The following is a 211,554-nucleotide window of genomic DNA, read 5'->3' on the forward strand; positions in this document are numbered from 1 at the left end:
AAAAGGAGGCTTTACTTATTTCTTCATTCAGAAAATAGTAATCTGCCAGGCACTGCACTAGGCACTGAGGGAAAAGATTGGGTTGAACCACATGAAACTGCTGATATTAAGCATTTTCTTATCCATAACAGTGGCAATTTCATGTGGTTCAACCTAAGAAAGTTATAGAAATTCTTCAAAGAGGGGAAAAAAATAAGAGAGTTGAAAATCATGAGAAAAACACAATTTTCCAAAGTAACAACTTAGAAGAAATATGAGAGAATGGCAGGAAAAAGATATTATTGGGGAATGGGAAAAGGGAACACAGAAACAAAATAGAAGAGAATGGTAAAAATGTACGACCAAAAAAAGAATTCCTTTTTAATTTTTTATCTAGGTATAATTTATATACAACATTATATTTGTTTCAGATATACAACATAATGATTCAGTATTTGTATACATTGCAAAATAACCACCACAATAAGTCTAATTAACATCCATCATGACACGTAGCTACAAAAAGTTCTTTTTCTTCTGATGAGGACTTCTAAGACCTACTCTCTTAACCACTGTCAAATATGCAGTACAGTATTAACTATAGTCACTGGGCTGTACAGTACATCTCCATGATGTAATGATGATGCCTGTACCTTTTGACCACCTTTACTCATTTCACCCACCCCTCACTCTATGCCTCTGGCAACCACCAATCTGTTCTCTTTATCTACAAGCTTGGGTGGAGGGATTGTTTGTTTGAAAAATGAATACATTCTTAATAATTAATTTAATTCATTCAGTATGTATTTATTGAGTGTCCAACACAATAGATAATTTCATGAAAGGCACAATATGTGCCTCAAAAGGAAAATTTGGTTGTCCTTAAAGAGGAAAGATAGACCAAAGTGCCCCATGTTTATAAATTCTAAATTCTGAGGGGAAAAAAATGGAAAAAAAAATATTGAGGCAGTAGGGGAGCTATAACAGAGGAAACCATAGTAGAAATATAAAAAATATATATAAATTCAATACAAATCTGAGAAAAAGAAAGTAAAGTTGGAAAAAAATAAGAGTCCTGATAATAGAAAAAAGATTCAGCAGCAATGTTACCTGATAACACAAAACTGAAAAGTATAAATCAAGTTATCAAAGCAAGAGAAGCTAATAAAAGTAAAATCTAAAAATATTTTAGTATCCCTTTTGCCACATAGAAAATTATATTAATTTCCCATTTTATATAATTATAAGTGAACAAAGGATAAATTGTGTAATTTGTGTATACAGCCAATTTTAAAATTTATAGTTTCATATGATTACTGTCCTTTTAAGTCCTATAAATTATATAAAAGCAAGTAATCCAACACTACCTAGAACAGGAAAGAATAATTAGAAAGTCACTTAAATATAACCTTCTTTACCCTTCTATTATCAAAGGTGTTCAAAGAACCATAGAATTTTAGCATAGGAAGAAATCTTAGAGTTCATTTAGGCCAAATCCTCAATGTCTCAGAAGAGGCAGAGAGAGTTCAGAGAAGTAATTTGTTCAAAGTGATCTAGTGAGAAAGAAGCAATTTTATTCATTCTTTCATTCACTGAGCAGTTAGGAAAGCCTGCTATGTGTTAGGTGAGGTACAGAGATTATTGAATTTTGTTCCTTGCTCTCAAGGACTGTCAGAGTGGCAGTGTTCAGAGTAGACAAGGGAGAGCCAAAAGTTTTGCTAATGCCATTACTGTACATCAGTAAAAGAAATACTACTTTAAAAGCCACATTTTATATGTCAAAACTCAGTTATTGAGAACTGCCATTTGAAAGCTTCAAGCCAGGGTGGTACAGAAAATAAAAAAGGAGAGTCCTTTACCAAAGAGGGATAAACAGGATCCTGGGTTTTAGATTTCCTAAGAGTTCCTCTGTATAACGTGTCTCTAATCAGTCCCAGTAACATCAATACAGAGTTAGTCATCGTTCTTTGAGGCAGAATAAATGAAAGACACTTAAACGTTGTCAATTGTATGACTAAAAATGCATGATTTGTTTGAACTCCCTTTTCACACATGTGCATGGAAAGCATGGTTTTGCAATCGATGTCACATGACCTTGTATATGAAACAATCTGTTTTTACTTAGAACATCATGATTATATGAACATGGGTTTACAAAAAAAGAAGCAGAAAAAAATTGTGTCAATCAGAAAGTAAGATTATGATGATAAACTAAGTCTGAAAGAATTATAATTGTAAAAATGCTGAAGTTTGAACAAAGAGTGAGAGTTTTGTGATCAACTGTGACATAAGTCCCTGTCACAGGCCCCTGAGGGTAGTTTGGAAGCATGTTGATTCAAGTTCCTATGTGCCTGTAAGGTCTATAAGGATTACCTTTTTTTTTTTTTTTTTTTTTTTTTTTTTTACAGCATGGCATATAGCTCTTAGTACTACTCACAGCATGACACAGAACCTGATGACCATGAAATCGGATTACCTTTCACACTGTTCTTGATTTTATTTAATTTTGTTATTAATCATTGTTCTTGAATGATAGAATTAAAAATGAGTTGTAGTCAAAAGTTCCTTTAGAGGGCTTCACATAAATGTTTAAAATTAAATCTTTAGTCCCTTTGCCTATTTGCTGAATTTGAACATACCTGCACTCGAATATATAACCAACCTTGAACAGTAGGAGTCTTTCATTTTCCACCTACTGATTTTACTGGGATAAATTAAAACAGCAAACAATTGCTGTTGAAATGTCAAGGCTAAAATGTCACAGAAACATAAGTTCAGTAAAGTTGTATCTCCTGTTCTGAATAGGATAATGACACAGTCATCAGTGTGTCTATAAGAACGTGGATGTGACCTTACATTGCAAAGCTTCGTGGCCACAACCTTAACATTTCCTGTCACAGTCCCTGAGTCAATCCTCATGCCCACACAGTAAAATGAGTTTTCATTTCATTCTTGAGTTCACACAGGTAAATGGGTGGGTATACGCTTAAACTCAGAGATGCATTATCACATTAATCCAAGTCCATTCATCTCATTGCTCTGACTTTTTTCTTATTTCTTTTGAAATCAAGTAACACTTTACCTACTGCCCTCCATTGCTTCTTAATAACTCAGAAAAGCACAGGGAAGGGGCACCTGGGTGGCTCAATTGGTTGAGCATCTAACTCTTGATTTCGACTCAGGTTGCAATCTCACAGTTCGTGGGTTCCAGCTCCAATCAGGCTCTGCTTGGGATTCTCTCTCTCCCTCTCTCTCAAGAATAAATGAATAAACTTTAAAAACAACAACACCACTGGGAAGAATCAAGAGCCAGGCTACTACTTGGCCAATGACTATTCAAGACCCTTTACTTCTTCGTGCTTCATGCTTCAGTATCTCTCTTATAATATCTGACCCGATTCCACAGTTGGCCAGAATAAAGCACTTAAAATTCCTTGGAAGAAAAGCATAGGAATATTGTGACTTTAAAAAGCAAATGCCACAAAGAAGAAAATGAGCACAGCAAGTAAATAACAGAAGAAATTGGCAGTGTGGACAATTGGCAGTTGTTACTGGTTATTCTCTTTTTTTCTTTGTTATCTAATCCCAAAATATCTTGTAATTCTATAGCGGTTGAAGTTTGTGTGCATACTGCCAAATGCTATAAAATTCCTTAGGATCCAATATTACAGGGAAACATGCAGGGATGTAATTCACCACTGAGAAACACTTTCATTTCTGTATCTGACTCCCCTCTCAGACTATAAACTTTGATATTTGATGAGAGCACAAAGCCTCATTTGTTTTGGTCCAAATATCCAGATATGTGAGTGGATGCATTCTACCAAGGAATGTCACCAAAGTTCACATCTGCTTATTCCACAGCATGAGGCATTGACCATTTGCCTCTCCCCATATAGTGTGAAGCAGTTTTCCTACATGAAAATAAATTGCTTCCGTCCAAAAAAATAATGAATTGAGCATGAACAACATAAAAGGTGCTCTGCTGGGTACCATGGAGGATGTAAAGATAAATAAATCAGTTCCTGCCCTTATGAGAACTTTACAGGCTCACATTCTTGTTTCCTGTTCTAAGATGTCAAACACAAGAAATCATTTCTAGTCTCTTCTTTGTCTGATCTCAGTTGCTTAAAAACGATAAAAGGATTGAAGGAGAGAAGAAGGATCTATCCTAGAAACAAGTTAGAGAACAAGGTGGACAAATGGAAACTGAGGAGGAAAAAATATGGAAAAGGGGAAAGAAAGAGCACTATCCTGAAGGAATCAATGAAGACAACATTTCTGCAGAAAATTTAGGAAGAATTCAGTTAATTCTAAGTAATTAGAATACAGTAGGCAATAGCCTTTGTGAGCAGAAAAAAATAATTGGGTGGATACTGAATTAATAAAAAACTAGAAAGGGGGAAAAAATGTCTCCTCTGATTTCCAGCAAGTGCCAAGCCACTTTGGTCAAAGCACAGAATCTTTTTTTTTGGTTTTTTTTTTTTTTAATGTTTATTTTTGAGAGAGAGAGAGTGCAAGCGGGGAAGGAACAGAGAGAGACACAGAATCGGAAGCAGGCTCTGGCTCTGAGCTGTCAGCACTAAGACCAATGTGGGTAGAGCTGGAAGTCAGGAACTGTGAGATCATGACCTGAGCCAAAGTTGGAGGCTTAACCGACTGAGCCACCCAGGGACCCCTCAGAATCTTAAGTAATGTTTCAAAGAATTGTGAAGCATGTTATTTGGACAATGAAGGGTGTGAATGTTACCTGAATAGGTCCTCTTACAGCCTGCTGCCTTCATTACTTGAGGCACCAATTCTCAAACGATTGGGTCTCTGGACGCTTTACACTCTATCAAGGGCCCTATAGAGCCTTTACTTATGTGAATTATATCTGATTATATCATATTACATAGTAAAACTGAGATATTTTCAAAATATTATTCCAAACCAAGACAACAAAGTGTACTTTTTTGTTGTTTCCTCGTAAACTCAAAGAAAAGTTCAAGATTTCAAGATGTTTTTGCTTTTGTTTTTTTTTAAATAATGAGGTTACAGTTATCCTGGCAGGTACGATCAAAGACAGCTAAATTACAGTACTGAGAACAAATTAACTTTATTAATCTCTATAGAAACGTACATGTAGATACTGAAACCTACTACCATAGAAAACACAATAATATCCATACAGGCATTCTATTAGAGTGATGACACCATTCACGTCAAATGGCCTCTGGAAATTTCCGTTGTACAGTCGTGAGACAACGGAAGTGAAAAAGGCAAATCATGTCTTTTTACCCTAATGGAAATAGTTTTGACCTAGGAGACCCCTTGAAAGGATCTTAGAAACATCCCAAGACCTGGCGGACCACGATTTGAAAACCAATGCAATCGATTAGTTTTAAAGTCACTTCCCATTTCCTATTACTAGTGAAGTGTATTTTCTCTGGTGAATATTTTGTTTTCGTTCCCGGACCACCCTCTGAGAACCGCTGACCTAAAGTAACCACAAGACAGACCTCTAGCCCAGGAAAATCCAAAGCGACAAGCCCGCGGGATGCGCCGGGGGGCGCTCTGCTTACCACCGAGCACTTTTGAAAATGCCCCCTGAACTCGCAAGCAACGCCGGGTCTAGAAACCAGTCCAAAACCTGCCACCCGCGCGCCAAGGCGGGGCCAGAACTGGCTGCAGGCGGCCGGGCTCGCCCGAGGCTCCCGGCTGAAGCTGCGGCGGCTCGGGAAGCACCCGCGGATCGCCCGCCCGCCGCAGGTAGGCCGGCCCCCGGGGAGGAGGAGCGCGGCGGGTGCTCCCCAGGTATCCGCCTCCGCCCTCCCTCTCCCACTGCTCTGCTCCGCGGCCTCTCGGGATCAAGGCAGAAACTTAACGCCGCGCGTCCCCGGGCGCCCCTCCGCAGACCCCAGGCGCTTCCACGGCCCGAACGCGGAGGCCACTCCGGCCTTGAGGAGAGAGAGGCCGGGATTGTCGCCGAGATTTGGGGGTCGGGGACGCCGGGACGGAGGGTCTGGCGGCCTCAGGGACCACCCGCCGACGGGGCTTCGGCCCGGGAACTGCAGGAACATGCGCCCAGAGCCTCAGGTGCGGGGCCCGACGGCTTGGCTAGGGCCGGGAATGGGTTTCTCAGAGCGGGGCCCCCTCGGCGGACCGGGTCCGATTGGAACTGAAGGTAGAGGGCTGCCCGCGGCGACAGGTGCCCGCTCGGCAGTCGGCAGAGCCCCGGGGGCGCAGCATTTGTCACTAGGCGCTCTCGGAGCCGCTTTCCGGGCGCTGGTCGGGCCCGGGTGACCGAAACCCGAGAGCGGGGCGCAGTCGGGCGGTTGCTGGGAGCGCAGCAGGTGGGTGACTCAGTTCCCACGAAAACTCAAAGCGCTGAGCCAGGGGCTTTTTTGACTTTTTGCTGTTGTTATTTTGTTTCAGTTTGTTTGGCAGTTACCAGACTATGTTTACACTTCTGGTTTTTCTCAGCCAACTGCGCGTAGTTACCTTCGCGTTTCCTCATTGCACAAGAAGTCCAAAGGAGTCTGGGCATGCTGGAGAAGAAGGTAAGCATGGCCTCCGTTCCGAGGAACCCCCCCGCCCCCCAGAAACCCGAGCCACGTATTACAGATCTCCAGCGAGAAAGTGTAGTCTTTGAAATTACATGCCCCCATCAATCATAAAAAGCACCAAAATATCCCTTAGTTTAATTTGTGGTTTATTTGGCAATGTTGTGGTTATGTTGGGTACAATTTATACAAATTTATTTCTGTAGGTTACTTTTGATAAATATATATTTAAGACCTTGTTTGTGGTTCACTGAATGGAAAGCCTGTTTCACCTTCTGAAAATCAGTGAGTGCCGTTTTTCTAGATGAGGCTATGTGGTAATTATAATGAGCATAATTACTTGTTCTTCCTGGAAAGATGGACAGGGAGTCCAGGATCTAGTCTGGACTTGTGATGAGACCCTGGGCAAGTTACTTAACCCTTCTCCACTTGAATTTCTTCCTCTGTAAAATGATGGGAGTGGGGAGTAGAATGATCCCTGAGGTGCTTTTTGACATCATATTGTCTGATTATCTGGATGAAGTCAGATGGTTGTGGGAAGATTAGGCTTGGGGCTTGCTAACCTAGAATTTCATACCTTGCGGGTTCCAGGTCATAAACAGACTAGTTCCTGATCACATTTTAAAAGTCTATCTTAGAAAAAGCAGACAAGAGGGGTGCCTGGGTGGCTCAGTTGGTTAAGCCTTGGACTCTTGGTTTCCGCTCTCTTGGTTTAGGTGAGTCCAAGCCCCACACTGGACTCTGTGCAACAGGGAGGAGCCTACTTGGGATTCTCTCTCTCTCCCTCTCTTTCTGCCCCACCGCCACTTGCACTGTCTCTGTCTCTCTCAAAATAAATAAACTTTAAAAAAAGAAAAGAAAAGCCAGAAAAGAAAAAAAAATTGGCTTCGGTTTCAGCATCCTTCTCTCTGCCTAGCCATTATGCTTCCCTACCCAGTGCCAATATTTTGGATCTACTTCTTTCTCTACACATTCCTGTCCCTTGTTCCTTCTCATCAGATCTAGTCTCAGCTCATTTTCATTTGGGAAGGATCTGTTACACTAATACTCCTGGATAACTTATTAATGATTAATAAAGCTGAGTGTATTAAACCTTCCAGGAGGGTGTGTGTGTGTGTGTGTGTGTGTGTGTGCATGTGTGTGTGTGTGTGTATTTTAAGATAGGACATCTTAACCCAAAAGGATAGGTATCTTAACCCAAAGGAGTCAAACCCTAATAGCAGAATTCTAGGCAATGGATAAGCTAGCTAGTGAGTATAGGGACAGATTTTAGAAGGAGATCCTTCTCAGTGCCTCCCAAGTTACACCACATATGTAAGATTGAAGGTCTACACTCAGTGGGACCAGGCGCTGATCCCCAGTATGCTTATGAGTATATTCATTCATTCACATAATACAGACATAAAAGACATTCTCAAGGACATCACAGACTATGGAAGGAATTTAGAGATCATACTCGAGTGCAGAAGACTGGAAATATCTGTGGGAAATGTAAACAAGGAATCCTGTATTTCTTAAGTTTATTTATTTATTTATTTATTTATTTATTTAGAGAGAGCATGTGGGGGAAGGGCAGAAAGAGAGGGAGAGAGAGAATCCCAAGCAGGCTCGGAGGTGTCAGTGTGGAGTGTGGAGCCCATTGTGGGGCTCAATCCCGTAAACCTCAAGAACCACACCTGAGCTGAAATCAAGAGTCAGATGCTTAACCGATTGAGCCACCCAGGTGCCCCAAGGAATCTTATATATTTAAAGAGCTAATTTGTTCAGTTAGTAATCACTTTATTATCACATACTATGTGCCAGGCCCAATGCTAGGTGCTGGAGATACAGCAGTGAAAGACTAGTCCCTGCCCTGGAAGACCTCTTCATCTGGCAAAGGGGGTAGGATGTAAAGAGATAATCTCCATAAGCTCTGTGACAGAGGTAGGGACAGAGAGCTCCAGAGAGAGGAAAGAGTAGCAGTAACTCTGTCTCTGGAGAGTTGTATGGCACAGAAGCCAGTAATAAGTGGTGATATGAAAAGTAAACAGGAAAATAAAGGACCTTCAGCTAAACTCTGATAAAGCCCAAGGGTGGAGTTGAAATGACTTAAAAGGAGTTTATTTAGAAAACATGGCATGAGAGAGGGAGAAGGAGAGAGGGAGCAAATAAAATCCCTGGGTTGGTGGGTTTGAAACATCGGAAAGCAGAGACAGCCTCTTAGGACAGCCTTAACTGGGAGAAATAAACATGGGAAGAGAACCTGAGGAGGCAAATACAAAAGTACTAAGGACCGCATATCCTCCAGCAGTGGGCGGAGGGAAAATAGGAACTCTCACAGGAAGTCCCGAATGCCCCAGGACCAGGAGGTTTGCTTCTTTGGATAACAAACAAATTCACAGTTACATAGGACCCAAACAACAAAGGACAGTATTTCTCCTAAGATCAAAAGGGTGGCAGGAACAAGTTTAATGAAGCACTGAAAGTCTGAGGTCAACCACTGATGGAATCAGAACTTTCACACTCAGGGAAGTGGCAAACAGCAGCCCCTGGAGGCCATGTTTAATTTGGGGGTGAAGATTTTACTGGCATAAGTATCATCCCAAGAACAATAAAAATGTTTATGATTCTCTCTTTCTTACTTTCCTTTCAAGTTGAAAGTAGTTCTATTGAATCCCATCTGGAGGGCACAGAGTATTTTTTAAAAAAATTTTTAATGTTATTTTATATTTGGGGGGGGGTGCAAAGAGAGCCAGAGACGGAATTTGAAGGAGGCTCCAGGCTCCAAGCTGTCAGCACAGAACCAGATGTGGGGCTCAAACCCACAAGCCATGGAATCATGACCTGAGCCAGAGTCAGACACTCAACCAACTGAGCCACCCAGTCGCCCATGGAGAGCAGAATATTTTTATAATTCAAATAACCTGCTTGAAGGAAAGACCAACAGTGAGAAATTTGTGTTGCTTTCTTAGCCAATAAAATGTAAAGATCTAGCCACATCTGAGAAATAGCAATACAAAAGCAGATTTCTAATTCTCCATTCTAAAATTAGATTTTATGTAGTAAGTATAGCTAAGTTAGGCAGGCCATGAGTTACTTCATCACTGGTTTAGTATTTTAAACCTACAATAAACTGAGTAATACCAGATTATACTTATGAATTGTTTTAACTAGTAGAATTTAGGTCCAAGAGTTTCTTCCCAATATAGAAAAGTTGAGTTCATTCATTCATTTAGTAAAGTTTTTTGAGTGCCTTGTCTGTGTCAGGAACTGCATGCCTACTTGAATGAAATTTTTTCTTCTAGTGAGGGAAACAGTGGTAACAAGTAAGTGGGTAACACATATAAAACACCTGATGGTGATAAGTGCTATGGAGAAAAACAAAGTATAGTAAGGGACAGGGGAGTGCCAGAGGTGGGTGGGTGGGGATGGGAGTTAAGCTAACATTGAACAAAATCCTGAAGGAGATGGAAGAACAAACTGAAAGAAGAAAGTTCTGTTCAGGAGAAATAGCAAGTACAAAGGTGCATGGAAGCCAGTGAGGCTACAACTCAATGTTAAAAACAGACTGTAGGGAAGCAAGGCAACCCCTTCGAGGGCCAATGTAAGAATCCCAATGAGAGATGATGGTCACTTGGAAATTTTTTCATTTCGTCTCTGTTTGGTAGTAGCATAGAATCTATAAGAAGACAAAGGAGAATAAAGAATAGAAAGATTTCATCATACTGGTTGCCTTTTAGAATATTTTTTTCTTTTCTTTTCCTTTTAGAGAGAGAACACGAGCAGGGGAGAGGGGCAGAGGGAGAGAAAATCCCAAGCAGGTTCCACACTCAGCACAGAGCCCAACTTGGGGCTCAATCCCATGACCCTGGGACCAGGATCTTAGCCAAAATCAAGAGTCCAACACTCATCTAGGGGCGCCTGAGTGGCTCAGTCGGTTGAGCGTCCAACTTTGGCTCAGGTCAGGATCTTGCAGTTTGTGAGTTTGAGCCCTGCATTGGGCTCTGTGCTGACATCTCAGAGCCTGGATCCTATTTCAGATTCTGTGTCTCCCTCTCTGTGGCCCCTTCCCTGCTCATGCTCTGTCTCTCTCTGTCTCTCAAAAATGAATAAACATTAAAAAATTTTTTAAAAAAAGGGAGTCCAACACTCATCTGACTGAGCCACCCATGCGTCCCTAGAATATTTCTGAAAACAGTTATCAACAGTGATTCCATTCTAGCTCCCCCACCACCCCAGTCCAAATAGCCCATACATGTTATTTATAACATAGATATGTATATGCTGGAATAGTGCAGGCAAATAGAAACATAATGTAAACCACATAAATAATTTAAAATTTTCTTTTTTTCTCTTCTTTTTTTTAATGTTTTTTCATTTTTGAGAGAGAGACAGAGCATAAGGCAAGAAGTGGCAGAGAGAGACACACACAAAGACTCTGAAGCAGGCTCCAGGCTCTGAGCTATCAGCAAATAGCCTGATGCAGGGGGCTGCAAGATCATGACCTGAGCCAAAGTCGGGACACTTAACCTACTGAGCCACCCAGGTGCCCCCCAAATTTAAAATTTTCTAATAACCATATTAAAAATGTAAAAATAATTGATAAAATTATATGTTTTTCATATATTTAATTTAAGCCATTATATCCTAAATGTCATTTCCAAATATAAGCAATATAAGACATTGATATATTTCACTTTTTTAATTAAGTCTTTCGAATCCAGTGTATATTTTACATTTATAGCACATCTCAATTCAAATTGGCCATAGTTCAGTTCTCAATAGCCATATGTGTGCCTAATGGCTATTGTATTGAACAAAATAGCTCTATAATATTCAGACCTATTTGGAAAGGTGATTGATTAGTGGAAAAAAAATATCTTGGACAAGGTGTGCCTGTTCTCAAGGGGCTAAGAATAAATGGCTAACCTGAGATCATTCACAAATCAATATTAATCTTTCAAGCCATGCTCTCTCATTAGTACTCAGTATTTCAGTTGCCCACTTTAATATATTCTTCCTTTATAGTAATGGTTAGCAGTGAGAAATACCAAATTCTTTTAAGCATTTGTTGTAGTTTTCAGTTTCTGAATTCCAGTCTTGGTAATGTGACCTGGAACAAGATTTCTTTTTTTTTTTTTTTTTAATGTTTATTATTTATAGTATGCATGAACACAGAAGGGAAGGGGCAGAGTCCCAAATAGGCTCCTCACTGTCAGTGCAGAGCCCCATGTGGACTTGATCTCAGGAATCGTGAGATCATGGCCTGAGTGGAAATCAAGAGTCAGTCGCTTAACCGACTGAGCCACCCAGGTGCCCCAGGAGCAAGATTTTTTAATCATTCTTTGTGTGATACCAGAATGAGTTTAAAGTTTGTGGGTTTTTAAAATACTGCCATGGTGGGACATTTTGGTTTTGTGTCAACCTATGCTAAACTCTATCGTGTTTACCATTTACCTTCCCAGAAAAGATAGAGGGAGTCTTATAAAGTATTGGAGACACATATTTGGAGGGTAGGTAGAAGGAACTAATTCTTTAGGAGGGGCTGAATGTCTTTTTTTTTTTTAACGTTTATTTATTTTTAAGAGAGAAACAGAGAGAGACAGAGCACAAGTGAGGGAGGGGCAGAGAGAGGAGAGAGAGGGAGACGCAGAACCCAAAGCAGTCTCCAGGCTTGAGCTGACAGCAGCCAGCCCAACATGAGGCTTGAACTCACAAACCGTGAGATCATAACCTGAGCCACCCAGGCGTCCTGGGGCTGAATGTCTTTTAATTAATCTTATAATTAACCTATAATTTTATTAACTTAGAAGTTTAAAATTTTATAAGTTTTTAGTATAAACTTGCTCTAAAATTTTTAATATATTGGGATGCCTGGATAGCTCAGTTGGTTGGGCATCCGACTTTGGCTCAAGTCATGATCTCACACTTTGTGAGTTTGAGTCCTGCGTTGGGCTCTGTGCTGACAGCTCAGAGCCTGAAGCTTGCTTCAGATTCTGTGTCTCCCTCTCTCTCTCTTCCCCTCCCCTGCTCGTGCTCCATCTCTCTCAAAAGTAAATAAACATAAAATTTTTTTTTTTTAATTAGGGGCGCCTGGGCGGCTCAATCACTTGAACATCCAACTTTGGCTCAGATTATAATCTCACAGTTCATGGGTTTAAACCCCAAATCAGGCTCTGTGCCAACAGCTCAGAGCCTGGAGCCTGCTTTGGACTCTGTGTCTCCCTCTCTGTCTCTTCCCCTTCCCTGCTCACACACACACACTCTCTCTCTCTCTCTCTCTCTCTCTCTCAAAAATAAATAAACATTTTAAAAAATTTTAATTAAAAAATTAATATAAATGTATGAATTTATAATTTTAAAACATAAAAAGATCTTAGTAATAATTTAGTTCATTTTCCAATTTTACAAATGAAGAAATAGCAAACCAGAGATGTAAGTGACTATCCCAGGATACACAGCCAATAGCTAAGCCAAATCAAAACCGAGAATCTCTGTCTTCTCTTAGTCCAATACTCTGTCCATGACACCAAACTAATTTTTCTCAGTCAAGATAATAGAGAGCCAACCCTTTAGAAGTAGAATAGTCTGACCTGTCATTTCTTGGAAATGTTATTATCTGGAGGGAAAAGTGATATTTAAATAATTTTCATTTATGCTAATAATTTGGGCATAAATCAAAATTATACTTATGCTAGTATATGTATTTCATATTTAACAGAAATTATTTTTACTGATGAGATTTCTTTTTGTCAGGACTTAAAACCATACAAGAAAATTTGGTATAATCTTACATCAAGAGAATTATTCACTTTTCCACAGTTAAAACAGAAATCTTCTGCCCTATTTTTATCAACCTTTGAAATCTTTCTATTTCTTTATTAGTCTTCACATCAAAAGAAGAAGCAAACCTTTTCATACATAGACACCTCCTATACAATAGATTTGATTTGGAGCTCTTCACGCCCGGTGACCTAGAAAGAGAGTGCATAGAAGAACTTTGTAATTATGAGGAAGCCAGAGAAATTTTTGTGGATGAAGACAAAACGGTAATTTGGTTGATAATGTTAATTGACTGGAAATTATTATTATTAAATGATACTTAAAGTGTCACTCTCAGTCATCAGAGATTTTATGGTTAAAATAAAATCAAGATTGTATACCTGTTATCCCTCTTTACTTCTTTAAAATGATAATTAAGCTATTTAAACTTGGTTTTTATATTTGATTAAATGGGCTAGTAGTAATTAGCAAGTTGTCAATTATGCTGTGATTTTGTGTGTTTAATGTTTATTATATTCAAAAACAATTATAAGGCAGAGTGAATTAAATTTTAAGATATTATTTGAGTTAGTTCTCGGACTCTTAGTTAGCTTCAATCATTCTAGACTCAGAAATTTTCCTATCAGTGACCTTATCTTTTCTGATTACTGTTATGTATTAACAATCTATTATGTCAACTGCTCTGCCAAAGACTGAAGATACAAAATATATAGTCTCTGCATTCAGGAGTTTATTGTTTGGTATATCTGTGTAATTCAAGGGAAAAAACTTTCAGAAGTTCTCCCTTTTTAAAATTTATTTTGAAGGGGGTGGGGAGGGACAAAGAGGGAGAATCCCAAGCAGGCTCTACACTGTCATTGCAGATCCCGACTCAGGGTTCGATCTCATAAACCGTGAGATCATGAACTGAGCCAAAATCAAGAGTCAGACACTCAACTGACTGAGCCACCCACATGCCCCCTAGACGTTCTCCTTTAAAATAGAATTAAATCCTATCTATTAATCTTGGAACAGTACAAAAAAAAATGGACAGCACTATCCCTGTATAACCTGGCACATTCTTAAAGAATGTTAAGTGATCCAAATTCTTTACTTTTGTAAATTAAATAACAGCTCCTTTTTCCCTTCCTCAAGAGTCCTGTTTTACTCTTTGGTCAATAAGAGCTCCAGGTATCCTTCAAATGCAGGTATTAATGGAACTTAGTTCCTTTTTCTTCTAAAATTGCTCCCAGCCTCTCATTCCCCACTGATATCTGCCACATCTTTTGGAGAAGGAAAACAAAGTCTGTACTTTGTAGTTGTGCCTGTTGAAATTTTATTCTGTTTGTCACAAACCCATTGAATGATTTTATCATGGTTCCTTAAAATCTGCTTCATTCTCTCAGGAAACACTGAACTTACAGAATCTCAAGGATGTCTTTCTCAATCAATACCTTTCAATAAAATCTAGCAAACTTAGGGCCCACCTAGCACAGAAAAGTTCAGACTCCTTTTCAAACTTGGTAATGGGTCCACGGTTTCAGCTCCCACCTTTGGTGCTGTCACCGACTCACTGATAGTTTCACCTGATGCCTGAGTGGGGACTGAGCAGGTGAAGGGAGAACGGCAGGGTACAGCAGTGGGGAGCTGGCACGGCCAGTAATCCCCTGACCAATTTCAAAGTTGGGAGAAACAGTGGTGGGTGGTAGTGCTTTAGTTAGAATGAGTCACACCCTCTAGCTTGAATAAACTGGTATCTTACCTGTGGCACATGCCAAGAATTTACCACCCCTGTGTGGGTCATTGGGACCAAATGAAATGATAATAAAACAATGAAATAAACTTGGCATGTTTGCTTTTCTCTTAGGTGGCATTTTGGCAAGAATATTCCATCAAAGGACCAACCACAAAATCAAGTAAGGCAAGAATTGACCAAATTTAATGTTTTTCCCACCTTCTCTCTATTATAATACATTTTAGTTTCATTGTTTGAGTTTGGTTGTTGCTCAACATACATACCTTGTAAACCCAGGGAAGATTTCTCAATTATACACTGGGCTATCTAAGACAGAGGAAGCCATGTTCATCTTTACACACTGAAAATCAAGTTTGGTGAGATACTAGGGAAATGAGATAATAGGCTTAAAGGTGTTTTAAACAACTCAGCTAAGTCGAGACTTGCACAGAATAAAAGTAGGACTCCATTAGTTCCAAGTAGTAAGCTATTTTAATGGTTTTTTCTCTTTTACCATTGCAAGTGAGTGGAATACTTCTGCTACTAGGTGAATTAAGAGTGTTAGAATTCAGTAACTTCTACAGAGGGGAGATCCTTTATTTTATCTATATTTATCATTTGTAGCTGCTTTTTAGTCAAGTCTTCTTTGCCAACTCTTTCATTCCCCTCAGGTAGAGCCCCAGCTCTGAGGAGACTTTATTACATTGCTATGCTAGTGTTTCTTAGTACATTTATCTGTGTATTTAATACTGAAATGTGCCTAGTTAGACAAAGAATGTTTTGTTTTGTATTTTTTTAAGTTTATTTACTTATTTAGTAATCTCTACACGCAACATGGGGCTTGAACTCATGACCCTGAGATCAGGAGCCACCTGTTCTTCCAACTTGGCCAGCCAGGCACCCTAGAATATGTTTAGTCTTAAATACTATTCATTTAATATGATCTATTTAAAGTAAATGAGGGGCACCTGGGTGGCTCAGTTGGTTGAGCATCCAACTCTTGATTTCGGCTCAGGTTGTGATCCTAGGGTCAAGGGATTGAGCCCCATGTTGGGCTCCACGCTGAGTGTGGAGCCTGCTTGGGATTCTCTCTCTGTCTCTGGAAATAAAGAAATAAACTTAAAAAAAAATTAAATAAAATAAATGAAACTATAACTAGGACTTTTAGGAAGTGCCATTTACAAATTTTTCATGTCATGTCGCTAACACAAAGACTTTTTAGAAAAATCAATATTATTAGATGCTTAATAGAATGTTTAGATCCAGGGGCGCCTGGGTGGCGCAGTCGGTTAAGCGACCGACTTCAGCTCAGGTCACGATCTCGCGGTCCGTGAGTTCGAGCCCCGCGTCGGGCTCTGGGCTGATGGCTCAGAGCCTGGAGCCTGCTTCCGATTCTGTGTCTCCCTCTCTCTCTGCCCCTGCCCCGTTCATGCTCTGTCTCTCTCTGTCTCAAAAATAAATAAACGTTGAAAAAAAAAATTAAAAAAAAAAAAAAAAAAAAAAAAAAAGAATGTTTAGATCCAGTGTTAAATTTATTGAAATCATAGGTAGTGCTTTCCAGTTAGTATATATTTTTAATGATTTTAAAATATTAAATAAATATTAACTAAATGACTTCTCTTAAGATGGCAACAGAGAAAAAATTGATGTCATGGGCCTTCTGACTGGATTAATTGCTGCTGGAGTATTTTTGGTTATTTTTGGATTACTTGGTTACTATCTTTGTATCACCAAGTGTAACAGGCAACAATATCCAGGGTAAGTACCATGTAAAAATATTTAATTCACTATTATACATTCTATATTGTTATTTTATTAAAAACATTTTTGTAATGTTTATTTATTTTGAGAAAGAGAGAGTGTAAGCATGGGAGGGACCGAGAAAGGCGGGGAGAGAGAATCCCAAGCAGACTCTGCACTGCCAGAGCAAAGCCCGATGCAGGGCTTGATCCCACGAACCACAAGATCATGACCTGAGCTGAAACCAAGAATCAGATGCTTAACCAAGTGAGCCACCCAGGCACTCCTCTATGTCGTTATTTTTAAATGGATAAAAGTGGCTGCCTGTTTTTTTTAAGTAAATTTTTTATTTTGGAATAACTTTAGATATACAAGAAAGTTGCCAAGATAATGCAGAGTTTTCCCATCCTTCATCCAGTTTCTCTCATTGTTAACATCTCACATCTCACACTCCCAGAGAACATTTGTAAAACAAACAAACCAACACCGGTATGTTACTGTTAACTAAACTTTAGACCTTATTCAGATTTCACCAATTTTGCCATTCATGTCCTCTTTCTGCTCTAGGACACAGTCAAGATACCACACTGCATTTAGTTGACATGTCCCTCTGGTCTCCTCTAGTCTGTGACAGTGGTTTGGTTGCCTAATTTAACACTTACATAAACAATCTATTGATGCTATTTCCAAGGTCCTTCAAAAGAATATAAGAGAATTCACAAGTGTCAACTTGAGTGTTTAATATTTCCTTCTCAAGCAGGAGGCAGATACCAGTGTCCTCACATTGTTTCCAGAAGCAAGAAGTCCCATCATTTACTCCGAGTCCCAGTATGAGCAGATCTAGCCATGTGGCTACCCAATGAAATCAGTGTAACTAGTTTTAAATTCAAACATTTTATTGATATTTTAAATACAAATGAATGAAATAAAATGGTTACCACTTGAAGATAATAGCACATTAATAAAGCTTCATAAGGCTTCATAAAAGCCATAATTGTCTAGATAATAGAATCTCAGCATCCTCATAAAAATGAAAAGTTATTCTCCTCTATATTATCTCTGTTACCTTCTCAGTAAGTGTAGATGAGTAAGTGTAACAATAACCTCATTTAAAAAAAAAAGTACTAAGTGCTAAACAGGCTATTTGAAATTGATGCTTACATATCCCTATTCACACTTTCAAAATCTATGAAAAGCTCATGACCATGACCAGGTGATGAAAGAGTTATGCAAATGGTGGTGATAGTTGAATAACATTGTGAATATAATTAATGCCACTAAGTTGCAACACTTAAAAATGGTTAAAAATGGCAAATTTTATGTTATATATATTTTGTCACAATAAAAATTTTTTCTTCATTGTAAGTTAAGAGTTTAGGACAACAAATGTGGAATTAGGATTTATCTACTGGAGAATAAAAACTAAAGCCATGGGGTGCCTGGCTGACTCAGGTTGGTAAAGCATGTGACTGTTGATCTCAGGATCATGACTTTGAGCCCCACGTTGGACATAAATATTACTTAAAAAAAAACTAAAGCCACGAGAGTAGGCAAATATTCTAAGTGTGATGAAAAGACAGATGGAGAAGGACAGAGCCTTCAAGGATGCCCACAACAAAGGTGCAGAAAGAGGGTGGAGGACAGGGGCAACATATATTGTAATTCCATCCCCAAGCTGGAATTCCTGAACAGCTCCCTGAGGCATTAACATGACCTGTGTGCATGGACAAAGGAGTTTGTCAGAGAGCTCTGTAAATCCTGGAAAATTTTGAGAAACGAGAGAAAGTAAGGAAGAACTTACTTAATTCTTCTTAAGCTACTATCTTTTAAGCTGAGAGACTTTTATTAATTTACCTTATTTAATATAGAAAATGAGCAAGGTCTTTCCATTTTCTAGGACTTTTGACTAATATTTTATTCAGGGTGGCTTTCTCCACAAGTAGGGGAGGGAGTCCTGTAAACTCACAGGCTAATGAAGATACAGGCAAAATTGACTATGGAGACTCTTCTTGCCTTTTATCTTTCTTTTCCACCCCATTCATAATGTCTTTCCCAAAAAGTTCGTGTATACCCTCACGTTTAATAATTGCACTCAAAGTCTGTGATAGCCTAGCCATTATTCAGTGTCCTCATGCATGGCGTTTTCTTCTCTTTTGTTTTTCTTCATCTTTCTACTTTCTGCACCACTACATCTTCTTTCTTACCTTATGCTTTTTTTTTTTCCTCTGAAATCTTGTAGCTTCTTCCCTGCTTTAGGTTAGAAGCAGAATACAAAGGTAGCAAAGTAGTGCCATTATTATGTATGTTTTCTGTGTATGTTGTTGTAAAATTTAAAAACCCTGAATATCTCTTATTTTATTTTTTGAAGTTTATTTATTTATTGAGGTGATCTCTATACCCACCATGGGGGCTTGAACTCTTGACTTTGAGATCAAGAGGTCCTATGCTCTACCGACTGAGCCCGCCAGGCACCTGTAATATCTCTTTATTTTGTATTTTTGAATGTTTATCCATTTTTGAGAGAGAGAAAAAGAGCACAAGGGGGCAGGGGGAGGCAGAGAGGGAGACAGAGGCTCTGAAGTGGGTTCCATGCTGACAGCACAGAGCCCGACACAGGGCTCAAACTCAAGAATTGCAAGATCAAGACAAATAAAGTTGCTTCCTGGAAAGAAAAAAAAAAACAAACTGCAAGATCATGACCTGAGCCAAAGTCCGATGCTCAGCCGAGTCACCCAGGTACCCATCTCGTATTTTGAAAGCAATATTAGTGAGGTGCCTGGCTAGCTCAGTCCATAGAGTGTGTGGGGTCTTGATCTTGGGGTTGTGAGTTCAAGCTCCACGTTGGGTATAGAGATTACTAAGAATAAGTAAATAAACTTTAAAAAAAAATCATAAAAAAATAAAAGTAGGATTAGTTATTAATGTTAGTGTAGTATAATGCTATACAGTTCACACATCAGTTTTACATCTGTTTTCTCACTTTGATCCCCAGAACAACCTTTTGAATTTTAGGGGACATTAAAAACTAGGTTTATGAGATATTCTCTTATTTGGGGATTAACTTTTAAACACTTACTAAAGTACTTTTCATCTATTATCCCAAGAAATTCTTCTAGCAGAGTTATTTGTTCTCTTTCTGTATTTCACAAGTCTAGAAGTGGGGGAAGGGTGAGGAAATATTTGAGAAAGAAAAAAGTAAAAAATAAGATTATTGTCAGAAAAGTTGTCTCATTCCTCTGTCCAAACATGCCAAGAAATGGGAAATAAGATCTTTTCATTTCTTAGTTCCTGTATTTTATGGAGAAAAATGGGCATAAGATGATGTCAGTTTATTTGAAATGTTATTGGTGCATACTTTCTGATATGAATCATTTAAGATGTATATAAGAAATCACTGTGTAGATTATTTAATAATTTTTATATTGTCTCTTATATCTTTAAAGTTTGTTTGTTTTGTGAGAAAGAGAGAGAGAGGGCATGAGCGCGTACACTCATGCACAAGCAGGAGTGGGGCAGAGACAGAGGGAAAGAGAGAATCCCAAGCAGGCTCCATGCTGTCGTCTCAGAGCCCAATGTAGGGCTCAAACCCATGAACTGTGAGATTATGACCTGAGTCGAAATCAAGAGCCTTACATGTAACCAACTGAGCCACCCATGTGCCTCTGTCTCTATATCTTAAAATTTGAAAGTAGACATGGAAAATTTTATTTGTTCAAATAAAACACTTGTCTCTCCTATTCTCTGTCAGCAAACAAATAGAACTTTTGGTCATAAGCTAATGAAGGTGGCAAGTGACTAGCCTACCATGACTATGTTCCAGATTTCTGGCAGAGGAGGAATTGTGTGGAGCCCTCTAAGTAAGCTTGTGATGGATGCTCTCAGTCACGCCCAGCTAACTGAAAGGCTAGTCATCCTGTCTCCTTCCCTCTAGTTTCATATCTCATTATTACCTCCAAGGAAAAGGTGTTCCAAGGTGCAAATTGACTGCCTTGGTTTGGAAAAGTTTCCAGTATTTTGCATCTGCTTAACTCTTGTTAGGAAGAATATTGTAAATACTGTCTAGAAGTTGGGGATTAACCTATGAATTCTAACTATCTTATCAGCCATAGCTCTATGAACTTGATTTACACATTAAGTGCTTCATGTACAGCCCACTTCACAGTCTAAACCAATAAATTTACTAATGTTTAAATTATAATTGGTAATTCAATAATGAGAAGGGAAAACAAAGGTTCATAACACCAGACCTGTGTTGCATATTAATTTTCATTGGCTGGTGTAGCTGACAAAGTTTTGTGAAAATGGTGGGGCTTGAACTAGGCCATATTTTTTAAAATTGTTGGTCTTAGGTCAATGGAGTGCGGAAAAGACAATAATCTGAGAAAGCAAACAATGCCAGTGAAAGCACAGAGGCAGGACAGAGAATTCATTGCACATAGTACTTTCGCAAGAGCAAAAAGCTGTAAAAAATAAGGTGAGGCCAGGATAAGGGAGGCTCTAAAAAGGAGGCATGGAGTTGAACTTGACTCAGTGGAAAGTAGGCTTCAGGTTACACTTTTGCAGGGAAGAGGAACATGACAGAAGTGCTGTTTAGGAGGAATGGACCAGGCAGCAGGACTGCAGGGGCAATAGGAGAGAGACAGGCATCACCTGTTGTGATTATCTCTGTGACATCACTTCCCTTGGCTTGGAGTAATGCTGCCTTTCAACAAGAAAGGATTTGGTTTCACAACATATTTTGAGAAAGTTCTCTGTCAGGAGTGGGAGAAAAAGGGAATTAGTATGTTTTGAGCCCTTATTATAGTGTTCCAGACACTGCTTAGATACTTTAAATATGACATCTTTCTGAATCCACACAATACAACTCTGTTGAGGTAGCTATTATTATCCACATTTTATTGAGGGGGAAACTGAGTTAGATTACTTGCCTTTGGTCACGTAGCTATGAAATGATAGGATCCATTTTCATACCTGTGTCTGACTCCAAAACGCTTGCTCTTTCATCAGAGTTTATGTGTAAAATAAAACTGTTGTTATAGTAATAACAACAACTTTTATGAAAAGTTCAACTTTTGATAAGCTTTTGATCAACTTTTATCAACATAGTCAGTTGGGTTTTATAATATTGCCATTTTAACCTAAAATGCTGCCTTTCTAGATCTAACCGCAGTCTCTCCGTTTAGTTCTTCAGCCACCTATGTAAGAAGGGGCCGGCACACTCCCTCCATCATTTTCAGAAGACCTGAGGAGGCTGCCTTGACTCCATCACCACCTTCCGTAGAGGACACAGGATTACCTTCTTATGAACAGGCAGTGGCACTGACCAGAAAACACAATGTTTCCCCACCGCCACCATACCCCGGGCCAGCAAAAGGGTTTCGAGTATTTAAAAAGTCTATGTCGCTCCCATCTCACTAAGCCCATCATGGTGGAAAAGGAGATTCCTGTTATTTGAATGCTTTGTTTTCCCTGAACCAAAGAGACATGTCATATCAGCCCTTTATGACAAACTCTAAGGAGCAAAGAAAGAATAAGCATGTGTACCACACCACAGAAGTTCTGTTGGCATCTTGGACCTGAACTTGATCATTATCAGCTTGATAAGAAACTTTGATTCCATGTCTTTGCAGTAAAGAAGAGAGCACTTTTTTGTTTATTTTAATGGTTCAAAAACTCTGTTATGGATGCCATAGCTAGAACTAGTAAATATCCTTTGTACAGATAAAGGTTATAGATTTCTTGCATTGAATATTAAAAAAATGATTTCTGATCAGTAGATTACCAAAGTCAGCATATTGGACTCACCCTTTATTAGGATTTCTTTTTGGTTGGAAATACTTTACAAAATTTGATACTTCAGTATAAATTGGTGGCCTTAATCACTGGGTTTTACATTTTAAATAATTGCATAGTATTGAACCATAATTTGTAGGTTTTAGTTGTTAACAATTGCTGTCAGTCATGTTTTGCTATAGGGAGTAGGGAGTAATTTAAAGAAAAATCAGTTGCTAGAGAATTAGTTCTTCAGAGGGTATAGGGTTGCAATGGCAAGGATTTGCAAGGGCTGTAATACTGTCAAATAAATACATAGGCTTCAAATCTAGGAGTGACTAGAACTTGATAAAGTTGCCCATTCTACTGACATATCCATTTTCATTGCTAAATTATCTATGTATCACTATATATAATTATTTATCTTGAAAATGTGTTGAAGTTTATAAATAATAGTTTGAGAACCTAGAAAATTTAATTTACTTTTCTGCTATTAAAATAATGCTGACTAAGGGGCACCTGGGTGGCTCAGTTGTTTGAGTGTCTGACTTCGGCTCAGGTCATGATCTCACAGTTCGTGGGTTTGAGATCCACATCGAGCTCACTGCTATCAGCATGGAGCCTGCTTTGGATCCTCTGTCTCCCTCTCTCTCTGCCCCTCCCCTGCTTTGCTCTCTCTCAAAAATAAACATTTAAAAAAATAAAATAACCTTTTAAAAAATAATAATAATACCAACTAAAGTTATCAACAACCCCTTGTACCTCTTAATGTCTAGACCCAAAACACCATAAGTAATTGTTTTAACCTATACTTTTTGTCTCTTCTTCTAATTGTAGATATGACTAGTCTTCCTTAAGAATGCAGTAGAATATAAGCTATAAACCTCTGGAGTGAGTGTGTTTGCACACATTTATGTAAGTGGGTGTGGATGTAAATGTGAATTTGTTTTCTCTTTGCAGGAACTTAAGAAATAACATACTCCTGACAAATAAAATAGAAAATTCTGTTCTTTTTGTTTTGCTAGGCATTGCATTTTCCAATTATTTAAGACCATGTGTAAAATTGTATTTTGTTTTATAATTTTTACAGAAGTGAAACTAAAACCCACATGTATTTGGTAATTCCTTCCAATTAAATGTTTACAAAGTATAAATTATCATTACAATATGTGTGTGTGAGTGTATATGTCTCTCTTTTAAGACAACATGATCTTAAGGCGGATATAAGCAAGACCTTAATCATTTCAGACTGCAACCACTTTATCCTTCTAGATTATGGGGTCTCTTTAGTTGCTTGGCACAAAGAAATCATCTAGCAAAATTTAGGTATAATTTTAAAAAGTAATCTTTTTACTTTTTTTTAATTTTTTTAATATGAAATTTATTGTCAATTGGTTTCCATACAACACCCAGTGTTCATCCCAACAGGTGCCCTTCTCAGTGCCCATCACCCACCCTCCCTCCCTCCCACTCCCCATCAGCCCTCAGTTTATTCTCAATTTTTAAGAGTATTTTTATTTTTTTAAAGATTTTATTTTTAAGTAATCTCTACACCCACTGTGGGGTTCAAACTCACAGTCCCAAGATCAAGAGTTGTATGCTCCACAAACTGAGCCAGTCAGGCACCCCAGGAAAAGAAGTCTTAAAAAATTTTTTTAATCTTTATTTTACGTAGGTTCCATGCCCAACGTGAGGCTTGAACTCACAACCTTGAGATCAAGAGTCACGTGCTCCACTGACTGAGCCAGCCAGGTACCCCAAAAGTAGTCTCTTTAGAGCGTCCTACATTACCTATAAAAGTTTTACCATTATGGGGCACCTGGCTGGCTTAGTCAGTAGAACATGGCAAGTCTTGATCTGGAGGTCATGAGTTTGAGCCCCACATTTGGTGTAGAGATTATTAAAAAAAAAAAGAAAATTACTATTAATCATACCTTGACTTTCCATAGGTACTTTTCTGATGTAACTTTGCACTTTGCCCTTATTTTAATTTTCTTTAAAATGTCAGAGGCAGGGGCACCTGGGTGGCTCAGTCAGTTAAGTATCCAAATTCAGCTCAGGTCATGATCTCATGGTTTGTGAGTTCGAGCCCCACATCGGGCTCTGTGCTGACAGCTTAGAGCCTGGAGCCTGTTTAGGATTTTGTGTCTCCCTCTCTCTCTGCCCCTCCTCCACTCACACTCTGTCTCTGTCTCAAAAATAAACATAAATAAATAAATAAGAACTTTAAAAAAAATAAAATAAAATGTCAGAGGCAAATTCTACTTTGCTCATTTTGTAGCAGTCACACTGAGGTGTAGAAGGATAACTTGCCCTAAATCTAACATGTTGGTGAGAGCTAGGTTTAGAAAGGGCAAGCATACTTTTCCAGGCCCATCTCATACCTATAGAATTATGCTGTCTCAAATTACAAAGAACAGGGACCTTATTACTTAATTCTAGTTCTGTATGAAAAATTGATGACCATTTGTCATATATACATAAGTGTATATAGGTATATGTATATGTATGTGTCTAGAATTGCATTGTCTCAAATTATGAAAAACAAGGATCTTATTACTTAATACTAAGTCTGTATGAGAAATTTATGAGCATTTGTCATATATGTCATACATGTCATACATAAACATATATAAGTACATATATTACACATATGTGTACATATTCTCACACACATGTATTTCTTAGGATGAATAGAAATATAAGACAGGCACCTGGCCGGCTCAGTCAGAGGAGCATGCCTCTCTTAATCTCAGGGTCATAAATTCAAGCCCCACAGTGGGTATACAGATTATTTAAATAAACTTTTAAAAGAAAAGAAAAATATAAGATGTATCTCTTATTGAATCATAATTTGAAATATTCCTTGAACTTGTTTACTACCACTGACACACAAGAGTCTAATTGCAAAGCTAACTTCAGAAAACTATGACAACCCCTCTCTCCCAGCAGTAGCCTAGATTTGTTATATGCCATCATTTAGGGTAAAACTGTTGCTCTAACTTGAATTAATCTAGAATTCGTCACTAAGGTTGTGAAATCCCTGGTATTTGTAAAACATCCAATGTTGAGCTCATAATGCTTTATACAAAGGAAAATGTGGTATGAGACTACACCAAAATAAAATGCTAAAAAGACAACCCACTGAATGGGAGATATTTGCAAATGATACATCCAACAAGGAATTAATATCCAAAATATATAAAGAGCTTATACAACTCAACACTGAACAAACAATCCAATTTAAAAGTGGGAAGAAGAACTGAACAGACATTTTTCCAGTGAAGACATACAGATGGAAAACAGACACATGAAAAGATGCTCAAAATCTCTAGCCACCAGGGAAATGCAAATCAAAACCACAATGAGATATCACCTTATACTTGTCAGAATGGCTAGTATCAAAAAAGACAAGAAATAAGTGTTGGCAAGGATGTGGAAAAAAAGGAACCTCATGGACTTTTCGTGGGGAATGTAAATTAGTACAGACACTGTAGAAAAGAGTACAGAGGTTCCTCGAAAAAGTAAAGATAAAAAACCTTATGATCCAGTAATTCTACTACTGTGTATTTACCCAAAGGAAATGAAAACACTAATTCAGAAAGATAACCCTATGTTTTATTGCAGAATTGTTTACAATCGCCAAGACATGGAAGCAACACAAGTGTCCATCAACAGATGGATAAAGAAGATGTGGCATACATATAATGGAGTATCACTCAGCCATAAAAAAAAGAATGAGATCTTGCTACTTAAGACAACATGGATGGACCTAGAGGGTATTCTGCTAAATAAGTCACACAGAGAAAGACAAATACCAGATGATTTCACATATAGGTAGAATCTAAGAAACAAACAAACAAAATGAACAAACAAACAGACCCTTAAATGCAGAGAACAGATTGATGGCTGCCAAAGGGAAGGTGGGTGGGGAGATGGGATGAAATAGATAAAAGGGATTAAAAGGTATAAACTTCTGGTTATAAAATAAATAAGTCACAGGGATGAAAAGTACAGCACAGGAAATATAGTCAATAATATTTTAAACATTGGTGACAGATGGGGACTACCTTTATCATGGTTAGCACTGAATAATGTATAGAATTGTTGAACATATGTTGTACCTGACACTAATATAACATTGTACATTAATTCCATAACTGGTAACTGCTTATAATAGAAAGAAAAATATCTTAATATAAAATTATTGGCATATATTTCTCTCATTCAGCAGTCTGAATTCTTGTAGTACTTTGGGTAGTGGATTTTTTTTGTTTGATCTGTTTTATTTGTGCTTCTTCCCCAAGAAACTTATTAGTGTTAACCATTAAATCTATTTTGAAATAAGGTTTGTATTTAGGGGCGCCTGGCTGACTCAGGTGGAAGAGCATGGGACTCTTGATCTTGGGGTAGTGAGTTCAAGCCCCATGTGGGGTGCAGAGATTACTTAAATAAATTTTTAAAAAAACAACACTTTGAAATACAGTTTGTTTTTAACTAGATCATTACAACTCCTCCATTACAATCAGGAAATGATGGAATATGGGTATAAAAAGGGAACTGGACAAGAAAAAAGACAAATAGGCATTAAAAGGTTATACCTTCAATAGGATATTTAATTCTACACAGAATATTGTTTTTTCAAAATGAAAAAAATCAAAGAGCACAAATTGTGTCAAAGTTTTTCATTTAATAATGTACCCTCTGATGGGGCATGTGGGTGGCATCCAACTCTTGATTTCAGCTCAGACTGTGGTCTCATGGTCATGGGATCAAGCCCTGCAATGGGCTCTGTGTTGATCATGGAGCCTGCTTGGGATTCTCTCTCTCCCTCTCTCTATACCCCTCCCCTGCTTGTGCAGATGTGCACACAGACGTCTCCCTCTCTCTCTCTCTCTCTCTCTCTGTCTCTCTCTCACTTTCTCTCGAAATATATAAATAAACGTTAAAAATAATAATAGGAGCACCTGGGTGGCCTAGTCAATTAAGTGTCTGACTCTTGATTTCAGCTCAGGTCATGATTCAGCTCGGTTTGTGGGACTGAGCCCAGCATCAGGCTCTGCGCTAACCCTGTGGAGTGTGCTTGGGATTCTCTCTCTCTGTCTCCCTCTGCTCCTCCCATACTTGTTCTCTCTCTCTCTCTCTCTCTCTCTCTCTCTCTCCCTCAGAATAAATAAATAAACTTTGAAAAACAATATTGTACCCTCTGAATGAATACAGAGTGGGGTAAAAACTCTTGAAACTATAAAAACTAGAACAACAGTGTCTTCTGTATCTTTGGTTTCCCATTGGCCTGTAAAATTCAAATCAATTTTTCTACCTCTCAGATAATTTATGTGTGTGTGTGCTTTTCCTATATAGGTACAAGAGAATTTTTTGATAAGAAAAGGTTTGTAGTGCTGCTCAAAAGCTTAATTTTTTGTTCTAGAACTGTTTTTGTTCTAATTTAATGTGAATTCTATTTTTATCAGTTATTATTTTGCTTTGAAATATTGTGTATAGCATTTATACTATTAGAGGAGTGTCTATAATGTCTGTAATTTTTAAAAACTAGAGTCTTTTCCTCTCTGACCTCAGCCTCAGCAATTTCTTACTTGACACATCCCCTAAAGGCAAGGGAATTAAAAGCAAAAATGAATTACTGGGACCTTATGAAGACAAAAAGCTTCTGCACAGCAAAGGAAACAACCAACAAAACTAAAATGGACCCAACGGAATGGGAAAAGACATTTGCAGATGACATATCGGACAAAGGGCTAGTATCCAAAATCTATAAAGAGCTCACCAAACTCCACACCCGAAAAACAAATAACCCAGTGAAGAAATGGGCAGAAAACATGAATAGACACTTCTCTAAAGAAGACATCGAGATGGCCAACAGGCACATGAAAAGATGCTCAACGTCACTCATCAGGGAAATACAAATCAAAACCACACTCAGATATCACCTCACGCCAGAGTGGCCAAAATGAACAAATCAGGAGACTATAGATGCTGGAGAGGATGTGGAGAAACGGGAACCCTCTTGCACTGTTGGTGGGAATGCAAATTGGTGCAGCTACTCTGGAAAACAGTGTGGAGGTTCCTCAAAAAATTAAAAATAGACCTACCCTATGAGCCAGCAATAGCACTGCTAGGAATTTACCCAAGGGATACAGGAGTACTGATGCATAGGGGCACTTGTACCCCAATGTTTATAGCAGCACTTTCAACAATAGCCAAATTATGGAAAGAGCCTAAATGTCCATCAACTGATGAATGGATAAAGAAATTATGGTTTATATACACAATGGAGTACTACGTGGCAATGAGAAAGAATGAAATATGGCCTTTTGTAGCAACGTGGATGGAACTGGAGAGTGTGATGCTAAGTGAAATAAGCCATACAGAGAAAGACAGATACCGTATGTTTTCACTCTTATGTGGATCCTGAGAAACTTAACAGAAACCCATGGGGGAGGGGAAGGAAAAAAAAAAAAAAAGAGGTTAGAGTGGGAGAGAGCCAAAGCATAAGAGACTCTTAAAAACTGAGAAAAATTGAGGGTTGATGGGGGATGGGAGGGAGGGGAGGGTGGTTGATGGGTATTGAGGAGGGCACATTTGGGATGAGCACTGGGTGTTGTATGGAAACCAGTTTGACAATAAATTTCATATATTGAAAAAAAATAAAATTAAGATATTCAATAAAAAAAACAAAACTAGAGTCTTGTAGATCCTATCTACGTGACATTTAGGAACATATATGACATATACTGATACATTCCACTTTCAACCATTGTTTTGAATGCACATTTTTCTTACAGCCTTAATTATATTTTTGTTTTAATGGATTTCCCTAAATCCAGACACTTTTATACATGTAAATAAACTTTATACTAAATAACTATCTGTTGCTTGTTTCAATTAAACATTCTTCTTATGTAATGTGAAAAATATTGTGAATTTAATGTGAACAGCGCATTTCAAAACAGTGTTTACAAAATGGTGTTGCTGTGAATATCTTCTATTTAAGTGGGGTTAGCCTTCTATTTAAACAATTTTGTTACACTTGTGAAAGTGCTATTTTGCTTTTTATTTTTTAAGTTTATTTATTTTGAGAGAGAAGACAGGGACAGTACAAGTGAGGGAGGGGCAGAGAGAGAGGGAGAGAGAGAGAATCCCAAGCTGGCTTTGTACCACCAGCCCAGAGCCCAATATGGGGCTCAAACCCACAAAGCCATGAGATCATGACCCCAGCCAAAACCAAGGGTTGGACACTTAACCGACTGAGCCACCCAGGTGCCCTGAACGTGCTATTTTCTTTGATGCAGTTGTTTTTAAAAATTTTTTTTAGCGTTTTAATTTATTTTTGAGAGACAGAACAGTAGCAGGGGAGGGGCAGAGAGAGAGGGAGACACAGAATCTGAAGCAGGCTCCAGGCTCTGAGCTGTCAGCACAGAGCCCAACGTGGGGCTTGAACTCACCGTGAGGTCATGACCAGAGCTGAAGTCAGTCTCTCAACCGACTGAGCCACCCAGGTGCCCCTTAACACAGTTTTAGCATTTAATATGTTGTTTGAGGCAAATATATTACTCCTTAAAACTGAATTTATTTCTGTGGCCTATATCTATACATAATCTAAAAATGATAAGAAAATGTAGTAATGTTATATTAAATTATGGGAATAACATTACTTCCAGCTTAAGAGAAACATATTAAGTAATACTGAGTATCCAGGCACCTGGCTGGCTCAGCAGAGTATCTGACTCTTGACCTCAGGGTCGTGAGGGCAAGCCTCATGGGGGTGTAGAGATTATTTAAAAATAAAGATTTTTAAAAAGTAATACTAAGCATCATACCCATAAATAAACACTGGTTATTATTAAACATTACTTCATGCTGAACATTTAGACTACCTCAAAATTTTTTTGGATCCAATTGAGTTATACACAAATGTTAATACTTATACTCCTTAAAATTATAATTTTTTAAATTTTCTTATTGTTTATTTAAAAAAGTTTTTTGTTTAATGTTTATTTTTGAGAGACAGAGCTCGAGTGGGGGAGGGGCAGAAAGAGAAGGAGACACAGAATCTGAAGCAGGCTCCAGGCTCTGAGCTGGCAGCACAGAGCCAGATGTGGGACTTGAACTCACGAACCGCGAGATCATGACCTGACCTGAAGTCAGAAGCTTAACTGACTGAACTACCCAGGCGCCCCTCCTTAAAATTACTTTAATCAAGGGAACAAGAAGAGAAGCTAGTTACGGGGAGAAAATATTTGCAAAATACTCATCTGATAAAGGACTGTTGTCCAAATTATACAAAGAACTCTTAGAAATCAACAATAAGAAAACTAACAACTCTGATTTTTAAAATGGACAAAAGAACTGAACAGCCACCTCACCAAAGAAAATGTGTGGATGGCAAGTAAGGATGTCAGCATTGTATGTCATTAGAGAATTGCAAATAAAAGCAACTAAGAGTTACCACTACACGCCTATTTAAAATGACCAAAATCTATAACACAAACACTAAGTGTTGGTGACAATGTAGAGCAACAAGAACTCTCATTTATTGCTGGTTGAAGTAAAAAATGGTACAGTCACTTTCGAGGACAGTTTGGCAGCTTCTTACATAACTAATTATGCTTACCGTTTGATCCAGCAATCATGCTCCTTGTTATTTACCCAAATGAGTTGAAAATGTACATCCACACAAAAACCCTCACATCAGTGTTTATAACAGTTTTAATTACAATTGCCAAAACTTGGAAGCAACCAAGATGCCCTTCAGTAGGCAAATAAACCATGCTACTTTAAGGTAATGGAATGGGGGGGGGTGGTGAGCCTGAGTGGCTCAGTTGATTAAGGCTCCCACTTCGGCTCAGGTCATGATCTCACGGTTTATGGGGTCTTTGTAATTCCTTTATCAGATGAATGTTTTGCAATTATTTTCTCCTAGTAACTAGCTTTTCTTCTCATTCCCTTGATTGTGGGGTTGGGCTCTGTGCTGACAGCTTGGAGCCTGGAGCCTGCTTTGGATTCTGTGTCTCCCTCTCTTTCTGCCCTTCCCCCACTCACCCTCTGTCTGTCGGTCTCTCTCTCTCTTTCTCAAAAAATAAACAAACATTAAAAGATAATGGAATAGAGGCATCTGGGGGGCTCAGTTGGTTAAGCATCCAACTTTGGTTCAGGTCATGATCTCACGGTCATGAGTTCGAGCCCCACATCAGGCTTTGTGCTGACAGCTCAGAGCCTGGATCCTGCTTCAGATTCTATGTCTCCCTCTCTCTCTGTCCCTCCCCTGCTCATTATCTCTCTCTCTCTCTATCAAAAGTATACACTAAAAAAATGTTTTTTGAGATAATGGAATATTATTCAATGCTAAAAAGAAATTAGCTATCAAGCCATGAAAACACATGATGGAAATGTAAATGCATGTTACTAAGTGAAAAAAGCCAATCTGAAAAGTCTATATCCTGTATGATTCCAACATGTAAATGCATGTTACTAAGTGAAAAAAGCCAATCTGAAAAGTCTATATCCTGTATGATTCCAATTTCGCCTGGAAAGGTGAAACTATGGGAATAGTAGAAAGACCAGTGGTTATAAGGGATTAGGGGTGATAGGTGGAGCAGAGAGGATTTTTAAGGCAGTGAAACTACTCTGTATGATATTTTAATGGTAAATACATGTCATTACATGTTTGTCCAAATCCACAAATTGCACAACAGCAAGAGTGAACTGCAATGTAAACTATGGACTTTGGGTGATAATGATGTGTCAACATAAGTTCATTGATTAAAACAAATGTACCACTGTGGTGTGGGATGTTGATAGTGGGGGATGTTGTTTGTGGGAGGAGGACAGAGGGTATTGGGAATTCTCTGTACTTTCCAATCAATTTTGCTTTGACCCTAAACCTGCTCTAAAAAGTAAAGTTTATTAATAAAAAAAAATTTTTAAAACAAAGTTTTCCTAGGGCCAATTGAAAGGTTTTTTTTTTAAATACTTCTTTATATGCTATTAAAGATTAGGGGGGAAATGAATTGGCTTAGTAATTATTTTTGTGTATATTTAACTAGACAAAGCCTATAAGTGAAATTTCAAGGGAGTCAAAAATATATCCTAGATTTTGATTACTGTGATGAGATTGTGAAAGAAACACAGATACAAATTTTTAAAAACTACATGGCATAGCCACATCATCTAAGGAGGAACCTGTCCTAACAGTTTAGTGAATATGCTTCCAACAGAAACACTAATTTACAGGGCACCTATATGGCTCCACTCATGCTCTAGCACCCTCTCTCAAGAATAAACATTAAAAAAATAAAAGAAACACTAATATGGAGAAGAAGAACTTTGGGGATTACAACCATAAAGATTTAGGAGGTGGGGTTGATTAGAGATACCCTTACAAAGTTAATGCAATATTGTCTAGAATCCATTGCTGATTCTAAGCACATTTTTCCTCACTCAAAGATTGGAAGAAATGATGCAGTCACTTGTAAATTGGTTAGGAGACAGGTCTAAAAGATAGAAGTCAGAACTCCAGTTGAAAGTCACAAAAGCTTGGGCCACCTGGCTGGCTTAGTCAGAAGAACATAGGACTCTTGATCTCAGGGTCGTGAGTTCCAACCCCACGTTGAGCATGGAGTCTACTTAAAATAATAATAATTTTTTTAAATAAAAAAAGATTCTAAAAAAGGAAAAACACCAAGATTCTAATTGGCCAGGCATGGGTCATATTTGCGAGCAGGCCTGGTTCATGTACCTATCTTGTATCCAGAGTGCAGCATATTTTGATTGGAAGTTGGGGAGAGACAGTTCCCTGAAAGAAGTGGATGCTATTACTAAATCAGGGGCAAAAGGATGTTGAGCAGAAAAACCAGAAGCTCTCATCAGATCAAAAACCATCCTTGGGGAGCTTGGCTAGTTCAACTGGTAGAGCACAGTAGAGCATGCAACTCTTGATCTCAGGGTTGTGAGTTTGATTTCCACGTTGGCTATAGAAATGACTTAAAAATAAAGTCTTAAAAAAAAAATCATTCTAAGACAGGTGGCGAGACCAGTTAGGATCTCTTGTACCAAACCAGATGAGGTGGGGCAGGGACTAAACAGTCCAGAAACAACAGGACAGTCAGAAAGAAGGCTATTAGGGGTACCTGGGTGGCTCAATCGAGTAAGTGTCCAACTTCAACTCAGGTCATGAACTCATGATTTGTGAGTTTGAGCCCCGCATCAGGCTCTGTACTGTCTGTCAAGCTCTGTGCTAACAGCTCAGAGCCTGGAGCCTGCGTTGGATTCTGTGTGTCCCTCTCTCTCTGCCCCTCCCCTGCTCATGCTCTGTCTCTCTCTCTCTCTCTCAAAAATAAGTAAACATTTAAAAAATTCTTTAAAAAAAAGAAAAAGGCTATTAGACAGTAGCCCTAACCTCATTTGCATTTCAAACCAATTACATTTGTTGAGGACTGTAGTCGTTTTCTTTTGCTGTATAACAAATTTAATGCCTTCAAACAATACACATTTATTATCCCACAGTTCCTGAGTCAAGAGTCCAGGCGCAGCTTACAAGGTCCTCTCCTCCGTGTCTAACAAGGCTGCAATCCAGGTGCTGGCCAAGCTGTGTTCTCATCTGCAGGCCTCAATGTGGAAGAACCCACTTTCGTGCTCACTCAGTTTGATGGCAGAATTCAATTCCTTGATCTGTAGGACTGAAAGCCCTTATAGGCTGGAAGCTAAAGGCCGACCTCAGCTGCAGAGGTTACTTGCATTTTCTAGAAGCTGTTTGCAGTTCCCTCCACATAGGATTTATCAACATGGGCACTTTATCAACCCAGCTGAGAGATCTTTGGAGTGTGTCTGCTAGAAAAGGAAGCCTTATGTCATGTAACATAATCCCAGCAGTGATATCCCATTACCTTTGCTACTTTCTATTGGTTAGAACAAAGTCACAAGTTCTAACCTGCACTTGAGGAGAGGAGAGTTACAAAGGTATGAATACAGACCTGAGGAATCATTGGGGATCACCTTACGGTCTATATACCATAAGCATCTATCATGTGCCAGTTTCTAGGCCAAATAGTTTCTCTATTATCTCTCAGTTCGTATGAGTATGTTAAAAAGTCTTTCAGTTATAAAGTGTTATAGAAATGTGAGTAAACACCTAATACTAATATTATTATTGTTTCTTGAAGACTTTGTAATGTCTCAGTATTTACCATTTTCATTCATCTTGTTCATTTTCCTACAATTGTTAGCATTAAACAGTCTTGAGTAGGTTAAAGTGTTTATATAAAAGACAATATTTTTTAAAGTTTTTTTAATGTTTATTTTTGATAGAGAGACACACAGAGCACAAGCGAGGGAGAGGCAGAGAGAGAGGGAGGAACAGAATCCAAAGCAGGCTCTAGGCTCTGAGCTGTCAGCACAGCTTGAATTCAGGAGAGCCGTGAAATCATGACCTGAGCCAAAGTCAGATGCTTAACCAACTGAGCCACCAGGCACCCCTAAAAGACAATAATATTGAGAACAATTTGGGGAAATTGGTCCTATTCCTCAGTTAGCCAAGGCACACCCAAAGGAAAAGGAACTAAAAAAGAGTGGGTCAGACCCTAATCCTTGAATGACTCTGAATGTCTTCTTTACTCTCACATTTTTTTTTAAACATTTATTTATTTTTGAGAGAGAGAGAGAGCATGAACAGGGGAGGGTCAGAGAAAGAGGGAGACACAGAATCTGAAACAGACTCCAGGCTCCGAGCTGTCAGCACAGAGCCGGATGCGGGGCTCGAACCCACAGACCGTGAGATCATGACCTGAGCCGAAGTCAGATGCTTAACCAACTGAGCCACCCAGGCACCCCATTTACTCTCACATTTGATTTACAATTTGTTGTGTGTAATGTTCTAGGTTAAAAATCATTCTCCTTGGCATGTTGTAGATATTGCTCTAATATCTTTTTTTTTTTTATGTTTTTATTTATTTTTGAAGGAGAGAGAGAGAGAGCATGAGCAGGGGAGGAGCAGAGAGAGAGGGAGACACAGAATCTGAAATGGGCTCCAGGCTCTAAACTGCCAGCACAAAGCTTGATGCAGGGCTTGAACTCACGAACTGTGAGATCATGACCTGAGCCAAAGTCAGACGCTTAACTAACTGAGCCACCCAGGCACCCCTGCTCTAATATCTTTTACCATCTAATTGCCATTAAGAATTCTAATAGCATTTCTTGGGGTACGTGGCTGACTTAGAGGAGCATGTGGCTCTTGATCTTGGGGTTGTGAGTTTGAGCCCCACACTGGGTATAGAGATTACTTAAAAATAAAATCTAAAAATTTCTAATAGCATTCTCATTCAATTCCTTTACATATGACCTTTTATTTCCAATAGAACCTTTTTTTCCCCTTAAACCATGAAAATTTATTTTCTTACAATTCTGAAGGCTAGAAGTCTTGAGATCAACATCAGCAAAGCTGATTTCTTTGGAGGCCTCTGTACTTGGTTTGTAGATAGCCATCCTCTCTCCATGTTCTAGATGGCCTTCCCTTGATATATGTCTCAGTCCTGATCTCTTCTTAGAAGGACACCCATCAGGAGTGCCTGGGTGGCTCAGTCAGTTGAGCATCTGACTGTTGATTTCGGATCAGGTCATGATCTCTTGGTTGGTGGGTTTGAGCCCCATGTCAGACTCTGCACTTACAGTGCAGAGCCTACTTGGGATTCTTTCTCTCCATTTCTCTCTACCCCCCGCCCTTCTCTCTTTCTCTCTCAGAATAAATCAATAAACTTAAAAAAAAAGAAAAGAAGAAGGACATCAGCCATACTGGATTAGGGCCTACCCTAAAGCCATCATGTTTACTTAACCAACCCTTTAAATATCCTATTGTCAAATCTAATCATATTCTTTTTTTTTTTTTAATGTTTATTTATTTTTGAGAGAGACAGAGACAGAGCCTGAGCCTGGCAGGGGTGGGGAGTGGGGGCCTGGTTCAGAGAGAGAGGGAGGCACAGAATCCGAAGCAGGCTCTAGGCTCTAAGCTGTCAACACAGGGGGCTCAAACTCACGGACTGTGAGATCATGACCTGAACTGAAGTCGGATGCCTATCCGACTGAGCCACCCAGGTGCCCCAACTCTAGTCATATTCTTAGATACTGAAGGTTAAGGCTTCAACTTCAGTTCATCCCATAACACTGGTCTCCTGTTTTTGTTCTTGTCTCCTAAAGTCCAGTTTCCATCCTCTGGAACCTTTTCAAATCTTTTTATCCCTGGTGATCTCCAATTCATTATTCTGAGTCTTGGTATAGGTTTTCATTTATTGTTCATGGTATCTAATATCTCCTTTCAATATAGAGATCTGTGTCCCACCTCCACACCCCCAAATCTAGGAAATTTTCATCTATAATTTTTGGCTTCATGTATAATTTTTTCTTCTCCTTTGTTTCTTCCACTTTTTGTGTGATTCCTAATGGTTGAATATTGGACTTCCTGAATTGATCTACTATTTTCCATTTCTTTCTCCATTTATCCTACTTTCTGCATAAGTTCTTATACTTTAACTTCCAACTCTATCAAATTTTAACTTTTTTAAGATTTTATTTTTCTATATAACCTCTACCCCCAATGTGGGGCTTGAACTCACAACCATGAGATCAAGAGTTGCAAGCTCTACCAACTGAGCCAGCCAGGCACCCCGAATTTTAACTTTTTGAGATCGTCATGTCTTCAATTTCCAAAAGCATTGTTTGTATTCTATGAATTGTTTCTGACGTTTATAACAACTTTACTTGTGTATAATTTACATGCTATAAAATGAAGCCATCTTCAGTGAGCAGTTCCATGAATTTTAACAAAAATAGACACCAATGTAATAATCATCCCAAGTGCAGAAAGTTCCCATTTGTCCCTTTCCTGAGTCTCTAGCCTCAGGCTACCACTGATCTACTTTATAGCATTATAGATTAGTTTGCCTATGTTAGAATTTTACATAAATCGAATCACATGACATGTATTCTTCAGTGTCTGGTTTCTTTCATTCAGCAGAATATTGTTGAACATATTTGTAGTTTATTTCTATTTATTGGTGAATAGATTTTCATTGTATTGATATTTATCCATTCATCTGCTGATAAGCACTTATGAATAAAGCTACTATGAACATTCATTTATGAGTCTTTGTGTAGATACATGCTTTCAGTTCTTTCGGGTAAATACATAGGAGTAGAACAGCTAGTAATAGGTGAGTGTATGCTTAACTTTATAAGAAACTACCAAGTTGTTTCTCAAAGTGGTAGAACTATTTTACACTCCCAAAAGGAATGTAGAACTATTTTACACTCCCAATGGCTCCATATCCTTACCAAGTCTTGCTGTTATCAGTCTTAATTTTACGCACTCTGGTGGGTATGTAGTGGTATCTCATTGTAGTTTTAATTTGCATTTTCCTGATGAGTGATGATAGAATATACCTTTTTATATGCTTGTTAACCATTCATATAACTTCTTTTATCAAGTGTTTATTAAAATCTGTGAACTTGATTTATTTATTTATTTATTTATTTATTTGGGTGCGGGGAGCAGGCAAGCATGGGGAGAGGGCCAGAGGGGGAGGGAGAGAGAGAGAATCTTAAGCAGGCTCCATGCTCACAGCAGAGCCCAACACAGGGTTTCATCCCATGACCCTGGGATCATGACCTGAGCAGAAATCAGAAGTTGGATGCTCAACCAACTGTGCCACCCAGGCGCCCCTCTGTGGCCATTTTTTAAATTGCCTTGTTTATCTTCTTAACTTTTGAGTTTTAAAGAGTTCTGTATATGTTCTGGAGATAAGTCTCTTGTCATGTATGTGTTTGGCAGATATTTTCTCCTAGGTCGTGGCTTGCCTTTTCATCTTCTTAACAGTGTCTTTCAAAGAGCAGAAGAGTCCAATTTATCAGCTTTTCTTGTAATGTTCATTGTCTTTTTGTGTGTCCTGCCAAGAAATTATTGTCTGCCCCATAGTTGTGAAGATTTCCTTATGTTTTCTCCTGGACATTGTGTAGTTTCAGCTTTTACATGGAAGTCTAATTTTTATGTGTATATGGAGTTAGGGTCAAGGTTCATTCCCCATCCCCCCCTCGAACTATGTAGTTGTGTTAGCAGGATGTATTTACAAGGCTATCTTTTCCCCACCAAATTATCTAAATTATCTTGGAGCCTTTGTCAGAAATCAATTGAAGATACATTTGGGGTTCTCTGTTCCATTGGTCCCTATCCTTATGCCAATATCATACTGTTTTGCTCACTGCAGCTTTGTAGTTGAATCTTGAAAATAAATAGCATAAGTCTTCCAACTTTATTCTTTTCCCGAATTACTTTGGCTATTGAAAGTATTCTGCATTTCCATATATATTTTAGAATCAGCTTGTCAACTTCTAAACCAAAATACTTTGGAGAATTTTACTAAGATTGAGTTTAATTTATAGAAAAATTTAAGGAGGGGGTGCCTGGGTGGTTCAGTCGGTTAAACGTCCAATTTCAGCTTAGCTCATGACCTCAAAATTCTGTGAATTTAAGCCCCACCTCGGGCTCTCTGCTGTCATTGCAGAGCCTGCTTCAGATCCTCTGTCCTCCTCTCTCTCTGCCCCTGCTCCACTCATTCTCTCTCTCTCTCTCTCTCTCTCAAAAATAAACATTTAAAAAAAAAGAAAACTTTGGGGTGCCTGGGTGGCTCAGTCGGTTAAGCGTCTGACTTCAGCTCAGGTCATGATCTCGCAGTTTGTGTGTTCAAGCTCCACATTGGGCTCCATGCTGACAGTGTGGAGCCTACTTAGGATTCTCTCTCTCCCTCTCTCTGCCCCTCCCACAATTGCCCTTTCTCTCTCTCTCAAAATAAATAAATAAACTTAAAAAAAAAAAGAAAAATTTAAGGAGAATCAACCTCTTTTTTAAGAGCTGATAGCTCAGAGCCCCGATGCGGGGCTTGAACTCACGAACCATAAGACCATGACCTGAGCCGAAATAAAGAGTCAAATGCCCGACTGACTGAGCCACCTAGGCGCCCCACTCTCTCTGTTTTTTTAAGAAGAATCAACTTCTTAACAATTGAGTCCTCCATTCCATAATACATTTTTCAAGATATTGAGGCCTTTTAAATTTCTTTCATCAATGTTCATAGGTTTCAGTGTAGAAGTGTTGCATATATTTTGTTAAGTTCATCTTTAAGTAGTTCATGTATTTTTACACTATTTCAAGTGGTATTTTAAAAATTTGATTTCTAACTCCTAGGTGTATACCCAAGAGTATTAAAAACATGCATTCACACAAAAATTTGTGTACAAATAGTCATAGCAGCATTAATCATAATGACCAAAATGTGGAAATACTCAAATGTCCACCAACCTATGAATGAATACACAAATGTGGCATATCCATTCAATGGAATATTATTCAGTGGTAAAAAGGAATGAAGTGCTGATATATGCTGCAACATGATGAACCTTGAAAACATTATGCTAAGTGAAAGAAGTCAGACACAAAAAGGCCATTCAAAGCATATCATTCCATTTACGTGAAATGTCCAGATTAGGCAAATCCACCGAGATAGAAGGTAGATTAGCGGTTATCAGAGGTTAGAAGAAAGAGGGGATAGGGAATGTCTGATGATGGCTATGAGGGAATTTGGGGTGGTGGTGGTGGTGATGTAAATGTTCTAGAATAAGATAGTGGTGATGGCTGCATAATCTTATGAATATACTCAAATCCACTGAATTGTACACTCTAAAATGGTGAATTTTATGTTTTGTGAATTATGTCTCAATCTTTAAAAATCTCATTCTCCAATTGTTTATTGCTACTATATACAAATATGATGTTTTTTATTTATTGACTTTGTATCCTGTGATCTTGTGAAATTCAATTATCAGTTCTACTTCTTTCAGTAAATTCCTTAGGATTTTCAATGGCATAATCATGACATTCACAAAGAGAGTTTTACTTTTTTATTTATATTTCCTCTAATTGCACTGACTAACCCTACAAAATGGTGTATGAAAGAAGGAGATATTGGAAGAAAATGTGGCAAATGTTAACATTTATGAAATGTTAATGAATGATTTAAAGGTATTTTTTGTACTATTCTTTAACTTTCTTTATGTCAAATAAAAAGTTTAAAATCAAAAACCAAAACCTATGTGTGTGCCAAGCACAGTTCTTTTTTTTTTTTTAATTTTTAAAAAATGTTTATTTATTTTTGAGAGAGACAGAGACAGAGCGTGAGCAGGGGAGGGGCGTGAGTAAGGGAGTGGGGGAGAGAGAGAGGGAGACACAGAATTTGACTCAGTCTCCAGGCTCTGACTGTCAGCACAGAGCCTGACGCGGGATGAACTCACAAACCAACCTGAGCCAAAGTCGGACGCCCAACCGACTGAGCCACCCAAGTGTCCCTGTGCCAAGCACAGTTCTAAGTGTATATGAAATTATTTAATTCTCTCAACACTTTGGTGAAGCTGTGGAAACGGAGACCCAGAAAGGTTGAGTAGCTTACCCAAGGTCACACAGTAAGCAGCAGAAGCAGTATTTGAATCAAAGCAGCCTGGTTCCAGAGTCTATGCTCTTTAACCATTGTGCTATTCTGTCTCTCCAAAGAGTGCATCTTTAGTTTGTATTTTATTCACAAGGACATTCATAGTAAGTCAGCCCCTCTAATTTATTTAGTTTCCATTAGGTTATGTTTCTCAACTGGAATTCCTCTTAATCTCAGGTTTTTGTTTTGTTTATTATTAATTGTGGCAGCTGGAGAAGAACCACTGAACTTTATTGACGTTAGTAGATAAGTGTCTGAAAAAAAGTGGTAGAGAGTTGTCACTCAAATCAAGATGGCACAGAAGGTGAGGATGCTCAGGTCACAAGGATACCTTGTATAGTGCTTGGGGCAGAGGGACTTATGTCTGAAACTAACTGTAAAGAGAAAAGGGACCAGTTGTGATTCTAAGCTCATCAGTACTATAAAGCTAGCACAAGTGTGGCTGCTGTGACCTTAATTTCAACAAGGTAAGTCTAAATGGATCCATGCATTCATGCTGACATGATACACTCAACATAGTGCTCTCATGGACTGTCAGTGGAAGAGAAATTGATACACTCTTTCTGGAAAATAATTTGACGATATGGATCAAGGACATGAAGGAGCAGTCATTAAGGAGCATTGAGGAGCATTTGTGCTCCAAGACAAAGAAAGTCCACTTCTAGGAATATAGCTTAAAGAATCAAAGGATTACATATTTTCAGAAAGTTGCTCATTGCAGTGTATAAAGTAAAAAATTAGAAATGAGGGGAGCCTGGGTGGCTCAGTCAGTTGAGCATTTGGCTCTTGGTTTCAGCTCAGGTCATGATCTCACAGTTCGTGAGTTTGAGCCCCACATCGGGCTCTTTGCTGACAGCGTGGAGCCTGCTTTGGATTCTCTCTCTGCCTCCCTGCTCATGCCCTCCCTCCTTCTCTTGAAATAAATAAAACTTAAAAAAAAATTAGAAATGAATGTCCAACAACAGTTGAAAAGTTAGTTGAATTATGTCACTATAGTAGGACTATGATGTAGCTATCAGCATTTTAACAAAATAAAACTATTATAGATAAAATTTTAGCACTAAGAATTAACCAGCCACCGTTCCATTTCCTGAATACCAGCAGCTCTTATTTTGGGACCCTGTTTTTGCTTTCTGCCTGAGCTCTAGCTACTTTTCTAGCCCTGTACTTTTAAAACCAACTTCATAGAGGCCTCAGAGTTTTATAAGGTGTGTTGGTAATTGCGTGTGGGGAGCAAAGGAGAGGGCCAGCAAGACTCAGGATTCCACTTTTAGTGTGTTTTAAAAAAAGACCCAAGCTCACTTGTTTCACACTTTATATGGATAACATCTTTGGGATTGTCTGCCCCAGTTCTAACCTCTTGAACATGCCTTTAGAATGTAGCTTTTAGCACTTTTTTTTTTAAATTTTTTTTAACGTTTATTTATTTTTGAGACAGAGAGAGACAGAGCATGAACGGGGGAGGGGCAGAGAGAGAGGGAGACACAGAATCTGAAACAGGCTCCAGGCTCTGAGCCATCAGCCCAGAGCCCGACGCGGGGCTCGAACTCACGGACCGCGAGATCGTGACCTGAGCTGAAGTCGGACGCTTAACCGACTGAGCCACCCAGGCGCCCCAAGAATGTAGCTTTTAGCACTTTTAACAATACTCCTTTACTCTACCTTGTTCCCTATGTCAGTCCACACCTGAAAAGGGAAGATTCAATAACAACGTTGCCTTGGGAACAGCCACTTATAAAAACATACATAAAAATTTAAAGTGCTAAAATTAAGTAGTTATATCAAATAATAGTATAAGACATGTTTCCCCGAAAGCAGAACCCGAAACAATGATTTGAATGCAGGTAGTTAATTGGGAGGCGGCAAGAATGACTGAGCAGGGAGTGGAACTGGGCAAGAGGACAAACTAAAGGGTATATTATCAAAGTTGTTGCTGTTAGCAACAATGGCTCCCTTCCACTAGGACCACTGAGAAGGGTGCAAAATGCCTCCCATAGCAACCCATCTGGAACCCGGGAGGCTGACTTATTCACTGACTTCTGTTCTCTATGATGGGAGAGATGCAAACTCCTCTACACTCCAGCAAGCTCCAGTGGTGTCACAAAAAGTGGAATACAGAAAGACACATGCAGTGTCTTGGGATAGAATGCTGTGAGCATGAGGTAAGTCAGAACTGTCTCAGAGGTGAGCCAGGGGATGTGATGTGGGCACCAGAGGGGCCTGCTATAACATGTCATGAGCAATGCTTCCTCTGAGTTTTTAAACTTGTGAGAAAGCAGTCACATTACATGAGCAGCATAAAAATGAGCACATACACATAAATATAATAAAATTGGTATAATGAATAGTCCAGCGCTTACCTTGCTACTTTCGTAAATGTTCTCCATGAGTGGATTTGTGTGTGTGCATGCACACGTGCATAACTATGAAGAGACTGAGTTTCATTTTCACCTTGAACAGAGCCATCACTCCATAGAAGCAGAAAAAACTTGAAGATACATTGAGCAAGAGGGTATAAGTTTCCCCAGAATTTGCAGGTATTTGGGAGAAGTTTTGGACTTCCACAAGGTATGTGAGCCTACCATATCTAATCTTAAGTAACTGAGAAATTCCATATGACAAAATTGAATCTGTTACCAAGTAATGAGATGCTAGTAGTTAGTAACTATATACTAACATTAACATGCATGAAAGGGGTGCTGGGTGGCTCAGTTGGTTGTGTCCGACTTCGGCTCAGGTCATGATCTCACAGTTCGTGAGTTCGAGCCCCCACATTGGGCTCTGGGCTGATGGCTCAGAGCCTGGAGCTTGCTTTGGATTCTGTGTCTCCCTCTCTCTCTGCCCTTCCCTTGCTCATGCTCTGGTTCTCTCTCACTCAAAAATAAAATAAACATTGAAAAAAAATCGTGCATGATAATTAGGTGAAGTGTAGACCACTCGGAACTAGCTTCCTTTCCCACTACCATATCTAGGGCTTTGGGACAAAGGGAACAGAGAAGTAACAAGGGAGAGGATATAAACCAGCATTGCAGGGGGCTTTCTGTTCAGGCAGAGCATGCTTTAGGGTCTTAAACTTAGGCTGTAGCTGAAGAATCTAGAGACTTGAGAACACATGCTCTACCATCCCTGGTTGAAGTTCAGTCCCTCAGCAGCAAAACCCCTGGAAAGTATTTGCCTCACGTTGTATTTATAAACAAGTAGGACAACAGGAAAATAGTGGGACTGTCTTAAGTAGTGAAATGTTTTTTCTTTTCTTGTTGTTGTTGTTGATGGTGGTGGTGTGTATGTATGTGTGTAAATCTATGAAGGGCCTGTGCTTCTCATGTTGGTACACCGATGTTCCATCTAGCCTGAAGATATAAACTACAGTGGGACATTAGGAAGGGCAAGGGAGTGTTTTCCATGGTTTTGATCATGTTATTCCATGCTTAAAATGTTCTCATGGCTCCTTAATGTGAGGAAATTTACTAAAGTAATTGTTTTGGTATTGGGCCAAATATGTGATTTGAACATAAAAATAAATAAATATGGCAATGGATTATAATCCTGTGTTCAAGGACCCCCCCAAGACCACCTTCACATTAAAAATCAATAAGTATGGTAACAGATTATGACCCACCCCCGCCAAGAACACCCTCATGTTCAATAATTTATTATAGGAATTCAAAAGTCAGAGAAGTTGTTATACTGATGGTTATAGTTTATTACAGTGAAAGGTACAGATTAAAATTGGCAAGGGAAAATGGCACATAGTGCAGAGGGTAAGGGAGACCAGGTGCAGCTTGCAGTGTTCTGCCCAGTAGAGTCCTGTGGGCATTAATCAGTGAAGTACTGCCAACCAGAGAAGCTCACCTGAGCCTTGGTGTCCAGGGTTTTTACTGGGAGTGGGTCACATAGACATGACTGACTGCTCTGGTGGCTGACCTTAATTCTCCAGCCCCTCCAGAGGTCAAGCTGATACTGTGTGGTCCAAAGACCCCCACCATAAACCACATCATTAGCATATCTGGTATGAACCAAGGCCTCAGGTAAACAAAGATACTCTTAATGGGCAGGGTATTCCAAGTGCTTAGAAGTTATTGCCCTGGAACCTGGCAAGGGCCAAATCTTTCTTTACAATGTACAGGATTTGGACAAACTGGACCTGCTTAGTTAATCCTTTACTACACAAGTCCATCGAATAAGAATCCATGAGTCTGTACTGAAATAGATAAGGAAAATTCCTTCCTGTGGAAGAATGATCACCTATTATAGAACAAATGATGGAGTTAGAAAAATTACTGTTTGGTAAACATAATAATAGTTTCTTTAAGAGAGAATCACTAGTGGGTGTAGCACTGAGTTGATTGGTGACCCCCTAAAAGATGTGTCCATGTCCCAATCCTCAGAACATGTGAATGTGACCTTATTTGATAGAAGGGTCTTTGCAGATGTAATTAAATTAAGATCTCATCTTGAGATGAGATCATCCTGGATTACCCAAGTGGGCCCTAAATCCAATGACAAGTGCTCTTATAAAAGACATAAGAGAAGGGGTACCTGGATGGCTTAGTCAGAAGAGTGACTCTTGAGAAAAAAAGAAAAAGAAGAGCAAATCTTGATCTCCAGGTCATGAGTTCAAGCCCCATGTTTTAGTAGAGATTACTAAAAATTAATTAATTAATTAAAACAAAACCCCCAAAATGTAAGAAAAGACAGATATACAGAGGAAAAGGCCTTGTAAAGACTGAGACAGAGATTAGAGTGCCATGGCCACAACCCAAGGAATGCCACCAGAAGCGGGAAGAGGAAGAGATGAATTCTTCCCTAGAGCCTTCAGACGGTGCACACAGCCCTGCAGACATCGTCATTTCAGACTTCAGAATTGTGAGACAGTAAATTTCTGTTGTTTTAAGCCAGTTAGTTTGTGATAATTTGTTGAAGCAGCCACAGAAACTAATAAGGAAGCTAAAACCAGTGGTAAAAGAAGAATGCCTCAGGAATTCATGTAGTCTTAAAGTGCCCACAAGATATGTATTAATTATAAATTTTTTGTTTATTTTTTGAGAGAGAGACAGTGTAAGTGAGGGAGAGGCAGAGAGAGAGGGAGACACAGAATCTGAAGCAGGCTCCAGGCTCTGAGCTGTCAGCACAGAGCCCCACATGGGGCTTGAACTCACAAACCATGAGATCATGACCTGAGCCGAAGTCAGATGCTTAACCAACTGAGCCACCCAGGTGCTCTGATACATATTAATTATAAAGGAAAATATGGTAACTCTTCAGTGGAGAAACCTGGCAGGACCAAGCTTATGGAGTTTTGGAGTCAAACAAACATAGGTGGCCTGAAGCTTCATCATCAATTTGTAACTTAACTTCATTAGCCCTCAATTTCCTGTAAAATGGAGGTGATAAAAACCAATACCCACATCTTAAGGATATTTTGAGGATTAAGTATAATAATCTATGTAAAGCCCATAGCACAGGACCTAGCACATACATATTCAATATTTACTGGTTTTTCTTTTTTTTAAAGATTTTAGTTGTAAGTACTCTACACGCAACATGGGGCTTGAATTCACAACCCCAAGATCAAGGGTGGTACAGTCCAACAACTGGGTAAGCCAGGTGCCCCTATTTATTGTTTATTTTGATGAGAATAGCTATCATTTACAGAATGAGGTTAAAATTTCCTGTAATCTATTCAAAGAGATAAGAGATACACTCAGTGAAAGACTTCATGATCAGGCCATACCTGTATCTTTCCAGGTCATACTTAAATTGTTCTTCATCCCCAGACCTCCTGGTCTTCTACCATTCAACCTTCCTTTTTCTAGACTCCTGATCAGCTAAGCCATTCATCAGAGCCTGAGTCCATCCACATCCATAGCTCAGACCATTTCTTTATACATACAAAATTGCTGATAAAGTATGCTTCTTGAAGTTCTGCTCACTGAGAGGAATGTGCCTTATCACTGTCTTTCAGTGACACCTCTGAGTGAGGCTGTGGCTTCCAAAGAAGCAGGCTCTTCTGACTCCATTGCTAGCTCCCCAATGGATACGACAGGCAATGGAGAGCAGTCGAAGATGACTGATAGGGTTAAGCCTCATAGAGAAAGTAATAGTGGGACTTACTGTATTTCTGATATTTTAATTTCTGATGCTGACCTAAGGGACTAGAATTAGGGTTGTCCTGGCAAAGATGGGGCTTATGCCAGAAAAGAAAGGAAAAATGAATAAGTAAGCCCCCTCCATCATCAATCCATTTCCCACTCCCGATATACTTGGTAAAACCACAAACTTGACCTCCTTGGATCTTTCCAGTTAACAGCTGGTCTGTTTGTAACATTAAAATATATAAACTCATTGACTGCATTTCCAGTTAGGCAAGCCCAAATTCTGCTTTTCCCAACAAACTAATAAACAAGGCTGCCTCAGTGGAGATGGAGTTCCACTGTTCTCTCCTCCATCTGATTGCCTCCATTACCTTAAAGCAAGTGGCTGAACGCTGGGCCTCTGTTTCCTCAACAACAAAATAAGGGTGATGAACTACCCGGTCTAACTCCAATCTCCCTACAAGTTGAAATACTTTGTGATTTTTCTTTTTTTTTTTTTTTTTTTTTATAATTTTTTTTTTCAACGTATATTTTTGGGACAGAGAGAGACAGAGCATGAACGGGGGAGGGACAGAGAGAGAGGGAGACACAGAATCGGAAACAGGCTCCAGGCTCTGAGCCATCAGCCCAGAGCCTGACGCGGGGCTCAAACTCACGGACCGCGAGATCGTGACTTGGCTGAAGTCGGACGCCCAACCCACTGCGCCACCCAGGCGCCCCTACTTTGTGATTTTTCTAATGGGAGGGAGGAAAGCTGGAAATGTGAGGACACCGTTCATGATATATTCTGAGGCATTAATAACTCCTAGACAATAAACTCAGAAGGAAGTGAAGATGGAGGTGAGGAAGAGGAAAGACTCCTTCTGAAGTGTAAGATTTCAATTCCTCTTGCCACCAAACTGTCTTTGATTGCATTGATTTTCAAAACTTGCCCCCAATTTTAGAATTGCGATAGAAATAGCGGGCAAAGGAACATCATATATGATGACAGAGGAATATTATTTTTAAAATATTCACCAAAAAGTTCCCTTAATTTCTTTTCTGATTTATATGACATAAATAAACTACATAAAGGTGTGAGGGACTATAAAGGTTTTATTACCACTTGTTTGGTATTGCCTGCATATCTGAGTACCAGTTGTGGGTATCTCAAACTAAGTGCCATAAAACATTTACAGCATGCCACCCCACTTCCTACACTTTCGGTGAAGACAAAACTTGAGTGCTCACAAAAATACTTATAAATGTAATAGTTAGTAGTGAGAACTTTCTTCTTTTATTTAGATTACAGATCTTCAGTCTGTAGCAAGAAAAATAAATGTTGTAAGGAAGATTTATGTTACTTCTCGGCAGGATCTCAGATTATCTGGCAAATTCCTTCCCCAAGGAAAACTACTTTTCAAAGAAACCCTCAGTAAATGCATACTGAAATTAACATAAAATTGGCAAGATCACTTGTGTCTAGGCGTTGGAATTCATTTGTAAATAACGACTGCTCACTTCCTTGCTTCCCCACCCGGGGACCAGACTCCCAAGCATTACAGGTGCCGAAAGACTTAGAAAAAGGAAGGAATAGGAACAAAAGGATGTTGGCGCCAGGAGGAAAACAGAATCTCCCAGAACAAAAATAATCTCAGAAGGAATAGCAGAGTCAGTATCAGGTATTACCGAAATTTAAACTGGCTCTTAAAATGGTGAACAGTTTTATTAACTAGGTCTTCTATTATGCCCGTCTGTTTAAACTTTTAAGCTTATCTTGAGGGGCAGATTTCGGTGCTAAGCACGTAATAGTTATTAAACTAATATTGACTTTTTTAAGGGTGATGGTCAATAAATATAAACTTTACTGTTTAACTTTTACTTTATGCCTTAAGGACCAAACGATGATTTCTATGATCCCTAAAGTTCACTACTCGTGAGTTATAGAAGAAACACAGCTCTGATATAAACACAGAAGATCTTCAAATAATAATTAAATTAACCCCTGCCAAACAGCGTGGTCAGATAGGAAATGTTTGGGTAGAGTCTTGCTGAAGTCCCAAGACTCAAACAAAAAACTCCAACACAAAGTGTGAACAGTGAGTTTAAATATATTGTAATTAAAGTCATCCAGATGGTAGTTGGATTAATCAATGAAGAGGCAGTATTTACCTTGGGATAGAAGATTCTGAAATCCAGAATGAGAAAATCCCTAAGGTGGGGGTGGGGACAGTTAATAGGAGCCCCTGGGAAAGGTCTTTTCAACGAGGATTGGAAAATAATACGTTTGAATTTGAATCTCTTTGAATATAAATCTCCCCTAACAGCAGGAAAAGGGTCCTCTGGCCCAGCAAGCTTTGTGCAGGAAGGGAGTAAACGGAACTGTAAAACAGCCCGCTCAGCTGTTTCTGGTTTGGGACTGGGAGCAGAGAAAGAAATCGCGATGTGGGAACTGAGTATTTGAGACACTCAAAATAACTCGAAGGGTCAAATAACGAACTCCAGGCAAAGCGTTGACAAGCCTCCCCCTTTGTAGCACCTACGCTGGGTTTCCGCTCAATTTCCCCTCCCTCGCGCTAGGACAACTGCAGGCGCGGCCCCTTCCCACGCGGGACGCGGCGAGCGTGGACAGCTCCCCTTGGAGCAGCCGAGGGCGGGAAGTCCGCGGCCCGTTGGCTACGGCTGGCGGGCAGCCCTCCGGGTCCCCGAAGCCGGCTGGGCCGGCAGGCCTCGAGCCTTCTCCGCCCCGGCTGGCCTGAGACAGGCGGCCGGTGGCGGCAGAGGCCTCGCGGGCCGCCCGTCTGGCCCGCGAGCGGCGAGCGCGGGGCGCCGAGGGGAGGCGGGGCGAGGCCGTGGGGCGGAGGGGGGCGGGAGGTGCATCCTGGGAAATCCACCAACATGGGGCGAAGCGGCCACCGCCGCCGCCGTGAGTCCCGGCCGCGGATGCCGCTGCTTCCCTGACGCCCAGCTGGGGCCTCGCGGCGCGCCGCGGCCTGGGTTCCCCCGGCAGAGACCGGCCAGCGCGCCCTCCGCCCGTCCTCCCGCCGGGGCCATGTGAGGGGGCAGCTCCCTCCGCCGCCGCCTCCTCCTCCTCTTCCTCCCCCCGCCCCCTCCCTCCCCTCCCGCCCCCCTCACACTGGGCCCTAGAGGAGCCCCCACTGCTGCCCGCCCTCCCTACGCAACCCCCACGATGGACAGGAACTACGCGACCTCCGGCTTCGCGGACCCGCCGCCGCCGCCCGCGCCCCCCGCCGCCCCCGCCACCGCCAGCGCCGCCGCACCACCCCCCGCCCCCGCCTGGGCCTACGAACCCCGAGCCGCGGCGGCCGCCGCCGCCAGCAGCAGCTGCAGCAGCGGCAGCAGCCCCAGCCTCAAGGCCAGGTAGGGAGGGTGGGCGGCGGGGTCGTCGTGGGCCAGGAAAGGCCGGGGATGCGTTTGGGGCCTTCGCTCCTGTGCAGCGCCGCCCAGGGGTCCGGGCCGGGCGGAGAGCCTTCCACTCTTCTCCTAGCCCATGCCCGCGTCGGGAGAGGCTGCTGATGACTCCTATGAGGTGGTCTTGGGGTGGGTGGGGGCGCCCAGTGCAGGATTCGCGCCCGGGGCTGCTCGGGGACTAGGAGTAAAAGGGAGGGCTGGGCGGGAGTCGTGGGTCTCCGTCACCTCGCGGGTCTTGGGCTCTCTCACATGGTGAAGTTTAGGTTCGTGCCTGAACTCGGCGATCAGGGAGACCCGGGACTGGCTCCGGGGGGCCGAGGGGGGCTCTGAGGAGTTCCGGGCAGTGACATTCCATTGTATTGGAATGGACAATGTGGTTGGGGACCCCGGCAATGTGAGGGTGGGGGAGGCGCGAGAGGAAGAGGCGTCGAGCTGTGTCTCTGACATTGGGAGACCCGGGAGGGCTGGATTGCGGGAGAACCCCTGGGGCGTGGGGGCCCGGGAGAGGGCCTGGAGGGGCGCGAAAGCTGCGAAGGGGCTGGGTGACATATGTTTGCGGTGGTGGCCAAGACTAAGCTATTTCTCTTCCACGCGTTCAAAGTTACTGTTGGGTTTCCTCCCCTTTTAACAACAGCAGGAAGTAAGGGAGCTTTTTTGCCTTCTGTATCTTGGGGAGACTAGGAGTTGGGAAGAAATTGGAGCGGGGGGTCAGCGAAGGCCATAAAGGTTGAAGAACAGAAGCATGCTTCTCCATCTCGGCTTCTGAAACCCCGGTTCATTATGTAGAGCGGGGTTCGGTTCGAGAGTTCATCTTTGCTCCATCATGACCAAGAGAATCTAAAATGTTGACTCTTACTAGATATTTAAGCTCGCGGGAAATGTGTAGTAGTGCCACACTTTGAAATGGTCCATTTGAATGATAACTGGAAGGCGTGGTCTGCTTTGGACGATTCGGGAGCGGGGTGTTTTAAAGCCACCTCTGCCGAACAATGCAGAATCTGGTAGGTGCAGCTTCTGATTACAAGGACCAGGGAATCCTGGGTTGCTAATGACTTCATCCTCAGCTACCAACAGGAAGCTTCGTGGCTTTATGATCTCATCAGATTTCTTCACTATTGTCACAACAGAAGTGAACTTTTTTTTACTTTATATATTACACTGTTCTAGATTATCTTCTTTGTTTTTATCAAAGTTCCACGTTCGTGATTTGGAAAATAATGTGTGAAGAGTAGCTGGTCTTTTGTCTTAAATACTACCTCGGGATGATTCTGAGAGAATGAGAAAAATTTGGTTCAAGAAAAGGGAAATAAGCTTTCTTAGAAAATTTTAGGTCCTTTGTTTAAAAGAGCTGGGATTTAAAAAATAATAATGTGATGTGCCAATTTGGAGCTAAATAATTGAAACTTTTCAGAAATAGTCATAACTTTGTATTATATACAATTAAGACATTTCAAGGAGTTTTATGAAAAATGTTTGGCACTTTTCCCATTGATTTTTTTTTTTTATGCTAATTTTACTATTCGTTTTTCAAGTGGCTTTTGCATTGAGTACGATAATTTACAAATTAAAATTACTTTCTCTTCAGTAAACAGTAATGATAGGTATTTGTGTATCATTTTTTATGTTTTAAATTAAAAGTATTAGGTAAATGGAACAATTTCTACCTAGTTATTTCTGTTATTTCTTTTAGCAGAATACTTCTGAGGCAAGAAACTAAAATCTACTTGTCATATTTTCCAAATGTTATTTATCACAGTAACAAAGAATGACTTCCCAAACACATTTGAAAACAGTAAGTAGATTCATTTGGGACACGTAATCTAAAAGAGATTTATTTTCTGTTTTTTGGAAGTTATTGATTCTTAAATGCTAAGCCCCCCCCTTTAAAAATATGTATTTTGGGGGTGGAGTCAACTAAATTTTAGCATAGAACATGCAGGTTTTCCCCCTCCCCCACCAACTTGCTTTGTTAACATCTTGTGTTAGGATCAGGCCATCTGTACAGGGCTACGCACACTTCTTAATTGTACCTCATTTTATTCTTCAAATTGTGCAATGTCCTCTTTCATTTCAGTTATATAGAAAATACTGAATCTGAAATATGGCTTGTAAGTCTTTAGCTATTCTGCATTTTTAGAAGCCTATTCATATTTTTATAACATTTTTAAAAGCTTTTTCATAATTCATATATCAGTTGAATGTTTTTGTTCCCCTTTGCGGCAGTTTCTTCTTGAAGGTGCAAATGAGTACTAGTGTAATGATATATGGATACTTATCCATAAAGAATTAGTCTGTCACCTTGTTTCCAGTAACCTATTCAGAAGTGAACAGATGGTAATGACATTCAGTTGTTACTGACATGGGATCTAACATCCTACTTGTGTCTTTGCTTGGTCCTGAGATGGAACATTTTCATCAGTTGATGGGAAAGAACGTGGTAAACAATTTTTCATTACTTTGAAATAATACTTTTTTGGTATAACAGCTCCATCAGATACGCGGTATTTCTCTTGTTTTACAATTAAAAAATAAAGAGCTAATGGGAAACTCCAACCGTTTATCTTAGGGCGTATAGAGGGTTTTCTGAATATTTCTGAATATATCTGAAATACTTGCTAAATAAATGGGAAATTCAGGGATAAAAATTGGTCCTATAAATCTCCATTTTTTTTGGTGTGTTCTTCGTTAGTTTTAGGGACTGAATGACTGTATCTTTGCCTATCACCATGCATTTGGAAATACTTTTGTGGGGCTGTCTTAGATACCTTTGTATACCTTTTGGAAATAAGATGATCATCAGGAAGCTGCATACCTGCTGCCTTTTCTCTACCTGTTATTTATATCATGTACAGAACATCAAGAGGCTGTTTCCATCATAGTGATGATAGATATGTTTGTATTTGAATATGTACCAGAAAGTGACTAAATAAAAATGCTTTGTTTAAAGTAGGTTTATATCTGTTTTTGTAATTTTGTCACTTGAAACAGTCTATTTTTTTGCCACCAGTTTTTAAAATTTCCTGATACATAAGTTCTTTCTGATCGTATAGAATGTGTAATGAGTAGGGGTAAGTACCCCTCCAAAAACCAGAAAAATAATTAACTTCTCTAAAACTGCAGCTATCTTGAGGACTTTTTGGGTAAGTTTTAAATCTAGAGTTTCTCTCAAGGCTTTTGGGAAAAGACCTTGTAAGATCACAATTTATGAGTAGAGACAATCCCAAATTAGTGAAGGGTTATTTCAAACAAACTTTTGTTATTCACAAAGTATTTTCTCATAGAGACCATGTTGTAAATAATAATAGATATATTTACTGAGCTAATTTGTGCTAGTTACTGTTTTAAGTGATGCATATGTGCATGCATACACAAAACACACACACAAACATGCTTAATCTTAATCCTCTGAGGTAGGTATTATTTTTACCTTTTATGAATGAGGAAACTAAGGCATAGAGGCATTAAGTATAACAAAGTCAAAGTATAATTAAGTGTAATATATTTATAGCCACCTAGTAAATAGGGGAGCTGGGATTTAAACCTGGGCATTGTGGATCTGGAGCCTGCATGTTTAATTACTATATCGGACTACTTCATGGTAAGATAGTCTAACAATGTAATCTGCCTATATTATGAGTTAAATGAGCTTTTATAGCTGGCCTAGAAACCTACCATCATTAGTATCATGTCACTGTTGACCTTTTTTTCCCCAAGGGAAATGTGCTTTTTTTTTTTTTTTTTTAAATTCTTTTAAATGTTTATTTTTGAGAGAGACAGAGTGTGAGCAAGGAAGGGGCAGAGAGAGAGAAGGAGACACAGAATCTGAAGCAGGCTCCAGGCTCTGAGCTGTCAGTACAAAGCAATGCGGATCTTGAACCAATGGACCGTGAGATCATGACCTGAGCCGCAGTCAGTCGCCCATCTGACTGAGCCACCCAGGCGCTCTGAAACATGCTTTCTTTTACTTTCATAGCACTGTACTTTGCTGGTTTTCCTCTTACCTTTCTAACCCACTGCTTTTCCCTGTTCTTCATTAATTCTTCCTCTTCTGATCTCTACGTGTCGCTTGCTCAGGACTTTGAACTGATACAATTTCTTGTGCTTTCTCCTGAGGATAATTACATCCATGCTATGACTTCTGTTTTTTTAAGTTTATTTATTTATTTTTGAGAGAGAGAGAGAATGAGCTGGGGAGGGTTAGAGAGAATCCAAAGCAGGCCCACACTGTCAGTGCAGAGCCCGATGTGGGGCTCAACCCCACAAACCGTGAGATCTTGACCTGAGCTAAAACCAAGAGTCAGGTGCTTGACTGACTTAGCCACCCAGGTGCTCCATGCCTATGACTTTAAATACCATCTCTGGAGATGCCTATGTATATGTCTAAGGCACAAACCTGTTCTGATCACCTAATCACATAAACAGCTACCTCTCTGAGCTTTTACTTGGGTATATAAGGACCATTTAGTGATGAACTCCTGCTCTCCCCACCTATTTCACCTCTGCTTCTCTAATAAGGCCTGTCTCAGGAAGTCACACTTTTGTCCATATAGTTACCCAGGTCAACCTGGGAGTTGTGTGTGCTTAGTCACCAATCCCTCCTGCTTTTTTTTTAATCTCTTAAATATATCTTGAAATTGTCTACTTCTTTCTACTCCTTTCCCTTCTACTGCTCCACCCTGATCCAAGCCACCATTATTTTTCACAATAACTGCAGTCTCCTCCAAACTAAACAATCTTTAACCTTTTCTTCCTTCAGTTAACTCTTAGAGAATTCAGACTGATTTTTTTTTTTAAACATAAATTTGCTAGTTTGATTATGTTGCCCCTTTGCTTTATAAAACCTTTCCATGGTTACTCCTGCATCTTAGGATCAAGTTTTTAAAATTTATAAAAACAATGTATATGGCCCTGCATTTACTGGTCCATTTTAAATTCCTTGGGCCATTCTAAATTCCTTCCTACCTTAAAACTTTCATACATGCTGTTACCTCCACTTAGACAACTCACTCTTTCCCTCCCTCTTTACCTGACTTCTTAAGGTATTTATGTCAGAGACTCACTGCCTTCCAACCTCTGTCCCATGTTGTTTTGTGCAATGGTATATATGTTTTCACACTGTATTTTAGTGTACTTTAATATAATTCTTAGAAATATCATATACTTATATGCTATTTATGTAATAGATACCTTCCTCTTTAGAATGGAAGTTCTTTGAGGGACACTTTTGTGTACTGCTATATATCTAGTACTTACTCTAGTGTCTGGCATATAGATGGTGCTTAATACATATTTATGACACAAAAGCCTGAACTCTTGAGTTAGTTTGGTAATTGGAAGCCCTTTCCTTCCTGCTGCAGCTTCTACTCCTTGACCCTGTAGTAGGAACCAAGACAAAGGGCTTAGGACATTTGTGATTATCATTGGTTAGAAGTGAGGATGTGGGCTGCTGCTTGTTTTCTACATTTCCTTGCTATGCTCTCTGGAACAATGAATACTAAACTGTATCTAGCAAAACTTAGTCCAAGTTTTTTTTCCATTCATTAAACAAATATTTGAGTGCCCAAAGTACGCGAGACACTATTGCTTTATCCCAGGTATTATATATTTCTTCAGTGAAAACTTGAGAAATCATTCATTTGTGCATTCATTAAAATGTATTGAGCATCTTTGAGTTTCTGTTACTGAGCTAAGTTCTATAGGCTACCAAAAAAAAAAAAAAAAAAGAAAAAGACACTGCTTTGCCTTTCAAAGAACTTGTGATCCAAAGAGGAAACAGGATAATATCACTTGCTGCCTCTCTGCTTGGTTTCTAAATGTTGAAGTGCCCAGGGGCTTGGAGTTCCAGACTTTTTCCTTCTCTCCTCACTTACCCTGGGTGAAGTTGCCATACACATCATTTAACTTTCAAATTTATATTTGTATATTCATATCTAGTTACAACGGGGCCTCCGCATCATCTCCACTTGGGTATTGAGTAGGTATTTCAAACATACTATATCCAAAACATGGTTATCACCCTAAGCCCTAACCTGGTCCTCCTTTAAGCTTCCCAACCTCAGTAAATAAGATCACTTGCTTAGTAGTGCTGGCCCAAAAGACTGGAGCCACCTGTGATTCCTTTCTTTCCGCCCATATTCATCCCCTCGGTAAATCCTGTTGGTTTGATCTCCATATCCATAATTTCCCACAGGACTGTGCAGTCCCTCCTATTGCTTTCCTTGTTTCCACTTTAGCCTTCTAGAGTTTATTAAACATGCAACAGCCAGTTAACATTGCAAAATACATATCAGGTAATGTTGTGATCCTGCTTAAAACCTTCCATTGTTACTCAGAGGAAAATCCAACGTCTTTATCATGGCCTACAAGGCCCTGTGTGATCTGAGCCTCAGCTAATTCTCCAACCTCATTATTCTACTCCCCCTACCATCCTTCAGCCATGCTGGCTTTATGTCTGTTCCTGAAACATGTTAAGATTATTTGTGCCCTAGGAATTTTGCGCTGGCTGTTCTCTTTATCTGGTATTCTTTTCACAGGTCTTCCGCTTTGTTGCTTCTTCTGGACACCCAGGTCTTCACCCAGGCCTCATAAAGGCCTTCTCTGCACTATCTAAAGTAACCTCTCATCATTGCATCATATCATAGAGTTTTGTTTTCTTCATAGCATTATCACTGTCTGAAGTAGTTTTGTAGAATTATGTGTATTGTTACTAACCTTTCCTCATCCCACTAACTACCACTAATAGAATGTATATTCCATGAGGACAGAGATCTTGTCTGTCTTGTTCACCTCTGTAGAAGGCAGCTTGGAGTAGTGGTTGATAGCATAAACTCTGAAGTCAGAATTTTTGGGATTCTATTTTGACTCCACTTGCACTATGATCTTAAATAAGTTTCTTAATCTCTCTGTGCCTGAGTTCCTTGTATAAAATGAGCATTTTTGAAAAAATTTTTTATGTTTATTTCTTTTTGCGAGAGAGAGAGAGCGTGAGCGAACATGAGCAGGGGAGGGGCAGAGAAAGAGGGAGACACAGAATGTGGCAGGCTCCAGGCTCTGAGCTGTCAGCACAGACACCGGCACGAGGCTCAAACCCACAAACTACAAGATCATGATCTGAGCCGAAGTCAGATGCTTAACCAACTGAACCACCCAGGTACCCCAAAATGAGCATACTTTCCAGAGTTCTTGAAAATTAAATGAAATAACTCAGAAAAGTGTTTAGAATGGCATCCACATTCTGAACTATATAGAATATTAGCTTTTTTAAAAAAATTCTTTTTAATGTTTATTTTTGAGAGAGAGACAGAGCGCGAGTTAGGAAGGGGCAGAGAGAGAGGGAGACAGAGAATGTGAAACAGAGATCATGACCTGAGTTGAAGTCGGACGCTTAACCGACTGAGCCACCCAGGCACCCCTAGAATATTAGCTTTATTGTCAGCACTTAGGACAATGTCTGGCAAGCACATTATAAGTGTCTGCTAAACATTCAGCAAATGAATTGAAGCCCTGTAGTACTAAGCAGAATATTTGTTTCTTTTTAAGTGTTACCAAAATGCTTTGGGGACTTAGAAGGAAAAATTAAATAAAGTTCAAGGGGATCATGGAAGCCTTGTCAGGTATATTACATACATCTGACCTGAATTATTGTTAATGTTGCATGAATAGAATAAGGGATGAGCATGAAGTGGGGGTGCCTGGGTGGCTCAGTCAGTTAAGTGTCTGACTTCAGCTCAGGTAATGATCTCACTGCTCATAGGTTTGAGCCCTGCGTCAGGCTCTGTGCTGATAGCATCAAGCCTGAAGCCTGCTTCAGATTCTGTGTCTCCCTCACTCTCTGCCCCTTCCCTGCTCATTCTCTCCCCCCCACCTCTCTCAAATATAAACATAAACATTAAAGAAAAAAAATTTTAAAAAGGAGGAAATGGAATCAGACCAGTTAAGGGCTGATCCTTAAACTGACAGCATCACTTACGGTCAAAGCAGTTCTGGGCCCAGTGTAGAGTTATGGGAGAAAGACTATACAAAGGTGTGTTTCATTGGGGAGGTCAGCAGAGTAACACTCTACCACAGTGTATTAGTGCTAGACTTGGACAGCTTTGATGACAGACTACAGAGTATAGTCTGTACATCTCAATAGGAAGCTTTGAAAGGTTTTTGAGAAGGATGATGATGATATGAGCAAATAAGTGTTGTAATATTATTTTCTCAGTTAAGTACATAATGCATTAGAATTGGCAGAGGTAGGGACACCTGGCTGACTCAGTCAGTTGCACATCCAACTCTTGATATCAGCTCAGGTCCAGGGTTGTGGGATGGAGCCCCGTGTTGGGCTCCGTGCCGAGCATGGAGCCTACTTGGGATTCTCTCTCTCTTTCCCTCTGCCCTCTCCCCAACTCACTTGCTCTCTCTCTAAAATAATTTTTTAAAAATTGGCATAGGTATAACACAGATACCAAATGAGAGGCAATTCATCAGTCCAGACAGGAGGGAGGTTGTATTAGTCAAGGTTCTCAGAGAACCTTGATTCTCAGAGAAATATTCTCTGAGGTTCTCAGAGAAATATATGATTTGTAATGGATGTGGATGGAGTATATGTATGTATATATGATAATTGTGGTATCTATCCATGTGTGATTTATTATGAGGAATAGTCTCACACGATTATGGAGGCTGAAAAGCTCCATGCTCTATTCTTTGCAGTCTGGAGACAAAGAAGGCCTGTTGTGTAATTCAGTCTGAGTCCTAAGGCTTGAGAACGAGGGGAGCCCATGACATAAATCCCAGTGTGAGGGCTGGAGAAAATGAGATGTCCCAACTCACACAGTGAGGCAGGAAACGGGGGGCAGTTTATTTCTGGGGAAAAGGAGGCAGAAACATGCTTAATCTGGGTACCCAGTGGCCAGTGAAGGTGACCTTGTCATCTTTACACCTGTAGGCATCTATTTAATCTGTACTTAATCTCCAAATAAAGATAACAGTAAGATCATAATTTTTTCTAGCAGGATACAACTATCCTGTGTACAACTGAAAACCTGCCAGTCCCTTCCCCAGGAGAGCAGATTAAGTCCTTGAGTGATGTTTATTCTTCTCCTTGATATCCTATAACTTAAATACTGTGATGTAAAATTAATAATACTTAAGTACTGTGATAGAAAATCAGTACATCTTATGTCACATGATAAGGAAATAAGAGGAAAGAAAACAAATATACATGGACACAAAAACATAAGCAAAATAAGGAGGAAATACTCATGACAATTATAGTCCTGTTTCTTTAGCTGGTTATATACTCATAGCTAGTATTGTAACTACCTCTTCCACTACCCATTCTGTTTGCCTTCAGCAAGTATCTCAGCTGCCTGTGGTTCTTTACCTGGTCGGGTGACCCAACCTTCATTTCTAAAGGGCCTGTACCATTATGGTCCTGTTTGGACTTAGTTGTTTTAGTTTTCCGTTGACTTTAATTACAGGGCATGGTAATACTTGAGCATCACCTTAAGGGACTTCCTGTATTCCACACATACTCATCATTGCTTGCATTGCAGAGTATTTCAATTTCCCCTTGGTAGAGTAGGAATTCCTTTTTTTGTCTGTTGATTCAGAGGCATGAGAAGAAGCCCAAAGTGGCCGAGTGGCAGTCTTAACTTCCAGTCCAGTAGAATCATTGTTGAGTCTCCTAATGAAGCATTTTTCCTGCTGGATCTTAGACCTCCAGGCCAGCAGAGCATAAAGTCACTGAAACTGGGAGTTTCACTTAGTGGTTCACTAAGGATGTTAATGAGTGGTGACACTCTAATTTCTCCCTTGATTCCTAGGCCCATGAAAACAATACTAGGCAACAGGATGATGATTCAGAACATATACAGAGTTCTAGAGAACCTTGCCCCAGTCCTCAAGGTGCCCCAGTCCTAGTTGGTGCTTAAATAGTCTTCAAGAGGCCATTCTACCATTCCATCAAGCCAGCTGCTTCAGGATGATGGGATACATGGTAAAACCAGTGAATTCCATAAGAATGGGCCCACTGTTGCACTCCTTTTGCTGTGAAGTGAATTCCTTCATCAGAAGGAATTCTGTGTTGGAATACCATAATGGTGGATCAGGCATTGGCGTTCCATAAGTCCACAGATGATAGTTGTGGCAGAAATCCACATCCAGAGTAAGTATCTATTCAAGAAACAACAAAGTGTTGCCCCTTCCATAATGGAAGCTGTTCAGTGTAATCAACCTGTCACCAGTAGCTGATCACCCTGCGGAATGGTACCATATCAAGGGCTCAGTGTTGTTATCTGTTGCTGGCAGATTGGGCACTCAGCAGTGGCCATAACCACGTCAGTCTTAACATGTGGAAGTGCATGTTGCTGACCCCATGCATAACATCCATCCCTGCCACCATGGCCATTTTGTTCATTAGCCCAGAGTGGCTGGTGAAGAATGTTCTCTGATATCCACAGACCAGGTCATTCTATCCACTTAATGATTAAAATCCTCCTCTGTTAAGGTCACCTTTTGGTAAACATTCACACAGAAAACAAATCTTTGATTTTTTTGCCCATTCAGGTGTGTATCCATATACTTTCTTTGTCAGCAGTTTTCCAGTTATGTTCCTTTCAAGTCCCAGGCCATCCAGCCGAACCATTGGCTGCAGCACCTGAATCAATATATAATTGCTCTTCTGGCCATTTCTCTTTTCAAGGAAAATGGACATCCGGGTACTCTGCTTGATGTTCTGCCTACCAGGAAGATTTCCCTTTACCACTGTTCTTCAGTGATATCCCAGAAAGGGACTGTAGTGCAGCAGCTGTCTCCTTTAGCTAGTGCTTACATATCTTACAGATAGGTAAACCAGGCCTAAGTCTTTTCTTCCTCTTTCAATGGATTGTAAGGGTATAGGCTGGGAGAGAGAAGGCAGAGTAACAGGAATGGGGACCATGGGGATTTCGGCCACTTCTTTTTTTTTTTCTTTTTTTTTTTTTTTAAGGTTTTATTTTTATGTAATCTCTATACCCAAGGTGGGGCTTGAACCTACAACCCTGAGATCAAGAGTCACATGCTCTGCTGACTGAGCCAGCCAGGTGCCCCTGGGCTACGTTTTTTTTTTTTTTTTTTTTTTTTTGGTAATATTTATTTTTGAGAGAGAGCACGCGCACAAGTGCGTGAGGGGCAGAGAGAGAGAGGGAGACAGACTCCGAAGCAGGCTCCAGGCTCTGAGCTGTCAGCACAGAGCCTGACACAGGGCTCGAAGTCACAGACCGTGAGATCATGACCTGAGCTGAAGTTGGATGCTTAACTGACTGAGCCACCCAAGTGCCCCCTTGGACCACTTCTTTTTTTTTTTTTTTTTTTTTTTTTTTTTTAATGTTTTTGTTTATTTTTGTTTATTTTTTTTTAATTTACTATTTTTTTAAATTTTTTTTTAATGTTTATTTATTTTTGAGAGAGAGAGACAGAGCATGAACGGGGGAAGGTCAGAGAGAGGGAGACACAGAATCTGAAACAGGCTCCAGGCTCTGAGCTGTCAGCACAGAGCTTGGCGCGGGGCTCGAACTCCCTGATCGCGAGATCATGACCTGAGCTGAGGTCGGCCACTTAACCGACTGAGCCACCCAGGCGCCCCTATTTTTGTTTATTTTTGAAAGAGAGAGTGCAAGTGGAAGAGGGGCAGAGAGAGAGGGAGATACAGAATCCAAAGCAGGCTCCAGGCTCCAAGCTGTCAGCACAGAGGCCCATGCAGGGCTCGAACTCAACGAACCACAAGATCATGACCCTAGCTGGAGTTGAACGCCCAAGCGACTAAGCCACCCAGGCGCCCCTCCCTTGCACCACTTTTTAATGTAACTTTTCCCTTCGGGGCCTGCTTGGGCCTGATAGGTTATGTACTATGTCCATTTGATGATAGAGTATTGCTGTGCATATCCATCTTTATGGCTTGGTGGATCAGATAACACCCAGTTTATGATAGGTATCTTGGGTCCCGTGGTAACTTGGGGGCCCATGGTTAAATGTTCAGTTTCTGTTGAGGACCAGTAGCAGGTCAAGAGCAGTTTTTCAAAAAAGAGAGTAGTTATCTGTAGATGATGGCAGGGCCTTGCTCCAAATCCTAAAGATCTATGGCTGTAATTCACCAAAAAGGGCCTGCCAAAAGCTCTAAATAGCAGCCCTATCTGTTACTGACACTTCAAGAACCAATGGATCTGTTGGCTTATATGGCCCAAGTGGCAGAATAGCTTGCACAGCGGCCTGGGCCTGTTACACATCCTTTCTTGTCACTCAAAACTAGCAGTTTTTTGGGTCACCCAGTAAATGGGCCAGAATAACACACACCCTAGAAAGGAATATGTTGCCTCCAAGTCCCACTAGGTACATCTCATGCATCCTTCTTAGTTGTATGAAGCCCAGAGACAAAAAACCTATCCATCACCTCAGTAAGGATATTTCAACATATCCCATACCACTGGGCTACTAGAATTTCACTGAAGTAGAACAACCCTGAATTTTGTATTTTCCACCCACTGTGATATATAAATGTCCTACCAGTAAGTCTAGAGTATTTGCTACATCTTGTTCAGTTTGTCTAATCACCATAATATTATCAATGCAAGGTGATCAAGATCTGTGCAGAGTAAATTATGACCTAGAGCTACCGAATCAATATAGCCCTGAGGTAAGACAGTAAAAGTGTATTGCTGGCATTGCCAGCTGAAAGCAAACTGCTTATGGACAGGTATGGAGAAAAAGGAATTTGCCAGATCCATAGCTGCATACCAGGCACTAGGGAATGTGTAATAATTTGCTCGAGCAATGAAACCACATCTGGTACAGAAGCTACAGTTGGATTTGCCACCTGGTTAAACATAGCAATCTGCTGTCATTTTCCAAGACCCGTCAACCTTCTGTATAGGCCAAATACATATGAATGGAGATACGGTGGAAATTACCACCCCTGCATCATTCAAATCTTTGCCTTGGTAGCACCAATCCCTGCAGCCCCTCTGAGGATTTAGTATTGCTTTTGGTTTAATTTTTTTTGAGGTAGAAGCAATTCTAATGGTGTCCACGAGGCCTTATCCTCCATAATAACCCTCACACCACAGGTCAGGGAATCAGTGTGGGGATTCTGTGAGCTGCTAAGTATGTCATTCCAATGATGCATTCTCAACCTGGGAAAATAACCATAGAATGAGTTCAAGGACCCACTAGACCCATGTGAGATGAACTTGAACCTGACCTCCATAAGCCCCTACTCTTTTTAAAAAAAAAAAATTTTTTTTTCACGTTTATTTTTTTGTGAGAGAGAGAGACAGTGTGAGTGGCGGAGGTACAGAGAGAGGCAGACACAGAATCAGGAGCAGGCTGTAGGCTCTGAGCTGTCTGCACAGAGCCCGACATGGGGCTCGAACCCACGAACTGTGAGATCATGGCCTGAGCTGAAGTTGGATGCTTAACCGACTGAGCCTCCAGGCGCCCCAAGCCCCTACTCTTGACTACTGGGCTACAGTGATGTTTTGGGTCTCCTGGAATTAGCGTCAGGTTATAGCCCACATCCAGTAGTTCCTGAAAGGTCTGACATTATTTCCTTTTTTCCAGTATACAGTTACCCTGGTAAAAGGCAATACATACATAGGTCCCTTTGGAGAAGGCTGAGAGAAAGATTAACAGTATACATTTTCAGTAATGTACTGCGGTCCTCCCTCATGGGGACTTGGCCTCTTTATTCAAAGACTTCTGAGTCTGGGGCCCCTGGGTGGCTCAGTTGGTTAAAGTGTCTGACTCTTGGTTTCAGTTCAGATCATGATCTCACAGTTAATGAGATCAAGCACCACGTGGGGCCCTGTGCTGGCAGTGCTGAGCCTGCTTGGTATTCTCTCTGCCCCTCCCCAACTCACACACACGTTTTGTCTCTCAAAATAAATAAAACTTTAAAAAACTTAAAAAAAATTTCTGAGTCTGCAGTCTGGTTCAAGTCTGGGAATTGACTTAAGGGCTTTTTTATTATTTGAATTAGGCTTTTGTTCACTTGACCTAGAAATTTTGTGCTTATGTAGATTAAGAATTTGGTTGGCTTCCTGTCTGTTTTACTTTCAAGGAACACCATAATCAACATCAAAGGTCTAAGTGATTCAGACTATTCAGATTGCTGCTTTGAGTCTGCTGTCCATTACAGTAACCATGTCCACCTTGCCTTTTGTAGTTGATTGACTCTTGGCCCCTGCTACCCTGGAGTCTAATTATACTCATTGTATTTAGGTTAATTGACTACAGTTTCTACAGTGAGGTTTGGTCCACAGAGATGGGTGGTCACAGAGCACTCCACAGATGTCAGGATTCCCTTCACAAATTTAGTCCTCACAGTATTGGTGAAAAGTATGTCTTCTGGACCTTCCCAATGTGGGGAAGTAGGTCTTGACAAACCTACTGGAACATTCTAATCTCCATAAGCCTTTGAATCACTTCTACATTAAACCAAGGCATGTGGGCATTTCCAGTTTGCTCCTGGTGGCTGGCTGCCTTTTAGTCCATTCTTCAGCTAACCAGCCAAAATGCTAGAGCCTTTTCCAGCTCCCTAAGCTGTGGCATTAAATGCAGAATCTCTGCTTAGTGAGCCCATGTCAATAAATTTGGCCTGATCAAACCATGTTTCTTCTACCGTTAGATCCACACACATGCCCATTCCCATACATGGTCCTCAGATTTTTGTCTATATAAGTTAGAAATCAAAGTATTTCTTTTAGACTGTAACATACTTCATCCTGGACCTGACACATTGTGCCTCACCTTTAGGGGCCAGTTGGGACTTCAGTCTAGTTATGGGTCTAGAAACACAGAGAGGTGGTAGGGATGGGTCCTGAGGAGAATCAGCATTGTCTTACATAGCAAGTGCCTCAGGGGAAACCATTACAGATTCATCAGGCAGTGCAGAATTAATCCCATCAGATGGAGAGGATGCTTCTACTGCGGGTGGGGAAACCTCTTCCACCGGTAAAGAAGACTGGTAAGAATTTAGAGGCCCAGTGTCTCCAGCTCCATCAGATCTTCCCACATCTTGCCATCCCAACTTGCAGGATCTCATTCTTCTTTCCCAGTCAGTGCCCTTACTTTAACAGTAGCCGCCCTGTGACGCTGAGAGTTCAACTCGTGTTGTAATTCTACCACAGGATGAGGTTCTACATGAACTTTCAGCCATTTCAGCCCAGTGGCTACAGGAGGTAAGGATCTCCTTCAGGAACACCTAGAAGCTCTTAGGTCATTTACTGCACTAGAGCTGGGAATTTGAATCACTGAGCTCATCCTCTCTTTTCACCACTTTGTCCAGTGACATTAGGAGCAACCAGCCAATGTCATATTCATTAGTTTTCCAAAAAGGTTTCAAAGTATCACATACAGAGTCATTTAGCTCCTTGATGCTTATAAGGGGATGATGAGGAATATCCAGTGCAGATATTTTGCATATCTCTATAAAATAGAGTTCATGCCATGGACTATCATTGCTCTTTACAACTGGAAACTTTAATCAGATTAGAGAGCCAATTGCGGAAACCCTAGGACCATTTCAGAAAACTCATCCTTAAAATTCTCTTCCTCTGTAACCAGTCTTGGTACCAAAATCTGTATTGGTCAGATGTTTTCCAGAGAAAGAGAACCACTAGAACGAATACACACACACAAGTATATATAAATGGAGATTTATATATATAATGCAAATTTATCATGAGGAATTGGCTCATGCAATTATGGAGGCTGAGAAGTCTCATGATCTGCTGTTTGCAGTCTGGAGACCCAGGAGAGCTGATGGTATAATTCAGTCAGTTGTAAGGCCTGAGAACCAGGGGAGCCCATGGTATAAATCCCAGTTCGAGGGCAGGAGGAAATGAGACAAGATGTCCCAGCTCAAGCAGGAAAAAAGATACAAATTCCTCCTTCCTCTACCTTTTGTTGTATTTAGGCTCTCAGTGGTTTGGATGATTCCCACCTATATTGAGAGGGGCTATCTCCTCTACTGACTCCATGGATTCAAATGCTAATCTTACCCAGAAACACTTTTTTTTTATATATTTATTTTTTGAGAGAGCCCCAGTGGGGGAGGGGCAGAGAGAGGGGAACAGAGGATCTGAAGTAGGCTCCGCACTGACAGGCTGACAGCAGTGAGCCAGTGGGCTTGAACTCACGAACCAGGAGATCATGACCTGAGCTGAAGTCAGATGCTCAACCAACTGAGCCACCCAGGTGCCCCTCACCCAGAAAACAGTCTTACAGACACACCCAGAAATAATGTTTAATTTGGGCTCTCTATGGCCAGTCTAGCTGACACATAAAATTGACCATCACAGAGGGTGTAGAAAGGAAGAGATGGGTATGAGACATTCAAGATAAAATTGCCTGAGATTGTTGAAAGGGTATGTGTTAAAAGGTAAGCAAAAGGAAGTACTGACCTTTTTCTGGTGACTGGAAGAAGAATGGTGCAATAAAAACAAGTAGAGATGTTCATTCATTTTGGTCAGCGAATATACCATACACCTCTTCTAGGCTTATTGGGAGTTCTAGGCAATTAAGACGGACAATTAAGACAGACAAATATAAAGTCTTGTGGAGTTAATATTCTTGGGGTGGGAGATCAGACAAGCAAATAAACAAGAAAATGTCCTACCCGAGGAATTAGTATTTCCCCAAGATTTGACGAAAGGGCTCGTGCAAATGTCTGATGACAGAAACAAGTCTGATAATTCCCCTCCCTGACATGATCTTACCCTAGATCAGTGGTTTTCCAATTTACGAGTCCTTCAGATCACCCAGAGGGCTTGTTGAAACACAGGTTGCTGGGCCTAGACCTAGAATTTCTGAATCAGTAGGTCTGGGGTGAAGCCCAATAATTTTCATTTCTATGTGATGCTAATGTTGTTTGTTATCTTATCATCCTTGGCTTCTTGGCATTGTCTCTGCTTAAAAATAAAGTATTTGTCCTCAGCCAACAAGACCAGAAAAGTTAATATAGGAGTCTGAATAGACATTTGTGTAGAAGACAACAGTAGAATCTTAGAGATTAATATTTCTGAGAATGAAGAGTAGATGGCTGAGAACTGAACGTAAGCTGTTGGCGATAAGTAGCATTTGTTGAATACCTACCCTGTGCTAGGCACTGTTCTGATATTTCTGTTACCTCATTAAATTTTCACAAGTCTGTGCAATAGGTCCTATTAGCCCATTTTACAGACAAGGGAACTAAAGCAAAGAACTGTTAACTTGTTCAAATTCACATTGCTGGTCAGTGGCAGAGAAAGGATTTAAACCCATGAAGTGTGACTTCAGTGTGCTGTTAATCACAGGGTGTTCATCCCTTGGGGAAAACTTTTGAGAGGGGTGGGGGTTTAGGACGAAGTCAAATTGGCAAATGAAAAGAAGTCAGAGCCATTAGTGATGGGAGACTTTTTTTTTTTTTTTTAATTTTTTTTTTCAACGTTTTTTTATTTATTTTTGGGACAGAGAGAGACAGAGCATGAACGGGGGAGGGGCAGAGAGAGAGGGAGACACAGAATCGGAAACAGGCTCCAGGCTCTGAGCCATCAGCCCAGAGCCTGACGCGGGGCTCGAACTCACAGACCGCGAGATCGTGACCTGGCTGAAGTCGGACGCTTAACCGACTGCGCCACCCAGGCGCCCCATTGATGGGAGACTTTTAACAAGAATATTGAATCTCTTGGAAGTTAACATGTATGCTGGAAGGTTATGCTTTCTCAGTTATTTTAAAAATTAGAATAATTTTTCCACAACATACTTTCACGAAAAGTTCTTGAAGATAACTTGGATACGTGAGTTTATATCAGATTGAATGGTTGCCATAAGGTATGGGAATTTCAGAGATTTTACCAAGCACCTCTCATATATTAAATACTGGGGAGTTTGGGATATATCAGTGAACAAAACCAGGATGCCTGACCTGGAATTTAATTTACACTGGAGTATGTGGAGTGAGACAGATGATAAATAATAAACATAACTAAATTATCTAGTATGTTTGGAGGTGATACAAGAACAAGAAAACATGGGGTAAGGAGGAATGGAAGGTGGGTTGTGAGGCAGTGTGGATTAAATAGTTTGGACTGGGCAGGCTAATTGAAATAGTGATATTTGAACAAGGACTTGAACATGGTAATCTTTTGAAAAGAGAAGAAATATTTTACATTGAGAATAGTACATCAAAAAGGGTGTTTTGGTTTTGTTTTCTTTTTTGTGCACTAATTCAAATATGACTACATGTTTCTGTGGGTTTTTTTTTTTTTAATTACCTACTCCTTTGCTAAGCTTGCTTACAAAAAAAATCATTTCTTTGTTATGTGTTTATCCTTGGTTGCTGCTACTGACTGCTGTTTTCATTTTTAGCAACATGCTAGATGACTTCTTGTTACAGGGCTGCTCTGATCAGTTTCCTTATTTTCACTCAGACCAGCAGAGGCCTTTGCAGTTGCAATCAATTCTCTTTTCATTTTGGTCAACAGTAAGCATTTGTTAACCAGTGTGCTAGCTGTATGCTAATATGTGTGTACATATTGCATAATATGAAGAGGTAAATGGGAGGACACGGGCTTGTTTACCTTTCATTTTTTGTAGAACATGACCTCAGATTCTCCCTTCCCCTCTTGTTTTATCTTTGAATGAAACATATTTTTCATTGTTTCTTAAACAGTAGTAGGTATGCCCTTACCATGGGGTCTTTGGGCTGTTTCTCGGCTAAGACCAGTCTTCCCTCTGATAATCTGCATGGCTTTCTCCTTCAATTTATTCAGCTCAAAACATCACATTGCTAAAGGCCTGCTTTTCTAGTACCCTCAATGGAAGGGTGTACCCCCACCCCCATCACTGTATAGCCTAGTACCTTACTTGAAGTTTCTACATAGCACTCATCAATCCTTGATGTTAAATATTTCTCTGGTCTTCTTGTTGGTCCATCTTCATTAACTTGGTGGTTTCTTGACCATCTACCTTGAGCAGTTTTTTTTTTTTTTTTTTGCCATGTATCTGTCATATAATAACTTCAATAAATATTGATTTACTAAAGAATATATTTAATGTTGGCATATATTCGGCTTTGACTTGTTATCTCATATTCAGAGTTGAAATTTGACATCCATAAGTTTAAGATTCTTTAGCAATCCTGACCACATAGCTTGCCTATGTTGGTAAACCTGTCAGCATTTATGGGGTGTAGCTAAACATAAAATAATGAAATTTTCATATGACTTCATTCTCATTACTGTGTGATCACTGATCCTATTTAAATAACTTGAGACCAGATTTGTCTGACCCAGTGAAGCATGACAAACACAAAAATGTGGATAAGCTAAAATACTTTTGCTTGGATCTGCTTAAATTAGATGGCTTAACATTTTCAAACATTTCTCATACTGAGCAGACTGCAAAATGAGTATTTCTCTGGTAAAGCAGCTGGTACTCTCCTCAGTTAAACAGACATTAGACTAAGTTGATTTGCCCAGAGCCACTAAGGGTCTAGTGGAATAATGTCAAAATAAAAGTGTGAATGATTTGGAAGGATAGAGGATTTAAATAGAATGGTGCATTTAGTCATTCATTGGTTAATATCTTTGTATTACTTTCTTTTTAAACAAAAGCAAATCTCTCTGCCCCTCCCCTGCTTGTGCTCTTTCAAAATAAATAAATAAACTTAAAAAAATTAAATAAGAGCTAGTCTAGTATATCAGCTAGTTAATCTTGATCTATTGTGTACCTTATTATGGTCAGCTTAGCATCATCTTCATAAAGTATACTTTGGGTGAGTATGAATGTTATTCACACTTAACAGATATGTTTATCAGAAACTTTAAGATAGTAGGTTTGTAAATTAAGAAATTGTTTTTACCTGTTGTTTAAAAATAGGGTATATACCTTTTCTTTAATGTTCATTATAATTTCTTACTTTGCATTAATCATTGTTGTGAACCAGAAATCCAGAACATAAATTAGCTACTTGGAAGTTTATTTTTCTACTACAGACAATAACATTTTTATTAAGGAAAATTTCCAACCAAACACATATAGAGAGAATGGTACAACAAACCCTACATATTCATAGCCAGCTTTAAAAACTTTAATACATGGTTAATCTTTTTTTTACGTTTATTCATTAAAAACTTTTTTTTAATGACTTATTTATTCTTAGAGAGAGAGAGACAGAGCATGAGCAGGGGAGGAGCAGAGCGAGAGGGACACAGAGTCCAAAGCAGGCTCTAGGCTCTGAGCTGTCAGCGCAGAGCCCGACGGGACTCGAACTCACAAGCCTTGAGACCTGAGCCGAAGTCCGATGCTCAACTGACTGAGCCACCCAGGCGCCCCTATTTATTTATTTTGAGAGAGAGAGAGAGAGAGAGAGAGAGAGGATCCCAAGTTAATATCGTGGAGCTCGACATGGTACAAGGCTCAAAGCTACGAATTGAGAGATCGTGACCTGAGCCGAAACCAAGAGTCAAAGGCTTAAATGACTGGGCCACCCAGGTGCTCCCCTACATGGTTAATTTTGTTTCATATATACCTCCAACTACTTTCTCTCCCTGCTTTGTATTTGTTTTGTATTTTTTCAAAGTAAATTTCAGGACATGTATGTATCTCTTTCAACCATAGTGTGTCTCTGAAAGATAAAGGTTTAAAAAATTTTTTTAACATAACTTCACTATATAGGATATTTTAAGGCAGTCTATTTGGTCAGTGGGGTTATAAATTTCTGGAAATTTCCTTAAGAAAGCAGAAGTAGTGAGCTTATAGATGATTTCTGATTAATTTATATTAAAATTTCTAGAGAACAAAAAAACAGCATACTGAGTATCAAGGTGAATAACTTTGGATTTTGACTCACCTGGGAATCTTTTTTTTCTGCTCCAAAGCGTTATTAGGTTCTTATATTAAACCAAAGGTGTATAAATGTCTAGAAATCTAGTGTATAAATGTGAATTGTCGTGATGAATGTATATTAGACAGACTTGACTTACCTAATGCCAGAAATCCTAGATCACATGAATAATAGTGAACAAAATTGTGACACAGTAAAAATTCAGCTGTACTAGTTTCTCATAAAAGGAAGAAGTTTAATTTGGTAAGGGAACTGGGCCACAAGATACAATGAAGAAGCTAAAATAAAAAAAACATTTCATAGCACCTATACAATTGAATTATGGAAATTTGAACTCTGTTATGTGTTGTGAGAAATAATCAACTATATAGTAGTTCATTTTTAATAATTTCTTTAGAGCCTGAAATGAAAGATAATCATGAAAACCCACACGACCATTTTTGTCTACTTCTTAAATGAGTATGTTAATGTCTGGAAATTACAGGTAGTTAATACATTGCAACAATTTGAATTACAAATTAATTGGCTTTGACAAATGTATTTGGGTTTTTTCCCTTGGGTTTTTTTAAATTAAAAAAAAATTTAATTTAAGTATAGTTGACCTATATTATTATATGAGTTTCAGGTGTACAACATAGTGATTTGACAATTACGTACATTACGAAATGTTCACCATGCTAAGTGTAAGGGACATCTGTCCCTATACAAAGTTATTGTAGTATTATGTAGTGTATTCCGTATGCTATTTTGGTCATCACTGTGGCGTATTTATTTATAACTGGAAGTTTGTACCTATTTAATCCTCCTCACCTATTTCACCCCTTCCCCTTTGGCAACTACCAATTCTCTGTGTTTATGAACCTGTTTCTGTTTTGTGTTTGTTTTGTTTTTAGATGCCACATATAAGTAAAATATAGTATCTGTCTGACTTCTTTCACTTAGTATCCATGTTGTTGCAAATGGGAAGATATTCTTTTTTATGGCTGAATACCACATCTTTTTCCATTCATCTGTGGATGGACACTTAGGTTACTTCCATATCTTGGCTGTTGTAAATAATACTGCAGCAAACATAGGGGTGCATATATCTTTTCTAATTAGTGTTTTAGTTTTCTTTGGGTAAATACCTGGAAGTAGAATTACTAGATTGTATGACATTTCTTGTCATAGATTGTCATTACTAGACTAGACTAGTAATTGTCAAACTAGATTGTATGATATTTTAAATTTCTTGAAGAACCTCCTCCATGTGGCTGCACCAGTTTTCATTCCTACCAGTCGCACATGAGTGTTCCCTTTCTCCACATCCTCACCATTAGTTATTTCTTGTCTTTTTAATTCTAGCCATTCTGACTCGTATGAGGTGATAATCTCATTGTGATTTTGGTATGCATTTCCCTGATGATTAGTGATGTTGAGCATCTTTTCATGTGTCTGTTGTCCGTTTATATGTCTTCTTTGGGAAAATGTTAAGATCCTCTGTTCATTTTCTGATTGGATTGTTTGTTTTTTTGGTGTTAGGTTGTATGAGTTCTTTATACATTTTGGGTATTAACCCCAAATGATATAACCCCATATATCCAAATGATTGGATATATCATTTGCAAATATCTTCTTCCAGTCAGTAGGTTGCCTTTTCATTTTGTTGATGGTTTCCTTTGCTGTGCAAAAGCTTATTGGTTTGATATAGTCCCAGTTGCTTTTTTTTGCTTTTGTTTTCTTGTTTAAGGAGACAGATCCAGAAAAATATTGCTGAGGCTGATGTCGAAAAGTTTACTGTCTTTGTTTTCTTTCAGTTTTATGGATTCAGATCTTAATATTTAGTTATTTAATCTATTTTGAGTTTATTTTTATGTACGGCCTAAGAAAGTGGTCCAGTTTCATTCTTTTGCATGTAGCTGTACAGATGTATTTCTTCTAAAAGAAAAGTGCTCTAGAAAAATACTGGAGGTGGGAAAAGTTGGATCTGAAAATTTTGTCTTTGTTGAAAGGAAAGGTCAGTAATGCAGGTGATGACAGAGATAAAAAAGGAAGATGATGAAATGGAATTTTGGAATTGTGTCCAATCCAGGCCTTGGTGCCTCTTGTTATGAATATAGCCAAGCATATGCCACATCACCATCACATTTCATTTATTTCCTGACAGAACAACAGACGGAAACTCTTCATAGCCTTGACTTTGGCATCGTTTTTCTTGGGCATCTGTTACAAATGCCAAAATCTGTCTCTCTGTGTGAATAATGTTTGGAACTGATAGACTGATTAGTGAATATGCTCTACCACTCCACCTAGGCAGGAAATACCATACCTTTCACCTTCTTAGTGAAAACAAAAACACCTTTTAGCCAACTTTATTTAGTATTATCGTTTGTATAAAATGAAGCAGGATTGTTTTGGTAAAGATCATTAAAGATGTATATAACAGTGAAAACAAATTTACTTATTTCAAGAAATCATACTTGATTTGACAATAACTTGGTACAAAGTACCAATTGCACTTCCTTTACACCAATTATCAGTTAAAGGGCCCTGCCTAAAACATAATTTTGTTCCTTTCATTCATCTGAGGCCTCATATTAATGAGGCCCAGTTTATAGTTGGGGGGCAGGGTTAAGGAACCAAAATAAGGATAATGAGATTTTGAATGAGTTGCAGCAGTGTGAAGCCACTTTTAGGCCCATGAAGGGGCAGGGCAACAAGTTATTGGAGTCCAGACTTAGCTGTAGTTGTAGAGGGATGCAGCTTGGCTGGAACCATGGTTGTGATGGAGGGAATGAACAAATAATGCTCAGACTTCTGGGGCGCCTGGGTGGCTCAGTAGGTTAAGCATCTGACTCTGTTTCAGCTCAGGTCATGATCTCATGGTTCTTGAGTTTGAGCCCTGTGTTGGGCTCTGCACTGAGAGCATGGAGCTTGCTTGGGATTCTCTCTCTTCCTCTCTTTCTGCCCCTCCCCCACTTGTACTGTGTCTGTCTCTCTCAAAATAAATAAACTTAAAATTAAAACAAAAATAATACTCAGACTCCTTTCATCTGCCTTCTGATGTTCTGCAGAACATATTTCTAATGGCCCCGAATGAACCAAGGTGATGCAATGAATAGAAGTTACTTGTGCTCTGAGGTAGTCTTAAAAATGAGCAAATGAGGGGTGCCTGGGTGGCTCGGTCGGTTAAGCATACAACTCTTGATTTCAACTCATGAGCTCGCAGCTTGTGGGTTCAAGCCCCACATTGGGCTCTCCCACGCTGATGGTGCAGAGCCTGCTTGGGATTCTCTCTGTCTCCCCCTCTGCCTCTGTCTCTCTCTCTCTCAAAAATAAATAAATAAACTTAAAAAAAAAATTTTAATGAGCAAATGAAGGCTCGGAGAAGCTGTAAATACATTGCTCAAGGTCCCCTTAGAGATAGTGAATCTAAGCCATTTGACTCTTCCAGCCCTTTTTTAAAAAAAAGTTTTTCTTAGTTTATTTTGAGAGAAAGCATGAGTAGGGAAGGGACAGAGAGAGAATTCCAAGCAGGCTCTGCACTATCAGCATGGAGCCTCATGTGGGGCTCGAACCCACAAACCACGAGATCATGATCTGAGCTAAAATCATGAGTCAGACACTAAATGGACTGAGCCGCCCAGATGCCCTAGCCCCCCCTTTTTTTAAATTAACAGCTTTATTGAGATTTAATTTACTCACCATGAATTTCTCCTATATTAAGTGTACAGTGATTTTTAGTATATTTACATCACTACAGTGTCATAACAATCTAATCTTCAAACCTTTTCATTACCCCAAAAAGAAACCTTGTGCACATTTGTAATCACTTCCCATTTTCACCCCTATCTAGCCCTTGGTAACCATTAATACCATTTTCTGTCTCTTTAGATTTGCCTTTTCTGGGCATTTCATATAAATGGAATAATAAAATGCATGTTCCTTTGTTTCTGGATTTTTTGACTAAGCATACTGTTTTAGAGATTCATTCATGTTGTAGCATATATCAATCAGTACTATAAGTACTTACAGCAGAGTAGTATTCCATTGCATAGACATAGCTCATTTTATCCGTTCAGTAGTTATTGTATATATGGGTTGTTTTCACTTTTTGGCTCTTGTGAATAATGCTGCTGTGAACATTTGCATGAAAGTATTTGAACATATGTTTTGTTTTCCACCTAGGAGTGGAATTATTGGGTCTTCTGGATATTCTGTGTTGAACATTCTGAAAAACTGCTAAATTGTTTTCTAAAGTGGCTATACAATTTTACATTCCCACCAGCAATGTATAGGGGTCTGTTTCTCCACATTCTTGTCAATGTTTGTGATTATCCTTTTAATTATAACCAATGATACCCTGGAAAGTTCATCATTTTTAACCCATAGATTTGTCTCTTCTATGATTTTCTACAAAGTTGAGTACAAAGGAAAGGATTATGTTTTTTCATCAACAACTCTGTTATTTTCATTGTTTTTTACAACTAAAGGACATTACAATGGAATTATTCAGCAGTTCATAGCCAAATTCATTAAACTCTTCATCCCTTAACATTAATTTTTAAAGCAACTTTTAGTGAAACTTGGAGCTATTTGGGAAATAATGTGTATATGAGGGTAGGAGTTGACACTGAAAGGTGTATTTGATTTTAGGATTCCCTTTGCTTTCAATTTTAGTTTGAGAACTGAGGGAGTTTTGAAGCAGCAGCCAGTGTTACCTTGTAAAAATGTATTTAGGCACTCTCATACCATTGCACTTGGAATAAAATCCAAACTTTACTATGCCCACAAGGCTTTTACATGGCCGCCTGTTAATCCTCCAGGTAAATAAGGCTCCTGCTACAGTCCCCTTCCCTCAGTACACTCAAAGCATGTTAGTCTTCTTTCAGCTTCTCTATAATAGCAAACTCTTACCTACTTGAGGCCTTTGCATAACTTTTCTCTTCTCTTCCTCTGGTTTGGCACAGGAATAGTTTAATATTGTGGAGACTTTGCCTGATCACTATATCCTCCAAAAGCAGTATCCCCATAGCTTCTGTCCTCAGCCTGTTTCTCATGTAAGACACTCTTGGGCATTTTCACCCACTTTCATGACTTCAAAAATACCCAACTGGTAATGATTCCCAATTTTTTATTTTCATCTTGGACTTCTTTCCTGGGTCTTAAATGGGAATGTTCATTAGTCTGCTTTAAAAAAAATTTTTTTTAATGTTTATTTTATGTTTGAGAGGGACAGAGCACAAGTGGGGGAGGGGCAGAGAGATAGGAAGACACAGGATCCAAAGCAGGCCCTGGCCTCTGAGCTGTCAGCACAGAGCCCAACATGGGGCTTGAACTCAACGAACCATGGGATCATGACCTGAGCTGAAGTTGGTGCTAAACCACTGAGCTATCCCGGCACCCCTCATTAGTCCACTTTTGATTATTCCTCATTCTATCTCTTAAGAACACCTCACCTCAAACTTAATGCATCCAGAATTGAACTCTTCCAGTTGGATTTGTTCCAAGGAACAACTGTTCCTTATGGGTGGTTCACTATCATTCATGATTCCTCTGACTTTTCCCACAAATCTTTTTTGGCCAAACCTTGTCAGTTCTGTTTGTTTTTAAGAGTTCTCAAATGTCTATCTGTGGCCACTGTTCTGTCATTACAGCCTTTTACTTGGATTTCTGCAGTAGAATCTTGACTTTCCTGCTTTCAGGCTTTCTCTGTCCTTTTTGTTTGTTTGTTTGCTTGTTTATTTTGAGAGAGAGCATATGCTGGAGAGGGGCAGTAAGAGGGAGAGAGAGAATCCCAAGCAGGCTCTTCACTGACAGTGCCCACACTGGGCTCAATCTCACAAACTGTGAGATCATCACTTGAGCATCCAAGAATTGGACACTTAACTGACTGAGCCATCCACGTGCCCCACAGGCTTCCTCTGTTCTTCACACTGCTTATCAGATCGTCTTTCTAACATGGTGATTCTTACTGCTAGTACATGGCAGAATTGCTTTAAGATTTTTCAAAGTGACTTACAGAGTCCTGTCTCAGAACTATTAATAAATAACTTCTGGAAGTGAGAACTGGAAAGGTATATTTTGGAGGAAAAACAACAAGAACAACAACAACTACCAGATGATGCTAATGGGCACCCCTGGTTAAAAACCACTCTTTTAAAATACAAATTTAATTGTTTAACTCTGATTAAAATTCTTTAGAGGCTTTTGATTCCCTTGAAGGTAAAATATGAGATCCTGGGGTGCCTGGGTTCCCAGGGTCACCCTGGGCTCCATGCTGAGTGTGGAGCCTGCTTGGAATTCTCTCCCTCTGCCTCTGTCCCTCACCCGCTCCCTCCCTCCCTCTCTCTCTCTCTCTCTCTCTCTCTCTCTCTCTCTCTCTCAAAGTAAAAGTAAAAATAAATAAAAAACTTAATTTTCTTTGTTAAACAGATTAAAATTAAGTTTAGGGAAAGAATGTTCAGACCTAAGGTAGAGTGGTAACTGAATAATCTTTTGGCTCATTTTAATTTTTAGGAAAATGTCATTTTTTTAAAATTTGGCATTTAAAGTGACAACAGCTGAAGGAAGATGATACTTCCCTTGCAAAATTCTGATCCTTCTTATCTTCCACAATGAGTCTACCCTACTTTGAGTGTGTGGAGAAGGGATAGAAGATTGAAGTTTATGCTAGGCTGGGAATATGAAGATTAAAACAACTGCATCTCTTATCTGTTGGCTCCTTCCTCTTCTCTAGGCCTTAGCTCCTGTAATTTTTCGATTATATATGGGGATAGTATAAATTCTCTGTCTTTATCCGTACCACCCATCCAGACCTGGGGGGCTAGGAGGACAATACCAGGGTAAGTCCGATATTAAATAAATGTATATTTATTCAAAGGAAATCTTTTATTGGTTCAAATATGGGAATTTGTTGACCATGTTTTGAGACATATTTTGTTACCAAGATAATTTTTTTTAATCTGGCTTTTGTTGGGGCTCCTCGCTGGCTCAGTCAGTAGAGCATGTGACTCTTAATCTTGGAGTCATGAGTTCGAGCCCCACATTGGGTGTAGAGATTACTAAAAAAACTTAAACACAGATTTAAAAAAATAAGTGATGTCAACAAACCAATGACTATCAGATTATTGTCAGGGTTAAAATCTTTCAACTTTGGCCAATGAATGCTCATTCATGTTTTTTATTATTAAAGAATTTCAAATTATATTCAAAATGAGTAGCAAAAGAATAAAGTTGGACTCCTACCTTATAGTATGTACAAATATTAATTCAAAATGCACTGTAGACCTAAATGGAAAAATTAAAACTGTAAAACTCTTAGAGGAAACATAGGAATAAATCTTTAGGACCTTGGTTAAGTAATGGTTTCTCAGATATGCCATCAAAAACACAAGTGACAAAAAAATCTATTGAACTGCATCTAATTTTATTTATTTAATTATTTTTAACTTTTTTAATGTTTATTTAATTTTGAGAGAGAGAGCAGAAGCGGGAGAGTGTCAGAGAGAGAGAGGGAGACACAGAATCCAAAGCAGCCTCCGGACTCCGAGCTGTCAGCACAGAACCCAACATATGGCTCGAGCCCAAGAACTGTGAGATCATGACCCCAGCCAAAATTGGATGCTTAACCGACTGAACCACCCAGGTGCTCTTACCTGCATCTAATTTTAAACTTAAATTTTAAGGGGCACCTGGGTGGCTCAGTTGGTTAAGCATCCAACTTAGGCTTAGGTCATGATCTTGCATTTTGTGGGTTTGAGCCCTGCGTCGTCCAGCTTGCTGCTGTCAGTGCAGAGCCTGCTTCATATCTTCTGTCACTCTCTTTCCCCCTCCCCTGCTTGTGCCCTCTCTCTCAAAAATAAATAAAGCATTAAAAAAAAAACACAACAAGGTTGAACTGAATTGTTGGATGGTCACCCAGTTGGTGTCCAGAGAGTTGGAGAAGTGGATGTTGGTGTAGGAAAAACAAAACAAAACAAAACAACAAACTCAAACTTTAAAACTTTTGGGCTTCAAGGGCACCTGGCTGACTTAGTCGGTGGAGCATACGACTCTTGATCTTGAAGTTGTAAGTTTGACCCCATGTTAGGTGTGGAGATTACTTTAAAAAATCTAAAAAATAAAATAAAACAAAATAAAAAATAAAAATTAAAAAAAACAAAAAAACTTTCAGGCTGCAGATTACACCATCAAGAAAGTGAAAAGATAACTTACAGAATGGGAAACAATATTTAAATATCATGTATTTGTCAGGTACTTGTATCCAGAGTGTACAAGGAATTCTTCTTACACCTTGATTTAAAAAACAACAACAACCCAATTTTAAAGTGGGCAAAGGATTGGAATAGACATTTGTTCAAAGAAGAAATACAGATGGTCAGGAAGTATAAAGATGTTCAACATCATTAGGTAAATGCAAATCAAAACCACAATGAGATACTATTTTATACCTACTAGGATAGCTATTATAATAAAGACACAGGCTGTAAGAAGTGTCAGCAAAGATGTTGAGAAATTGTAACCCTTAACCATTGCTGGTGGGAATGTAAAACGGTACCACTATTTTGGTTGGCCATTCTTCAAAATGTTGAACATATTTGAGTTGCAATATGACTCAAAAATTCAACTCCTAGGTATACACCCAAGAGAAGAACATACATCCACACAAAAACTTGTACATGAATGTTCCTAGGAGCATGATTCATAATAGCCAAACAGTGGAAACACCCTAAATGTCCATCACCTGTTAAGTGGCTAAATAAAATGTGTATCTATAAAATGAGATATTATGCAGCCATAAATGAAGTGAAGTACTGATATATAGATGTTGTAACATGGGATGAACCGTGGAAACATTGTGTTAAGTGAAAGAAGCTAGTTGCAAAAGGCCAGGTATAGTATGATTCCATTTTTGTGAAATACTTTGAGTAGGGCAAATCCATAGAGACAAAAGTAGATCAGTGATCGCCTGGGGCTGGGTGCCAGGGGATATGTGGAATGATAATGGGTACAGGTTTATTTTTGAGGCAGTGAAAATATTCTAAAGTTAGATTATGGTTCTGGTTGCACAACTCTGAATATTCTTAAAAAGCACTGATTTGTACACTTTAAAAGGATGACCTTTATGGTATGTGAATTACATATCAATAAAGCTATAATTAAAAAACATCTAGAACAACATAACAAAAATGAGATACTTAGGGATAAATTTAACAAAATACTGGGGTGCCTGAGTGGCTCAGTCGGTTAAGCATCCAGTTCTTGACTTCGGCTCAGGTCACGATCTCCTGGTTCGTTAGTTCAACCCCCATGTTGGGCTCTGCACTGACAGCCCAGAGCCTGCTTGGAATTCTTGCTCCCTCTCTTTCTGCTCCTATCACACTCATGTGCGCATGCTCTTTCTCTCAAAATAAATACACTTAAAAAAGAAACTTGTAAAAAATTTAACAAAATACTTACAAGAATTATGCACTAAACACTACAGAAGACTGCAGAGAGAAATTAAAGACCTAAATAAATAGATATACTCCTGGATTAGAGTCCTCAGTATTTCTAAGGTGGTAGTTTTTCTGAAAGTCATATATAGATTCAGTACAATGTTTTTTGTAGAAGTTGACAAGCTGACTCAAAAATTTATATGGGAATACCTGGCATACCCAAAATAGTTGTGAAAAAGAACAAAATTGGAAGATTTGTCCAACCTGAATGAATCATTTACCAGGCTGTGTTTTATTGGCCTAAGAACAGACACATTGATGTAACAGAATAGATAAGAATAGAACCACAAATATATGGCTAGTTTTTTTAAAGAAGAGATGCCAAAGCAATTCAATGGGTAAAGAATAATTTTTTTCAATATATAGTACTGGGATAATTGCATATCCAAATTTTTAAAAAAATGAATCTCAAGCCTTAACCTCACACCATGTACAAAAAATTAACTCCAAATGAATCAGACTTAAATGGAAAAAGTAATACCATAAAACTTCAGAAGGAAACAAACCTTCCTTCAAGAGGAAAAAGGAGAAAATCTTTGAGATAGTGGATTAGGCAAAGATCTCTTAGCAACAATAGCAAAAATACAATTCATAGGGGCATATGGCTGACTCAGTCAGTGGAGCATGTGACTTTTGATCTCAGTGTTGTGAGTTTGAGCCCCACGCTGGGTGTAGAGATTACTTAAAAATAAAATCCTAAAAAAATTCATTTAAAAATGGTTCTCTTCTTCTAACTACATTATTATGAGGATGGATGAAAGCCACAGAGTGGGAGAAATTATTTTCAAAACGTATATCTCACCAAGGATTTGATGATATCAGGCAAAAGATTTGAGTAGATATTTTACCAAAGATTTCTGCATGTTAGATGAGCAAATGATGCTAAACATTGTTAGTAAGGAAATGCAAATTAAAATCACAGTGAGGTACTATTGCACACCAATTAGAATGGCTAAACTTTGTTTTTATATTTAAAAAAATTTTTAAGTTTATTTACTTTTGAGCGAGAGAGAGAACAGGGTAGGGGCAGAGAGAGAGGGAGACAGAGGATCCCAAGCAGGCTCCATGCTGTCAGCACAGAGCCTGACGTGGGACTTGAATTCATGAATCACATGAGCTCATGACCCGAGCTGAAACCAAGAGTCAGACGCCTAACTGACTGAGCCACCCAGGCGCCCCTAGAATGGCTAAAATTTTTAAAAAGAAAAGAAGCAACTTACAAATTGGTAATACTTAGTGCCAGTGAGGATGCAGAGCCATAGACCAGACATACAGTACTAGGGATATGAGAAAAAGGATAGCTACTTTGGAAAACAAGCAGTTTCTCTAAAGTTCAACATTACCTTATTACCATACCAGCCATCCCCCTCCTATATGTTTAGTCAAGTGAAATGAAAACTTGTGTTCACACAGAAACATACACAGGTGTGTGACAACTTTATTCATAACTGCCAAAAACAGGAAGGAACCCGAAGGTCCTTAAAGTGATAAATGGATGTAAAACAAGCACTAACCTCTGATGCATCCACATAATGGAATGCTGCTCAGCTATAAAATGTAATGAATTACTGGTATAAATAAAAACATGGATGAATCTCAGAGGCATTAAGCTAACTGAAAGTAGCCAGACACAAAAGGCTACACAACATGTTAAATTACTCTATTCATTTGACATTTTGGGCAAGGGAAAACTATAAGAACAGAGAATAGATCCTAGGGAGATGGTGGGAGGATCTAACCATAGTTGGGCATGGGGGAATCTTTTATAATGCTGGGACTGTGCTCTCCCTTAGTTTTTGCAGTATTTACATATTTTTTCAAACTCACTGACCTGTACACTAGAAAGGGCGAATTTTATTGTATGCAAATTATGCCTTAATTTTTGAAGAAATTTAGAAAATGAACCTTTACCCTTACCTTACAAAATTTATCTCAAAATGATTTGATACACCTAAATATAAAAGCTAATACTTAAAAAAAAAAGCTAACACTTTAAAACTTAAAGAAAATATGGGTGAATATATTAGTGACAGGATACTGAAAGCACTGACTTTATAGAAAAAAATATAATTCAGGTTGATCAAATATTAAAACCTTGTTAGTCAAACTCAGAAGCAGAGAATAGGAATGTGGTTGCCAGAGACTAGAGGAAGGGAGAATTGGGGAGTTGTTCAAAGAATATAGAGTTTCAGTTATTCAAGATGAATAAGCTCTAGAGCTCTGCTGTACAACATAGTTAATACTACTGTATTTCACACTTGGCTAAGTGGGTAGATCTGTTGTTAAGTGCTTTTACCACAAAACTGATGAAAACCTTTTACTGAAAGACACTAGAGGGCACCTGGGTGGCTCTGTTGGTTGAGCATCCAACTTCAACCCGGGTTGTGATCTCAACGGTTCATGAGATCCAGCCCAGCATCAGGCTTACTGCTGTCAGTGCGGAGCCCTCTTCAGATCCTCTGCCCCTGCTCTCTCTGCCCCTCCTCCGCTCATGCACATGCTCGCGCTCTCTCTCTCTCTCTCTCTCAAAAACAAACATTAAAAAAAGAAAGACACTAGAAAGTTTAAAGGAGACCATCAGACTGGAAGAAAGCATTCACAATACATATATCTGACAAAAAAGGTAGATCCAGAATATAAGAAAAGTGCTAACAACCTGAATTTTTTTAAAGGCAAAAATTCAGAATGAACTTTACAAGAGGAGCTGAAAGAATAGCCTGTTAGCATATAAAAAGATGCTCGTCATCATTTGTTATTAGGAAATGCAAATTATGCTGTGGTGAGATACCACTATACCTACTAGAATGACTAAAATTAAGAAGACTAAAAATATCATGTGGTGAAAAGGTTGCAAAGTAAAAATGGGCGCCTGGGTGGCTCAGTCGGTTGAGCGTCCGGCTTTGGCTCAGATCATGATCTCACGGTTTGTGACTTCAAACCCCACGTCAGGCTCTGTGCTGACAGCTCAGAGCCTGGAGCCTGCTTCAGATTCTGTGTGTGTCTCTCTCTCTCTGCTCCTCCCCTGCTCGTGCTCTGTCTCTCTCTCTCTCAAAAATAAACATTAAAAAATTAAAAAAAAAGTAAAAATGGAAATTTGATATATTACCTTACATGGTAATGTAAAGTAGTACATACCCCTACATTATGACCCTGTAATTCCACTCCTAGCTATTTAACTTAAGAGAAATGAAAACATATGTCCATGAAAGACATATACAAATGTTGATAGCAGGGGTATAGTCAATAATATTATAATCATGTTATAGGAGATAGGTGGCAACTACATGTATCATGGTTAGCATTCCATAATGTATATAATTGTTGAATCACTATGCTGTACACCTGACACTAATATAATATTATATGTCAACTGTACCTCAATTTTTAAGTCTGCAGCGATATATTTAAAGTGTAAGGTGTTTACATTTTTGAAAAATAGTATTAAAATATAAGTAAATATGTATGTACATGAGAGAAAAAGGGGGGAAGCTGATTTTTATTTTACAGAAGAATACTTTTAAATATTAAAGGAATGATGTAATTAGAAAACTACCATTTCCAATCTCCAAGGTGGTAATTTAATTAAAGATGGATGATGTCTGAAACCTTTGCTTTTGGGAATAAGGTATTTACTAAGTCTTAAGTAACATTTCCCAATTGCATTTCAAAGGAGAAAAAATAACTACCTGGAGAGATCTGACATGTACCTTACCCACTTTAAGATTAGTATCACCAACAATGAGACAAACTGACATTATGTGTATCCTCATATGAGGCAATATGAAGTACAAAATATCGTTTATGCACTTCTCATGAGGTATCCTTTAAAGTCAGAATTTGGGATAGTCTACATTCAGCTGACTTGTTTTCCTCAACAAGTCTATGTCATGAAATCAAGACAAAAGGGATCTGGGATTAGAGGCAGGGTAGAGGCATTGTTCTAAATTTAAAGAGAAATAGTCAAGTGTAATTCTCCTTTTTTTAAAAAAAAGTTTATTTTGAGAGAGAGTGTGCACATACATGTGAGTGTGAGCAGGTGAGGGGGAGAGAGAGAGGGAGAGGAAGAATCCCAAGCAGGTTCCGTGCTGTTAGCACAGAGCCTGACATGGGGCTTAACCTTATGAACCATGAGATCATGACCTGAGCCGAAATCAAGAGTCAGAGGCTTAACCCACTAAGCTGCCCAGACACCCCAGCAAGTGTAATTCTTGAGGTTTTCATTGGATCCTACATAGAAAAGCTTTAAAATCCCAAACATTTAGGCAACAATTGGGAAATTAGAATATGACCTCTGTATTACATACTGTTATTGACTCAAATTGTTAAGTTTTTTCAAGTCTAATAATGATAATTATAATAATAATTAGCTGTATAGGAGAATGACCAATTCCTAGGAGATACAGCTGAAGTATTTAAAGATGTAGTGTCCTTATGCAAGTTATTTTCAAGTGGTTTAGTAAAAAAAGAAAGGTTTAGTAAAGAAAAGTGTATATATGTAAAGAAAAGTGTGTGTGTGTGTATATGTGTATGTGTGTGTGTGTGTGTGTGTGTAGAGAAAAATAAAACAAAGGTAACACAATGTTCATGATTATTGAGTCTTAAGCAACAGGTGTATAATATTTTTATTGGACTTTCCATTCTTTTCTGGGTTTAAAATATTCAAAATAAATGTCAAGGGGATAAAAAATATCTTGTTCTGAATTACTCTCAATATGTACAAGCTTGAAATTGTCTAGGTGAGTTATTTAATTATCAGTTTATTTGAATTATCTGATACTCCATAGAATGGTAGAATTAGAGGGACCTTAGATCATCTTCTCTAATTCTGTATTCATACAGATGAAGAATTCAGTCTGACATTAAGTCTTTTATTCAAATGATACTGTAAGCAGGTGGTAGAGGTTGTATAATGAATTCAGCTGCCCTGTTTTCCAGGCTGTTGCTCTTCCCACTGTACCATGTTATTTCTCTCCCAGTAAAAGGAAGTAAAGTTAAATTAAGGAATATACTGTGTATCATTTTTCTTCCTAGTATATCTTCAATATATTTCCCCATTTTGACAGTATTGTCAGACCGTATTTGATCTATTAATCAAATCTATTGAATTTAGTCAGAGACTTTTGCTACTTTTGATAATTGCTCTCCTAGAAATTTTTTGATCATATGGTTTGAGCTGTGTTTTTGGTCACTTATTTTTATTATCCTCTAGTTTAAGCTATGAAGAAGGACATCCCTCACACTCTGAAACAGATCTCCTTCAGAGACAGACTTTTGCAGCCTCCCATCAGCTTCCTGGATATGCTGCCACACCTCAGCCAACTGGTAAAAATGCTCTTGTAAAATTTATCTGGCTACGTTTAGTGAATAAGAAGAAAAATCAGTTTTCATATTTTGGGTTATGAATGTGGGCAGAAAATAATGGAGCTGTGGGAAAAGTGAAAATGAAATTAAAAGCTTTGTCTTTTACTGATAGGGAATATCTATATAATTAATTGGGAGATCTTCCCAATCCTTGTAGATTTTTTTTTAACTTTTTTCTACCTTTTTTTTTTTTTTTTTTTTTTTTTTTTTTTTGAGAGACAAAGCACAAGCAGGGGAGGGGCAGAAAGAGGGGAAGACACAGAATCTGAAACAGGCCCCAGGTTCCGAGATGTCAGCACAGAGCCCAATGCAGGGCTATAACTCATGAGCTGTGAGATCATAACCTGAGCTTCTGAAGTTAGATGCTTAACCAACTGAGCCATCCAGGCACGCTGATTTTTGTAGATTTTATATTGTAACCATGCTTCATCAAATTCATGTGTGTTTGCTATTTCAAAATAAAACAGTTTAGGGTTGTAGAGGTTTTGGCCTTAAATTTCAGGGATTCTTTTTTATTTATTTATTTTAAAACATCTGAGACAGTGCAAGAGTGCATGAGTGGGGGGAGGGGCAGAGAGAGAGGAGAGAGAGAATCCCAAACAGGCTTTGTGCTGTCAGCATGGAACCCTATGCCAGGCTCAGTCTCACGAGCAAGGTCAAGACCTGAGCCAAAATCAAAGAGTCAGACGCTTAACCGACTGAGCCACCAAAGCACCCCCCTGTTTTTATTTTAAAAAGGACTCTCTGGGGGCACCTGGGTGGCTCAGTCAGTTGAGCATTCAACTCTTGATTTCAGCTCAGGTCATGGTCCCAGAATCATGGGATCAAGCCCTGCGTCAGGTTCCAAGGGCTCCATACTGAGCATGGAGCCTGCTTGGGATTCTCTCTTTCCTCCTGCCCCTGCTCCCAGGTACACTCTCTCTGTCTCTCAAAAAAAATAGGTAAATTAATTAAATATGAACAGAAATATACTTTTGTATTATTAAATATTTTACTTTGTGACATATTTTATCTTCAAACATAGGTCTTTCTGGAATATTTGATACTAGTGTGAACAGTGCCAGCACTAACACTAAAGAATCTTCAGTGATGAATTTTCTCTCTGCTGTTGAATCCCGAACTGCTCAGGCTGCTTCTTCAGGAACTACTCTTTTACCACAATTCAGGGCTCCATCCTGGCAGACAGGTGATTCTTTGTTTTCACAATTTTTTTTTAAGTTTATTTATTTATTTTCAGAGAAAGCATGAGTGGGGGAGGAGCAGAGAGAGACTCCCAAGGAACCATGAGATCATGGCCCAAGCCAGGATCAAGAGTCAGATGCTTAACCAGCTGAGGCATCCGGGCACCCTTGTTTTCAGAACTTATAAGTCCAGAAAAAATACTGATAAAAATTTTTATGGCCTTGTCATTATATAGTGTAGCTGAGAGTAATTACTGGTTTTCCGGTGAAATTTAAAACCTGGAATTTTTCACAATTTTAAGTTGGACGAAACTCAGATTTGTCACTTTGGTGAAAACTTAACAGATTGAAGAAGATAGATAATTATTGAAGATAAACCCTAGGTATAAAGTTCCTATCTGGCAGTTTATGTAGCTACTTGTCTACTTAATAAAAGCAAAAATTAAATTTTCTTTTATTTTTCCATTTCAGCTTTATTGAAGTATAATTGATACCTAAAATTATAATATGTTTAAAGTGTACGTTGTGATTCACCATACATTGTGAAAGAATTACCCCGCAGTTGATTAATTAACACATCTATCACCTCACATATTTATCTTTTTTGGTTTTTGGTGAACGATTAAATTCATTTATCTTAGTGACTTCAGGTTGAGTAGATGATACAGTAAAAAACAATTTTGAGACTGATTTCATCATTAGAGTTTAATGTAAAGTTATCCAGAATTGAACAGATTAAATCACTATTTATTTAAAGTTCTGAATTACTCTCAAAATGTACAAGCTTGAAATTTTCTAGGTAAGTTATTTAAATCAGTTTATTTGAATTATCTGATATTCCATAGAATTAGAGGGGCCTTAGATTATCTTGTCTAGTCCTTTATTCATACAGATGAGGAATTTAGTCTGACATTAATTAAACTGTAGTGGACATTACAAGCTGATATTATATTTTCCCTGTTTATATATACATTCCATTTTTCACTTATTTCTCCCCCAAAATTATGTGTATGTTTTTACTTTTCTCAGGGTGACAGGAAAGTTAGGTGTTTTTTTTTTTAAAGGCTTTGTTTTAAATAATAAGACATGTCATCTTATTATTTGAGGAGATGTTTTATTTTTTAAATGTTTATATTTTTTTGAGGGAGAGTGTGAGCGGGGGAGAGAGGGGGACAGAGGATCCCAAGCAGGCTCTGGGCTGATAGCAGCGAACCTGATGCAGGGCTGGAACTGAGGAACCTGTCATGACCCGAGCCAAAGTCAGATACTCAACCAACTGAGCCACCCAGGTGCCCCAAAGAGATATTTTTAAATAATAGCTATAGGAAATAATACTTTACTATTCTGATATAATTCCATTAATAGAGCTCCTCAATTTAGCAGTTTTTTTTCTGCTTCCAAGGAGATAATTAATGTTTTAATGTGAAATAAAGGAGAATATTAAGAAACAAAGTAGCTTCTTCCTTTTTTGCTCCCTGGAATAACTGTACATTACACATAATCAGTTAGGCTTTCTATTCCAATTTCTATGATTATATTATTTTAAACACAAATACTAAATGTTTATTCTTTTAAGTATAACTAGATTACTTTTCTGTCTTTGTAGTAGCCATATTTTTTGACATTTAATGGGAAGAAGTGAGAGAAAAAGGTTTTTGAAAGGGCCAGAGAATCTTTTTTCCCCCTATTTTTCTAAAATAAACAACAAAATTTTAATGGAAGCTCACAAAAAACATGGAAACAACAAAAAAGTTATATGAAATGGAAAGTGATACTTCCTAACTACATTCCCACTTTTGTAGAGAAGAGTTAACAGTTCTTTGATATCTTTGTATATCAAAACATCTATATTCATGTACTCAGGGTTTGTAGCAATAGTATTAATAGGATATGCCATAATTATTTGATCATTCCATGTTGGTATACATACGGGTTGTTTCTACTTCTTACAGACAATAACTATAAGAAAGTATCTTGTATAGATATCATTGTGTCCATGTATTGCTATATGATAAATTTCTAGAAGTAGAATTTTTAGATCATAAGAGTATATGTTTTCACCTTACTATATGTGGCTAGAATGGTTTCTTGAAATGTTAATAATCTTATTGATAATACTTTATTAATTTCTGATCAGCCTTGTATAATAAGCACACATCTATTGTCATTGGAAGTTGTTCATAGAAAACCAAAATTTGGAATCCAAGAGATTTTTAAAATTTATATATTTTGATAAAGGAAATTGCAGGGTTAACCTCACTGTTTATTTTTAGATTTATTTATCATGTTAAATGTAGAGAGTTTAGTTTTCATTTTAGTGTTATGAACATTTTAGTTTGTTGCTATTGCATTGAGATTTCAGGATAAATTAATCACTAGAGATTGTGTACATTTTTACTGGTTTCTTAATTTTCAGATGGCATTATCTAACTATAAACTCATTTCTATAACAATTATAGATACAAATTGCTAATACCTTTGTAACTTTGTTTTTGCTTTTAAGAAAGCTAGCTGTCTTGGGGCGCCTGGGTGGCGCAGTCGGTTAAGCGTCCGACTTCAGCCAGGTCACGATCTCGCGGTCCGTGAGTTCGAGCCCCGCGTCGGGCTCTGGGTTGATGGCTCAGAGCCTGGAGCCTGCTTCCGATTCTGTGTCTCCCTCTCTCTCTGCCCCTCCCCCGTTCATGCTCTGTCTCTCTCTGTCCCAAAAATAAATTAAAAAAAAAAAAAAAAAAAAAGAAAGCTAGCTGTCTTGAAATGTAATTTTTTAAATTTACACGTAGAACTAGCTTATCAGGCTTTTCAGTCTTACAGAGATTTTTCCCCCGCCCCTTCACCCTTACAGAGATTATAATGGGTTATGGGTACATAAGTCTCTACTGTAAAAACGTGTGCGTGTGTGTGTGTGTGTGTGTGCTGTGATTGCTTAAAGTTCTTTATGTTTTCTCTTCACAGGTATGCATTCCTCAGCAGCAACTGAGCTGTTTGTTACTGGACCTTTGCCAACCACTGGAACACTTCCACCCTCTGCCCTCTCTGCTTATCAGCATCCCACCACCTTCAGCAATAGAAACTTTGCTACCACCTCACCTTTGGTGCTTCAGGATTCGTCTTTTAACACTACATCAAATGGAATTTTAAATCCTCATGACCCTCTGCTACAAATCAAGACTTCCCAGGGAACTGTTCCAACTGCTTTGGCATTTGAGCGCCTGGGCAGTTCTGCGTTAAGTAATAGCATACCACCTCAGTCTTCAACGTATCGCTCAGCGCAAGAGTCTGCACCCCATCTTTTACAACCTCAATTTAGTTTGTTGCCTTCAGCACTTGGGGGAGCCCAGCAAACTCCTCAAGCCTACAGTTCAACTCTCTTTACTAGTTCTACTGCTTCCATTGAAAGAGCTCTTCTTCGAGAATGTAGTGTTATTAAACACCATCAGCGGCCTTCAGGTACCCAGTCTATTCAGGCACAACTGACTGGTTCACAGCATTCCTTACATAGCTATCTGTCAAATGCAAGTGTGGTTAATTTTCAGGAAACAAGTAGGCAGTCATCTTTATCCTGTAGCCCAGTTGGAGATTCTACTCAGGTGAGCAATGGAGGATTACAACAGAAGACCTCCCAGGTGTCAGTGGAACTTGCTCAGTCTTACTCATCTACAATTCCATCATCAGGGTTTCCTCCATCTGCTACAAAAGTAAAAAGCTGTTCTACAAAACAACCACTAGCATCAACTAAGACCCCCAAACCTCAAAGTGTAATTCCTCCTGTGCAAACATTAAGCTATTCCAAACCTTTACATAACCAGAGTTCTGTAATATCGGGCCAAGCACAAATTTATTCTACAGCGCAGCTACCAAGCCTTTTATCAGTTAGTCAGTCCCAAAATTATGGTTTAGTACAGCCACATAATGTGCCATCTATTGTTCATTCACAGGTTTATAGGTCCAACAAAGTTGAGAAGTTGCCATCCTTATATAAAACATTGACTTTTTCTGGATCATCTCAGACTATAACTTCTGAAAATCAGACACTTAATTATTCTTCTAATCAACAAGAAGTATTATCTTCAGTTACAAATGAGAATTACCCTGCCCAAACAAGAGATCTGTCTTCAGTTAGTCAGTCTCAAAGTTATTCATCTAGTCATTCTCAGGGTTTACCACCAGTTAGCCAGACACAGGTTAGTTATTCATCTCAGTCACAGGTGTTATCAGTTGTTAGTCCTTCAGAAAGCTATGCTTCAGGGCAGTCTCTAACATTAACAGCCCCTTCTCTTTCTTACTCTTCTGCCACTCGGGCTCAGAATTTGCCAGATTCTAGCCCAACCCAGAATTATATTTCCCTGCATTCTTCCCAGAATGCTCAGACTCAAGGGTCATCATCTCCCCAGTCCCAAAAGTTTTTGCCTGCTGCCCAGTCATCATCTTTTGCATCCTCTACTCACTGTCAGACATTACAGAATAACATACCTTCCCCTGATCCAAAGTCTTATGCTGAAAGAAAACTTGATTCAACTGTGTATACATCTTCAAAGCAAGAAGAGGATTTTCCAATGCAAGAGTTGCAGGTATTGCAGCCACAAGTGTCTCTTGAGTCATCAACCCAAAGGCTGTCAGATGGAGAAATTAATGTTCAAGAATCGGCTTATAAGGTGTCAAAGGCAGATGACAGGTATTCTCAGAGTGTAATTAGAAGTAATTCTCGTCTTGAAGATCAGGTTGTTGGGATTGCTCTACAAGGGTCAAAAAAAGAAGAAAGCATGGTTGGTTCAGTGACACAGCTTACCCAACAAATTGGCCAAGTCAGTGCAGCAACCCTTGATATTAAGAAGGCAACTAATTTAATGCAAACTCCACAAATAAGGTTGAATACTAAAGACCTCAACCCGCAGCATTCTCTTATACATAAGGTACATGAAGCCAAGGTCCAGGAGCAACATGATCAAATAATTAATGCCTCATCTCAGATTCAAATTCCAAATCATGCTTTAGGGCATGGCCATCAGGCATCTCTTCCTAACACACAGGTCCTTTTAGATTCTGCCTGTGATTTACAAATTCTTCAGCAGTCAATACTGCAGGCAGGTTTAGGACAAGTAAAGGCATCTTTACAAGTACAGCGTGTTCAAAGTCCTCAACAAATAGTACATCCTTTCCTTCAAATGGATGGTCATATTATTCAGAGCAATGGTGATCATTCTCAGCAGCAGCTCCATCCTCAAACTTCTGAAATTATGAAAATGGACCTCTCTGAGTCTTCAAAACCATTACAACAACATCTAACAGCTAAGGGCCATTTTAGTGAAACAAGTCAACATGATTCAAAGAATCATTTTGTTTCTCTTGGATCAATGTGTTTCCCAGAGGCAATGCTTCTCAGTGATGAGAGAAATATTTTATCAAATGTAGATGATATCTTAGCAGCTACAGCAGCAGCTTGTGGGGTTACTCCTTCTGATTTTTCCAAGTCAACTTCAAATGAAACCATTCCGGCAGTTGAAGATGGTGATTCTAAATCTCATTTTCAGCAGTCATTAGATGTTGGGCATGTGACTTCAGATTTTAACTCTGTGACAGCCGCAGTAGGAAAGCCACAGAATATAAATGATATTTCCTTAAATGGAAATCAAGTTGCTGTAAACCTGTCACCAGTACCAACCCTCCAGTCAAAAATGACTCTTGATCAACAGCATATTGAAACTGGTCAAAATAAAGCATCTAAAGTAATTTCACCTGTGGTTGGACCAAGTCATGATGTCCAGGAGCAAAGTTCTGGCTCATTCAAGAAACAGTCTGCTACCAATCATGAATCTGAAGAAGATAGCGAAGTTCCTATGGATAGTACATTAAATAATAACAGAAGCCAAGAGTTTGTTTCTAGTAGAAGTATAAGTGGAGAAAGTGCTACATCAGAGAGTGAGCTCACCGCTGATGACAGCAGTGTGTCAGTGAACCCAGCTAGAAGTACACTTGCACTGTTGGCCATGGCCCAACCTGGGGAGGCCATCGGTGTCAAGATTGAAGAAGAAAATCAAGAATTAATGCATTTTAACCTTCAGAAGAAAAAAACTGGAAAGGGGCAAACAAAAGAGGAAGACAACAGTAATCAGAAACAGCTGAAAAGACCTGCCCAGGGCAAACGCCAGAATCCAAGGGGAACAGATGTGTATCTGCCATATACTCCTCCTTCCTCAGAGAGCTGCCATGATGGTTATCAGCATCAAGAAAAAATGAGACAGAAGATCAAAGAAGTAGAGGAAAAACAGCCAGAAGTCAAAACAGGATTTATTGCCTCTTTCTTAGATTTTCTGAAATCTGGGCCCAAGCAGCAGTTTTCCACTCTTGCTGTACGAATGCCTAACAGGACTAGACGACCAGGGACCCAGACTGTTCGTACATTTTGTCCCCCACCACTTCCAAAGACTCCTTCGACAACACCCACACCTTCCGTGTCTGAAATTGGGGGTAACAGTCCATCAGAAAAAGTTGATAATGAACTTAAAAACTTGGAACATTTATCTTCATTTTCTTCTGATGAAGAAGATCCTGGAGTATGTGGTCATGATATTTATAAAAGCGCCTCTACTACCTTAACTACTTTGGATGCTACTTCTGATAAAAAGAAGAAAGCAGGTAAAGTTTTAAATTTTGGATTCATAATAATGGCTTTCCACTCTTATTTTTATGGTGACAGAATGGGTTTTAAGCTTTCTTGAAGCAGGTCTGCAAATAAATTTTCAGGACAAAATGCATAGGTAGGTATTTTAGGTACTTTTTTTTTTTAATGTTTCTTCCCTGTAGGAAAGTTTTGGGGTTTAGGTTGAGAACTTCTGTGTTTTCTTGACTTTTTACCACATGATACATAATTTACATAGTGTGTATCCAGGGTTCTCTAATCTGAGACATCTTGAGGTGGGTTATGGACATGAGGCATTTGTACTGGGGGCCCTGTTGTAGTAGTAACTGGCATATTTTCTTGGTATGTCAATTTTACATGAAGACTAACATTTTGCTGTTAAATATTATTATACTATGTGTAGCATGCACATTAAGGTAAAATTAAAAATTTTTTGTGTTGGCTTCAGACTATACCCAAATCTTTGGGTGTGCTTTCACTTTACTCTGTAGTTAAATGAACATTTGGAGGAACTGATTTAAGAAGCTCTGCCTCATGTGAACTATTTTAAGGAAGATGCTAAGGAAAAATCTTTATAACAATATAGTAGCCACCACCTCTGTGCTAGGAACTAGTAGCAGTGTTGTGAGATCTGCATTGTTCTCTCCAATATCAGATGGTATAACCAAGAGTGAATGAATTGTGCAGGTCCATACAACTAGTAAGCGACAGAGATGGAGTCTGTACTCAGGTTTGTCTGATTGTAGAGCCTCTATTCCTGGCTAGCTCTTTTGTATAAAGTGGTGCTTTGAAAGATAAACCCTGTTTTGCGATGTACCTTATTAGTTTCTCTCTGGACTTGAGACTACCTTTAACTGCTGAAGTGATCTGAAACAACCTGTATTCCAAATAATCTGTTAGCATAAACATCTGCTAATTCATTTCTAAAGAATTCACATTTTGTTATACAGGGAAATCAGTATAATGGAATGTCAATGTTAGAGCCAAAGACATTATGTACGTGGATAATCCTAGTAAGATTTTACACTCCTTTTCCCCCAATTCAGGTTGCTTTGCAATTGTTATTATATTCCCTCTTCCATTTGTAGAACAATGCTTTTATAATTTTTGTTCTAAAATAGGAATCTAGGGACACCTGGGTAGCTCAGTTGCTTAGGCTTCCGGCTCTTCATTTCAGCTCAGCTCATGATCCCAAGGTTGTGGGATAGAACCCTGAGTCGGTGCAGAGCCTGCTTGGGATTTTCTTTCTCCCTCTCTCTCAGCCCCATCCCTGCTCGTTCACACTCTCTCTCTCTCTCTCTCTCTTTCCCCCCACCCCCTCTCTCTCAAAATAAATAAAAAAAAAATGAAAGGTCCAGCACTGAGAGGGCCCTTTCATTTAAAAAAGAGAAGTAAAAATAAAATATGAATCAAATACGAAAAATGAATATAAATCAAATCTGAAAATGTGAGCCCTGTGCCCAGCATGAGGCTTGAACTCACAACCCTGAGATCCAGAGTAGCATGCTCTATGGACTGAGCCATTCAGGTACCCAAAGTCTGACCCTTCTGATTTATTTTTACAGGAGGTGAGGTATGGGTTGAAGTTAATTTTTTTAAATATGCAAGTCCAGCTTTTCCAGCACCATTTGTTGAAAAGAGTCCTTTCTTCTTCTGTTGCCTTTGCATTTTTTATAAAAAATCAGTTGATCATATTTGTATGAATCTATTTCTGGACTGTCAATTCTATTACATTGATCTGTGTGTTTATGCTTTTGAAAATAACACAGTCTTAATTGCTGTAGCTTTATAGTAAACCTTGAAAAAGAGCAGTTGCGAATTCAAATTTGTTCTTTTTCAAAATTGTTTTGCCTTTTCTAGTTCCTTTCCTTTTCCATATAAAATTGCAAATCAGCTGTATCTACCAAAAAAAATTCTCACTGGAATTTTGATTTTGATTTCTTTGAGTCTGTAGCACTTTGAGGAAAACTGAACTATTAACAGTGTACTGAGTGTTAACAATTCATGAACACATTTGATTTTTCACTAGTCTTTTATAGTTTTGGGCATATAGATCCTGCACATGATCTATATTTAGGGATGTAGAGCCTAAATATTTTTGGTGCTATTTATTGTAAATGATGCTTTTTAAAAATTTCTAATTTTAGTTATTTATTGGTAGATTATAAAAATTGTCATATATATGTATATTATATACATAATATATATGTATATATAATATATAATATATATTATGTGTGTGTATATAATATACATATATATATATATTGTTGATCTTAAATCCTACAAATCTGCACAACTTATTCTAGGGGTTTGTTGTGTTGTTGTTTTTTTTTTTTTTTTCTGTAGGATTTTTTATGTAGAAAATTGTCATCTGCAAATAAGGATGGTTTCATTTTTCTTTTCCAGTCTTAATGCCTTCTTCATTCCTGTCCTAATGTATAGGAATAAACATTCCTATACAATGTTTAATGAGAGAGTTGAGTGTAGACATTCTGAATATGTTCTTGATCTTTGAAGGAAAAAAAATCAACCTTTTGCCATTAAGTACGATGTTCACTATAGGTTTTTTGTAGATGTCTTATCACATTAAAGAAATTCTTTACATTGCCTAGTTTGGTAATGTAAAGTTTTTATAATGAATGGAAGTTGAATTTTGTCAAATGATTTTTCTTCATCTGTTGAAATGATCATGTAGTTTTCTTATTAAGTCTTTAAATATGGTGAATAACATTGACTGATTTTCAAATATATTCATGGCCTTGCATTCCCAAGATAAACCTCAGCAATTGTGATATATTATCTTTTTTATACATCAGTGGATTCAATTTTCTAATTTTTTTACATCCATGTTTGCAGTGGATATTGGTCTGTAGTTTTCCTTTTGTAATTCCTTTGTTTGGTTTTGGTATCTGGTTGTTGCTGACCTCATAAATGACTTGGTGATTCTTCCCTTCTCTGTTTTCTGCAAGAGGTTGGGTAGTACTATCTCTTCCACAAATGTTTGATTGAATTTGTTAGTGAAACCGTTTGAACCTGGAGTTTTCTTTGTTAGAAACTTTTTTGCTATGAGTTCAGTTTCTTTGATACAGAGCTGTTCACCTTGCCTGTTTCTTCTTGACTGTGCTTTGGTAGTTTGTATCTTTGAAGGAATCATTCCGTTTTAATTGAGATGTCAAATTTATCAGCATAGAGTCGTTGGTAGTATTTCCTCATGTTAGTAATTTGTGTCTTCTCTCTTTTTGTCATGGTCTGAATAGAAGTTTATTAATTTTATTGATTCTTTTTCTCCTTTGTTGGCAGTTTCACTGATTTTTGCTCTTCTCGTCATTTCCTTTTTCCTGCTTGATTTAGGTTTATTATACCCTATTTTTCTAGTTTCTTTTGGTAGAAGCCTAAATTGTTAAGACCCCTCTTCTTTTCTGCTATATGCATTTAATGTTACAGACCTCTCTCTAAGCCCTGCTTTAGCTATGTCCCACAAACTTTAATTATTTATTTTTTATTTATATATTATTTTTTCAGTTCTTTCTCTCTCAAAAAATAAACATTAAAAAATTTATAAAAACAATATTTCAACTTTAGTATTTCATTTTTAAATTTATCTCTGCTTTTTCTGTCTGTATCTTTTTGTACTATGCTTCTAGTGTTTGACCTAGTGATTACCATCCACATAGAATTAATATTTTTATGATTCTGGCACACCTGGATGGCTCAGTTGGTCGAGTATCAGACTCTTGATTTCAGCTCAGGTCATGGTCTCATAGTTGGTGGGTTCAAGCCCCACGTTGGGCCTTGCCCTAACAGCGCAGAGCCTGCTTGGGATTCTCTCTCCTCTCTGCCCCTCCCCAACTTGCACTCTCTCTCTCTCTCAAAATAAATAAATAAACATTTTAAAACAATATTTTTATGATTTCAAGTAAAATGTCAAAGTCTAACGACCATACAGGTCCCTTTACCCTTGCCCTTATGTTATACATATTTGGCATATATATTACATCTATCTACATATATTGAAAACTCTAATAGGGGTTTGCTTTCAATAGTCAAATACGTTTTAAATAACTTAAGAGGAGGAAGAGAGCCTATTATATTTACTCAGATATTTATAATTTCTGTTGCGGTTCCTTTATTCCTGATGTTCCAAGTTACCCTCTGGTATCATTTGCTTCCCATTAGCCCAAAGATTACTTTTTCTTTTTCTTTGGTTTTCAGCAATGTGATTGTTTATCTGGGTAGGGTTTATCCTGTTTGGAGTTCACTGAGCTTCTTAAATCTGCAAAACGTATGTCTTTTACCAAATTTGAGAGTTTGGGGACATTACTTTTTCTGTACCAATCTTTTTCTCTTACAGGACTCCAGTGACACTTCAGTGACACAAATGTAAAACCTTTTGATATTGTTCCTGACATTCTGTTCATTTTTTTCAATCTTCTTTTCCTCTCTGTTCTAAACATTGTATAATTTCTATTGGCCTATCTTACAGTTCATTGATTTTTCAGCCTTCTCAATTCTGTTACCGATCCCATCCAGTGAATTTTTTATTTCAGATATTTTTTAAATTATAAAATTTGTTTTGGGTTCTTTTTTCTAGTTTCTGTTTCTCTGCTGAGAATTTACATATTTCCATTCATTTTAATGTAATTATTATTTTTTTTTTAGTGTTTTTTTATTTTGGGAGAGAGAGAAAGAGTGAGTGAGAGAGGAGCAGAAAGAGAGGGAGAGAGAGAATCCCAAGCAGGCACCATGCATGCTCAGTGTGGAGCCCAAATGGGGCTCAATCTCATGACCTTGGGATCAATCATGACCTGAGCTGAAGTTAAAAGTTGGACACTCAACCAACTGAGCAAGCCACTCAGGCACCCCTTAAAAAAATATTGTTTCATTTCTTTTTTTTTTTTTTTTAACATTTATTTATTTTTGAGAGAAAGAGACAGAGTGTGAGTGGGAGAGGGGGCAGAGAGAGAGAGAGAGAGGGAGACACAGAATTAGAAGCAGGCTCCAGGCTCTGAGCTGTCCAGCACAGAGTTCAAGCAGGGCTCAAACTCACGAGTGGTGAGATCATGACCTGAGCTGAAGTCAGACACCCAACCGACTGAGGTGCCCCTTTTATTTGATTTCTTAATGTTGAACCTTTTTAAGAAAATTCTACCATAAACTCTGCTTGGTCATGCTGAATTATTTTAATCCATTGCAAGATTTAAGTTGCTAGTGTTTTATTTAGGATTTTTACACTTAGATTCATAAGTGAGATTAACGCTTATAGTGTTTTTTTTAAGTTTTTTTTTTTAATATTTATTTTATTTTTGAGAGAGAGAGAGACAGAGCATGAGCAGGGGAGAGGCAGAAAGAGGGAGACACAGAACTCCAAGCAGGTTCCAGGCTCTGCGATGTCAGCATAGAGCCCAACGAGGGCCTCAAACTGTGACATGAAACTCACAAACTGTGAGATCATAACCTGAGCTGAAGTTGGATGCTTAATTGACTAAGCCACCCAGGCGCCCCTATGCTTATAGTGTTTTTTGCCTTAATCTTTTTATTGCTATATTTTTGGTTTTGTGTTTTCGTTTTTTGTCTTAATATTCACTTTTATAGTCAGGAATATGCTGGTCTTATACATTGAATTGGGAGAGTTTGTTTTTTTTTTAATTTTTTTAACGTTTATTTATTTTTGAGACAGAGAGAGAGCATGAACAGGGGAGGGTCAGAGAAAGAGGGAGACACAGAATCTGAAACAGGCTCCAGGCCCTGAGCTATCAGCACAGAGCCCAATGTGGGGCTCGAACCCACAGATTGTGAGATCATGACCTGAGCCGAAGTCGGACGCTCAACCGACTGAGCCACCCAGGCGCTCCGAATTGGGAGAGTTTTTATATTTGTCTAAGCTTTGAAAAAATTTACCTACCACATATAATAGGGGTTTGGTAGAACTTTCTTAGAATATATCTGGGACTTTCCAGTTTTTTTCCTGAGGTAGTTTAATCTATCAAGATCAATTTTTTTAAAGGTATGGTATTTTCTAGTAAAATCATCCCTTTCATTTAGATTTTTTTAATCTGTTATGAAGTTGCACATAGCATTTAATCCCCTCTGTTTCTATACATATGTTCTCTTTCTTGCTCCAAATGTGTTTGAATCTTTTTCCTTATCATTCTGTGAAGTTTACCTATTTAATAGTTCTTTTCAATGAACCAGTGTACTTTTTATTTATTCCTGCTTTCATTTTCTTACTCACTTTTTCTTTACTCAGTTCTATTTCTCTATCTTCCCTGGGTTCAATTTAATATTCTCTCTCTGGCTTCTTGAGTTTAATAGTTTATTTTTATATGTATACCCTTGCTTTTTAATGAATGGCATTAAAGTGTAAGGTTTCTTCATTGCAACACACTCCGGCTCTATCTATGCCTTTGGTTTCAATTTGTAATGCTCTCACTCCTTTCTAAATGCTTTGTCATTTCAGTTTTAATTTCCTTTTTAACCTAAGAGTTATTAAGAATTGTGTGTTTTTGCCTATTTCCTAATAGGTTTCTATTTTTGTTGTTGGTACTCATTTATTACTAATTTATGGCCCTACTGTATTTTGGTCAAAGGAGTGCTTCAATAATGCCTGCTTTTGGATATTTATGAAAAGTTTGCTAGTGGCTTGGTAAATGATCATTTTTTATAAATAATTCATGAATACTATGTGCTATAGATTATATTTGGTAATGCCGTTCAAATCCTTTATATCTCTTTTTTTTGTTTAATGTAATACATGACATTAGGTTATATAAGAAAATTTATGTTTGTTGGACCTAAATGACAGGTCTAGAATTTGCCTTGAACTATCCCAGCAAATATAAAATGGGTGATGGAGATATGAAAGAAGTATACCAAAATGTTCGTAGTAGTTACTATAACTGGGTTATGGTATTTGAGGGTTTGTATTTTCTACTTTTATGTATGTTTGAAATTCTGAATAATAAACAGTTTTTTAAATCCTTCCTATCCTTATTTGTTTTTAGATTGCTTGATCTGTTGATTCCTGAAAAAGGTGTGTTAAAGTTTCCAACTATGTTTGATTGTTTCTCTAATACTGTTTACTTGATATGTTTCAAACCCATGTGATCGGGTACATAAAATTGTACTAAGTTAAATTTCCTTTTCATAAAATCTTTTTCTCTTTTAATTTCTCATTTCTGTTTTTAATATTGCCATACTAATTTTATTGTTACTGTTTTGGTATATTTTCCCATATCTGTTTTCTTTCAAAATATTTTCTCTTGTGAAATATAACTCACATATGGAAATAAATATAAGACATGTAAGATAACACACATACAATTTCTATAAATTTGAAAATGCAGACATTACTTAAGCCATATTCCCTGACTATAATGCAATAATTTTATAAATAATAGTTGAAAGGAAAAAAAGAAAAGGACAAAGAAATAAAAAGTTTATTTTTAAAACTTCTAAATAACTTCTCCTAAATAACTCATGGCTTTCAAAAGAAACCAAAACTGAAATGATTAACTACTTAGAAAGGACAGTGGAGCATTACATTTCAAAACCAATGAGATGTGCCAAAAGTGTGGAGCAAAGAATAAAATTTAATGGTGTTAAATGCTACTCATTAGAGAACAAGAAAGTACAAAATTTGAATATTATATTAATTTTTTTAATAATTAGTATTTTGAGAGAGAGACAGAGACAGAGTGCAAGTTGGGGAAGGGCAGAGAGAGAGGGAGACACAGAATCTGAAGCAGGCTTCAGGCTCCAATCTGTCAGCACAGGACCTGATGCAGGGCTCGAACCCACAAACTGTGAGATCATGACCTGAGCCAAAGTCAGACGCTCAACCAGGTGCCCCCAAATTGAATATTATACATTAAACTCAACTCATAACCTCTAGAACTAACCACTATCTTAGTTGGGGGTGGTAATCACTTCCTTGCTTTTCTTTTGTAATTTTATCACCTGTGTATGCATCCCTAAATACTATACCTTTGTTTTTTTAAGTTTATTTGACATACAATGTTATATTAGTTTCCAATGCATAGCTTATTGATTCAACAATTTCATACATTTCTCAATCTGTCACCATACAACATTAATACAGTATTATTGACTGTATTCCTTCTGTTATTTTCATCTCCATTACTTACTTTATAACTGGAAGTATGTACCTCTTAATCCCTTTTATGTATATTATACTATACTACACCTGAACACTCTTCTTAGCTTTGGTTTGTTTTAAAGCTTCATAAAAAGAGCATCGTAGAGTATTTATATATAGATGTTTCCCTTTACTAATTTGAAAGTTATACATTCTTTTATTTTTATTAAAAAAATTTTTTTAATTACTCAGCAATCAAAAAGAATGAAATCTTGTCATTCGCAACTATGTGGATGGAACTAGAGGGTACTATGCTAAGCGAAATTAGTCAGAGAAAGACAAATATCATATGACTTCATTTGTATGAGTACTGTAAGATACAAAACAGATGAACATAATGGAAGGGAAGCAAAAATAATACAAAAACAGGGAGGGGGACAAAAACATAAGAGACTCTTAAATATGGAGAACAAACAGAGGGTTACTGGAGGGGTTGTGGGAGGGGGGATGGGCTAAATGGGTAAGGGGCATTAAGGAATCTACTCCTGAAGTCACTGTTGCACTATATGCTAACTTAAATGTAAATTTTTTTAAAAGTTAAATAAAAATTAAAAGGAAAAAAAAACTCACAGTGAAAAGGAAAATGTATTTGATGACATGAGAATTTAAAAAGTCTGGATGCAAAAGCTCCATTGATAAAATAAAAATAATTATACACTGGGAAATAAAAATAAAAGAGAAATAAAAAAATTTTTTTTAATATTTATTTTTTGAGAGAGAGACACACACAAAGTGTGAGCAGGGGTGGAGCAAAGGGAGACACAGACTCTGAAGCAGGCTCCAGGCTCAGACCTGTCAGCACAGAGCCCAACTTGGGGCTTGAACTCATGAAACTCAAGGTCATGACCTGAGCTGAATTCGGCCACTTAACTGACTGAGCCACCCAGGTGCCCCAGTTATACATTCTTTTAAAAGAAATATTTGCTTAGTTTTTTACTCTGGACATTTTCTTTTTTTGTTTATTTTTTTATATGTTTATTTTGAGAAAGAGGGAGAGAGAGCACACGGGCAGGGTGGGGGGGAGTGGCAGACAGAGAGGGGAGAGAGAGAGGATCCCAAGCAAGCTCTGCACTGTCGTTGCAGAGCCCGACGTAGGGCTTAATCTCGTGAACTGTGAGATCATGACCTGAACCGAAATCAAGAGTCGGACACTTAACTAACTGAGACACCCAGACACCCCTAAAATTTATTTATTTTGAGAGAGAGCACATGTGTATGCACAAGTAGGAGAGGGGCAGAGAGAGAGAAAGGGAGAGAGAGGATCCCAAGGAGGCTCCATGCTGTCAGTGCAGATCCCGAAGTGGGGCTCAGTCCCATCAACCATGAGATCATGACCTGAGCCAAAATCAAGAGTCAGATGCTCAACCCACTGAGCCAATCAGGTGCCCATGGACATTTTCAAATATAAACAAAGATTGATATAATTAAACCAATGTATGTATCACTCAGGTTTTTTTTTAAAATTTTTTTCAGTGTTTATTTTTTTGAGGGAGTGTGTATGCACATGTGCAAGGGAGGGGCAGAGAGAGGGGGGTATAGATGATCAGAAGTGGGCTCTGTGCTGACAGCAACGAGTCCAGTGGGGGGCTTGAACTCACAAACAGTGAGATCATGACCTGAGCCAAAGTCGGACACTTAACCAACTGAGCCACCCAGTGATAGGTACCCCTATCACTTAGCTTTAATAATCATTGATACGTGGCCAGTCTCGTCTCATTCCTGTATTCCCAACCCCTCATTATTTTGATGAAATATTTCTGTTCTTTTCCTGGTTATAGTAGGAATTACAGTATGTATTTTCTGCTTCTCAAAATCTGTTAATATCTTTCTCTCCTCCTGGATAATAGTAGACTTTTGAACACTAGAACTCTCTGAACAATGTGTATAGTTTTCAGAAGGGAAGCTTTATATTTTTCTGAAATTTATTCCCAAATATTTTTTTTTGATGCTGTTATAAATGGAATTGTATTCCTGAATTCTTTTTTTTTAACGTTTATTTATTTATTTATTTTGAGAGAAAGAGTGTGCTCATGTGAACAGTGGGAAGGCAGAGAGAAAGAGAGCGAGAGAGAATCCCAAGCAGGCTCCATGCTGTCAGCTCAGATCCCCATACAGAGCTCCATCTCACAAACCGTGAGGTCATGACTTGAGCCAAAATCAAGAGTGGGACACTTAACCAACTGTGCCACCCTGGCACCCCCCTGAATTCATTTTTGGATAGTTCGTTGCGAGTATATAGAAATACATTTGGGGCCGCCTGGCTGGCTCAGTTGGTACAGTATGTGACTCTTGATCTTGAGGTTGTGAGTTCATGGCCCACGTTGGGTGTAGAGCTTACTTTAAAAAAATACTATTGATTTTTATATATTGATTTTATACTCTGAAAACTTGCTGAACTTATTAACTCAAATAGTTTTTTTAGGAGATTCCTTTGGATTTTCTTTTTTTTTTTTTTTTTTAATTTTTTTTTTTTTAAACGTTTATTTATTTTTGAGACAGAGAGAGACAGAGCATGAACGGGGGAGGGTCACAGAGAGAGGGAGACACAGAATCGGAAACAGGCTCCAGGCTCCGAGCCATCAGCCCAGAGCCTGACGCGGGGCTCGAACTCACGGACCGCGAGATCGTGACCTGGCTGAAGTCGGACGCTTAACCGACTGCGCCACCCAGGCGCCCCTCCTTTGGATTTTCTATATACAAGATCATGTCATCTGCAAATAGAGATTATTTATTTCTTCAGACATCTTTCTTGGGGGAAAGCATCTATCTAGTTTTTTACCATTAAGTCTGATGTCAGCTTTTGGGTTTTTGTAGATGCCCTTTATCAGGTTGAAGTTCCCTCCTATGTTCAGCTTGTTGAGTATTTTTATCACAAAAGTGTTTAAATTCATGTTGCTGAATTTTGTCAAATGCTTTTTCTGCATCTAATGAGATGATCCTTTGGTTTTGTCCTTTGTTATGTTAATATGATGACTGATCTTTAGATGTTAAAACCCATTTGGTCATGATGTATAATTCTTTTTATATGTTGGTTGATTTCCTCATATGTTGAAGATTTTTGTGTATATATTCATGAGGGATGCTGATCCTATGGTTTTTTGTGTGTGATGTTTTGTCTGGTTTAGGTATTGGAATAATACTGGCTCTATAGAATGAAGCGGGAAGTGTTTCCTTCTATTTTTTTGGCTTATGATGAATTGATATTAATTCTTACTTAACTTAAAATTGGTAGAATCTATTTGTGAACCCATTTGGGCCTGTGCTTATCTTTGTGGGATGCTTTTTAACATTTTTTTATTCTCCCTACTTGTTGGTCTGTTCATATATTGTATTTCTTCTCAAGTCCTTTTTAGTTTTCATTTTTCTAGGAATTTCGTCTTATTTGTTAGCATACAATTTTTCATGTTATTATTTTATAATCCTTTTTATTTCTGTAGTTCTTAGAGCTTTTTCAAAGTATTTTGGGGTGTTGTTTTCCCTTCCCACATCCAATTTGCTTTTCTTCTTTTAGGAATTCTTCACAGCTTTGGTCAGCTGATCCTTCTTACCTTGCATCCCTTTTGTGTCTCTGTTCTTCTAAAAAATTTTTTAATGTTTATTTATTTTAGAGAGAGAAAGACAGAGAATGAACAGGGGAGGGGCAGATAGCGGGCAACACAGAATCCAAGGCATGCTCCAGGCTCTGAGCTGTCAGCGCAGAGCCCAGTGCAGGGCTTGAACCCACAAACTACAAGATCATGACCTGAGCCAAAGTCGGACCCTTAACCGACTGAGCCACCCAGGCACCCTTCTGTTCTTAAAATAGCTTTGTGCTACTTAATGGACTCAGGGGTAAGAGTAGGTTGATGGAGGCCCTCAGTCTGATTGTCATCCAGATGTAATTCTATCACTTTGTTTCTTGGAAATTTACAGCCATATTTTAATTTCTTACTATAGTGTTCATTGTTTCAAACAATTGATGGTAAAAATAATCAAGTCTTTCTTTTTACACTGTTCAGATTTTACTCCAAACAAGTAAATATTTGTTTGTATTACTGATTTGCATTTGCTTGATCTAGTTTCAGAAGCCCTACGGGTGGCAACTACTAGCCCAACTGCCAATACTACTGGTACTGCTACCTCTACCACTGTGGGTGCAGTTAAACAAGAACCTCCCTGCTCTACTTCATCTGCAATAAATATCCTGGAAAATATAAACTCTGCAGAACCCCCAAAGCCCTGCGAACTTGATGGGCTTCCTTCAGACCAGTTTGCAAAAGGACAGGACACTGTTGCCATAGAAGGTTTTACAGATGAGGAGAACACAGAAAGTGGAGGAGAAGGCCAATACAGAGAGCGTGATGAATTTGTGGTAAAGATAGAAGACATAGAGACTTTTAAGGTGATTTAAATGTTCACAGGTGTAAAGGTCATAGTTTAGTGGGCATGTCCTATACTAAGCCTTCATAATGACTAATAGTATGCCTCTGGCTTGAACTGCAAAAAGTTATATTTTTATAGTTATTCTGTTGTAATTGCTAGATAATAAAATCAAACTAGCAGATGTCAGATATTTTGAAAAAGCAGTTTAAAATTATTTTGACTTTTTCTGAGTTTTGCATATTTCTGACTAGTCAGTATGCTGCATTTAGGTGCTAGTAATGAGAGCAGTTTTGAAATGTTAATGTTTTTGAAGGCTCCCAACTCAATTGTATTGTTAAGGGGTTGGAGAAAATGGTTATTTTTTTTTTATTTAAGAGTTTAAAGAAAGTAATAGGAATATAAAATAAACACAGAATTCACTTATTTTCATAATTTCAAATTATAGAACCATAGGTAGAATGGTAAATTTCATACCAGGCAATTTTAGCTGTGCTTAAAATAATATATTTTTTGGGTTTTTGTTTCCTTGCTTTTGATTTTATTTTTGAATTGGGGTGGAGAGGAATGGCATTAAAAAGTATAATGAGGAATATAATATAACATTCGAATTGTCTATATGCCTTCCATTCACAATTAACTACTGTTAATATTTTAGCATATTTGTTTCTGGTCTTTTTGAATATGTACATACTCTTGTAAAACTGCACAAATAATGTATCAAAATATCATTAGGGGAAAACTTTCCAGTAGTTACACAAAAGGGTAATGAGCTACTGTACATGTTGGTGTCCTCCCTGTTTCTGGAAGAATTTTAGCAGAGACTGAATAGCCACCTTATAAAAATTATTGCAAAAATTCAGCTAGGTTAAAAATAATAGCTATATAGGTCATTCATTTTTCTTTTAGTTCTAAGATTCTATAAATCTAGAATATGTTGCCAGTTTTTAAAAATGTAACTGATTCCACATATTACAGGAGGCTTTAAAAACAGGAAAAGAACCCCCAGCTATTTGGAAAGTACAAAAAGCTTTATTACAGAAGTTTGTTCCTGAAATTCGAGATGGACAAAGAGAATTTGCTGCTACAAATAGTGTAAGTAAAATGCTTGGTTATATTAGCCTTCCTGTTTTTTTGACAAAACAGTTATCCTGGGAAAAATAAAGGATGACTTAAATTTAAATGTATTTTTATTATTTTTTTAAATATTTATTTTTGAGAGAGAGAGAGAGATAAAGAGAGATCAAGAGCAGGGGAGGGGCAGGGAGAGTCAGAGACACAGGATCCAAGCAGGCTCCAGCCTCTGAGCTGTCAGCGCAAAGCCCGACACGGGGCTCCAACTCAGGAGCTGTGAGATCATGACCTGAGCCAAAGTCAGATGCTTAACCAACTGAGCCATCAAGATGCCCCTAATTTTTTTTTAATGTTTATTTCTTTTTGAGAGAGAAAGAGAGAGAGGGAGACAGAGTACAAGTGGGGTAGGGACAGAGAGAGCGAGAGGCACAGAATCTGAAGTAGGCTCCAGGCTCTGCACCATCAGCACAGAGTGCGACACGGGGCTCAAACCCACGAACCATGAGATGATGACCTGAGCTAAAGTCAAACACTTAACCAGTTGAGCCACCCAGGCGTCCCTAGGCACCCCTAAATTAAATGTATTTTATATTAAGCATTTCTGATATAAAATTTGATAATATAATACTCTGATAGTCTGATTATAAAACAGAATCAGTATGTAAATACCAGTTTTTAAAAATTAAATCACTTTATACTAATATATATATATATATATACACATATATATATATATATAAACCTTTTTTAAAAAAATGAATTAGTTATTAGTCTATAAAAAGTTCATACGGAATCAGGGGCTGCTACTATATTGATTATTCTGCCAATCAAACATCCCAATTTATCAGAAGACTTACAAAAGTGATTCTTTTATACTTATGTAGTTATTTAACAGCATTGAGTAAGTAAGCATCTGATGATTAGCCAAATGATTAGCCAAATGTAAGCTTCTATGTAAGGGCTTACAGTCAAGAATGAGACTGAGATCATTTTTATTGAGGGTGAAAAGTAGCTTGGCCAGAGATGCATTTTGAAAAACTTAAAGGATGCTAATGTAATAGTCAAGCCAACAAATATTTTATGTACAGAATGTATAAGTATGTAATTCATAGTGTTTCTTTCCTTAGTACCTTGGATATTTTGGAGATGCAAAGAGTAAATACAAAAAGATATACGTGAAGTTCATTGAAAACACAAACAAAAAGGAATATGTCAGAGTGTGTTCCAAAAAGCCAAGAAGTAAGCCTTCACAAACTATCAGGTATTTATTTTCATATGTAATATATATATGAAAGGCTTATTTTTGGCAATGTCTCTTATTTTAAGTTAATTTTATTTTAGTAGTCTCTACACCCAGCGTGGGCTTGAACCCAGAACCCCAAGTATGTGACCCCAAGTCACATGCTCTTTTGACCAAACCAGTCAGGTGCTCCAGCAATGGTTTTTTTTAATTTTTGTTTTTAATTTTTAATTTGTTTTTAACTTTTGAGAGAGAGAGAGCACAAGTGGGGGAGAGAAGCAGAGGGAGAGAGAGAAACAGAGAGAGACAGAGAGAGAGAGAGAGAGAGAGAGAATCTTTGGTAGGCTCCGAACTCAGTGTGGATCCCATGACCCTGGGATCACAACCCAAGCCAAAATCAAAAGTCAGACATTGAACCAACTGAGCCATCCAGTCATCTGCCCACACCCACAATGTCTTATACAAAGAATCACATCAGTTAAAGAGCCTAACATTTTTTCATTATATACAAGTCTAAAAATTCAGTGTCTGCTATAATAAGTGATTCTTTTTTTTAAAAAATATTTTAATTTATTGTTGAGACAGAAAAAGAGCATAAGCAGGGGAGGGTCAGAGAGAGAGGGAGACACAGAATCCAAGGCAGGTTCCAGGCTCTGAGCTGTCAGCACAGAGCCCGACGTGGAGCTCGAACTGAAGACTGTGAGATCATGACCTGAGCTGAAGTCGGACGCTTAACCAACTGAGCAACCCAGGCGCCCCAATAAGTGATTCTTTTTGAAGTAATGAGACCGGAGCCATAAAGCTCATGACCATCTGTGGTGGGATAGGTACTCTTCTTTCCCAGAAACCTTTTGGTGTCACCCTAATGTAATGGAGGGAAAATAGATTTAGAGTCAGGAGGTTTGAATCCAGCTTTTTATGACCTAGAGTAACACAACCTTTTTGAAGCCCTCTTTTTTATCCATAAAATGAAAATTAAAATGGAGTGTCAAATTTAAAATGAAATAAATTTTGAGAAAAAACTCTAAAACCTATACATTACCAGGCAAGTGTACAATAGAATTATCATATATTAATGTGATCTGGGTTGTCTGGAACATGGATCTGGAAGACAACTGACCTAGCCACATTCCTGTGATCTGTATGGGAAAAGGGGGTATGACCCTAGATATTCTCAATCTAGTGCTGGTAAGGTCTAGTTTGATTAAGATTCCAACTTATTAAAAGCAGTACACCTTATTTTTATGATGGAATTTTATCCACTCAAATCTCCAGAACTAACACAGCAAATCTTGAAGGGCTCTAGGACAGATGTAGTTGTTCTCCACACCAAAACTTGCTACCACAAGAATCTGAGAGTTTCAGATGGTCAGAGTTACTACATATGGCTATTTGTGGTTTATCATGCATTACTTCCCAAAGCCCTTTGATCACCTGTTGTTCAGCTTCATCCTCAGGAAAATTAGTTCATAAAGGGAGAGAAGGAGTGAAGAGAGAGAAATAGGGATTAAATTAATAGTCCCTTAATAACTGAATACTGAATGTCAGTGGTTAGAGGGTATTTCAAGAGAATTTGTCGGGAGGAGGGTGGGAATCATCATTGGAGATGTATGGGACTTGGGCTTTATTTTGGAGATGTTGGTGAGGTAATTATACTTTTTTTCACTAGTGTTATTCATTTTTGGTCTAATTTATTTTAATCTGACAAGATTGCAGTGTGTTAATGAAGTTTGTTTGTAACATTGCAGAACTGTTCAGGCTAAACCAAGTAGTAGCAGTAAAACTTCTGATCCTCCGACACCAAAAACTACAACTACAAAAGCCCCTTCAGTGAAACCCAAAGTTAAACAGCTGAAAGTAAAGGCTGAGCCACCACCAAAGAAGCGGAAGAAATGGAAAGAAGAGTTTTCATCATCCCAATCTGACTCCAGTCCTGAGATCCATTCTACTAGTAGTGATGATGAGGGTAAGTTCTCTATGAAGTGAATACCTTGGTAACTTTAGATTATCTACATGAACAGAGAGAACCAATGATATTCACAATTCAAAATTGTTTTATTTCTCAGGGGATTTACCTACCTAAGTTCTGCCTAGGCTTTTATAAAAATACATTAAAAAATAAACACATATATACATACATAAATACTCATTCCTTGAACACTAATTGAAGTACACTTTGCCCATACATGCAGCCTTATAAAGTAGAAAAGAACAGTGAACTGAAAGAAGACTGCTGCCATAGTCATGCCAGTTATCTCGCCTCTTTGGGTAGGATGGGGATTAGATCAGATCATTTATGCTGAATCCTGTAATCTCTGTAGTTCTAATCTTCAGAGTCTATGTTTATGCTGGAAGAAAAGAGTAAAATGAGCCTAGGAGGCAGCAACTCTGAAACTATAGTTAATAGGGTATAATAATGTATATAATAATGTATACTTATATGGAATATAAGTATATGGAATATATGGAATATATTTGTTAATTATATAATATAATGTATACTGCCGTATATCTGCCACTAGCCAACCAGTATCTAGGTGACCTCTCTGTGCCTTAATTTTTTCTCTTTTATAAAATGAAAAGGTTGAAATAGATCAGACTCTTTGACCTTCAAACCCTTTTATACTCTTAAACTTGTTAAAAGACACCAAAGAGCATTTTCATTGGCTAGATACAGATACAAGTACATTGATTTATTAGAAACTAAACCTGAAATAGTTGTAAAACACAAGAATATACTAGTGCACATTCCATTAGCCATCAAATTGTTGTGAATATAAGTAAGAAATACCAAGCAGTTCATTCTAGAGCAAAAGTTGGCAAACTGGCCAGTGGGTCAAATCTGACCTGCAGCCTATTCTTGTAAATAAAGTTTTAATTGGAATGCGGATTAATTTACATATTTTCATATAGTTGGTTTTCTACCACAGTGGCAGATTTGAGTCATTGCTACAAAGAATATGTGACCATTACAGCCTCAAATATTTACCACTTGGCCCTTTACAGAAAAAAGTTGGTGACCCTTCTAGAGCATAAAGTTGGAGGTAGGCAGAAAAAGTTGAAAGGATGATAGAAGGCCGGATATGCCAAGCTAAAGCTAAAAAGCCTGGGATCCTGTAAGCAAAGGATAGTCCCTGGAAGGATTTGAGTAGGGAGCAACATGTTAAAATTGGAATTTGTATTACAAGACCTCATAGTTCAGGTATAAATTGAAAGTCTGAAGTTGGGGCAGTAGGGATGGAAGAGGGGGACACATGAGAAATTCAGGTTGAATGTAAATGGTGAATTATGTGTTGGGGTGCTGTTGAGGTTGATGACCAGGTTGGATTCTGACATTACAAGCTCATTGCTTGGGAGCTTATCTTAAAGCTTATTTGAACAGAAAGAGAATGGTGGGGCATCTGGGTGGCTCGGTTGGTTAGTAGTTGAGCGTCTGACTCTTGATTTTGCCTCACATCATGATCTCAGGGTCGAGCCCCATTTTGGGAGCCTATTAGAGATTCTCTCTCCCCCTGCCCCTTTCCCCAGGTCATGTTCTCGTTCTCTCTCTCTCTCTCTCTCTCAAATTAAATAAAAATAAAAAAATAAAAGCTACTCATGAAGTTTGCACATCAGAATTTATAAAGAAATGCAGTGCTTTGGGCCACCTGGGTGTTTAGTCTTGATTTTGGCTCAGGTCATGATCTCATGGTTTGTGGGTTTGAGCCCCGTGTCAGGCTGTGCACTAACAGCACAGAGCCTGCTTGGGATTTTCTGTCTCCCTCTCTCTCTACCCCCCACCTCCCCACACACAAAAATTAAAATGGAAAAAAATTTTTTAATTCTTTTAAAGATTAAAAAAAAGATATTCAGTGCTTTGAGTGTGTATGGAAGGCAATACTTGTAATTTTTGTAGTTTGCTTTCCTTTCTATGGTTTAGAATGGAATGGTTTAGGTTCTGAATTTGCACGCAATTATACCGCTTCCTTAAATGACATTCAAGATGTTTTTCTTTAATGGTGACTTGAGTTGCCACTAGGTGTCACTAATAGGTAAGCGTTTTTATTGTTTTTGATTATTTCTTAAAAGGCAAATATTGATAATAAACATAGATTTATACATTGGTGGTTTTTAAAATTATTTAAGAGTTTTTTATAATCTTCAGATTTATTGAGGATTCCAAAATACTTGTGCTTTTGTGGGCTATATGTATTGATATTTACCAAATGTCTATTAAGATAATTTAAAAAAATTTTTTTAATGTTTATTTATTTTTGAGAGACAGAGTATGAGCAGGGGAGGGGCAGAGAGACCCACACACACATAGAGAACCTGAAGCAGGCTGCAGGCTCTGAGCTGTCAGCACCAGAGCCTGAGGCGGGGCTCAGACTCATGACACCACAAGATCATGACCTGAGCTTAAAGTCAGACGCTTAACCAACTGAACCACCAGGGTGCCCCTAAAACAAATTTTTATTTTATTTTATTTTATTTTATTTTATTTTATTTTATTTTATTTTATTTTATTTTATTTTTTTATTTATTTTTTTTTTAGAATTTTATTTTCTTTCATTTTTTTTAATGTTTATTTATTTCTGAGACAGAGAAAGACAGAGCATGAGCAGGGAAGGGGCAGAGAGAGAGGGAGACACAGAATGTGAAGCAGGCTCCAAGCTCTGAGCTGTCAGCACAGAGCCCGACGCGGGGCTCGAACTCATGAACTGGGAGATCGTGACCTGAGCCAAAGTCGGACGCTTAACCGACTGAGCCACCCAGGCGCCCCTAAAACAAATTTTTAAAATATTTATTTAAAGTAAACCAAGGGCCACTCAGGTTGGCTCAGTTGGTTAAGCATCTGACTTTGGCTGAGGTCATGATCTTGCGGTGTCTTGAGTTCGAGCTCCGCCTCGGGCTCTGTACTGACAGCTCATAGCTTGGAGCCTAGAGCCTGCTTCAGATCCTGTTTCTGTCTCTCTGTCCCTGCCTCGGTCAAGCTCTGTCTTTCCCACTCTCTCAAATATAAAATAAACAGATTACAGGGGTGCCTCGGTGGTTCATTCTGTTAAGCCCCTGACTCTTGATCTCGGCTCAGGTCTTGATCTCATGGTTGTGAGTTCAAACCCCGCGTCAGACTCTGTGCTGACAGCTCAGAGCCTGGAGCCTGCTTCAGATTCTGTGTCTCCCTGTCTCTCTGCCCCTCCCCCACTCGCACTCTGTCTCCCTCTCCCTCTCTCTCAAAAAAATAAAAATAAAAACTTTTTTTAAATGTAAAAAAATAATAAAATAAAATAAACCCATTACTTATTAACATTTTTAACTACTATATTTTCCTAAACTAACAGAAGAGTAGCATTTTCATGTTTGCTTCTACATATATTATTTCAGCTAATGTATAAAAAGAAAACCCAGACTTATATAGATTTTTTTTTAATTTTTTTTTAACGTTTATTTATTTTTGAGACAGAGAGAGACAGAGCATGAACAGGGGAGGGGCAGAGAGAGAGAGGGAAACACAGAATCTGAAACAGGCTCCAGGCTCTGAGCTGTCAGCACAGAGCCCGACGCGGGGCTCGAACTCACGGACTGTGAGATCATGACCTGAGCTGAAGTCGGATGCTTAACCGACCAAGCCACCCAGGCACCCCTATATAGATTTTTAATGACCTTTTCAGACAATTATGGATATTTTTATTATTTGATACTCAAAAGTTTTTTATTTTATAAACTTGATCAGTAGTAGCTTCTTCAACTTCTCATGCTTATTACATTAAAATTTATTGGTTTCTCTTACCCCTTGAATGTATCTTTAATCTATGAATGATTTTATCCATTCTGCGTGTGAAAATATCTGTTAGCTCATTGAGGTACATATTCTATTTCATTTTTTTTCCACATTTTATAAACTTGGGCTAAAATATATATAACATAATATTTGCCATTATAGCCATTTTTAAGTGTACATTTCAGTAGCATTGATTATATTCACACTGTTGTGCAACTATCACAACTATTTTCAAGACATTTTCATCACACCAAACAGAAACTTTGTAACCATTAAGCAATAACTACCGATTCTCTCTTTCCCCCAGTTGTTGGTAATCTCTAATCTAGTTTCTGTTTCCATGAATTTGCCTACTCTAAATATCTCATATAAGTGTATCTGTCTTATTTCACTTATAACGTTTTCAAGGTTCATCCATGTTACAGCATGTATATGAACTTAATTGCTTTTTACGGCCAGCTATTCCATTGTAAGTTTATGCATTGTATGTTCATTTATCTTTTCATCTTTTGATGGACACATAGATTATTTCCACCTTTTGGCTATTGTAAAAGGTGCATGCAATGAACATTGGCATACAAATATGTTTGTGTCTTTTTTTTATTGTTTTGGGTGTATACCTAGGAGCGGAGTTGGCTGGGCCATATGATAAGTGTATGTTTAGCTTTTTGAGGAACCACCAAACCTTTGAAATACCCCAATGATTGCACCATTTTACTTTACTGCCAGCAATGCGTAAGGTTCCAGTTTTTTCACATCCTCACCAACACTTGTTATTTTTTGTTTCTGGTGGGTTGTTTTGTTTTATTTTTTATTGTAACCATCCTAGTAGGTATAAAGTGGTATATGACTGAAGTTTTGATTTGTAGTTCCTTAACAACTAATGTTGAGTATCTTTTCAAGTGCTTACTGTCCATTTCCTTATCTTCTTTGAAGAAATGTCTATTCTGATATGTTGCCTAGTTTTAATTAGGTCATTTCTTCTTTTGTTCTGAAGTTGTAGGAGTTCTTTATATATTCTAGATAATAAACCCTTACCAGATGTAGGATTTAAAATATTTTATCTTATTCTTTTGATAATGTCCATTGATGCACAAAAGTTTGAAATTCTGGGGCACCTGGGTGGCCCAGTCAGTTGAGCATCCAACTCTTGATTTCAGCTCAGGTCATGATCCCAGGTTTGTGGGATTGGGCCCTGCATCAGGCTCCACGCTGAGCTTGGAGCCTGCTCAAAATTCTTTCTCCCTCTGCCCCTTCACTGCATGCTCTCTCTCTCAAAAAAAAGTTTGAAGTTCTAACGAAGCCAAATTTCTTTATTTTTTCTTTCATTGCTTAGACTTCTGGTTTCATATTAAGAATCCATTGCCAAATACAAGGTCATGAAGATTTACCCCTATATTTCCTAAGAGTTTCATGACTTTATTTTTTTTAATGTTGGTTTGTTTTTTTTTTTAATTTTTTTAAAGTTTATTTACTTCTGAGAGAGACAAAGCGTGAGCAAGGGAGGGTCAGAGAGAGGGAGACACAGAATCTGAAGCAGGCTCCAGGCTCTGAGCTGTCAGCATGAAGCCCAACACGGTGCTGGAACTCACAAGCCAACTTACAAGCCACGAAATCATGACCTGAGCCAAAGTCAGAAGCTTAACTAACTGAGCCACCCAGGTGCCCCTAAGGTTTATTTTTGAGAGAAAAAAGAGTGCATGTAAGTGGGGGAGGGGCAGAGAAAGGGAGACAGAGGATCCAAAGCAGGCTCTGTGCTGACATCAGAGAACCCAATGCAGGGCTCCATGAAATCATGACCTGAGCTAAAATCAGACATTCAACCAACTGAGCCACCCAGGCGCCTTTAAGAGTTTCATGATTTTAGCTCTTACATTTAGGTCATACATTTTTACAGTGTAACACTCATATTACCACTGATCTCATCAGTGAATTCCTTAAGTACGGGGATGTTGTCAAGCTCACAGTTGTAGATACATGTTTTCCAGAATTCTCATTTTCATTTGAAACCTGAAATTTTGGGAGTGCCTGGCTGGCTCGGTCATGGAGTATGCGACTCAATCTGAGTCGTGAATTTGAGCTCCACATGGGGTGTAGAGATTACTTAAAAATAAAATCTTTTAAAAAAATAAAAAAATGAAACCTCAAGTTTTGTCATTGTTAGTAAATGCTGTCATTTGTTTTCTTTGAATGACAGGTTCATTTCATTAATTTTTGAGAGAATGTCTGCCAGATACCTGAGTCTGAATAGGCATGGTGTGTCTGGCAATCACTCTTTCAAGTGAAAATGGTTGTCCCAAGGGGAGAAAAGGGTCTAGTTCATCTTGTAACTCAAACAATTGCATGGATGCTCTTCCTGGAGATAACCATCATACTTTAAAACAGAAGTGCTTTATTTGTACCTCTAATTTATCACACAGAATATTGAGACATTTACTCAAGAGTAAAAAATTTAATGCAATTAATCATTTTTACTGCTTCATGAAAAACTATTTTTTTCATTTTTTTAAGTAATGTCTACCCAATGGGGCTTGAACTCAGGACCCAACATCAAGAGTCACACACTGCACCGACAGAGCCAGCCAGGCTCCCCAAGGACTATTCTTTAAAAAAAAAAATTTTTTTTTAATGTTTATTTATTTTTAAGAGAGACAGAGTGTGAACAGGGGAGGGGCAGAGAGAGAGGGAGACACAGAATCCGAAGCAGGTTCCAGGCTCTGAGCTGTCAGCACAGAGCCCGATGCAGGGCTCAAAGCCACAAACCACAAGATCATGACCTGAGCCAAAGTCAGACATTCAACGGACTGAGCCACCCAGGTGCTCCTCCTCAAGGACTATTCTTATTTGAAACTGGCTTTTTTCCCCTTTAAATGCATGTCAGGGAGATGGCAAAGTATATGGCTACTAGTGCAATTTGGTGCCACTGCTTTGATTCATACTAAGTAAGGCACCAGCGTTTTTACCCATCATTATTTTTACAAATGTCAACAGAGTAAAAAAGGTATATAGCATTTAATATTTTTATGAAAACAATTTTGACATCATGAAAAGCATCTTGGAGGAAACCTCAAAAGATCCTTGGACCATACTTTAAGAACTGCTTTAAAGGCTGTGATAATAGTTTGTTAAATAACAAATATTCAACCAAGTAAGTTTTAAACATATTGGCTTTTTTATTCAATTAATGGATCAGGCAGCATCCCATCTGGCAAGTAGAGGGGAGCTCCAAAGGGCTATAGAAAAGCAAAGGTTTTAGGGGCGCCTGGGTGGCTCAGTCGGTTGAGCGTCCGACTTCAGCTCAGGTCACAATCTCGCGGTCCGTGAGTTCGAGCCCCGCGTCGGGCTCTGGGCTGATGGCTCAGAGCCTGGAGCCTGCTTCCGATTCTGTGTCTCCTTCTCTCTCTGCCCCTCCCCCGTTCATGCTCTGTCTCTCTCTGTCGCAAAAATAAATAAACATAAAAAAAATTAAAAAAAAAAAAAAAAAAGCAAAGGTTTTAAAAGTAGAGAGGGAGTGGTAAAAAGGAAATTATTAGCAAAAATCTACTGTTTTAGGCAAGGTCACCCTCCTAAGTGGAACAAAAAGGATCTATCAGTAAATTTCCTAGTGCTGACCAGGAAATTCCCATGTTAACTGGGTAAAGGTTACATTTCTGGGGTTTGAAACTGCAGTTAGGTTAGGTATTATTATGTCCTGGCTTATGTCCTGGTCCTGTTATTAAGTCCTGGTAATGACTTGAGGCCTTACCCTAAGTGACACCATTTTGGGCCTGTGTGTGTATAAAACAAACAAACAAACAAACAAACAAACTTTTTTTTTTACAAGTTATGTATTTTAATCAAAAAAGTAAAAATTGAGACATTTCTAATCTTGAAGTTCTTGCCATTGAACTTGAGTGAAGTTTTCCTTGTGTATGGGCTATTTTATATATTTTTTAAAAATGTGTATATGCCTTGGCTCTAGACCAGAATTTTACAGTAATTTAAGTGTAGAATTAAAAAAAGAAGAGATGGCTGTATATTAACTCATGCATTAGATGTCTTATGTAATTTCTTCAATCTAGAGAAACCATCAGTTCTGGAGTAGCACAGCAAGGGGAGAACAAACAGGTTCCTGTGGGGCTGATGTTTACCAATGCTGGGCTAGTATTGGGCTTCAGAGTCACCTGGGAACCTTTAGAAGTATAATATTTAAACCTCATCATTACTGCTACCACCACCTACCCACCCACCCCCACCAAAAGATTCTGTTTTAATAGTCCAGCAAGCTGATTTGTTTTGTTTTGTTTTGTTTTGTTTTGTTTTGTTTTACGAGCTCTCTAGTGATTGTGATGTGCAAACCAGCTTTGAGAATCTGTAACCTGGGGTGTTTTTAAAAGCCAAATGTGAGAAGCTTGAATTTGAGGAAATTTTATCTACAACCTTTTATCTGCTTGTAGGCTCTTTTTATAAATAAAAGTGTTTTTTTTAATTTATCAGGAAGGATATTTAATATTTCGTCTTTTCACTCTCTCAGAATTTGATCCTCCAGCTCCCTTTGTCACTCGTTTTTTGAACACAAGAGCGATGAAGGAAACCTTTAAGAGCTACATGGAATTGCTTGTTAGCATCGCTTTGGACCCTGACACAATGCAAGCCTTAGAGAAGAGCAATGGTACAGTCTGCTAAGTAGTACTTTCTTGGTAGTGCTTCATGGATCTTCTTTATTCTTATCTGTTAGTTATGTGTTTAGTATGTAGGTTTTCTAATAGATATCTGTATATTGTCAGTTCACATGTTCATGATACTGATTCTATAAAGTATTCCTGTCTTTTCATGAATTGTCAATATTTGAACAAATTTATATTGAGGGATTTTTTTAGATTGAATGTATTTTTATTGATTCCTACTCATGGGAAAATTATGTAACTACCCACTAGTTTCTTTCAATTCTAAATCTTTGTCATCCTTATAACATTTCACTAAGTGTCTATGTTACACACAAGGTCCAGAGGTCAACACATTCTGCTTTCTAATGATTGGAAAGGTGAAGTGGATAATAATGGTATAAAGATTAAAATCACATTATTTGTGTCTCATAAAAGATACATCACCAAATAATTATATTCTAATCAATTAATAATAAAACAATGTATGCATTAGGTTATATTCATTAATATTATTCCTTTATATTCTTCCTTTAGTAACTTTTCCTTACAGTAAAATAGAGATGAGATTGATATCTGAAATAACTGGTGACTCATATATTTAATGTTGCTTGCTAATATTTACTACTCATCTACTGTAGCATTCACCAAGGAAGCTAAAAGAGGGAATGAAAGGGTTGTTAATGAGTCAGTTCCCATCACCCTCCTATCAAAATGATTGTATGCATGTATGATCAAAAGATAGTAACAAAAATCACTAACAATATACTTCAACAGTAATGCCTAATAATACATATGTTATTTCCACATACTTTGATATACATTATTCTGTTTTACTCCCAAAACAATTCAGACAGCCATTTTGTGGATGAAGACAGTGAGGCACCTAGAGGTTAAGTGTCTTGCTTAAGAGCCCACAATTTGCATGTAGCAGAAAAAGGATTACAATCTCAAGTCTTCTAATTTTTGGTCCATTGTTTTTTGACCGTATCAGAGACAGTAATCCATTCATCAGTCTAAAATTTTAGAGTCATGTAGACCTGGAAGAGACATTAGAGATTATCTAGTCTAAAACATTTATTTTGTAGACTAAGGTTCAAAAAGATTAAATGTATTTCATAGTTATAGAACAACTTAATCATTGAATAACCACAATTAAAACCCATAGTTAATTCCCCACATCAGTGTTTTCACCATTAAATGTTTTCTCTCAATCAAAACTCCTTGCATCATACAACATACATTTCTTAGTAATGGCAATTCCTGGGTAGTTGTATTTTAATTGTTTTTTTTTTTCTGTTGCTTATCATTGTTTTCTGATTTTTCTCTATTTGATATAAGGGGGAAAGACTTTAATGGTTATATTTTATTTTTTTTAATGGTAACATTTTTAAAATATCCACAGCTGTTTAAACCTTGTTTTGTGAAATGTAAATTCTTACAGTTTTTGAACAGATTTAATCACTACTAGAAAGATAAAAGAAAACTATCACAGTGTGTATCTAAGGTGAGTGACCTCAGAATGCATTCCTCACTAAGGACTTTTTCTTCAATTAGAGGAAGTGTTCTTCTGCTGGTCACTGCTTGTGTTTGTATTATTCCAAATATAAAGAATACTTTTATTCATCTATGAAATTAGCGGCCAGATTCTGAGGATTACATATACATTTTCAGAATGGTCATTAAAGGTAGTGTTATAAAATATATTATTATGCTGATAATTTGAGAAATAATCTACTAACCTAAAATATTTAATACAGCACCAAAAGTAATTAATTCTCCAATGAAAGTGCTTTTTTTAAAAAAAGATCTTAAAGTTTTAGAGGGGTGAAAAAGAAAAGTAAAAAGTTTTGGTTAGAAATCTTTATCATACTTTTACTCTCTCCTTTTCTGAAATAACTATTTTGACTCTTCTCTTGTGTTTTTGAAACTGGATTTTGATCATTTTTCTTCCCCTACTTTTTCTTTGTCCCAAACTACAGTTAAATTAAGACTATCATATTTGGTATTTTATAGATTTTTATAATGTCAGATAAATCTATATTTTGTAATATGATTATTGTTCAGATGATAAATGAGGTCTGGAGAAACTAGGCAGTCTGCTCACTGGTCATGTTAGCTGTCATCAATGAATTCTGGTGGCAGAGACAGGGCTAAAACCCAGGACTTCTGATCCTGTCCTCATACTATGCTGTTTTTTCTCAGGTTGGCTATTGCAAACCTATTTTTTCAAGTTACCTTTTGTTCAGAAAGCTACATGTCCAGTATTTTTAAAGTAATATTTACATACACCAATGAATTTAATATCTTAACTTTGAGGAAAACTTGGATTTTTAACAAGTTTTTATGTTGATAGTTTATCCTGTTACAATAAATTTTTATCTTGTTTTAGATGAGCTCCTTTTGCCTCATATGAAAAAAATAGATAGCATGCTGAATGATAACCGAAAGAGACTTCTTTTGAATCTTCATTTGGATCAGCCATTCAAGGTATTTCCTTCAGATGATTTATTAGCAAACTCACTGGCAATCATAGTCTTAAGAATAATAGGCAAGAAATTTATGAAAGTCACTCTCAGTTTTATAAAATTTTTCACCAAACGAAAATTTAGTTTTTATTCATTATGAGTCTGTTAGCTTGTCTTTTCATTTTATTAAGCAGATTCTTAGTGTTAATCATCTGCTTTTTTTTTTTTTTTTTTTTTTTTTTTTTTTTTTTTTTGCTTAAGTTCATTTTTTAGGCTTTTATATTTATCTAGAATTCCTGCTACATAATAATTTCCAAATATTTTCAAAAGTACTTCCTTGGGGTGCCTGGGTGGCTCAGTTGGTTGAGCAACCAACTTCGGCTCAGGTCATGATCTCACGGTTTGTGGGTTCGAGCCCCACGTCGGGCTCTGTGCTGCCAGCTCGGAACCATGGAGCCTGCTTCTGATTCTGTGTCTCTCTCTCTCTCTGACACTCCCCCACTCATGCTCTGTCTCTCTCTGCCTCAGAAATAAATAAACATTAAAAAAAATTAAAAAAAAAAAAAGTACTTCCTTTAAACTACCAAATTCCAGTCTTATTTTTCTTTTAAACCTTTTCAAAATTTTCACATTTCATCTATAGTTAGAATTGGCCTTTTCTTAGCATAGTTATAAAAATTTCCTTTATTTGTCTGATTTACTCAATATCTGAGGAAAAGTTATCTTAACATAATGGTAGATATATATAGTTTAAATTGGTCTTGGTGTCATCAGAAATATAGAACAATAAGAAGCTAATCTAAACACAGAAAATTTATCACAGAAGCTACTTAGTCAAATTTTTCCAGCTTTTCCTTTTTTTCTTTAATTTTTTTATTGTTTATTTTTGAGAGAGAGCACATGCGTGCTCACACAAGCGGGGGAGGGACAGAGAGAGAGAGAGAGGGAGACACAGAATCCGAAGCAGGCTCCAGGCTCTGAGCTGTCAGCACAGAGCCCGACGCGGGGCTCAAATTCACGAGCCGTGAGATCATGACCTGAGCCGAAGTCGGACACTCAACCAACTGAGCCACCCAGGTGCCCCGAAATGTTATATGTTATACTTTTAATAAGAAAACCTGAGGGGCTTCTGGGTGGTTCAGTCGGCTAAGCATCCGACTTCGGCTCAGGTCATGATCTCACGGCTCGTGAATTTGAGCCCCGCGTCGGGCTCTGTGCTGACAGCTCAGAGCCTGGAGCCTGCTTCGGATTCTGTGTCTCCCTCTCTCTGCCCCTCCCCCGCTCATGCTCTGTCTCTCTCTGTCAAAAATAAACATTAAAAAAATTTTTTTTTAAGTATAACATATAACGTTTAGAATCTTTTGATCATATCTACCTTGGGAAAAGTTTTTTTATACATTTGTATATCTTTTAATTTTTATAAATAGAATTTATTTTTTATTTTTCTTTAATGTTTATTTTTGAGAGAGAGGGAAGGAGGGGCAGAGAAAGAGGGAGACAGAGAATCTGAAGCAGACTCTGGACTATCAACTATCTGATATCAGTGCTATCAGTACAGAATCTGATACGGGGCTTGAACCCACAAACTGTGAGATCATGGCCTGAGCCAAAGCTGGATGCTCAACTGACTGAGCTACCCAGGCACCCCTGGACTTTATTTTTATAGCAGTTTTAGGTTCACAGCAAAACTGAACGAAGTACAAAGAGTTCCCATCTACCCCACATGAACAACCTGCCCCATTATCAACATCTCCCACCAAAGTGGTATATTTGTCACAATTGATGAACCTACATTGACGTATCTTTATAACCTGAAGTCCACAGTTTGCATGGACTCTCTTGGTGTTGTACATTCTATCAGTTTGGAGAAGGTATAATGACATGTTATCTACTATTAAAGTGTTATACAGAGTACTTTCACTGCCCTGAAAATCCTCTTTGCTGTATTCATCCCTCCCTACCCACTTAACCTCTTGCAACCACTGATCTTTTTACTCTCTCTATAGTTGTACCTTTTCCAGAATGTCCTATAGTTGAAAACTATACCGTATGTGGTCTTTTCAGTTTGGCTTCTTTCACTTACTAATAAGAATTTAAGATTTGGGGGCACCTGGCTGACTCAGTTAGTAGAGCATGCAACTCTTATCTCGGGGTCATGAGATCAAGCCCCACATTGGGTATAGAGCCTACTTAAAAAATAAAAGGGTGCCAGAGTGGCTTAGTCAGTTAAGCATCCAATTCTTGATTTCAGCTCAGGCCATGGTCTCACAGTTAGTGGGATTGAGCCCCCGTCCCATAACAGGCTCTACACTGACAGCGTGGAGCCTGCTTGGGATTCTCTCTTTCCTCTCTCTCTCTCTCTCTCTCTCTCTCTCTCTCTCTCTCTCCCCCCCTTCTCTGCTTGCACACATATGCACACACACTCTCTCTCAAAATAAATAAACATGAAAAAATATAAAAAAATAAAGATCTGGGGGCGCCTGGGTGGCGCAGTCGGTTAAGCGTCCGACTTCAGCCAGGTCACGATCTCGCGGTCCGTGAGTTCGAGCCCCGTGTCAGGCTCTGGGCTGATGGCTCGGAGCCTGGAGCCTGTTTCTGATTCTGTGTCTCCCTCTCTCTCTGCCCCTCCCCCGTTCATGCTCTGTCTCTCTCTGTACCAAAAATAAATAAAAAACGTTGAAAAAAAAATTAAAAAAAAAAATAAAAAATAAAAAAATAAAGATCTGTAAAATAACTTGTTTTAAAAAAAAGAATTTTTTCTGCCATGTCTTTTTATGGCTTGGCAGCTCATTTCTTTTACCACTAAATAATATTCCATTGTCTGAATGTACCACAGTTTATCTGTTCATCTACTGAAGGACATATTTGATTGCTTCCTAATCTTGGCAGTTATCAATAAAGCTAGTATATAAACATATGTGTGAAGGTTTTTGTGTGGATGTAAGTTTTCAGCTCATTTGGGTAATTTGTATAGCTTTTTCACATTCCTATTTTATCCAGACTCCACATAAAAGTGAAAATTGACTTCATTTTACTAGGTAAAAATTAAGGCTCTGAGATTGAGTTCAAAGTTAAATGACACCAGAGTTGCCTGGCTGGCTCAGTCAACAGAGCATGTGATCCTCGGGGTCATGAGATCTAGCCCCACGTTGGTTGCAGAGTTTACTTAAAAAAATCAAAAGTTAAATGACACTAAACTACTAATAGTCCTGTATCATTCACAGACGTGCACTTACAGAGAAAAAAGTTAAAAGGTAGTAAGAAGCCCAGTACTAAGAATTTGGTCTGCAGACTACAGTCCAGTATTTTCTGCTTAACTGCTATTATCAATTGAAATTTAGAAAATACCTTGCTTTCTGCAGAGAAGGGAATGCTTTTAGATGTGTGTTTTCTAAAAGTTTACCAAATCTTAAAAATGAGCAGTTTGAGGTACCCCCCCCTTTTTTTTTCAAGTAATCTCTATACCCAATATGGGGCTCAAACTTCTCCCTAGAGATCAAGTCTCCCGCTTTACAAACTGAACCAGCTAGGCTCCCCTTGGCTAGCCATTTAGAAATGTTAAACCCGTTCTGGGGCACCTGGGTGGCTCAGTCAATTAAGCGGCCAACTTCAGCTCAGGTCATGATCTCAAAATCATGGGTTCGAGCCCTGTGTCAGGCTCTGCACTGACAGCTCAGAGCCTGGACCCTGCTTTGGATTCTATGTGTCCCTCTTTCTCTGCCCCTCCCCTGCATTTCTTCTCTCTCTCTCTCTCTCTCTCTCTCTCTCTCTCAAAAATAAATAAACGTTAAAAAAAAAAAGGAGGGGCACCTGGGTGGCTCAATCAGCTAAGCGTCTGACTTCACCTTAGGTCATGATCTTGCAGTTTGTGGGTTCAAGCCCTATGTTGGGCTCTGTGCTGGCAGCTCAGAGCCTGGAGCTTGCTTCAGATTCTGTGTCTTCCTCTCTGTCTTCCCCTCCTCACTCACTGTCTCTCTCTCAAAACATTTGTGTGAAGGCTTTTGTGTGGAAAAAAAGGGGGGGGGGGAATGTTAAACCAGTTCTCTAATAACTTGTATTAAAATAAAGCCACCACTTGAAATTTAATAGACTCTGTAGATATTTAAAGCGTATGCGATAGTTTATAATGAACAACTGAAAAATTAGTTTTCATATTATTTTCACAGAAAAAAAACAATTTCTAATTTTGAAATTAGTTATTAATTTTTATTATTTTCATTTACAGCATTTTGCATTTTAAAACCAAAATACAAACAGTAGATTGTAAAAGATTGTCAGTCCTTTAGAAATAATTAACACCATTACTCATGATGATCTTAGTAATTTTAGGAACCCTAAAGCTTTTTGAAGTAAATCATGTTCTGTTTTCCTCAGAAATCCATGTGCTTCCAATCATCTTTAGCATCTTGTCACAGAAAGTACTTGGGAACCCATACAGAGTTTGGAAGAGGTGGCCCTAAAGGTTGTAACTGTTTATAAAACAGTATAGCCTGTCAAATGGTAATTACATTCTGAATAGAGGCACTTGAACCTGTATATTGTCAGAATTCAAAATAGTAAATGATAGTGGTTACTCAATTTAATCTTTTAAAACAACTTTTTCTTTCTTTTTTTTTTTTTTTTTTTTTAAGTAAACTCTATGCCCAACATAGGCTCAAACTCACAACCCTGAGATCAAGAGTCACACACTCCACCACCTTAAAACAATACTTAAACTAGTTAAATTTAGCTATAAAGATCATTCGTTATTGTTTGTGGCTTTTCATGATTTACCAAGTAGGTAAGGGCATAAATGTGCCAGTGACTTTTAAAGAATGGATTAGAGGAACACTTGGGTGGCTCAGTCAGTTAAGTGTCAGACTTTTGATTTCAGCTCAGGTCATCGTCTCACAGTTCCTGAGATTGAGCCCCATGTCAGGCTCAGCACTGAATGCGCAGAGCCTGTTTGGGATTCTCTCTCTTCTTTAAAAATAAATAACAATTAAAAAAAAAAAAGTATGGACTAGAATTGGTTTGGCTATATGACCACTAACTTGTCAGTGAGTAACTACTGTGTCATTGTGGCCAAAAAATTCATCAAGACCTGTTTTAGACTCTCTTAACACAACTGTAGTCAAAAAAGGCAGAGGAGTAGTGAAGCCAGAGAAGTATTATGATGCTGCTCATTTTCACTGTTCTCATCCTCACCTGTGATCCAATGAATTCTTTACAGCAGGGGTTGGCCAAGTTGAATTGGTAGAGCTTTGGAGAAACATATGTCCCTCTTTCCCCTACTTCAAACCCACAGAGAGGCATTACTAGAACTCCCTGCCTCATTAAGGAGTCCCTACAGTGCCATGTGCTGTTGGCATAAAGCAGGTCATAAGGCTCACTCAAATTTAAGGGATGAGGGAATAGATTCCACATCTTGATGGAAGAGCTACAAAGAATTTGTAGCTATGTTTAATACCCGTGTATATATCTGTATTGTATAGATTTACCACATGCCATCTGTACCCTCTGCATATTCGTGTGTGTACTAAGCATAAATGTATGTATGTATTTTTTTCTGTATTTTTTAAAATAAAATTTGAATAGCTGAAAGTAGTTTAGTTTTCTTCTGATGTCAGTTATTTTTGCTTTATTTTAAAGAATGCTTTGGAAAGTTTTCCTGAACTAACAATAATTACCCGTGACTCTAAAGCAAAAAGTGGGGGTTCTGCTATTTCTAAAATCAAAATGAATGGCAAAGCTTATAATAAGAAAACTCTAAGGACTTCTAAAACAACCACCAAATCTGCACAAGTAAGTAGATATTGATAGATAAAATTATACCTTTTCCACTTAATATAATTCCTATTTAAAACATTGAAACAAGCAAATATTTTACTAAATTTTGTTGTAAATATGAAATCTTTTCAGATACGCATGAGCAGCTCCAGATCAAGGAACAGGGATTTGGTCTTATTCTTTGTGTTTCTCCGTCGTTCAGCAGGGTATCTGCATGTAGTTAGTGCTCGCAGATTTTTAAACTAGATTAATAGGCAAGGAATCACCTGATGCCTGTATTTATATTTTATATATACTTTTTACCATTGGATACAAATGCATATAGATAAGTGAGCATACACATTTCCATGAGATGCAATATTCCATATCTGTAAAATTATTGAAATTGGAATTCACTCATTTTCAAACATAGTCTAAATTATTGCCTTTTCAGAAAACAGTTTTACCAATCAATTCCACATCAAAAATTAATTCTGTAGAAACACATTCACAAATGCATAAAAACGTATGCCCTTGCTCATTGTGCAGTTGTTTGTAAGAGCAATCCAGTTATGCTTTGCCAGTAGGAGATTGGACAAAGAGCCATCCAGATAATGTAATACTATGTACTTTTTAAAAAGAGACTCATTCATTCTTTCAGTAAAATATTTTGAGTGCCTACAGTTTGCAAATACAGTTCTAAGTACTAGGAATATAACAGTGAAAAATGGTCAAAAATCCCTGCCCTCATATCATTTATAGTGGCAGGGGGGATATATGTAATAAATAGATATTCAAGTTTTAGTTAGGAAAAAATAAGTTCTAAAAAATAGAGTTGCAGAACAATATGTATAGTAGGATTTCCTTCCCGTTACAGAATGAGAGTTATTAATACGTAGTATACATCGAGGGAAAATATGAAAGAATATATACCATGCTGTTAACCTTGTTTATCTCTAAAGCAAGAGATTATAGATTCTTTTACTTTATAAGCCATCTTACATGTTTACTGTTTAAATTTTTTCTATGTTTAAACTTTTTGAAATAGTGTGTGTTTATATTCAGGAAAAAGAGTGAAGGTTTTAAAATACAATTTAAATTCTTAATCGAATAAGCCTCTTGTCCATATTTAAGTGTATATCTAACCATATTAGATATGGTTTATTTTTAAGATTTCCGTTGAGACTTTTGGTCTAGTGTTCTTGGAAAAAGTATTCACAGCTCAGACATTCCATGAAATAAATATACCTATAAACTCTTTTCTTTTTATAGGAGTTTGCTGTTGATCCAGAGAAAATACAGCTGTATTCTTTGTATCATTCACTCCATCATTACAAATATCATGTTTATCTGATATGTAAAGATGAGGTAATTTTTTTCACTTATTTAAAAATGAAAATTTTTTCTGAACTTTTAAGGATTCCATACCTATCGTGGTTTTTTAATGTTTTAAAGAAAACTGTTGAAAAATATGTCTCTCTATTGTCCTGTAAATAATGTTATTCTGAGTATCTCTGTTATGTGTTGTGCTCATATTAATCTGAGGCTCTTAGGGAAGCTGTAAGTGGTAATGTTTTTAAGCTATTATGCTTACTTACCTTGCCATAATAAATGGTACTTTATTTCATTTTCTTCTCCCATAATACAGAATGATCCTGCTTTAATTCACTTCAGTCACTGCTTTGACATCCTGCTGTCTTCCTTATCACTAGAATGGCCTTATCCCACTTAATTGCAGAGAAAGGGGTTTTTGTGCCTTGGCAGGAAGAAATGATAGTTAAAATTTAATTGTAACTTTTAAGTATCATAATTGAGGTTGCTCAGAAATTATATATGACCATATTACCACTTTGTAGGTGGGATAATAAAGTTCAATTTCCTCAAAGGTTTAATGGTTCTAGACAGTAGTATCTTTTTTGACTAGCACTACCAGTTTTTTAATAAAGAGTTAAGTTGGCCCAAGGCTATACTTGATGTGTTTGATGATAATGTGCTGGAAAGATGGTCGTGCAATATATGTTGACTATTTTTACAATGCTCTGAAATGTAGAATTGACCCCAAAATTGGTCACTTAAATTTAACACAACTGGAAGCAATTGAGAAAGTTTGAGTCATTTTTTTCTAGCTTCCTCCTTGCCCTCCTGGAACTAAAAATGATAGGATTAGACTTCACCTGAATTTATGTGACATAATCATTCTCCATGGATGGAATTTGTTTTTTAAAGCAGTATTTGTAGGTGGATTCATAAATCCTTTTCATTCGAGATCTAGAAACAGTGAGCTCTTATTAAGAGCTAATAAAGGGATAAGTATAAGCTAATGTGGCAATTCTCTTTATTTTAGATTTCTTCTGTGCAGAAAAGAAATGAAGACTTAGGACAGGAAGAAATTGTTCAACTTTGTATGAAAAATGTAAAATGGGTAGAAGACCTATTTGAAAAATTTGGAGAACTTCTAAATCATGTACAGCAGAAATGTTCCTAACATTTCCACAAAAATTCCGTCTATTTTATAGCACTAATGAACTGGCAGAGGCGGGTGGTCGAAGGGGGTGCAGAGCCTCAGATAATTGAATGTCAGGCAGTGGTCTCCTGCGGGCACACCTGCTTTGACCATAGAACTTGCATCATGACCTCTGCTGAAGGACAGCGGTGCTGCCCAGGAAGTCAGTCCTTTGGAAATGGACCTAAAACCCTACCACGTTTTTATCCTAATGAATGACTTTTCTATTTTGTAAACCATTGGGTAACTGAGTTTTATTTTCAGAAATGTTTTTTGACAAATGATGAAGCATGCACTAAATATAATTTTTCTTTATGGCTAGAGAAATAACACTTACGTAACTTGATTATTTTTTCCTGACTCTGACTAAATACCAGAATGAGAGGTGGCACAGAAAGCATATGTTTATATTCATGTCTGGCCACAAAATGGAAAGTATTGTACATTATGTAAACAGATCTGGTGTGATGTGACATTTTGTATGAGAATATCCTCAATTTAAAATATGAAATTCAGAAACTGCATTCTGCTTTACGAACTCCTTTTACTCTTAACATGTTCAGGAAACTGGATGTGGAATTGGTGCAATTCTAGGACTGCTTTTTGTGTCAAATTATATTGTAATGAGAAAAACAATGACATACTATTTTCCCTATCTCGAAGAATATTTTCGTTTATACTGTTTTTCCTTTGGAAAAATTTTCAATTGTACATTTTATTTCACTAATAGTTGTATTTTTCACAAGGAAAATGTTGTGGTTATAATTAAGTTTGATGTATCTGTACTACACTTTCCATTATTTTCAGTAAATCTTATTTAGTTATATATGGAATTTCTATTGTGAATTCTATCTTGAGGTAACCATTTTTGTTTATACAGATTTGCTTCAGTGTTATCCACAATATGCATTCAGTACTAGAATTAGTTTAGCTTTATAAATGGAGTTGTGTTAGACACTGCAGTAATTTTCTAATTCATGAAAGTAAATTTCTTACTAAACTAGTACTTGATAAACTGATTTGTCAAATCAAAATTCACCACGTTATACGTTTGGAAGAATGAAATTTATGATTAGGCTACATGCAGTGTTAAACACAGCTTACCTAACTCTTAGAACTGCAAGTGGTAGAACTCTCCTTTGGTGCCTTTCCAACCTTTATACATGCTGTTGTAGCTTTCTTTAGTTTGATAGCTAGTGTTTCAAGTAGTATAGCTGAGACAGTGAATGTATTAGGTTCAACATGACCTTTTGTTTTATTTGTGTTTGCCAACAGGATGCCTTATTTGTTTGAGAAAAAGATTTACTAGTGTCCTTCTAAATGATCTCCTTTTTTAGGATTCTAAAGAGTTGTTAATCATCATACTTTTTGTTTATTTTACCACCGTTTAGTGCCTTAAGCCCTATCAAGAAAGCAGTGTTACTGCTCAATGCCCAAATAAGACATGCTTATGTGGACATTGCTGTTGTCTTGATTTTGAGTTAACAGGCCAACTTCTTATACTTAAAACCTTGCTAAATTGGCAAAGAATTAAAGATAACATGTGACTTGATTTGAGAGTAAAACATTGTAGCATTGGGTAGAAAATGAGTGAGTTAAGCTTACATATTTATTTTTGATGGTTATCTTATTAAAAGCAATAATTCTTAATCCAACAATCCTTGTACCTGCCATTAGATGAGATAATAATAGAAGTTTCTCTCAAGGGTTAAATGTTCCACTTCTGAAAGTTTCTAAAAAGACCTGTTTAAACAGTTGATTTTGAAAACAGAAATAACCTATTAGATTCATTTTGCCTAACTCAAATGAGAGACTTACCAGTGAGAGCATCATAAAATTAATTTCACCAGGTGGAGAAGAGTAGGAAGCAGCCATATTTCTTTCGGATATTGACTCTGGACAGAATTGGTTTCTTTCGTTTCCAAAGTGCAGAGTAGATAACTACATCTCCTAATGTAGTGTTCTAAGTACATAAGTACATGTCTTTCCTCCCGCAGTTTAACTTTCCTGAATCATTGATGGTTGAAATGCCATCATGCATTTAGGTAACACTTGAAGTACATGTTTGAAATCACTCGCCACATTTCCTTGTTAAGGCCCATGGAAAACAGGTACTTTTCCTTAAAGTTAATCTTATGTTTCCTATAGAAAATAACCCATTTCCTCTTCAACTGAAGTTGTCCTCAAAATGTTTGCAGTTGTATTCATTTTAGTAAAACAAGTGTTTTCATAATGTCAGAGGCCAAGTCTGTGATAACTGCCTGAAGGAGACCCAGTTGTTTGGCACTGTCTTCTCTCATTTGATCATTAATATAGGCAAGGGCCTCAAACTCGGGCCTTCGCAAAAAGTGGGACTATTATTATGATAACCATTCATGAGTCCTTTCTTTGTATGAAGTTGAATAAATACCTAGCTGATTAGCATTCACATTCCTTGCCACGGAGTTTGAAATTTGTAGTATAGAAATAATTTTAGGTTGTAGATAGAATTAAAGAGGTAAAGCACACATTGCCACAACCCATGAAAAACATTTTTAAGAAAGATTGGATTTTCCTTCCTGCAGATATATCTGGAAATAATATAAAAAATCAGTTTGTGTTGGTGTTTATTTGTAGTTCAGACTGGTGGTTGTAGAAGGAGCTTCCTTGTTCCCATTTTCATAATAATCCAGTTTCCACTTATTTGATCTCTAATGAAGTCACAAACTTATGATGATGTGAATTTATCATAGTAAGTCAACAATACAAACTGTCCACTCTTCTTTTACACTATCAAATAGAAAACATTGGTGAGGTGCAAAAATCTTAATTTAAAACAGGAGACGTTCAGGTTATCTTTAAGTTTCTAAATTTCTTTAAGTTTCTAAAACTTGAAAATGATAGGTGACTCATACATTATTACTGGTTTCAAAGCTTTCCTCACATTTTTTAAAGTCTCACTTTCCTTTTAATATATATATTTATTTTTGTTGAAACAGCTGTTTTCCAATCTATGATTTTGAAGATACACCGATAAAAACCCAATGTAGCAGCAGGGTTATTAAATCAGCTTTGGGTCCCAAAAGTTGCTTCAGATGTGCAAGTTGTGAATTTTATTGTATTTGTAGAATACAGTTTTTGTTTTGAACTACAGTTTCATCTGCTTCTCAAAAATGATTTTCAAACAGAGTGAACTGTCCCGGGATAATTGCTTCTACCCATGTCAATTGCATTTGACACGTAACTGCACAAATGAACAATGTACACTATTGGTTGTGCATTAACTTACATGTACAACTTTTGGCATCTATGTTCACAAATGCATGTTTTCGAAAATCACCTTTATTTATAAGTGACAATGATTGAAGTTAAGGATACAAAGAAACCTGCATTTGTAGCCCAGAGTTTTAAGTGGTCCATAACACAATGTATGGAAATGTGAAAGACAATTTTGTATATTTGTTTGTTACTAACTCAGATCATTAAAATGAAAACAATTTTTTAAACAACAAAATCAGAATGTTTTGAGGGTTTGTTTGTTTTTTTTAAGAATTGAAAACTGAGGTATTCTATTATCCAAAAGCATCATCATGTTATAGATTCTTCACACAACACCTATTTTGTAAAGTCCTATTGTAAAGTTATTAGGTACAAATCTATATTAACTATTGAATATGTAAAAACGAGTTTATCCTGATTCATTAATTTTCAGAGTAATAATATCCTGCCTTTACCTTCATATGCTATTTTAAAACATTAAGTATTTAAGTAAATACATGCTCAGCATATTTGCTGTGTTTTAAAATAGTTTTTTCCAAGAATCTTTACACCCAACGTGGGGCTCAAACTCATGACCTGATGTCGAGAGTTGCATGCTCTACCAACTGAGCCAGCCAGACACCCCAATTAATTTTGATTGTAAAAGCACTTTTCAATCCTTGACTTATTTTACATTGTTCAAAACCAAATCTTCAATCAATGATCTCTATCAAAAATTGTTTTAAAATTTTGTAACGTCCCTGTTTTATTCTCCATTGGTTGCTAAAATTGTGTTAATTTTCAGAAATAGTCATTATTCAAATATCGTAGAAAATAGTCATTAAAATTGTATTGCAAACCTAAATGATAACACTTCTACACTGCTTTATTAATGTCTTGTTACTTTCTGGTTCTTTTTATTAGTGTTTTATTTTTTATTTATTTTTTTAATGTTCTTTTAATTTTTTTAAGTTTATTTTAAGAGAGACAAAGAGTGCGAATGGGGGAAGGGCAGAAAGAGAGGGAGAGAGAGAATCTCAAGCAGGCTCCCAGCTGCCAGTGCAGAGCCCAATGTGGGGCTTAACCCACAAAACCGTGAGATTATGACCTGAGCTGAAACCAAGAGTCAGACTGAGCCACCTAGGCGCCCCTAAGGTTTTCTTTTCTAATGTTTATTTTAGAGAGAGAGAGCATGAGCAGGGGAGGGGCAGGGAGAGAGGGAGACACAGAATCCAAAGCAAGCTCCAGCCTCTGAGCTGTCAGCACAGAGCCTGACGTGGGACTCGAACTCAGGAACTTTGAGATACGATCTGAGCCAAAGTCAGACACTTAACCAACTAACCAACTGAGCCATCCAGGTGCCCCATTAGTGTTTTTTAAAATGAATTTTGTATCTCAGAGGAGCTCTCTAAAATCAATTATTTAACCTGACTTTCTCAAGAAATACGTGTAACAGGAGACTTGTTTTCCATATGGAAATGTTTTTATTACCAGAAAAATAATAAAGTTACATACTTATTGCATGAAAAAAAGTCACAAAACATGAAAATGTAAAGAAAAAGGTATAAAGCACTCTCAATATTAAGTCTTAACATCAGCCCAGAACATGCTTTCAATTCCCAATTTGGGATGGGTCACAAAATTAGGTATTAGCGATTAGCCCTTTTCTGTGGTGTGACTTTAAGTAAATTCTTAGATTTCAGAGATACTTGTGTTTAAATGAAAATGAAAAGGCACATTCCAAAGGGAAATAGAAACTATCTGGATTATTGTTCATTTTAGGTTATATATATATATATATAATCTGTTCAGTTAGCATGAATAATTTAGAGCTGACCGGTTTCAAATAAAAGGAAGATAGAATTACCTAGTAGTCTGTTGTTAAACCTTACCTATTTTGTGATGTTAATCAGGAGTCCAGAAATTGCTTTGCAAGAATCACTTCTGTTTTACATATAATTTACCTGTAATACACTGAGATGTTTTCACCTGTAGCAAATACAGATTTTCTTTTAATTTAGCTCCTTACAATATTTAGAATAAGGCAACAATGAAAATCATTTAAGACCTAGAATAAAAAATAATGGACATGGTAGAAATTTTTCTTAAATTGTAGCAAGAAGGATCTTTTTCTTCCTTGTCCTTCCTCTCTTCACAATGTTTCTGTGTCTTTTCATTGCTTTTAACCCAGACTCTCATAAAGTTAAAAGCACTTTATGAAATGAAATGTTTCCTCCTTTTTTTCCCCATTTGTGGCCTAGGCTTAAGGAACATCTTTAAATTCCTCAAATGTGTGTTTTTTCTTGCCTCTAGTAGTTCTTGTTCCCTCTGCTGAACTAGTCTTCCTTCATCTTTTAATTCTTCAGGTTTCACTTTCATATCACTTCTTTTGGATCAGATTAGGTTTTAACCCTCTGGCCCAGATTATGTGCCCTGTGATTCCTGTAATGTAGCATTTACCACACTTTGTTATGGTTACTTGACTGGTGCTCTTTACTGTGATATGATAGGACCTACGTGTGTTTTGCTCACCATTGCACTCCCAGCATCTGGTGCAATATCTGATCTCATTAAGTATTTAATGAATAACTGGATATATGAAAGAAAAGTTACATGGAACATTAAAAGGTGAACACAGGAAAGTACTCACTGCATTTTGCAATAAAGGCATTAATGACTTTAGTGAGCAATGTGCAACTGCAGCATCAGAAGAAAGCGACAATACCGAGAGTTTGTACGATAGAATATTGGTATTTTATGAAAAAGTGCAATGTAGTGGCCATTATTTTTTACATTGTGTCCTCATCTGCAGAGACAGCCCAGGGACCCTGATTTCACATTCCTCTCTTTTGGGCTTGAGACTCCAGCTGGAATAATTAGAGAACAAAGTTCCAGTAAAAGTGAATGAATGTTTCTGTTAGAAGTACTCATTGTGAGCAAAATACTCGAGAGGGAGTGTTTATCTACTTGGGGAGCATCCTGCAAAGCTTCGTGGAAGCAGTAATGATTAAGCCAAGTCTCAAAGGTTGGGAGAAATTTTACACAAAGCTGGATGAAGAAAAATGCCTAATACTTTGTTTTCAGGAAAATGGTTTCTACTTGCCACTAAACTAGCTCTGTCCTCAGACATGTTATGTGAAGCCTAGTCTGTGTCTATTTTCTCATCCTGAAAGTGAGGTAAGAAACAAAGTCTTCTAAAACTATTAATGTTCTTTGATTCTATAGAGACTGGAACGTTGGGAGAAATGCAGAGTTGTTCAACAGTAGCACCAAAGAGAGCAGAACAGGAAGAATGACTTTACCACATTATTTCCAAGCTTTCACTAACTTGCAAGACTTAGATTAAAATCATTAAGCAGGTATTTTATACACACACCCCCCCGGCAGCGCTTAGTTTACCTTGTGACAGTATAAGATTAGAAACATCTGCTCTCACCAGTCACTTGTGAAGTACTTAAGGTCATATCTACATCATCTTCACCTTTCTAGCTCCAACAGCACGAAGTATTTTACACAATAGGCTCTTAATAGGTATGTGTTGAATAGATGTGTGATTTATACATGAGTGTTCATTTGGACAGTGTTTTCAAGCTGGCCTGTAAGGAGCTCAGAATGCCATTAGTATGGTGCCTGACTGGCTCAGTCAGGGGAGCATGTGACTCTTAGTCACAGGGTTGTAAGTTCAAGCCTCACGTTGGGTGTAGAGATTTCCTAAAAATAAAATCTTAGGAGAGCCTGGGTGGCTCAGTCGGTTAAGTGTCGACTTCAGCTCAGGTCATGATCTCACGATTCATGAGTTCGAGCCTCTCATTGGGCTCTCCGCTCTCAACACAGAGCCTGCTTCAGATCCTCTGTCTCCCTCTCACTCTCTCTGCCCCTCCCCCACTCACTCTGTCTCAAAAATAAAACAGTAAAAATTTTTTAAATAATAAAATCTTTTTAAAAATGCCATTAATGTCAGTGGTCCATTACCTGCTTTCTCTATCTTCAAAAGAAAACCTCTCATCACTGTGCTTCTCAACAGACCAAAGTCCATTCTCTTAATTTTTCTATTTAATTTCCATTTAATCTATGGAAGTGAATGAGCTATCATCAGAGAGCAGCTGTCTTTAAGCAGTGAAGCAAGAGAATTAAAAACACTAGCAACAACTTAGCCGAAAGAACTTGGCTTTCTAATGTATTTTTTAAATTAACCTTGTTTACATACTCTTTTCATCAATGACTTAAAAACTGTTAATGGGCCAATCAGTAAAAGTCTTTTCAATGCCAGTCCTCCTTTGAGTTTATTAGAAGATAACGTTATTTGATTTAAATAGAAGTCAGGAAGTTAAGGTTTTTTACAAATGCATTAATGTTATCACAGGAGTTTGCAAACAACTCACTATCAAAAAGATTATGTATTAAAGCACCATTCACAAAGCATTGCAAAGCAAAAATTTGTCGTTTTAAAGAATGCCCACACTCATGAGCAAATACTGTGCGATCCAAATGAGAAACACGAGAAGTCATCACTGACTGGTAGCTGAGCACCACTATATTAGCTTTCTTGGGCTGCTATCACAAAATACCACAGACTTAGGTAGTTTAAACAACAGAGACTTACATTCTTACAATCCCAGATGCTGTCAGTCCAGATAAAGGTCCAGCAGTTGAGTTGATGGTGAGGGCTCTCTTCCTAGCTTGTAGATAACTACTTTCTTGCTGTGTCCTCATATGACAGAGAGACTCTCTGGTGTCTTCTAAGGGCACTAACCCCAACATGAGCACCCCAAATTTACGACCTCATATAACTCTAGTTGCCTTTCAAAGGCTTCACTTCCAAGTACCACCACATTGAGGGTCAGGGCTTCAACATATGAGTTGGGGGCAAGGAACAAAAACGTTCAGTCCATGACAATAACTGAGGTGTCAGTTATGACAGAAAAGCTGAAGCCTGCCCTGCAAATAGTCAGCACTGACTGGCTTAAAATTATCTCTGGTCTGGGGTGCCTGGGTGGCTCAGTTGGTTAAGCATCAGACTTAACCATGATCTCACAGTTTGTGAGTTCAAGCCCCACATTGGGTTCTGCTGTGACAGTGCGGAGCCTGCTTGGGATTCTCTCTCTCCCTATCTCTCTGCCCCTCCCCTGCTCACTCTCTGTCTCTCTCAAAGTAAACAAACTTAAAAAAATTATATTAAAAAAAATATCTCTGGTCTATCCAGAAGCAAGAACATAGTTCATATATAACTCTTCTACCATAGAGAAGTGACCACAGTGAAACTCTCTTAGCATAGAGGTCAAAGCCTTGCCACTTTGAACTTCACATAGGCAAAAACAGACTATCAGTTCCTTCCTAAATAAACCCCCCTTTCCCAATTTCTCTCTTCCCCAATTTTCACACCTTTTCTTGAATAAATGTTTCTTCACCTTTTATTTATACCTAGGACCTTTTAATGTTTTTTTTTACCCTATTTTTTTTGAGAAAGAGAGAGCATGAGTGGAGGAGTCGCAGAGGGAGAGAGAGAATCTCAAGAAGGCTCCACGCTCAGTGCAGAGCCAGACTCAGGGCTCAGTCCCACAACCCTGGGATCATGACCTGAGCCAAAATCAAGAGTCTGATGCTAAACTGAGCCACCCAGGTGCCCCAAATGTTTTTTTTTTAAGAATTTATTTTTAAGTAATCTCAACATGGGGCTTAAATCTACAACCCTGAGATCAAGAGTTGCATGCTCCACTGACTGAGCCAGCCAGGCACCTCAAATTGGTTGTTTTTTGAAAATAACTTTTACCAGTTTACTGGTTGATGGATCAATGGAACTCCTCACACTATCATGCCAGATGTCAATCTCCAGCTGTTAAAAACTTTAAGTGTATGATTTTATGCAAAAAATTCAATGGTCTATACCATGAGTTTTATACCATGTTTGCATGTGATAAAAATAATAATTAAATGTAATTAAAATAATAGGGAGCACCTAGCTGTGTCAATCCATTGAGCATACAACTCTTGATTTCAGTTTTGTGGGTTTCAGCACTACGTTGGGTGCAGAGATTGCTAAAAATAAAATATTTTAAAAATTTTATAAATATATATACACATACAATTTTATATATAATTTATATATATATAGCTTAAGCAATAAAAATAATTTTTAAAATTCAGGGGTTTTTTGGTAAACTTTTAATTTTTGAAAAAAATTTTTTTAATGTTTATTTTCTTTATTTGTGAGACAGAGATAGAGCGTGAGCAGGGGAAGGGCAGAGAGAGAGAGGGAGACAATCCCAAGCAGGCTCCAGGCTCTGAGCTGTCAGCACAGAGCCCGACACGGGGCTTGAACTCATGAACCATGAGATCATGACCTGAGCCCGAAGTTGGACGCTTAACTGACTGAGCCACACAGGCGCCCCAGATTAGTTTTTTTAAAGGTATTATTATAGGTATGAAATATTAGGGAATACATTTCTCTTTTACCTTTTGTTGTCCCTTAGTCCTTTTTTTCATGTTCCATTTTTTTCTTTTTCTTATTATATGTAACATTTATAAATATTAACCTTAATAGGAGCAAGGTCTGGTTTTTTCTAAATCAGAGAGCAGCAAAACTTCCTTCAATTGGGAATTAAACATTACTCCAAATACGCATGTTGGCATGATTAGGTTTTTATTATATATTGAGATTATAGGAAAGTGATTTACTAACTACATTGTATCCCGTTCTTTAAATAAAAGAAAGTTTTGTCATTGGATTTAGGACTGCTTGTTCTGAACTTTGAAGTCACAATCTGACATCCCACTCAATGTTTATCTTGGTAAGTATGCCATTATGGTCCATGCCCTAAGTGCTCTGTGTGTATGTATTTTGTTAAAGAAAGTAGATGATTAGCTTAGTGGGTGTAATTTACTATTAATTCACTGTCTATAAAGACATTAGCTCCCAAGCCCCATTCTTTGTAAACAATATTATTTTTTGGCTAACTGGAAAACAATATTTATAATTCATTACCTAGTTTATAAAGTACCCATTCCGTACAAGGTGCTCTGCTTTTGAGATTTACACCACAATAAAAATTAGGATGAAGATAAGCTAAGATTTATTAACTAGTAGTGAAAACAGAAATTATTTCTTCTTGATACTTGGGCCAGTCATCCTGGGTCCTTTTATTTTTTATTTTTTATTTTTGAGGATTTTTCTTCTTTAATCTCTACACCCAACATGGGGCTGGAGCTCACAACACTGACACTGATTTCAAGAGTTGTGAGCTCTACCAACTGAACCAGCCAGGCACCCCAGTCCTGGGCCCTTTTATTTATTTTTATATTTTTTAAATGTTTATTTATTTTTGAGGGAGAGAGAGCACACGAGCAGGGAAGGGGCAGCAAGAGAGGGGGACAGAGGATCTGAAGCAGGCTCCATGCTGACAGCAGAGAGCCCATCTTAAGGCTCAAACTCACAAACCATAAGACCATAACCTGAGCCAAAGTTGGACCCTTAACCGACTGAGCCACCCAGGAGCCCCTTGGGCACTTTGAAAAATTAGGAGTGGGGGCACCCGAGTAGCTCAGTCAGTTAAGCATCCAAATCTTGATCTCAGCTCAGGGTTCTTTTTTAAATATATATATATTTTTTATTTTTAGAGAGAGAGAGTGAGCAGGGAAGGGGGTAGAGAGAAAGAGAGAGAATCTTAAGCAGTCTCCACCTCAGTGTGGAGTCTGATGCAGGGCTCAATCCCAACCCCTGAGATTGTGACTTGAGCCAAAATCAAGAGTGGAATGCTCAACCAACTGAACCACCCAGGTGCCCCTCACCTTAGGTCTTGATCTCAGGTTCATGAGTTCAAGCCCCCTCATTGGGCTCCACACTGGATATGGAGCCTACTTAATTAATTAATTAATTAATTAAAAAATAAAAATTGGGGATACATAATACAACAGGAAGAAGAAAGATTTCTTAAGCATATACTATGTGTTAAACAATTAGCTTAATAAACATAACACTTTAATAATGTCTGGGAATATCTCAATTTCTCCTTTATTTTTTAAAGAACAGTTTTGCTAGATAGAGAAGTCTTGGTTGAGTCTTTTTCTTTCAGCACTTTAGAGTATGTCTTCTTTCTGCACTTCATGATTTTTGATGAGAAGTTAATCAAATTGAGCATCCCATGTATGCAATGAGACATTTTTCTCTTGCTATTTTTAAGAGTCTCCTTGTCTTTTGACAGCTTATGTTTGGATTTCTTTGACTTTATCCTACTTAGAAGTTGTTAAACTTTTCAATGTGTTGATTCAGATTTTATCAAATTTAGGAAGTTTTTTTGGTCATTAGTTCTTGAAATATTCTTTCTAGCCCTTTCTATCTCTACTCTTTTCATGGCAGTCTCATTATGGGTATGTTCACACACTTGATGGTGTACCACATGTCTCTGAGGTGCTCGTTTTCTTTCAGTCTTTTCTTTCTCTTTGTGAGACCCAATAATTTCAATTAATCTATCCTGAACTGTGCTGATTCTCTCTTCTGCCAGCTCAAATATGCTATTGAACTCCTCTACTGAATTTTTCACTTCAGTTATTATACTTTTCAACTTTATTTTATTTTATAACTTCTCTTTATTCATATTCTGTATTTGATGAGATATTGCTCTCATAATTCCTTTAAGTCTCTAAACATGTTTTATTTCAGTTTTGTAAATATATTTATAATAGCTGATTTTAAGTTTTTGTCTCATAAATTGAAAACACTTTGTGTCCTTAGGGTCAGTTTCTCTCTGTCTCTCTCTCTCTGTCTCTCTCTCTCTCTCTTTTGTTTTTTAAGTAAGCTCTACACCAACATGGGGCTTGAATTCATGACCCTGAGATCAAGAGTCACATGATCTTCCAACTGAGCCAGCCAGGCGCCCTTGGCCCATAACTTCTAAGAGCCTTAATCAAATATTTCAGTCAATGTCCCAGAGAAATGTAAGCTAAAAGTACACGTATCTAAATGCCACAAAAAGGGTAAATATAAATAAAAGATAAACAAAGATCATTTTAAATTTTTTTAAATGTTAATTTAAAATTTTTTAATGTTTATTTATTTATTTTTGAGAGAGACAGAGCGCAAGTGGGGGAGGGACAGACAGGGAAACACAGAATCCAAAGCAGGCTCCAAGGCTCTGAGCTGTCAGCACAGAGCCTGACGTGCGGCCTGAACCCACGAACGTGGGATCATGACCTGAGCCAAAGTCAGACACTTAACCAACTCAGCCACCCAGGTGCCCTAATAGAAATTTTTTTTTAATGTTTAATGTTTATTTATTTCTGAGAGAGAGAGAAAGAGAGAGAGAGAGAGTGTGTGTGAGCAGGGGAGGGGCAGAGAGAGAGGGAGACACAGAATCTGAAGCAGGCTCCAGGCTCTGAGCTGTCAGCACAGCCTGACTCGGGGCTCGAACCCATGAACTGTGGGATCATGATCTGAGCTGAAGTCAGGGGCTTAAGCGACTGAGCCACCCAGGTGCTCCCTAACAAAGATTTTTAAAAACAGTTTCCGTTAGCCGTGTCTGGGTGGCTCAGCTATTGGCTGTAAATGGAGAGCTGGAGAGAGTGTTTTCCAAAACACATTTGTTAATGGCAGAGCCCTGACTAGAAACAAGTCGTCCTACCTTCAAGTCTTCATACCTGGCTAGAGGGAGCAGGCTTTTGCAGGGGCTTTTTTGTCCATGCTCATTGGTATCCAGGTTCCTGGCTTCTTCAGCTCTAAGCCTGGAATATACAAGGTAAAAAAAAAAAAAAAAAAAAAAACAACAACGCAGCATCATGTCATTCTTGGTCCCTAGCCAGTATGTCTTCTTTTTCTACACCATTCAGAGTCTTCTTATGTTTGTTTTATAATAGTATCTAGAGTTTTTAGTTGTACTTACTAGGAAGAACAGGGAAATGTACTTCTATTCCATCCTTCCAGAAACAGAAGTCTGTAACCAATTTTGAATTTATAATTTTGTATTATTTTCCTCTTTCCCTTCCTCCTTTTTTTCTCTTCCTTCTCCTTTTTTTTTTTTTTTTTTTTTTTAAAGAGGGCTCACATGGGGCACCTGGGTGGCTCAGCTGGTTGAGCGTCTGACTCTTGATTTCAGCTCAGGTCGTGGTCTCCTGGTTCGTGCGATTGAGCCCCACTTCGAGCTCCACACTACTTGGGATTCTCTTTCTCTCTGCCCCTCCCCAGATCACCTCTCTCACTCTCTCTCTCAAAATAAATGGGTAGACATTTAAATAAATAGATAAATAAATAAATAAATAAATAAGACTCACAGATTTGTGATAAGTTTCAGGCCTCACAGAGCCTGGATCCACCTGTGGGACTAGCACATGAAAAGAAATCAATACATATTTTTTAAATGGATAAATGATTAAATCCCATAATTAAGATCTAATAAAATTATGGTACTCAATACTGAATCCTATAAAGAATTGTACCCTTAAAATATTGAGAAATAACAAGGAAAAAAAACCCTAATTTGAAATACCCCTCAAGCAGTGATGCTGGCTGGATACCTTCAGTATCTTGGTATTCTGGGTAATGTGTTTTGGTTTCGAAAAAAAAAAAAAAATGAACTGCAGCAAAAAAAGGAGCTAAGTGGTGACCAGTTGAGGGTCCTGCTTAATTGCTCTCAGGTACATTTATAATCAGCACAAGATTTTGCCTTTCCTCTAAATCCTAAATACAAGCCTCACTGATCGATTCCAGCAGTCCCCAAATCTGGCTGCATCCTGAAAGCATTTAGAAAGCTCCTTTCCAAGTGCAAAAGAGATGGAAAATTTTTGTACACACCCTACTGGCAATTATTAAATTATATACTCTTTGACTTCCGAGCACCAATTTATAATTGGTTCCTGCCAAACTGCCACTGAAAAGACCAGAGGAACTTAAAAATAAGGAAAAATCTGCAATAACAAATAGATATAATCCAAATGCTCCAAACTTAAAAAAAAAATCTGCTAAACACAGTGTTGAATGAGACAAGGTTGAAGAGAAATACCAGAGATAATCTTCAACTCTTCCGAACAGGGCAGGATGTTGCTAGGGTGAGTAAATGGAGATCTTGGCAGACTCCAGCTATTAACCCCTAATTCAGAGAAATAAAGGGTGGCAGAAAGGATAGGTCATAAGACTTTAGTGGAGCAGTTCAATTAAAACACCCTCCCCACATTCAAAAGGCCTTCCTTCCAAAGCCACAGGTGTTGGAAAGCCTCAGGGCACGTACCTCCACACTAAACGTAAGCCAGTAGGTGGCGAGGTAATTCCCCACCAGGAGGAAGTTGCAACAGGAAAGACACTGAATACAGTCACGCCATGTACATGGAGTGGGAACTGGATCAAATATAAAGTTAGAAAGCTGGCCCTTGTACAAATATTTCATCAAACACAGAAAAGAAGCTCTCGAGATGTTGGATTACGGATCTAGTCACGTAAATGTACACCAATGAGCTCTTGGTCGAAAGATTGGAATGAAGGCATTTAACAACACAACAGTGTATAACGTGGAGATCCAAGAAGGATCTCTTTCCCCTGTTTTAAAGCAGATGTTAGACTTAAAAAGACCTCTCCTCTTTCAAGAATGGAAAAAAAAAAAAAAAACCTGAAAAAACTCAAAATGGAGTTTATGGGACAATTCTGCAGTGTAAATAAAAGAACCTAATAGCATGGAAAGGACAGTCTCGTTTTCAATCCTTAATTCATCAACTATTCATTGAACACCTACTGTGTGCCTGGCACTCTTCCAGGTACTCAGTCTACATCAATGTATCTTACCCACATAGAGATTACATTGGGGAGGGGAAGGAAATAGACAATACACAATAGATTTTTTTAAAAGTATATGTGGCTCCTGAGTGGCTCAGTCAGTTAAGCCTCCAACTCTTGATTTCAACTCAAGTCATGGTGTAAAAGTGTTTGAGTTCAAGCCCAGAGTCGGACTCTGTGCAGAGAGCACGGAACTGCTTGGGATTCTCTGTCTCCCTCTCTCTCCATCTCTCTCTCTCTCTCTCTGAAAAATAAATAAATAAACAATTTTTTAAAAAGTCAATATATCTATTAGAAAGAGATAAGAAATCGGTAAAAGAGAGAAAGACCTAATTAAGAGAGACCCAGAGTGCTGAGAAATGCTACGGAAGATGAGGTGGTGACTGCAGTATTTAAATAAGATGGCTAAGGAAACCCTTGTTGAGAAGGTGACATTTAAACCAAAATGTGGAGAATTTGAGAGAAGTAACCATGTCTGTATTTGGGCAAGGAGCCCTGTAGGCACACTGAACAGCCATACAGAGGCCAGGAGGTAGGAGTGTACCGGGTGTGTTCATGGAACAGGTTTGAAAGCTAGTGTAGCTGGAATGGAATGAGGGAAAGGTATAGTGTAGGTAGCCTTTGCAGAAAGGAAATTTGTGGCATAACGTCACTTATGTTTTAAGGACTACTCAAGCAGCCTTGTTAAAAGATTGAAAAGGGTGGGGACAAAGAGAAAAGCAAGGTCAACAAGGAAGCTACTGCAGCAGTCCAGATAAAAGACAGTAGTGACTCAGGCCAGGGTAGTAGGAAGGGAGGTAGTGGGATGTGGTCAGATTCTGGATATATTTGGAAAATGGAGCCAACAGATTTTCTCATGAATTGGGTGTAGGGAGTGGAAGAAAGAAGTCAAGGATGACCCCAAGATTTTTGGCCTAAGCTACTAGATAGCTGGCACTGCCATGAACTGAGCTGGAGAAAGTTGGTATGGAAGAGATTTAGAGGGGGGATGATCAGGAGTTTGGTTTGGGGCATGTTAAGTTTGGGGTGTGTACTGGACATCCAAGTGGAGATGGAGAGCTGGCAGTAGATAAATGAGGCTGGAGTTTTAATGAAGTGTTTAGAGATACAATTTTGGAAGTCTTCAAGAGGTTTTTAAAAACACAAGACTGGACAGGGAAGTGAATAATAGAGAAGAGGACAAAGGACTGAGCTCTGGGACAATTGAACATTAGTAGGCAGAGAGAAGAGGAAAGTAGATATCAAAGGAAAGGAGACAGAGGAATAGCAACCAGTGAGACAAGAGGAATAGTTGGAGTACTAAGCTTTGTGTTTTTTTTTTTTTTAATGTTTATGTATTTTTGAGAGAGACAATGACAGAATGCGAGTGGGTTAGGGGCAGAGAGAGAGGGAGATACAGAATGCGAAGCAGGCTCCAGGCTCCGAGCTGTCAGCACAGAGCCCGATGTGGGGCTGGAACCCATGAGCTGTGAGATGAAGTTGGATGCTCAACCGACTGAGCCACCCAGGCATCCCCTAAGCTTTGTGTTTCATGGCTATTGGCAAAGGCTGTTCTTATCCATTTTAGTTTCAGGATTTTAAAGATCATTTGAAAAGAAGTTTGAGGTAGTTAACTTTGGAAAAAAAATTTTTTTTAATTTTATTTATTTATTTTGAGAGAGAGAGAGAAAACGAGTGGAGGAGGAGTAGAGAGAGTGAGAGAGAACCCTAAGCAAGCTCCGAGATGTCAGTACAGAGTCCAACTCAGGGCTGGATCTTGCCAACCAGGAAATCAACACCTGAGCCGAAATCAAGAGTTGGGTGCTTAACCTACTGAGCCACCCAAGCACTCCAGCTTTGGAAAATGTTTACCCATTTTAGTTTTAGGATTTTAAAGATCATTTGAAGAGAAGTTTGAGGGACATAAGCTATTCTTAACTGATGTTGACTCTTGGGTAATAAACAGTATCTTGACTTTTTTTTTTAAGTGTATTTATTTTGAGAGAGAGAGAGACAGTGTGTGTGGGAGGGGCAGAGAGAGAGGGAGAGAATCTCAAGCAGGCTCTGCACTGTCAGTGCAGAGCCCAACATGGGGCTCAAACTCATGAACCATGAGATCATGACCTGAGCCCAAATCAAGAGTCAGATGCTTAACCAACTGAGCCACCTAGGTGCCCCTTGAATTCTTTTTTAATTAGAGGAATTAAATGCTTATGAATCTAAAAAGTTTTGTATCTTTAAACACCCAGTGGTAATGTGTTAGACTTTGCACGTATTGCTTCAGAAGAAAAATAAAGCTATGTCCATTTTATGGGGAAAAAAAGAAACACCATTTGTAAAAGAGAAAATGGTTGATCTAAGCCAAATTTGGGGGCCTGAATAAAATTATGAGGTCATAGTTTATCTCTGTTTATTAGTTTATCTGCCCAAAATAGTCACAGCACTTTGCTACATGCATTATTACATTCTAAATATTAGTCATGATACATATTAGTTTTTAATTTATTGAAACTTGTATAGAACAAAAAGTAAAACAACCATTTAGTGTATTTCACTGTTCCATGAGAAAGGCCATTGTTGATTTGTGGTCAACATAAAGAACAAAGGGGGTGGACTGTGGATAACAAATATTTCTACAAAATACTTACGATAAACATAGTTTATTCTAATTCTTCCATAGCACCCACAGCTTTCAACTAATAAGAAAAGTTTAAAAGTCCTGTATTTGAAATCACATGAATGGCAAGTCATTACTAATACTAATTTTAGGGGCTCCTGGGTGGCTCAGCTGGTTAGGCATCCGGCATCAGCTCAGGTCATGATCTCGGGGTCCATGGATTTGAGCCCCACGTTGGGCTCTGTGCTGACAGCTTGGGATTCTGTGTCTCCCTCTCTCTCTGCCCCTCCCCCACTCATGCTCTGTCTCTCTCTCTCTCTCTCTCTCTCAAAACTAAATAAACATTAAAAAAATTTTAAAAATACCAATTTGGTACTCAATCTTCTATGATTTAACTTTCCAAGTAAAATTGTACAGAAGTTTACATTAAAACTTTTATGCTTCTTAAAACAGAAAGCTTATGATATACCATTATATCAAGTAAACTATGTATACAGAAAATTATACATTTTTTTTGATACTTACTGCATCTAAAATATTTTATTTTTTTCAGGCATTTACAAAAATTGTTAAGAGCTAATTATGAACTAGGTTCTGAACTATGTACTGAGGATATAGCAGTGAAAAGACAAAAATTCCTGCAGTCTTGGAACTTATAACCTATGAAAAATGTCCTATCAGGGAAAAGGAAACTTTGAGATTTTAGAGAAGTATTTCTCAAAATGTGGTTCACTGACATTCTGCATTCTGCATATCAGTGATACATGTTAAATATGATGATTTGTCTATTTTTGCCATAGTTAAAAAATGATGAAGACTGTCAGGGACACCACCCCAGAAGCAAGAAATCAAAAAGTGGGGTGGAAGACATGAATCTGCATTTTTTTTTTAATTTTTATTTTTTATTAAAAATTTTTTTTAGTGTTTGTTTCTGAGAGAGAGACACACACAGAGTAAGAGCAGGGGAAGGGCAGAGAGGGAGGGGGACACAGAATCCAAGGCAGGCTCTAGACTCTGAGCTGTGAGCACAGAGCCCGACGCAGGGCTCGAGCTCACGGACCCAGAGATCATGACCTGAGCCAAAGTTGGATGCTTAACCAACTGAGCCACCCAGGCACCCCACTTACGTGCATTTTTTAAAAGTATGTAATGGTAGAAACCATTGTCAGAATATTTTATTGGAACTTTTATTTTAGACTATGATGTTTCTTTTTCTTCTCTTTCTTTCTTTTTTCTTTTTTTTTTTAAGTAAGCTCTATGCTCACCATGGGGCTTGAACTTACAATCCCAATATCAAGAGTTGCATGTTCTGCAGACTCAGCCAGCGACATGCCCCTAGACTGCGATTTTTAGAGTATCTTTATTTTATTTAATTAATTTGTTTGTCTATGCAATCTCTACACACAATGTGGGGCTCAAACTCACAATCTTGAGATCAAAGAGTTGCATGTTTTTCCAACTGAGCCAGCCAGGCACCCCTAGAGTATCTTTAAAGTCCTGATAGACCCAGGGTCAAAAAGGCCATTGTAAGGACATGCAAATCTAAATTTTTTTTCTAAATCATGAGCGATGGATTCAAACTTGTTGAATGCACTCATTTGAACTGACATTAATCTAAACCAAATAATGCAAACTACCTCTGAAAAAAATGTTCCTCCTAGGTAACAGAAGAGGATATTTTCAGCATCATGTATATTTACTCTTTAAGCTTTTAAGACTTTGTAATAGCCTAAATGAATAAACATTTTATTTATTTGTATGTCTGTTCATTTATTTTGTTTTTAATTTATTTCAATGTGTTTTTTTATTTTGTTTTTTCTACCTATATGTGAAATCATATGGCATTTGCCTTTCTCTGACTTGTTGAACTTAGCATAATACCCTCTAGTTCCATCCATGTTGCCATGAATGACAGGATCTCATTCTTTCTTATGGCTGAGTGATATCCCATTGCGTGTGCATATATATTAAATACATAATACATTAAAATATATATTATTTATAAATATATATAATATAAATATGTATATATATTACATCCTCTCTATCCACTCATCTATTGATGGACACTTACGTTGCAAAGCTGATTTTTTTTAAGACTGTATTTTGACAAGGATAATTAAGAGATCTATTATATGTGTAACACTAGATACTAAAAGAAATCAGTAAGGTTAAAATATGCTCTCTGCCTGCTAAGTGGAATTAGTCATTCAGAGAAAGACAAATATCATATGACTTCACTCATATGTGGAATTTAAGATACAAAACAGATGAACATAAGGGAAGGGAAGCAAAAATAATATAAAAACAGGAAGGAGAACAAAACATAAGAGACTCAAATACAGAGAACAAAACTGAGGGTTGCTGGTGGGGTTGTGGATGGGGGGATGGGCTAAATGGGTAAGGGGCATTAAGGAGGGCACTTGTTGGGATGAGCAATGGGTGTTATACATAGGGGATGGATCACTGGAATCTACTCCTGAAATCATTATTGCACTATATGCAAACTAACTTGGATGTAAATTTAAAAATAAATAAATAAATAGAGAAAAAAAAATGCTCTCTGCCCTTGACAATTTTCCAATTTTGTTAGGCAATCAATGTGTGTATGCTTAAATAATTAGGTAAGATCTGCTCAAGCTGGGGGAGGGAGCACTAAATAATAACGTACTTGGTAAGGGCCATTGGTGGTCAGAAAAGAAATACATCAGAGTACAATCTGTCCAGTGAAGATGGTGGGATTTGAGTTAGGCCTCCAGGGTGCATAGAATGTGGTTAGGTCAGGAAAAAGAAATACAGCATTTCAGGTGAGATAAACAAATAAAGCACAAACTGGTAAAAATTATTTGAAATGTTATATAAATTATCAAAATCATCATTAGGGTCACCTGACTTTTTCAAAAGACCCAATACTAGTGTTTGTCAAGATTTGTTTTCAAAAATAGTATGAGCTTTTTCTCTCTCAAGCAATGAGGATGAACTTTTTTTTTTAATGTTTATCCATTTTGGGGAGAGAGAGCATGAGTCCGGGAGGTGCAGGCAGGAGGAGAGGGGGGAACAGAGGATCCGAAGCAGGCTCATGCTGACAGGACAGAGCTCGATGCTGGGCCTGAACTCATGAACGGTGAAGGTGAGATCACGACTTGAGCTGAAGTTGGACCCTCAGCACACTGAGCCACGCAGGTGACCCTGAACGTGTATTTTTTTAATGTTTATTTTTTTTGAGAGAGAGAGAAAGCAGGGGAGGGGAAGGGAGAGAGGGAGACACAGAATCTGAAGCAGTCTTCAGGTTCTGAGCTGTCAGCACAGAGCTGGGCTTGAACTCATGGACCCAGACATCATGACCTGAGCCAAAGTTGGACACTTAACTGACTGAGCTACCCAGGCCACACACCCCCCCCCACTTTTTTTTTTTTTTTTTAACTGAACGTGTATTTTTATTCATTTATGCAGCCTGGGACAGGCTAAAGCTAACTGGTCTGTTGAATGCCTGAAACAGGTCCTAAATTGTATCTTATCTCTGCCAGCAGGAACCAACTGAGAAATTACAGAGGAAATTGCTTGAACAGACCTGAGGCCAGGTTTTACTACCACCAGGGGGAGAGAGCACATTAAAAAAAGGAGAAACCAGTTGGCAACCTTTTCTAAATCTTCAGATTGCCCCTGCCCCACGCACTAAATTGGGATTTTGGGTCACAGCTTCTTAAGTATGTACTCTTTGAAACAACCACATGTCTATATTCTTAGAATTGTATTCTCTAAACCACATGCAGGGGCTTCTTCCAATAAGCAAAGTAATGAATTCACACCTAAAAGCATTCTAACTTATAACCTGATCACACAGGTATCCTCCTTAACCAGATATTTATTATATGTACCAAAGTTTTAAAATGATTACAAAATACCCAAATTTGGGGCAAAAAAACCAAAACAAAACAAAACAAAAAAACCCAGGCATGTATCTGGCAATGAATTATTGGTCCCTTACTTAGATCCTTCACCCTTTCAGAAGTACCTCAGCAAGGCACCCCTGGATTCCCCAGTTGCAACTTCCCATTGACAACCCTCCCTTCCCTTCTTTTTTGGCCTTCACTCCATTTTCATAGCAAACTCTGTCCCTATCCTCCTGACCCAGAGTTACTTTGGAGGAGGCACCGATTTTCTTTCCATGGCCAGCCAGATGCCCTCCTAACCATGACCTCTAAACATTGCTCTCCTGGGCCAGATAAAGATTTGTTTTTGTTGTTGTTGTTGTTGTTGTTTGTTATTTTTCAGAGAAGGATGCGTGAAAAATTCGACGCAAATACCATCGTGACATAATTTTAAGCATTAAAGTTTCAGGACCAAGTACTAAAATTCTTAACATGAATTAGTTTGTGTAATCTTCACAAAACTCTACGCCACAGGTGAGGGCACTCAGGCACAGAGCAATTAAGCAATTTGCTAAGCCTCAGAGCTCATCAACTGCGTGTCGTGGTTTGCACCCAGGTGGGCTAACTCCTGCTGGGGCGACGCTGAGTGGCGGTGGGATGGGAGTGCCGGCGCCGATCCGCGGCTCCCACACACAAATGCTCTTTACTTTGCTACCGCCCGCAACACAGCACAACGGTGCAGTCCGGGGCGGGGGTGGGTGCGGTGGGGCGCCCGGGGCCGGGGCCGAACCTTTTCCGCCCCCGCGGGCTGCAGGTTAGGCGCAGCTCCTGCAGGCACGTGACCAGTGTCGAGCGGCGCGCGGCGGCCAAGGCGGGCCGAGCCTGGCCGGGGGCGGGGCCTGACGGGAGCTCCGCCCCGTCCCGGGCCAGTTAACTGGCGGCCGGGGCGCGGGCGCGCACTTCGCGGTGCAGCGGTCGGAAGAGCTGGTGGCCTGGCAGCTACGGCCATGGCCACGGTGCGGGGGAAGGCGGCGGCTCTGAACTGTTCAGCTCTCCACAGCCCAGCGCAGAAGCCTCCAGGTAGGTGATGAAGACCCCTGTCCGGGACGTGTGGGGGTCACAGGGCGGGCTGGGGGGCTCAGGATGCGGTTCTTGCGCGAGGCTGGCACGCCGCCGGGTCCAGCGGGCTCCACGCAGCTGTGCCCCCTCGGGCTAGTGCCCAGGCTTGTCGGCGAATTGGCTCCCTCTCTCGCGGGTGGGCTGTAGCCGGCCGACCCTGCCGTCCTCACAGCCCAGCTTTCTACTTAGTCCCCAACTTGAACTTTGTTGCGCGCTTTTCAGTGGCCAGCTGCGTGCCAGGCGCTCTCACTAGGTCTCCAGATAGGCTCCACGTCGTTACTCGTAGAAAGTTTATCTGGACTTGTATGGCTCTTTGCCTTCTGTCTCAGCCACAAGCCTCGGCTCCACAGTATGGCCAGGAACCGAGCGCCTCTCTTGCCCGCTCTGTTCTCCAGACTTCCTGGGCTCTGTTCAACGGGCAGGACCTTGGCAAAAAAATATTTGTTCGTTAAATTTTCTGGATAGGCAGTATTTCAGTGAATAGAAGTTTTGAACTCTTTTTAATGGCTACATGACATTAGGAGAGACGTTGATGAATTTCTGCCACGAGCTTAATCGTGGCTTGGCTTTGAGAGTAGTTTGCTTAGCCTCTTACTTTCTTTGAATGTCCAAACAAATGAATGGAATGGATGATAAGTTCTAAAAATCTGATCTTAGCATATTACAACTCAGTAAACAAACAAACCACAACAAACTATCCAGAGAACACTTGGCTCTTTTTTTTTTTTTTTTTACTTTCTAGAGAAGTTACACCCCTACCCTCTTCTGCATCTGCTCTGTAGGGTGTTCTACAAATTGGTTCCCTATCTGACAAAAACTTTTCCTTTGGAAAATACCAACCAGTGAAACTGGCTCCTTCCTCAAGGTGACAGTAGTCAGTGAATTGACTTAGGTCAGATAGGTGCATCTCAGTGGCTCCAGTCTTGTGTTTGACTTATAATGACTAATGCCCCTTTTAATCTTCAAAATTCTAATGATAAATTGTGATGAGAACTACTTTAGGAATAATACTGACCTTATTCCCCAATTTAAAGGATTCAGATAAGCATATGATGGCTACATTCAGAATTTCTCTGTGTTTTACATTGTGAAAAGAGTTGTTTTATATTCATCACTTGAGAATTCAAAATCAAATCGTATTGGAAACAGACTTGGGAAATCTTTAGGCTTACTTTCTGAGAGAAAGAAATTGCCAAATTTTACATGATTAAAAACATGGCACGCTGTCTTCTCTAACAGCTGAAATACCAGTTCTGAGCTTTGGGCATTTGTGAACAGGTTCTTAGATGGCATAAGCGAACAAGTATTCAAAATTAAGTAGATGACTTTCAGAGGGAAGAGCTAAAGGGCTGGTTAGCAGATTTGAACACATGGAAAAGACCAGTGTCCTGCACAGCAGCACAGTGGGCAGAGAAAAGCCCACTGCCTTTTCTCATCTGTTTTGCTTGCTAGGGTTGGAACCCTACCTGTTAGCATTTGTTAATCCCTCTTACACCCTTTAGTTGCCTTCTCACAGTCCCAGGGAACACAGTAATAGGAGCCTGTGCTTCTTGATTTCCTTGCTATTTCCTTTCTGTATGCTCAGGCAAGCAGCTTTCTACTCTTAGTTCTCTACCTATTCGTAACTCTTCCACACCTTAAAGGGGCTGTAACAACCAGGGACCTGGTTTATGTAGAAGAAATAAATGCCATATGCTAACCTTCAGGACATACCTTAAAGATACTTGCCTTTTAATACAGACAAATAAGAAAGTGGCATGTTATCCTGTTTTCCTTTTATACTGTAACCCAATTCTCTGAATTCACCAGGTATCACTTTTCCAGGGAGCTCAAAGTACTTCCCATATGCTAGCTCATTAATCTGTGTGAATTAAAGTAGGGGCCAGTGCCTACTTGTATTGATAGTTCTTTTAACGTATTTTAAAATTGTTCTTATTAGAAGAGATTTCTTTTACATTCTTTACCTGCTTGCAACCTTCTTAGAGGCAGTCTCTGTCTTCAGCATGACATCTCTAATACTAAATAAGAGGAAAACAAACTTTGAACTATCAAAACCAATATGCAGTAAAAATGTTGTATATTGGTATCAGTGTATAGCAGCAGGCTTTTCCCACTTAGTTACAGCTGCCTATTTTAATACCCCAAACTCAGTTCTCTACATTTATCTATTTTCATAAGGCTTTGGTTAATGTCCAATAGATGTAGTTCTTTTCCTTTGTCTTGAAAACTCTGTAATGTTTTAAAACCTCCTGAAAAAATTCTTAACATTATCTTAAATCCTAAATGACTTAGGATTTACATATTATTTTCTGATGAAGAGTTAAATCTTCTGGTATGTGACACATCTTGCCTTATCTGCTAACAGTCTTTATTTATTGAATACTGTTTGGAGCTTGACATCATCAGGTGAGGTGAATAGGTAAGGGATAAACTCTTTGAAGGTAGGAACTCTGTCCCCTTAGTTCAGAGGAAGGAAGAAGAAAGATACCTTCCTTTTTTACTTTTTAAATAAATTTTTTAAATTTTAGAATAGACTTAATTTACAAAAAAGTCACGAAGTTAGTATATAGAGTTCCCATATGCTCTTTACTCATTTTCCCTTACTATTAACATCTTATATTAGAATTGTATATTTGTTGCAATTAATGAACGAGTGTTAATGCATTCTTATTATTAACTGAAGCCCATACTTTATTTAGAGTTCCTTAATTTTTGCTTAAGGTTCTTTCTCTGTTCAGGGATCCCAATCAGGTTTTTCCATTACATTGAGTCCTTAGGCTCTTCTAGATTGTAAGTAACCCTTTCCCACTTTGTTTTGAAATATACATCTGTTAGATGCTGGGTATTGACATATTGTCTCCTATGATCCTGATGGTAACAGAGATCAGTGCAACTAGGTCTCTTTTGCAACAGAAAAATAACCTTGTTTGCCCAAGATTGCATTATAGTAAATGATGGAGCCAAGAATAGAACCCAGGTATCTGGGACTCCAAAACTCATGCTTTTGTCTTACTCTTTGTATCCAGAGAAAGGACTGTACGTCCTGCATTAACACAGGTTTTCATGTGTAACTAGTGTTCACTTAACCCACAGTTTCTGAACTTTGGGCACTATTGACATTTTCTTCGTTGTGGGGGTTGGCCTGTGTTTAGCAGTGTCCCTAGGCCCTCTACTCACTAAATGCCAGTAGCACCAACCCCTCCTTTGCTTGTGACAACCAAGAATGGCTCCAGACATTGCCAAGTATCCAGTTGGGGTAAAATCATCCACTAAGAACCACAGCATTAACTCTCTTTTCAAAGTTTTTAGTAGTTGGCAATCATCTACAAGTATTGAATAACCAAATGTATTTTGTGAGGCAGTTTATAAGGCAATTAAATAATTTGAACTTTTGCAAACTGTAAGGACATTTGAAAAAAAAATAAGGCACTTACTTTTCACTGTTCAAGTTTGTGGGAAATTGCCTAACATGAGCTATCTGAATTGTTTTGTTTTGTTTTGTTTTGTTTCCCTGTGGGGTGGGGACAGTCTAATGCCTAGGAATAAAACGAGATCGTTACATGTTAATTTAGAAGTAGCATGTTTTGGGGGGTACCTGGGTGGCTCAGTTGGTTAAGTGTCAGACTTCTGCTCAGGTGATAACCTCGTGGTTTATGGGTTTGAGCCCCCAGTTGGCTCTGCACTGACTGTGGAGCCTGAAGCCTGGGTATTCTGCCCCTGCTCCCTTGTGCTCCCTCTGTGTCATTGTCTCTCAAAAATAAATAAACATAAAAAAATTTTTTAAAGCATGTTTTAATAATTGTGTTTACCTTGCATCAGGATCCAGTTTTGTAATGTATGTATTGATCTTCTACGGAGTTCAGTAATCCTTCGAATTTGAAGTGATGATAGAATTTGTTTTTGCCTTTAAATAACACAAGCAGGGCCATGGTAGAGGTGCTGCACAGATCGTGGTTGAAGCTGATTATCCCTTTGTGACTTTTGAGTAAATGTAATTTCTTGACATATCTGCCTTATGGCTTGATTTTTAGGGAATTATTGTAACAACTTGTTTATTTAGTGTATATTTATAGAAATGAAGATGATTATCAGTAGTATTACAAACATATATCAGAGTTCAATATTAGAAATTTAACTTTTTTTAGTCTTGGTAAATTCTTTTGGGTAGATTTCAAATACATGCAAAGAACAGGTCTTTGCCTTTGAAAAATAACTATTTTCAAACAAAAATGAATCTGCTTGAAAAGTGAATGTTAACTAGTCTAGATTTATATAGTGCTTAAGAGTATGTATAGTATATTATATATCTAGTTTAAAACAATTTCTGAGCCTCTTATTAGGCTCAGACATCTTCCAAAAAGCTTTGTATCTGATAAGGTCACATTTGTTCCTATGCTTCATTTCTTACCATATTTTATGTCGTGTTCAATGTCCATATCTAAGTGGAGATGGGGTAGAATTTCAATCTCTCAAATCCTATATTCAGCAGTTGAGACTGGAAACTAACCTTAAACACAGTGTTCCACTCTTGTATCAGTAAATGAAGAAACCGACCTATAGAGGTTAACTCTCTTATCCAAGGTTATCACAGCTGATCTCTAGACTCTTTGATCCTTTGGTCATGATGCTTTTAGAACATGCTTGACCAAATGTAAATTAAATAAGGAAGTTTCAAGGATGCAGATAGTGATGAATTTTAAAGAAATGTCTAGCTCATATGCTAGTGAGGGCTGGAGACAGGCTGAAATTCTGATTGCTAGATTTACAAAGCATTCATTGTATACTTCTGGTCTCTTGAATTCTGGTTGGAAGTTGCAGTAATTTGTCTTACTGGGCCATGGTCTGCTATACCAATATTCATTTCAGCTCTTAGATGATGATAAATAAGTTTCAAACCAGCATGTGGGGGACCTGTGTTCAACTGGTGAAGTCAGCATTAAAAAAACAGGTTATCCTGGTGTGGGTTTTGGCACATTTACTTGTCAAGTCCAGGGTATATTATGTATTAAAGTATCTGCATGAACATGAGCTACTTTGGGTCTGTGGGTGGTGATGCTTGAGGGGAAATATCCCAGGATGCAATGGTAGGGAATTAATGGTCAGTGAGAACAGAGGGGACCTGAAAGGGCTGAATTGTATCATGCCTGGAGGACTCTGGAAACATTGTGTGGTTCATAGGTGCCTAGTATCCTGCTCTAACCTGTTCTTTAATCTTTTATACTGTGTTATCCAACCTGCAAAACTTCCTGATTTCCCATATTTAAGCAGCAAGTTAATATGGGGAAATTTATTCTTAACTCCCCGGTTGAAGATTAGCCTTTTCCATGTCGCTGAAACTGAGTGTCCCCTCCCTCCCACTCCATTCTGTGGTCTTGTTGATCTCAAATTAGTGACTCAGCCTTATTTTTTAGGATTTGTATACTTACCTACTTGTAGTTCAACTGTTAAGACTGATGTGTTTCAGATTTAACATTATTACCCAGAAGTCTATTTCAATCTACTTGAAAAGCACTCTGATCTCTACAAGTTCAAATCTTATTTTCCTTTCCTGTCCTACTCCTGCATACTGTGACTAGTATATATTATGGAATTTATGATATCCTCTATTTTAGGACTAATGAATACTGTATTTATTTAATGACTACTGTTTTTAAATATTTTTTAAATGTTTGTTTATTTTTGAGAGCAAGCACAAACGGGGGAGGGGCAGAGAAGGGGGAAGGGGAGACACAGAATCTGAAGCAGGCTCCAGGCTCTGAAATGTCAGCACGGAGCCCAGTGTGGGGCTCGAACCCATAAACTGTGAGGTCATGACCTGAGCTGAAGTTAGACGCTTAACCAACTGAGCTACCCAGGCACCCCTTGAATTTTGTTTTTATTTTTATTATTTTTTAAGTGTTTGTTTTTGAGAGAGAGAGTGCACGTGCAAGCATGGAAGGGGCAGAGAGAGAGGAAAGGGAATCCCAAACAGGCTCCACACTGAGTGTGGAGCCCGACCAACTTGGGGCTTGATCTCATGACTGTGAGATCATGACCTAAGCGGAAATCAAGAGTGGGATACTTAACCGACTGAGCCACCCAGGCGCTCCTCTGAAGTATCTTGAATTTTAAAATATAAAAACAGTCTTGCTGATTATTTTAAATGAACATTAAAGTAATTGGTAGATAGTTGAATTACCCATCTACTTTTGGTATTGGAAATATACAAATAAACAGTAAAGGGCTTTGTGTGTATGTTAGTAACTTAAATAGTGAAGATGTTCAAATTTCTAGTAGCTACAAAATGGCACTGCAAGTGGATACAGTGTGATGGTTCACTGTGGTTCTTTTATGTATTATAATACAAAAGACGAATTCCAGATGACCCACTTAAAATTTATGACCCTAGTGCATTAAGTGGAGTTTTAATGTCTTTCAGGAACTTATCTTTGCTTTCATCTTATACCTTCTATTTTATCTAAACATGCAGGAAGAGAATTTCAGGTAGCAGTTTCTGTAATTATAATTCTCTTATTCCTTAGAGTTGTAGTGATACAGAGTTTTCCTTTTTACATGACCTTAAGGGAAGTAGTAAGTTTTCAACTTCTCTGTCAGAGAATCCTAAAAATAAAGGAAGTGATCCACTTAACAAAAATAGAGGCTTAAAAATTAGAACCACTGAATATTCAGAGCATCATTGAAAATTGTAACACATAAAAAGGCACAGTCTGTGTTTATGTAAAAAGAGAGCAAGCCACCCAGCCACCAAGCTTATGATTAGCTAGACTCTGTTCCATCAGCTTATTAAACGAAGGTCTGTGTTTTCCTTTTTATTGTTTCTCCTTTTCTTTGTAGTTTTGCCAAATACCAGTTTATTAAAATCAGGAAAAACATGATAAATCTTTGAAAGCATGTTTTCTGTTTCCTGTCTTGCTGAAACCTTGCTTTATCTCTGTGCTTTTCCTATCTTTGTGGTAGGTTGTAAGCTCCTATCAGGCAGGAACCAGTTTTCCCTGTTACAAAGTGCTTAACTCCTAAGCCTGCATAGTAGGAAGCTTTAAAAATATTAGTTTAGGGGCGCCTGGGTGGCTTCGTCGGTTGGGCGGCCGACTTCGGCTCAGGTCACGATCTCACGGTCCGTGAGTTTGAGCCCCGCGTCAGGCTCTGGGCTGATGGCTCGGAGCCTGGAGCCTGCTTCCCATTCTGTGTCTCCCTCTCTCTCTGCCCCTCCCCCGTTCATGCTCTGTCTCTCTGTGTCTCAAAAATAAATAAACGTTCAAAAAAATTTATAAAAAAAAATATTAGTTTATTCCAACTGCTGTGTGTATGTATGTCTATAATTATACATCTATTTACTGATAAATGCTTTAAAATCATATAGACCATGAACCAAATTCCAATACCATCTCTTACAGTATAATGTTTGGAAGTTACATTTAACCTCTGCGAATCTATTTTGCTTCTCTGAGATTATATCTACCTCATACGGTTGCTAATGTTGTAATGTAATTCATAAGGCACTTAATAGAGTTCCTTACACATAATTGGTAACTGCCACAAGGTCCTACTTGATACCCCACCCCAAAGACCATTTCCACTCTCCTCTGATCTCATTTCCTACTGTTCTTTCCCTGGCTACCCACCTTGGGCATGCTGGCCTTGTTCCTCCTCTCCTGGCCAAACACACTCGGTTTCTAGAGCCTTTGCTCTTTCTGTTCTCTTTCCCCAAATATCTCCACAGCTTGCTTCCTGGTTTTACTCCAGCTTCTGCTCAGAAATCACCTTGTCAGATCTTTCCTGACATCCATCTGAAATAGTGTTCTTTCCTCACCAGGCTTTATTTTTCTTGTTAGCATTCATATAACATGTACATATTGTCTGTATCTTCCCACAAAGTATAAGTCCATGTAAACAGGGATTTGATTTTCCTCACCTTTGTATCCTAGCATGTAGGACAGCGTTCAGCATATAGTAGGCACTACATTTTAAATGAGTTGCTACTAATTAAAATTTCAGTAATAAGCTGACCTCATAATTGTTCCTTAGTAATAACTTTGGAAATTGCTACTTTTTTAAAGTTTATTTTACTTATTTTTGAGAGAGGGAAGAGAGGGAGGGGCAGAGAGAGAGAGAGAGAGAGAGAGAGAGAGAGAGAGAGAATATCCCAGGCAGGCTCCATGCCACCAGCGCAGAGCCTGACGTGGAGCTTGAACTCACGAACCGGTGAGATCATTACTTGAGCTGAAACCAAGAGTTGGATGTTTAACCAACTGAGCCACCCAGGCTCCCCTGAAATGGCTCCTTTTTTTTTTTTAATGTTTATTTTTTTTTATTTAAAAAAAATTTTTTTTTAATGTTTATTTTTGACAGAGAGAGACAGAGCATGAGCGGGGAGGGGCAGAGAGAGAGGGAGACACAGAATCTGAAGCAGGCTCCAGGCTCTGAGCTGTCAGCAAAGAGCCTGACACAGGGCTCGAACCCACAGACAGCATGATCATGACCTGAGCTGAAGTCGGACGTTTAACCGACTGAGCCACCCAGGTGCCCCTGAAATGGCTATTTTTTTGTTTAAGGATTGCTTAGACCTTATTATAAATGAACAAGGTTACTCTGCGTTTTTCCCATTCCAGGTTTCAGCGTGGCCCAGAAACCATTCGGAGCCACCTATGTGTGGAGCAGCATTATAAACACTCTTCAAACACAGGTGGAGGTGAAAAAACGAAGACACCATTTAAAAAGACACAATGACTGCTTTGTTGGTTCAGAAGCTGTGGATGTCATTTTTTCTCACCTAATTCAGAATAAATATTTTGGTGATGTAGATATTCCTCGGGCCAAAGTGGTAAGAGTGTGTCAAGCACTTATGGACTACAAAGTATTTGAAGCAGTTCCAACCAAAGTCTTTGGAAAAGACAAAAAACCTACATTTGAAGATAGTAGTTGCAGCCTTTATAGATTCACAACCATACCTAACCAAGACAGTCAATTAGGCAAAGAGAATAAACTATGTTCACCTTCCAGGTTAGTATATAATGTTAGATTATCCTGGGGGTATTGGCAGGATATCATCTACTTTTTAGCAACAGGCTGAATGATTTTATATTATTTTGGAAACCATAAATGAGGCTAAAATCTGGGTCTGTGGGTAAATTTGATAAAATACAGTGAACTTTTGTTTATTCAGTATCTCCTGGAATTCTTGTTTGTTCATATTTTATATCTAGCAGAAACAATCAACAAACTTTGATTTTTCTGCTTCAAGTTACAATTATAGCGTAAAAGTATGTTAGTTTATGCACAAAGTGGTATGAGAACAGAAAATGTGAAGGTGGGCAGGTAAGTTATCACTAGAATCTAGGAAATGGCAGATGTGAAGTATGAAAGGCATGTGGGACCCAGAGTGCGGAGAGTTTCATATGACTTGAGTTTGCAATCCATCATACAGATGTTGGGGAGGCCACAAAAAAATGACATTATATTTTAGAAAGGTCATCCTGGTGGCCATCTGGACATCCTAATGGGGAGAGCTAGTTAGGAATCTATTGCAGTATTGCAGTCTATAGATGGGGGTGAAGTGGGGATTGTGGTGAAGAGGGAATCAATTAAAGGGAGACTGGGGGACAGAATTGTAGAACCCAGTGACTGAAATGGATGAATGTGATAAGTACATAATTAACTTATTTGTCATGAAGTAAAATGTTTCCCTTTTATTTCCTTGAGCTAAACTGTGTAGAGGGGACCATGCAACTGAAGCCTTATAATTCAGATCTGACCTAAAGAGTTTTAGTCTTCCCGACTTTCAATTATTTTTAGTGTATTGTGTATCAGATATTGTGTATTTTTAATGTCTTTAGTGTATCAAATATTTTAATGTATTAACTTTCAAAACTTTATATTTAAAAGATGATAAAATTACCTCTAAATATAGGAAGGAGATATGAGGGTGAGATAGGGCAAAATCCCTGCTTTCCAGATACAGGTCCACATACTTTATCTGAAACCTTTGGGGCTATATGCATTTAGCAATTTGGAGCTTTGGAGATCTTAAAAAGATACTTTTGTATATAGACCATATGTTTGGTAACAGTCCTGGAGGGATCCTGGGCAGCATCTGGTAACCAAACGTATTAGTATTTCTTCAGTAAACAAAATACTCCTCTAACTGGGAGAAGGAAAGGCTATGATAGTCTCAGGTTAGCTTTTGCCATCATATGAGTTCTGAATAAACTTTAGATTTTTCACAGCTTTTTGGGTTTGAGAATTGTGGGTAAAGGATTATCAGCTCTGTATTTGGAAAATGATGAGCACTATCCACCCCAGAAATAGACGTAACTGATAAAAAACAGCATAATAAAGTTTGATTACGTTCTAAAATAGGAGACCAAAATTTTAATCATCAAATTACTTAAATCTAAATGTTCAGGGGTGCCTGGGTGGCTCAGTTGGTTAAGCGTCCGACTTTGGCTCAGGTCATGATCTCGCGGTTCGTGAGTTCCAGCCCCATGTCGGGCTCTGTGCTGACAGCTCAGAGCCTGGAGCCTGCTTCGGATTCTGTGTCTCCGTCTCTCTCTGCCCCTCCCCCACTTGTGCTCTGTCTCTCTCTATCAAAAATAAATAAAATGTAAAAAAAATTTAAAAAAACATCTAAATGTTCAAAGGAGAATTTAGAGTGTGTGTATTTAGACTTGAGAAAGAAGGTGCATGTTTTTGTATTCTGTTGTTAGAATTTGCATTTGTTTTGTTTTTGTTCTGAACTAAATAAACTTTGTAGAAACTCTTAGCTTTCTAACAGTAAGATATTTCTCTGGGCTTACTACTAAACATTAATTTAAAAAAAATTCATTTTAGGTATTCAGATGCATTATTTAAGTCGTCTGATTCCAAATCGGCAAGTTTAGAGGATCTCTGGGAAAATCTGAGTTTAAAGCCTGCTAACTACCCTCACATAAACATGTCTACAACCTTGTCTCCACAAGGTAAGTAAAGATGATACAAGCAAGAAATACAGAAGACCAACTTCAGATAAAGTTAGTTATTTAAAACTTTTCAGTCTTAACCTTTATTAGAATTTAAATATTCAAACCACAAAGAAAGAGCACACTGTGTATTAAAGCTGTTTATATTAAGTTTTAACAGAGGTCTATTATCTTTAACAAATAGATCAGTGTTGCAATTCTTGAACACTGACTTTTGTCCTATCAGCTGGCAGAGGTTCAAATCTGCAGTGTTTTGCGTGCAGATTTTTATTTATTTAAAATATGCTCTCAGATATTTCTTTCTCTAACATTTTATTAGGCTAAATAAAATTTTGAAAATTACATTATTAATGTTTAACATTAACAGAACTCTTATGTTCTTCCTGGTCTTTGGCAAAGGATTGTAGACTCATGACCGATTTCCACCTTCCCTCCCCCATCCTAGTTGTGGAAACCCTGAGTGGAATAATCTGCAGCCAATAGTTTCAAACCAGTTTTCAGATTGAATAATGAATCATTCTTTCTTCCAAAGTCCTTATTAACATGTTATATGACTTGATCTCTTATCTCTGCCATATTGCTTTTTACAGTACAAGAATGAAAAGAATTCCTGTTGTCCAAGTCTGTTCTCCTACACTTTAAACAAATCTTGAATTGTTTTTATTTTCTCATAAGAAACCACTTCATAAGATTGACTTTTTTCCCTTTCCTTTTTTTTTTTTTTTTTTTTTTTTTTTTTTTTTTTTTTTTTTGCCACAAACTTCTACCTTAGACTTGCCTAGACAAATACTGTGGTGAGCATTTAATAAATATTGTTACTTTTTACCTTGTCATTTTTCCTGTGTAGTTATTAATGAAGTATGGCAAGAAGAAACAATTGGACGTCTGCTGCAGCTTGTAGACCTTCCACTTCTTGACTCTTTACTCAAACAGCAAGAGGTTGTATCTAAAGTTCCTCAGCCTAAGAGGCAACCTGACTTGATCAACAACAGTAACTATCTGGATCGAGGGATTCTCAAGGCTTACAGTGACTCTCAGTATGTGGAAATACATCCATCTAATAATTTGAGTGTGTTTTTAGGAAGATTATAGATAATGGTTTGAAGATAATCCTTTGAGTTCTGTCCACAGGATCAGAGAGATGCATTAGTCAATTGATAATTATCAGTACTTGGGAAAGTGAAGAACAAAATTACCTTGGTCAAAATTAGAAACAGATTTAATTTTCATTATTTTTTATATTCATTTTTGTTTCACACATACCTTCACTTGCGCATCAAGTGAAGAAGATGATTATGTTCCATCTTCTCTCTGTTAAAATGTAGGGCAGCACTGGGGGTTGTATGGAAACCAATTTGACAATAAGTTTCATATTAGGAAAAAATAAAAGGAAAAAAAATAAATGGAATAACACAATATAAAAAAAAATTTTTTTAATGTAGGGCTCTCTGGTCTTCAAAGGGCTTGGAAAAAAATTAACAGATTTGGCAAATTCTCAGAATCCTTTGCCTACCTATATTTTTATACTTCTCCAGAATATCTTGAATATGTATTTTTAATTGTTTTGTTAAAGAAATATAATGAAAGTAACTCTTGTTCTCATATCTGACCATCATTCTTCCAAATATAAATCTTAAGGTATGAAGGCTTCACTTCAGGTGCTAAGGGAAATATGATTTTTTTTTTCCTTAAGGAAGAGTTCTGTATTCCTTATAACTTTGAAACTCTTCTCCTAAGTAAAACTATCACATGTTAAAATCTTGTATTTTTTTGTTTCTTATAGCTTATTTAATTTTTAATTATTTTTGCCTTAGCAGATAGCATTCAGTAGTTAGGGAGATAGAAATGTTTCAAAGGAATGCAACTTACATTTTCAGTACTTCATAAGTTCTACAGTCCAATGAACTATTAACAGTTGAATGTCAAAAGGTAGTTTAAAACCTTATGCAAAAAGCAGTTAATCCCAACATACTAGTTATTGACTCTGTGTATACAATAGGAGGCTTATTAATCAATAAGAATTTTAGAGTTAAAAAAGATTAAATCCTACATAATTCTTTAAAAAAAAAAAAGAATTTAAATCCTATTTCTACAATCTAAAGTAACATGAAAACATTTTTTATTTTATTTTATTTTGGGAGAGAGCGAGCGCGTGGGACAGAGGGAGAGAGAGAGAATCCCAAGCAGGCTCCACACTGTCAATGTGAGATCATGACCTGAGCCAAAATCAAGAGTCAGCTGCTTAACCAACTGAGCTACCCAAGTGCCCCTGAAAACATTTTATAATTACCTTAAATTTTAAATACAGAGTTAGAAACTGTGTTAAAAATGACCTTAAAGGGGCGCCTGGGTGGCTCAGTTGGTTAAGCGTCCAACTCTTGGTTTCGGCTCAGGTCATGATCTCATGGTTCATGGGTTCAAGCCCCACGTCAGGCTCTGTGCTGACAGCATGGAGCCTGCCTGGGATTGTCTCCCTCTCTCTCTGCCCCTCCCCTGCTCTCTCTCTCTCTCTCTCTCTCTCAAAAATAAATAAACATTAAAAAAAAAAAAATGACCTTAAAGATCATCTAGCTGCATTTTACCATTAACTTGATGAAGCTGATGCCCAGAAGGGTGACTTGACCTGTCCGATATAGTGCACCTGAGTGGTGACAGAATTAGTTGTCCTGAGTTCATGGCAGTGGAGTGCATGATTTTTTAAAAACTATATATAAAATACATATGTACATTAACAAGTTGAATACTAAAAGCTATTCATTCTATTTTTTGAACTGTAGCATTTTGTGAAGTTACCCAGCTGGCATTTTATTAGAAGTAGAAATTAATATTTAATTATTTTGAAACCCTACCTTATCTTCCTCTATTCTCTCCTAGCCAAAGTGTGAGATGATTGATCACACACAGAGCTGTGGGACCCTGAGCATGTAACTCAGTTTCTGGGCCTCTGTCATAAATTTCAAGAGTAGACTTTGAATTTTGATGTCCTTCTTAGTTTATATGGTAGTGGATAGCTTCTGTTTTCCCTTCAAAAGAAAAAAGAAAAAGAGAGACCTATTAAGCCAAGCTTTTGGTCTGTGATACATGATCTACCAATATTTTAAAAAGAATTACATGTATCTTTAAGGGTATAGAAATCTATCTTCATGGCAGACTTGAGATAGGTAGTAAGTACTGTGTGTACATTTGTTGCTTTTTTGCTTTTTAAAATAAAATAATTCTTTTTTCCCCATAGGGAAGATGAATGGCTGTCTGCAGCAACTGACTGCTTAGAATACCTTCCTGATCAGATGGTGGTGGACATAAGCAGAAACTTTCCTGAGCAACCAGATAGGATAGACCTAGTGAAAGAACTTCTGTTTGATGCCATTGGCAAATATTACAGTAGTAGGGAACCTCTGTTAAATCATTTATCTGATGTTCATAATGGCATTGCAGAACTCTTAGGTAAGTAAGAGCTTACTGGATCCTGGAATGTGTCTTTTGGAAAAAACAGGAAGAAGTTAATTATCCTCAGAATTAACCAAAATGGCACTACTTCAGGCTGGGAGTGGATCTGGATTAATCCATGGAAAGTATGTTTATTCCAAAACTTCTAGGGCTGATTTGGAAAGAGGCTTTAATAAGCTGTAAAGTTACGCAGGAACTTCTGTTGGCACAGGAGAATGCTACCCTCATTCACTGGAAGTTTAATAAGTACAGCGTGGTAGTTCTCTTCTGTAGAAAGCACACCAACATCACCACTCTTCCCACTCCGTTCTCTTCAAAATGGCAGACACTCTGTCCCTCTACCAATGAGCCAGACTGTTCCTCATGGTTTGTTGAAAACAAATCGGGGGTTTCAGAGAATCCTGTCTATTTTTCTCAGGTAGAGTTGGATACATCAGTACTTTACACATAGTGTACACTTGAAATGTATTGAATTAATGAAAAGCAGGCTGGGAATTTATTTTCAAAGCCAAGAATTTGATACAACATCCTAAGATTGTTAATTTTGACAAGGATTTAGTGAATGAGTTGTCAGTTTGAGAACAGGCTGTCTTGAAGGTTGGTATTGGTCATTTATTGTAATTCCTCGTCTTTTTGTTTTGTTTTGCTTTTGAAAATAGTTTTGAATAAGTTTACTGTTTAACTTAAGCTTTAACTTGAATTTTGTTCCTTTAATAGTCCCTTTTGGTCAAAATTAAAAGCTGTTTTTTCTTTTGGCTGAAGTGAATGGGAAGACTGAAATAGCATTAGAAGCTACTCAGCTGTTTCTAAAGCTTTTGGATTCCCAAAATAGAGAAGAATTTAGAAGACTACTGTATTTCATGGCTGTTGCAGCACATCCTTCTGAATTTAAATTACAGAAAGAAGTAAGTCTTTCGTCTAAATGTTAATTGCATTCAGTAGCCTTAATACTTACAGGATGCACATGTCATTATTTTACATTAGCACCAAGTATGCTGAAATGAATAGCTATTAATACTTAATATTGCCTTTTGTATTAAATTTAGTTCAAATATACACTATTGGGTGTGTTTTGTTTTATTTTTATAGAGCGACAACCGAATGGTTGTGAAAAGGATATTCTCAAAAGCTATTGTTGACAATAAAAATTTATCCAAAGGCAAAACTGATCTTCTGGTACTCTTTTTAATGGATCATCAAAAAGATGTTTTTAAGGTAAAATTCTGAAAGTAGTTAAATTGAGCTTATGTAATAGATCACTAGATTGCAATGCATTTGAATAATGTCCCATGTCCCTCCTCTTTTTTTTTTTTTTTTTTTTTTTTTTTTTTTTAAAGATTCCAGGAACTCTACATAAAATTGTTAGTGTTAAGCTCATGGCCATTCAGAAAGGAAGAGATCCAAATAGAGATACAGGTAATCTGAGAAATAGTATTTTCATGATCTTTCAAAGCTAAATTCCTAGTATTTATTTGAAAGTCTTGCTGTAAGTAGTTGCACTTTAATTTCAATTAAACTTTAAACTCCTTGGAGTTACCCAGACTTGGCAGAGACCCTCCTTATGTCAAAAAGTAACTTGACCTGGGGAGCCTGGGTGGCTCAGTCAGTCAGTCAAGCGTCTTACTCTTGACTTAGGCTGGGGTCATGATCTCGTGGTTTGTGAGTTCGAGCCCTGTATCAGGCTCTGTGCTGACAGCACGGAGCTTGCTTGGGATTCTCTGCCTCTGTCTCCTTGCCCCTTCATGACTTGTGCGCGCGCGCTCTCTCTCTCTCTCTCTCTCTCTCTCTCTCAAAAATAAACTTAAAAAAAAAAAAATAATAACCAGGGTTAGAAAGTCAGCAGTGCTTAGCATCTTCATTGCATTTTAAAAACTGGGGAATAAAAATAGAAATGTGAAAATATTATTTTTTTAGTTAAATCTGAGGAATAGATTCATTAATTGAACTTTTTACTTTTAAACTTGAAGGATATATATATTGCCAGAGAATTGATCAAAGTGATTATTCTGACTATACACAGAAGACAACTAAGGATGAACTAATGAATTTACTAAAAACTATTGATGAGGATTCAAAACTATCTGCCAAAGAGAAGAAAAAATTGCTAGGTCAGTTCTACAAGTGTCATCCAGACATCTTTATTGAGTATTTTGGAGACTGAGTTTTTTAATGTCTGTGTATAAATTATGTATTTTAAGAATAAATTATGTATCCCAAATACCTAATCACATTTGTAATCTTGGGTGTTCTAAATATGAAATTGTACTTAATAAAATGTTTTTTGTATAAACTGAGTCTTAGATGGTGTATTGCTGTTAAGTATTGACCTGTTTAGGGTGAGTTGATTTATAATTACTCTGCCCAATACTTTATAGAACATCATAGGAATATAATGATATGACATTGCAGTGTTTACATAACAGTATTAAATAGTAAGGAAGTCTAATTAACAGTTAATAGGACTGTGGTTTTTACCTTGAAAGGTACTCCTTAAAGATATAAAATAGAAATTCAGGCTATGATAAAATGAATTTGGTAATTACCACAAACAGTAGACAAGTCAGAAATTGAACTGTCCTAATAATGATTTTGAAAACTTCATCTTTTTAAGTTTATTGTGGAAAACTTCAAACATATATAAAAATGGGGGAGAATGGAATAATAGAATAACTTCTACATACTCATTATCCAGTTTCAACAATTGCCAACTGATGGCCAATCTCATTTAATCTATACCCCCATGCATTCTTTGCTCCCACCCCAGCAAACTTCAGACATATCACTTCATGTATAAAAGTTCAGAATGTGTAGCTAAAACAGGACATTAAAAAACTAACCACAGTATCATTATTATATACACACAAACCCACAATTCCTTAATACCATCAAATATGCATTCAGTAGTCACATTTTCTGATCTCACATGATTTTGACAGTTTATTCAAATAGGGATCCATTAAAGTCCATAAATTGCAATTGATTAATGAGCTTTGTAAGTCTCTTAATTTATATGTTCTTTTGAATCTTTCCCGTTTCTCCTCGCGCTGGGTTCTATGCTGACAGCTCAGAGGCCTGGAGCCTGCTTCGGATTCTGTGTCTCCCTCTGCCCTCCCCTGCTTGTACTCTGTCTTGTCTGTAAAAAATAAACATTGAATAAAATGAAACTAAATTTTATCTACTTAGAGATACTGCTGCCTACATTTAAAGAGAGGTAGGGAGGAGTGCCTGGCTGGCTCAGTCTGAGCGTGTAACTCTTGATCTCAGGGTTGTGGTTCGAACCTCACATTAGGTATAGAGATTACTTAAATTTTTTTTTGAAAAATAGAGGTAGGAAAGACTCAAATGATGAGCCAATATGCTGGCATGTCAATCTTTTATTTTCTAACCTATAACTGATACTAGTCTTTAAATGGGAGAAAGTTGAGGACTCCTCTATAATGTACCTGTGATCCCTAACCTTGTGAGGTTTTTTGTTTTTTGGCTTTGTTTTCATAGGCAAGAAGGGAAGGTAACTCTCTTTACAGTGTAGTGAAAAAGAGAAGATAAGCTTGTTTGTGATTTAAGTGTGAAGTTTTCAGAAACTACTGAAAGTGCAGTGAGACCATATGGGGAGTGTGGGGGTGGTTCTTACCTGGCTGCACACTGGAATCACCTGGAAAGCTTGGCAGTTCTTCTCTGGCATCACCCCTGGAGTTTCAGATGATAGTTTTAGAACTTCTGCCTGCCCCCCCCCAGGAGATTCTAAGGTGTAGTCAGGGTTGAGAACCACTAATCTAGAGACTCTGTACATTAGTACAGAGCAAAACTGTGTGTACTGACTTGCAACCTTTGCATGTAATGATTATTTGGCAAACAAAACTACCATCTCTCTTTCAGGGGAAGGCAGAACTTCCTAGTTATAGTCGTGGTCCTAGAAGCAGCAGCATTCTAATGGGATGATAATTCCATGGAAAATCTAGCAAGACCACAATTTACCTCAACCTTCATAAGCAAGAATAGAGTAAGGTTTTAAGAAAAATTGGTCATGTTTACTGCATGGTCAAAGTTTTAAACTGTGGGTTCTGTGCTACCCTGAATACTGTGGGCAGCCCTCCTGTACCACTAGAACTGTATGTTGTTTGCTATGTGCCCTCATTTATTCATCCAGGATAACCTCTTGGGAACCCATCCTCACTTACACAACCTGATGCCTAGGAAACTGAGCTTTACCACTACCCTAGCTGGGTAGAAGAGGGCTAAGCACTGATCGACAGCTTACCTATAGGCAAATGACTTGAGTTTGCATAAAAATCAGCTTGGGCAGTGAAATTCTGTATAGAAAAATCCAAATTAGGGAGCAACAATTAAAGTAAGCTAGTCTGTTTTATGAAGGGAGTACAGGAGACTGCAGCGAGGAGCAGAGGTATGATGAGAGTGATCCTTTGTGTCTAGGGGAGTTGATAGGATAGTACTGATTTCTAGAACAGCTGCCAGCTTCTTTTTCAAAACCCTAAGTGGCCTTTCAGTGAACTCCCTTTATTTTGAGGTAATTTGAGTTTCCAGTCCTTGCAACCCAAAAAATCACAGAAGGTGTCAGTATGTTTTTAATATTTTTTTTAATTTTTTTAATGTTTATTTTTGAGACAGAGACAGAGCATGAACGGGGGAGGGTCATAGAGAGAAGGAGACACAGAATCTGAAACGGGCTCCAGGCTCTGAGCTGTCAGCACAGAGCCTGACGCGGGGCTCGAACCCACGGACCGTGAGATCATGACCTGAGCCGAGGTCGGACGCTTAACCGACTGAGCCACCCAGGAGCCCCTGTTTTTAATATTTAAAGGAAACCAAATATATCAGAAGATTACAAGTAAGCCACTGCAAGTCAAATCAATAGTTTTGATAGTGTAACAACATCCCCTCCACAAGTGAAAACTGTATATTAATCCTTAAAAGAAGGTAGTGGATTCTCACTAGGTGTGTGGACATAGAGGGTGGGTCTCCCTAGGGAGGTAGTTCTTGCCTGGCTGTATGTTCAAATCACCTGGAAAGCTTAACAGTTCTGCCTTGGCATCACCCCCAGAATTTCAGATGATAGTTTTAGAACCCTCCACACCCCCAGATTTTAGGATGTAGTTAGGGTTGAGAACCACTAGAGACTAATGGTATATTAGTCTGGACTTGGAAGTAAGAACTGAATGTTTTCTTGGTGAATCTTTGTTCCAGTTAGTTGAGTATTTTAAGGATTTTTTTTTTTTCTCTAAAGTGAATCCTCATCCGAGGACTTTTATGCGTGTGTGTATTTAAGAAAAAATACCCAACGTGCTAGTTTGTGAATGGTATGAGGGTGTTGTATTGCACTCAGCCTTCAACACTTTAGGAATAATTGCCCGGGTGTGATCTATTTAGAAATATTGTTTGACAGCACTAACTTCACTTCATCTTGCTTTGTTCTAGTTATTTAAATTTAATGAGTTTTATGGGTTACAGGTGAGAGACTTAATTATTACCTTCATTTGGTTTAGGACATACATGACTTATGCTCAGTCTTAAAGCATTTTTACAAATGAACAATCACATAGCCTTTATTTTTTAAGACTAGGCCCCAAAACTATTTTTTAATTAACTAATTTATTATTTTTTGAGAGCGCACACGAGAGCAAGCGGGGGAGGGGCAGGGAGAGAAGGAGAGAGAATCCTAATCTGATGGCACAGAGCCTCATGCTGGGCTTGAACTCACCAACCATGAGATCATGACCTGAGCTGAATCAAGAGTCGGATGCTTGGGGCACCTGGGTAGCTCAGTCGGTTAAGCGTTAAGTGTCCGACTTCAGCTCAGGTCATGATCTCACAGCCCATGAGCTTGCCAAGCCCCGCGTTGGGCTCTGTGCTGACAGCTCAGAGCCTGGAGCCTGCTTCGGATTCTGTGCCTCCCTCTCTGCCCCTCCCCTGCTCATGCTCTGTCTCTTTCTGTCTCAAAAATAAATAAAAACACACACACACACAAAAGAGTCGGATGCTTAACCAACTGAGCCACCCAACGACCCTGGCCCCAAAACTTTCTATTCACATAGTTTGCTACAAGGTGAGAAAACCATGGTTTTCTTGGAGCAGCCACTAGTCCAGCACCAAGATAAGCATAGTCCCTGCTACCTGTGATGGAGGGAGATGAAGCTCTAAAACAAGCTTGTTTTAGCATGAATTTTTTTTTGAAAAATTTATGGTCAAGTTGGCTCACATACATTGTAGTCTTGAATTCAGGAGTAGATAGATTTCTGTGATTCATCACTTACATACAACACCCAGCTCTCATCCCAAAAAGTGCCTTCAATGTCCAGCACCCATCAACCTTCCCCCCCCCCCCCCATCAACCCTCAGTTTTCTCTGTAGTTAAGAGTCTCTTATGGTTTGCCTCCCTCTCTGTAACTTATTTTTCCTTCCCTTCCCCTATGGTCTTCTGTTAAGTTTCTCAAGTTACACATTTGAGTGAAAACGTGATAATTGTCTTTCTCTGACTTCACTTAGCAGAATACCCTCTAGTTCCATCCACATTGTTGCAAATGGCAAGATTTCATTCTTTTTCATTGCCAAGTAGTATTCCATTGTATAATATATACCTTTATCCATATAAATATATGGATATTTATATGGATATAAATGGATATATATATGGATATATATAAATATAAATATATGGATATATTTCCATATATACATATATGGAAATATATAAATATATTTCCTTTATCCATTCAAGCATGATATTTTTTCCCTTCTAAAACACAGTTCATAAAACGCCCAAAGTGCTTACTGTTTCTGTACCTACACCAAGTGGAACCCTCATGGAAACTGCCCCCTGCCTGGCGTCTTTTCAGGACTCAAGTCTCGCTCTTCCTATGGACAAGTGTGGCATCCGCTTGGATAAAAGAAATGACCTCAAAACCAAAATGAGTCTGTGCCATTAAAGTGAGGCTTGGCTACCTAGGTGGTGGGCGTGACTTTTTTTTGTTTGTTTGTTTCTTAGCCCAAATTAGAGGAGGATGATAAATTATGTGCACCTAGAAGACATGATGGTAATGTTTAAATTTGAAAACCCGGGCGGGGAAGGCTTTGAATGCGGTTGTGAATGAGCGGCCTATCGCTTTCTTTCACTTGACAGACTCCGTGCCAGCTCTACCACGCGTTCCTCTCCCGCCTTACACTCTCTGAGGCGCCCGCCGTTCTGTACGGAAACATGGCGCCGCCCTGCGTGGGGCGGGCACCTCCAGGTCCCGAGCCACCGCCCACTGTGCCCCCTCCGCAGACCCGGAGCCCACCTCTCGCATCTACATACGGAAACAGGGCGCCTCCTAGATTGAACCACCTCTCACTAAGCACCCTGGGTCCGGACAGGGCCGCGCCTCCCGCCTTTCCGTACAGAAACATGGCGCCGCCCTGCGTGGGGCGGGCGCCTCCCGGCTAAAAGGCTGCCTCCCCCTTCCCGACGCTTGAGGAACGGCCGCTTTGGCCGCTACCCACCGGAGTCGGGTAGGGAGGACGGCCCTCAGCGCGGCGAGGGATGCGGCCTCGGAAGGACAGAGGCTGAAGCGTCCCGTGCTCGCCGCTCATCGCTCCGCGCCTCCTCCCGCCTCATTCCCGGCCCGAGCGGCAGGAGGGAGCACGCCGACTCCGCGGCAGGTGAGGGAAGCGGGCGCGGAGGCTGGCAGCCCTGCGGGGCCCGCACGGGAGGCGTGAGGTGGAAACCACAGGCATTTCTTCGCCTCCTCCGGGGAGGTCGGGTCCCGGTGCTGTCGGGTGGAGGCGACGGAGTGGCAGGGACGGCGGCGTGTTGCGGCGTAGGACGGCCTTTGTCCCACCCCTCGAGGCCGTGCTCAAAGCGCACCCCGCTTCCATCGCTTGCTGCTGGCCCGCCACTCCCTCGCCGGCCTGAACAGTTGTTTACAACGGAATCTGGACGCTGAGAGTGAGTGACACTGGGTGCCAGAGGAAGCGGTTCCCGGCATCGGTGGACAGACCCCCTTTACTTTGCTGAAAGACCCTTTCTGGTGGGGAGTCTCTTGTGGCAGCTGGGGCCCGGCATGTAGCTCGGATAGAAGGTCTCTAGGGCAAGTGCGAGAATCCTCCTGCCCTCGGTTCCCTTCTGAGGCGGAGCAGGAGTTAGTGATTGTTGAATGAATGAGCACGCTGTAAGCAATAAATGGTTCCTTGCTGCATCCTGTAGCCCTATAAATATAGCTTCCATTTGTGGAAAGCTTGTAGTGTGCCAGCTGCTGTTATGCACGTTCTGTCGTGTGATCTTCCCCCAAATCGAAGAAGTGGGTAGCTGCATTTTACAGATGAGGAAACTGAAGTTTCACAGTTAGCAAAGAGCCAGAATCGGAACCCAGGTATGTCTGAGGCCAACGCCCATCCTTCCCACACACGCTGACATCACAGAGATGACACAGCTGTCAACAAACACTTAACTGGGTATCTGTTTGGAAGATATACGGATGGAGCGTATGTGGGAAATATGGTTGGTCTTGGGCATTAAGAAGTTAAAAATCTAGGTGAAGAGTTTTGTTGTTGTTGTTGTCGTTGTTTTTAATAAAACTAGCAATTTTCCAATCTTGCCCCAACTCATCTTTCCCTCTTCATCACCTGCCACTTGTTCTTCTGTTTATTTTCGTGTGCCTTCACGTGTGCCCTTTGAGTGAAATGCTTCCCTTTTCACCTTCTCTCCCACTCCGGACATATTTTAATTGGACGAAATCCTGCTCTTTTCAAAAAAAAAAAACAAAAAAAAAAAAACAGCTCAAATGTCACCTTTTCCGGGAAGGTTATCCCAACTCCTTACAGGCAGAATCAGTTTCTCCCTCTACTATGTTCCCCTAGTGGTTTCATAATGCCATCAAGGCTTCAGTTTCGCTCTGTTTCCTTGTAAGCATGTCTCCCCCTCCAGACCTATTTAAATAAGTATATTTTGAATTGGATCTAAGGCTATGGTGCATGCTAGACACGCAGCAACTAGCCCTACAAGAGTTCAGAGAAAGGTGCACGCACTGTGGGGAAGTGTCCTAAGAGGAGTAGGACTTGAGCAGAATCTTAAAAGGATGGGGTTAGTTTACTGAGCTGAGTATTAGAGACCCAGAAAGCATGCCTTCCTTGCAGAATGAGTTACTTCATCCTTTCTGAGCTCATTCTCAGCATGTGAAGAGGATAAAATTAGAAGTGTATTTGTTTGTCCTTTCTCAGAGAATATGCTGGCAATGTTGTCTTTTGGATCTTGGAGCATTTCCAGAGCCTGATAGGATTTAGGACAGAGGAGATGGGTGTCTGGAGTGGGATGTTGGAAGGTAAGAGGGAACTGTATTAAAGAAACCTTCATATTAATAATACAGGCCTAAAAAAAATAATACAGGCCTGGAAATGTCAATTCCAGTAGCTTCATTCTATTTAATGGAGGGATCTGAAATTTTAGATAATTATATCAAATGATTCTTCTCTGTCTAATGGGCAAAAGAGAGTCTGCCAGACCTTTTCGGAGCTGCCAACATTTCTTTTGATCCCTGGATTACCCTCCAGGTGTATAATAAAGTCTAATTAGCGTTTATGAAAATGTTTTGTGATCTCCAAGTGTTGATGATACAAATGCTAATTATTTGCAGTATTCTTGTGAATGCAGAAACATTGTGTCTGTCTTCTCCCTTAATTAGGAACACCTTAGGAAGAGAAAACTCTAGGAAAAAAACTCGGGGAGAAAAGAACTTGACAAAAACTTGTATGGTAAAAAGAGGCTAGTATTCCAGGCCTTTTTTAACTGGCCCAAACCAACACGTTAAGTATGATTCCTGTTCTAACCAGCAACTAAAAAAATTAAAACCCCACCCAACCCCATACATCGTGGTTGTTTGCAACTTCCTACTTATCATCTTTTCCTGCCGACTGACAAGTTAATAAAAATATTGGCCTCATACGTTATTCCTAAATGCTTCATATGCTTCTCCCTTCTAGGTGTCAGCCCCAGGTATCTTATCCACATAACAGGATCAGAGAACCAGCTCCATGGTCCAGTGTATTCAACTGGAAGCCCAAGTTAAAAGCATGATTTCCAAAAGCTTTTCCTCTCCGCTCTCAGGAAAGAGAGGAAAGAATTGAAGAATTGAATCACTCTTTGATCAAAATAGAAGCAGGCAGTTTATAGTGTTATCTTCCAACAGTGTAAGATCCTGGTTTTGACTTAGGAGTGGGACAAAAATACTCAAACCTGTCACTCTGTCTGAGGTACAGGTCCATGAATTTGATAAATTGTGTCATTTTACAGGTATCTGTTTAATCATTGAGGTAGAATATGATAGCTGGATAAGATCTTTGCAAGCCCACTCATTATTACACATGAGAAATGGAAACCCAAAGAGAATAAATGATTTGCCCAGAGTCAACTGCCAGTTAGTAACAGAGCTAGAACATTTTGGTTCACTTTTTTTTTTCTTTCCTAGGAAAGTGAATAAACTTAATTGAGAATGTCTGAAAACCCTGACAAGCCCAATATAAATGAAGCAGGAGAATCAAAATCAAGTGATTCTGAACAAGGCCTTGAAGATGCTGTGGAAGGTTCTGATGAAGCTTTACAGAAAAATATAAAGTCGGGCCCTCCCAGCACCCAAAGAATGCAAAGACCTCACTGTAAGCAAATTTAACTTTGGTTAGAAGGAATATTATCATTGTTTTTCAGGTGATATTTTGATTAGGCTTCCTTATACTTGTGACCCTGAGCTGGGTTCTTATCATATGAGAACATTGCCAATAACCAGCATTTAAGAATAGCAAGTTTCTCAACTGGCAGCCTAGTCACTTGTGGGTTTTCAGTTGCTTGAGAAATTAAAGTTTTAGAATAATGTCCAGAATATTTCTGTCTTCCTCTAGTGTCAGTGACCTTCCACTTTCTCTGAATTGCTTTGAGAACTAGGAGGGTGGAGTGCAAATTGTAGCTTTAATTAAAAAAGCATTTGAAAAGTCTCAGGCAGGTTCCAGCCAGGACTGTGCTCGTGCAGGCTAAAAAAGGTTTTGAATGTGAGTGAGGTCACCACACCCTAACTTCACTGCCTGGGGGCTTAGTTCCCACGAGGTTGAGGGGATTCAGTTTGCGGAATGTATGGTGAAGTCATTTCAGATCCCTGACTGGGAGCGGGCCTCACTGATGAAAGGGTGGCAATTTCCACAAGTATTCCCAGCAGTTGCCCCAACTCCTGTCTTTTATTAAGAATACTTAAGCTTTTTGAAGTGGGTCCAAAAAATGAAAGTTTTAAGAGGGAGTGTCATAGTCTAAGAATGTCAGTGCTGATGTTATCTCTTTAAAGTGTAGATGATGGGTAGTTCTGCATATTTGAAAGAAGTATGAACATTTTTTGGGTTTGAGGTGTGTTTCTTTTAAAATGTTCAAAGCCCTTCTCAGGTAATTTATTAGTTCCCATAATATTCTTTTCACTTTTATTATTTTTTTAAATTAAGTACACTTAATTACTTAACGTGGGGCTTGAACTCCGACTCGGAGAACAAGAATTACATGCTCTGCTGACTGAGCCAGCCGGGTGCCCCTCAACATAGTATTCTTATAGCAAACATTAGTAGGCCCCATTTTATTGTGGCTTAGTATCACATAGATTTTGATGGATATACTGCTAGGTTCATCCCAGCACATAAAGTGTACAAAGACCTCACTACAAGCAAATACGACCTTTGGTCCTCTTGGTCTCCAATATGTATACTTAGAAAGCTTCTGTTTTCCCATTTTTACTTATTTTTTATTTTTTTACTTTTTATTTATTTGTTTTTAAGATTTTATCTTTAAGTAACCTCTGTACCCGATGTGGGACTCGAACTCACAACTTCGAGATCAAGAGTTGTATGCTCTACTGACTGAGCCAGCCAGGCATCTCTGTTTGTTTGTTTGTTTGTTTGTTTATTGCTTATTATTTATTATTTTTTAAGTAGGCTCCAGGCCTGATGTGGGGCTTGAACTCGCAACTCTGAGATCAAGAGTCACATGCTCTACTGACTGAGCCAGTCAGCCTCCCCTGTTGTCTCATTTTTAAAATGAGGAAAATACACTTATCTCTTAGATGGTTGTAAAGATTAAATGAATTCATGTAAAGCACTTAGAACAATGCTTGGCATCTAATAAATGTTCAATAAATATTGTTAATACTACATGTCATCTGTTGCATTTAAAGATACCAGGACTGATTGCTGTAATATGGATGCAGATGGCCAACATGATGGTTTTATCACTACAGTTCCTGATAAAGGAGGACCTTTGGTTTAGATCTTTAGTCATTCTTTAATTGATGGCTTTGCCTTTGGCATCCTGTCAGTCTAATGGCATGACTCCAAATTAATATCAAGCCAACACTAGACTACATTCATTATCTTCGACTGTATGTAGGTATGTCCTTAAGGCAAGAGTCCTTACGCTGGGACCCATGATTAAGTGTTAGGGGATCCAGGAACAGCCAAAAAAGTTTATCAACATTTGTGTGCATATGCATTTTTCTAGGAAGAAGGTTATGGAAGATTTAATTAAATTCTCATAGAAGTCCATACCAAAACAGAATATAAAATCAGTGCCCTAAAATATTCCTCTGGCTTCCTTGCTCTTTCTCCTTATAATAATAGGTAGGCACAGGGCTGTGGTAAAGCTCAGGCCCCACAGCCTGGGGGCCACATCAAGAAGCATCACTGTACATGTACAGCATAAATAAGAATTTATAAAGTATGAAATCATCTCTACAGACTTTTTTTCCAAACTGTGTAAATGAGTAGCTACTGAGTTTCTAGTAACTCTAAAAAATCCCTTCTGGAATTCTACAAATTAAAATGTAAATAGCAAAGAGACAACCTTTAGTCTTGCAAGTTATAATAGAGTAATATTTTAAGGGTAGAATTGCTATTGGTAACTATGATGTTGTGATTAATAATAAGAAATATATTTGGTCTTTGTCCAGTTTCTGACAAAGAGCGCCTTTGGAATTTCCTAAGTGCTATAAGTGTGTCTTTTGTTATGTTAATGAGGCGACTTTTGGAAAGCACCTAGGTAACCTAATGATGGGGGCTGGTTGCCAGGGGACCCAGCCCTGTGATTAGAGGGTTGGAACTTTCAGTCCCATCCCCCAGCCTTCAGCATGGGGAGAGGAGGGGGTTGGAGGTCGAATCAATTGCCCCTGGCCAGTGATTTAATCAATCATGCCTATATAATGAAGCCTCCATAAAAACCCAAAAGGACTGTGTTTGGAGAGCTTCCAGGTTGGTGAATACACAGTGGGTGGTGCTGGGAGAGTGGTGCGCACCCTCAGGGCGGGGAAGCCCTGCACCCTTTCCCCATACTTTGCCCTTATGCATCTCTTCATCTGGCTGCTTCTGAGTTATATCTTTTTATACTAAACCAGTAAACCTGGTAAGTAGAATGTTTCTCTGAGTTCTGGGAGCCACTGTAGCAAATCAAACCCAAGGAGGGAGTCATCAGAACCTCTGGTCTATAGCACCCATGACCGCCTGGATTTGCAACTAGGGCAGTTTTGTAGAACTGAACCCTTAACCTGTGGGGTCTGACAGTATCTCCAGGTAGATAGTGTCAAAACTCAATTGAATTGTAGGACACCCAGCTGGTTTCTGACAACTGTTTGGTAGTGTTGGGGGGAAGCACCTCACCCCGCCCCTGTACACATTGGGATTTGGGTGCAGAACCTTCAGTAAGTGATATAGAATATTGAAAAAGGACGAGTGGCTTCCTTGTAGGAATTGGCTGGCACTAGTCTGAGATGGTGCTTTGATTCTAAAAGATAATCTGTTCTGTAAACATAGAGATGTTTACATCTCTAAAAGTAAAGATCAGTGAGCTGCAAATTAATGTCTCCCCTGAGATTCTCTACTTCCATATACTCTGCTCACAAAGCCTGTTCTGTTCTGGTGTTTAATCACCTTTTGACCAGTAGAAGATGCTGTAATCAGATGAAAAACTTCACATTGTTATCCCAGTTAATATTTGCCATTTAGCGTTTTGGTTTATTAAATCAGGTCTTTGTGAGTTTAATTAGTATATCCCAGTCATCCTTAGATAAATGGATGGCACAAGTTCTTAATTTTTTTTTAAGCCTATTTATTTAGGTACTCTCCACACTCAGTATGGGGCTTGATCTCGCAACCCCGAGCCAGCCAGCTGCCCGTAAGTTATTACATTTTTTAAAAATGTTTATTTTTGAGAGAGAGAGATAGATAGTGGGAGCAGGGGAAGGGCAGAGAGAGAGAGACACACACAGAATCCGAAGCAGGCTCCTGGCTCTGAGCTGTTAGTACAGAGCTTTACACAGGGCTCGAACTCATGAGTGGTGAGATCATGACTTGAGCCCAAGTCGTACGTTTAACCGACTGAGCCACCCAGGTGCCCCTAAGTTCCTATATTTTTAAAGCTCATGACTAGACTTTGAGTTGTAGTGTCTCTGTGTTTAGTCAGTGAGTCAGTATTTATTGAATGCGGGGTGCCCGGATGGCTCACTCGGCTCTTGATTTCAGCTCAGGTAATGATCCCAGGGTAGTGAGATCGAGCCCCGCATCAGGCTCCTTGCTAGACAGTGCTGGGCATGGAGCCTGCTTAAGATTCTCTCTCTCTGCCTCCCCCTCTGCCCTTCCTCCACTTGCGCGCTCTCTCTTTCTCTCAAAAACAATATTTTTTTCTATTGAATGAATATTATGTATCAGGGATACAGCAGTGAGTCAGGCCTACAAGGTCTCTTACCTCATGGAGCTTGCAGTGTAGTGAAGAAGACAAAATAACAAGCAATTTCTACAGTGCAGTAAGTTCTGTGGATAAACTTTACCCTTGCTTCACTATGCTCCCTCTATAGTAGTTTTGGGTGACATTTGCCATCTGCCATCCATAAATGTCCAACCACTTGTCTGACTAGAAGCATATCTTTAGAGTGTATGGACTTCTCAGATTACAGAACAACTCAGTAAGGAAAGGTAGAGAGTAGGAACATTCTGAATTAGGTTTTCATTTTATTTTGAATCTATTCACCAGCTTCCCAAAGGGCATGTTTACTTGGTTTTCAGTTTCTTTAACAGGGTATCAGTGCACAAATGCTATAAGGGAATCAGCAGCAGCTTTAGCTTTATATTGCATAGTAAAATAAATTCCAGGGTAAAATACATGTGACCTTACCATTTTTTATGGCTCTTATTACAACTCTTCACAGGTTCTCTTCACAAGTTGAAGTGAAACCATGTTGTCCACTAAATTGTATCTTTGTGTTCTCATGAAATTGGTAAATTTGAGAATTCTCAAAACAAAACAAAAAATCCCACCCAGAACCCTGTAATTAGTATGCAGTGACCAGTTTCTGTGTATGTAGACCTGTAACCTATCCTGATCCTATCTTAGAATTGTAGCTTTTAGCTTTTTTGATCAGGTATCCTTCATTAATAAGTTTGATTAAGTAGTCTCTAACTTGGACAGCTCTGTAAATTTTCTTCTTCCTGGTGTCTCATGTTCTTGGCACTTGGTACAAGCTGTTTTATCGCAAGTGTGCCCCAAATCATGAGAACACACTTGTGTGTAATTTGGAAGAGTCTCATCTTCTATGGAACATTCCTTTGGTTTTACTGTCTTCTTTTTGCATATTAGGAAATAATGGCTGTGGAAGATTTAAAATGACTTGTTCAAGGTCACATTCAAGAGTCTGCAGGGAGCTGAAATTCTTCCTTCCTCTGTCCCTTGTGTTTCATGACTAGGTAGCATAAAAACACTGTGTATTTATCATTACCCAAATGCCCTAAATTGTTGAAAAATGGTAAATTAATTGTGAAAACTTGGCGTGTTTCTATTATTTTCATAAATTTAAGATGATTAGACATTTGAAGATTTTTGCAAAACCAGGGTCAAAACCAAACTTGGAAGCCCTGATGATGGGGCTTTTTTTTTTTTTTTTTTAATGTTTATTTATTTTTGAGAGAAAGAGAGAGATCCCTAGAGGGGGAGGGGCAGGGAGAGGGGGACAGAAAATCCAAAGGGGTCTCTGGGCTGACAGCAGTGAGCCCGATACAGGGCTTCAACTTATGAACTGTGAAATCATGACTTGAGCTGAAGTTGGACGCTCAACCGACTGAGCTACCCAGGTGGTCCTTCTGAATCTTTTTTAATTTTTTTTTTTTAATGTTTATTCATTTTTGAGACAGAGACAGAGCATGAGCGGGGGAAGGTCAGAGAGAGAGGGAGACACAGAATCTGAAACAGGCTCCAGGCTCTGAGCTGTCAGCACAGAGCCTGACGCGGGGCTTGAACTCATGGACCGCGAGATCATGACCTGAGCCAAAGTCGGACACCCAACTGACTGAGCCACCCAGGTGCCCCTGAATCTCTTTTTAAGAGATAAGAACTTGGCATGCCTGGCTTGCTCAGTTGGTGGAGTGCATTACTCATGATTTCAGGGTTGTGAGTTTGAGCCCCACATTGGGTGTAGCGATTACTTTAAAAAAAAAAAAATCTTAAAAGGGATAAGAACTCTATGCAGTTTAATAATTCCTGACGTTTGATGTTGATATATCACAGTGAAAGTTCCATTTTCTGATACATGGTAACAGAAAATATTAGCTTGAATAAATTTAATAGTATTTAATAGTATATATAGTATATAGTATATATATATAGCAAATTCCTGCTAAATGTCTTTGAATTTTTTTTAGTTTATCTATTAAAAATTTTTTTTAATGTTTATTTATTTTTGAGATAGAGAACATGATCAGGGGAGGGGCAGAGAGGGAGAGAGAGAGAATCCCAAGCAGGCTCTGTGCTGTCTGTGCAGAGCCTGATGTGGAACTGAAATCCGAAGATTAACTGGCTGAGCCACTCAGGCTCCCCTGAATTTTTTTTTAAGTTTATTTTTTGAGAGAGGGCACAAGCAGAGCAAGAGCCGAGAGAGAGAGAGAGAGAGAGAGAGAGAGAGAGAGAGAGAGAGAATGAATGCCAAGAAGGCTCCGCACCACCAGCGTAGAGCTCAATGTGGGGCTTGAACTCACAAACCGTGTGATCATGACCTGAGCCAAAACCAGGAATCCGATGGTCAACCAAGTAAGCCCCCAAGTGCCCCCCACCTTTGAATTTTTAATCAACTTTATTGAGGTAGAATTTATATATAATAAAATTCCATTTTAAGCATGTAATTTGAGTTTTGACAAATGCATTTACAGTTGTGTCGCTACTACCACAGTCCTGCCCCTTGACAGTGAATCTTTCCCACTGTCTTCTGGCCTTTGGCAGCCACTTACTTTCTATCTCTATAATTTTGCCCTTTTTATGATTTCAAATAAATGGAACCATACTGTATATAGTCTCTTATCTGACTCTTTAACTTGGGATAATGCTTTTAAGATTCATCTGTGTTTTTGCATGTATCAGTTTCTTCCTTTGTTATTGCTGGGTAGTGTTCCATTGTATGGTTATACTATTTATTCATTCTGCAGTTGATTGACATTTGGATTAGTTCTAGATTTTGCCTGTTATGAAGAATGCTGCTATTAACATTTGAGTACAGGTCTTCATAGGGCCATAGTTTTCTTGTGTAAAGACCTAAGAGTGGGATTGCTGGGTCATGTGATAAGTGTATGTTTTACTCTATAAGAAACCAAGAGATTGTTTTCCAAAGTGACTGTACCATTTTTTATTTCTACTGTTTGAGAGTTCCAACTGCTCTGCCGCTATGTCAAGACTTGGTATGATCAGTCTCTTTAATTTTGGCCATTCTAGTATGTATGTAGTGGTATCTCAGTGTGGGTATTTTTTTTTTTTTAATGTTTATTTATTTTTGAGAGAGACAGAGTGTGAGCCGGGGGAGGGACAGAGAGAGAGGGAGACAGAATCTGAAGCAGGCTCCAGGCTCTGAGCTGTCAGCACAGAGCCTGACCCAGGGCTCAAACTCAAGAACCATGAGATCATGACCCGAGCTGTCAGACGCTTAACTGAGCCACGCAGGTGCCCCTCAATGTGGTTTTAATTTGCATTTCCCTGATTATAAAATAAAAGGAAAAACCTACAATTTTCCACCTGTGTGGGGCAAAACCCAGTCCTTCCTCCTGTGTTTTTCTCCCGGGTGCCTGTGTCTCTTTAGTATTCACATAGAGTAGATCACTTCTGGCCACCAAATGTGTGGGGCCATTTTCCCCCACCAAGTAATTTCCTGTGATACTACCTGAATTCCTATAATTCAACTCAATTCTGACACTATTTATGCAGAGATAACATCAGATCTCACAGGTGAAGGGCTTAGTCCCACACCCATCCCTCCACTTTGGACAATAGTCACAAATCTAGGTTATTACCTGTGCTTTTGACCAACCAGCTATAGATTGGAGATTCTAGCGTCCTTTTCATAAATTCTATTAATTTACTAGAGTGGCTCACAGAACTCAGGGAAACACTTATGTATACCAGTTTATTAAAAGATAAATAAAAGTGAAGAGCTAGATGAAGAAATATATAGGGTGAGGTCTGGGAGGGTCCTGAGTGCAGGAGCTTCTGACCCTATGGAGTTGGGGTGCATCACCCTCCTGGTATGGATGTGTTGGACAACCTGGAAGCTCTCTGAACCCTCTACTATTGGGACTTTATGGAGGCTTCCTCATGTAGGCATGATCAATTATTAACTCCATTTTCAGCCCTAAGTATGGAATCCTCTCTGGAGGATAGGGCTGAAAATTCCAACCTTCTAATCATGGCTTGGTCTTTCTAGTGACCCACCCCCATCCAGAAGCCATCCAGGAGCTCAGAGTCATCTCAGTAGAACAAAATATGCTGCTAGTGCTTATCACTTAGGGATTAAGAAAGGTTTTAGGAGCCCAGTGTTAGGGAGGGGGTCAAAAGCCAAATATTAAAACAAGAGATGCACCCAGTGTTCTTATCACTTAGGAAATTATAAGGGTTCTAGGAGTTTTGTGCCAGGAACCAGGGTCAGAGAACAATATGTATATTTTCCATTATCTCTCACTGATGACTAATGATGTTGAGCATCTGTTCTTGGCCTGTTGTGTATCTATCTGCTTGAGAGAAATGTCCAGACTTTTTGTCTACTTTTTAGTGGTTGTCTATTATTATAAGAGTTCTTAATATGTTCTGGATACAAGTCCTTTATCATATTTGTGTTTTGCATATATTTTCTCCTATCTGGCATGCCTTTTATATTCTTTTTAGGAGTCTTACACAGAACAAAAGTTTTAAATTTTGGTAAAGCACAATTTATCAATTTTTTTCTCTTTTATGTTGAGTTTTTTGTATCTTACTCTAAGAAATTTTGCCTAACTCAAGGTAGATTTCACCTGTGCTTTCTCCTAGAAGTTTTACAGTTTTAGCTCTTGTATTTAGGTCTGTGGTCCATTTTGAATTTGTTTTTTACTTATCTTGTTCAGTAAGGGTTGAGGATCATTCTTTTCCATACAGATAGCTAATTGTGTCAACACCATTTCTTGCTTATTGACCACATGTACACGTATGTGTGTATGTATGTATGTATCAGTCTATTTCTAGGTCCTCTGTTCACTTGCTCTGTATATCTGTCTTCATGCCAGAAACACACTGTCTCAATTGTTGCAGTTTTATTGTAAGTCTCGAAATTAGTTTAAGTCCTGCAACTTTATTCTTTTTTCAAAATAGTTTCCACTTGTCTAGGTCCTGTGCATTTCCATGTAAATTTGAGAATCAGTTTGGCATTTTTTTATTAAGGTTACTTTATTTTGAGAGAGACAGTGAGAGGAGGAGAGAGAGAATCCCAAGCAGGCTCCACACTGTTAGCACAGAGCCCGATGTGGGGCTTGAACTCATGAACTGTGAGATGACCTGAACTGAAACCAAGAGTCTGATGCTTAAGCAACTGAGCTACCCAGACGCCCCTCAGTTTGGCATTTTCAACAAAAAGCCTGCTGGGATTTTAACTGGGATTGTGTTTTATCAGTAGATCAATTTGGCAGAAATAGAAATTCTCAGTATTATGAGGTTGTCAATCTGGGCTCTGATTTTTATATATTCATTATATTTTGCCAATATCCATGGAGCAAATTTTATTTATTTATTTATTTATTTATTTATTTATTTATTTATTTAGTATTTTTATTAATAGTTTGTGGAAATACAGAGAAGGATTTTTGTTGAGTGTTCCCAACTTCCCCTTATGTGACTGGATAAAGATTTTTACCAAACAGGATATGACTAGCTCTTAGATTTGGTTCCTTTTTTGTTGTTGTTTTTTGTGAGTAAAAGAAAAAAGTAAAGAGGAAGGAAAATAATTTTTTACTAACCTAAGATCTTCATAATTGTTAAACCCTGTGCAAACTAGGAAATTATTTATCTCATTTTAAGCCCAGATCTTATCACCATCACAGAAAATTAATATAGTCCTCTTCCAGGTCAGTGCTTTTCAAATTATGGTTATAAAACATTCTTAGTATCCTATACAGGGTAGTGGTTTTAGCATTCTCTGAATAGCACTGGTACCCTAGACTACTTGATGAAATTTTAATTTGACAAGGTTCATTCCTGGCACAGTATTAGTGGTGGAGCAAAATATAAACTGCTGATGGGAGCAAATGAGGAAATCCTAAATCTGGTGTCTCCTTTTTAAAATTTAGGGTAGATAGGGGCGCCTGGGTGGCTCAGTCGGTTAAGCGTCCAGCTTCAGCTCAGGTCATGATCTCACAGTCTGTGAGTTCGAGCCCTGCGCTAGGCTCTGTGCTGACTACGCAGAGCCTGGAGCCTGCTTCGGATTCTGTGTCTCCTTCTCTCTCTGCCCCTCCCCTGCTCATGCTCTGCCTCTCTCTGTCTCAAAAATAAATAAAAACATTAAAAAAAAAATTTTTTTAAATAAAATTTAGGGTAGACAGAAAGCAAAGGGATCAGAAAACAACCCTCAGTGTATTGGGAAATTTGATAGTCTGTGACTTTAAAAGTTTGTCTCCATTTAATTTAATCATTTCCACTGACCAGTCTTAAGTAAAAAGTCCAGATATTTTGAGAGTTGGAAATGGTCTCTGCTTTTGGGACTCCAGGTTAAAAGAAAAATGAAATAGGTAAAATTCTGTTGTTGGAAATTGCCAGAATATTTTCATAAATAGAGGCATAGCTGAAGTTATTAGCTGGTACCAGAACCACTGCCTTCTCCTTACTTTAATAGAAATTTTAATCTAGAGAAGCGAATCTCTTACACTGGGTTTTGTTACAGCTAGTCCTCCTCGATTTGTGACAGTAGAAGAACTTCTAGATACAGCGAAAGGAGTTGCTAACATGGCTCTAGCCCATGAAATTGTAGTAAATGGAGACTTTCGGATTAAACCAGTTGAATTACCAGAAGACAGGTAAGGTGGTTACTGAGTTACCTTGTTTAGTGGAACTCTGCCATTTCCCAATTCTGGAAAGGTCTTCTCCACTTGATGTCAGTATATTCAAATGTATTTTTCCTTTTGTATATAGTTGCTAAAAAAATAAAATGTCTATACTCAGAATTACTAGTGTTTGAAAGTTGATCTCAGGACTACTGCTCCTAAATAAAAGGTCTAGGAAATCTCCTGTGGAAACCTTTCATGTTAGCTTCTCCCTATTGCATAGGGCCTAGTGTCCTATCTTGTGTTTTCATTGTATTGTTTCATTCATTTCTTGTAACTATCACATCATACTATAGTTGTTGGTTTCCTAGTGTTGGTTTACTAGTGTTCTTCACCAGATTATAAACTTTACAAAGACAAAGGATTATGCATTATTCTCTATATCCCTAGCACCTGGTACATATCCTATCAAATCTTAAACTCTATTGATTGTAAAATGTGTCTTTTAAAATGTATTATCATAATAAAAATCATTGCTCATTATAATTGTAAAAGTGCCATCATATGGGGCACCTAGGTGGCTAAGTTGGTTGAGCATCCAACTCTTGATTTTTTGGCTCAGGTCATGATCTATTGGTCTTGATTTTGCTCAGGTCATGATCTGTTGGTCATGAGATCAAGCCCTGTGTTGGGCTCTGCACTGACAGTGGGGAGTCCGCTTGGGATTGTCTCTCTCTCCCTCTCTCTTTGCCCCTCCCCTGCTCATGCGTGTGTGTGCACACATGTTCTCTCTCTCTCTAAATAAATTAATTAATTTTAAAAAAAAGGTGTCATGATAAAGATTGGGATTCTGTTAACCAAGGAGGGAGGAGGAATGACTGCTGGGTTGCCAAGCTATACTGTCGCCCACGTGAGTCTTCTAAATATAACTTTACAAGCATTTCTTATATGTTCTGCAAAGAGAGTACTTTTTCACATTAAGAATGAAGAATTACCTGTTTTGCTCTTACAATATAAAGATTTTTTTTTTTAAGATTTTATTTTTAAGTAATCTCTATATCCAACATGGGGCTCGAACTTCCAACCCTGAGATCATGCTCTACCAACAGCCAGCCAGGTGCTCTTAGAGACCGGTTTTAATGAGATGTTATATGTTAGTTGTTAGTTTGGTACCTAATTCAATAATTGTCTCATATATCATATAGGAATAGGGTATTTTCTAGAAATAAAGTCCTTCAGCCTATATACATGCTGAGTTGTTATCTTAAACTACTTAATCATAAATATCTTAAGAAACTTTCTGGTAACAGGGAAAATTAAGAAAACAGCTCTGAACTTTCCAGTATGCTTTTATCATATGACCCCTTATATGCTATTAATTGGTCTAAAGTCATCTGTGAAATTAGTTGAAAGTTATTCTGTCCAGTGAGGTACTTACTGAAATAAATCACTAAACTAAAAATAGCATATGTGACTGGTATAAGTATATCTGGGAAATCTTTCCTTCATCTAAATTATTTTTAAAATTTCTCACCCTAAACCCATAGAATTTGTGCTTTCGAAAGTGATTCGAGCCTCAAATATTTTGGTTTTTTTTTCTTCCTTTTTTCATTTGCTTCCAGCTTGGAGAAGAGAGTAAAGGATATTGTACATAAAGCTTTTTGGGACTGCTTGAGTGTCCAGCTAAGTGAAGATCCCCCAACATATGACCATGCCATCAAACTTGTCGGAGAAATCAAAGAGGTGAGATGGAGGGCAAATTGTAGTGCTTTTCTGGTGTATTAGGAGTATTCAACCTGTCTTTGTTACTGTGCCAGAAGACTTTAAAGAAATTGAAGGATTGAGAGGTTAACATACCTGCTGAATTGTGGATTAAGACTTTTTTTGGCTTAATGCCTTTTTAAAAATTTCAAACAAGCTGTGATAACCCAAAGGCTTTACTTTTGTAAATGAAGGTTTATATTTTTTAAAACAATTATTTAAAGAAAACAAAAGTTATTTGACCAAGTACAGGTGATTAATAAAAATTTTAATCGGCTTAGATATGTTTAATTTATAATGGCCAAAGAGTGACTCAGTCTGTGGGATAGAGAAGGTATTAAATGGAAGTTAAGACTCTTTCTGCAAATACCTTTAGCAGTAGTTGAAAGAGAAAAATGTATCCATGGAAACTGGCATCTGTATTTGGTTCAGAGGCTCACGTTAATTACTGTGTTTTTTCTCACTTTTAACAGCTTGTTCATCTTTTATCCTGTTGATTGCTACCTAGACCTTAAACAGAAGCTTAAATAGGTCGTCTAAATGATTTGCAAATGGGTGCCTGGCTGGCTCAGTCAGTAGAACATGTAACTCTTGTTCTCAGAGTTGTGAGTTTGAGCCCCGTGTTGGGCTTAGAGCTTACTTAATTAACTTACTTAGTTAAATAAATGAGGGGCACCTGGGTGGCTCAGTTGATTAAGTGTTATGGCTCAGGTCATCTCATGGTTTATGGGTTCAAGCCTCACGTCCGCCCTCTGCACTGACAGCTCAGAGCCTGGAGCCTGCTTCAGATTCTGTGTCTCCCTCTCTCTCTCTGCTGCTCCCCTCCTTGTGCTCTCTCTCAAAAATGAATAAACATTAAAGTAAATAAATAAATGATTTGAAAACATGTTTTTCTATAGATTTGTTAAAAGGTTAAAATGTTTTATAGTTGCAATTGTATTATGGTATTACAGTAACTATTGATAAAGCCTTATTTGGGTAATTGTAAATTCCTTTGTGTATAACGAAAAATGATGTCTGACTAAGAAACTTTGATTAAACTTGGCTGTGCTCTCTCGTAGACTCTCTTATCTTTCTTGCTGCCTGGTCACAGTAGACTGAGAAACCAGATAATGGAAGTCTTAGATCTGGATCTGATCAAGCAAGAAGCAGAGAATGGGGCCTTAGACATTTCCAAGCTGGCAGAATTCATTATTGGCATGATGGGGACAGTGTGTGCACCTGCTAGAGATGAAGAAGTTAAGAAACTAAAGGACATTAAGGAAATTGTGCCCCTTTTCAGGTATGGGGATTGTGTTAATCACCTTCAGTGCACTTAAGATACAGAGCCCGTTTTCAGATTTAGACTTCGAGTGTAGATACTCATGAATTTTTAAAAAGCAAACATTTTTTTTTTTAATACAGAAAAGTAGAAAGAAGGAAAAAAAAATCACCCACGGTTTCACCACCCAAAGGCAAAATCACTGCTAATCATATTGATAATTTAAAAAAAATTTTTTTTATTTTATTTTGAGAGAGAGCTTGAGCAGGGGAGAGGCAGGGAGAGAGAGAATTTCAAGCAGACTCCACACTGTCAACATGGAGCCCAATACGGGGCTCCATTCCGTGAACTGTGAGATCATGACCTGAGCCAAGACCAAGAGTTGGACGCTTAACTGACTGAGCCACCCAGGCACCCCCAACTTATATTATTTTTTAAAACTCTCAAAAAATAAAAAAATAAAACTCTCTATAAGCATTTTCAATGGCTGCAAAATCTTCATTTGCATAGGTATAGTTAACTAGTACTATGTTAAGATGGACAATTAGATTACCTCTAATTATTTACTGTTTAATCCTGCCATGAACATCCTTGTGTACAAAACTTTTTTCTGTATTTTAGGTTATTTCCTAACTATAAGTTCTTAAAGTGGGATTACTGTATCAGAGGATAAGAACAGTTTTAAGACTCTCATTGCATGTTAGCAAGTTGCTTTCCAAAAGTTCCTTTCATTTTCAGCTTCTTTTATATCATATCAATATTTGGTACATATAAAAATGCTATGCATCATGAAGTTACCTCAGGGTTCAGAAAGCATTGAAAAGACCTCCTAAGAAGGGGTGCCTGGCTTGCTCAGTGGGTAGAGCATGTGACTCTTAATCTCGGGGTCCTGAGTTTGAGCCCCACATTGGGTGTGGAAATTACTTAAAAATAAAATCTTAAAAAAAAAAAAGACCTAAAAATTGATTTGTTCACTCATTCAACAAGCTCATATTGAGCATCTCTTATGTGCTGGGTATGGTGCTAGACTTTAGAAATAGTAAGAGCTGGGGCGCCTGGGTGGCGCAGTCGGTTGAGCGTCCGACTTCGGCCAGGTCACGATCTCACGCTCCGTGAGTTCGAGCCCCGCGTCGGGCTCTGTGCTGACTGCTCAGAGCCTGGAGCCTGTTTCCGATTCTGTGTCTCCCTCTCTCTCTGTCCCTCCCCCGTTCATGCTCTGTCTCTCTCTGTCCCAAAAATAAAATAAACGTTGAAAAAAAAAAAAAATTAGAAATAGTAAGAGCTTCTAATTTGGCCAAGTTAAGGGAGGAGTTTCCTAGGAGGTGAGACCTCTGGGGAAGATAGCTTGCAGCAAACTCAACCTAAACATGAATTCCTACTGGAAAGAGAATGGAGCGGGGAGCCTGGCAAAGTGGGAGTACATACACTGTTAAAAGGAGGCAGTTGATTGTGGCCATGAAGAAATGTGGGTCCATGTTGTCAGATCCTTAGATTTTTTTCAGGAGAGGCTGGAAATGGAGGTTTTTAAAAACACTTTGTGAGCACAAACATGTTCATGGGTTACTCCAGTCGGTGGCCGCCAGGTGGCAGTTTCCAGCAGTCTCTCATCTGCAGCGGGTGGTTTTGGGGAACCTCTAGGAGTACTCAGAGGAGAGGCAGAGTGTCCCCCAAGAAGTGGGCTGTCCCATGTGTTTGGGAGGTAGACAGGATGGCAGGGAAGGGACCCTGAATTGTTCCTCAGACTGTGTGTCCTTTCCACACATAATAAACTCCCACACAGAAGGTAATTGTGTCATACAGTTCAGTCAGTCCCAGAGGGCGTCAGGGGACTCAGGACATTTGACCCTGTTCCCCCTTGTGTGTAGGGCCTCAGCCAAACCTGTACCTTGGGTTCTCAACCACCTTCTGCAAGTAGGTCACTCAGCAGTTTCCCGCCTCTGGAGAGATAGCTATGGTGTGTGACCTGCAGGATTGAAGGCATCCTTAGCATCGAGTCAGGTCTGCCCACTGGGTACATTCAGAGTGTGAACGTGCAGTTCTGCCACCAAAACTAGAATAGAAAACATGCCCTGAAACGAAGAGCCTGGGGAGAAAGGAGAGGAGAAAGAGAGTTCTTGTTCTTTCTTCCTGGGAAAGTGAATTAACGTGTGTGAGAGAGTGGAGACCCAAGTGGTCAGCTCTCTGCCCTTGACCTTGGGTCCTGGCTGTCCTTCATCTGTGGTTGCTGGGAGGGCCGACCCAATGCCAAAGAACAGGTCCCCAGGCAGTGGGGGAGCTGTGTTGGCTTGGGGGCAGGGTGTGTGTGGGGGGAAGGGAGAGGGGACAGAGGCGGCTTAAAAATCTGCAGTCTTTTCAATCCATTATTTAGATTTTTATGTTTTCTTAATCTACACTCTCAAGATTTTTCGAACTTGCTGCCCTTTCTGAAAGGAGAAGCCTCTCTCAGATCAGCTCCCCTCTTTCCTCTAAAACAGTGCTTGCTTTACAAGTGCCTTGTTCTAAATCCTTTTCTTCCTTTTCTCTCAGGGCAATTTTTTCCGTGTTGGACCTAATGAAAGTGGACATGGCGAACTTTGCTGTCACTAGCATTAGGCCACATCTCATGCAGCAGTCAGTTGAATACGAAAGGAAGAAGTTTCAGCAGCTTTTGGAGAAGCAGCCAAGTACGTCTAATGCTTTGTGTGCCCTTTCATTGTGTGTTTTTCCCATTCCAGTTCTGTAGCTTTTTGTACAATGATACTGTTTTCAAGACAAAACTAAAATTTAGTATGCGACCATTCTAATTTGAAGGCTTAAAAGCACAGGACTTTGGACCTGAAAAAACTTTATTGACAAGCAAGAGAAGTAAAAGTAGGATATAAGAATAGAAATTTAAAAGCATGAAGTCCTAAATTAAATGTTTCTTTTTAAATCTTTCTTTTTAAAATGTTTATTCATTTTTGAGAGACAGAGCGTGAACAGGGGGAGGGACAGAGAGAGAGAGAGGGAGACACAGAATCCAAAGCAGGCTCCAGGCTCTAATATGTCAGCATAGAACCCAGCGCGGGGCTTGAACTCAGGAACTATGAGATCATGACCTGAGCCGAAGTCGGATGCTTAACCGACTGAGCCACCCAGGCTCCCCAAAATGGGTTTTTAATGAAAACACCAGTTTGAGGTAAATTGTATGCTTGGCCGTGATTTTTAAAACATGACACACTTCTTGTGATTCTTTAATTCACTTTCTCCTCTAAGGTACATGAAGAAACTTTACTTTGCCTCTGTTCTATATGCAGAAAATCTTTCTGGTTTTATACCCATAAAAAGTCTCATTTTTATAAGCCTCTCAGATGACTACAGGAATACAGAGCACTAGAGAACCCAAAACTGTGTTGCCTTTCAAGGGTACTCTTTTTGGTCTCTGCACTGGCATCTGATGTTACGATTAAATTGCAATCTTTCGATCCTATTTATTCATGTATTAAGTTTATTTTGAGAGAGAGCAGGGGGAGGGGCAGAGAGAGAGGAGGAGAGAGAATCCCAAACAGGCTCTCCACTGTTAGCACAGAACTTGAAGTGGGGCTCAATCTCAACAAGCTGTGAGATCATGACCTGAGCCGAAATCAAGAGTCAGATGCTTAACCAACTGAGCCACCCAGGCGCCCCAGAATCCAATTTATTATGAGTTCTATTTAGCCTATAACTTTGGTGGTCCCGAGATGAAAATGGTGGTCTCTGGATAGATTGTGTTTCCTGACCAAAAGAGGTAATGCAGTGTCCAGAGCAGGTGTTCATCCAGCTGCCGGCAGAGAAGGCCGAGATGGTTCAGGAGGGATCAGAGAAGAGCAGAGTAGAAGCAGTACCAGAAGAAGATTGGCTGATGGTTACTACCTACTAGGCATGTGCCGAGGGTGTGTGCGCATTATCATATATAACCCTCACCAGTAAGACTAGGAGGGAAGCACTTTTTTAACACCATTTTGCAGATGTGGAAATCAATTTTGAGAACTTTTTGACCAGAATTGGTTGACCACATGGTTCACTTTCTCAGCCAGTGTAGTACTGCCCCTCAGGAGGCATCAGGGTGCAGGCTGAAGAGCCCCAGTGTGAGAGCCCGGTGCCAGCAGCCAGGGCCCAGTGAAGGACCCACTGCTGCGATCCCTGAGCCGGTCAGTCTACTGCTTCCTCCTCACATGTACAAGCTTGTGGGCTAAGAGCCTGCCATCTGCAGAAGGCTATCGGGATGGTATGGCTGGCCACAGAGATCCGTGCCACCGCTGTTATGACAGAGCCAGAGGTGCATCCTGCAGCAGCGAAGAGTGGACCCCCGTCATACCCTGGGCCACCCCCTTAGTTCGAAGGTGGCCTCCACTGGCAGAGCTGTAGCACGTTCTAGGACCTGTCAGAGAGACTTTCTCCCATATGGTGGAGAAAAACCTCATCTTTCTCTTGTGTCCCTCAGACTCCTCGCTGCGTTACTCAGCTTAGAAAAGGAGGAAGCCTATGAGAGCAGATAAAAGACACTCCAGGTTCCCCGACAGAACTCCAGACGCTGCGTAGTACACGTCCCCTCCCACGAGGCTGGAAGCAAACCAGATTGACAGGAGACTAAGATCTAGACAAGGAAAAGGCCTCCTCTTCAGCGTGGAGGAGACTTTACACTGGGAAGCTGTCCCCAGTGTGCCTCCTCCCATCCGTCTCTGGGCGAGAAGTTTTGCATCTCCCTGAGCTGGAGTCATCAGAGCTTCCAGCCTCCGCTCCTGCAGCGGTCGGGGTGGGAGAGAAGGGAGTGGTTTGTTGAATATCTGCAGGTGGCAAGGTCTGGCTACATGCTCTGTGTTAACTGTCTTGTTTAATCCTCACAACTGCCTATGGGGTGGTATCGTACATTTCTTTGTAGTAGGAATCTGATAAACCTCAGCTAGTAACCGGCAGTGCTGTGATTTGAACCAAGTTTTATTTGATTCCAAAGTCCGTACTCTATATACACCACACCTTCGGGATGATCTTCCTTAAAGTCATTCTGAGAAGAATTCCTCCTGAGTGTCATAGTAATGTTCGTAGCCTTGTTTTTCAGATTCCCTGGACTTTGTCACCCAGTGGCTGGAAGAGGCCGCAGATGACCTTATGAATCAGAAGTATAAAAATGCCCTGCCAGCTGAGGGAGGGGCCGCTGACTCTGGAGACAGTCCCATGCCAAATCCTGTGGCTGTCCAGAATTATGCATACCTGAAGCTTCTGAAATGGGACCACCTCCAGAGACCTTTCCCTGAAGTAGGTGCTCCAGAGCAGTCTAACTGCTTCTTTCTTTCTGTGCTGCTGAACTTTAAAAAAATTATAGTTTTGTTATAATCCTCTTCCCAGAAAATTGCCCCTTTTACATCGAACAATTCAGCAGTTTTTAGTATATTTACAGCTATACGACCATTACCAATGATTTAATTTCAAAACTTTTCATCACCCCAAAAATGAACCCTGTGCCCATCAGCAGTCACTACCCTTTCCCCACTCCCCTACCCCCTGGCAACCACTAATCTACTCTCTGACTCTATGAAATTGCCTGTTCTGGACATTTTGTATATATAAATGGAATCCTACAATATTGGCCTTTTGTGTCTGGCTTCTTTAAGCAAAATGTTCGTGTATGTTGTAATGTGTATCAGTACTGTATTTCTTTAAAGTTATATTTTTTTACTGTAAAATATACACAACAAAATTTACCATCTTTTTTTTTTTTTAAAGTTAGCTCTACAGCCCACGTGGGGCTCGAACTCACAACCCCAAGATCAAGAGCCGCAGGCTCCACCGACTGGGGCAGCCAGGCGCCCCAAAATTTACCACCTTTAAGTGCACGGTTCAGTGTCATTCATACGTTCACATGGTTGTGCCGCCATCACCACCATCCTTCTCCAGAACTTTTCCATCTTCCCAAACTGAAACTCTTTAAATACTTAACGCCTTTAAACATACCTCATCCCTTCCTCCCTCGGGCCCCTGACAATCACCATTCTACTTTGCGTCTCTGGATATGAATGGAATCCGACAGTACCTTGTGCCTTTGTGTCTGGCTTATTTCACTCAGCATAATGTCTTCAAGGTTCATCCATGTTGTGCTGCTGTGTGTCAGCATTTTCTTTTTGAGGCTGGATGATCTTCCGGTATATGGCTGTACCACATTTTGTTGATTCATTCATCAGTTGATAGACATTTGGGTTGTTTCTACTTTTTGGCTATTGTGAATTGTGCTGCTCTGAACATTTGTGTACAGGTTTTGTAGGGGCATGTGTTTCAGTTCTCTTGGGTAAATACTGAAATACGGAGGATGAGAATTGCTGGATCACATGGTGACTCTGAGTTTAACACCTGGAGGAACTGCCAGACTGTTTCCTGCCACCCCCCTCCCGCCCTGTGTAGCAGTGTAAGGGGCTTCCAGTTTGATTCAAACGGTAACAGCGATGCTGCTTTTCAGTTTTATCTAAGAAATACTTCTCATTCCACATGGAGCAAGATTTTTTTCCTTTTCTGTTTTTCACAGTAAGTACGTGTAACTGCAGTAGTCCTTTAGGAAGATGACGAGCAAGGGATCTCCCCCACTTTGTCTGTAGACTGCTGGTTTGGTGTGTAGACTGCCTTCTGGTTTTTGAGGGCACTCAGGCCTTTTATCTCCAGCCTCAGAACATGCTACTTCTCTAAATCTTTCTCATCTAAGTTCCTTATTCTTCCTTTCAAGACGATGTAAGCTCAGGGTATCACCTCTTGCCTCTGAGTTCCCTGTTTTGTGCCAAAGGAGGCTATACAGAGGGTGTTGAATTGAAGGGATAGAGGGAGGCTCCTTTCCGAATAGTGGCACATTCTCTCCTGGGGGACAGTGCACAGCCCGACATTTCGTTTAAAAAACAGCTGTGAGGAAGATAGTGTTTTCATTGGACACAGATGTCTGCCCTCAGAATCGATCCTTGGAAATCTTTTGTATCCTACACCCAAATCCTGGCGCAAAGCAGGGATGCTGCTGTGTAACAGTGAAATCAAGACAGAGGCTCAGTCTGTTGAAGCATCTCTGTTTAACAATAGGGGATCTTGAATCTTCAAAAATTGTTTTTAGTTCTTGAGAAGAATTCTAGGTTAAGACCCTAAATTGTTAATGTCTTGATTTGGTGTGTCAGTCTCTTATAGCAAGATGGTTCTTAACATTTATTTGGTTAACCTGTAAAAATCCAGATCACATGCCCTATCTCAGGGTCCCTGGCTGGCCCAGTCAGTAGAGCCTCTGACTCTCAATCTCAGGGTCATGAGTTCAAGCCCCGTGTTGGGCATGGAGCCTACTCAAAAAAAAAAAAAAAAAAAAAAAAAATCAGCCTTTCCAATGCTCTTTCCCTCATCCCACACAGGGGACATTGGCCTGGCAGGACCCAGAGGTATCTAACATGGGGGATGCAGTCATGGAAATTCACTCACTGACTGCTTTCTGGGTGGCTTTAGGTTGTTATCAGTCATTCCGCCTTTTTCTACTTACTTTTATTTTCATTTCCTTTATTCACTTACTGATTCTTGAGGGCCTCCTTTGTGCTGGATACTGGGGGGAACCAAGGTGAATAATGCAGGCTCTCCCTTCAAGCAACTTCTACCCTCCTCTTCTCCAGTGCTCTGCCTAGGGTGACTGGCTGCCTGGTTTGTCCAGGACTTGGGGGCAGAAAGTGTTCACAGGACTTGGGAGTTTCAGCTTTAAAGCCAGGACATCCCCAGACGAACTGGGATGAGTTGGTCATTCTAGCTCATTGCCTCATTACTCTTTCCTGTTGAAGGATATAAGTCCTAGTTATCCGGGGTTGGCTCTGCCAATCCACTTTATATCCATGGTCATCTTCCGTCTTTGAAACAGCCCTGTGAAGCAGGAATCCCCCTTTTGTTGTTGTTGTTCTTTTTAATGTTTATTTACTTTGTGTGTGTGTGTGTGTGTGTGTGTGTGTGTGTGTGTGTGTGTGTGAGAGAGAGAGAGAGAGAGAGAGAGAGAGAATGCAAGTGAGGTAGGGGCAGAGAGAGGGGGACAGAGGATCCCAGGCAGGCTCCATGCTGTCAGCACAGAGCCCAACCCAGGGCTCAACCCCAGGAGCCGTGAGATCATGACCTGAGCTGAAATTAAGAGTTTCTCAGGGCGCCTGGGTGGCTCAGTTGGTTAAGTGTCTGACCTCAGCTCAGATCATGATCTCGTGGTTCGTGACTTTGAGCCCCAGGTCAGGCTCTGCACTGACAGCTCAGAGCCTGGAGCCTGCTTCGGATTCTGTCTCCCTCTCTCTCTGCCCCTCCCTCACTCATGCTCTGTCTCTGTCTCTGTCTCTCTCAAAAATAAACATTTAAAAAAAAAAGTTCCTCAACCCACTTGAGAGCCACCCAGGTGCCCCAGGAATTCCCATTTTGCATAGGGCTCAGAGAGTAGAAGAAGAAATTTGCTTGAGATTATGCTATTTAAATGTCATTCAGCCTCATGTTCTTAATGAGCATGCTTTACTCCAGCCTTTCTAAGGGCAAAGGGGCTCTGAGGTGGAAGGATTGTTCATACAGCCCTCCATTTAAGGCTCTGTAAGGACTAGAAAATCCTAAGGGAATCTGTGCAGGCCTGTGTGGGGGCTGTGGCCCCACTGCCCTCTGCTGGCCAGCCTGAGCCTCCAGCTCAGGGACGATTTTTTTTGTATTCACTACAGACAGTTTTGATGGACCAGGCTCGCTTCCAAGAACTCCAGCTCCAGCTAGAGCAACTGACCATCCTGGGAGCCGTGTTGCTGGTGACGTTCAGCATGGCAGCCCCAGGAATTTCCAGCCAGGCTGACTTTGCTGAGAAACTCAAGACGATTGTGAAGATTCTGCTGACAGATGCTCACCTGCCGTAAGTGGCTGCAAGCTGTGGGGCAGACCCTGCGAGCCAGGTCGGGGGCGGTGGGTGACAGAGAGCAGATGGGAGCAGGATCTCCTGGCTGGTGTGGGGCTGAATCCAGGGCCACTGCCTCAGAAGTGACAGGAAACTTTACACTCTGGTTTTTCACCGCAGCAGAATTCATTCAGGTTCCTACAAAGAACGTTAGAGTTCACTGTAGGGTTCGCAGGTCTCCATGAGAGTGGCTTTCAGATGTTTAGGACCAGGACACATGGTAAGAAATTCATTTTCTGTTTTGACCTAGTGCACTCTTTAGGCACATGTAACTGAAATAAAAACTTCACAAAGTGAAACTTATCCTAACTGTGCTTAGTACAAAGTCTTAAGACATTAAAAAAAAAAAAAAAATACTGGTTGCTACCCACCGAATTGTTTTCACAACCTGCTAACAGTTTGGGTAACACAGCCCTAGGGAAAGGTCCTATAAGAAGCAGGAGGTGTTTCCCCACAGTCATCGGGCTGTGAGTACAGATTTTTGCCCTTGGCACGTTCTTCGTGGCCATTTTGTGCTGCGTGTAAATGGATTGTTTCCTCACCCAGCACAAACCCACACCTGTGCGAGGGCAGCTGCTGTAACTGCTCCTGCGGTGAAGTCCGATCAGGTGATTTATGTGGTTCACAGCATATAGAATGATGGTTGTAAGTAAACACTATCTGACAAGGTCCAGTTCAGAAGATTCTTCAAGGGGAATATTCCCCAGACATTCTCATCCTTACATAACAGAGGAATTTTCCTGCTGAGTTTGCACCAAGCATGCGTGTGTTCGGTATGGTGAGGGGTGTGTGCACATGTTGTGAGCAGGGATTCAGTAGCATTGACTTAGGCCGGGAGGGGTTTGCTGAGCAGATGCCCTTGCACAGGGGTAGCCCTTGGCTGTCAGTGAGTTTTCCCACAGCAGATCTGCTTTGTCTACTGCTTAAAGCTACCGATGAAGGGGCCCTGTCTGGCGCCTTCTTAGCAGTCCAGCCTCGCGCTGCTGTATCTACCCTGGTACTCGGGGGCTGACACACACCTGGTTCCGGCAGTGAGTCCCAGGGCATGCACATTTGCTCCCACTATTTAATTGGCCCAGAACACGGGCAATTGCCTTCTTGTAGAAAACCTACCAGCAGGAGGGCTCCCCACAGATACTCTAGGAGAGCCCAAGGGCCCCAGGAAATGAAGGTGCTAGTTTTCTTAACTTTGGGAATTCAGTTTTATTTATTGTTTTAAAGTAGTTAATACACTCTCATGTTTCAAAAATCAAAAGGGATAGAAGGGTATCCATTGAAAAGTTTCTCTCCCACTCCTGTCTCACAACTACCTAATTTCTGGGTTCTTGTGTTTTGTTCCAGTGGTGTTCAAGATCTTCTTAAGCCAAATCCAGGCTTATTTCACCATAGATGCTAGTAAGAACTTGGGTTTTGAGTAGTTAGCCCTGGTATAGCCTGGTATAGAGCCCTCCCCTTCCCAGTGTTCTTTCTAGCCAAGAGAGGAAGAGGGGGAGAGAGAAAGTCACCTGAGTCATGTGTACACAGCCTGAAAGGTTAGTGGCAGGGGAGAGAGTCACAGATTTTCTCTTTGAACATGTCAGTCCATGCATTGGTGATTGTGACTCTTATCAGGGCTGGGGCTCTTCCTGGGCTTGAGTTGGGTAGATGTGCACTTTGTTTATGGGCCCTTCTCTGCCTTCTCCTTTCCCTTCTCTGCTCAAGTTCCTTCCATCTGAAGGATGCCCTGACTACCATTGGGGAGAAAGTCTGCCTGGAGGTGAGCGGCTGCCTTGCCCTGTGTGGGCTCACTCCGTTTACCACGGAAAAGGAGACTGTGCTCAAGGGCCAGATCCAGGCTGTGGCCAGTCCCGACGACCCCATCCGCAGGATCATCGGTATGTTTGGGCGAAGACGGGTAGCAGGGATGTCCTTTTGGAGGGCTGGCAGACAGACCCCTCTGAAGAAATCTAGAAGGATCTGATAGGTTATGAGTGCTGATGAGTGAGGGGGTGAGTGATTAATCACCACCGTGCAATTAGGGCAAGCCAGAGGTCTGGACAAGTGACCAGGCAGCTGTCATTGTTCTGAGGGCTCTGACTTTGGAGTCACAGGCTTTGTTCAAAACCCGGCTCCAGAACTATGAGGTAATAGAAAATACATGGATTGGTCTCTGCCCCCGTTCCTGGCACAGAGCCCCTGAAACTCTTGTAGTTTCCTAAGTGATAAGAGCACTAGAGTATCTTTTATTCTAATATTGGTCTTTGACCTGGATCCTGACACAGAGCTCTTAAATCCTTTGGAATTTCCTGGGTGATAGGAGTGTCTTTTGTTCTAGTGAGGCAAGTCTGGGTGGGCTCCTGGATGGGGGCTGGTCACCAGAAAGACCAAGCCATGATCAAAAGCTTAGAATTTTCAGCCCCACTCCCTCATTTTCCAAGAGAGGGGAGAGGGACTGGAAATGCCCATGTGATGAAGCCTCCATAAACACCCCAAAAGTTCAGGTTTTGGGGAGTTTCTGGGTTAGGGAACTTAGCCAAGTAATGGGAGGGTGATGTACCCCAACTCCACAGAAACTCCTGCTCCCCGAACTCTCCCAGACCTTCCCCTCTGTGTCTCTTATTCTGGTTTTCATCTGTATCCATATCCTTTATTCTATAGTAAGCTAGTAAACATAAGTGTTTCTCTGAGTTCTGTGAGCCTTTCTAGCAAATAATCAAAATCCAAGGCAGAGGAGGTTATGGGAACCTCCAGTTTGTAGCCAAATCAGACAGAATTTGTGGGTGTTCTGGGGACCTACTACTTGTGGTTGGCATCTGAAGTGGGGGGGGTGGGCAGCCTCATGGGACTGAACCCTTGACCTGTGGGATGTGACACTCCCTCCAGGTGGTGTCACAATTGAGTACAATTGTAGGACACCCAGCTGGAGTCGCAGAGAACTGCTTGGTGTGGGAACCCCTCACCCTCACCCACATCTGGTGCCAGAGTGTTGAGGATGCTGGGTGAGCGTGAAGGAGGGGGCATGGGTTTTCTTCACAAGCACCTGCTGTGGTTCTTGAGCAGGTGACTGGATGCTTGAGACTCCTCATCTCTCAAAGGGGTAATACTGACAACCCTATGCAGTTGCTGGGAGGACTGCAGGGCATGAGATCCATAAAATGCTTGTCATTGTATTGGGCAGCACATCAGAAGTACTCACTAGAGAGGAGCTGTGATTAAAAATATTACTCCATGTGGTAGCTGTTACTTTTCATCATCACAGCAGTAGCACTGTGGAAAATTCTGGTTGATCGAGGAATACAGTGTTCATCTAATTTTGGGGCACCTGACTGGCTTAGTTGGTAGAGCGTGTGACTCTTGATCTTGGGGTTGTTAAGTTTGAGCCCCATGTTGCCTGTAGAGATTACTTAAAAATGAAATCTTAAAAAAATGTTCATTGAATTTTTAAAATTCCCATTTATCTTTAATTTTGAAATAATTCTTTAGCTTCTTTATGAAACTAGATCGATGTTCAACATGTAAATGACAATTAGGCTTTAGGCAAAGGCTGAATGATCCATGATTACCAGATTTCAGGTTGGAGTAGAGGCTAAACCAATGACATGAGCCTGCTTCTAATACCATGACTTCTTTTTTATTCTTAAGTAATATTTTATGGAAAAAAGTTATAGGGATTGATGGTTTTTTAAGAATTAAATGATTTCATCCCAGTCCTGCATTGGGCATGATGTCATGTGTGGGTCACTTGGGAGAAGCCTCTTGCAGAGGTATAAGGATCATTAGGATTAATGTTACTGACCTTGGTAGAGATGCAGGAAAGTGCAGTAAATAGACCGCTGGCTAATAAGCTACTCTGTGCCCTGCCATCTTGGCTGTTTACTAACAGGCAGTTACAGACCTGGGGGTAAAAGCCAGCCCTGGAGTAGGAATGATATGAGGATCTCCAGGTCTGGGTGAGGCTTCCAGCTCTGAGAACCTTAGGAAACCAAACTAACTTTGGAAGAGGGGTAATGGGACCCATCTGGTCAGCAGTTGCTCTGTCAGTGTGTATTGGGATCCAGAGGTCATTTGCACTTGAGAGGGTGCTGCAGGGCAGGGGGTAGGCATGCAGTTTGAAAGAACCCATTTAACATAAATGCCCCTATTGCTTTTGTAATAAAATCTGCAGGAAGTGTGGCTTACATATTCTTTTGGTTGATGAGGACAGGGCAAAAGCATCATAGAGAGGAATGGGCTAAAAAAAAATCAACCTAAATTATTTCTCAGATTAGTCCAAGTTTTCAAATGCCCACAACTCCATGGCCTTCCACTGTAGGTATTATTATTATTATTATTTTTTAGAGTTTTTATTTATTGAGAAAGAGAGGGAGAGAGGGTGTGGGGAGAGGAAGAGAAAGAGGGAGAGAGAATCCCAAGCAGGCTCTGTGCTGTCAGCACAGAGCCCGACTTGGGGCTTGAGCCCACAAACCTGGAGATCATGATTTGAGCTGACATTGGATGCTTAACTGACTGAGCTGCCCAGGAGCTCTTCTTGTTTTGTTTTTGAACTTGTAATTCCTGCGTTAGTCCTCTCCCACCCCATTTTTTATGGGATCTTCAGTAATGGCTCACGGTGGTCTCAGTGTATCTTGCTCCTTGGAGAGGAGAACCTGTCAACACTCTAGTCTCCCTTTGTTCATTGACGCATTTATTCTTCCTTTCCAAATATATTTGGAGCTTTTACTGGGGGCCAGGTCTCATGCCAGGCCCTGTGCTGGGTGCTGGTGAGGGTGGGGGAGGGGATCGCGAACAAGATGAACGTGCTTCTACCCTCTTGGAACTAACTAACTAGACAGGGAGAGGAAATGTTATAAATGGGGTAAATGTTCAGAATGGCAAAGTACTGTGGGTACTTGCACTAGGGGTGGGCAGGGAAGACTTGCCTGAAAAAGGGATGTTTGTGATAAACACTGAAGCCTACTCAGAAGTTTGTAAAGTCATCCTGAACAACAACTGACTGCTTTCTTTTCTATCACAGATTCCCGAATCCTGATCTTCTTAGAAAGCTACCTTGCCTCAGGTCATCAGAAGCCATTGCCTACGGTACCTGGGGGATTGGGTCCGGTTCAGAAAGAGCTGGAGGAAGTTGCTGTTAAATTTGTCCGCCTGGTCAACTATAACAAGATGGTCTTCAGTCCCTACTATGATGCCATCCTCAGTAAGATCCTTGTCAGACCCTAACACGTACGTGCGCTACAGTAGCAGTATTAGCCTCTTGATACAGAATACCTGTTCTCAACTATAACGTTGCTTTGGAAAATGGCTATTTAGTACATGTCTGTGTAACATCACTGATTCCAAAAGGAAGAGTATTGTGTATCACTGTTGAAAAGAGCTGTTGAAAAACGCACTGAATTCAATTCTATTTTGCAGGTTTGTATTTATGAGTGCAAGTTTACAAATCAAGAAGCTTCTTGTTATCTTGAGTCTCCTAGGTAGCACTTGACTTTTACACGGTGAACTGCTGTGTGTCCACCCGCACTGTGTCCTGATTGTAGCTGCCTTGTCTCTCCCAGGAGGCTGGGGCCTCTCTCCTGCTATCCGGGTAGTTTTTCTTTCAGACCCCTAAGAGGATCTGCCAGCCACCCAAGAATGAGACACCGAGCCGTGACCGTGTTGAGACTCTCCCCCTTCTCTGGCACAGACCCCCAGTCCTCCCCCAGCTATTTTGTGTTAGAAGGGCTATATATAGTTTTCCCGCCTCCCCACCCCCCCCCACCCCTCCCATTTATTGCTTTCTCCCTCCTGGTCTAGCCAGTGCCCCAGAGCCCTTTTGTTCTAGAGGAGAATTAATTGATTTTAAAAATCTTATTCTTTTATACAGAATTATTCCTGAGCCTGGATGATAGCAGTTATGACTTACAGAATCCAGAGAAAGGAAATTCTTTGACTTTTAAGGTTTGAAAGTTAAGGAGGAACTATTTTTTTAAACAATATATATGTTGGTGTCATGTAAAAGAAGACAGATGTCTGGAGTTTTTACTGAAACGTTCACTCATACAATACGCAGATGTATTGATTGGATTTGAATTTCAGAAATGGATTTAAGTGTTTTCAGATGAAATAGCGTAGTATAAGCTCACTTATTTCTATGATAAGGAAGTCATGGAAAATCCCTGGTTTTTGAGCAGTATTTTTTGAGGAACTTCAGGGACCAGAATTCCTGACCTATCCTGTGACTGAAAGGGTAGCTGGGGTCTCACAGATGACCCGCTCTGTTCAAAAAATAAAAATGAAAGGTGTGTGTGTGTGTGTGTGTGTGTGTGTGTGTGTGTATGTGTGTGTGTGTGTGTTTTAGACAGGGACGTTATGTTAGAAGCAGAGCCATGAAGCTGGAGTGAACTCCCAAGAGCTGGAACAGCAAAAGGCAAAATGATGCCAGGAATCCCTTCAAGCTGCTGAGGGGTAGGGTGGGACGGGAGGCAGGTGGGGCAGCCACCAGAGGAACCTTCACTCTGTGAGAGCTGTCACATGTACAAGCTTCGGGAGAGGGAATGGTTATGCCAGGGGGAATGTGATTTCTCCAGATACGTGCTACAAACTGTGTTCTAATGGTGTGTTTTACTTGCAGTCAGAAATGTATGCTGTGTTATGTGGTCAGAAGTCATATTATTAAAGTTAATACTCAAGGACAAATCTCCCGTGGTTTCGTTGGAAGGGAATAAAAGTTCAGTAAGTAGAACTTTTAAAGAACAAAACCACAGTCTTTTATAGTGTCTTCAATGAGGTCCTTCCTGGAATTGTTTCCAGAGGTAAGGTTGCTTATTGGTCGTATGGTATATACCCAGGCTGAGAAGCCCAAGCACTCTTTTAAAGTTGGCTGCACGCCCAACATGAGGCTTGAACTCACAACCTCGGGGTTGGGCTTGAACTCACAACCTTGAGATCAGTAGTCCCATGCTCTATGGACTGAGCCACCAGGCACCCTCCCCTACCTCAGCACTCTTTTGCCTGCCTCAGCTTCAGAGTGTTTGGGGTTTTGTCCCTCCTGATCCAAGGATGAAGGAGAGGAGCTTTACCCTGAAATATATGGGGTGGATCAGTACTCCTATAGTTATTCTTCCCAAATCTTAAAAATTCTTTTTGCCTTCTTTTATAGGGGTTAATTGTTTACAAGATTTTTTTCTTTCCCCTAATGTGTTCCTAAATTGACAAAGTTAAGTTTGGACCATTTGAAATCTTGATGCATATATTACAGGGACCTGCACAGACTCTCATGCCCCCTGCTACCTTAGTGTCCACTGGTGGAGTTCTCTAAATGGCAAAGCCAAGAATGAAGGAGGCAAAGTTCTGAATCACAATATTCATACTGAGTTGTGTTGTCGCTCTTTGAAGATAAGCGAGCTACTTTCTTCCTGGAATCTCACAGGATTATCACTAAGGGCCAGGAAAATCCATTTAGTTCATTTAGTCACTCAGGAAATGTTTTATTGAGCATCTCCTTGTAATTCCCCCCTACAGCTCTCCCTCCAAGATACGTACCCTTTGGAGGGGAAATTATCCTTCAGAATTGAACCGGTTCTATATAATGCAGTCTGATTGGATTTGACTTGATTTTCTAACAGGTTTGTGGACACAAGCATCTTTTATGAAAGTGCTAAGTTTATTTGGCTGTAGTACTTTACCATGGATAGACTGAGCGCCTTGAGAGTTAGGTCCGTTACAGACAGCAAGGCTGTTAGATTTATTTGATGGTCTCATGAATGAATGAATGTCTAGAACAGTAATTGCTACTTTGTCAGCCCTTGGCTGGGTGGGTGGGTGGATGGATTCCCAGTTTAGATGTTTTTTGAAAATCTCATTACTTTTAAAGCAAGCTGTATAATGTGATTGTTCATGTAACCATATAACCCAACTATAAATATACTTCGGTAAGGACGTCTCACTGATTAAATACAGTAGGCAGGTGCATAAGAGCTTTTTTGTCTGAAGAAAAAATATTAAGTCTGACGTACTAGGTGTGTGCACATACGTGTGCCAGTTCTAAATGGATTTTTTCGCAGTTCTGTTTTTGTGGAGGTGCTTGTGTTCATTTCTCTAAAACCTTAAGATTTCTGGGCATAGAGAGGGGCGGCTGCCACCACCTTTCCTGCTGCTGAGTTTCAGGGGGAGTAGGTGTTTGCTGTTGGACATCCAGTGACCTTTGGCATGCACCAGTTTGTATGTGCAGAACATTTGTATTTCTTTTAATTTTGAGGCAGGGTGGCAGAGTGGAAAGACTGGGAGCTGTCAGGAAACCAGAGTTGTGACTCCCTTTCTGTTAGGTCCTGATTTGCCCCACTTAGTACCTATTTCTGGCACATGTAAAATGAAAGGACTAGACTTGATCTTTAAACTGCTTTCCAATCCTGACCTTCTGTGATCTGTCTTACTTGAGTGACTTAAGTATACTGCAGTAGGATTGTGCACAAATCTCCTGACTGAGGGGAAGATCTGGGTTGGAGTCCTTCCTCTCTTGCCTTCTTACTGGTTGTGTGATACTGGGCCAGTCATTGTCCCTTGGGCCTCAGCATTTTCATCTGTAGAATGGGAAAATGACTAACCCTTCCTGTGAGGATTAAATGTGATAATGGATATTAGAATGCTTTGGACACGGAAAAGGACTATAAATTGCTTTGTTAACAAAGGAGAGCATATAACCCTCTGCCTGTATTCGACTTTTGGCGCCCAGCCTCCCTGCAGTCAGCACATTCTACAGGCCTGAGGGAAGGTTCTCCACCCAGCCCAAGACTGATACTTCCGTCCTCTCTTCTGTGGTAAAGCTACAGTCTTCCTTTTTCTCCTCTTGTAGCCTCCACCCTGGTAACTTCTCCCCTTCCTCTCCCCTGTATTATTTGAACTAAATGAATGCATGAATGAACAAATGAAGGACAGTAGATGATGGGCTGTGAAACTCTTACTTAAAGGCACGATCTCATTGAAAACATAATCTAAATAAAGAACCACCATGATGTTTGCAATTGTGTATTATGTTGGATTTTGTATTCTATAACTATTTTAATGGATAGCTTTTTTATTCATAATATTCAAAACAACTTAATGGGATGGAGGAGGAGATACTCTAAACCCATTAAGCTCTTTTACTCTGTCAAATGCTCACTGATCCTTTCAGAAATAGCTAGAGCCCTGGGAATCAAGTGTCAGAAACCTCAACGGGCAGAATGTAGTTACATCTGCCTGTGGTGTGTGTTTCTGTTTACATTGACTTCTGAACCTAAGGACCAGAACTAATCTGTAGGCCTGGTTTGAGTTTGAAATCACATGTGTCTGATTTTATCTCAACTATAAACACTGAGAACCTTTAAGAGCAATTTTTTTTTTTTAATGTTTGAGAGAGTGCAAGTGGGGGAAGGGCAGAGAGTGGCAGAGGCAGTGTCCCAAGCAGGCTCTGTGCTATCAGCGCAGAGCCTGACTCGGGGCTCGATCCTGTGAACTGTGAGATCATGACCTGAGCTGGGCCTCTGCTCAACCCACTGAGCCTCTCAGACACCCCAAGCAACTTCTGACCTAAACGCAACCCTGGAATTAAAGAAGCTCCCCCATTTCTGTCTTTTTCATTCATGCCGCCTCTGCTTTCTAAAGTGTGGTCTTCCTTGTGCTCAAAGCAGAACTTTGGTCAGGGCTCAGGGAGGAAAATTTACAAAATGGATGAATTGTTTTTCTTGATTTTTATTCCCAAAGCTTGGTAAGATGGCCCTTTTGTTGAATGTATAAGATTTTACTTAGAACAGGAACATGGTACCTGAGTTTTGTTCCTTGGTATGAATTGTCAGGACTTCTGGGATTTTCGTTACATAGAGCTTCGCTTGCTGAGTGTCAGGTAAGAGGACCATCAACATTAATGTAGTTTGCTTTGGGAATTATAAAAAATTTATGAACATGGTAGCTATGTTTTTACTATCCTGTAAATGAACTCTTGGTTTTACATGCTAAGTATAGGGGAATAGAGGGTTCTAAAACTACCAAATAAATTAATATTGACCAAGATTGATATGCTGACAAAAGTGTATTTTTTCATTCTTTCCTAATAGTATGATTTGGTTGTTCAGTTTTACAGTCACTAGGTAGTTACAGCCTTTTACTTTACTCGGTGTGGCAACAGATAAAACCTCTTGAAATTCAGTGCTAAAGGCTGGGGTTTCACTGATTTTTGTTTAGGAAGGACATAGAAATCCTTACATCTTACCCAGTTCTAGAATTGTCATTGTTATTTTCCCAGTTCTAGAATTGTCTAGAAAATGTCATTGCCTTGATAAAAAGGAAAAATATGGATCTCTTTTGGAAATTTCTTCTGGGTCTAGCAGTATGGATGTATGACAGTTTCTGCACGTGTGGGACTGGCTGTGGCATGAGTGTCTGCACATTAGATTTCCCAGAGTAAGTTCAGCTACTTATTCAACTGTGTCTACAAAAGGAAATGTCAATACTCAGAATCCTGTTAAAAACTAAAAATCCATATGTATTTACAGCAGAACATTAGAAAATGATTTCTTTTCACAAATAATCCTTTTTATTTTTAAAGATCAGATAACTCTCAGGAGAAAAAAATCTTAGAAATACAGTAGGAATAAATGTAATACACATAATGGCTGCTAGTGGCACTTTTCATCAAGGTAGGGAGGTTGTGTGTGTGTGTGTGTGTGTGTGTGTGTGTGTGTGTGTGTGTGTGTGTTTTGTCTTTGTTATGGTGCTAAAACAGTCATTTTTCATGCATTTGTGTAGATTTGCTTTGCCATTCATGCAAACATCGTTGCAGATCATCACTGGCATTTGGAGCCATTCTTGTCTTTACAACACTACCCAAAGATAGCACCTCAGGAAAGACCCCGTACCTCTGTACTTTAAAGCCTGCAGTGTATTTGGCATTACTTGTACCTTTCAGATTTGTTGTTGAAAACCATATTTAAAAAACGGCTTAAACACGGCTCTTGAGGACAACAGAATCAGAATTAGAGCCAGCAGGCTTCGAAGATATTTTAGCTTTCATGGGAAAATACAAAAGACACATGCTTGTGATTAATGTGTAAATATTACCTGGCTATGTATACATTTATGTAAGAAAATGATTCCAGGTAACCGTTTTTCTATTGTAAGTCAGAGTTTTATAGAAATATTTAAGGTTGATTTTAAAATGTTAGCTATTTAATCAGTTTTGAATTTAAATTCTAAATTGGGTGCCCAGTATGTAAGGATTTCTTTATAACTGTAATACTTTTCCTTTTTTTTTTTTTTCCTTACTGACTTTTAGCTTTTATTCTGAATCACAGCCCTTAGGCTCAACTAGTTTTCTGTCAGCAGTTTTTCT

At 39.0% G+C, this 211,554-nt stretch overlaps 4 protein-coding genes and 1 long non-coding RNA gene across 17 annotated transcripts; 4 read left to right on the forward strand and 1 right to left on the reverse strand.

Moving 5' to 3' along the window:
• Positions 1-5,819: 5,819 nt before the first annotated feature.
• On the forward strand, positions 5,820-23,031 carry PRRG4 (proline rich and Gla domain 4). Its single transcript, XM_042958547.1, has 6 exons — positions 5,820-6,057; positions 6,397-6,521; positions 13,389-13,552; positions 15,133-15,181; positions 16,626-16,758; positions 21,924-23,031. The coding sequence occupies exons 2-6, from the start codon at positions 6,419-6,421 to the stop codon at positions 22,156-22,158; spliced, it is 684 nt and encodes a 227-aa protein (XP_042814481.1). The 5' UTR covers positions 5,820-6,057; positions 6,397-6,418; the 3' UTR covers positions 22,159-23,031.
• A 27,389-nt stretch (positions 23,032-50,420) lies between these two features.
• On the forward strand, positions 50,421-131,258 carry QSER1 (glutamine and serine rich 1). Of its 5 annotated transcripts, none has more exons than XM_042957862.1 (14): positions 50,421-50,509; positions 52,254-52,352; positions 86,097-86,209; positions 87,273-87,434; positions 90,382-94,062; positions 106,283-106,605; positions 107,562-107,678; positions 108,785-108,918; positions 110,646-110,863; positions 119,172-119,309; positions 121,694-121,791; positions 127,401-127,553; positions 128,790-128,885; positions 129,862-131,258. In XM_042957862.1, the coding sequence occupies exons 4-14, from the start codon at positions 87,338-87,340 to the stop codon at positions 130,000-130,002; spliced, it is 5,196 nt and encodes a 1,731-aa protein (XP_042813796.1). In that variant the 5' UTR covers positions 50,421-50,509; positions 52,254-52,352; positions 86,097-86,209; positions 87,273-87,337; the 3' UTR covers positions 130,003-131,258. The 5 variants fall into 5 exon arrangements, with proteins under 5 accessions (XP_042813796.1, XP_042813799.1, XP_042813800.1 ...); XM_042957863.1 differs by having other exon boundaries at positions 50,445-50,509; positions 52,251-52,352; XM_042957864.1 differs by lacking the exon at positions 50,421-50,509 and adding an exon at positions 50,813-51,200 and having other exon boundaries at positions 52,251-52,352.
• A 20,620-nt stretch (positions 131,259-151,878) lies between these two features.
• On the forward strand, positions 151,879-169,236 carry DEPDC7 (DEP domain containing 7). The gene is made up of 9 exons (XM_042959163.1): positions 151,879-152,557; positions 161,206-161,596; positions 163,424-163,551; positions 164,399-164,588; positions 166,784-166,995; positions 167,761-167,903; positions 168,088-168,213; positions 168,336-168,414; positions 168,966-169,236. The coding sequence occupies exons 1-9, from the start codon at positions 152,485-152,487 to the stop codon at positions 169,157-169,159; spliced, it is 1,536 nt and encodes a 511-aa protein (XP_042815097.1). The 5' UTR covers positions 151,879-152,484; the 3' UTR covers positions 169,160-169,236.
• A 671-nt stretch (positions 169,237-169,907) lies between these two features.
• Positions 169,908-174,580, reverse strand: LOC122231352. The gene is made up of 3 exons (XR_006208554.1): positions 174,493-174,580; positions 170,630-170,685; positions 169,908-170,131 (listed from the first exon to the last, which is right to left on the reverse strand). It is a non-coding gene; the product is annotated as an uncharacterized LOC122231352 (long non-coding RNA).
• TCP11L1 (t-complex 11 like 1) lies at positions 174,563-206,878 on the forward strand. Of its 9 annotated transcripts, none has more exons than XM_042959165.1 (11): positions 174,563-174,651; positions 176,209-176,309; positions 177,453-177,639; positions 188,211-188,343; positions 189,933-190,053; positions 191,133-191,353; positions 193,859-193,995; positions 196,389-196,585; positions 200,011-200,192; positions 201,936-202,108; positions 205,228-206,878. In XM_042959165.1, the coding sequence occupies exons 3-11, from the start codon at positions 177,477-177,479 to the stop codon at positions 205,428-205,430; spliced, it is 1,530 nt and encodes a 509-aa protein (XP_042815099.1). In that variant the 5' UTR covers positions 174,563-174,651; positions 176,209-176,309; positions 177,453-177,476; the 3' UTR covers positions 205,431-206,878. The 9 variants fall into 9 exon arrangements, with proteins under 9 accessions (XP_042815099.1, XP_042815102.1, XP_042815098.1 ...); XM_042959168.1 differs by lacking the exon at positions 176,209-176,309 and having other exon boundaries at positions 174,568-174,651; positions 205,228-205,433; positions 206,074-206,878; XM_042959166.1 differs by lacking the exon at positions 174,563-174,651 and adding an exon at positions 174,858-174,937.
• The last annotated feature ends 4,676 nt before the right edge of the window (positions 206,879-211,554 follow it).

The sequence above is a fragment of the Panthera tigris genome, chromosome D1 (assembly GCF_018350195.1).
Source record: "Panthera tigris isolate Pti1 chromosome D1, P.tigris_Pti1_mat1.1, whole genome shotgun sequence".
Classification (NCBI taxonomy): Eukaryota; Metazoa; Chordata; class Mammalia; order Carnivora; family Felidae; genus Panthera; species Panthera tigris.

What these genes read in the sequence shown, in the direction of transcription:
- PRRG4 (XM_042958547.1), top strand. Translation starts at nt 6,419, where the DNA reads ATGTTTACACTTCTGGTTTTTCTCAGCCAACTGCGCGTAGTTACCTTC. An exon ending in TGGGCATGCTGGAGAAGAAG is followed by an intron (nt 6,522 to 13,388) that starts GTAAGCATGGCC and finishes TTTCTTTATTAG; the next exon opens with TCTTCACATCAAAAGAAGAA. An exon ending in TTGTGGATGAAGACAAAACG is followed by an intron (nt 13,553 to 15,132) that starts GTAATTTGGTTG and finishes CTTTTCTCTTAG; the next exon opens with GTGGCATTTTGGCAAGAATA.
- QSER1 (XM_042957862.1), top strand. Translation starts at nt 87,338, where the DNA reads ATGAATTTTCTCTCTGCTGTTGAATCCCGAACTGCTCAGGCTGCTTCT. An exon ending in AATTTGCTGCTACAAATAGT is followed by an intron (nt 107,679 to 108,784) that starts GTAAGTAAAATG and finishes TTCTTTCCTTAG; the next exon opens with TACCTTGGATATTTTGGAGA. An exon ending in CAACCACCAAATCTGCACAA is followed by an intron (nt 127,554 to 128,789) that starts GTAAGTAGATAT and finishes TTCTTTTTATAG; the next exon opens with GAGTTTGCTGTTGATCCAGA.
- DEPDC7 (XM_042959163.1), top strand. Translation starts at nt 152,485, where the DNA reads ATGGCCACGGTGCGGGGGAAGGCGGCGGCTCTGAACTGTTCAGCTCTC. An exon ending in CCCAGCGCAGAAGCCTCCAG is followed by an intron (nt 152,558 to 161,205) that starts GTAGGTGATGAA and finishes TTCCCATTCCAG; the next exon opens with GTTTCAGCGTGGCCCAGAAA. An exon ending in AGATCCAAATAGAGATACAG is followed by an intron (nt 168,415 to 168,965) that starts GTAATCTGAGAA and finishes TTAAACTTGAAG; the next exon opens with GATATATATATTGCCAGAGA.
- TCP11L1 (XM_042959165.1), top strand. Translation starts at nt 177,477, where the DNA reads ATGTCTGAAAACCCTGACAAGCCCAATATAAATGAAGCAGGAGAATCA. An exon ending in AAGAATGCAAAGACCTCACT is followed by an intron (nt 177,640 to 188,210) that starts GTAAGCAAATTT and finishes GTTTTGTTACAG; the next exon opens with CTAGTCCTCCTCGATTTGTG. An exon ending in CCCCATCCGCAGGATCATCG is followed by an intron (nt 202,109 to 205,227) that starts GTATGTTTGGGC and finishes TTTCTATCACAG; the next exon opens with ATTCCCGAATCCTGATCTTC.